Source organism: Panulirus ornatus, chromosome 10, assembly GCF_036320965.1.
Source record: "Panulirus ornatus isolate Po-2019 chromosome 10, ASM3632096v1, whole genome shotgun sequence".
In the NCBI taxonomy this organism is placed as follows: domain Eukaryota; kingdom Metazoa; phylum Arthropoda; class Malacostraca; order Decapoda; family Palinuridae; genus Panulirus; species Panulirus ornatus.
The window spans coordinates 4,796,759-5,006,594 of NC_092233.1; the positions used below are offsets into that span (position 1 = coordinate 4,796,759).

Here is a 209,836-nt window from a genome sequence, read left to right on the forward strand (position 1 = left end):
CTTCCTTGTGCCATACCTTCACTTCTCCCTCATCCTCACTTTCACAAGAACTGCACGATGATCAAAATCTAAGAATCCTCCAGCACAACCTTTCTCGACTTTTCATCTACTGCTGCATAGTCAATCAATGTCTTCCGTTCTTTTCCCTCATTTCTCACACATGTATTACCATGGATCATCTTGTGCTGAAAAAATGGTGTTTGCAAGGAAAAACCAGGAAACAAACGAAGAGAGACCCATCCACTCATATATACATATATGTACATACACATTAATATCAACAAATACACACATCCATACACATTTTTTTTATTCTTTATTATACTTAGTCGCTGTCTCCCGTGTTTGCGAGGTAACACAAGGAAACAGATGAAAGATTGGCCCAATCGACCTACATACATATGTATATACATAAAAGCCCACACATGCACATATACATACCTATAAATTTCAATGTATTCATACATATACATATATACACATGTACATATTCATACTTGCTGCCTTCATCCATTCCTGTCGCCATCCCACCACATGAAATAGCACTACCCTCCCCGCGCACACATGTGAAGTAGCACTGTATATTTACTAGCAATTCACTCTATTCCTTGCATGCCTTTCACCCTCCTGTATGTTCAGGCCCTGATCGCTCAAAATCTTTTTCACTCCATCCTTCCACCTCCAATTTGGTCTCCCACTTCTCCTCGTTCCCTCCACCTCTGACACATATATTTTCTTTGTCAATCTTTCCTCACTCATTCTCTCCATGTGACTAAACCATCAATACACCCTCTTCTGCTCTCTTAACCACACATATTATTACCACACATCTCTCTTACCCTTTCAGTACCTACTCGATCAAACCACCTCACACCACATTTGTCCTCAAATACTTCATTTCCAACACACCAGCCCTCCTCCACACAACCCTATCTATAGCCCATTTTTGCTCTCTGAGATAACTTTCTTGCCTTCCACACATTCTTCAATGATCCCAGAACCTTCGCCCCCTCCCCCACCCTGTGACTCACTTCTGCTTCCATGGTTCCATCTGCTGCTAAATCCACTCCAAAATATCTAAAACAATTCACTTCCTCCATTCAAACTTACCTCCCAATTAACTTGTCCCTCAACCCTGGTAAACCTAATAACCTTGCTCTTATTCACTTTTATTCTCAGCTTTCTTCTTTCACACACTTTACCAAACTCAGTCACCATCTTCAACAGTTTCTCACCTAAATCATCCACCAGTGCTGTATCATCAATGAATAACAACTGACTCACTTCCCAAGCCCTCTCATCCCCAACAGACTGCATACTTGCCCCTCTCTCCAAAACTCTGGCATTCACCTCCCTAACAACCCCATCCATAAACAAATAAAACAACCATGGAGACATCATGCACCCCTGCCACACACCGACATTGACTGGGAACCAATCACTTTCCTCTCTTCCTACTCGTACGCATGCCTTACATCCTTGATAAAAACTTTTCACTGCTTCTAGCAATTTACCTCCCACATCACATACTCTTAATACCTTCCACAGAGCATCTCTATCAGTTCTATCATATACCTTCTCCAGATCCATAAATGCTACATACAAATCCATCTATTTTTCTAAGCCTTTCTCAAATATATTCTTTAAAGCAAACACCTGATCCACACATCCTCTACCACTTCTGAAACCACACTGCTCTTCCCCAATCTGATGCTCTGTACATGCCTTTACCCTCTTAATCAATACAATCCCATATAATTTCCCAGGAATACTCAACAAATTTATACTTTTGTAATTTGAACACTCACCTTTATCTCCTTTGCCTTTGTACAATGGCACTATGCATGCATTCCACAGATTCTCAGGCACTTCACCATGAACCATACATACACTGAATAACCTTACCAACCACTCAACAACACAGTCACCCCCTTTTTTAATAAATTCCACTGGAGTACTATCCACACTCCGCCGCCTTGCCAGCTTTCACCTTCCACAAAGCTTTCACTTCTCTATTTACCAATTCATTCTCCCTCACCCCTCTCACTTCACACACCACCTTGACCAAAACACCCTATATCTGACACTCTATCATCAATGACATTCAACAAAAATTCAAAATACTCATTCCATCTCCTTCTCACTTCACCACTACCTGTTGTTACATTCCCATTTGCCCCCTTCACCAATGTTCCCACTTGTTCTCTTGTCTTACGCACTTTATTTACCTCCTCCAAAACATCTTTTTTTATTTATATTTATTTATTTTGCTTTGTCGCTGTCTCCCGCGTTTGCGAGGTAGCGCAAGGAAACAGACGAAAGAAATGGCCCAACCCACCCCCATACACATGTATATACATACACGTCCACACACGCAAATATACATACCTATACACCTCAATGTTTTTTTGTTTTTTTTTGCTTTGTCGCTGTCTCCCGCGTTTGCGAGGTAGCGCAAGGAAACAGACGAAAGAAATGGCCCAACTCACCCCCATACACATGTATATACATACGTCCACACACGCAAATATACATACCTACACAGCTTTCCATGATTTACCCCAGACGCTTCACATGCCCTGATTCAATCCACTGACAGCACGTCAACCCCGGTATACCACATCGATCCAATTCACTCTATTCCTTGCCCTCCTTTCACCCTCCTGCATGTTCAGGCCCCGATCACACAAAATCTTTTTCACTCCATCTTTCCACCTCCAATTTGGTCTCCCACTTCTCCTCGTTCCCTCCACCTCAGACACATATATCCTCTTGGTCAATCTTTCCTCACTCATTCTCTCCATGTGCCCAAACCATTTCAAAACACCCTCTTCTGCTCTCTCAACCACGCTCTTTTTATTTCCACACATCTCTCTTACCCTTACGTTACTTACTCGATCAAACCACCTCACACCACACATTGTCCTCAAACATCTCATTTCCAGCACATCCATCCTCCTGCGCACAACTCTATCCATAGCCCACGCCTCGCAACCATACAACATTGTTGGAACCACTATTCCTTCAAACATATCCATTTTTTCTTTCCGAGATAATGTTCTCGACTTCCACACATTCTTCAAGGCTCCCAGGATTTTCACCCCCTCCCCCACCCTATGATCCACTTCTGCTTCCATGGTTCCATCCGCTGCCAGATCCACTCCCAGATATCTAAAACACTTTACTTCCTCCAGTTTTTCTCCATTCAAACTTACCTCCCAATTGACTTGACCCTCAACCCTACTGTACCTAATAACCTTGCTCTTATTCACATTTACTCTTAACTTTCTTCTTTCACACACTTTACCAAACTCAGTCACCAGCTTCTGCACTTTCTCACATGAATCAGCCGCCAGCGCTGTATCATCAGCGAACAACAACTGACTCACTTCCCAAGCTCTCTCATCCCCAACAGACTTCATACTTGCCCCTCTTTCCAAAACTCTTGCATTCACCTCCCTAACAACCCCATCCATAAACAAATTAAACAACCATGGAGACATCACACACCCCTGCCGCAAACCTACATTCACTGAGAACCAATCACTTTCCTCTCTTCCTACACGTACACATGCCTTACATCCTCGATAAAAACTTTTCACTGCTTCTAACAACTTGCCTCCCACACCATATATTCTTAATACCTTCCACAGAGCATCAATGTACACATATATATACACACACAGACACATACATATATACCCTAAAATTTAATGTCACTATCTCACCCAAACTCTCATTTGCCCTTTTTCACCTCTTGCGCCTTTCTCTTGACCTCCTGCCTCTTTCTTTTATACATCTCCCAGTCATTCCCACTACTTCCCTGCAAAAATCGTCCAAACGCCTCTCTCTTCTCTTTCACTATCAATCTTACTTCTTCATCCCACCACTCACCACCCTTTCTAATTTGCCCACCTCCCACCTTTCTCATGTCACAAGCATCTTTTGTGCAAGCCATCACTGCTTCCCTAAATACATCCCATTCCTCCTCAACTTCCCTTACGTCATTTGCTCTCACCTTTTTCGATTCTGTACTCAATCTCTCCTGGTACTTCCTCACACAAGTCTCCTTTCCAAGCTCACTTACTCTCACCTCTCTCTTCACCCCAACATTCTTTTCTTTTCTGAAAACCTCTACCAATCTTCACCTTTGCCTCCACTAAATAATGAACAGACATCCCTCCAGTTGCCCCTCTCAGCACATTAACATCTATAAGTCTCTCTTTCACGCGACTATCGATTAACACGTAATCCAATAACGCTCTCTGGCCATCTCTCCTACTTACATACGTATACTTATGTATATCTCTCTTTTTAAACCAGATATTCCCAATCACATACATACACATACACAGACATATACATATATACACATGTACATGTGCGTAAGACAAGGGAGCAAATGGGAACTTCAGTGAAGGGTGCTAATGGGGAGGTGATAACAAGTAGTGGTGATGTGAGAAGGAGATGGAGTGAGTATTTTGAAGGTTTGTTGAATGTGTTTGATGATAGAGTGGCAGATATAGGGTGTCTTGGTCGAGGTGGTGTGTAAAGTGAGAGGGTTGGGGAAAATGATTTGGTAAACAGAGAAGAGGTAGTAAAAGCTTTGCGGAAGATGAAAGCCGGCAAGTCAGCAGGTTTGGATGGTATTGCAGTGGAATTTATTAAAAAAGGGGGTGACTGTATTGTTGACTGGTTGGTAAGGTTATTTAATGTATGTATGACTCATGGTGAGGTGCCTGAGGATTGGCGGAATGTGTGCATAGTGCCATTGTACAAAGGCAAAGGGAATAAGAGTGAGTGCTCAAATTACAGAGGTATAAGTTTGTTGAGTATTCCTGGTAAATTACATGGGAGGGTATTGATTGAGAGGGTGAAGGCATGTACAGAGCATCAGATTGGGGAAGAGCAGTGTGGTTTCAGAAGTGGTAGAGGATGTGTGGATCAGGTGTTTGCTTTGAAGAATGTATGTGAGAAATACTTAGAAAAGCAAATGGATTTGTATGTAGCATTGGATCTGGAGAAGGCATATGATAGAGTTGATAGAGATGCTCTGTGGAAGGTATTAAGAATATATGGTGTGGGAGGCAAGTTGTTAGAAGCAGTGAAAAGTTTTTATCGAGGATGTAAGGCATGTGTACGTGTAGGAAGAGAGGAAAGTGATTGGTTCTCAGTGAATGTAGGTTTGCGGCAGGGGTGTGTGATGTCTCCATGGTTGTTTAATTTGTTTATGGATGGGGTTGTAAGGGAGGTAAATGCAAGAGTCCTGGAAAGAGGGGCAAGTATGAAGTCTGTTGGGGATGAGAGAGCTTGGGAAGTGAGTCAGTTGTTGTTCGCTGATGATACAGCGCTGGTGGCTGATTCATGTGAGAAACTGCAGAAGCTGGTGACTGAGTTTGGTAAAGTGTGTGGAAGAAGAAAGTTGAGAGTAAATGTGAATAAGAGCAAGGTTATTAGGTACAGTAGGGGTGAGGGTCAAGTCAATTGGGAGGTGAGTTTGAATGGAGAAAAACTGGAGGAAGTGAAGTGTTTTAGATATCTGGGAGTGGATCTGTCAGCGGATGGAACCATGGAAGCGGAAGTGGATCATAGGGTGGGGGAGGGGGCGAAAATTTTGGGAGCCTTGAAAAATGTGTGGAAGTCGAGAACATTATCTCGGAAAGCAAAAATGGGTATGTTTGAGGGAATAGTGGTTCCAACAATGTTGTATGGTTGCGAGGCGTGGGCTATGGATAGAGATGTGCGCAGGAGGATGGATGTGCTGGAAATGAGATGTTTGAGGACAATGTGTGGTGTGAGGTGGTTTGATCGAGTAAGTAACGTAAGGGTAAGAGAGAGGTGTGGAAATAAAAAGAGCGTGGTTGAGAGAGCAGAAGAGGGTGTTTTGAAATGGTTTGGGCACATGGAGAGAATGAGTGAGGAGAGATTGACCAAGAGGATATATGTGTCGGAGGTGGAGGGAACGAGGAGAAGAGGGAGACCAAATTGGAGGTGGAAAGATGGAGTGAAAAAGATTTTGTGTGATCGGGGCCTGAACATGCAGGAGGGTGAAAGGAGGGCAAGAAATAGAGTGAATTGGAGTCATGTGGTATACAGGGGTTGACGTGCTGTCAGTGGATTGAAGCAAGGCATGTGAAGCGTCTGGGGTAAACCATGGAAAGCTGTGTAGGTATGTATATTTGCGTGTGTGGACGTGTGTATGTACATGTGTATGGGGGGGGGGGGTTGGGCCATTTCTTTCGTCTGTTTCCTTGCGCTACCTCGCAAACGCGGGAGACAGCGACAAAGTATAAAAAAAAAAAAAAAAAAAAAAAAAAAAAAGTTTGTTGAGTATTCCTGGTAAATTATACGGGAGGGTATTGATTGAGAGGGTGAAGGCATGTACAGAGCATCAGATTGGGGAAGAGCAGTGTGGTTTCAGAAGTGGTAGAGGATGTGTGGATCAGGTGTTTGCTTTGAAGAATGTATGTGAGAAATACTTAGAAAAGCAAATGGATTTGTATGTAGCATGGATCTGGAGAAGGCATATGATAGAGTTGATAGAGATGCTCTGTGGAAGGTATTAAGAATATATGGTGTGGGTGGCAAGTTGTTAGAAGCAGTGAAAAGTTTTTATCGAGGATGTAAGGCATGTGTACGTGTAGGAAGAGAGGAAAGTGATTGGTTCTCAGTGAATGTAGGTTTGCGGCAGGTGTGTGTGATGTCTCCATGGTTGTTTAATTTGTTTATGAATGGGGTTGTTAGGGAGGTAAATGCAAGAGTTTTGGAAAGAGGGGCAAGTATGAAGTCTGTTGTGGATGAGAGAGCTTGGGAAGTGAGTCAGTTGTTGTTCGCTGATGATACAGCGCTGGTGGCTGATTCATGTGAGAAACTGCAGAAGCTGGTGACTGAGTTTGGTAAAGTGTGTGAAAGAAGAAAGTTAAGAGTAAATGTGAATAAGAGCAAGGTTATTAGGTACAGTAGGGTTGAGGGTCAAGTCAATTGGGAGGTAAGTTTGAATGGAGAAAAACTGGAGGAAGTAAAGTGTTTTAGATATCTGGGAGTGGATCTGGCAGCAGATGGAACCATGGAAGCGGAAGTGAATCATAGGGTGGGGGAGGGGGCGAAAATCCTGAGAGCCTTGAAGAATGTGTGGAAGTCGAGAACATTATCTCGGAAAGCAAAAATGGGTATGTTTGAAGGAATAGTGGCTCCAACAATGTTGTATGGTTGCGAGGCGTGGGCTATGGATAGAGTTGTGCGCAGGAGGGTGGATGTGCTGGAAATGAGATGTTTGAGGACAATGTGTGGTGTGAGGTGGTTTGATCGAGTAAGTAATGTAAGGGTAAGAGAGATGTGTAGAAATAAAAAGAGCGTGGTTGAGAGAGCAGAAGAGGGTGTTTTGAAATGGTTTGGGCACATGGAGAGAATGATTGAGGAAAGATTGACCAAGAGGATATATGTGTCTGAGGTGGAGGGAATGAGGAGAAGTGGGAGACCAAATTGGAGGTGGAAAGATGGAGTGAAAAAGATTTTGAGTGATCGGGGCCTGAACATGCAGGAGGGTGAAAGGCGGGCAAGGAATAGAGTGAATTGGATCGATGTGGTATACCGGGGTTGACGTGCTGCCAGTGGATTGAATCAGGGCATGTGAAGCGTCTGGGGTAAACCATGGAAAGTTCTGTGGGGCCTGGATGTGGAAAGGGAGCTGTGGTTTCGGGCATTATTGCATGACAGCTAGAGACTGAGTGTGAACGAATGAGGCCTTTGTTGTCTTTTCCTAGCGCTACCCCACACACATGAGGGGGGAGGGGGATAGTATTCCACGTGTGGTGGGGTGGCGATGGGAATGAGTAGGGGCAGACAGTGAATTGTGTGCATGGGTATATATATATGTATGTGTCTGTGTGTGTATATGTATGTGTACATTGAGATGTATAGGTATGTATATTTGCGTGTGTGGACGTGTGTGTATATACATGTGTATGGGGGTGGGTTGGGCCATTTCTTTCGTCTGTTTCCTTGCGCTACCTCGCAAACGCGGGAGACAGCGACAAAGCAAAATAAATAAATAAATATATACATATTCATACTTGCTTGCCTTCATTCATTCCCGGCGCCACTCCACCCCATAGGAAACAGCATTACCACCACCCCATGCATCAGCGAGGTAGCACCAGAAAACAAACAAACAAACGAAAAAAAGGCTACATTCATTCACACTCATTCTCTAGCTGTCATGTGTAATGCACAGAAACCACAGCTCCCTCCCTATCCACATCCAGGCCCCCAGACCTTTCCACGGTTTACTCCTGACACTTCACATGCCTGGTTCAGTCCACCGATGGCATGTTGACCCCAGTATACCACATCGTTCCAATGCACTCTATACCATGCAAGCCTATTTATTTTCTGCATACTTTTGCCATTTTTCACATGAACACAGTAGTGTTAAGAACAAATGACAGAGTACAAGAGAGGAAAAATCCTCACTTGATTCTTTGCTCTGTTATTTCTTTTGGAAATTAATACAGGAAGGAAGGATGTCCAGCCACCCATTCTCGCCTCTCTGAGATGCTTTCCATGGTATACAGGCTGTATGATATCAGAAAATGTCTGAGAGATGGGGCACCGACAAATGTAAACACCCTCCCCATGAAGTGCAAGTAGGTAGGCATATAGGAGGTACGTGGTTAGTATTCTTTCTCTCCTATCCCCAAGGGTAAACTTTGAACACTCATGAAGGGCTATTTGTATGTAATCAGTAATTTTCACAAGTTTGGGGAACAATTGTACTATAGTTTTGGCTTAACATATAATTCATAATATATAATCATACCTAGAAAAGACATGAGAGCTTTTGTATGTCAAATTTACTTTTCAGCCAAGAAATCATACATTTTAGCTCTATTCAAAATAAAGTACCAACTAGAAGGAAAAAAATGTGACTGATAATTAATAATAGTTTAATAAAAGCTTTACAGAATCTGGAGTAGTATTAGGCATTCCTGGTATAAGATCACATGAGTATAGAACAGGCACTAAAAATTTTTGTCCTTGGGTGGTGCATGCCTCTGCCTCATTTTCTTCATTTTCAACTTCCTTCTATGATTATTAATCCTTGTTTGAGCCTTTTTCTGTTTCTTTGCATCTTTAGCTTGCTTCAACTTCATTAACTTGCTCTTCTTCATAACCTGGAAGGTACTCTTTTTGAGAGAGCGATACAGATCTTTCTGACTCCATATACCCAGTTCATCCAATTTTTCTTTGCTTATAACCTCAACATCCTCTGAATCTTCATCATCTGTGTCTTTCCTTTTGGTTGGCTTATTTTTTGTAACATCAAGTTGCATCTGTATTCAGAGAGAACTATCAATTTATGAGTTCAAAAAATAATGTGAAGAAAAACAATAAAAAACATTGATTGGTAATAGGGAAGGAGATTCTGTTTCACCATCACAAGAAGATTCAGGCTCTCTAGGCCCCTCCAAGAGCCCTAGCTTTTGAGACTGCCTTTTTAAACTATAGATAAAATTTACTACTATAAGTTTCTGCCAATATATTGTCCCAGAAGTTTCTCTCCTGCAAGGAAATGGATGAATTACTGGCAGTTGTGTCTAGAGGTTATTCATTGTGCATCTGGCAAATTTCTCAGCATGTTTACAGACAGACAGAACCACCTTTTTATAGTACACACCAATGAAATACAGTTTGATGTTTACCTGAAAATAGATCTCTCAACAATATCTATTCTGTTACGGAAATGGATGAATTACAGGCAACTGTGTAGGGGGTTAGTTTTCAAATTCAGCATCAAAACTGTGAGTAACACATAACTGGAAAACATGGAACTATATAAGATAGCACAGATGCAGAAGAATTAGTCATGTATGTAATAAATGAAATGTAACACAAAAAAATAATAGCATACAACTTATCCACGTTCAATGCACTGCTTCCTAAATGGACAGCAAGGAGATTACAAAGATTCTTTCCTAGCATAAGAGGTGTTAACCCCCTTCATCCATATACACATGAAGAGTCAAATACATGCACAGATACAGACAAACATGGAGACAAAAAACTTTGCACAAATATACTAGAACACAAATCCAAACCAGACACAAACACACATGAACAGACTAAGCAAGGGAACTAAATATAGACTCTATTAATTTATCTATCTATGTCTCTAAGGCCCATTCCTTCCAGAAACTCTCTTCAAGGGGATGGCCGCAGCAAAATAGTCTCCACTTATCCCTGTCCTACATGCCTCCCTTGCATACACTATTCTACACATTCTTCTACCAATTCTTTCCCCCCCAGTCCTCTTCTACTCTATTTCCCATGTCACAGGTGGTCTTCCTCTCACACCAACCCCTTTAATCATACTGTCATACACTCTCCTTGTAAACTCCCTCAAAGTATTATGTTTCACTCACTCTATCACTCCAGTATTCATTTACTTTGCATTCCGTGACATAATGCATTTCTCATACACCCACTCATTTCTTTCTCTAATCATACCACATAGCTCCTGTGAAACAGTTCATTTCCACAGCCTGGATCCTTTACTTCTGCAGCTCTTTCCATGTCCATGATTTGGCTGCATAGGTCAGGGTCAGAAGGACTATGCTGTCCCTTATTCCTTTCTTCACCTCTCTTTTATATGTTGGAGGGTTCCAGTCAGAGATGAAAGTCCATATCAAGGCCAAGACTTGATTGAAATATAGAGAGGGTTATGAAAGGGAAAAAAAAGAGACATGGAAAGGTATTTACAAATTCTGGAGGAAGTGACAAACCTGTCGTCCCATGTCTTGGGAAAGACATGAGATGATAGAGAGTTCCTAAGCTTTGAGGTGTGGGGAAAAAAACACAATTCAAAATGGTCCACCCATTAGCTACCAATGCTCATACAGCAATCATGTGACATAGCAGCTTGCCGAATACAGTATTGCACGGTCTAGCTAGTGGTGGGGGCACACAAACAGCCAGCTCTCAGGAGCAAAAACCAAAGCAATACCTACAGAAGAAGGAAAGAATACTTCCCACATATTCCCTGCGTGTCACAGAAGGTGACTAAAAGGGGAGGGAGCAGGGGGCTGGAAACCCTCTCCTCTCGTTTTTAATTTTCCAGAAGGAACAGAGAAGGGGGCCAAGTGAGGATTTCCCTCAAAGGCTCCGTCCTCTGTTCTTAACACTACCTCACTAATGCGGGAAATGGCGAATAGTATGAAAAAAAATATATATATATTTTTCAATTATACTTTGTTGCTGTCTCCCGCATTAGCGAGGTAGCGCAAGGAAAAAGACAAAAGAATGGCCCAACCCACCCACATACACATGTATATACATAAACGTTCACACACACACACATATACATACCTATACATCTCAACATATACATATACATACACAGACATATACATATATACACATGTACATAATTCATACTTGCTGCCTTTATTCATTCCTGTCGCCACACAGCCACACATGAAAAGACAACCCCCTCCCCCTGCATGCGCATGACGTAGCTCTAGGAAAAGACAACAAAGGCCACATTCGTTCACACTCAGTCTCTAGCTGTCATGTATAATGCACCGAAACCACAGCTCCCTTTCCACATCCAGGCCTCACAAAACTTTCCATGGTTTACCCAAGACGCTTCACATGCCATGGTTCAATCCATTGACAGCACGTCCACCCCAGTATACCACATCGTTCTAATTCACTCTATTCCTCGCACGCCTTTCACCCTCCAGCATGTTCAGGCCGCTATCGTTCAAAATCTTTTTCACTCCATCCTTCCACCTCCAATTTAGTCTCCCACTTCTCGTTCCCTCCACCTCTGACACATATATCCTCTTTGTCAATCTTTCCTCACTCATTCTGTCCATGTGACCAAACCATTTCAAAACACCCTCTTCTGCTCTCTCAACCACACACTTTTTATTACCACACATCTCTCTTACCCTTTCATTACTTACTTGATCAAACCACCTCACACCACATATTGTCCTCAAACATCTCACTTCCAACACATCCACCCTCCACCCCACAGCTCTATCTATAGCCCACACCTTGCAACCATATAACATTGTTGGAACCACTATTCCTTCAAATATCCCCATTTTAGCTTTCCAAGATAATGTTCTTGCCTTCCACACATTTTTCAACAGTCCCAGAACCTTCGTCCCTCCCCCACCCTGTGACTCACTTCCGCTTCCATGGTTCCATTCGCTGCTAAATCCACTCCCAGATATCTAAAACACTTCACTTCCTCCAGTTTTTCTCCTTTCAAACTTACCTCCCAATTGACTTGTCCCTCAACCCTACTGTACCTAATAACCTTGCTCTTATTCACATTTACTCTCAGCTTTCTTCTTTCACACACTTAACCAAACTCAAGTAACCATCTTCTGCAGTTTCTCACATGAATCAGCCACCAGCACTGTATCATCAGCGAACAACAACTGACTCACTTCCCAAGCTCTCTCATCCACAACAGACTGCATACTTGCCCCTCTCTCCAAAGCTCTTGCATTCACCTCCCTAACAACCCCATTCACACTTCAACATTTCAGCCATAATCCCATCCACACCAGGTGCCTTACCTCATTATTACCCAGTTCATTACCCTTCTTCTTACAGGCCCCTGCACTTGTATTCCTTTCCTTCCATCCTCCATACACATGCATGTTACAACTGCGGTCTCAACTTCCCCAACATTCATCTATTTTTCAAAACACTCTTTCCATCTTCCTTTCACTTATTCATTTTGATTCAACAACCTCCTTCCTTACTTCTCACATCTACATTTCAACTCTTACATACCTCTCTTTCCTTTTTCACCTCCTTCCAGTACAATTCCTTATTTTTCTAAAATTCTCACTCAACTTTCTTCCAATATCTTCATCTACTCTTTCTTTGCTCTCCTCTATCAGCTTCTTGACATTCAGCTTACACACCTTATATTCTCCCCTCCTCCCTTGCTGAACTTCCATTGGCACATTCCTTTTTCTTCTCTTCCCCAGCATTTCTAATTTCATTTGTCCACTGTGCATTTCCCCTTTTATTCTTATATCTAACTGCTAATTCTAAACCTTTAACAGTCTTTCTCTAAAGATTTAAAGTACCTCACTTACACATGACGGCACCTCTACATTTACTACACTTTCACCTAAGCTGTGTTAATAGTCCCTTTTATTGTAAAATGAAGTCATGGAACAATATAATAAATGCAATAAAAACTCATTTTGAAAGTACATAAAATAGATATTGAAGTCACCAAGAGCGGAGCAAAGACTGAAAAGATTACTTTTCAGAATAAAGTATAAAAACCTGGTGCTGTTATGGCAGACAAACAAATTTGCATGCACTGAAAAATCTTGTTGGGAGATCACTGACAAGATCAAAAAAAGAGCTGAAAAAGAGTAAAAAAAACATTTAAAAATCGCAATTCAAAGGGATGACAGAAACCCAAGGAAAGAAAATCATCCACAAAACTTATGAAACAGGGACAGCAAATCACTGGGGAACAAGATAAAAAATGCAAAATGCACACAAATGCATATGAATTAGTAATAAATGGATGGAAAATGAGTTTGGAGACTAAATGGAAATCAAGCCAGATATATAACATTCTAAAACAAATTGAACAAGAAAGTAGGTACACATTTAGAATTTTCATAGACAAACAGCAGCAAGGAAAGAAGGTACAATGAAGCAGCGTTCAAACCTCCTAATATAAGGCAAAGTTTCTGATAATAGCTGGACAGTGGTATCTTCAAACCATAAGAACTATAATGTAGTCCCACTGCACTTTCATTAGGATAACAGCAGGTAGTAGCATGGTGCTTTGTTCCCCAGATACCTTTTTCTATATTCACTTGGGAACACTGAATTATAATGAACACTAACCACTTCTTTGCTAAGATTAACAAAATACATCTGTGATACATAATTCAAAATGTCTTACAAAAACTTGCCTGATTTGTTCCAATGTGGAATTGAGAAGCGACCAGATCAATCCCAGATATTTCCACAGATGCAGACCCATAGTTAGTGACAGTCACATTTTCTTTTTTCAAATTTTCTTCCTGTTCCTCCTCATCATCATCATCAATATTCATGGTTTCCTGACTTTGGTACAGCATTTTCTTGACCAAATCAGCTCTCTGGAAAATAAAAGTTCTAGAGTATTAGAGGCTTCATCCGTATTTGATCAGCATACAAACTACAATGACCATAGCCTCTCGCTGTCCTGTACAGCAGCAGAGATCCTCTTAAGTGGACAGCAAAACTCCCTGGCAGTCATCAACACAACAGTCTGCCAACAATACGTTAACTGTGCACAGAGCTGACTTATCTTTCTGTACCAGGAGTCTCTCCTATCCTCCATGGGGCTTCTGGAAAGCTCAGGAAGTTGGCCACATCCACTAGGCAGGAATATAGGTTATAGTAATTAGCAATGTGTGTGTGTGTGTGTGTGTGTTCACATGAAAAAGCACAGGGAAAATAAGCATTAAGTGTCCAGTATCTTCACTGAGGTAGTTGCATCATGGGCATGAAGGGTGTTCATGTATCTTGCAGTTTGTAGTGTTGTTGGGATGAGTGATATCCAGGGCATAGATGTGACAGTGTAACTCAAATATATCTGGTGAATGTGGTTTTGAATGGGCATATGTCTGGTAGGATGATATTTAAGGCTGAGCTAGAAGGACAACTGTTTAATGCTTCTCATGTCAGTATTGTGTTTGTTAAGGGTGGAAGGATCTGTGGCTTCTGAAGTGTGAGGTAGGCTTAAGCTTTTTATTTCTATTTAGTGGTTGGTGGTTTGTTATGGAGTAGTTTGGATGGAAAGGGTCTAGTGCTGCTGCAAAGAGCTGAGTACCAAGCATATTGAGGCGGGATTGTAATGGGAGAATTTTTGTTTTATTCATGTAGGTGCTGAGTGTTTGCCATTTCTAGGCAGCCAGTGACTGTTTTCAGTGGTCTACTTTCATCTTGTGTGGCTTGTAATTTTGTTACGAATTTGCTTTTGACAGTGAGGATGACCAGGCAGGTGATACAAGTTTTGGGTGAAGCAGACAAATTGTTTGTAGACGATACTATGGAATTCTTTTTCTCATTCAGATTTTGTACCTGTCATCATTCTGAGGGTTTTAGTTGTTGCTTGTGTTGAAAGTAAATTTCCTGTGGGTGTCAAATGTGGTACCCAGAATAGTTAGTGACTTGTTGACTGGGAGTGATTGGCTGTTCAAGGTGATCGGATGGTGCAGGTTGGATCTGCCTTGGGTTAAGAAGTTGACTGAGGACTTCTGTGGAGATGCAAACATTCTGTTAGCAAGTTTCCAAATGTATGATATTCATATTTTGTATTCTTTTTGCCAAAGTGCATAACTTCACATTTGTCTCCACTGAATATCATATGCCATTTGTCTGACAGCTCTGCTAATTTATCGTGATCTCTCTGAATTTGCTCACAGTCCTATCCATTTGCAGCTCTATCTCCTAATCTTGTAATATCCACAAATTTGTTGGTCTTAGAAACGAGACCTAATTTTAGATTGTTAATGTATGCTAAGAAAAGAATGAGCCAAGGACTGACCCTTGTGGTACACCGTTTGTCACATCTTGTCAGTCTGAGGCTCTGCCATTTGAAACAACTCCTTGCTTCATATTAATGAGCAAGTCACTAATCCACACCCATAGTTTATCCCCTATTCCAAGTGGTCTTTAACTTGCATTAGTCTCTTGTGAGGTATTTAGTAAATTGTTTTTGAAAGTCAAGGAATATTACATCTGAGGATACTTTTTTAAAGTCCCTGTTGCAATAAGCACCAATGAAAACTGCCAGCAAATCTTTTAGACATGATCTTTTTATGCCATGGAAGCCATGCTGGTTGTCAATTATCATTCAGTAATTTTCCAGAAATTTCACAATTTTGTCTCCTTATCATTTCCATAATTTTACCTAGAGCTGATGTGAGGCTAATACAGTGGTAGTTCAAGGGACATTACTGATCTCTTTTTTATGAACAGGGGTGACATACATAAACATGACTCTCATACTATTTTGCTTTGACATCAACATAAATTGCATTATGATTAAAAAAAAGTTAAATTAACTTCAAATATTTCAAAATTCATATAAAAGAATATTTGGTGTTTTTTTTTTTATTTAAATATGTATCTATCGTGAGCCCTACTGTTTTTGTACCTAACTCTCTAATGCTGCTAATACAAAGTATCACTTAACAAGGTGTCACAAAACAGGGGCTTATATAAATGCTTTCAAAAAAAATACAAGAAATTTATTCTGTTTAAAAAAAATCATAATGAAAGCAAAGTGACAAACTCACATCCCTCCTTATTTCCTTCATTTCCTTTTTAAGTTCCTCCTCAATCTTCTTTTGAGCTCTCTGACGCCGTTCCAGCTTCCTTTTGTGGAATCCTTTAACATATTCTCTGAAATAAGATGCCAAATTTTTTGTTTCTGTGCAAATATAACCAAGTGAAATGAGATACTGAAAATTACAATATAAGAAATGAATATTTCAAATACTTATATCTATCATGACTGTGTTGTCTATAGAACAGAGATTTTGTAAATCAACTGTATAATATGAAACATTTTAAATACTCTTTAAGAACATTCTACAACACAAGAAACAAAAGTAGTTTCTGTATATTCTCAGTACCTAAGATTCATAAGATAATTTGTACAGCACAGTTATCCAGTATGAATCTCTCCATAAAATGCTATATCAATTAACTGCAAACAAGCCACATTTCATCCAAGCTTTCTCCACTCATCCCTTTACCTAATCACACCTACTTTCCAATAACTTTGCCTCACCATGCAACATTTATTACACAACCAAGATCATATAGTAATTCTTCCTAGATTCATTCATTTCTTGCCACATAGTTACTATCTGAGCAATTCTCATCTCATAGTACAGTATTCCCTTTCCTAATTCTGTGTTTGTCTGCACTTCATGATTTTGCATTCTCTTAAAAAAAAAAATTACTTCATAACTGTACAGTTATTCTCATATGACAAGAAAATTTGACTTGATTATGTGGTAGGCATGCTTGAATTTATAAAAAATGCTTCTGCATCATTATGATTTAAATCACACATGTACAATACTTTTACTGCACAGATTTCAAAGTCCATGGCTGAAAGTGATGGCAAACAAAACAGAAAACTTGGAAAATGAGATGCTGAAGGATAGGTATATTTCAAATGATGCTGGCTCTCTCTCTCTGAGGATTGGCAAAATGCATGCATAATGCTATTGGACAAAGGAAAAGGGACAAAGATGAGTGGTCAAACTACAGAGGCATAAGTTTGTTGAGTATTCCTGGGAAATTCTATGGGAGGGTATTGACTGAGAAAGTGATGGCATGTATAGAGCATCAGATTGAAGAAGAGCAGTGTGGTTTCAGAAGTGGTAGAGGATGTGTGGATCAGGTGTTTGCTTTGAAGAATTTGTATGAGAAATACTTAGAAAAACATGGATATATATGTAGCATTTATAGATCTGGAGAAGGCATATGATAGGGTTGATAGAGATGCTTTGTGGAAGGTTTTAAGAGTATATGGTGTGGGAGGTAAGCTGCTGGAAGCAGTGAAAAGTTTTACTAAAGATGTAAGGTATGTGTATGAGTAGGAAGAGAGGAAAGTGACTGGTTCTGAGTGAAGGTTGGTTTACGGCAGGGGTGTGTGATGTCCCCATGGTTGTTTAATTTGTTTAAGGATGGGCAAGTATTCAATCTGTTGGGGATGAAAGGGCCTAGGAAGTGAGTCAATTGTTGTTCGCCGATGATACAGCTCTGGTGGTTGATTTGTGGGAGAAAATGCAGAAGTTGGTGACTGAGATTGGAAAAGTGTGTGAAGAGAGAAAGTTGAGAGTAAATGTGAATAAGAACCCCACAAAACTTTCCATGGTTTATCCCAGACGCTTCACATGCCCTAGTTCAAGCCACTGAAAGCACGTTGACCCCTGTATACCACATCGTTCCAATTCACTATATTCCTTCTATGCCTTTTACCCTCCTGTATGTTCAGGCCCCGATCGCTCAAAATCTTTTTTACTCCATCGTTCCACCTCCAATTTGGTCTCCCACTTCTTGTTCCCTCCACCTTTGACACATATATCCTCTTTGTCAATCTCTCCTCAAGCATTCTATCCATGTGACCAAACCCTCCTCTAATCTCTCAACCACACTCTTTTTACTACCACACATATCTCTTACCCTTTCATTACTTACTCGATCAAACCACCTCACACCACATATCTATAGCCCATGCCTCGCAACCATATAACATTGTTGGAATCACTATTCCTTCAAACATACCCATTTTTGCTTTCCGAGATAATGTTCTCGTCTTCCACACATTTTTCAACGCAACTAGAACTGTTGCTTTGAAGAATGCATGAGAAATACTTAGAAAAACAAGTGGATTTGTATGTAGCATTTATGGAGCTGGAGAAGGCATATGATAGAGATGTTCTGTGAAGGTATTAAGATTATATGGTGTGGGAGGTAAGTTGCTAGAAGCAGTGAAAAGTTTTTATCGAGGATGTAAGGCATGTGTACGAGTAGGTAGAGAGGAAAGTTAATGGTTCCCAGTGAATGTCGGTCTGTGGCAGGGGTGTGAGATGTCTCCCTGGTTGTTTAATTTGTTTATGGATGGGGTTGTTAAGGAGGTAAATGCAAGGGTTTTGGAGAGAGGGGGCAAGTATGCAGCCTGTTGTGGTTGAGAGGGTTTAGGAAGTGAGTCGGTTGTTGTTCGCTGATGATACAGCACTGGTGGCTGATTCAGGTGAGAAACTGCAGAAGCTGGTGACTGAGTTTGGTAAAGTTTGTGAAAGACGAAAGCTGAGAGTAAATGTGAATAAGAGCAAGGTTATTATGTTTAGTAGGGTTGAGGGACAAGTCAATTGGGAGGTAAGTTTGAATGGAGAAAAGCTGGAGGAAGTGAAGTGTTTTAGATGTCTGGGAGTGGATGTTGTACAGTTAGGTTCGGTAACATGCTATCTGTCTGCTATGTGAGCCTGTTGGGAAATGACTGGTGTACACCCCATTGCTCACCAATGTGAGACGAAGGGTATTCAAGTACATAGTATTCATATAGTTATTTCCTATTAGGAGCGATCATAGCCTAGCGGTAGCACTCCCGCCTGTTGCACAGGGGTCCTTGGTTCGATCATGGCTGTTGGAGGATTGTATGTTCTATGCAGGTGTGCGTTTATATGCACTTTGTTCATATTCAGATACCTCTGCATTGTACAGTTATGTTCAGTAAAATGCTATCTGCCGGCTATGTGAGCCTGTTGGGAAATGACCGGTGTAGACCCCATTGCTCACCAACGTGAGACAAAGGGTATTCGAGTACATAGTATTCAAATAGTCATTTCCTATTAGGGGCGACCATAGCCTAGCGGTAGCACTCCCGCCTGTAGCTCATGGGTCCCAGGTTCGATCCTGGCTGTTGGAGGTTTGTATGTTCTATGAAGGTGCTCGTTCATATGCAATTTGTTCGTATACAAATACATATATACACATGTACACATTCATACTTGCTTGCCCTCATCCATTCCTGGTACTACCCCACCCCATAGGAAACAGCATCTCGAATCACTCATTTCATACTTGATTTATGCTACATTTTGAAAACACGACAGTAAATTTACACCTATTTTACACTACATGGGTTTAAGTTTACAATATCGTAATCATGATTGGGCTGGCAGCATGGCATTGCCAGCACAGTGCAAGAAGTATGTATGAATGGCATGGATATGGTCTTTAATCATGGAGTGTTACAGTATGTTGCATATGTTTTGCCCCTTGCATCATGTTTTCAAGTGTCTTTTTTACGTTCTCCCAATGGAACCACTTTAGTTAAAATGGATGTATGTAAACATTAAGAAAGAGGTGAACAAATGATAAGTGTGTCCTTGGACTTTGTGAATCTAATTTACGGTCTATTTGTGATAGTGCAAAGAAAATCAAGGAGTGCAAGGTGGAATATTAATCAGTCCCTCTAAAACCTCACATTCCTGAAGTTTAATTATGGAGAGCTTGGAACAATGCTAAGTACACAGATCAAACCAAGTGCAAGTGCATTCTGTCATTAGTAAGAGGTTAGCTGAAAAATTTCACTACTCTTGCAATGCTCTTGCTTTGCAAGAGAAGGATGACCTAAACACAAAATGGAATTCAAAGGTGGCCCAAAATGTCCTGAATGACATCAAGTGCTATAAAGAAATCCACCATAAGAAGAAAATGAAGTATAAAGTATAAACAGACAACACAAGATCTTTTTTGAAGAAAAAGGACCCTCATATGGACTGGCCACCAACATCTTGTGAGATAATGGCTGAACTCACTCAACCATAACCAACATCTTCCACAACTACATCTGATTCAGATGACCCCCTTCCCCAGTAACTTCACTCACCTCCTCCCTCTCCATCAGCACTGGCAAGCAATTCAGGAACAGCAGTAAACATGAGTATTAGAATCAAGTCTGTTTTTTCTGATTTCATTATTAGAATTCATTGAGTATTATGTATATCAGTATACTATATTTCCGGGTACATGTATTAATCTCATTTCCAGCACATCCATCCTCCTGCGCACAACTCTATCCATAGCCCACGCCTCGCAACCATACAACATTGTTGGAACCACTATTCCTTCAAACATACCCATTTTTGCTTTCCGAGATAATGTTCTCGACTTCCACACATTTTTCAAGGCTCCCAAAATTTTCGCCCCCTCCCCCACCCTATGATCCACTTCCGCTTCCATGGTTCCATCCGCTGACAGATCCACTCCCAGATATCTAAAACACTTCACTTCCTCCAGTTTTTCTCCATTCAAACTCACCTCCCAATTGACTTGACCCTCAACCCTACTGTACCTAATAACCTTGCTCTTATTCACATTTACTCTTAACTTTCTTCTTCCACACACTTTACCAAACTCAGTCACCAGCTTCTGCAGTTTCTCACATGAATCAGCCACCAGCGCTGTATCATCAGCGAACAGCAACTGACCCACTTCCCAAGCTCTCTCATCCCCAACAGACTTCATACTTGCCCCTCTTTCCAGGACTCTTGCATTTACCTCCCTAACAACCCCATCCATAAACAAATTAAACAACCATGGAGACATCACACACCCCTGCCGCAAACCTACATTCACTGAGAACCAATCACTTTCCTCTCTTCCTACACGTACACATGCCTTACATCCTCGATAAAAACTTTTCACTGCTTCTAACAACTTGCCTCCCACACCATATATTCTTAATGTGTGGTGTGAGGTGGTTTGATCGAGTAAGTAACGTAAGGGTAAGAGAGATGTGTGGAAATAAAAAGAGCGTGGTTGAGAGAGCAGAAGAGGGTGTTTTGAAATGGTTTGGGCACATGGAGAGAATGAGTGAGGAAAGATTGACCAAGAGGATATATGTGTCGGAGGTGGAGGGAACGAGGAGAAGAGGGAGACCAAATTGGAGGTGGAAAGATGGAGTGAAAAAGATTTTGTGTGATCGGGGCCTGAACATGCAGGAGGGTGAAAGGAGGGCAAGGAATAGAGTGAATTGGAGCACATGTATTAATAACAAAACCTCCTAATCTCCATCCCTTTCATTATTTGATTAATGCATTTTTGACCTACATGACCATTTTCAAGACTGTAACTATCACACAAATCAAGAGGTCCATATGTATTTACTTTTCTGTCATTGGAACCTCTTCTATGGAGCTCCTGCTATGCACAGAAAGCTGGCCACATCACATGAGGCTACAGGTCAAGTAATATGCTTATGCCTGTTTGCCCATGTGATTTGAGTGTACAACAATTAAGGATTAAGTGCTTTAAGCCTCCAGAAAGGGAGTTCGACTTAGGCACCACAGCATCTTGTGATACATTAAATCAGTGATTGGACTGTTGTCCAAAACGCATGGGAGAGTGTCACTCATTCATGCCCATGGAATGTAGTCTGTCTAGTGGAGAAGAATTTACAATTGTGTTGGAAGGGCAAGTGTTCGGAGCTTGTTAAATCATAATAGTGTATGTGTTTTGTTAATACAGTATCATATTTGCTGGAGTACAAATGTGAAGCAGGGGTAAAGTTTTTGCTTCTGTTTGGGGGATCTTGGTTGGTTAAAATGTAGTTTAAATGCTGAGAATACTAAAGTGGAATTATGATAAGAGTAATTTAATTTTGTTGTGTATGAGCTTTTGTGGGGGCCTTGCCTTGAGTGATAGGCAATTTCATCATGTTTGCTTAAAACAGGATGGATGACAAGGCAGGTGAGGTTGTATTAAAATAAAGCAAATGAATTTTTCCTAAAAAAATGCCAAGGAATCCTCATCCTTGTTCAAAACTGGTGACAGTAATTGTTTTGTAGACATTTGATCTATGTTCGCAGTGTGGGTTGTAATGTCATGTGAGTGTCATGTGATACCTCGTATGTTTGGAGGTCTGTTGAGTGGAAGTGAATGACCATTCAGGATTATGTGAGGGTATGTGAAGAATTCATGTATATTTAGGTTCATGAGTATGACCTAAGATTTCTATGGAAATAAAAATGTTCTTAGTAAGCCAATACATGCATGTCTATCAACAGGGAACAGATAAAACAGCTCTTTCACACATGAAAAGACAGCCTCCGTGTAAACCGTCACCTAACGGATTCACGTCACTATCTGGGAATACCGAACCTAATACTCACTTTCGGTCCTCTGGGTCAAACTTGATGTGTACTTTAGTTTGTCTGTTTGTCGGTCTTCTTTGCTTATTCTTTTGTTTTTTCGGGTTCCACTGTTTTTTATTTTGCTTGAATTTGTTCTCCTTGTTTTTCATTTTCAGAGAAATTTACGAGTTTTCCTCTTTTCCAGATTACCATATGCAATTAAGTTCTTTAAATGTTATTTCTTGTAGCTCTCAGATTCTTTGTTAAGTATTAAGCTATGCTTAGTCAAGTCCTGGATATCAGCGGAAGCTGTGGGAAACCAACACGTTACTTTTCCCCAAGTTAATTGAATTAATCGTCTCGGGATGTAACACGTTGAGAAGCATGTAAACATAAGGCATACACAATATAAACATATTGTGTAAATATGGCTCACTTTAAGATGAATTCTTAGGTATCAATTACCTTTATATATATAGATATGTATATATCAAGTATCATGAATATTTCAATGTCATTTTTTCAATCATTCAAAGATAACCTTATAATATGTCACACGTTGTCATCATTCAAGCACGTTTGTCTTACAAAATAATTTCCTCAGCTGTCTATATGTAAGTGGATAGTTTTGGGCGGACGTTTTATTTACATATCATTCTTTTCGAAAAATAAGAATATCTATTTGGTTGTGTTACTACATTTATTATCCCTGTTTCAATCTAAAGAACATTCAAAATGTATACATAAATATTCATGTAACTGCAGAAGCAAATTACATATCATCTAATTAAAACGTTTCTAATAATTTATTGGAAGTAAAAACACTAAACTTGTTTACTAAAACAAGTTTATTCATCTAATTCAGTATTATTAGTATTGTGGCTGTGGCGGCGGTAAGGAGTTTGGGTTGCGTCCTGCCAAACATAGATCTGTTTCTGCCTGTTTAACATTCCCAGGGCTCACTCAACAGGTATGGAGTCCTCCTAGGCTAGCGAGTACAAGGGACTTGTCAATGGGTACGAATGTGATTAAGCTTATCAAAGCTGTTCCCATGTTTTGTTTTTGATTTTGGTCCAGGCCCCGAGAGGTTGTGAACAGCATTTGAGTACCGAGTTAATGTAAGGCGTGATCTGTGAATCCTTGCTCGTATCAGGGATTGAAGTATTAGATTTAAGGCTGGATTAGTTCGGAATTCACCCTTGGGACGATGTGAATTTCATGATAGACGGAAATCATCGTAGTAGATTTGTTAGAGGGTAGTTGGCTCATTATACATGTTAGAAGTTAATTAGACCAGTGTTGCATTATCAGATGCATTGATTTTAACTTGATACAAAATAGTGATGGAGAAACCTATATAGGTCAAGTAAGATGAGCATATTAACACAGAAGTAGGTGAAATACTGGTTCAAATCAACATAATGTATGCTTCACATGCCTTGTTATCCATCCTTTCTTATAGGTACATTCAGGCCCTTTCTTGATAGCAAGTTCATAGGCCCTGGTAATTTGAAACTTCTTTGGGTACTGAATATCTCTGGGTTGTACAAACACATTTACTTAATGCAATGTGAGTTTTACATTAGAGCACTCGATGTGAGTCAGTTGGGCTTCTTCAGAAAAGTACAAAAAAATTAACTGAGTGGTCTTTGGCACTTATTTTCCATTTACTTTGGACATTACCTTAGCATAGATGATTTAAGTTTACCCAGAGTGTGTCTGAAGATTCCTTCTTCAGGAGAGAGTAGATTACATTGTTCCACAAGTTCTGCCTTTAGTCTCAGAAAGTGTAGGTTTTTTTTAGTTTGACAAAATAATCTGATTTAGTTTGTGAATATTTTTTTCTCTTACCTTACCTTGCCTTCCCCCTCCCCCTCCCCCTCTTTTTTTTTTAATCCTTTCTTTGTACCAACTGTGATGGCTTTTGGTTGACAGCTATAACATGCAGGTGAGCTCTCTGGTCAAGAGTCTAGTGGTCTTTGATTGACAATGAGTAGACTTGGGATGAGCGAGCAGGCCGTTATCTAGTTGAAAAGATAACAACTGGAGAAGATGAAAGTTCCTAAGAGAGACATCTAGGGTTAGGAAGTTTTACCCTTGATATTCTTAGAGAATATATTGCACATGTGGGACACTGCCTTAGTGAGTGAAGGTTTTCCAAACATCAAATTATACATGCTCTTGGAGATTAAAGGTTTATATAATTGCAAGATGTACAGTTTTGAGCGGTTACATATAAGAATTGAGATCATACTACTGACATATGTTTGTAATTGTTGCAAAAGAATATCCTTAAGGTAAGACTTTTCATCTTATAAGAATTCCAATGGATTGAACCAGGGCATGTGAAACGTCTGGGGTAAACCATGGAAAGGTCTGTGGGGCCTGGATGTGGATAGGTAGTTGTGGTTTTGGTGTATTACACGTGACAGCTAGAGACTTAGTGCGAATGAATGTGACCTTTTTTGTTTGCTTTCTTTGCGCTAACTCTCTGACGTAGGGGGTGGTGATGCCATTTCATGTGGGGTGGGGTGGTGCTGGGAATTGATAAAGGAAAGGGAGTATGAAAATGTACATATGTGCATACATATATGGGTATGTTTGAAGGAATAGTGGTTCTAACAGTGTTATATGGTTGCGAGGCATTGGCTATAGATAGAGTTGCGCGAAGGAGGGAGGATGTGCTGGAAATAAGATGTTTGAGGACAAAATGTGGTGTGAGGTGGTTTGATCGAGTAAGTAATGAAAGGGTAAGAGAGATGTGTGGTGATAAAAAGAGTGTGGTAGAGAGAGCAGAAGAGAGTGTTTTGAAGTGGTTTGGTCACATGGAGAGAATGAGTGAGGAAAGATTGACAAAGGGGATATATGTGTCAGAGGTGGAGGGAACAAGAAGTGGGAGACCAAATTTGGAGGTGGAAAGATGGAGTGAAAAAGATTTTGAGTGATTGGGGCCTGAACACGCAGGGGGGTGAATGGCGTGCAAGGAATAGAGCGAATTGGAACGATGTGGTATACTGGTCGACGTGCTGTCAATGGATTGAACCAGGGCATGTGAAGCGTCTGGGGTAAACCATGGAAAGTTGTGTGGGGCCTGGATGTGGAAAGGGAGCTGTGGTTTCAGTGCATTATACATGACAGCTAGAGAGTGAGTGTGAACAAATGTGGCCTTTGTTGTCTTTCCCTAGCACTACCTTGCACACATACAGGAGGAGGGGGTTGTTATTTCATGTGTGGCGGGGTGGTGACGGGAATGAATAAGGGCAGACAGTATGAATTATGTTCGTGTGTATATATGTATATGTCTGTGTGTGTATATATAAGTTGAGATGTATAGGTATGTATATGTGCATGTGTGGACGTATATGTATATACATGTGTATGTGGGTGTGTTGGGCCATTCTTTCGTCTGTTTCCTTGCGCTAACTCGCAAACGCGGGAGACAGCGACAAAGCAAAATTATAATAATAATAATAATAATAATATATATATATATATATATATATATATATATATATATATATATATATATATATATATATATATATGTGTGTGTGTGTGTGTGTGTGTGTGGAAGGTATTAAGAATATATGGTGTGGGAGGCAAGTTGTTAGAAGCAGTGAAAAGTTTTTATCGAGGATGTAAGGCATGTGTATGTGTAGGAAGAGAGGAAAGTGATTGGTTCTCAGTGAATGTAGGTTTGCGGCAGGGGTGTGTGATGTCTCCATGGTTGTTTAATTTGTTTATGGATGGGGTTGTTAGGGAGGTGAATGCAAGAGTTTTGGAAAGAGGGGCAAGTATGAAGTATGTTGTGGATGAGAGAGCTTGGGAAGTGAGTCAGTTGTTGTTCGCTGATGATACAGCGCTGGTGGCTGATTCATGTGAGAAACTGCAGAAGCTGGTGACTGAGTTTGATAAAGTGTGTGAAAGAAGAAAGTTAAGAGTAAATGTGAATAAGAGCAAGGTTATTAGGTACAGTAGGGTTGAGGGTCAAGTTAATTGGGAGGTAAGTTTGAATGGAGAAAAACTGGAGGAAGTAAAGTGTTTTAGATATCTGGGAGTGGATCTGGCAGCGGGTGGAACCATGGAAGCGGAAGTGGATCATAGGGTGGGGAAGGGGCGAAAATCCTGGGAGCCTTGAAGAATGTGTGGAAGTCGAGAACATTATCTCGGAAAGCAAAAATGGGTATGTTTGAAGGAATAGTGGTTCCAACAATGTTGTATGGTTGCGAGGCGTGGGCTATGGATAGAGTTGTGTGCAGGAGGAGGGATGTGCTGGAAATGAGATGTTTGAGGACAATGTGTGGTGTGAGGTGGTTTGATCGAGTAAGTAACGTAAGGGTAAGAGAGATGTGTGGAAATAAAAAGAGTGTGGTTGAGAGAGCAGAAGAGGGTGTTTTGAAATGGTTTGGGCACATGGAGAGAATGAGTGAGGAAAGATTGACCAAGAGGATATATGTGTCAGAGGTGGAGGGAACGAGGAGAAGTGGGAGACCGAATTGGAGGTGGAAAGATGGAGTGAAAAAGATTTTGTGTGATCGGGGCCTGAACATGCAGGAGGGTGAAAGGCGTGCAAGGAATAGAGTGCATTGGATTGATGTGGTATACCGGGGTTGACGTGCTGTCAGTGGATTGAATCAGGGCATGTGAAGCGACTGGGGTAAACCATGGAAAGCTGTGTAGGTATGTATATTTGCGTGTGTGGACGTATGTATGTACATGTGTATGGGGGTGGGTTGGGCCATTTCTTTCGTCTGTTTCCTTGCGCTACCTCGCAAACGCGGGAAACAGCGACAAAGCAAAAATATATATATATATATATATATATATATATATATATATATATATATATATATATATATATATCTTCTGTTTCCCCTTTTAGAAAGTTAAAAAAAAAATACAAGGTAGGATTTCTGGCTCCCCGCTCCCGTCCCCTCTAGTCGCTTTCTACGACACGCTAGGAATGCGTGGGAAGTATTCTTTCACCCCTATCCCCAGGGATAATATATATATATATATATATATATATATATATATATATATATATATATATATATATATATATATATATATATATATACACACGCATACACACGCACATATACACACACACACATACATATATATACATATGAAAAATGTAAGAAACAATTTAGAAAACTGAAACTTCTAGCTTGAAATGAAATGAAAAAAATGGATGTCACATAATGGTTCAACCTCTGGCTATGGAAAAAGGAAATGTATAATTTATTTACACAAACGTCAATAGTAGATCTCATCAATTTGATGCACGAGACCGGGTTATAGTGATGGGTGATTTGAATGCAAAGGTGAGTAATGTGGCAGTTGAGGGAATAATTGGTATACATGGGGTGTTCAGTGTTGTAAATGGAAATGGTGAAGAGCTTGTAGATTTATGTGCTGAAAAAGGACTGATGATTGGGAATACCTGGTTTAAAAAGCGAGATATACATAAGTATACTTATGTAAGTAGGAGAGATGGCCAGAGAGCGTTATTGGATTACGTGTTAATTGACAGGCGCGCGAAAGAGAGACTTTTAGATGTTAATGTGCTGAGAGGTGCAACTGGAGGGATATCTGATCATTATCTTGTGGAGGCTAAGGTGAAGATTTGTATGGGTTTTCAGAAAAGAAGAGTGAATGTTGGGGTGAAGAGGGTGGTGAGAGTAAGTGAGCTTGGGAAGGAGACTTGTGTGAGGAAGTACCAGGAGAGACTAAGTACAGAATGGAAAAAGGTGAGAACAATGGAAGTAAGGGGAGTGGGGGAGGAATGGGATGTATTTAGGGAATCAGTGATGGATTGCGCAAAAGATGCTTGTGGCATGAGAAGAGTGGGAGGTGGGTTGATTAGAAAAGGTAGTGAGTGGTGGGATGAAGAAGTAAGATTATTAGTGAAAGAGAAGAGAGAGGCATTTGGACGATTTTTGCAGGGAAAAAATGAAATTGAGTGGGAGATGTATAAAAGAAAGAGACAGGAGGTCAAGAGAAAGGTGCAAGAGGTGAAAAAAAGGGCAAATGAGAGTTGGGGTGAGAGAGTATCATTAAATTTTAGGGAGAATAAAAAGATGTTCTGGAAGGAGGTAAATAAAGTGCGTAAGACAAGGGAGCAAATGGGAACTTCAGTGAAGGGCGCAAATGGGGAGGTGATAACAAGTAGTGGTGATGTGAGAAGGAGATGGAGTGAGTATTTTGAAGGTTTGTTGAATGTGTTTGATGATAGAGTGGCAGATATAGGGTGTTTTGGTCGAGGTGGTGTGCAAAGTGAGAGGGTTAGGGAAAATGATTTGGTAAACAGAGAAGAGGTAGTAAAAGCTTTGCGGAAGATGAAAGCCGGCAAGGCAGCAGGTTTGGATGGTATTGCAGTGGAATCTATTAAAAAAGAGGGCGACTGTATTGTTGACTGGTTGGTAAGGTTATTTAATGTATGTATGACTCATGGTGAGGTGCCTGAGGATTGGCGGAATGCGTGCATAGTACCACTGTACAAAGGCAAAGGGGATAAGAGTGAGTGCTCAAATTACAGAGGTATAAGTTTGTTGAGTATTCCTGGTAAATTATATGGGAGGATATTGATTGAGAGGGTGAAGGCATGTACAGAGCATCAGATTGGGGAAGAGCAGTGTGGTTTCAGAAGTGGTAGAGGATGTGTGGATCAGGTGTTTGCTTTGAAGAATGTATGTGAGAAATACTTAGAAAAGCAAATGGATTTGTATGTAGCATTTATGGATCTGGAGAAGGCATATGATAGAGTTGATAGAGATGCTCTGTGGAAGGTATTAAGAATATATGGTGTGGGAGGCAAGTTGTTAGAAGCAGTGAAAAGTTTTTATCAAGGATGTAAGGCATGTGTACGTGTAGGAAGAGAGGAAAGTGATTGGTTCTCAGTGAATGTAGGTTTGCGGCAGGGGTGTGTGATGTCTCCATGGTTGTTTAATTTGTTTATGGATGGGGTTGTCAGGGAGGTGAATGCAAGAGTTTTGGAAAGAGGGGCAAGTATGAAGTCTGTTGGGGATGAGAGAGCTTGGGAAGTGAGTCAGTTGTTGTTCGCTGATGATACAGCGCTGGTGGCTGATTCATGTGAGAAACTGCAGAAGCTGGTGACTGAGTTTGGTAAAGTGTGTGAAAGAAGAAAGTTAAGAGTAAATGTGAATAAGAGCAAGGTTATTAGGTACAGTAGGGTTGAGGGTCAAGTCAATTGGGAGGTGAGTTTGAATGGAGAAAAACTGGAGGAAGTGAAGTGTTTTAGATATCTGGGAGTGGATCTGGCAGCGGATGGAACCATGGAAGCGGAAGTGGATCACAGGGTGGGGGAGGGGGCAAAAATTCTGGGAGCCTTGAAGAATGTGTGGAAGTCGAGAACATTATCTCGGAAAGCAAAAATGGGTATGTTTGAAGGAATAGTGGTTCCAACAATGTTGTATGGTTGCGAGATGTGGGCTATGGATAGAGTTGTGCGCAGGAGGATGGATGTGCTGGAAATGAGATGTTTGAGGACAATATGTGGTGTGAGGTGGTTTGATCGAGTAAGTAACGTAAGGGTAAGAGAGATGTGTGGAAATAAAAAGAGCGTGGTTGAGAGAGCAGAAGAGGGTGTTTTGAAATGGTTCGGGGACATGGAGAGAATGAGTGAGGAAAGATTGACCAAGAGAATATATGTGTCGGAGGTGGAGGGAACGAGGAGAAGAGGGAGACCAAATTGGAGGTGGAAAGATGGAGTGAAAAAGATTTTGTGTGATCGGGGCCTGAACATGCAGGAGGGTGAAAGGAGGGCAAGGAACAGAGTGAATTGGAGCGATGTGGTATACCGGGGTTGACGTGCTGTCAGTGGATTGAATCAAGGCATGTGAGGCGTCTGGGGTAAACCATGGAAAGCTGTGTAGGTATGTATATTTGCGTGTGTGGACATATGTATATACATGTGTATGGGGGTGTGTTGGGCCATTTCTTTCGTCTGTTTCCTTGTGCTACCTCGCAAACGCGGGAGACAGCGACAAAGCAAAAAATATATATATATTTTTTTTTTATATACTTTGTATATATATATATATATATATATATATATATATATATATATATGTGTGTGTGTGTGTGTGTGTGTGTGTGTGATTGGACAATCTCATGTTTACCGAATGGCGTCCTAGCTTCGTCTCTTTGATGTATATCAACTTACTGTTATATTTCTCTTTGTGTCTCCCCTGATGATGTGATTATTACACAAAAGTGCATTTGGGAACTTTTCGTGTTTCATTTTCCCCGTGGACTCATAGGAATATCTTGATCACGTGCAGAATTGTGATCCTTTCCTATATATGTATGTATACGTTGAAATGTATATGTATGTGTATGTGTGTGTGTGGGCATTTATGTACATACATGTGTGTGTGGGTGGGTTGGGCCATTCTTTCATCTCTTTCCTTGTGCTACCTTGCTAACGCGGGAGACCGACAAAGTATAATAAATATAGATATATAAGGAGAGATAGGTAGTATGTTAAAGAAAGGAACCTTGATGTTTTGGCTGAGTGAAACAAAGCTCAAGGGTAAAGGAGAAGAGTTGTTTGGTAATGTCTTGGGAGTAAAAGCCAGGGTTAGTGAGACGACAAGAGCAAAGGAAGGAGTAGCACCTTCAGAAGCAGGAGTTGTGGGAATATGTGATAGAGTTTAAGAAAGTAAACGAGATTGATATGGGTAAAACTGAAAGTAGATGGAGAGAGATGGGTGAGTATTGGTGTCTATGGACCTGGTCATGAGAAGAAAGGTCATGAGAGGCAAGTGCTTTGGGAACAGCTGTGTGAGTATGTTAGTAGCTTTGTTGCACAAGACTGGGTTATAGTGATGGGTGATTTGGATGTAAAGGTGGGTAATGTGGCAGTTGGAGGTATAATTGGTGTACATACACTGATGTGTTCTCTAGCATGAAATTTTCCATGATAAGTGAATAGTATTGCATATTTGAAACGTTACCAGACTACCTGAGTGTCGTTACACTTTTCACCTTCTGCAGGGTTGTATCACCATCAATTGTCTAAGAGAATTGCAGTTTCTGCAGATGAGTCCATCATATGCTTGTTCATGATTGTAATACAGCTTTGAAGTTATATGATTAATTGATTATCCAAAACATAAAACGAAGATCCATATTGTAGTATGAATTCCAGAAGAGAACAAATACAAAATGGGAACTAAACTGTCTATCCATATCTTTGATACCCATTCCCTTCTGGAATTCCCTCTTGGGGTTAGCCATGACATAATAGTCTCCTTAACTGGTAAACTACAGTGCTCCTTCGTAACCTTTAGTAACTCACCTTTAACAGGCCACTGGGAGTGGGCAGTTCTAATGCAGTGTGTCCTGAGGCTCCTACCTAATGTTCTACCTAATGGGTTTACCTAATTTTTCTGCTTAATCTATCATCATAGACCCCATTTTTAGTCATCAAAAGGTGTATTAGGTGCAGTGCTCGCACACATCCTTCACCCGTGGGTTGTGTGTTAAAAGTGAAACATTTTATCTTCCACACTTTCAGGAGCATTTCTTAGATTACTAAACTTTTACAGAAAATTGGATATATGGCCAAAGGAAATACTTAATAAACCGAAGGTCGAGTCATTAGCATTGCACACCTGCCAGCTCAGTTGCTCACCCACATATGTGGTCTACATGAATTGGCTTGAGATTCAGCAGTGTAGAACAAAATACAAGGAGAGAGTCTGTATAAAGTATTAACAGAATTTGTAACAAAGTACAAATTGAACAGTAGAACTTAAACAGTGCAGTAACAAACTAAAATACATTGCTGTTTTATATTACTGTTATATTACTGGGGTCTCCAGCTGGAAAGTGAACATAATACAAAGTATTCATACTATTTGGCCAAGCATCTGTAGATCTTTGGACATCACAGAAAGCTGAATTTTCCTTTCTGCATTTCTGTATACATGAGACTTTAGCTCCCATTTGTTGCACAGTGCAGTAGCTGACTTGTTCACCAGCACTTCTGGCTTCATTACATGCCTATATGAGTACATTTTGTAATTATTTCTTTCATATAAAAGGGAACTCAAAATTTATAATTTGAAAATTCATAATTTTTCATCCATCACTTCAAATTCTAACTTAGTTTTTCAAGCGTAGCAGCCTCATTCTGTTGATGTAAATACAATCCCGAAAAGAATGTAGATACAATCCCAGGAATGTTTTTTGTTGCTAAGTTATCAAGGGAAAAGGAAAGAAGTTGAACCAAATAATCCTGATATGATAGAAAGATTTATTTATTTATTTATTTTGCTTTGTCGCTGTCTCCCGCGTTAGCGAGGTAGCGCAAGGAAACAGACAAAAGAATGGCCCAACCCACCCACATACACATGTATATACATACATGTCCACACACGCAAATATACATACCTATACATCTCAATGTATACATATATATACACACAGACATATACATATATACACATGTACATAATTCATACTGTCTGCCTTTATTCATTCACATCGCCACCCCGCCACACATGAAATAACAACCCCCTCCCCCTCATGTGCGCGAGGTAGCACTAGGAAAAGACAACAAAGGCCACATTTGTTCACACTCAGTCTCTAGCTGTCACGTAATAATGCACCAAGACCACAGCTCCCTTCCACATCCAGGCCCCACAGAACTTTCCATGGTTTACCCCTGATGCTTCACATGCCCTGGTTCAATCCATTGACAGCACGTCGACCCCGGTATACCACATTGTTCCAGTTCACTCTATTCCTTGCACGCCTTTCACCCTCCTGCATGTTCAGGCCCCGATCACAGAAAATCTTTTTCACTCCAGCTTTCCACTTCCAGTTTGGTCTCCCACTTCTTGTTCCCTCCATCTCTGACACATATATCCCTTTGTCAATCTTTCCTCACTCATTCTCTCCATGTGACCAAACCATTTCAAAACACCCTCTTCTGCTCTCTCAACCACACTCTTTTTATCACCACACATCTCTCTTACCCTATTATTACTTACTCGATCAAACCACCTCACACCACATATTGTCTTCAGACATCTCATTTCCAGCACATCCACCCTCCTCCGCACAACTCTATCCATAGCTCACGCCTCACAACCATATAACATTGTTGGAACCACTATTCCTTCAAACATACCCATTTTTGCTTTCAGAGATAATGTTCTTGACTTCCACACATTCTTCAGTGCTCAGAACTTTTGCCCCCTCCCCCACCCTATGATTCACTTCCACTTCCATGGTTCCATCCGCTGCCAAATCCATTCCCAGATATCTAAAACACTTCAATTCCTCCTGTTTTTCTCCATTGAAACTTACCTCCCAATTGACTTGTCCCTACTGTACCAAATAACCTTGCTCTTATTCACATTTACTCTCGGCTTTCTTCTTTCACACACTTTACCAAACTCAGTCACCAGCTTCTGCAGTTTCTTACATGAATCAGCCACCAGCGCTGTATCATCAGCGAACAACTGACTCACTTCCCAAGCTCTCTCATCCACAACAGACTGCATACTTGCCCCTCTTTCCAAAACTCTTGCATTCACCTCCCTAAACCCCATCCATAGACAAATTAAACAACCATGAAGACTTCACACACCCCTGCCGCAAACCTACATTCACTGAGAACCAATCACTTTCCTCTCTTCCTACACATGCACATGCCTTACATCAACACAAACTTATCACTGCTTCTAACAACTTGCCTCCCACACCATATTTCTTAATACCTTCCACAGAGCATCTGTATCAACTCTATCATGTGCCTTCTCCAGATCCATAAATGCTACATACAAATCCATCTGTTTTTCTAAGTATTTCTCACATACATTCTTCAAAGCAAACACCTGATCCACACATCCTCTACCACTAATGAAACCACACTGCTCTTTTCCAATCTGATGCTCTGTACATGCCTTCACCCTCTCAATCAATACCCTCCCATATAATTTCCCAGGAATACTCAACAAACTTATACCTCTGTAATTTGAGCACTCACTCTTATCCCCTTTGCCTTTGTACAGTGGCACTATGCAAGCATTCCGCCAATCCTCAGGCACCTCACCATGAGTAATACATACATTAAATAACCTTAGCAACCAGTCAGCAATACAGTCACCCTCTTTTTTAATAAATTCCACTGCAATACCATCCAAACCCGCTGCCTTGCCGACTTTCATCTTCCGCAAAGCTTTTACTACCTCTTCTCTGTTTACCAAATCATGCACCCTAACCCTCTCACTTTGCACACCACCTTGACCAAAACACCCTATATCTGCCACTCTATCATCAAACATATTCAACAGACCTTCAGAATACTCACTCCATCTCCTTCTCACATCACCACTACCTGTTATCACCTCCCTATTAACCCCCTTCACTGAAGTTTCCATTTGTTCCCTTGTCTTACACACTTTATTTACCTCCTTCCAAAACATCTTTTTATTCTCTCTAAAATTTAATGATACTCTCACCCCAACTCTCATTTGCCCTCTTTTTCACCTCTTACACCTTTCTCTTGACCTCCTTCCTCTTTCTTTTATACATCTCCCACTCATTTGCATTATTTCCCTGCAAAAATCGTCCAAATGCCTCTCTCTTCTCTTTCACTAATAATCTTACTTCTTCATCCCACCACTCACTACCCTTTCTAATCTGCCCACCTCCCATGCTTCTCATGCCACAAGCATCTTTTGCGCAAGCAATCTCTGCTTCCCTCAATACATCCCATTCCTCCCCCACTCCCCTTATGTCCTTTGTTCTCACCTTCTTCCATTCTGTACTCAGACTCTCCTGGTACTTCCTCACACAAGTCTCCTTCCCAAGTTCACTTACTCTCACCACTCTTTTCACCCCAACATTCTCTCTTTTCTGAAAACCTCTACAAATCTTCACCTTCGCCTCCACAAGATAATGATCAGACATCCCTCCAGTTTCGCCTCTCAGCACATTAACATCCAGAAGTCTCTTTTGCGTGCCTATCAATTAACACGTAATCCAATAACGCTCTTTGGCCATCTCTCCTACTTACATACGTATACTTATGTATATCTCGCTTTTTAAACCAGGTATTCCCAGTCACCAGTCCTTTTTCAGCACATAAATCTACAAGCTCTTCACCAGAAAGATATTTGATGTTTTATGCTTTGCAAGATATAAAGGAATTGAAGAAATGATTTGGACCAAAAACATTATGTGGAAAAAGGCTGGGTTATTGTATTCTAAGACTCCCTTCGAGTATACATGTGAAAGGCTCTAAACAAATATGTATGAGCTCAGTAAAAAAGATGGAGATACTTTTTGATATCCTAAACAAGACATGCAAGGAGTGAGCTTATAAATATTTATAAGACCTGACTAATGACTGAAAGTGCCTCATGATGCACTCCAGCTCGACATCTATGCAGTGTGCATTGCAGCAGAGAATAGCAGTACAGTATTGTTATGCAGTTGGTATGTGCAGAGTGCTTCATGGTTGCGTTACCATATGGGTCATAAGTAGGTACTCTTTCTCTGTACACCCATATTATCTCAAGTGTTGTGTGAATTTTTTTTTTAGATTTTTATCGTATACTGCTGCAGGAAATTGCATTGGGCCTAAAGGTATATTCCAGTTTTTTTACCATGCATTGTTATCATTCTTATCATAATTCATCTTGCTTTTGTATCTAGTGTCTATATATGAGTTTTCAAATAATGTATTGTTTTCAGTGACCAGGCAGGATGTCTATGTCCGGTGCAGAATACCTGGCCTCCATCTATGGCACTGAGAAGGATAAGGTCAACTGCTCCTTCTACATCAAAACTGGGGCTTGTCGCCACAGTGAAAGATGTTCCAGAAAGCACAACAAGCCACAGTACAGGTAAGTTCCTGGTGTACAACTTCAGTTAGTCTACATGATTTTTATATTTAGGGCATAGTTCTATGACATCAGGACAGAAGAGATTTCTGTGGGATCTCAACCTACTCATCCCTCATGTGGTTGTTTTTTGCCATTGCTGCCTAGCATTGTGGGCCACTGTATGTGGCATAGAATTTGATAGTTTAGAAGATTGAAGTTAGCTGCTCTGATAGTTTTTGCCATCGAGTTTTATGAATCATAAGTGGGGATATTTTGCTAATTTTGAGCTTTCTGGCATATACCACTTGATCTATAAAGAAACCTGGCAGCTTTGTGGCATATACCACTTGAGCTATAAAAGACCTTGCAGCATTGTGACATATAGCACCCTGACGTATAAGAACCATGCAGCTTTGTGGCACATATACTTGACCTATGAAAAACAAACACTCAGTAAATATAGGAAAATGTGAACTATCTTGGTAGGTAGTTGGTAGGCAGCCACTGGCTAGGGAGGTATATTACCAGCACTACCTGCTAGTACTCTATTGGTTGTCAAGTTACACTCCTTTAACCCAGGCAGCTGTCTTTTCTTTTTGCCTCTCCCACACGTGAACTGCTGGCATTCTGTCCACAATCATACAGTTTCCCACTCGCATTCTATTCACAAATATTCAAAATCTCCATGTCACATGTAACGTTTGACAATACTTAACTCTCGCAACTCATTCTTTGTAACTAGGTTTTCTTGCTGGCCCTGCCTTTTGGCAAAATGGTAGGAGCTGTTGATAGTAGAAGGAGGTGGGAGCATTAAGTTGATTCAGTAGGTTGGAATGCTAGGCATGAAAATTTGGTAGACTCATTAGGTAGAACTAGTTGGTAGGAACATTAGATAGAGCCTTTGAAAACACTGTGCTAGAGTTGCCCTCTGCCAGGGTGAGGAACTAAAGGGTATGAAGGGGCACTGGAGTTCACTATTTATGGAAACTTTTGCCATGGCAACCCCCTTGAGGAAGTTCCCAAAGGGAATGAGTATCAGAGGTAGATGAACTGTCTTTAGGTAAAAAAGAAGGTTGAAGCCCAGATTATTTAGAAAACGATTTTTTTGTAAATACGTACACACACACTTACACACACACACACTACACACACACACACACACACACACACACACACACACACACACACACATATGTATGTATATGTGTTTGTGTGCATAGAGGTCATATATTTATATTGATATGAATATCATTTTCAACTCGCTTCATATTTATGTTCGTTGAAACAAGTGCATAAGCCTCACAGTTCATATGTATGTATCCTCAACTTATGACCAATTTAATTCACTCAATTGTGTGGCCAGATATTAGAGCATCAAGTTTTCTCAAAGGAATTAGGCTCTCTTTTCTCAGCCACTCAACAGCCCATTCGAGTTGGACACTATGAAACACAAATGATCAATATTGGCAGACATATGTACACTGTGATTTTGATTTTCCTGCTTGCATTTGAGGGAACCAATTGTTTCCTTGCTCATGAATATATAGATGATACAAATCATTTGCAGCTGTTATTAGCATGTAAAGAAAATCTTCAATGCTCATTCTCTCAGAGATCTCCATAGTGGGAGAATGTCACATGCTCTCTTCACATGTCCTGCCTTGCAATTCTGTAGTGTAAGTAGATGAGATTCTGATGATGACATCCACCTATCACATTTGGACATACAGATTGATTTTATATAAAATTTTAGGTAATCTGTAGACTCTGAGGATGACAGTGGAAAATCAGAGTAGATGATACAGTGCATCATTTGGTAAATGCTGGGTTTATATGTAGCTGTGGAATGCTAAGATTTATATGCCTAACATTGGGTCAAGGTTTCAATGTTTATGTTGCTGAAATGAAATGGCTGTGGTTATTTAACCCTTAAGCAGTGGGGATGGTCCAAAAGATCCACTTTGTTGTGCATAGAAAAAAGTAGAACACAGAAGTAATTTCTTTCTGAAATATTGAATGAGCATGGAAAGATAGTAGAATTCTGTTGGCCTGAACCACAGGTTGGATGACTATTTGGGAGGCCAGTAGACGCAAAACATTTAGGTCATGCAAACATGAAATAGATGTAAACGAGTGAACCCACATTGCAACAAGCTGTAATTTGTGGTAATGAAGTGTTTGATTAAAGACACTGTAGTTGTTATCCCGGTCTTTTTTTATCAAGGTTTGGTAACAACAGTACTTATTTGATCCTTCGAAGCATTTTGCCTCACCTTCCCACTTTATTATTAAGCAGTGTATGATAATTTTTGGGATGTAACATATAGAAGAAATTTTTTTTTTTATTCAGAAAAATTTGATTTCATGTATTTTTTTAGTTTTTAAGGGGCCCACTATTTTAGGGCCCCTGGTGTAAGTAGACCATTTGTGCCAGAGTTTATGTGGCACTAATACAGTTGTAATGCTTAAGCCTTTGGTAGGCAATTGATTATTTTGGCTTTCCCATGTGCAAAAAAAACAGCTTTTTTAATGAAAACTAATATTAGTGAATTGTTTTCCTGTGAATTAGAACAGCCATTCCTGGTATAGGAAAAACAGGTTATTTACTGGATTAGTTAATCCTAAGTTTGCAAAAAATATTTTGTCATATGATTAGATGTGTAGCTTCCTCTGGCCAATCAGTCTCCATGGATCAGTCTCCCCCCCTTTTTTCCATCAACAGTGATGTCACTCAAGGTTCTGTCCTGTCTTTTCTTTTTCTTCTTTTCATCAAAGCTATCCTTTTTTCAACAAATAACCAAGTGCACTCAGACAATGACAACCCACCACTGGGTTCTACTCAGACTTGGACAAGATATCTCGGAGGAATAGACAAGTTTAATGCCTCCAAGACCCAATTTCTACCCATCTTTCTTGAAATTTGATTACCACCTTCCTTTTTCCTTTGACAGTTCTTTGATTCCACATCTTATCTCATTGAATATCTTTGGTATTACTGTAACATCCGCACTTTCTTGGAAGTCCTACATTATTGAAATAGCTAAGTCTGCCTCCAGGAGACTGGGAATCCTCTTTACGCATCCAGATTTTTTTTTTCTTTTGAACAATTATGGACTCCTGTGATGTAGCAGTTTAGCGTTCCTGACTGTGACGCATTCATGGGCCACCGAAGGTTAAGCACATAGGTTCAAATCCTGGTTATGGCAGTTGGTCCATGGTCAGCCCAGCTGTTCATCCACCCCTAGGGGTTGGTCAACAGAATGGGTTCCTGGCTCAGGCTGAACATACAAGAGGGTAAGAGGCATGCAAGGAATAGAGTGAAATGGGTTAATATGCTGTCAGTGGACTTAACCAGAGCATGTGAAACATCGTGGGTAAACCATGCAAAGGTCTGTGGGGCCTGGATGTGGATAGATAGCTGTGGTTTCGGTGCATTACACATGACAGCAAGAAAGAGTGTGAATGAATGTGGCAATTCTTTTTTCACCTCTTTGCCAGCTGCGAACATTTTATCTGCTCCATTCTCTGTTGCTCCCATATTTTTTTCTTATTCTTTTCACACTATTCACCTACAAAAAATATTTGTTGTCAGAAGGTCGTATGTTCTCTCTCACCCCATCTCTTACTTGCTTTCTTATTTTAGTTTTCATACCCTTTTTTGACCTGCTACTCTATTATTCCTCCTCACACCTCTTATTTCTTTCAATTGCAGTTTAACTTCTTCATCCCAATATTCACTACCCTCTTATTTATCCACCTTCCAACTTCTGCATACCCCATGCTTCACCTGCTCATGTAAGCACTGTTTACCTAGATACCTTCTACCACCATCCCACTCCCCATATTTCATTTACTAGCACCCTATACCACTCTTCACCCAGTCACTTATGTTATTTCTTCACAAAGGTTTCTGTTCCAAGCTCACACACTTTTACCTCCTTTTTTCCATGCCTCTTGTCCTCTTTTCTCAGAACCTTAATAGACTTTTACATTTACCTCACAATAAATGGTCACACCTCTTGCCTGGTGCTCATCTCAGCAAGTTCACATTCAGCAGTCTCTCCTATGTATGCCTCACACACCCTTGTATGGAGTACTGCTCTCACATCTGGGGTGATTCTAGCTCTGCATCCTTGCTTGACAGAGTTGAGTTGAAAGGGGTCCAACTAACTTCAGACTAACATTAAAAACTTGGCCCACTTGCCCTATGCCACAGTGTTGGTTCACTTTCCCTCTTCTGTAGATATTACTTTAGGTTTTGTTCCTGAGAGCTGGCTGCTTGTGTGCCTTCACCACTAGCTAGACCTTGCTATACTCAGCAAGCTGCTGTGTCATATGATCACTGTGTGGCTGTCAGCAGCTTAACGGTGGGCTGTTTTGATAACTGTATCTTTCCATACTCCTTGCAGCTTAGGAAGTCTCTTACTTTCTAATGTCTTTCCCAGTAACTATGAGCTGGCACATTTCAAAGGAAGGTTTTTCACTTCGTCCAAAATTTGTAAATACTTTTCCTGTCTCCTATATTTCCCTTTCATAACCTCTATATTCGATAACTGTATCTTTCCCTAAACCTTGCAGCTTTGGAAGTCTGTTACCTTCTAATGTTTTTTCCAATAACTATGAGCTGGCACATTTTAAAGGAAGGTTCTTCACTTCATCCAAAATTTGTAAATACTTTTCCTTGTATCCTATGTTTCCCTTTCATAACCTCTATATTTCAATTAGGCCCAGCCTTGATGTGGACTTTTGTCAGTAACTGGAGCCTCCAGCTTAAAATAAAGTCATGCCCACTTACCCCAGCCCCACTTATCAACATATATTCATGTATATACCTACATTTTTTTTGTTTCCCCTTTTAGAAATTGAAATGAAAAAATGGCAGTCAGGTATGACAAAATAATAAAATAATGAATTAAATTTTTTTAATTAGGCATTCTCAGTCACTAATTCCCTTTCAGCACACATCTGTGGTAAGTCCATTGATCTCATGTCAATCTCTCATTTACGCTAGGGATCCTGTGCTCCCCGATTATATCCTCAGTTTCTTCATTGCCCACTTTTGCTTTCATGTCCCATTTTACCAAAATTCAGTCGCATGCATGAAAATTATTGGAGCACTCCCAGTTCTCTCTAAAATGCATTTCTTTCACCTTCATTTGTGTCTCTGCCAGGTGCTGAACGCTGTTTTCATTCTCATATATGTCAGTGTAAAATTCACTTTCTTTGATAGAGTGCAACAGCTCCTCCATCAAAATTGTCACCTCCTTTCCTTATGCCCTGACACTGACCTCACACATTACCCCTTGAACATTTTCATACTGTCATCTCAGAGCCTGAACATTCAGGTTCCTCATCAGACATGGCGTTTGTCATTCCCTTCTTTATCCAAGTATATCCATGCTCACTTAAACACTAGCCAAAGCCTTTGAGGAGAAATCTCTGCCTGGTTCTTCTTTGTGATCCTGATTTTTAAATGATTATACAATAGTAGAAGTGTTTTAGCTCCTTTCTCATACCTGTTAGTCACTTCCTACAATGCACAGGAGATACCATTTGTGTTTAAGTGAATCTTAACACTCCATATATTTCATTTTTTTTTTATTTTCTGAGTTTCATATAGAAATTGGCAGAAATTTTGATTATAGATAAAGGATTGGGGACAAGTGTTCATTATGTAAATAGCCAAATGTTTGTTGTGTTTGATTGCAGTCATGTAGGGGCATGGTGAATCACTAAATGGTTTCTTTGCAAAATCCAGATTTTGTAATTATGAATGGCATTATTCTTCATAAATGAGAGACCATAGAATGTAATTCTTAGTTATGATAACAAAAGGGAGTAGAAATATAAATGAAGGTGATATGACATTCTATATGAGTGCACCATTTGAGTAATTACACTTATTTTTCATAATACGAATATTCATGTGGTGACATACACACGCACACACACACACGTACTAATGTAGAGTTTGAGGTAAACTTGATGATCAGAATCTTCAAATCATGCATAACTTTTGAGTGCTAAAAATTTATAAGCAACAGGAAGTTGGTTTATGAATGATTACTTTGTTCTGTTACATTTTATCATATGAATTTTGCAACAAACTTGAAGATAACATCCCTGGTGAATTTCTTAATAGTCTGGGAACTTTTATCATTGAAGATTTAAAGAAATAGCATTGTGCTTTCAATCAGGGACAGTATACATCCAGTGTTAACAACATTAAAAAAAGCATAGTAGCTGGGTCAGAGACCAAGCTTTAGGGGTAGAAGAGCCACCAAAGCTATCTGAGGGTAAGCATAAGAGAGATAGGTTAAGGGACATTGTGCAAGAGGAGCTGGATTATTTTCTTATAGGCTTCAGGGGCTCCAAAGAAGATGGACTTAAGGTCGTCAGAGGTGCTCATAAAGGTGAGAAGGACTCTTCCATTTCAAGGTTAGTTATAGTTGTTGAGAAGGGAAATTTATAAAGTAATAATCCATAAGGAAATGTAATCAAGCTGCTAAAGGAAATATGTAAGTGGGTGAAAGTCTTTAAGCAAGAATCATTAGTTGTTCAGTTGAATGAATGTTATAAGGTGTTGGTAATTAGAAAATTTGAAAAGGGTGAAGAATCAAAGTAAAATGAATTGGAAGATGTTTAGATTAAAGCCATTATGGAGATGATGAAATTTTTAGATATATAGTGAGAATTCATTTGAAACTGCTGTATGGTCATTAGAAAGTTTCAATGTGGAAGTGAGACATTGAGCAGAGAGTGTGATGAGTACTGATGGAAATAAGCAATAAGAATCAGTGTATGAGATGATTTGTAAAGTTATTTACATTTTATTAGGAAAGGGAAAGATAGAGCTAATGAGTATAAAATCAAGTGTTAGTCACTTATGATTCAGTCGAATTCTGTTAAAGCGTAAGAAAATGAAATTGGAAGAATAAGCCATTACGTGAAAGCAAAAAAATTGATAGATAATTGAAAATATAGATACACCAAAAATGCTCCTTAAAACTCAGAAATATGCAGAAAATACTCTACAAAGTATGATATTTAATAGAAACTTACCAGAAAATGTGATGGGGAGAGCTTGATGTGGTTGTGGAATAGGTTGGAATGGAATGAGGAAGAGGGAGAGTCCCCTAGAGGATTCTGAATTCCCTCAAATTATCTAATTGAACAATGGTTTTAATTGGGGGTGGAGAAATTTGCCAAATTGCGTTGAAATACCTAACTCGTTTTAACTGTGGTATTTTTTTCTCTATAAAGCTCTCTGTAATTGCTAAACACATTTATAATCATAACAACTAACTAAATGAAAACTTTTTAGAAAAGATTTTGGATGTTGGAAAAGTGGTTAGTTGTGGGTTGAGTTAGACAAGCTTAGACGCAGCTTACTGTGAACAGATAGAGTAATGCAGAAAAACTGTTGAAAGAAACCATAAGATGACAGCTTCTTGATCTTAATGAAAAAGTGAAAGTCTGGATAATGACCAACTGACAATAAGGGAAAGGTGAAAATGGATTCATTCTGCATGATGCAGCGAACTTTCTCTAATATCAGTGTGATACACATTTGAAATAAATGTAGAACATGTTCTGATAGATTCTGTACTGCTGTTTGATGAATATATTGTTCCTGAGGCCAGAAAAGTTTTGTAGAATCATAAATACATAATTGTGAAATGGATCCAGGACTATCATATATGCATAAAGCTGTCAACGGAAACTGAAATTACATAGTTCTTAATTATATTAAGAAGTAAGCAAAAGTATGTAAAAGGAACATGTGATAAACACTGAAAAGAAATCTTTTACAGTTATGATAACAAATTGGCCAGTGCACTGTGGTAATGAATTTGCTGATTGTAGTTCATCCCCATTTTCACATTTTAGTGAAGATGTCTTGATGAATGTAGACTCCAGACTATAAACCCCAAAATGTTGGAGATAAAGGAATGAACTAGAACCACCATGTTAGCTTAGGAATGGAGAAAGAATATTTCCACTCATTCCCCGCATGTCGTAGAAGGCAACTAAAGGGGATGGGAGCGGGGGGCTAGAAACCCTTCCCTTGTATTTTAACTTTCTAAAAGGGGAAACAGAAGGAGTCACACAGGGAGGTCAAGAGAAAGGTGCAAGAGGTGAAAAAGAGGGCTAATGAGAGTTAGGGTGAGAGAGTATCGTTAAATTTTAGGAAGAATAAAAAGATGCTTTGAAAGGATGTAGATAAAGTGTGTAAGACAAGAGAACAAATGGGAACATCGATGAAGGGGGCAAATGGGGAGGTAATAACAAGTACTGGTGAAGTGAGAAGGAGATGTGATTATTTTGAAGGTTTGTTGAATGTGTTTGATGATAGAGTGGGAGATATAGGGTGTTTTGGTCGAGGTGGTGTGTGAAATGAGAGGGTCTGGGAGAATGGTTTGGTAATCAGAGAAGAGGTAGTGAAAGCTTTGAGGAAGATGAAAGTTGGCAAGGTGGCGGGTTTGGATGGTATTGCAGTGGAATTTATTTAAAAAGGGGATGACTGTGTTGTTGACTGGTAGGTGAGAATATTCATTGTATGTATGGTTCATGGTAAAGTGCCTGAGGATTGGCTGAATGCATGCATAGTGCTATTGTTTAAAGGCAAAGGGGATAAAGGTGAGTATTCAAATTACAGAAGTATAAGTTTGTTTAGTATTCCTGGGAATTTATATGGGAGGGTATTGATTGAGAGGGTGAAGGCATGTACAGAGCATCAAATTGGGGAAGATCAATGTGGTTTCAGAAGTGGTAGAGGATGTGTGGGTCAGGTGTTTGCTTTAAAGAATGTATGTGAGAAATACTTAGAAAAGCAAATGGATTTGTATGCAGCATTTATGGATCTGGAGAAGGCATATAATAAGAGTTGATAGAGATGCTCTGTGGAGGTATTAAGCATATATGGTGTGGGAGGTAAGTTGCTAGAAGCATTGAAAAGTTTTTATCAAGGATGTAAGGCATGTGTACAAGTAGGAAGAGAGGAAAGGGTGTGTGATGTCTCCATGGTTGTTTAATTTGTTTGTGGATGGGGTTGTTAGGGAGGTGAATGCAAGAGTTTTGGAGAGAGGGGCAAGTATGCAGTCTGTTAGGGATGAGAGGGCTTGGGAAGTGAGTCAGTTGTTATTTGTTGATGATACAGTGCTGGTGGCTGATTCAGGGTGAGATACTGCAGAAGTTGGTGACTGAGTTTGGTAAAGTGTGTGAAAGAAGAAAGCTGAGAGTAAGTGTGAATAAGAGCAAGCTTATTAGGTTCAGTAAGGTTGAGGGACAAGTTAATGGGAGGTAGGCTTGAATGGAGGAAAACTGGAGGAAGTGAAGTGTTTTAGATATCTGGGAGTGGATGGAACCATGGAAGTGGAAGTGAGTCACATGGTGGGGGATGGGGCGAAGGTTTGGGAGCATTGAAGAATGTGTGGAAGGCAAGAAAGTTATCTGAAACCAAAAATGGTTAGGTTTGAAGGAATAGTGGTTCCAACAATGTTATATGGGTGCAAGGCATGGGCTATAGATAGGGTTGTGTAGAGGAGGATGGATGTGTTGGAAATGAAATTATTTGAGATCAGTATGTGGTGTGAGGTGGTTTGATCGAGTAAGGAATGAAAGGGTAAGAGAGAAGTATGGAAATAAAAAGAGTGTGGTTGAGAGAGCAGAAGAGGATTTGTTGAAATGGTTCGGACAGATGGAGAGAATGTGTGGGGAAAGATTGACCAAGAGGATATATGTGTCTGAGGTGGAGGGAACAAGGAGAAGCAGGAGACCAAATTGGAGGTGGAAGGATGGAGTGAAAAAGATTTTGAGCGATTGGGGCTTGAACATACAGGAGGGCGAAACGCATGCAAGGAATAGAGTGAATTGGAACAATGTGGTATCCTGGTTGATATGCAGTCATTGGATTGAACCAGGGCATGTGAAATGTCTGGGATATACCATGGAAAGTTCTGTAGGGCCTGGATTTGGATATAGAGCAGAGGTTTCGGTGCATTACACATGACAGTTAGAGACTGAATGTGAACGATTGTGGCCTTTTTGTCTGTTTTCCTGGCGCACCCTCGATGAAGCAGGGCGTAGCGATGCTGTTTCCTGTGTGGTGGGGTAGTGCTAGGAAAGGGGAAAGTATGCAATTTGCGGGGGATAAGAGGGCTTAGGAAGTGAGTCAGTTATTGTTTGCTGATGATACAGAACTGGTGGCAGAGTTGAGTGAAAGACTGCAAAAGTTGGTGATAGAGTTTGGAAGACTGTGAAAGGAGAAAGTTAAGGGTAGATATGAATAAAAGCAAGGTTATAAGGTTTAGCAGGGTTAAGGAACTGGTTAGTTGTGGTGTAAGATTGAATGGAGAAAAATTGGTGGAAGTGAAGTGTTTTTGATACCTGAGAGTGGACATGGCAGTGAATAGAACCTTGGAAGCAGAAGTGAGTCATAAGTTGTTTAGGGTGCAAAGGTTCTGGGGGCACTGAAGAAAGTGTGGAAAGAGGGGTTGTTATCTGGGAGGGCAAAAATGGGTATATTTGAAGGAATAGGTCCCAACAATATTATATGGATGTGAGATATGGTCTATAGATAAGGAGGGTAGATGTGTTGGAAACAAAATATTTAAGGACAGTATGTGATGTTAGGGGGTTTGATCAAGTAAATAAAGAAAGGATAAAAGATGTGTTGTTGAGAAAGCAGAAGATGGTGTGCTGAAATGGTTTGGACAAATGGAGAGAATGGGTGAGGAAAGGTTGACAAAGGGGATATATGTGTCAAAAGTGGAGGAACAAGGAGAACAGGAAGACCCAACTGGAGATGGAAGGGAGGGAAAAAGATTTTGAGTGAATGGGACCTAAACATGCAGATGGATGAAAGATGTGCATGAGATAGATTGAATTAGAATGATGTGGTATACTGGGGTTAACGTGCAGGCAATGGACTAAACTAGGGCATGTGAAGTGTCCAGGGTAAACCATGGAAAGGTGTTAGGGGCCTTGTTATGGATGTGGAGCAGTGTTTTTGGTGCATTACACATATGACAGCTGGAGAATGGATGTGAACAGATGTAGCCTTTCTTTGTCTGTTCCTTGAATTGCTTTACTATTGCAGGAAATTGCAATCAAGCATGAAAATTATGTTCTTCAAAAGTGCTGCTTTAGACTCGCCCTTAGCCAGCCTATTGTTTAGCTCCATCTTTTTGAGGCTTAAAACATTCATCTTGTGCTTCATGCAAGACATACAGCTTAAAGAATCTGTCAGGCAATTGCTTACAATGCTGAAACGGGCCACTATTCACAATAGTAATGCAAGGTGCACAAAATACTCAAATATTCAAGACCAGCATGCATCACCACACCAGAAAGCACATGGGAGACAGCACCACAAAACTCCGAATGGTGAACCCACTAATTGCTGTGGCACAATGCATGCATGATTTGAAATTTTTGAAGTATCCTTATAAATTTCTCAATTTTTGTTTGGATAACAGCTGGTCACTAACCAATGTTGAAAAAATACGTTGTGTAGAGCATTTTGTTGGCTTGAATTATGGATAACAGACATTTTACTGTAGGTTATGGAGCCTTCTTGTAAGTGTAGGGTAAGTTTTCTGGATAGTGTACATGATTCCCACATAGGACATGTTTGGAGCATATAGTCTTGTTGACATTTGATTTCATAAACTGTTGGATTCTTGTAATATGTCTTGATTTTCATATAGCTGGTTGCTCATGGTGAGGTTGCTTTTTTCTTTGTTTTGTTTTTGTAATAGATAACTAGCTTGACTTTGTAGTCTTATCTCATGGTGTATATTCATCTGTTTTATATGCTGTTTATATCTGGTTGCAGTAATCTATTGTGTTTTGTTGTGTTGCTTGTTGTTTCTGCTTCTGTGAGCGGGTTTTGTATGAAGTATTTTAGTTCAGTTCAATTTCAATACTTTATTCCTTGGTAGAGGAACGGGATCCTGGTACTGGCATTAAGTACCCCAGGTATTTTAGTTGTTTGTCAGAGTTGGAGTTCTTATAGCCATTGTTGATAAAGGTCTGTTTGATATGCTGTGTTTTTCGTAACATTAAGAATCATAATAATATATTAAATAGACCCTTATCAGCAAGGGGTACATGAACTCCATCTTTGACTATTTAGTAAGGAACAGCAACCAGAACATAGGCCAAGACTACTACAGCTACATGCCCCAGCATTGCATTACAACCAATGAGCACCTAGCAGTACATGTACATCTGCTTACTGGTATTACCCAGTCTCATCCAGCTACCTGTGGTCATCACCATCTGCTCCACTGGCCTTTCCACACATTCCTGAAGATGATTTGATAGATTCAGATCAAAATGTCAAAACTTTCCACACATTCCTGAAGATGATTTGATAGATTCAGATCAAAATGTCAAAACAACTCATGGAGGTATGTTATAAAACCTCCCCATCCATATAAAAAGATATATTAAACAACTTGAAAAGTTTATGCTCTTTACATGCCTATTGAACACCTTTTTGCGTATGATTTTGCTAACATTAACAAGAAATGCTGATGGAAGGTAAAATCACTATTGGCTCAATGTATCAACAAAATATTGGTGACAATATTATGAAAGGTTTTACGCTGTAAAATATAGAAATTAAAGATGTGTGAACTACTGGCTTATGGAATTACTATGAACATCTATAATGATTAAAGACAAACTAAAAACATCATATTGAGATTGGTTAACTTAGTTGAGAATAAGTACTGGTATGTGTTCTAGACATATTCATTTAGCACAATAATACCACAGTTGCCCCTCTTGTAGCTATATATTCTTGGAGTGCTGTACACAATGCATTCATTTTTCTGTGCCATTGCGAATTTATACAGAGTAGGGGAGGACTATAAGACAAACATTTTCCCATTTATCTGAATTGGAATTTCGGATGTTTTTATATGTCACTGGATTGTTTATTTGGATAATAAGGTAAAAATTAAAGACTTTGAACCAGACAACATTAGATAAGGACACCCTGTATTCTATTTTCTCTCAGGAATTATGTTTTTGTCTCCTCCCGTGAAAATTGGTGTTATGTTAGCTAGCATCTAGCCATTAGGCACTTTCCCATCTAGCAATGATTTTTTTGATTAATTTGCTAATCAGAAAAGCTATTTGGCAGTTAGCTTCTTTCAGTGTTCTTGGGGAGTTGGTATCTGGACCTGTTGATATGTTCCATTAAAGTTTTTGTAGATATTTAATTGTTTCATTGTATTTAGTATTTCTAATGTCCAATTTTTCATAATCAGCGCCCTGAAATACGTTTTGTACTTATGGTATATTAGATGAATTTCTTATGGTGAACACCAAGGTGGGATGCCTGATTAAGAAGAGAAGGCTTTTCTTTAAAACTCCTGCAGGCATGTTAATCCTGCAAGGTATTTTTCTCAACATGTTTTTCCATCTGGCATGTTGCTGGAAGGTGGAGATAGAGTCTTTACTTTCACTTCTTTTAAAAGGACTTTTATTTTTTAATGCCAGACCACCTTGCTTGGACCTTGCAACTCTTTATTGATGTCTGTTTATGTGCCCATTATCATTTGATAATTGGCCAATAGAATTCTTGATTTTTTTCTTGTTTCTAATGTTTTTAAAAGAGTTCCTCAGGATTCTGTTCACTTTGAGAAATCCTTTTTTCAATTTTTTTTTAATAGTTCTGATTTTCATCCTGCACTCTGTAATTTTGAATACATTTCATGGTCTTGACTTTCACCACTGGACTTAGATACCCTGTAGACCTATTCTGTATGTTTAGTTATGCCTTTAGTTTATTCATCCACTGGCTCTTCCCATTTACAACTCCTTTTCATCCATCTAGTCCTGTGCTGGGTTGGGGTTCAGGGAAGGTATGGTCTGTGCAAGGGATAGGGGTTGGAGGAGGAGAGGGCCAGGCAAAAACTTGGGATCACTTAATAGAGAAAGTGTCTGTGTGGACTATGGCTACTAAAGCTCCCCAAATGATAGAAGCAAGGTTCAAGGCTGGCTTATGGCTTGCCATAGAAGCTATTACCTCTAAAGATTGTTTAGCATTAAAGACTTTATACAAGTTCTTTCCCAGCATTGAAAGAATCGGAGTGGTATAAGACCCATTACTTCGATGATAAATTTATACCATTATCTGAGAATGTAACCTGTTACACTTAATGAAATTCCACCTTTGGCAGTGGAACTAGATAAAGATGTCTTTGATATTTCTAGACAATTTCTCCCCAGTCGTATGTCACTCCTAATTATTATGCTACACTACATGCAACACAAATGCTCCATGGAACACCTTTCCAGTAGCCCCAAGATGATATGAATGTGATTTGGAGTCATGCCACAGAGGCATATGAATGTATAAAGAATAGGCTTATGAAGGAACATATGGGTGTTATGATAAAAGAAAAAGATGAGAAGGAAAAATTATATCATGACTATTTGATTCAGTGAAAAATGAGGAATGGAAGCCAAATAGTAGTCTGGATGGATGTTCACTTAATCTTAGTGAATAAGAACTGAGGATACATATGAAGTGATAGGTTGTATGCACTTGATTCTCTTTATGTCAGTGGGAATAGAGTTAATATAGATAGACAGAGGGTTAGATTGAATGAGAGATATGATGATTAAGATTCTTCATTAAGATTCTTTACTGTATATTTTATTACAGTCAAACAGTGGTGATGCAGAACATGTTTGTGAGTCAGCAGAACTCGGCCAAGTCTGCAGATGGTTCCCACCTTGGCAATTTGAGTGACCATGAGATTCAAGAGCAGCTTGAGTATTTCTTTGAAGATGTGTTTTTAGAATGTGAAGAAAAGTATGGGGAAATTGAAGAGATGTGCGTCTGCGATAACCAGTGCGACCACCTGCGAGGCAATGTTTATATTAAATTCAGGCGAGAAGAGGATGCTGTTAAGGCTGCAGAAGATTTGAACAATAGATGGTATATGTTCCGTCCAATCTACTGTGACTTGTGTCCTGTGGCTGACTTCCGAGAGGCATGTTGTAGGCAATTTGAAATGGGTCAGTGTGGTAAAGGAGGCTTCTGTAATTTTTGGCATGTGAAGCCAATCTCACATCACCTCCAAAACCAACTTGCCCGTTGGTCCCGCTCACGCCACAAGCATCAATCACAATCACGCTCAAGATCCCATGATAAGCCCTCTGAAAAGCATGCAGACAAGAACCACTATAGGTCTCGTTCACGCTCACGTGATCGTGACCGTCGGGACCGGAGAGGACGTTATTAAAAGGATGGGATATTTGTTCCGCTTTTTTCTTTTATTAATCTTTTACGTAAACAAAGTATAAGAGTTTACAACACCTAAGACATGAAACTGATACCAAAAAGAAGTCATATAATGTAATTATAACGTGTAAAATATACAAAACTTAGCAATTGCAAGCTATAGAAATTTGAATTGAAGAATTGTGGTTGAAGTTGTCTTCATTTTAGCAGGATACCTGACAGGATCTATTTTTTCTCTCATATATATATATATACTTAGAAAAGCAAATGGATTTGTATGTAGCATTTATGGATCTGGAGAAGGCATATGATAGAGTTGATAGAGATGCTCTGTGGAAGGTATTAAGAATATATGGTGTGGGAGGCAAGTTGTTAGAAGCAGTGAAAAGTTTTTATCGAGGATGTAAGGCATGTGTACGTGTAGGAAGAGAGGAAAGTGATTGGTTCTCAGTGAATGTAGGTTTGCGGCAGGGGTGTGTGATGTCTCCATGGTTGTTTAATTTGTTTATGGATGGGGTTGTTAGGGAGGTAAATGCAAGAGTTTTGGAAAGAGGGGCAAGTATGAAGTCTGTTGGGGATGAGAGAGCTTGGGAAGTGAGTCAGTTGTTGTTCGCTGATGATACAGCGCTGGTGGCTGATTCATGTGAGAAACTGCAGAAGCTGGTGACTGAGTTTGGTAAAGTGTGTGGAAGAAGAAAGTTAAGAGTAAATGTGAATAAGAGCATGGTTATTAGGTACAGTAGGGTTGAGGGTCAAGTCAATTGGGAGGTGAGTTTGAATGGAGAAAAACTGGAGGAAGTGAAGTGTTTTAGATATCTGGGAGTGGATCTGGCAGCGGATGGAACCATGGAAGCGGAAGTGGATCATAGGGTGGGGGAGGGGGCGAAAATTCTGGGGGCCTTGAAGAATGTGTGGAAGTCGAGAACATTATCTCGGAAAGCAAAAATGGGTATGTTTGAAGGAATAGTGGTTCCAACAATGTTGTATGGTTGCGAGGCGTGGGCTATGGATAGAGTTGTGCGCAGGAGGATGGATGTGCTGGAAATGAGATGTTTGAGGACGTGTGGTGTGAGGTGGTTTGATCGAGTGAGTAACGTAAGGGTAAGAGAAATGTGTGGAAATAAAAAGAGCGTGGTTGAGAGAGCAGAGGAGGGTGTTTTGAAGTGGTTTGGGCACATGGAGAGAATGAGTGAGGAAAGATTGACCAAGAGGATATATGTGTCGGAGGTGGAGGGAACGAGGAGAAGAGGGAGACCAAATTGGAGGTGGAAAGATGGAGTGAAAAAGATTTTGTGTGATCGGGGCCTGAACATGCAGGAGGGTGAAAGGAGGGCAAGGAATAGAGTGAATTGGAGCGATGTGGTATACCGGGGTTGACGTGGTCAGTGGATTGAATCAGGGCATGTGAAGCGTCTGGGGAAAACTATGGAAGGCTGTGTAGGTATGTATATTTGCGTGTGTGGACGTATGTATATACATGTGTATGGGGGTGTGTTGGGCCATTTCTTTCGTCTGTTTCCTTGCGCTACCTCGCAAACGCGGGAGACAGCGACAAAGTATAAAAAAAAAAAAAAAAAATATATATATAAAGTGCGTAAGACAAGGGAGCAAATGGGAACTTCAGTGAAGGGTGCAAATGGGGAGGTGATAACAAGTAGTGGTGATGTGAGAAGGAGATGGAGTGAGTATTTCGAAGGTTTGTTGAATGTGTTTGATGATAGAGTGGCAGATATAGGGTGTTTTGGTCGAGGTGGTGTGCAAAGTGAGAGGGTTAGGGAAAAAGATTTGGTAAACAGAGAAGAGGTAGTGAAAGCTTTGCGGAAGATGAAAGCCGGCAAGGCAGCAGGTTTGGATGGTATTGCAGTGGAATTTATTAAAAAAGGGGGTGACTGTATTGTTGACTGGTTGGTAAGGTTATTTAATGTATGTATGACTCATGGTGAGGTGCCTGAGGATTGGCGGAATGCGTGCATAGTGCCATTGTACAAAGGCAAAGGGGATAAGAGTGAGTGCTCAAATTACAGAGGTATAAGTTTGTTGAGTATTCCTGGTAAATTATATGGGAGGGTATTGATTGAGAGGGTGAAGGCATGTACAGAGCATCAGATTGGGGAAGAGCAGTGTGGTTTCAGAAGTGGTAGAGGATGTGTGGATCAGGTGTTTGCTTTGAAGAATGTATGTGAGAAATACTTAGAAAAGCAAATGGATTTGTATGTAGCATTTATGGATCTGGAGAAGGCATATGATAGAGTTGATAGAGATGCTCTGTGGAAGGTATTAAGAATATAAGGTGTGGGAGGAAAGTTGTTAGAAGCAGTGAAAAGTTTTTATCGAGGATGTAAGGCATGTGTACGTGTAGGAAGGGAGGAAAGTGATTGGTTCTCAGTGAATGTAGGTTTGCGGCAGGGGTGTGTGATGTCTCCATGGTTGTTTAATTTGTTTATGGATGGGGTTGTTAGGGAGGTAAATGCAAGAGTTTTGGAAAGAGGGGCAAGTATGAAGTCTGTTGGGGATGAGAGAGCTTGGGAAGTGAGTCAGTTGTTGTTCGCTGATGACACAGCGCTGGTGGCTGATTCATGTGAGAAACTGCAGAAGCTGGTGACTGAGTTTGGTAAAGTGTGTGGAAGAAGAAAGTTAAGAGTAAATGTGAATAAGAGCAAGGTTATTAGGTACAGTAGGGTTGAGGGTCAAGTCAATTGGGAGGTGAGTTTGAATGGAGAAAAACTGGAGGAAGTGAAGTGTTTTAGATATCTGGGAGTGGATCTGGCAGCGGATGGAACCATGGAAGCGGAAGTGGATCATAGGGTGGGGGAGGGGGCGAAAATTCTGGGGGCCTTGAAGAATGTGTGGAAGTCGAGAACATTATCTCGGAAAGCAAAAATGGGTATGTTTGAAGGAATAGTGGTTCCAACAATGTTGTATGGTTGCGAGGCGTGGGCTATGGATAGAGTTGTGCGCAGGAGGATGGATGTGCTGGAAATGAGATGTTTGAGGACAATGTGTGGTGTGAGGTGGTTTGATCGAGTGAGTAACGTAAGGGTAAGAGAGATGTGTGGAAATAAAAAGAGCGTGGTTGAGAGAGCAGAAGAGGGTGTTTTGAAGTGGTTTGGGCACATGGAGAGGATGAGTGAGGAAAGATTGACCAAGAGGATATATGTGTCGGAGGTGGAGGGAGCAAGGAGAAGAGGGAGACCAAATTGGAGATGGAAAGATGGAGTGAAAAAGATTTTGTGTGATCGGGGCCTGAACATGCAGGAGGGTGAAATGAGGGCAAGGAATAGAGTGAATTGGAGCGATGTGGTATACTGGGGTTGACGTGCTGTCAGTGGATTGAATCAGGGCATGTGAAGCGTCTGGGGTAAACCATGGAAAGCTGTGTAGGTATGTATATTTGTGTGTGTGGACGTATGTATATACATGTGTATGGGGGTGGGTTGGGCCATTTCTTTCGTCTGTTTCCTTGCGCTACCTCGCAAACGCGGGAGACAAAAAAAAAATATATATATATATATATATATATATATATATATATATATATATATATATATATATATATATATATATATATATGAGAGGACAAGAGCAAGGGAAGGAGTAGCACTACTCCTGAAACAGGAGTGGTGGGAGTATGTGATAGATTGTAAGAAAGTAAACTCTAGATTGATATGGGTAAAACTGAAAGTTGATGGAGAGAGATGGGTGATTATTGGTGGATATGCACCTGGGCATGAGAAGAAGATCATGAGAGGCAAGTGTTTTGGGAGCAGCTGAATGAGTGTGTTAGTGGTTTTGATGCACGAGACCGGGTTATAGTGATGGGTGATTTCAGTGCAAGGTGAGTAGTGTGGCAGTTGAGGGAATAATTGGTATACATGGGGTGTTCAGTGTTGTAAATGGAAATGGTAGAGAGCTTGTAGATTTATGTGCTGAAAAAGGACTGGTGATTGGGAATACCTGGTTTAAAAAGAGAGATATACATAAGTATACGTATGTAAGTAGGAGAGATGACCAGAGAGCATTATTGGATTACGTGTTAATTGATAGGCGCGCGAAAGAGAGACTTTTGGATGTTAATGTGCTGAGAGGTGCAACTGGAGGGATGTCTGATCATTATCTTGTGGAGGCGAAGGTGAAGATTTGTAGAGGTTTTCAGAAAAGAAGAATGTTGGGGTGAAGAGAGTGGTGAGAGTAAGTGAGCTTGGGAAGGAGACTTGTGTGAGGAAGTACCAGGAGAGACTGAGTACAGAATGGAAAAAGGTGAGAACAAAGGAGGTAAGGGGAGTGGGGGAGGAATGGGATGTGTTTAGGGAAGCAGTGATGGCTTTTGCAAAAGATGCTTGTGGCACGAGAAACATGGGAGGTGGGCAGATTAGAAAGGGTAGTGAGTGGTGGGATGAAGAAGTAAGATTATTAGTGGAAGAGAAGAGAGAGGCATTTGGACGATTTTTGCAGGGAAATAATGCAAATGAGTGGGAGATGTATAAAAGAAAGAGGCAGGAGGTCAAGAGAAAGGTGCAAGAGGTGAAAAAGAGGGCAAATGAGAGTTGGGGTGAGAGAGTATCATTAGATTTTAGAGAGAATAAAAAGATGTTTTGGAAGGAGGTAAATAAAGTGCATAAGACAAGGGAACAAATGGGAACTTCAGTGAAGGGGCTAATGGGAAGGTGATAACAAGTAGTGGTGATGTGAGAAGTATTTTGAAGGTTTGTTGAATGTGTTTGAGTGGCAGATACAGGGTGTTTTGGTCGAGGTGGTTTGCAAAGTGAGAGGGTTTGGGTGCATGATTGGGTAAACAGAGAAGGGGTAGTAAAAGCTTTGCGTAAGATGAAAGCCGGCAAGGCAGTGGGTTTGGATGGTATTGCAGTGGAATTTACTAAAAAAGGGGGTGACTGTATTGTTGACTGGTTGGTAAGGTTATTTAATGTATGTATGATTCATGGTGAGGTGCCTGAGGATTGGCGGTATGCTTGCATAGTGCCATTATACGAAGGCAAAAGGGACAAAGGTGAGTGCTCAAATTACAGAGGTATAAGTTTGTTGAGTATTCCTGGTAAATTATATAGGAGGGTATTGATTGAGAGGGTGAAGGCATATACAGAGCATCAGATTGGGGAAGAGCAGTGTGGTTTCATTAGTGGTAGAGGATGTGTGGATCAGGTGTTTGCTTTGAAGAATGTATGTGAGAAATACTTAGAAAAGCAAATGTATTTGTATGTAGCATTTATGGATCTGGAGAAGGCATATGATAGAGTTGATAGAGATGCTCTGTGGAAAGTATTAAGAATATAAGGTGTGGGAGGCAAGTTGTTAGAAGCAGTGAAAAGTTTTTATCGAGGATGTAAGGCATGTGTACGTGTAGGAAGAGAGGTAAGTGATTAGTTCTCAGTGAATGTAAGTTTGTGGCAGGGGTGCGTGATGTCTCCATGGTTGTTTAATTTGTTTATGGATGGGGTTGTTAGGGAGGTTGATACAAGAGTTTTGGAAAGAGGGGCAAGTATGCAGTCTGTTGTGGATGAGAGAGCTTTGGAAGCGAGTCAGTTGTTGTTTGCCGATGATACAGCGCTGGTGGCTGATTCATGTGACAAACTTCAGAAGCTGGTGACTGAGTTTGGTAAAGTGTGTGAAAGAAGAAAGCTGAGAGTAAATGTGAATAAGAGCAAGGTTATTAGGTACAGTAGAGTTGAGGGGTCAAGTCAATTGGGAGGTAAGTTTGAATGGAGAAAAACTGGAGGAAGTGAAGTGTTTTAGATATCTAGGAGTGGATTTAGCAGCAGATGGAACCATGGAAGCAGAAGTGAATCATAGGGTGGGGGAGGGGGCGAAAATTCTGGGAGCGTTGAAGAATGTGTGGAAGTCGAGAACATTATCTCTGAAAGCAAAAATGGGAATGTTTGAAGGAATAGTGGTTCCAACAATGTTGTATGGTTGCGAGGCGTGGGCTGTAAATAGAGTTGTGCAGAGGAGGGTGGATGTGCTGGAGATGAGATGTTTAAGGACAATGTGTGGTGTGAGGGGGTTTGATGGAGTAAGTAATAATAGGGTAAGAGAGATGTGTGGCAATAAAAAGAGTGTGGTTGAGAGAGCAGAAGAGGATGTTTTGAAATGGTTTGGTCACATGGAGAGAATGAGTGAGGAAAGATTGACCAAGAGGATATATGTGTCGGAGATGGAGGGAACGAGGAGAAGTGGGAGACCAAATTGGAGGTGGAAAGATGGAGTGAAAAAGATTTTGAGTGATCAGGGCCTGAACATGCAGGAGGGTGGAAGGCGTGCAAGGAATAAAGTGAATTGGAACGATGTGGTATACCGGGGTCGACTTGCTGTCATTGGATTGAACCAGGGCATGTGAAGCGTCTGGGGTAAACCATGGAAAGTTCTGTGGGGCCTGGATGTGGAAAGGGAGCTGTGGTTTCGGTGCATTATTACTTACTCATTACTTACTCAATCAAACCCCCTCACACCACATATTTCCTCAAACATTTCATTTCCAGCACATCCCCCCTCCTCCGCACAACTCTATCTATAGCCCACGCCTCGCAACCATATAACATTGTTAGAACCACTATTCCTTCAAACATACCCATTTTTGCTTTCCAAGATAACGTTCTCTCCTTCCACACATTCTTCAACGCCCCCAGAACTTTCACCTCCTCCTCCACCCTATGATTCACTTCTGCTTCCATGGTTCCATCTGCTGCCAAATCCACTCCCAGATATCTAAAACACTTCACTTCCTGCAGGTTTTCTCCATTCAAACTTACCTCCCAGTTGACTTGTCCCTCAACCCTACTGTACCTGATAACCTTGTTCTTATTCACATTTACTCTCAGCTTTCTTCTTTCACACACTTTACCAAACTCAGTCACCAGCTTCAGCCGTTTCTCACCTGAGTCAGCCACCAGCGCTGTATCATCAGCGAACAACAACTGACTCACTTCCCAAGCTCTCTCATCCACAACAGACTGCATACTCACCCCTCTTTCTAAAACTCTTACATTCACCTCCCTTACATCCCCATCCATAAACAAATTAAACAACCTTGGAGATATCATGCACCCCTGCCACAAACCAACATTCACTGAGAACCAATCACTTTCCTCTCTTCCTACATGTACACATGCCTTACATCCTCGATAAAAACTTTTCCCTGCTTCTAACAACTTGCCTCCCACACCATATATTCTTAATACCTTCCACAGAGCATCTCTATCAACTCTATCATATGCCTTCTCCAGATCGATAAATGCTACATACAAATCCATTTGCTTTTCTAAGTATTTCTCACATACATTCTTCAAAGCAAACATTTGATCCACACATCCTCTACCACTTCTGAAACCACACTGCTCTTCTCCAGTCTGATGCTCTGTATATGCCTTCACCCTCTCAATCAATACCCTCCCATATAATTTCCTAGGATTACTCAACAAACTTATACCTCTGTAATTTGAGCACTCACCTTTGTCCCCTTTGCCTTCGTACAATGGCACTATGCAAGCATTCCACCAATCCTCAGGCACCTCACCATGGGTCATACATACATTAAATAACCTTACCAACCAGTCGACAATACAGTCACCCCCTTTTTTAATAAATTCCACTGCAATGCCATCCAAACCCGCTGCCTTGCCAGCTTTCATCTTTCGCAAAGCTTTTGCTACCTCTTCTCTGTTTACCAAATCATTCTCCCTAACCCTCTCACTTTGCACACCACTTTGACCAAAACACCCTATTTCTGTCACTCATCAAACACATTCAACAAACCTTCAAAATACTCACTTTATCTCCTTCTCACATCACCACTACTTGTTATCACCTCCCCATTTGCCCCATTCACTGAATATATAAATGAATAAAGGCAGCAAATATGAATTATGTACATGTGTATATATGTACATGTCTGTGTATGTATATATGTGTTGAAATGTATAGGTATGTATATGTGTGTGTGGACATGTATGTACATACATGTTTGTGTGGGTGGGTGGTGCCATTCTTTTGTGTGTTTCCTTGCGCTACCTTGCTAACGCGGAAAACAGCAACAAAGTATAATGAATATATTTTTCTTTTATACTATTCGCCATTTCCCGCATTAGCGAGGTAGCGTTAAGAACAGAGGACTGGGCCTTTGAGGGAATATCCTCACCTGGCCCCCCTTCTCTGTTCCCTCTTTTTGAAAATTAAAAAAGAATGAGAGGGGAGGATTTCCAGCCCCCCGCTCCCTTCCCTTTTAGTCGCCTTCTATGACACGCAGGGAATACGTGGGAAGTATTCTTTCTCCCCTATCCCCAGGGATAGTAACGAATATATGTATATATGATGTATATACAGTATTTAGAATCACCTGAGGACCTTTCTCTAGGCTGTGCTACATCCTATCAACTCTTTCCTTAACTTTTTCCTTTCACTTGCCATCCCAAATTGAACACTATCTATTGCAGCTTCAAGCTGAAATCTGCCATCAGTACAATGTTGTTAGAAAATACAACACCTGACACTTCCCAGGCCCCCTTCTTTCCCGACAGATTGCATACTTGTCCTTGTCTGCAAGAACCTTTGATTTACTTCCCTCACCATCCCAACCATAAACAGATTTAACAGACATGGTGGCTTCACACACCTTGAACTGCTAACCCTCCTTCCCTCTTATTTTGTTGCTTAAAAACTTTTCTCCTTCTTATAGCTTTCTTCCCATGCTAAATATTCATAGCACCTTACACAGAGCTTCTCAATCAACCCTATCATGTGCTTGCTCCAGATACATAAATGTTTCTTTAAGTATTTCTTACACACTTTCTTTAAAGAAAACACCTGTTCCACACATCCTCTACTATTCCTGAACTCAACATTGTTCTTCCCCAGTCTGATGCTCTGTGTATGCCACCATCCTTTCAGTCTACTCTTCCATACAACTTTCCAAGCACATTTGATAAACTTATACCTTTATAAAGTGACACTATACAGGCATTACACCAGTCCTTAGGCACCTTACTGTGATCTATGCACATTGGAAATCCTAACAAAATCAACAAAACATTTGTCACCTTTCTTAAGAAATTCAAGTGCAGCACCATCCACTATAGTTGTTTTGATCTTATGCAAGGCTTTCACTGCCTCTTCTCTTTTTACCATGCCACTTGCCATGATTCTCTCATTTTGTGTACCTCCCTGACCTAAACACCCTACATCTGCTGCCCTGTCATCAAACACATTCAATAATCCTTCACAGTACTCCTTCTCTTCACCTTGTGTCTGCCTTTTACCTCTTCCTTATTTGCCCCCATCATCAGTGTTCCCATACGTTCTCTTACTCTTCTTTCCCAATTATTAAACACCAGATGGGGGAAAGTGATCATGTAATGCTAAGTTTGATTATGAGGTAACTGGGAAAGATAAAAGAGCAGAGATGAGACATGACTTAAAAGGGGAGATGTAATCATGGAAACTAAACAAAAATTGATATCGTTGGTAACATAAATTAGGAATTTGAGTTCAGTCACCATAACCTGGGTGTTGTGGTGCAAGACTGTATAATTTGCAAAGGAGTACTAACTTTGATATCTTAAGCCCCAAATACAAAGGAATGGTTCAGAAAGAGGGAGGAATGGATCAAAAGATGATGTTAAAAGCAAAGGAATTTTGAGATGTACCATGGCTGTTGTGAAGATATAGGCTACCTACCATGGGGGATGAGTATAGCAGGATAAGAAAGGAGAAACAAAGAAACTTTGCAAAGAATATTGTGGAGAATTCAGGAGAAAATCCAAAACTTTTTCATAAATTCTTCATGAGTAAAGTGTCATTGAAAAGACAGCTTCTCAGATTTAGGGTCCAGAGATAAGAATTGCAGAGGATGATTTAAAGGATAAGTGTATTGCTAAATGAAAAGTTTTCAAAAGTGTTTTCATAGTGGAAGACACTAGAACTCCAACATCTGTGAAATGGAATATGGAGCAAGTCTTGGAAAGTATTGAGAAATGTAGAAAAGACACTTACAGAATACTGAAGTAACAGGGTACTTTATGGTTCTGACCCGTACAAGGCTCATGGTCTTTATGAAATTTCACCTTAAGTACAGATATGCTTGACATACCTCTTGAAATAGTATTTAGGATGTCTTAACAGAAAGGCAGATTATAATGGCGTGGAAAAGGGCAGACTTCGTACTATTGTATAAGAAGGGAGTCTGGGAAGAGATGTTGAATTGGAAACTCGGATGAGTGTGGTCTGGAAGATAATGGACAAGGTATTCAGAAATCAAATGAATGACTCCCTGCAGAGGAGAAAATGCCCTAGGCAAAGGCAGCATAGCTTTAGGGAAAGGTCATATATAACCATAATAACCTTCATAGATTTCTGCGTGAAAGTATCATTATTAGATGAAAGAAGGCCGGGTGAGTTGTTTGTATTTGGACTTCCAGAAAGCATTTGACGCTGTGCTGCTTGGGAGGCTGATTAAGAAGGAAGACCACCAGGTAGGAATGATGGGGAAATCCCAGTTGGTAGATTATAACCTTAGAGGAAGTGAACAAAGGATGCATGCCATAGGAGCCTTCTCAAAATGGGTTGAGGTCACCACTGGAGTTCTGCAAGGGTCTGGTATAGGAACATTTCTCTTCATGATTAATGTGAATTATTTGCCATAAGGTATAGACTCCTATCAGACTGTGTCTGCAGATGATTCAAAGGTCATGAGGGAATTGAAAGGTGTGGAATGTAGCATCAAGTTACATGGGGGTCCTTGACAGATCCCAAAGTTGATTTGATACATGGTTGATAAAGTTCATATAAGGCAAATGTAAGGTAATGATAATGGGTTGCAGCGAAAGAAGGTCTCAGTATGATTGCCATCAAGCTAGAAAAAGTTTCAGGAATCTATATGTGAAAGAAACTTGTGAGTTGACTGTCTCTAACTTATTGCCTTTATCCCACCTCCAGGAAATACTTGGGGAGGTCAACTGTCTGTTAGCAAATATTAGAATTGCTTTCAGGTTCATGGATCAGCAAATATTCAGCAAGCTATTCATACATAAGGCCAGAACTAGAACATGCTTTACAAGTTTGGTCACTGCACCCATGATTGCACAAATAGCTAATAGAGATGGTCCAGGGAAGAACAACAAAGACCATACCAAAAAAAAGGAAGTTGAGGTACAGGGAAAGGCTTGGGGCCTTAAAATTAACCCTCCATGGAAAATAGAAGAGAGGGGTGACCTGATCACAACCATTAAGTTGATGTTGATGTAAACACCAGTTTTTTAAAAGATTTAGAAATAGAACAGCCATAGGACTTCAGAAATTCGGCAAGAAATATGTTAGAAAAGATGCAAGGAGGCACTTTTATGGTATAAGAGTGGTGAATGAATGGAATGAAATGAATGAAGTTATGTTAACAGGGACAGTTTACAGAGATCTAAGAATTCGTGTGATAAAAATTGGTAAAGAGATGGAGCCTCACAAGTAAAACTACCTCCCTGTACATAACAAATAGGGAATTACAAGGACATACAAAGAAACATGATTCATACTTCTCACAAGTTACAGACCTTATGAAACAAGAAAGCAACTCACACAACCTACTCATTACTGATAGGAATCACAGAACTCTTCCAAACTCAAAGCACATATGTTAACATCATTAACCTAACAGCTGAAAGGCTGACATTATTAACATATTTTTTATTTATTATACTTTGTCGCTGTCTCCCGCGTCAGTGAGGTAGTGCAAGGAAACAGACGAAAGAATGGCCCAACCCACCCACATACACATTTATATACATACATATCCACACATGCACAGATACATAACTATACATTTCAATGTGTACATATATATATATACATATACACATATACACATGTACATAATTCATACTTGCTGCCTTTATTCATGAAATGACAACCTCCTCCCCCCACATGCGTGTAAGGAAAAGACAACAAAGGCCACATTCGTTCACACAGTCTCTAACTGTCGTGTATAATGCACTGAAACCACTGCTCCCTTTCCACATCCAGGCCCCACAAAACTTCCCATGGTTTACCCCAGATGCTTCACATGCCCTAGTTCAATCCATTGACAGCACAATGACCCTGGTATACTACATCATTCCAATTCACTCTGTTCCTTGCATACCTTTCACCCTCTTGCATGTTCAGGCCGTGATCGCTCAAAATCTTTTTCACTCCGTCTTTCCACCTCCAATTTGGTCTCCCACTTCTCCTCATTCCCTCCACCTCTGACACATATATCCTCTTAATCAATCTTTCCTCACTCATTCTCTCCATGTAATGAAACCATTTTAAAACACCCTCTTGTGCTCTCTCAACCACACACTTTTTATTACCACACATCCCTCTTACCCTTTCATTACTTACTCGATCAAACCACCTCACACCACATATTGTCCTGAAACATCTCATTTCCAACGCATCCACCCTCCTCCGCACAACTCTCTCTATAGCCCACGCCTTGCAACCATATAACATTGTTGGAACCACTATTCCTTCAAACATACCCACTTTTGCTTTCTGAGATAATGTTCTCGCCTTCCACACATTTTTCAACGCTCTCAGAACTTTCGCCCCCTCCCCCACCCTGTGACTCACTTCTGCTTCCATGGTTCCATCCGCTGCAAAATCCACTCCCAGATATGTAAAACACTTCACTTCCTCCAGTTTTTCTCCATTCAAACTTACCTTATTAACACAATGAGCAACAAAACCCACAGCAACAAATTCTGGCACTTGTTAACGAATATGCACACCTCCCACACCAACCCATCCCTGACACGAGAAATGCTTTTGACATAATTCATTGAAATCCTTTCTTCAAAATAATGCACAAACATAATCAAGAAACTAATCGGAAACCATTCACACCCTTAAAGTCACGAAAAACTCAAAAATCCAGAAACAACAGCTGACTTGTGCCCATCACTCTCTGCTGACACACAGTGCAAATATAATCTTAAAGAACCCTCCTGTAACAGGTCCTGACAGTGTATCAGACATTCACATAAAACACTTTGGCCCAGCTGCAGTCAAAACACTGACAATATTTTCAACCATTTCTGGTAAAACAACAAAATTCCAAATATTTGGAAACTTGCCAACATAGTAGTAACAGTCCAAAGACCTCTCAAACCACCCAACTCCCTTTCCTTTTGCTGCCCTGTATCACTTATGTCTTTATCTCCAAACCTATATGATATGGCCTAAGACCAGGTATTCCATTAACACTTTACGCACAAACCTCACACAACACATCCTGGATTGCTTCACCCAGCCAGAGTCACCTTCCATTTTATGTTAGTTACATTTAAACATCATAAAGTGCTTGATTATGTCCCTTGACATATCTTCACACTGGAGATAACTACCACCCTCAATAACAGAGACAAAAAGTGGCGTGCCATCATCATGGCCAACTCAGTCTCCGGCACTGAAGGTCATCGAGAAGCACTATTTTCTCCAGCCCTCCTGAGTCTCCTACTTGACTGCCTAACACCTTTTTCAGTTCACATTGTGAAGGTTCTCTCATATGCAGATGGCTTTACAATCACATCACAGCACCTTGACACTGCACAAGAAGTAGTAAACATGCAACACCTTATCACATAATTTAACTGGCTCCAGAATAGAATGTCTGCATCTCTGCTCAAGAATTTTCACTCTTTTATCCCCAGACAGACATGTACCCATCCTACACCCACCCATCACCATGACTGATCTGTCACTCTCTCTTTCGACAAAACTTAAACTATTCGGGGCATCACATATGAAACACAGATGACCTTCACATCCCACACCACTGCTTCATCACATAGACAGCAAACATGCTAAATGCCTTCAGAAAATGTAACTGATACTAGAGTTGGAGAAGAAAAAGAATTCCATTGTATCCACTACAAACGTTCCATACACTCCGTCCTTTACTAAACCTCCCCTGTACAGTCACCCACCCTGTCAAGAACAAGTATGCCAGAGCAGCAAGCCATACAAAACAGCACTGAGAACAGTCACTGGCAGCCTTAGAACACAAGCATTTAACACCATAGTGAAACAAAGATTCTCCTAATACAGTCCCATCTTGGTATGTTTGGCTCTTAGTTGTTTGATACAGAACCAGACTGTTGCATCACTCATCCAAACCAAACTAAAAAACCTTCAACCCTCAAGTAGAAATGAAAACTAAACCCTTCCTTACATTCACTAAACCCATACTCACAGATGCCCCTTCCCCACCAAGCAAACCTGAAATGCACTAGCTGAAATGACCCACCAACTACTTAATGACCATCTTATCCCATTCTTTGAAGACTCCATCCTGCCAGACATGCAGAAACTTCTTTCCCCAGACATTTGCAAAATACTCTGTGCTATGGACATCATCCATGGCTTTAACATTAAAAAGATCAATTCTTCATGACTTCAGACATGCCCATAGTGCAACTACAACAATGAAGGTATGGAACACACTGTTCACTTGCCTTGCACCCTCTCCACACTGAGACACACAGCATCATTGCACTTGAGGACATGTGGTCCTGCTGCATAGATGTGCTGACTTCGTGAGTGTAAAGGAAGCCCCATAGAATATAGTAGAAAAGGCTTCAGAGGCAGGAAAGTAGGTAGTTCAGATCTGACAGCGAATAGAGGAAAATTGGAGGAAGTAAAGTGTTTTAGATATCTGGGTGTGAACTTGGCAGCGAATGCAACCATGGAGGTGGAAGTGAGTCATGGGGGGTTGAAGCACGTGTTGAAAGAGAGAACGTTATCTCATAGAGCAAAATTGAGTATGTTTAAAGGAATAGTAGTTTCAACAATCTTATATGGTTGTAAAGCATGTGCTATAGATAGAGTTGTACAGAGGAAGGTGGATGTGTAGGAAATGAAATGTTCGAGGATGATATGTATGGTGACGTGATGTGGTATGATCGAGTGAGAAGTGAAAGCGTAAGAGGTATGTTGTAATAAAAAAGAGTGAGGTTGAGAGAGCAGAAGAGGGTGTGTTGAAATGGTGTGGACACATGGAGATAATGAGTGAGGAAAGGTTAACAAAGAGGTTAACGGAGAAGCAGAAGACCAAATTGGGGTTGGAAGGATGGAGTGTAAAAGATTTTGATTGATCGGGGCCTCGCACACATGAGGGGGGAGGGGGTTGTTATTTCATGTGTGGCGAGGTGGCGATGGGAATGAATAAAGGCAGACAGTATGAATTATGTACATGTGTATATATGTATATGTCTGTGTGTGTATATATATATGTATATGTTGAGATGTATAGGTATGTGTATTTGCGTGTGTAGACCTGTATGTATATACATGTGTATGTGGGTGGGTTGGGCCATTCTTTCGTCTGTTTCCTTGAGCTACCTCGCTAACGTGGGAGACAGCAACAAAGCAAAATAAATAAAATAAAAATATTGTGGGAGTATGTGATAGAGTGTAAGAAAGTAAATTCTCGATTAATATGGGTAAAACTGAAAGTTGATGGAGAGAGGTGGGTGATTATTGGTGCATATGCACCTGGGCATGAGAAGAAAGATCAAGAGAGGCAAGTGTTTTGGGAGCAGCTGAATGAGTGTGTTAGTGGTTTTGATGCACGAGACCGGGTCATAGTGATGGGTGATTTGAATGCAAAGGTGAGTAATGTGGCAGTTGAGGGAATAATTGGTATACATGGGGTGTTCAGTGTTGTAAATGGAAATGGTGAAGAGCTTGTAGATTTATGCGCTGAAAAAGGACTGATGATTGGGAATACCTGGTTTAAAAAGCGAGATATACATAAGTATACTTATGTAAGTAGGAGAGATGGCCAGAGAGCATTATTGGATTACGTGTTAATTGACAGGCGTGCGAAAGAGAGACTTTTGGATGTTAATGTGCTGAGAGGTGCAACTGGAGGGATGTCTGATCATTATCTTGTGGAGGCTAAGGTGAAGATTTGTATGGGTTTTCAGAAAAGAAGAGTGAATGTTGGGGTGAAGAGGGTGGTGAGAGTAAGTGAGCTTGAGAAGGAGACCTTTGTGAGGAAGTACCAGGAGAGACTGAGTACAGAATGGAAAAAGGTGAGAACAATGGAAGTAAGGGGAGTGGGGGAGGAATGGGATGTATTTAGGGAATCAGTGATGGATTGCGCAAAAGATGCTTGTGGCATGAGAAGAGTGGGAGGTGGGTTGATTAGAAAGGGTAGTGAGTGGTGGGATGAAGAAGTAAGAGTATTAGTGAAAGAGAAGAGAGAGGCATTTGGACGATTTTTGCAGGGAAAAAATGCAATTGAGTGGGAGATGTATAAAAGAAAGAGACAGGAGGTCAAGAGAAAGGTGCAAGAGGTGAAAAAAAGGGCAAATGAGAGTTGGGGTGAGAGAGTATCATTAAATTTTAGGGAGAATGAAAAGATGTTCTGGAAGGAGGTAAATAAAGTGCGTAAGACAAGGGAGCAAATGGGAACTTCGGTGAAGGGCGCAAGTGGGGAGGTGATAACAAGTAGTGGTGATGTGAGAAGGAGATGGAGTGAGTATTTTGAAGGTTTGTTGAATGTGTTTGATGATAGAGTGGCAGATATAGGGTGTTTTGGTCGAGGTGGTGTGCAAAGTGAGAGGGTTAGGGAAAATGATTTGGTAAACAGAGAAGAGGTAGTGAAAGCTTTGCGGAAGATGAAAGCCGGCAAGGCAGCAGGTTTGGATGGTATTGCAGTGGAATTTATTAAAAAAGGGGGTGACTGTATTGTTGACTGGTTGGTAAGGTTATTTAATGTATGTATGACTCATGGTGAGGTGCCTGAGGATTGGCGGAATGCGTGCATAGTGCCATTGTACAAAGGCAAAGGGGATAAGAGTGAGTGCTCAAATTACAGAGGTATAAGTTTGTTGAGTATTCCTGGTAAATTATATGGGAGGGTATTGATTGAGAGGGTGAAGGCATGTACAGAGCATCAGATTGGGGAAGAGCAGTGTGGTTTCAGAAGTGGTAGAGGATGTGTGGATCAGGTGTTTGCTTTGAAGAATGTATGTGAGAAATACATAGAAAAGCAAATGGATTTGTATGTAGCATTTATGGATCTGGAGAAGGCATATGATAGAGTTGATAGAGATGCTCTGTGGAAGGTATTAAGAATATATGGTGTGGGAGGAAAGTTGTTAGAAGCAGTGAAAAGTTTTTATCGAGGATGTAAGGCATGTGTACGTGTAGGAAGAGAGGAAAGTGATTGGTTCTCAGTGAATGTAGGTTTGCGGCAGGGGTGTGTGATGTCTCCATGGTTGTTTAATTTGTTTATGGATGGGGTTGTTAGGGAGGTAAATGCAAGAGTTTTGGAAAGAGGGGCAAGTATGAAGTCTGTTGGGGATGAGAGAGCTTGGGAAGTGAGTCAGTTGTTGTTCGCTGATGATACAGCGCTGGTGGCTGATTCATGTGAGAAACTGCAGAAGCTGGTGACTGAGTTTGGTAAAGTGTGTGGAAGAAGAAAGTTAAGAGTAAATGTGAATAAGAGCAAGGTTATTAGGTACAGTAGGGTTGAGGGTCAAGTCAATTGGGAGGTGAGTTTGAATGGAGAAAAACTGGAGGAAGTGAAGTGTTTTAGATATCTGGGAGTGGATCTGGCAGCGGATGGAACCATGGAAGCGGAAGTGGATCATAGGGTGGGGGAGGGGGCGAAAATTCTGGGGGCCTTGAAGAATGTGTGGAAGTCGAGAACATTATCTCGGAAAGCAAAAATGGGTATGTTTGAAGGAATAGTGGTTCCAACAATGTTGTATGGTTGCGAGGCGTGGGCTGTGGATAGAGTTGTGCGCAGGAGGATGGATGTGCTGGAAATGAGATGTTTGAGGACAATGTGTGGTGTGAGGTGGTTTGATCGAGTGAGTAACGTAAGGGTAAGAGAGATGTGTGGAAATAAAAAGAGCATGGTTGAGAGAGCAGAAGAGGGTGTTTTGAAGTGGTTTGGGCACATGGAGAGGATGAGTGAGGAAAGATTGACCAAGAGGATATATGTGTCGGAGGTGGAGGGAACAAGGAGAAGAGGGAGACCAAATTGGAGGTGGAAAGATGGAGTGAAAAAGATTTTGTGTGATCGGGGCCTGAACATGCAGGAGGGTGAAAGGAGGGCAAGAAATAGAGTGAATTGGAGTGATGTGGTATACCGGGGTTGACGTGCTGTCAGTGGATTGAATCAAGGCATGTGAAGCGTCTGGGGTAAGCTATGGAAAGCTGTGTAGGTATGTATATTTGCGTGTGTGGACGTATGTATATACATGTGTATGGGGGGGGTTGGGCCATTTCTTTCGTCTGTTTCCTTGCGCTACCTCGCAAACGCGGGAGACAGCGACAAAGTATACTATAAGATAAAATAAAATATATATATATATATATATATATATATATATATATATATATATATATATATATATATATATATATATATATATTATCCCTGGGGATAGGGGATTAAGAATACTTCCCACGTATTCCCTGCGTGTGGTAGAAGGCGACTAAAAGGGGAGGGAGTGGGGGGCTGGAAATCCTCCCCTTTTTTTTTTTCCAAAAGAAGGAACAGAGGGGGCCAGGTGAGGATATTCCAAAAAAGGCCCAGTTCTCTGTTCTTAACGCTACCTCGCTAACGTGGGAAATGGCGAATAGTTTAAAAGAAAAGAAAAAAATATATATATATGTGTGTGTGTGTTAAAGGTTATTTGGTACAGTAGGGTTGAGGGTCAAGTCAATTGGGAGGTAAGTTTGAATGGAGAAAAACTGGAGGAAGTAAAGTGTTTTAGATATCTGGGAGTGGATCTGGCAGCGGATGGAACCATGGAATCGGAAGTGAATCATAGGGTGGGGGAGGGGGTGAAAATTCTGGGAGCCTTGAAGAATGTTTGGAAGTCGAGAACATTATCTCGGAAAGCAAAAATGGGTATGTTTGAAGGAATAGTGGCTCCAACAATGTTGTATGGTTGCGAGGCATGGGCTATGGATAGAGTTGTGTGCAGGAGGGTGGATGTGCTGGAAATGAGATGTTTGAGGACAATATGTGGTGTGAAGTGGTTTGATTAAGTAATGTAAGGGTGAGAGAGATGTGTGGAAATAAAAAGAGTGTGGTTGAGAGAGCAGAAGAGGGTGTTTTGAAATGGTTTGGTCACATGGAAAGAATGAGTGTGGAAATATTGACCAAGAGGATATATGTGTCAGAGGTGGAGGGAACGAGGAGAAGTGGGAGACCAAATTGGAGGTGGAAAGATGGAGTGAAAAAGATTTTGTGTGATCGGGGCCTGAACATGCAGGAGGGTGAAAGGCGTGCAAGGAATAGAGTGAATTGGAACGATGTGGTATACCGGGGTTGACGTGCTGTCAGGGGATTGAACCAGGGCATGTGAAGCGTCTGGGGTAAACCATGGAAAGTGTGTGGGGCCTGGATGTGGAAAGGGAGCTGTGGTTTCGGTGCATTATTACATGACAGCTAGAGACTGAGTGTGAACGAATGGGGCCTTTGGTGTCTTTCCTAGCGCTACCTCGCACACATGAGGGGGGAGGGGGTTGTTATTCCATGTGTGGCGAGGTGGCGATGGGAACAAATAAAGGCAGACAGTATGAATTATGTACATGTGTATATATGTATATGTCTGTGTGTGTATATATATGTGTACATTGAGATGTATAGGTATGTATATTGTGCATGTGTGGACATGTATGTATATACATGTGTATGTGGGCGGGTTGGGCCATTCTTTCGTCTGTTTCCTTGCGCTACCTCACTAACGCGGGAGACAGCAACAAAGCAAAATAAATAAATAAAATAGATAAATATGTGTGTGTGTGTGTTGGAAAGAATCACAGTTTTGCACGTGATCAAGTATATATTCTTAAGAGTCCACGTGGAAAATGAAACACAATAAGTGTTTCATTTTCCCCATGAACTCTTAATATATGTGTGTGTGTGTGTACATGTATGAATATATATGTGCATATGAGCGGATGGGTGTTTCTTTGTGTTTCCTGGCACTATCTCACTGACGAGAGAAACGACAGTCAGGTATGATAGCAAAAATGATTGTACTTATAGATAGTAGTTGGTAGTCAGCCAGTGACCAGGAAGGTATGTTACCAGTACTACCTGCCCGGGTATTGGGAGGGTTAGTGACACTTATGTACTGTGCCACCACTTCAGTCTTGTCAAGTTGCACTCCTCTTACCCAGGTAGCTGTCTTTCTTTTCTGCCTCACTCAGATGGGGTCCTTGTTACACATAACACAAGACAACACTTAACTCACACAGCTCATTCTTCATACCTCCAAATTTTCGAGTGGTGAGGATTATGCGCTAGGCTTGCCTTTTGGCAAATTGGTAGGAGCAGTAGTAGGTATGAACATTTAGGCAGGAGCATTAGGTATAAGTAGTAGGCAGGAGCATTAGGTAGACAACATTTTGTAGCAGTAGTAGTCAGTAGGAACATTAGGTAGGAGCCTCTTCAAACACTGCACTAGAGTTGTCTGCCAGTGGCCTGTTAAGGGTGAGGCACAAAAGGCTAAGAAGCACTGGAGTCCACTAGTTATGGAGACTATTGCCATGGCCACCCCTTTGAGGGAGTTCCAGTTGGAACAGGCATCATATATATATATATATATATATATATATATATATATATATAGATATCTTTCTTTCAAACTGTTCGCCATTTCCCGCATTAGCGAGGTAGCGTTAAGAACAGAGGACTGGGCCTTTGAGGGAATACCCTCACCTGGCCCAATTCTCTGTTGCTTCTTTTGGAAAATTAAAAAAAAAAACGAGAGGGGAGGATTTCCAGCCCCCCGCTCCCTCCCCTTTTAGTCGCCTTTTACAACACGCAGGGAATACGTGGGAAGTATTTGAAGAATGTGTGGAAGTCGAGAACATTATCTCGGAAAGCAAAAATGGGTATGTTTGAAGGAATAGTGGTTCCAACAATGTTGTATGGTTGCGAGGCGTGGGCTATGGATAGAGTTGTGCGCAGGAGGGTGGATGTGCTGGAAATGAGATGTTTGAGGACAATGTGTGGTGTGAGGTGGTTTGATTGAGTAAGTAACGTAAGGGTAAGAGAGATGTGTGGAAATAAAAAGAGTGTGGTTGAGAGAGCAGAAGAGGGTGTTTTGAAATGGTTTGGGCACATGGAGAGAATGAGTGAGGAAAGATTGACCAAGAGGATATATGTGTCGGAGGTGGGGGGAACGAGGAGAAGTGGGAGACCAAATTGGAGGTGGAAAGATGGAGTGAAAAAGATTTTGTGTGATCGGGGCCTGAACATGCAGGAGAGTGAAAGGCGGGCAAGGAATAGAGTGAATTGGATCGATGTGGTATACCGGGGTTGACGTGCTGTCAGTGGATTGAATCAGGGCATGTGAAGCGTCTGGGGTAAACCATGGAAAGCTGTGTAGGTATGTATATTTGCATGTGTGGACGTATGTATATACATGTGTATGGGGGTGGGTTGGGCCATTTCTTTCGTCTGTTTCCTTGTGCTACCTCGCAAACGCGGGAGACAGCGACAGAGCAAAAAATATATATATATATATCTTTTTTTTTTTTCTTTCAAACTATTCGCCATTTCCCGCATTAGCGAGGTAGCGTTAAGAACAGAGGACTGGGCCTTTGAGTGAATACCCTCACCTGGCCCAATTCTCTGTTCCTTCTTTTGGAAAATTGACAGGCGCGTGAAAGAGACTTTTGGATGTTAATGCTGAGAGGTGCAACTGGAGGGATGTCTGATCATTATCTTGTGGAGGCTAAGGTGAAGATTTGTATGGGTTTTCAGAAAAGAAGAGTGAATGTTGGGGTGACGAGGGTGGTGCGAGTAAGTGAGCTTGGGAAGGAGACTTGTGTGAGGAAGTACCAGGAGAGACTGAGTACAGAATGGAAAAAGGTGAGAACAATGGAAGTAAGGGGAGTGGGGGAGGAATGGGATGTATTTAGGGAATCAGTGATGGATTGCGCAAAAGATGCTTGTGGCATGAGAAGAGTGGGTGATGGGTTGATTAGAAAGGGTAGTGAGTGGTGGGATGAAGAAGTAAGAGTATTAGTGAAAGAGAAGAGAGAGCCATTTGGACGATTTTTGCAGGGAAAAAATGCAATTGAGTGGGAGATGTATAAAAGAAAGAGACAGGAGGTCAAGAGAAAGGTGCAAGAGGTGAAAAAAAGGGCAAATGAGAGTTGGGGTGAGAGAGTATCATTAAATTTTAGGGAGAATAAAAAGATGTTCTGGAAGGAGGTAAATAAAGTGCGTAAGACAAGGGAGCAAATGGGAACTTCAGTGAAGAGCGCAAATGAGGAGGTGATAACAAGTAGTGGTGATGTGAGAAGGAGATGGAGTGAGTATTTTGAAGGTTTGTTGAATGTGTTTGATGATAGAGTGGCAGATATAGGGTGTTTTGGTCGAGGTGGTGTGCAAAGTGAGAGGGTTAGGGTGCATGATTTGGTAAACAGAGAAGAGGTAGTAAAAGCTTTGCGGAAGATGAAAGCCGGCAAGGCAGCAGGTTTGGATGGTATTGCAGTGGAATTTATTAAAAAAGGGGGTGACTGTATTGTTGACTGGTTGGTAAGGTTATTTAATGTATGTATGACTCATGGTGAGGTGCCTGAGGATTGGCAGAATGCGTGCATAGTGCCATTGTACAAAGGCAAAGAGGATAAGAGTGAGTGCTCAAATTACAGAGGTATAAGTTTGTTGAGTATTCCTGGTAAATTATATGGGAGGGTATTGATTGAGAGGGTGAAGGCATGTACAGAGCATCAGATTGGGGAAGAGCAGTGTGGTTTCAGAAGTGGTAGAGGATGTGTGGATCAGGTGTTTGCTTTGAAGAATGTATGTGAGAAATACTTAGAAAAGCAAATGGATTTGTATGTAGCATTTATCGATCTGGAGAAGGCATATGATAGAGTTGATAGAGATGCTCTGTGGAAGGTATTAAGAATATATGGTGTGGGAGGCAAGTTGTTAGAAGCAGTGAAAAGTTTTTATCGAGGATGTAAGGCATGTGTACGTGTAGGAAGAGAGGAAAGTGATTGGTTCTCAGTGAATGGAGGTTTGCGGCAGGGGTGTGTGATGTCTCCATGGTTGTTTAATTTGTTTATGGATGGGGTTGTTAGGGAGGTGAATGCAAGAGTTTTGGAAAGAGGGGCAAGTATGAAGTCTGTTGGGGATGAGAGAGCTTGGGAAGTGAGTCAGTTGTTCGCTGATGATACAGCGCTGGTGGCTGATTCATGTGAGAAACTGCAGAAGCTGGTGACTGAGTTTGGTAAAGTGTGTGAAAGAAGAAAGTTAAGAGTAAATGTGAATAAGAGCAAGGTTATTAGGTACAGTAGGGTTGAGGGTCAAGTCAATTGGGAGATGAGTTTGAATGGAGAAAAACTGGAGGAAGTGAAGTGTTTTAGATATCTGGGAGTGGATCTGGCAGCGGATGGAACCATGGAAGCGGAAGTGGATCATAGGGTGGGGGAGGGGGCGAAAATTCTGGGAGCCTTGAAGAATGTGTGGAAGTCGAGAACATTATCTCGGAAAGCAAAAATGGGTATGTTTGAAGGAATAGTGGTTCCAACAATGTTGTATGGTTGCGAGGCGTGGGCTGTGGATAGAGTGGTGCGCAGGAGGATGGGTGTGCTGGAAATGAGATGTTTGAGGACAATGTGTGGTGTGAGGTGGTTTGATCGAGTAAGTAACGTAAGGGTAAGCGAGATGTGTGGAAATAAAAAGAGCGTGGTTGAGAGAGCAGAAGAGGGTGTTTTGAAATGGTTTGGGCACATGGAGAGAATGAGTGAGGAAAGATTGACCAAGAGGATATATGTGTCGGAGGTGGAGGGAACGAGGAGAAGAGGGAGACCAAATTGGAGGTGGAAAGATTGAGTGAAGAAGATTTTGTGTGATCGGGGCCTGAACATGCTGGAGGGTGAAAGGAGGGCAAGGAATAGAGTGAATTGGAGCGATGTGGTATACCGGGGTTGACGTGCTGTCGGTGGATTGAATCAGGGCATGTGAAGCGTCTGGGGTAAACCATGGAAAGCTGTGTAGGTATGTATATTTGCGTGTGTGGACTTATGTATATACATGTGTATGGGGGTGGGTTGGGCCATTTCTTTCGTCTGTTTCCTTGCGCTACCTCGCAAACGCGGGAGACAGCAACAAAGCAAAAAAAGAAAAAAAAAAAAAAATATATATATATATATATATATATATATATATATATATATATATATATATATATATATATATATATATATATATATTATATTTTGCTTTGTCGTTGTCTCCCACGTTTCCGAGGTAGCGCAAGGAAACAGACGAAAGAAATGGCCCAACCCACCCCCATACACATGTATATACATACACGTCCACACACGCAAATATACATACCTATACATCTCAATGTACACATATATATACACACACAGACATATACATATATACACATGTACATAATTCTTACTGTCTGCCTTTTTTCATTCCCATCGCCACCCCGCTACACATGAAATAACAACCCCCCCCCCCTCATGTGCACGAGGTAGCGCTAGGAAAAGACAACAAAGGCCACATTCGTTCACACTCAGTCTCTAGCTGTCATGTAATAATGCACCGAAACCACAGCTCCCTTTCCACATCTGGGCCCCACAAAACTTTCCATGGTTTACCCTAGACGCTTCACATGCCCTGGTTCAATCCATTGACAGCACATCGACCCCGGTATACCACATTGTTCCAATTCACTCTATTCCTTGCATGCCTTTCACCCTCCTGCATGTTCAGGCCCCAATCACTCAAAATCTTTTTCACTCCATCTTTCCACCTCCAATGTGGTCTCCCACTTCTCGTTCCCTCCACCTTTGACACATATATTCTCTTGGTCAATCTTTCCTCACTCATTCTCCGTGTGACCAGACCATTTCAAAACACCCTCTTCTGTTCTCTCAACCACACTCTTTTTATTACCACACATCTCTCTTACCCTATTATTATTTACTCGATCAAACCACCTCACACCACATATTGTCCTTAAACATCTCATCTCCAGCACATCCACCCTCCTCTGCACAACTCTATTTACAGCCCACGTCTCGCAGCCATATATCATTGTTTGAACCACTATTCCTTCAAACATACCCATTTATGCTTTCCGAGATAATGTTCTCAACTGCCACACATTCTTCAAAGCTCACAGAACTTTCGCCCCCTCCCCCACCCTATGATTCACTTCCATTTCCATAGTTCCATCCGCTGCCAAATCCACTCCCAGGTATCTAAAACACTTCACTTCCTCCAGGTTTTCTCCATTCAAACTTACCTCCCAATTGACTTGACCCTCAACCCTACTGTATCTAATAACCTTGCTCTTATTCACATTTACTCTCAGCTTTCTTCTTTCACACACTTTACCAAACTCAGTCACCAGCTTCTGCAGTTTCTCACCTGAATCAGCCACCAGCGCTCTATCATGAGCAAACAACAACCGACTCACTTCCCAAGCTCTCTCATCCACAACAGACTGCATACTTGCCCCTCTTTCCAAAACTCTTGCATTTGCCTCCCTAATAACCCCATCCATAAACAAATTAAACAACCATGGAGACATCATGCACCCCTGCCGCAAACCTTCATTCACTGAGAACCAATCACTTTCCTCTCTTCCTATATATATATATTCTTTCTTTCTTTCATACCATTCGCCATTTCCCGCATTAGCGAGGTAGCGTTAAGAACAGAGGACTGGGCCTTTGAGGGAATATCCTCATCTGGCCCCCTTCTCTGTTCCTTCTTTTGAAAAAAAAAAAAAAAATTTTAGGGAGAATAAAAAGATGTTTTGGAAGGAGGTAAATAAAGTGCGTAAGACAAGGGAACAAATGGGAACTTCAGTGAAGGGGGCTAATGGGGAGGTGATAACAAGTAATGGTGATGTGAGAAGGAGGTGGAGCAAGTATTTTGAAGGTTTGTTGACTGTGTTTGATGATAGAGTGGCAGATATAGGGTGTTTTGGTCGAGGTGGTGTGCAAAGTGAGAGGGTTAGGGAAAATGATTTGGTAAACAGAGAAGAGGTAGTGAAAGCTTTGTGTAAGATGAAAGCTGGGAAGGCAGCAGGTTTGGATGGTATTGCAGTAGAATTTATAAAAAAAAGGGGTGACTGTATTGTTGACTGGTTGGTCAGGTTATTTAATGTATGTATGATTCATGGTGAGGTGCCTGAGGATTGGCGGAATGCTTGCATAGTGCCATTGTACACAGGCAAAGGGGACAAAGGTGAGTATTCCTGGGAAATTATATGGGAGGGCATTGATTGAGAGTGTGAAGGCATGTACAGAGCATCAGATTGGGGAAGAGCAGTGTGGTTTCAGAAGTGGTAGAGGATGTGTGGATCAGGTGTTTGCTTTGAGGAATGTATATGAGAAATACTCACCTCCCTGACAACCCCATCCATAAACAAATTAAACAACCATGGGGACATCACGCACCCCTGCCGCAAACCGACATTCACTGAGAACCAATCACTTACCTCTCTTCCAACTTGTACACATACCTTACATCCTCGATAAAAACTTTTCACTGCTTCCAACAACTTGCCTCCCACACCATATGTTCTTAATACCTTCCACAGACCATCTCTATCAACTCTATCATATGCCTTCTCCAGATCCATAATTGCTACATACAAGTCCATTTGCTTTTCTGATTATTTCTCACTTACATTCTTCAAAGCAAACACCTGATCCACACATTCTCTACCACTATTGAAACCACACTGCTCTTCTATAATCTGAGTTTGGTAAAGTGTGTGAAAGAAGAAAGCTGAGAGTAAATGAGAATAAGAGCAAGGTTATTAGGTACAGTAGGGTTGAGGGACAAGTCAATTGGGAGAGTCGTTTGAATGGAGAAAAACTGGAGGAAGTGAAGTGTTTTAGATATCTGGGAGTGGATTTGGCAGTGGATGGAACCATGGAAGTGGAAGTGAGTCATAGGGTGGGGGAGGGGTGAAAGTTCTGGGAGCATTGAAAAATGTTTGGAAGGCGAGAATGTATCTCGTAAAGCAAAAATGGGTATGTTTGAAGGAATAGTGGTTCCGACAATGTTATATGGTTGCGTGGTTGCGAGGCATGGGCTATAGATAGAGTTGTGCAGAGGAGGGTGGATGTGCTGGAAATGAGAAGTTTGAGGACAATATGTGTTGTGAGGTGGTTTGATCGAGTAAGTAATGAAAGGGTAAGAGAGATGTGTGGTAACAAAAAGAGTGTGGTTGAGAGAGCAGAAGAGGGTGATTTGAAATGGTTTGGTCACATGGTGAGAATGAGTGAGGAAAGATTGACCAAGAGGATATATGTGTCAGAGGTGGAGGGAACAAGAAGTGGAAGACCAGATTGGAGGTGGAAAGATTGAGTGAAAAAGATTTTGAGTGATCAGGGCCTGAACATATAGGAAGGTGAAAGGTCTGCAAGGAATAGAGTGAATTGGAACGATTTGATATACTGGGGTTGATGTGCTGTCAATGGATTGAACCAGGGCATGTGAAGCGTCTGGGGTAAACCATGGAAAGTTCTGTGGGTCCTGGATGTGGAAAGGGAGCTGTTGTTTCGGTTCATTATAGTTGACAGCTAGAGGCTGAGCATGAACGAATGTGGCTTTTGTTGTCTTTCCCTAGTGCTACCTCGTGCACATGCAGGGGGAGGGGGTTGTCATTTCATGTGTGGCGGGGTGGCAACGGGAATGAATAAGGGCAAACTATGAATTATGCACATGTGTATATATGTATATGTCTATGTGTATATATGTGTATACATTGAGATGGATATGTGTGTGTGTGTGGACGTGTATGCATATACATGTGTATGTGGGTGGGGTTGAGCCATTCTTTTGTCTGTTTCTTTGCACTACCTCACTGATGTGGGAGACAGCAACAAAGTATGATAAATATAAATAAATGAATGAATTAGTTAATTTTTTATACTTTGTCTGTCTCCTGTTTTAGCGAGGTAGTGCAAGGAAACAGACGAAAGAATTGCCTAACCCACCTATATACACTTGTATATATGTAAATGCCCACACATGCACATACACATTCTAATACATACCTATACGTTTCAACGTATACATATTTATATATATATATATATATATATATCTTTTCTTTCTTTTAAACTATTCGCCATTTCCCGCGTTAGCGAGGTAGCATTAAGAACAGAGGACTGGGCCTTTTTTGGAATATCCTCACCTGGCCCCCTCTGTTCCTTCTTTTGGAAAATTAAAAAAAAAAAATACATTATTTATTTTATTAATTTGCTTTGTCGCTGTCTCCCGTGTTTGCGAGGTAGCACAAGGAAACAGACGAAAGAAATGGCCCAACCCACCCCCATACACATGTATATACATACACGTCCACACACGCAAATATACATACCTATACATCTCAATGTACACATATATATACACACACAGACACATACATATATACCCATGCACACAATTCACACTGTCTGCCTTTATTCATTCCCATCACCACCCCGCCACACATGGAATACCATCCCCCCTCCCCTCTCATGTGTGCGAGGTAGTGCTAGGAAAAGACAACAAAGGCCCCATTCGTTCACACTCAGTCTCTAGCTGTCATGCAATGATGCCCAAAACCATAGCTCCCTTTCCACATCCAGGCCCCACAGAACTTTCCATGGTTTACCCCAGATGCTTCACATGCTCTGATTCAATCCACTGACAGCACGTCAACCCCGGTATACCACATCGATCCAATTCACTCTATTCCTTGCCCGCCTTTCACCCTCGTGCATGTTCAGGCCCCGATCACTCAAAATCTTTTTCACTCCATCTTTCCACCTCCAATTTGGTCTCCCACTTCTCCTCGTTCCCTCCACCTCCGACACATATATCCTCTTGGTTAATCTTTCCTCACTTATTCTCTCCATGTGCCCAAACCATTTCAAAACACCCTCTTCTGCTTTCTCAACCACGCTCTTTTTATTTCCACACATCCCTCTTATCCTTACATTACTTACTCGATCAAACCACCTCACACCACACATTGTCCTCAAACATCTCATTTCCAGCACATCCACCCTCCTGCGCACAACTCTATCCATAGCCCACGCCTCGCAACCATACAACATTGTTGGAACCACTATTCCTTCAAACATACCCATTTTTGCTTTCCGAGATAATGTCTCTGACTTCCACACATTCTTCAAGGCTCCCAGGATTTTCGCCCCCTCCCCCACCCTATGATTCACTTCCACTTCCATGGTTCCATCCGCTGCCAGATCCACTCCCAGATATCTAAAACACTTTGCTTCCTCCAGTTTTTCTCCATTCAAAACACTGACAATATTTTCAACCATTTCTGGTAAAACAACAAAATTCCAAATATTTGGAAACTTGCCAACATAGTAGTAACAGTCCAAAGACCTCTCAAACCACCCAACTCCCTTTCCTTTTGCTGCCCTGTATCACTTATGTCTTTATCTCCAAACCTATATGATATGGCCTAAGACCAGGTATTCCATTAACACTTTACGCACAAACCTCACACAACACATCCTGGATTGCTTCACCCAGCCAGAGTCACCTTCCATTTTATGTTAGTTACATTTAAACATCATAAAGTGCTTGATTATGTCCCTTGACATATCTTCACACTGGAGATAACTACCACCCTCAATAACAGAGACAAAAAGTGGCGTGCCATCATCATAGCCAACTCAGTCTCCGGCACTGAAGGTCATCGAGAAGCACTATTTTCTCCAGCCCTCCTGAGTCTCCTACTTGACTGCCTAACACCTTTTTCAGTTCACATTGTGAAGGTTCTCTCATATGCAGATGGCTTTACAATCACATCACAGCACCTTGACACTGCACAAGAAGTAGTAAACATGCAACACCTTATCACATAATTTAACTGGCTCCAGAATAGAATGTCTGCATCTCTGCTCAAGAATTTTCACTCTTTTATCCCCAGACAGACATGTACCCATCCTACACCCACCCATCACCATGACTGATCTGTCACTCTCTCTTTCGACAAAACTTAAACTATTCGGGGCATCACATATGAAACACAGATGACCTTCACATCCCACACCACTGCTTCATCACATAGACAGCAAACATGCTAAATGCCTTCAGAAAATGTAACTGATACTAGAGTTGGAGAAGAAAAAGAATTCCATTGTATCCACTACAAACGTTCCATACACTCCGTCCTTTACTAAACCTCCCCTGTACAGTCACCCACCCTGTCAAGAACAAGTATGCCAGAGCAGCAAGCCATACAAAACAACACTGAGAACAGTCACTGGCAGCCTTAGAACACAAGCATTTAACACCATAGTGAAACAAAGATTCTCCTAATACAGTCCCATCTTGGTATGTTTGGCTCTTAGTTGTTTGATACAGAACCAGACTGTTGCATCACTCATCCAAACCAAACTAAAAAACCTTCAACCCTCAAGTAGAAATGAAAACTAAACCCTTCCTTACATTCACTAAACCCATACTCACAGATGCCCCTTCCCCACCAAGCAAACCTGAAATGCACTAGCTGAAATGACCCACCAACTACTTAATGACCATCTTATCCCATTCTTTGAAGACTCCATCCTGCCAGACATGCAGAAACTTCTTTCCCCAGACATTTGCAAATACTCTGTGCTATGGACATCATCCATGGCTTTAACATTAAAAAGATCAATTCTTCATGACTTCAGACATGCCCATAGTGCAACTACAACAATGAAGGTATGGAACACACTGTTCACTTGCCTTGCACCCTCTCCACACTGAGACACACAGCATCATTGCACTTGAGGACATGTGGTCCTGCTGCATAGATGTGCTGACTTCGTGAGTGTAAAGGAAGCCCCATAGAATATAGTAGAAAAGGCTTCAGAGGCAGGAAAGTAGGTAGTTCAGATCTGACAGCGAATAGAGGAAAATTGGAGGAAGTAAAGTGTTTTAGATATCTGGGTGTGAACTTGGCAGCGAATGCAACCATGGAGGTGGAAGTGAGTCATGGGGGGTTGAAGCACGTGTTGAAAGAGAGAACGTTATCTCATAGAGCAAAATTGAGTATGTTTAAAGGAATAGTAGTTTCAACAATCTTATATGGTTGTAAAGCATGTGCTATAGATAGAGTTGTACAGAGGAAGGTGGATGTGTAGGAAATGAAATGTTCGAGGATGATATGTATTGTGACGTGATGTGGTATGATCGAGTGAGAAGTGAAAGCGTAAGAGGTATGTTGTAATAAAAAAGAGTGAGGTTGAGAGAGCAGAAGAGGGTGTGTTGAAATGGTGTGGACACATGGAGATAATGAGTGAGGAAAGGTTAACAAAGAGGTTAACGGAGAAGCAGAAGACCAAATTGGGGTTGGAAGGATGGAGTGTAAAAGATTTTGATTGATCGGGGCCTCGCACACATGAGGGGGGAGGGGGTTGTTATTTCATGTGTGGCGAGGTGGCGATGGGAATGAATAAAGGCAGACAGTATGAATTATGTACATGTGTATATATGTATATGTCTGTGTGTGTATATATATATGTATATGTTGAGATGTATAGGTATGTGTATTTGCGTGTGTGGACCTGTATGTATATACATGTGTATGTGGGTGGGTTGGGCCATTCTTTCGTCTGTTTCCTTGAGCTACCTCGCTAACGTGGGAGACAGCAACAAAGCAAAATAAATAAAATAAAAATATTGTGGGAGTATGTGATAGAGTGTAAGAAAGTAAATTCTCGATTAATATGGGTAAAACTGAAAGTTGATGGAGAGAGGTGGGTGATTATTGGTGCATATGCACCTGGGCATGAGAAGAAAGATCAAGAGAGGCAAGTGTTTTGGGAGCAGCTGAATGAGTGTGTTAGTGGTTTTGATGCACGAGACCGGGTCATAGTGATGGGTGATTTGAATGCAAAGGTGAGTAATGTGGCAGTTGAGGGAATAATTGGTATACATGGGGTGTTCAGTGTTGTAAATGGAAATGGTGAAGAGCTTGTAGATTTATGTGCTGAAAAAGGACTGATGATTGGGAATACCTGGTTTAAAAAGCGAGATATACATAAGTATACTTATGTAAGTAGGAGAGATGGCCAGAGAGCATTATTGGATTACGTGTTAATTGACAGGCGTGCGAAAGAGAGACTTTTGGATGTTAATGTGCTGAGAGGTGCAACTGGAGGGATGTCTGATCATTATCTTGTGGAGGCTAAGGTGAAGATTTGTATGGGTTTTCAGAAAAGAAGAGTGAATGTTGGGGTGAAGAGGGTGGTGAGAGTAAGTGAGCTTGAGAAGGAGACCTGTGTGAGGAAGTACCAGGAGAGACTGAGTACAGAATGGAAAAAGGTGAGAACAATGGAAGTAAGGGGAGTGGGGGAGGAATGGGATGTATTTAGGGAATCAGTGATGGATTGCGCAAAAGATGCTTGTGGCATGAGAAGAGTGGGAGGTGGGTTGATTAGAAAGGGTAGTGAGTGGTGGGATGAAGAAGTAAGAGTATTAGTGAAAGAGAAGAGAGAGGCATTTGGACGATTTTTGCAGGGAAAAAATGCAATTGAGTGGGAGATGTATAAAAGAAAGAGACAGGAGGTCAAGAGAAAGGTGCAAGAGGTGAAAAAAAGGGCAAATGAGAGTTGGGGTGAGAGAGTATCATTAAATTTTAGGGAGAATGAAAAGATGTTCTGGAAGGAGGTAAATAAAGTGCGTAAGACAAGGGAGCAAATGGGAACTTCGGTGAAGGGCGCAAGTGGGGAGGTGATAACAAGTAGTGGTGATGTGAGAAGGAGATGGAGTGAGTATTTTGAAGGTTTGTTGAATGTGTTTGATGATAGAGTGGCAGATATAGGGTGTTTTGGTCGAGGTGGTGTGCAAAGTGAGAGGGTTAGGGAAAATGATTTGGTAAACAGAGAAGAGGTAGTGAAAGCTTTGCGGAAGATGAAAGCCGGCAAGGCAGCAGGTTTGGATGGTATTGCAGTGGAATTTGTTAAAAAAGGGGGTGACTGTATTGTTGACTGGTTGGTAAGGTTATTTAATGTATGTATGACTCATGGTGAGGTGCCTGAGGATTGGCGGAATGCGTGCATAGTGCCATTGTACAAAGGCAAAGGGGATAAGAGTGAGTGCTCAAATTACAGAGGTATAAGTTTGTTGAGTATTCCTGGTAAATTATATGGGAGGGTATTGATTGAGAGGGTGAAGGCATGTACAGAGCATCAGATTGGGGAAGAGCAGTGTGGTTTCAGAAGTGGTAGAGGATGTGTGGATCAGGTGTTTGCTTTGAAGAATGTATGTGAGAAATACTTAGAAAAGCAAATGGATTTGTATGTAGCATTTATGGATCTGGAGAAGGCATATGATAGAGTTGATAGAGATGCTCTGTGGAAGGTATTAAGAATATATGGTGTGGGAGGAAAGTTGTTAGAAGCAGTGAAAAGTTTTTATCGAGGATGTAAGGCATGTGTGCGTGTAGGAAGAGAGGAAAGTGATTGGTTCTCAGTGAATGTAGGTTTGCGGCAGGGGTGTGTGATGTCTCCATGGTTGTTTAATTTGTTTATGGATGGGGTTGTTAGGGAGGTAAATGCAAGAGTTTTGGAAAGAGGGGCAAGTATGAAGTCTGTTGGGGATGAGAGAGCTTGGGAAGTGAGTCAGTTGTTGTTCGCTGATGATACAGCGCTGGTGGCTGATTCATGTGAGAAACTGCAGAAGCTGGTGACTGAGTTTGGAAAAGTGTGTGGAAGAAGAAAGTTAAGAGTAAATGTGAATAAGAGCAAGGTTATTAGGTACAGTAGGGTTGAGGGTCAAGTCAATTGGGAGGTGAGTTTGAATGGAGAAAAACTGGAGGAAGTGAAGTGTTTTAGATATCTGGGAGTGGATCTGGCAGCGGGTGGAACCATGGAAGCGGAAGTGGATCACAGGGTGGGGGAGGGGGCGAAAATCCTGGGGGCCTTGAAGAATGTGTGGAAGTCGAGAACATTATCTCGGAAAGCAAAAATGGGTATGTTTGAAGGAATAGTGGTTCCGACAATGTTGTATGGTTGCGAGGCGTGGGCTATGGATAGAGTTGTGCGCAGGAGGATGGATGTGCTGGAAATGAGATGTTTGAGGACAATGTGTGGTGTGAGGTGGTTTGATCGAGTGAGTAACGTAAGGGTAAGAGAGATGTGTGGAAATAAAAAGAGCGTGGTTGAGAGAGCAGAAGAGGGTGTTTTGAAGTGGTTTGGGCACATGGAGAGGATGAGTGAGGAAAGATTGACCAAGAGGATATATGTGTCGGAGGTGGAGGGAACAAGGAGAAGAGGGAGACCAAATTGGAGGTGGAAAGATGGAGTGAAAAAGATTTTGTGTGATCGGGGCCTGAACATGCAGGAGGGTGAAAGGAGGGCAAGGAATAGAGTGAATTGGAGCGATGTGGTATACCGGGGTTGACGTGCTGTCAGTGGATTGAAGCAGGGCATGTGAAGCATCTGGGGTAAACCATGGAAAGCTGTGTAGGTATGTATATTTGCGTGTGTGGACGTATGTATATACATGTGTATGGGGGGGGGGTTGGGCCATTTCTTTCGACTGTTTCCTTGCGCTACCTCGCAAACGCGGGAGACAGCGACAAAGTATAATAAAAAAAAATATATATATATATTACAGAGGTATAAGTTTGTTGAGTATTCCCGGTAAGTTATATGGGAGGGTATTGATTGAGAGGGTGAAGGCATGTACAGAGCATCAGATTGGGAAAGAGCAGTGTGGTTTCAGAAGTGGTAGAGGATGTGTGGATCAGGTGTTTGCTTTGAAGAATGTATGTGAGAAATACTTAGAAAAGCAAATGGATTTGTATGTAGCATTTATGGATCTGGAGAAGGCATATGATAGAGTTGATAGAGATGCTCTGTGGAAGTTATTAAGAATATATGGTGTGGGAGGCAAGTTGTTAGAAGCAGTGAAAAGTTTTTATCGAGGATGTAAGGCATGTGTACGTGTAGGAAGAGAGGAAAGTGATTGGTTCTCAGTGAATGTAGGTTTGCGGCAGGGGTGTGTGATGTCTCCATGGTTGTTTAATTTGTTTATGGATGGGGTTGTTAGGGAGGTGAATGCAAGAGTTTTGGAAAGAGGGGCAAGGATGAAGTCTGTTGGGGATGAGAGAGCTTGGGAAGTGAGTCAGTTGTTGTTCGCTGATGATACAGCGCTGGTGGCTGATTCATGTGAGAAACTGCAGAAGCTGGTGACTGAGTTTGGTAAAGTGTGTGAAAGAAGAAAGTTAAGAGTAAATGTGAATAAGAGCAAGGTTATTAGGTACAGTAGGGTTGAGGGTCAAGTCAATTGGGAGGTGAGTTTGAATGGAGAAAAACTGGAGGAAGTGAAGTGTTTTAGATATCTGGGAGTGGATCTGGCAGTGGATGGAAACATGGAAGCGGAAGTGGATCATAGGGTGGGGGAGGGGGCGAAAATTCTGGGAGCCTTGAAGAATGTGTGGAAGTCGAGAACATTATCTCGGAAAGCAAAAATGGGTATGTTTGAAGGAATAGTGATTCCAACAATGTTGTATGGTTGCGAGGCGTGGACTATGGATAGAGTTGTGCGCAGGAGGATGGATGTGCTGGAAATGAGATGTTTGAGGACAATGTGTGGTGTGAGGTGGTTTGATCAAGTAAGTAACGTAAGGGTAAGAGGGATGTGTGGAAATAAAAAGAGCGTGGTTGAGAGAGCAGAAGAGGGTGTTTTGAAATGGTTTGGTCACATGGAGAGAATGAGTGAGGAAAGATTGACCAAGAGGATATATGTGTCGGAGGTGGAGGGAACAAGGAGAAGAGGGAGACCAAATTGGAGGTGGAAAGATGGAGTGAAAAAGATTTTGTGTGATCGGGGCCTGAACATGCAGGAGGGTGAAAGGAGGGCAAGAAATAGAGTGAATTGGAGCGATGTGGTATACCGGGGTTGACGTGCTGTCAGTGGATTGAATCAAGGCATGTGAAGCGTCTGGGGTAAGCTATGGAAAGCTGTGTAGGTATGTATATTTGCGTGTGTGGACGTATGTATATACATGTGTATGGGGGGGGTTGGGCCATTTCTTTCGTCTGTTTCCTTGCGCTACCTCGCAAACGCGGGAGACAGCGACAAAGTATACTAATAAAATAAAATATATATATATATATATATATATATATATATATATATATATATATATTTTTTTTTTTTTTTTTTTTTTTTTTTTTTTATACTTTGTCGCTGTCTCCCGCGTTTGCGAGGTAGCGCGAGGAAACAGACGAAAGAAATGGCCCAACCCCCATACACACGTACATACCCACGTCCACACACGCAAATATACATACCTACACAGCTTTCCATGGTTTACCCCAGACGCTTCACATGCCTTGATTCAATCCATATATATATATATATATATATATATATATTTATTTGCCATTGATTCATTTTGATATTACAGTATGACAATGTTTTACTGACTGATTGGATATTGTCTGTATTAACAATGCCAGTGTGCAATAATTCCAAATGCTGAGGGATCAAGTATTAACATGTATGGCCCAGATGTAAGAGGTCACAAAATGCTCATCCCCTGGCTTATTTGTGTCAGTTAGTATTTATTTTGTAGATTAATCCAGATGAAGAGATCTTTGTATGAGTGGAAAGCATGAGAGTATTGTATATACCGTATAGATTTATCCCTGGGGATAGGGGAGAAAGAATACTTCCCACGTATTCCCTGCGTGTCGTAGAAGGCGACTAAAAGGGGAGGGAGCGGGGGGCTGGAAATCCTCCCCTCTCATTTTTTTTTGATTTTCCAAAAGAAGGAACAGAGAACGAGGCCAGGTGAGGATATTCCCTCAGAGGCCCAGTCCTCTGTTCTTAACGCTACCTTGCTAACGCGGGAAATGGCGAATAGTATGAAAGAAAGAAAGAGAAGATATATATATATATATATATATATATATATATATATATATATATATATATATATATATATATATATTATCCCTGGGGATAGGGGATTAAGAATACTTCCCACGTATTCCCTGCGTGTGGTAGAAGGCGACTAAAAGGGGAGGGAGTGGGGGGCTGGAAATCCTCCCCTTTTTTTTTTTCCAAAAGAAGGAACAGAGGGGGCCAGGTGAGGATATTCCAAAAAAGGCCCAGTTCTCTGTTCTTAACGCTACCTCGCTAACGTGGGAAATGGCGAATAGTTTAAAAGAAAAGAAAAAAATATATATATATGTGTGTGTGTGTTAAAGGTTATTTGGTACAGTAGGGTTGAGGGTCAAGTCAATTGGGAGGTAAGTTTGAATGGAGAAAAACTGGAGGAAGTAAAGTGTTTTAGATATCTGGGAGTGGATCTGGCAGCGGATGGAACCATGGAATCGGAAGTGAATCATAGGGTGGGGGAGGGGGTGAAAATTCTGGGAGCCTTGAAGAATGTTTGGAAGTCGAGAACATTATCTCGGAAAGCAAAAATGGGTATGTTTGAAGGAATAGTGGTTCCAACAATGTTGTATGGTTGCGAGGCATGGGCTATGGATAGAGTTGTGTGCAGGAGGGTGGATGTGCTGGAAATGAGATGTTTGAGGACAATATGTGGTGTGAAGTGGTTTGATTAAGTAATGTAAGGGTGAGAGAGATGTGTGGAAATAAAAAGAGTGTGGTTGAGAGAGCAGAAGAGGGTGTTTTGAAATGGTTTGGTCACATGGAAAGAATGAGTGTGGAAATATTGACCAAGAGGATATATGTGTCAGAGGTGGAGGGAACGAGGAGAAGTGGGAGACCAAATTGGAGGTGGAAAGATGGAGTGAAAAAGATTTTGTGTGATCGGGGCCTGAACATGCAGGAGGGTGAAAGGCGTGCAAGGAATAGAGTGAATTGGAACGATGTGGTATACCGGGGTTGACGTGCTGTCAGGGGATTGAACCAGGGCATGTGAAGCATCTGGGGTAAACCATGGAAAGTGTGTGGGGCCTGGATGTGGAAAGGGAGCTGTGGTTTCGGTGCATTATTACATGACAGCTAGAGACTGAGTGTGAACGAATGGGGCCTTTGGTGTCTTTCCTAGCACTACCTCGCACACATGAGGGGGGAGGGGGTTGTTATTCCATGTGTGGCGAGGTGGCGATGGGAACAAATAAAGGCAGACAGTATGAATTATGTACATGTGTATATATGTATATGTCTGTGTGTGTATATATATGTGTACATTGAGATGTATAGGTATGTATATTGTGCATGTGTGGACATGTATGTATATACATGTGTATGTGGGCGGGTTGGGCCATTCTTTCGTCTGTTTCCTTGCGCTACCTCACTAACGCGGGAGACAGCAACAAAGCAAAATAAATAAATAAAATAGATAAATATGTGTGTGTGTGTGTTGGAAAGAATCACAGTTTTGCACGTGATCAAGTATATATTCTTAAGAGTCCACGTGGAAAATGAAACACAATAAGTGTTTCATTTTCCCCATGAACTCTTAATATATGTGTGTGTGTGTGTACATGTATGAATATATATGTGCATATGAGCGGATGGGTGTTTCTTTGTGTTTCCTGGCACTATCTCACTGACGAGAGAAACGACAGTCAGGTATGATAGCAAAAATGATTGTACTTATAGATAGTAGTTGGTAGTCAGCCAGTGACCAGGAAGGTATGTTACCAGTACTACCTGCCCGGGTATTGGGAGGGTTAGTGACACTTATGTACTGTGCCACCACTTCAGTCTTGTCAAGTTGCACTCCTCTTACCCAGGTAGCTGTCTTTCTTTTCTGCCTCACTCAGATGGGGTCCTTGTTACACATAACACAAGACAACACTTAACTCACACAGCTCATTCTTCATACCTCCAAATTTTCGAGTGGTGAGCATTATGCGCTAGGCTTGCCTTTTGGCAAATTGGTAGGAGCAGTAGTAGGTATGAACATTTAGGCAGGAGCATTAGGTATAAGTAGTAGGCAGGAGCATTAGGTAGACAACATTTTGTAGCAGTAGTAGTCAGTAGGAACAATAGGTAGGAGCCTCTTCAAACACTGCACTAGAGTTGTCTGCCAGTGGCCTGTTAAGGGTGAGGCACAAAAGGCTAAGAAGCACTGGAGTCCACTAGTTATGGAGACTATTGCCATGGCCACCCCTTTGAGGGAGTTCCAGTTGGAACAGGCATCATATATATATATATATATATATATATATATATAGATATCTTTCTTTCAAACTGTTCGCCATTTCCCGCATTAGCGAGGTAGCGTTAAGAACAGAGGACTGGGCCTTTGAGGGAATACCCTCACCTGGCCCAATTCTCTGTTGCTTCTTTTGGAAAATTAAAAAAAAAAACGAGAGGGGAGGATTTCCAGCCCCCCGCTCCCTCCCCTTTTAGTCGCCTTTTACAACACGCAGGGAATACGTGGGAAGTATTTGAAGAATGTGTGGAAGTCGAGAACATTATCTCGGAAAGCAAAAATGGGTATGTTTGAAGGAATAGTGGTTCCAACAATGTTGTATGGTTGCGAGGCGTGGGCTATGGATAGAGTTGTGCGCAGGAGGGTGGATGTGCTGGAAATGAGATGTTTGAGGACAATGTGTGGTGTGAGGTGGTTTGTTGAGTAAGTAACGTAAGGGTAAGAGAGATGTGTGGAAATAAAAAGAGTGTGGTTGAGAGAGCAGAAGAGGGTGTTTTGAAATGGTTTGGGCACATGGAGAGAATGAGTGAGGAAAGATTGACCAAGAGGATATATGTGTCGGAGGTGGGGGGAACGAGGAGAAGTGGGAGACCAAATTGGAGGTGGAAAGATGGAGTGAAAAAGATTTTGTGTGATCGGGGCCTGAACATGCAGGAGAGTGAAAGGCGGGCAAGGAATAGAGTGAATTGGATCGATGTGGTATACCGGGGTTGACGTGCTGTCAGTGGATTGAATCAGGGCATGTGAAGCGTCTGGGGTAAACCATGGAAAGCTGTGTAGGTATGTATATTTGCATGTGTGGACGTATGTATATACATGTGTATGGGGGTGGGTTGGGCCATTTCTTTCGTCTGTTTCCTTGTGCTACCTCGCAAACGCGGGAGACAGCGACAAAGCAAAAAATATATATATATTTGATAGAGATGCTCTGTGGAAGGTATTAAGAATATATGGTGTGGGAGGAAAGTTGTTAGAAGCAGTGAAAAGTTTTTATCGAGGATGTAAGGCATGTGTACGTGTAGGAAGAGAGGAAAGTGATTGGTTCTCAGTGAATGGAGGTTTGCGGCAGGGGTGTGTGATGTCTCCATGGTTGTTTAATTTGTTTATGGATGGGGTTGTTAGGGAGGTAAATGCAAGAGTCCTGGAAAGAGGGGCAAGTATGAAGTCTGTTGGGGATGAGAGAGCTTGGGAAGTGAGTCAGTTGTTGTTCGCTGATGATACAGCGCTGGTGGCTGATTCATGTGAGAAACTGCAGAAGCTGGTGACTGAGTTTGGTAAAGTGTGTGGAAGAAGAAAGTTAAGAGTAAATGTGAATAAGAGCAAGGTTATTAGGTACAGTAGGGGTGAGGGTCAAGTCAATTGGGAGGTGAGTTTGAATGGAGAAAAACTGGAGGAAGTGAAGTGTTTTAGATATCTGGGAGTGGATCTGTCAGCGGATGGAACCATGGAAGCGGAAGTGGATCATAGGGTGGGGGAGGGGGCGAAAATTTTGGGAGCCTTGAAAAATGTGTGGAAGTCGAGAACATTATCTCGGAAAGCAAAAATGGGTATGTTTGAAGGAATAGTGGTTCCAACAATGTTGTATGGTTGCGAGGCGTGGGCTATGGATAGAGATGTGCGCAGGAGGATGGATGTGCTGGAAATGAGATGTTTGAGGACAATGTGTGGTGTGAGGTGGTTTGATCGAGTAAGTAACGTAAGGGTAAGAGAGATGTGTGGAAATAAAAAGAGCGTGGTTGAGAGAGCAGAAGAGGGTGTTTTGAAATGGTTTGGGCACATGGAGAGAATGAGTGAGGAAAGATTGACCAAGAGGATATATGTGTCGGAGGTGGAGGGAACGAGGAGAAGAGGGAGACCAAATTGGAGGTGGAAAGATGGAGTGAAAAAGATTTTGTGTGATCGGGGCCTGAACATGCAGGAGGGTGAAAGGAGGGCAAGGAATAGAGTGAATTGGAGCGATGTGGTATACAGGGGTTGACGTGCTGTCAGTGGATTGAATCAAGGCATGTGAAGCGTCTGGGGTAAACCATGGAAGGCTGTGTAGGTATGTATATTTGCGTGTGTGGACGTATGTACATGTGTATGGGGGGGGGTCTGGGCCATTTCTTTCGTCTGTTTCCTTGCGCTACCTCGCAAACGCGGGAGACAGCGACAAAGTATGAAAAAAAAAAAAAATATATATATATATATATATATCTTTTTTTTTTTCTTTCAAACTATTCGCCATTTCCCGCATTAGCGAGGTAGCGTTAAGAACAGAGGACTGGGCCTTTGAGGGAATACCCTCACCTGGCCCAATTCTCTGTTCCTTCTTTTGGAAAATTGACAGGCGCGCGAAAGAGACTTTTGGATGTTAATGCTGAGAGGTGCAACTGGAGGGATGTCTGATCATTATCTTGTGGAGGCTAAGGTGAAGATTTGTATGGGTTTTCAGAAAAGAAGAGTGAATGTTGGGGTGACGAGGGTGGTGCGAGTAAGTGAGCTTGGGAAGGAGACTTGTGTGAGGAAGTACCAGGAGAGACTGAGTACAGAATGGAAAAAGGTGAGAACAATGGAAGTAAGGGGAGTGGGGGAGGAATGGGATGTATTTAGGGAATCAGTGATGGATTGCGCAAAAGATGCTTGTGGCATGAGAAGAGTGGGTGATGGGTTGATTAGAAAGGGTAGTGAGTGGTGGGATGAAGAAGTAAGAGTATTAGTGAAAGAGAAGAGAGAGCCATTTGGACGATTTTTGCAGGGAAAAAATGCAATTGAGTGGGAGATGTATAAAAGAAAGAGACAGGAGGTCAAGAGAAAGGTGCAAGAGGTGAAAAAAAGGGCAAATGAGAGTTGGGGTGAGAGAGTATCATTAAATTTTAGGGAGAATAAAAAGATGTTCTGGAAGGAGGTAAATAAAGTGCGTAAGACAAGGGAGCAAATGGGAACTTCAGTGAAGGGCGCAAATGAGGAGGTGATAACAAGTAGTGGTGATGTGAGAAGGAGATGGAGTGAGTATTTTGAAGGTTTGTTGAATGTGTTTGATGATAGAGTGGCAGATATAGGGTGTTTTGGTCGAGGTGGTGTGCAAAGTGAGAGGGTTAGGGTGCATGATTTGGTAAACAGAGAAGAGGTAGTAAAAGCTTTGCGGAAGATGAAAACCGGCAAGGCAGCAGGTTTGGATGGTATTGCAGTGGAATTTATTAAAAAAGGGGGTGACTGTATTGTTGACTGGTTGGTAAGGTTATTTAATGTATGTATGACTCATGGTGAGGTGCCTGAGGATTGGCGGAATGCGTGCATAGTGCCATTGTACAAAGGCAAAGAGGATAAGAGTGAGTGCTCAAATTACAGAGGTATAAGTTTGTTGAGTATTCCTGGTAAATTATATGGGAGGGTATTGATTGAGAGGGTGAAGGCATGTACAGAGCATCAGATTGGGGAAGAGCAGTGTGGTTTCAGAAGTGGTAGAGGATGTGTGGATCAGGTGTTTGCTTTGAAGAATGTATGTGAGAAATACTTAGAAAAGCAAATGGATTTGTATGTAGCATTTATGGATCTGGAGAAGGCATATGATAGAGTTGATAGAGATGCTCTGTGGAAGGTATTAAGAATATATGGTGTGGGAGGCAAGTTGTTAGAAGCAGTGAAAAGTTTTTATTGAGGATGTAAGGCATGTGTACGTGTAGGAAGAGAGGAAAGTGATTGGTTCTCAGTGAATGGAGGTTTGCGGCAGGGGTGTGTGATGTCTCCATGGTTGTTTAATTTGTTTATGGATGGGGTTGTTAGGGAGGTGAATGCAAGAGTTTTGGAAAGAGGGGCAAGTATGAAGTCTGTTGGGGTTGAGAGAGCTTGGGAAGTGAGTCAGTTGTTGTTCGCTGATGATACAGCGCTGGTGGCTGATTCATGTGAGAAACTGCAGAAGCTGGTGACTGAGTTTGGTAAAGTGTGTGAAAGAAGAAAGTTAAGAGTAAATGTGAATAAGAGCAAGGTTATTAGGTACAGTAGGGTTGAGGGTCAAGTCAATTGGGAGGTGAGTTTGAATGGAGAAAAACTGGAGGAAGTGAAGTGTTTTAGATGTCTGGGAGTGGATCTGGCAGCGGATGGAACCATGGAAGCGGAAGTGGATCATAGGGTGGGGGAGGGGGCGAAAATTCTGGGAGCTTTGAAGAATGTGTGGAAGTCGAGAACATTATCTCGGAAAGCAAAAATGGGTATGTTTGAAGGAATAGTGGTTCCAACAATGTTGTATGGTTGCGAGGCGTGGGCTGTGGATAGAGTGGTGCACAGGGGGATGGGTGTGCTGGAAATGAGATGTTTGAGGACAATGTGTGGTGTGAGGTGGTTTGATCGAGTAAGTAACGTAAGGGTAAGAGAGATGTGTGGAAATAAAAAGAGCGTGGTTGAGAAAGCAGAAGAGGGTGTTTTGAAATGGTTTGGGCACATGGAGAGAATGAGTGAGGAAAGATTGACCAAGAGGATATATGTGTCGGAGGTGGAGGGAACGAGGAGAAGAGGGAGACCAAATTGGAGGTGGAAAGATGGAGTGAAGAAGATTTTGTGTGATCGGGGCCTGAACATGCTGGAGGGTGAAAGGAGGGCAAGGAATAGAGTGAATTGGAGCGATGTGGTATACCGGGGTTGACGTGCTGTCGGTGGATTGAATCAGGGCATGTGAAGCGTCTGGGGTAAACCATGGAAAGCTGTGTAGGTATGTATATTTGCGTGTGTGGACTTATGTATATACATGTGTATGGGGGTGGGTTGGGCCATTTCTTTCGTCTGTTTCCTTGCGCTACCTCGCAAACGCGGGAGACAGCAACAAAGCAAAAAAAGAAAAAAAATATATATATATATATATATATATATATATATATATATATATATTATATTTTGCTTTGTCGTTGTCTCCCACGTTTCCGAGGTAGCGCAAGGAAACAGACGAAAGAAATGGCCCAACCCACCCCCATACACATGTATATACATACACGTCCACACACGCAAATATACATACCTATACATCTCAATGTACACATATATATACACACACAGACATATACACATGTACATAATTCTTACTGTCTGCCTTTTTTCATTCCCATCGCCACCCCGCTACACATGAAATAACAACCCCCCCCCCCTCATGTGCACGAGGTAGCGCTAGGAAAAGACAACAAAGGCCACATTCGTTCACACTCAGTCTCTAGCTGTCATGTAATAATGCACCGAAACCACAGCTCCCTTTCCACATCTGGGCCCCACAAAACTTTCCATGGTTTACCCTAGACGCTTCACATGCCCTGGTTCAATCCATTGACAGCACATCGACCCCGGTATACCACATTGTTCCAATTCACTCTATTCCTTGCATGCCTTTCACCCTCCTGCATGTTCAGGCCCCAATCACTCAAAATCTTTTTCACTCCATCTTTCCACCTCCAATGTGGTCTCCTACTTCTCGTTCCCTCCACCTTTGACACATATATTCTCTTGGTCAATCTTTCCTCACTCATTCTCCGTGTGACCAGACCATTTCAAAACACCCTCTTCTGTTCTCTCAACCACACTCTTTTTATTACCACACATCTCTCTTACCCTATTATTATTTACTCGATCAAACCACCTCACACCACATATTGTCCTTAAACATCTCATCTCCAGCACATCCACCCTCCTCTGCACAACTCTATTTACAGCCCACGTCTCGCAGCCATATATCATTGTTTGAACCACTATTCCTTCAAACATACCCATTTATGCTTTCCGAGATAATGTTCTCAACTGCCACACATTCTTCAAAGCTCACAGAACTTTCGCCCCCTCCCCCACCCTATGATTCACTTCCACTTCCATAGTTCCATCCGCTGCCAAATCCACTCCCAGGTATCTAAAACACTTCACTTCCTCCAGGTTTTCTCCATTCAAACTTACCTCCCAATTGACTTGACCCTCAACCCTACTGTATCTAATAACCTTGCTCTTATTCACATTTACTCTCAGCTTTCTTCTTTCACACACTTTACCAAACTCAGTCACCAGCTTCTGCAGTTTCTCACCTGAATCAGCCACCAGCGCTCTATCATGAGCAAACAACAACCGACTCACTTCCCAAGCTCTCTCATCCACAACAGACTGCATACTTGCCCCTCTTTCCAAAACTCTTGCATTTGCCTCCCTAATAACCCCATCCATAAACAAATTAAACAACCATGGAGACATCATGCACCCCTGCCGCAAACCTTCATTCACTGAGAACCAATCACTTTCCTCTCTTCCTATATATATATATTCTTTCTTTCTTTCATACCATTCGCCATTTCCCGCATTAGCGAGGTAGCGTTAAGAACAGAGGACTGGGCCTTTGAGGGAATATCCTCATCTGGCCCCCTTCTCTGTTCCTTCTTTTGAAAAAAAAAAAAATTTTTAGGGAGAATAAAAAGACGTTTTGGAAGGAGGTAAATAAAGTGCGTAAGACAAGGGAACAAATGGGAACTTCAGTGAAGGGGGCTAATGGGGAGGTGATAACAAGTAATGGTGATGTGAGAAGGAGGTGGAGCAAGTATTTTGAAGGTTTGTTGACTGTGTTTGATGATAGAGTGGCAGATATAGGGTGTTTTGGTCGAGGTGGTGTGCAAAGTGAGAGGGTTAGGGAAAATGATTTGGTAAACAGAGAAGAGGTAGTAAAAGCTTTGTGTAAGATGAAAGCTGGGAAGGCAGCAGGTTTGGATGGTATTGCAGTAGAATTTATAAAAAAAAGGGGTGACTGTATTGTTGACTGGTTGGTCAGGTTATTTAATGTATGTATGATTCATGGTGAGGTGCCTGAGGATTGGCGGAATGCTTGCATAGTGCCATTGTACACAGGCAAAGGGGACAAAGGTGAGTATTCCTGGGAAATTATATGGGAGGGCATTGATTGAGAGTGTGAAGGCATGTACAGAGCATCAGATTGGGGAAGAGCAGTGTGGTTTCAGAAGTGGTAGAGGATGTGTGGATCAGGTGTTTGCTTTGAGGAATGTATATGAGAAATACTCACCTCCCTGACAACCCCATCCATAAACAAATTAAACAACCATGGGGACATCACGCACCCCTGCCGCAAACCGACATTCACTGAGAACCAATCACTTACCTCTCTTCCAACTTGTACACATACCTTACATCCTCGATAAAAACTTTTCACTGCTTCCAACAACTTGCCTCCCACACCATATGTTCTTAATACCTTCCACAGACCATCTCTATCAACTCTATCATATGCCTTCTCCAGATCCATAATTGCTACATACAAGTCCATTTGCTTTTCTGATTATTTCTCACTTACATTCTTCAAAGCAAACACCTGATCCACACATTCTCTACCACTATTGAAACCACACTGCTCTTCTATAATCTGAGTTTGGTAAAGTGTGTGAAAGAAGAAAGCTGAGAATAAATGAGAATAAGAGCAAGGTTATTAGGTACAGTAGGGTTGAGGGACAAGTCAATTGGGAGAGTCGTTTGAATGGAGAAAAACTGGAGGAAGTGAAGTGTTTTAGATATCTGGGAGTGGATTTGGCAGTGGATGGAACCATGGAAGTGGAAGTGAGTCATAGGGTGGGGGAGGGGTGAAAGTTCTGGGAGCATTGAAAAATGTGTGGAAGGCGAGAATGTATCTCGGAAAGCAAAAATGGGTATGTTTGAAGGAATAGTGGTTCCGACAATGTTATATGGTTGCGAGGCATGGGCTATAGATAGAGTTGTGCAGAGGAGGGTGGATGTGCTGGAAATGAGATGTTTGAGGACAATATGTGTTGTGAGGTGGTTTGATCGAGTAAGTAATGAAAGGGTAAGAGAGATGTGTGGTAACAAAAAGAGTGTGGTTGAGAGAGCAGAAGAGGGTGATTTGAAATGGTTTGGTCACATGGTGAGAATGAGTGAGGAAAGATTGACCAAGAGGATATATGTGTCAGAGGTGGAGGGAACAAGAAGTGGAAGACCAGATTGGAGGTGGAAAGATTGAGTGAAAAAGATTTTGAGTGATCAGGGCCTGAACATATAGGAAGGTGAAAGGTCTGCAAGGAATAGAGTGAATTGGAACGATTTGATATACTGGGGTTGATGTGCTGTCAATGGATTGAACCAGGGCATGTGAAGCGTCTGGGGTAAACCATGGAAAGTTCTGTGGGTCCTGGATGTGGAAAGGGAGCTGTTGTTTCGGTTCATTATAGTTGACAGCTAGAGGCTGAGCATGAACGAATGTGGCTTTTGTTGTCTTTCCCTAGTGCTACCTCGTGCACATGCAGGGGGAGGGGGTTGTCATTTCATGTGTGGCGGGGTGGCAACGGGAATGAATAAGGGCAAACTATGAATTATGCACATGTGTATATATGTATATGTCTATGTGTATATATGTGTATACATTGAGATGGATATGTGTGTGTGTGTGGACGTGTATGCATATACATGTGTATGTGGGTGGGGTTGAGCCATTCTTTTGTCTGTTTCTTTGCACTACCTCACTGATGTGGGAGACAGCAACAAAGTATGATAAATATAAATAAATGAATGAATTAGTTAATTTTTTATACTTTGTCTGTCTCCTGTTTTAGCGAGGTAGTGCAAGGAAACAGACGAAAGAATTGCCTAACCCACCTATATACACTTGTATATATGTAAATGCCCACACATGCACATACACATTCTAATACATACCTATACGTTTCAACGTATACATATATATATATATATATATATATCTTTTCTTTCTTTTAAACTATTCGCCATTTCCCGCGTTAGCGAGGTAGCATTAAGAACAGAGGACTGGGCCTTTTTTGGAATATCCTCACCTGGCCCCCTCTGTTCCTTCTTTTGGAAAATTAAAAAAAAAAATACATTATTTATTTTATTAATTTGCATTGTCGCTGTCTCCCGTGTTTGCGAGGTAGCACAAGGAAACAGACGAAAGAAATGGCCCAACCCACCCCCATACACATGTATATACATACACGTCCACACACGCAAATATACATACCTATACATCTCAATGTACACATATATATACACACACAGACACATACATATATACCCATGCACACAATTCACACTGTCTGCCTTTATTCATTCCCATCACCACCCCGCCGCACATGGAATACCATCCCCCCTCCCCTCTCATGTGTGCGAGGTAGTGCTAGGAAAAGACAACAAAGGCCCCATTCGTTCACACTCAGTCTCTAGCTGTCATGCAATGATGCCCAAAACCATAGCTCCCTTTCCACATCCAGGCCCCACAGAACTTTCCATGGTTTACCCCAGATGCTTCACATGCTCTGATTCAATCCACTGACAGCACGTCAACCCCGGTATACCACATCGATCCAATTCACTCTATTCCTTGCCCGCCTTTCACCCTCGTGCATGTTCAGGCCCCGATCACTCAAAATCTTTTTCACTCCATCTTTCCACCTCCAATTTGGTCTCCCACTTCTCCTCGTTCCCTCCACCTCCGACACATATATCCTCTTGGTTAATCTTTCCTCACTTATTCTCTCCATGTGCCCAAACCATTTCAAAACACCCTCTTCTGCTTTCTCAACCACGCTCTTTTTATTTCCACACATCCCTCTTATCCTTACATTACTTACTCGATCAAACCACCTCACACCACACATTGTCCTCAAACATCTCATTTCCAGCACATCCACCCTCCTGCGCACAACTCTATCCATAGCCCACGCCTCGCAACCATACAACATTGTTGGAACCACTATTCCTTCAAACATACCCATTTTTGCTTTCCGAGATAATGTTCTTGACTTCCACACATTCTTCAAGGCTCCCAGGATTTTCGCCCCCTCCCCCACCCTATGATTCACTTCCACTTCCATGGTTCCATCCGCTGCCAGATCCACTCCCAGATATCTAAAACACTTTGCTTCCTCCAGTTTTTCTCCATTCAAACTTACCTCCCAATTGACTTGACCCTTAACCCTACTGTACCTAATAACCTTGCTCTTATTCACATTTACTCTTAACTTTCTTCTTTCACACACTTTACCAAACTCAGTCACCAGCTTCTGCAGTTTCTCACATGAATCAGCCACCAGCGCTGTATCATCAGCAAACAACAACTGACTCACTTCCCAAGCTCTCTCATCCCCAACAGACTTCATCCTTGCCCCTCTTTCCAAAACTCTTGCATTCACCTCCCTAACAACCCCATCCATAAACAAATTAAACAACCATGGAGACATCACACACCCCTGCCACAAACCTACATTCACTGAGAACCAATCACTTTCCTCTCTTCCTACACGTACACATGCCTTACATGCCTTACATACATACACAGACATATACACATATGCACATGTACAAGTTCATACTTGCTGCCATCATATATTCCCTCCACCAACCCACCACACATGAAAAGGCATCCCCTTCCCCATGAGCACGCAAGGAAGTGCTAGGAAAAGACAACAAAGACCACATTCGTTCACACTCACTCTCTAGTGTAATGCACTGAAACCACAGCTCCCTTTCCACATCCAGGCCCCACAAAACTTTCCATGGTTTACCCCAGACACTTCACATGCCCTGGTTCAATCCATTGACAGCACATAAACCCTGGTATACTATATCATTACAATTCGCTCTATTCCTTGATGATAATAATAATAACATTGCCCACACACACACACAACTGGTTCCCTACTTGCAACTTATGTGACTTATGACCATCAATACATATGACCGTAAAAAAAGATAGATTACAAAATATACGTATTAAAGTTGCACTTGGTTGTACATCTGTTGATGCTAATGGCTCTGTGCATTTGATAGTGACTGTCAGACGATATTCCAGCATTGAGTACATCACAGCATTTCCCATTTGACTTACATCCATCTTGAGATCTGACTAGTTGGTCAGAATGGAACTTGGACGTATGTCAGGGAATGGCTCTATATAGGGCCCTTGCCTGTTGTGGTATTATCAAGCACGATTTTGAGTACCCGTATTTATGATGATGGATACTGTTTTATCAACTGAGATATCCAATTTGATTATCCTTGGTATTTTTTCACCTGTTAGGCAAGTATTATGGTGGCTAGGGGCTATTATTTTTATTTTTGTAGCCAAGCAGCCATGTATCTTATAAACACAAGTACTGGCGACAACCCCTCTCAAGCACCTGTATGTATCCTATTGGAAATGCTTTTTTCTGTATATGTATTATACATATTATTACATAATAGATTCAAGGAGATTAATCTGAAATATTGAGGAGAAAATTTATTGGGTATCCACAACTCTGGGTAGATGAAACCCAGAAATATGCCAGAATATACCAGAGAAGTATCTAAGATGTCATCTGAATTATCAAAATTTGATATAGAATATAAAAAGATTTGTATTTAGTCAAAAGAAAAAATTTAATTATTTTGCTCACCAGATTGACCTTGCAACCACTGAAATACATTTTGAATACTAAAGAAGTCAGGTGCACTGAGAAAACCATTCTTTCTAATTGAATGAAAGAATATAAGGAAAAGAAAACAGCCAAGAAACAAGTAATATAAGTTGTCAACTTATGAAGTGAAATTTTTTTTTTTTTTTCTTTGTCGCTGTCTCCCGCGTTTGCGAGGTAGCGCAAGGAAACAGACGAAAGAAATGGCCCAACCCACCCCCATACACATGTATATACATACGTCCACACACGCAAATATACATACCTACACAGCTTTCCATGGTTTACCCCAGACGCTTCACATGCCTTGATTCAATCCACTGACAGCACGTCAACCCCGGTATACCACATCGCTCCAATTCGCTCTATTCCTTGCCCTCCTTTCACCCTCCTGCATGTTCAGGCCCCGATCACACAAAATCTTTTTCACTCCATCTTTCCACCTCCAATTTGGTCTCCCTCTTCTCCTCGTTCCCTCCACCTCAGACACATATATCCTCTTGGTCAATCTTTCCTCACTCATTCTCTCCATGTGACCAAACCATTTCAAAACACCCTCTTCTGCTCTCTCAACCACACTCTTTTTATTTCCACACATCTCTCTTACCCTTACGTTACTTACTCGATCAAACCACCTCACACCACACATTGTCCTCAAACATCTCATTTCCAGCACATCCATCCTCCTGCGCACAACTCTATCCATAGGCCACGCCTCGCAACCATACAACATTGTTGGAACCACTATTCCTTCAAACATACCCATTTTTGCTTTCCGAGATAATGTTCTCGACTTCCACACATTCTTCAAGGCTCCCAGAATTTTCGCCCCCTCCCCCACCCTATGATCCACTTCCGCTTCCATGTTTCCATCCGCTGCCAGATCCACTCCCAGATATCTAAAACACTTCACTTCCTCCAGTTTTTCTCCATTCAAACTCACCTCCCAGTTGACTTGACCCTCAACCCTACTGTACCTAATAACCTTGCTCTTATTCACATTTACTCTTAACTTTCTTCTTTCACACACTTTACCAAACTCAGTCACCAGCTTCTGCAGTTTCTCACATGAATCAGCCACCAGCGCTGTATCATCAGCAAACAACAACTGACTCACTTCCCAAGCTCTCTCATCCCCAACAGACTTCATCCTTGCCCCTCTTTCCAGAACTCTTGCATTCACCTCCCTAACAACCCCATCCATAAACAAATTAAACAACCATGGAGACATCACACACCCCTGCCGCAAACCTACATTCACTGAGAACCAATCACTTTCCTCTCTTCCTACACGTACACATGCCTTACATGCCTTACATACATACACAGACATATACACATATGCACATGTACAAGTTCATACTTGCTGCCATCATATATTCCCTCCACCAACCCACCACACATGAAAAGGCATCCCCTTCCCCATGAGCACGCAAGGAAGTGCTAGGAAAAGACAACAAAGACCACATTCGTTCACACTCACTCTCTAGTGTAATGCACTGAAACCACAGCTCCCTTTCCACATCCAGGCCCCACAAAACTTTCCATGGTTTACCCCAGACACTTCACATGCCCTGGTTCAATCCATTGACAGCACATAAACCCTGGTATACTATATCATTACAATTCGCTCTATTCCTTGATGATAATAATAATAACATTGCCCACACACACACACAACTGGTTCCCTACTTGCAACTTATGTGACTTATGACCATCAATACATATGACCGTAAAAAAAGATAGATTACAAAATATACGTATTAAAGTTGCACTTGGTTGTACATCTGTTGATGCTAATGGCTCTGTGCATTTGATAGTGACTGTCAGACGATATTCCAGCATTGAGTACATCACAGCATTTCCCATTTGACTTACATCCATCTTGAGATCTGACTAGTTGGTCAGAATGGAACTTGGACGTATGTCAGGGAATGGCTCTATATAGGGCCCTTGCCTGTTGTGGTATTATCAAGCACAATTTTGAGTACCCGTATTTATGATGATGGATACTGTTTTATCAACTGAGATATCCAATTTGATTATCCTTGGTATTTTTTCACCTGTTAGGCAAGTATTATGGTGGCTAGGGGCTATTATTTTTATTTTTGTAGCCAAGCAGCCATGTATCTTATAAACACAAGTACTGGCGACAACCCCTCTCAAGCACCTGTATGTATCCTATTGGAAATGCTTTTTTCTGTATATGTATTATACATATTATTACATAATAGATTCAAGGAGATTAATCTGAAATATTGAGGAGAAAATTTATTGGGTATCCACAACTCTGGGTAGATGAAACCCAGAAATATACCAGAATATACCAGAGAAGTATCTAAGATGTCATCTGAATTATCAAAATTTGATATAGAATATAAAAAGATTTGTATTTAGTCAAAAGAAAAAATTTAATTATTTTGCTCACCAGATTGACCTTGCAACCACTGAAATACATTTTGAATACTAAAGAAGTCAGGTGCACTGAGAAAACCATTCTTTCTAATTGAATGAAAGAATATAAGGAAAAGAAAACAGCCAAGAAACAAGTAATATAAGTTGTCAACTTATGAAGTGAAATTTTTTTTTTTTTTTTCTTTGTCGCTGTCTCCCGCGTTTGCGAGGTAGCGCAAGGAAACAGACGAAAGAAATGGCCCAACCCACCCCCATACACATGTATATACATACGTCCACACACGCAAATATACATACCTACACAGCTTTCCATGGTTTACCCCAGACGCTTCACATGCCTTGATTCAATCCACTGACAGCACGTCAACCCCGGTATACCACATCGCTCCAATTCGCTCTATTCCTTGCCCTCCTTTCACCCTCCTGCATGTTCAGGCCCCGATCACACAAAATCTTTTTCACTCCATCTTTCCACCTCCAATTTGGTCTCCCTCTTCTCCTCGTTCCCTCCACCTCAGACACATATATCCTCTTGGTCAATCTTTCCTCACTCATTCTCTCCATGTGACCAAACCATTTCAAAACACCCTCTTCTGCTCTCTCAACCACACTCTTTTTATTTCCACACATCTCTCTTACCCTTACGTTACTTACTCGATCAAACCACCTCACACCACACATTGTCCTCAAACATCTCATTTCCAGCACATCCATCCTCCTGCGCACAACTCTATCCATAGGCCACGCCTCGCAACCATACAACATTGTTGGAACCACTATTCCTTCAAACATACCCATTTTTGCTTTCCGAGATAATGTTCTCGACTTCCACACATTCTTCAAGGCTCCCAGAATTTTCGCCCCCTCCCCCACCCTATGATCCACTTCCGCTTCCATGTTTCCATCCGCTGCCAGATCCACTCCCAGATATCTAAAACACTTCACTTCCTCCAGTTTTTCTCCATTCAAACTCACCTCCCAATTGACTTGACCCTCAACCCTACTGTACCTAATAACCTTGCTCTTATTCACATTTACTCTTAACTTTCTTCTTTCACACACTTTACCAAACTCAGTCACCAGCTTCTGCAGTTTCTCACATGAATCAGCCACCAGCGCTGTATCATCAGCAAACAACAACTGACTCACTTCCCAAGCTCTCTCATCCCCAACAGACTTCATCCTTGCCCCTCTTTCCAGAACTCTTGCATTCACCTCCCTAACAACCCCATCCATAAACAAATTAAACAACCATGGAGACATCACACACCCCTGCCGCAAACCTACATTCACTGAGAACCAATGAAGTGAAAATATAACTGACAAATGGTAGGGGCTTATTAGTAAGATATGTATGTGGTGAAAGCAGGGTAATCAGCTCTTAAAATTGGCCAAAATATACCAGAATAATACATTGTAAACCACCCAACTAGCCTATGGTGCATTCACATGAGCTAGTAGACCAGTGTTTCACTCTAGTGTGCTTCCCAGATCGGTCTCCCAGCCTGATACATCTTACATACTGAAATAATATGAAAATATTTTCTTTTGAGAAACAGAATGTCATATAATATTATCTTTTATACTAGACCACTATTTGTGTTGATGAGGTAGCAGCAGGAACCGATGAAGAAAGGCCAAATCCACTCACATTCATTCTCTTGCTGTCTTGTGTAAAACACTGAAACTGTAGCTCCCTCTGTACAACCAGGCCCCTTAGACCTCTCTATGGTTTACCCCAGATGCTTCACGTGCCCTGGTTCAGTCCATTGACATCATATCGATCCCTGTATTCAACATTATTCCAATTCACGCTATCCTTTGCATGCCTTAAACCCTCCTTTATGCTCAGGCCCTAATCACTCAAAATTTTCTTTGCTCCATCCTTCTATCTCCAGTTTGGTCTCCCTGTTTTCCTTGTCCCATGCACTTCTGACCCATATATCCTCTTTGCCAACCATACCTTACTCATTCTTTCCATGTCAAAACCACTTCAGCTTACTATCTACAGCTTTCTCAACCACACACTTTTTATTACCACACATCTCTTACTCTTTCATTACTTACTCGATCAAACCACCTCACACTACATATTGTCTTCAAATATTTCATTTCCAAGACATCAATCCTCCTCCACACAGCTTTATCTATAGCTAATGCCTCACATCCCTATGATATTATTGGGACTACTATACCCTCAAACATGCTGCTAGTCCTCAGGCACCTCACTATGATCCATATATACAATGAATATCCTTACCAACCAGTCAACAACACAGTCACCCCCTTTCTTGATAAATTCATCTGCATTACTGTCTACTCCAGCCCCCATGCCACCATCACTTCTTTCTTCACCATACCACTCTTATGACTCTCTCTTTTTCACACCACCCTAACACAAACAATCTATATCTACTGCCCTATCATCAAACACATTCAGCAGTCCTTCAAAATACTCACTCTATCTTCTCCCCACTTCATCACTACGTATCACCACTTCCCCTTTTTGCCCCTTCTCTAATGTTCTTATTTGTTCTCTAGTTTTTCTCACATTATTATCCTCATTCCAAAACATCACCATCTCCCTAAAGTTTACTGACACTTGCTCACCCCAACTCTCATTTGCCATCTTTTTGAATCTTTGCACCTTCCACCTTCCTCTTGATTTTCAGCCACTTTTGCTTATACATCCCCCAATCATTTGGACTGCTTCCCTGTAATTACTGCCCAAACACTTCTCTTTTCTCTTTCACTAGCAACTTCACCTGATCCCATCAAACTTCACCTGATCCCATCACTCTGCTGTTTGCTCACTCCCACCTTTCGCATCCTGCACACATCTCTCACACATGCTAGTACTGCTTCCTTTAATGACTTCCATTGTTCCCCCACTTCCCTTGCTTCAGTTACTCTAACCTTTTGCCATTCTTCACTCAAAAATTTTTTCATGGTATTTCTTCACATAAGTCTCTTTTTCAAGTTTACTTATTTCACCACTCTCTTCTTATCGACATTGATTCCTCTTTTTCGAAAACCTTTACAAATCTTCACCCTCGCCTCCACAAGATAGTGAGCACACATCCCACCAGCTACTCCTTTCAGCACATTTACATCCAAGAGTCTTTCTTTTACATGGTAATCATTTATTATGTAATCCAGTATTGCTTGGTAACTATCTCATACTTGCCAGTGTATACTTATGTATGTCCCTCTTTTTAAACCAGGTATTCCCATTCACAAGTCCTTTTTCAACATACAGCTCCGCAAGCAGTTCACAATTTCCATTCATAATTCTGAATACCCCTATCCCTGGGGATAGGGGATTAAGAATACTTCCCACGTATTCCCTGCGTGTCGTAGAAGGCGACTAAAAGGGGAGGGAGCAGGGGGCTGGAAATCCTCCCCTCTCGTTTTTTTTAATTTTCCAAAAGAAGGAACAGAGAATTGGGCCAGGTGAGGGTATTCCCTCAAAGGCCCAGTCCTCTGTTCTTAATGCTACCTCGCTAACGCGGGAAATGGCGAATAGTTTAAAAGAAAGAAAAAAATTCTGAATACCCCATGCTTCCTTGATATACCCTAAAGTGTCACACAGCTCACCTTTGCACTCAAATCACCCATCACCAATACCCACTCTTATATCTGAACTGCTGACACACTCACTCAACTGGTCTTGCCTCTTATAATCTTTGCCTCTTATAATCTTACCTCTTATAATCTTTCTTTTAATGGCCAGATGCATAAGCATTAATAGTCACCCATGTCTCACCATCTACTTCCATTTTTACCCACATCAGTCTAGTTACACTCCTTTACACACTTCCACAATTCCTGCTTCAGGAGTGGTTCTACTCCTTCCTTATCTCTTGTCCTCTCACCAACCCATGACTTTACTCCTAAGACAGTTCCAAACCACTCTTCCCCTTTGACCTTGAGCTTTGTTTCACTCTGAGCCAAAACATCCAGGTCTCTTTCTTCAAACATACTACCTATCTCTCCTCTCTTCTCATCTTAGTTACATTCACACACATTCAGACACCCTAGCCTGAGCCTTTAAGATAGATGAGCACTCCCTGCTTGTCTCATTTTTCTGTTTCATCTTTTAGAAATTGAAATATAACGCAGGGAGGATTTCCAGGCCCTTGCTCTTGCTCCCTTTAGTTACCTTTTATAACACACAGGGAATACCGAGGTAGAATTCTTTCTGCTGTACCTCTTTAGGGATGATAATTAGTATATATGTTTTTTATTTATGATTGCTGTTTCCCACTTTAGCAAGGTAGTAGATAAAGAAAGGCTGCATCTCCTGTAATTCATCCAAAACCACAGCCCCTTATCCATAACCATGCACCTCAGAGTTTTCCATGATTAACCCCAGATGCTTCACGTGCCATAGTTCAGTCCATTGACAGCACATCGACCCCTGTATATGACATTGTTACAGTTCTTCCTATCCCATGCACACCTTTCACCCTCCTAAATATATAGGCCTCGAGTACTAAAAATCTTTTTCACTCCAATATGGTCTTTGTTCTCCCAGTTCCCTATATTTCTCACACTTATATACTCTTTGTAAACCTTTCCTCACTCATTCTCTCCATATTTCCAAACTATTTCAGCACCCCCTCTTCAGCTCTCTCAGCCACATTCTCTTTTGATACCATACATCTTTTTTACCCTTTCATTACTTACTCGATCATACACCTCACACCACATATATTTCTCAAACATTTCATTTTGAACTTGTCCTCCCTTCTCTGCACACTTTATGTGTAGCCCATGCCTTGCATCCATAAAATATTGCTGGGATTGTCATTCCTTCACAAACATACCCATTTAGGCCCTCCCAGAAAAAGTTCTCGCCACACATTTTCCAGTGGTCCCAGAACCGTAGCCCCTCCCCCACCCTAAGACTCGCTTCCACTTCCAGGGTTCCTTTCGCTGCCATATCCATTTTCAGATATCTATAACACTTCACTTCAATTTTTCTTCATTCAAACTCACACCCCAACTTACCTGTCCTTTGACACTACTAAACCTGATAACCTTGCTTTTATTCACATTTATTCTCAACTTTCTCTTTTCACACACACTTCTAAGCTCATTTACCAACTTCTGCAGTTTATCACTTGAATCTACCAACAGCACTTTATCATCAGCAAACAACAACTGGCTCACTTCCTAGGCCTTCTCTGCCCCTACAGAGTGCATACTTGCCCCTCTCTCCAAGACTTGCATCTAACTCCCTCACCATTCCATCTATAAACAAATTGAACAACCATGATGACATCACACATCCCTGCCACAGACCAACCTTTGCTTAGAACCATTCACTCTCCTCTATCTCTACTCATACACATGCCTTACAACCTTGATAGAAACTTCCCTGCTTCTAGCAGCTTATCTCCCACACTGTAAATTCTTCAGACCCTCCTCATAGCATCTGAATCAACTCCATCATATGCTTTTTCCAGATCCATAAATGCCACATACAAAACCATGTTTTGTGTATTTCGCACACACATTCTTTAAAGTAAACACCTGATTGACACATCCTTTACGACTTCAGAATCCACGGTGTTCCTCCCCAATTTGATGCCCTCGATATGCCTTAACCCTTTCAACTAATGCCCTCCCATAAAACTTTGCAGGTATATTTAACAAACTTATACCTCTGTAGTTTGAACCTTCACCTTTTCCCCCCTCCCCCTCTTTTCTTACAGTGTTACTTTACATGCTTTCTGCCAATCCTCATGCACCTCACCATGATCCATACATTAAAAAACATCTTATTCTCCCTATATTTTACTGATTCTCGCTCACCTCAAACTCTCATTTGACCTCTTTCTTGAATCCCTGCACCTTCCACCGTACTCCTGCCACTTTCTCGTATACAACCCCAATCATTTACACTCCATGTCTGTAAGTACCACCCAAATGCCCCTCTTTTCTCTTTCACTAGCAGCATCACTTCATCCCACCACCCACTACCCATTCTAATATTCCCACCTGCCACTTTTTGCATTCTGCATGCATCTCTCTCACATATCAGCACTACTTTCATACATACCTCCTATTCCTCACCCACTCTGCTTGCTTCATTTACACTCACTCACCTTTTGCCATTCTGCATTCATTTATTCCTGGTATTTCTTCACATAAGTTTCTTTTCCAAGGTCACTTACTGTTTCCACTCTCTGGAAACCTCTAAAAAACTTCGCCCATGCTTTCACAAAATATTGATCAGACATCCCACCAGCTGCCCCTCTCAGCACATTTACATCTAAGTCTCTTTTTTTACACAACTATCAATCAACATATGGTCCAGTAATGCCCATTGACCATCTTTCCTCATCACATATGTATCCTTGTGTATGTCCTCCTTTTTAAACCAGTTATTCCCAATCACCAGTCCTTTTTGAGCACTCTATTCCACAAGCTGTTCATCATTTCCATCCATAATGCTCCCCATTCAAATCACCGCATTCAAATTGCTCAAAGCTGATATCCAGTCTTTCATCAAAATTGCTGACACACTCACTCAACTGCTCCCAAAACACTTGCCTCTCATGATCTTCCTTGTTATGGCTTGGTGCATAAACACTAGTAATCAGCCATATTTTCCCGTTCACTTTTATATTTACCCACATCAGTTTAGAATTCACTTCCTTACACACTTGTACACACTACCACAACTGCTTCAGGAGTAGTGCTACTCCTTCCTCAGCTCTTGTCTTTTCACCATCCCCTGACTCTATTAGGACATATCTGAACCATACTTCCCCCTTACCCTTGAGTTTTACTTCACTTGAAGCCAGATCATCTAGGTTCTTTTTTCAGATATCCTACCTATCTCTCTTCCCTTTTCATCTTGTTACATCCACACAAATTTAGACACCCCAGGCTGAGCCTTCAAGGTAGCTGGGAACTCCTTGCTTGGTTCTGTCTTTTAGAAATTGAAATATAAGAAGGGGAGGGTTTCCTGCCCTTCATTCCTACCCCCTTTAGTCATCTTCTATGATGAACTGGGAATATGGAGGTAGAAGTCTTTATCCCCTACCCCAGGTTTAAAATAGTATGATAATGATAAGACTACCATAAAGTAAGTGATGTAGCTTTCAACTTGGCCAAGGATGAATGATACCATATGGAGAGAGTTTTAGGGTAAAATAGTTGAATTTTGCTTAGGCTTCAAATCTTCACATTTTATGTTCAGTTTTATTATACCATTTCATAAAAACACAACTTTGGGATTTTGCATGGAAGACAATTGTTATTCTGGTTTATTTTGGCAGATTTCTCCCATTAGGCTAGTACCCCACCAATCTTGATATTGCCAACCATAGGGTTTTTAGAAACTTAGAAACATGACCCCTTCAGTTGATAAGGGACCTGTGTGTGTGTGTGTGTGTGTGGTGTATGGACTGATCTAGGGCATGTGAAATTTCTGGGGTAAGCCATAGAAAGATCTGTGGGCCTTGGATGTGGATAGGGATTGTGGTTTCGATGCATTACACATGACAGCTAGAGGCTGAGTGTAAATGAATGTGGCCTTTTTTGTCTGTTTTCCTGGTGCTACCTCCCTGATACAGGAGGTGGCGATGCTATTCCCTGTGGGGGAGGATGTCGCTGGGAATGGATGAAAGCAAGCGAGTATGAATATGTACATGTGTATATATGTATATGTCTGTGTATGTGTATGTATATGTGCATGTGTGGGCTTTTATGCATATATGTGTATATGAGTGGATGGGCCGTTCTTCATGTTTCCAGGCGCTACCTCGCTGATGTGGGAAACGGTAATCAAGTGTAATGATAGATAGATATATATATATATATGCTTATTTGTCATTAATGTTTTACTTAGTTGCTGTCTCCCATTTTAATGAGGTAGCACAAGGAAACAGAGGAAAGAATGGCCTAACCCACCCACATATGCATGTATATACATAAACGCCCACACACGCGCTTATACATGCCTATACATTTCAACATATACATACATACACAGACATATGCATATGTACACATGTATATATCCATACTTGCTGCCTTCATCCATTCCCATCGCCACCCCACCACACATGAAAATGGCACACCCCTCCCTCTGCATGTGCATGAGGTAGCGCTAGGAAAAGACAACAAAGGCCTCATTTGTTCACACTCAGTCTCTAGCTGTCATGTATAGTGCACCAAAACCATAGCTCCCTTTCCACATGCAGGCCCCATAAAACTTTCCATGGTTTACCCCAGATGCTTCACATGTCCTGGTTCAATCCATTGACACTTGGCCTCCTTCTCTGTTCCTTCTTTTGGAAAAAAATTGTAAGGCTCTTAGATCATGATGATAATGCAAATGACATTTTCTTAATGTCTTTAGAAATGAAACTTGTGTTATTGAAGCTTGGCTTGTAAGCTTGGCTTGTGAATGACTACTTTGTGAAAATTGAGGCATGATACAATAAAGGAAACTTTTTTATATTTGCATACACAGTGTATGCAATCATTGCCATTTACTCGTAGTGTGTTTTCCATATTGAAGGTTATGTCTCAGTAAATTTGACAAAGCACAGATCAACACTCATTCTCCATATCATTTTATGAGGAAGGTCATGTAAACATCATAGTAATCCTTGGTGGATCATTCAAATACTGAAGTTTAGGCTTAGTTGACATGATTAGTCACTGTAGCCTGTAAAGTTATTGGATAGGTAATTGTCTTTTATCTCTCTAGAGTTGTTTGGTTTTCCTTTTTATGCAGGTATACATTTTGAGACATATCATGAAGTAGAAAGTATGAAGTGACTTGCATTTTTTTTTTTTTTTTTTTTTTAGTATGTTAGGAGAGGTCTGGTATATTTTTCATTGAACTGTTTAAGTTACAGATTAAAGACTTACAAGCTCTAATCATGTCACATTTTGCCATTGAAATGGCTGTGCAAAACAGTGTTATGTTATCAAGATATTGGGCTGTAAATCTTTTTTCCTTAAAGTATTGCATAAGATTGTGTGTATATGTAATTGTAATTTTTGAAAAATACAGCACCTAAATGATAATATTATTTTATTAACCATGGTACTAAGAATGCCCTTAATTCTTTTGTAACAGTGCACTGTCTTAGTAGTTGCCCAAAATGTTCACTGATAGAACCTGCCAAATTTTTATTTGTGACATCTTAAGATTATTATATTGTGTACAAGATGTTGATGAGTACTTAAATCTCTTATCTTTGTATCTTATTATCATCTCTCCAGTTCCAGTGGAATGGGATGGATCAGGTGCACATATTTCTCAACATCCCCCCCTCTTTCTTTTTTAGCATGGTTTATATTAACTCATGTTTAAGTGAAGCATTAACTTCCATAAACTTCCACACTTATAAAATCACTTATAAGTACCATTTTATCCCTGGGAATAGGGGAGAAAGAATTCTTCCCACGTATTCCCTGCGTGTCGTAGAAGGCGACTAAAAGGGGAGGGAGCGGGTGGCTGGAAATCCTCCCCTCTCGTTTTTTTTTCTTCTAATTTTCCAAAAGAAGAAACAGAGAAGGGGGCCAGGTGAGGATATTCCATCTAAGCCCCAGTCCTCTGTTCTTAACGCTACCTCGCTAATGCGGGAAATGGCGAATAGTATGAAAGAAAGAAAAGTACCATTTTACAGCCTAACTTGACTCATCAGTTGAGACCATTCATATCACTTTCATACACAAAATGCTGCTATTACATTTGATCCCTAATTATTCCTTTAACATCATTAGAAATATCCTTATCTATAATCAGAGTTTTCATTACATCTGTCTGTATACCAGTTTGAATGTATGTGCAACACAGTAACATGCATTTTTCATATTTCCTGCAACAGTCGACTGAGCATGCATAAAAGATTGCTTCAGGTCTGCTGTATTGAAATTTGCTTTTGATTATGACAAACCTCTCATAACAATGCCTGCAAAGGAACAACAGTAAAACTGGGATATCTAGGTAAATGATGGAAGATCCCTTAAAAGATCAGGAATCTTATTTTTAGGTTACATAACCACTTCAGTTTATTTTGTATTAATGCAGTAAATACAACATATTTGCAGCTGTGAAGTAGATTGGATGTCATTAGAAGATATAAATCATCACAACCTAGGAGGTTATACTAATGAAATCAGTAAATCAGTAAAATGTCTTTACCATGGAGTGGGACCACATTCATTCTCCTGCTGTTTTGTTACACAGCATTCTCTCACATTTCTCAAACTAGGTTGTGCTGTATAGCACAAAAATACATGCATTTAGATTACCATTTTAAGTTATGCCTCGTTCTTAATCCCTGTATGTATCTGTAAATTGCTCAGTGACTGTATGGGTACAAATGGACTTTTTTTTTTTTTTTTTTATACTTTGTCGCTGTCTCCCGCGTTTGCTTTGCGAGGTAGCGCAAGGAAACAGACGAAAGAAATGGCCCAACCCCCCCCCATACACATGTATATACATACGTCCACACACGCAAATATACATACCTACACAACTTTCCATGGTTTACCCCAGACGCTTCACATGCCTTGATTCAATCCACTGACAGCATGTCAACCCCGGTATACCACATCGCTCCAATTCACTCTATTCCTTGCCCTCCTTTCACCCTCCTGCATGTTCAGGCCCCGATCACACAAAATCTATTTCACTCCATCTTTCCACCTCCAATTTGGTCTCCCTCTTCTCCTCGTTGCCTCCACCTCCGACACATATATCCTCTTGGTCAATCTTTCCTCACTCATTCTCTCCATGTGCCCAAACCACTTCAAAACACCCTCTTCTGCTCTCTCAACCACGCTCTTTTTATTTCCACACATCTCTCTTACCCTTACGTTACTCACTCGATCAAACCACCTCACACCACACATTGTCCTCAAACATCTCATTTCCAGCACATCCATCCTCCTGCGCACAAATGGACTTGTATGTGTTTTATGTATTCCATTATATTAAATATAGGTGTGTTGAATCCAACTGTTAGTGTAGCAAATATTATATTGATAAGCAATAGCAGATGGTACAACTTTAATTATGGGAGTCACCATGGTAATCACTTTACAGGCCAAAGTATAAGTGCATAAAAGCGTCTGTGGGATGTAATATGATTGCATAAAATTCATTAGTGATTATAATTTGGTTTTGAGAAATGACAAATGGTTTAGTAGGGATGGAAAAGAGTTTAGCTATTCAGGATTTTAAAGAATATTTATGGTAGAATTCTTGAAAGAAGTTCAAAATATTCCAGAATAGATGGAGGACTGAGTAGTCTAGTGTTGAAAAAGGGCAACATAAGAATGTATAACATATACTGCTATTTAGCTTAAGCATTTTTTAATTGATGTTGCAAATATAGTTGTATGAATTGATGATGCGGGCAATGTCTAGGTATTTTTAATAAATGTGTTGGAGCTGAGGCAAGAAATACTGCATTGTTGGGTATGTGCATGAATGAAGGAGCTAAAAGTTCTGGGAATGATGAGCTTAGTTTCATATGAATGCAAGTACAGGTACATCACCGATTTTCCGGCACTCTTGTTTCCAAAGCCTTTCCGGATTAACCATTTTGCTGGACCAGCCGCAGTCACATGATAATAATTCATCATCACACCTTTAACCTACTAATTATACATCTCCCATGTGTCTAAAATATACCATGGACTGCTAGAAATCTAAATTAAACAAATATTAAATGTTTGGGCACCCTAAGAAGGTAAGTTTGTCCTTAGATTGTTTGAATCCTGAGGTCTTTTTCGTTTTCTGTTGTTAGTGTTTTCCTAGGTGTGCATCACCAGAATAATGCAGTTTCATCTGCATTATACACCTGCTCAGGACTGAGGTGCTCATTAGCTATGAGTTTTGCAAATTTGTCCACATACTTGGCAGCTCCTTCATGGTTTGCAGGCTGCTTTTCTCTGCACACTTTATTCATGGAAATTCCATGACGCTTCTTGAATCTTTGAAGCCATCCTTCACTATAGTCATGCTCATGTTGTAATTTAAGTTCTTTATGGAACAACTTAGCCTGGTGCATTATCATGCTACCTGACAAGTCCACTCCATCACTCCGATGCTGTCGAAACCATTCCATCATCATTCAGTCGTGCTCAGTACTCTTACCATCTTTCATAGTTTTTCTAATCGTCATTAGCTTCTTGGAATCGCTGTCTGCATAGAATTTCAATATTTTCTCCCTTTGCTTCTTTACATCATAAACAGTTGATGAACCAATACTGTATATGTTACACAGTTTACACTTCGAAACACCACGGTCCTTTTTTTTCAACAATTCTACTTTATCTTGGATCGACATGGACTGGTGTTTACATTTGACACCATGACTGACACTCTCATATGTCTTAGAAGCCATAGCTAGGGTTAAATTTAAGCAAAATAAGCTAAGAATCTCACAGAATTGCGGTATCACCACCAACAAGTGCAGTGTAAAGAATGTAAATAAGCGCGCCCTTCACACGACGTCATCTGTGGCCGCCCAGTAAAGTAGTCTGGGGGCCACGGTAATTTCAAGTTCCCTCATGTAATTTTGTCTGTACTAAAGGAGGTGCTGAACCATCAGTTGCCGGAGGTTCGGTGGTGTACCTGTACATTAAAAGTAAAATTTGATGCTCCTGGGGAAAGAATGACAAAAATAATGTCAAACTCAAAATTTTTTAAGCTGGAGTGTTACAGCAGTAGGGGGAGATGATATTGAAATGGAAGTAAAAAGCTTGTGTTGTGATTTATGCTTTAGAATTTCAAAGATGTGGCTGAGGTTATTGAGGTATTAAATGTGTAACTTTTGTCCATGAGAGTGGGAGATTTATAGAATGGTATATAATCATTTAACCAAAAAATTGGTGTCTGAAAAGGGCACTGTTTAGGACTTTCAGTAGTTATTAGAAATACATAGAATGAAAACAAAATAAAAATGGCTTATAAGACAAAAACTATGTAACACTGAGCCTAACATTAGTTTTACCCCTCTTAGGGTTTCTTGCACTGAATGGCATATAAATCATTATATATAGGTTTAATGTTGGTGTTTCACTGGCTTTCATACATGACACTTGCATCTTATAGTCCTGGCACATCTGTTCACATTTGTCTTGGTCCTTCCTAAACACTAATCTCGATTCTGTGTGGATTTAGTGTGTGTGTGTGTGTGTGTGTCTGTGTCTGTGTCTGTTTGTACAGTCATTTTCAATGCAGGCTTAGGACTCACCTCAGTGTTTCTTTGTGGACACTGTTTACATACCATTTACTGTAAGAACAGTAGCTGGTAACTCAAAAGCATCTACATCAGGTATACAGACATTCAGAAAGTGTGAACATTCAGCTTTTGCCTTGAAGGACAAAAGTTATACTCATGAGGGGGAATGAATGGAGGCCTGATATTTAAGTGCTGAGGATGTTGCATGTCTTTGATGTTGTAAGCTTTATAAATATTTTTGTTATACTTAATCGCTGTCTTCCGCGTCAATGAGGTAGCGCAAGGAAATGTCGAGGAATGGCCCAACCTACCCACATACACATGAATATACATAAACGCCCATATACCCACATATACATACATGTACATTTCAACGTATACATATAATTACACGCACAGACATATACATTTATACACATGTACATATTCATACTTGCTGCCTTCATCCATTTCCATCGTCACCTCACCACATGAAATAGCATCCCCCAGCAAAGTACCACCAGGGAAAGACAAAAAGGCCACATTCGCTCACACTCAGTCTCTAGCTGTCATGTAATAATGCATCAAAACCACAGCTCCCTTTCCACATCCAGGCCCCACAGAACTTTCCATGGTTTACCCCAGACGCTTCACATGCCCTGGTTCAATCCATTGACATCACGCCCACCCCTGTATACCACATCGTTCCAATTCACTCTATTCCTTGCACACCTTTCACCCTCCTGCATGTTCAGGCCCCAATCTCTCGAAATCTTTTTCACTCCATCTTTCCACCTCCAATTTGGTCTTCCACTTCTTGTTCCCTCCACCTCAGACACATATATCCTCTTTGTCAATCTTTCCTCACTCATTCTCACCATGTGACCAACCCATTTCAAAGCACCCTCTTCTGCTCTCTCATCTGCACTCTTTTTATTACCACATATCTCTTTTACCCTTTCATTACTTACTCGATCAGACCACTTCACACCACATATTGTCCTCAAACATCTCATTTCCAGCACATCCACCCTCCTCTGCACAACTCTATCTATAGCCCACGCCTCGCAACCATGTATCATTGTTGGAACCACAGTTCCTTCAAACATAGCCATTTTTGCTTTCCAAGATAACATTTTCGACTTCCATACATTCTTCAACGCTCCCAGAACTTTCGCCCCCTCCCCCACCCTATGACTCACTTCCGCTTCCATGGTTCCATCTGCTGCCAAATCCACTCCCAGATATCTAAAACACTTCACTTCCTACAGTTTTTCTCCATTCAAACTTACCTCCCAATTGACTTGTCTCTCAACCCTACTGTAACTAAGAACCTTGCTCTTATTCACATTTACTCTCAGCTTTCGTCCTAGCTATGTCTCTTCATTGTATATCAACTGACTGTTATATTTCTCTCATGTGTCTCCCCTGATGATTTGATTATTACACAAAAGTGCACTTGGGAACTTATTGTATTTCATTTTCCCCGTGGACTCTTAGGAAAATATGTATGTGTATATATATATATATATATATATATATATATATATATATATATATATATATATATATATATATATATATCAGATTGGGGAAGAGCAGTGTGGTTTCAGAAGTGGTAGAGGATGTGTGGATCAGGTGTTTGCTTTGAAGAATGTATGTGAGAAATACTTAGAAAAGCAAATGGATTTGTATGTAGCATTTATGGATCTGGAGAAGGCATATGATAGAGTTGATAGAGATGCTCTGTGGAAGGTATTAAGAATATATGGTGTGGGAGGCAAGTTGTTAGAAGCAGTGAAAAGTTTTTATCGAGGATGTAAGGCATGTGTACGTGTAGGAAGAGAGGAAAGTGATTGGTTCTCAGTGAATGTAGGTTTGCGGCAGGGGTGTGTGATGTCTCCATGGTTGTTTAATTTGTTTATGGATGGGGTTGTTAGGGAGGTAAATGCAAGAGTTTTGGAAAGAGGGGCAAGTATGAAGTCTGTTGGGGATGAGAGAGCTTGGGAAGTGAGTCAGTTGTTGTTCGCTGATGATACAGCGCTGGTGGCTGATTCATGTGAGAAACTGCAGAAGCTGGTGACTGAGTTTGGTAAAGTGTGTGGAAGAAGAAAGTTAAGAGTAAATGTGAATAAGAGCAAGGTTATTAGGTACAGTAGGGTTGAGGGTCAAGTCAATTGGGAGGTGAGTTTGAATGGAGAAAAACTGGAGGAAGTGAAGTGTTTTAGATATCTGGGAGTGGATCTGGCAGCGGATGGAACCATGGAAGCGGAAGTGGATCATAGGGTGGGGGAGGGGGCGAAAATTCTGGGGGCCTTGAAGAATGTGTGGAAGTCGAGAACATTATCTCGGAAAGCAAAAATGGGTATGTTTGAAGGAATAGTGGTTCCAACAATGTTGTATGGTTGCGAGGCGTGGGCTATGGATAGAGTTGTGCGCAGGAGGATGGATGTGCTGGAAATGAGATGTTTGAGGACAATGTGTGGTGTGAGGTGGTTTGATTGAGTGAGTAACGTAAAGGTAAGAGAGATGTGTGGAAATAAAAAGAGCGTGGTTGAGAGAGCAGAAGAGGGTGTTTTGAAGTGGTTTGGGCACATGGAGAGGATGAGTGAGGAAAGATTGACCAAGAGGATATATGTGTCGGAGGTGGAGGGAGCAAGGAGAAGAGGGAGACCAAATTGGAGGTGGAAAGATGGAGTGAAAAAGATTTTGTGTGATCGGGGCCTGAACATGCAGGAGGGTGAAATGAGGGCGAGGAATAGAGTGAATTGGAGCGATGTGGTATACCGGGGTTGACGTGCTGTCAGTGGATTGAATCAAGGCATGTGAAGCGTCTGGGGTAAACCATGGAAAGCTGTGTAGGTATGTATATTTGCGTGTGTGGACGTATGTATATACATGTGTATGGGGGGGGTTGGGCCATTTCTTTCGTCTGTTTCCTTGCGCTACCTCGCAAACGCGGGAGACAGCGACAAAGTATAAAAAAAAAAGATATATATATATATATATATATATATATGTATATATGTGGGCATATATGTATATATGTGTGTGTGTGTGTGTGTATGAGTTGAGTGGATGGGCCATTCTATGTCTGTGTTTCCTGGCACTACCTCGCTGACGCGGGAAACAGTGACTAAGTATAACACGAACATATATGTTTTTTATTATTCTACTTAATCATTGTTTCCCTTGTCTGCAAGATAGTGCCAGGAAGCAGACGAAGAATGGCCCATCCCCTTGTATACATGTATATATATATATATATATATATATATATATATATATATTTTTTTTTTCTTTTTTTTTTTTTTTTAAACTATTCGCCATTTCCCGCGTTAGCGAGGTAGCATTAAGAACAGAGGACTGGGCCTTTGAGGGAATATATATATATATATATATATATATACACACACACACACACACACACACACACACACACACGAATGCCTATACATGTACATATACATATGTCAGTATAGACACATATACATGCATGCACACAGACATATACATATCTATACATATGTACATACTCATACTTGCTTGCCTTCATCCATTCCTGGCGCCACCCTTTCCCACAGGAAACAGCATAGCTACCCTCTACATGTTTGGCATTTCTGCTGTCTGAAAGAAAAGCCTTGTAAACCTAGAAATCAAGACTCGCAGGAAAACCCATAATGTCTTGTAATTAACTAACTAGAAACCTCAAGTACCGGGAAATATCAGTATTTTTTCCAAACATTATCTATACAGTTTTTCTTGGCATGTTTTGGTCTGCTCTTGATGTTCACTGAAAGATCACACCACAGTAGTCCCCAGCGTTGCTTCTAAAGTTGCTTTGATTACAGTTCTCTCTGCCAAACTTCAATTACTACCAGTGATTGTAGTGATTTACATTAAACACATTGGTGTGTTTAATGTGTGTGAAAGAAGAAAGTTAAGAGTAAATGTGAATAAGAGCAAGGTTATTAGGTACAGTAGGGTTGAGGGTCAAGTCAATTGGGAGGTAAGTTTGAATGGAGAAAAACTGGAGGAAGTAAAGTGTTTTAGATATCTGGGAGTGGATCTGGCAGCAGATGGAACCATGGAAGCGGAAGTGGATCATAGGGTGGGGGAGGGGGCAAAAATCCTGGGAGCCTTGAAGAATGTGTGGAAGTCGAGAACATTATCTCGGAAAGCAAAAATGGGTATGTTTGAAGGAATAGTGGTTCCAACAATGTTGTATGGTTGCGAGGCGTGGGCTATGGATAGAGTTGTGCGCAGGAGGATGGATGTGCTGGAAATGAGATGTTTGAGGACAATGTGTGGTGTGAGGTGGTTTGATCGAGTAAGTAACGTAAGGGTAAGAGAGATGTGTGGAAATAAAAAGAGCGTGATTGAGAGAGCAGAGGAGGGTGTTTTGAAATGGTTTGGGCACATGGAGAGAATGAGTGAGGAAAGATTGACCAAGAGGATATATGTGTCTGAGGTGGAGGGAACGAGGAGAAGTGGGAGACCAAATTGGAGGTGGAAAGATGGAGTGAAAAAGATTTTGTGTGATCGGGGCCTGAACATGCAGGAGGGTGAAAGGAGGGCAAGGAATAGAGTGAATTGGATCGATGTGGTATACCGGGGTTGACGTGCTGTCAGTGGATTGAATCAGGGCATGTGAAGCGTCTGGGGTAAACCATGGAAAGCTGTGTAGGTATGTATATTTGCGTGTGTGGACGTATGTATATACATGTGAATGGGGGTGGGTTGGGCCATTTCTTTCGTCTGTTTCCTTGCCCTACCTCGCAAACGCGGGAGACAGCGACAAAGCAAAAAAGAAAAAAAAAAACATTGGTTGAATTTCCCTTGGGGTATTTTGGATATCTAGCATTTGTGGCATCCTGCTCAAGCAAGAAATTGCTTGACAGACTTTCTTCTTGTAAGTAGTGAAGCTTAAGTGAATTGTTTTAATGGTGGATCAGAAAATCGACATTTATAGGCAACTGTGGTAAGGAGAGAGGCATACTGAAATGATGATGACCAAATACAATGTTCATTTATGTGCTGTCTGTGATATTAAGGTTTAAAAAGAACACCTGTTCAAATGTTTAGTTGAATGGAATTGGAGAAAGCTGTTGCAAAGCAGAAGACTCAAGTCAAACCTAAATAAGTGAGGCCAAACATGATAATGTATGAGCAGTTTTTACTTAGATGATCTGGAGAATCATTTTCAGATCCTGTGCTTATTGATTCATTTAAGTTTTTTTTTTGCCACCTTTACTGTTATCTAATACTTTTATTGTAATGGATAGCTACAAAAGTATTTTAGAACAGTATGGTGTCATATTGTTGCTGTAAAAATTTTAGGAAACTCTTATAACCAGCTTATTGTTATATTAAAAATTTCCTAAGTCTAGCTGATACCAGATGAAAAGGCTTTTTCTACACTTTCAGATGATCATTTTGTAACAAGGCTAGCATTCAGTCCAAAATGTTTAGATTAAGTAGAGGGATCACCCACCCTTGTAATATGTCTGGTTAACAGGACGTCCAGGTAAATGCAAAACACAGGATAACTGTATTGAATACGTACGTCATTAATGATATTTTTTTGAAATATGTAATAAAAAGTAGGAAATATAGTAGTGTCAGAAACACCCTTAGAACTTGGATTCTGGTATACTGATATGTCTGTTTCAAGTTCATCAGCATTTCTTTATGTTACATCTCGGTTTTGAAACAAAAAGATTTTTGGGCTAAAATAATACCCAGAACAATTATTGCATGCAAATTTTGGTATTTTTCTCAAGGAAATAAATTTGCTTCATAACCTCAGTATGAGGAATACTTTTCATGCTGAATATGGATCTGGGGTTGAAATATTGTTTGGTTGTATTCATGACTTGTAATTAAGTTGTTGAATTATAACAATTCTAAAGAATTTTTCTACTAGTTTACTTCATATTTATTAGGTATCTATCAGCTTGGGAAGCATCATGAGATATTTTCTATGATCATTTGAAGTATAGAAGTGTTAGGTTATGTTATATTTCAATTTTGAAACAAGTTTTTTTGGTCTGAAAAATACCCTGAATTATTGTCTGCAAAGCTAGGTATTTTTCTGAGGGAAATAGATTTGCTTAAGAAACTGGTATAAGAAAAGTTTTTGGTGCTGAATACAAATCTGGGGATGAAATATTGTTTGGCAGTCTTTATGGCTTGTAATCAGGTCATTAGATTATTACAGTTTTAAAACTTTTTGATCATTCGCTTTTTATTTGTATTGTATCTGTTGGCTAGGAGAAGCATTATGAAATACTTTGTGATGTTTGGATTTTGAAACTTTTTTTTGTGCTAAAGAATTGATATGTAGTTAATACAATAAAGACATAGATAAAATTTCACTCTGTAGAATATCATCAATACCCTTAGTTGCTAAGCTATGTTTATAAAATCTGATGTCCTTTCTTCTGATTTTTACATTTCTTAAGCTAATAACAGTGTAGAATATTCTCAATTTTTGGTATGTTTCTCAGGGAAATACATTTGCATCAGAACCTCAGTATAAGGAATATTTTTTTAAGCTGAATACTAATGTAGGGTTGAAAAATATTTTGGCCATATTTTTTACCCATAATTAAGTCATTAATTATTATTTGTTATTTATTATACTTTGTCGCTGTCTTCCACGTTAGTGAGGTAGTGCAAGGAATAGACGAAAGAATGTCCCAACCCACCCACACACACATGTATATACATACATGTCCACACACGCACATATTCATACCTATACATTTCAATGTATTTATTTATTTTTTATTTTTTTTTATTATACTTTGTCGCTGTCTCCTGCGTTTGCGAGGTAGCGCAAGGAAACAGACGAAAGAAATGGCCCAACCCCCCCCATACACATGTATATACATACGTCCACACACGCAAATATACATACCTACACAGCTTTCCATGGTTTACCCCAGACGCTTCACATGCCTTGATTCAATCCACTGACAGCACGTCAACCCCGGTATACCACATCGCTCCAATTCACTCTATTCCTTGCCCTCCTTTCACCCTCCTGCATGTTCAGGCCCCGATCACACAAAATCTTTTTCACTCCATCTTTCCACCTCCAATTTGGTCTCCCTCTTCTCCTCGTTCCCTCCACCTCCGACACATATATCCTCTTGGTCAATCTTTCCTCACTCATTCTCTCCATGTGCCCAAACCACTTCAAAACACCCTCTTCTGCTCTCTCAACCACGCTCTTTTTATTTCCACACATCTCTCTTACCCTTACGTTACTCACTCGATCAAACCACCTCACACCACACATTGTCCTCAAACATCTCATTTCCAGCACATCCATCCTCCTGCGCACAACTCTATCCATAGCCCACGCCTCGCAACCATACAACATTGTTGGAACCACTATTCCTTCAAACATACCCATTTTTGCTTTCCGAGATAATGTTCTCGACTTCCACACATTCTTCAAGGCCCCCAGAATTTTCGCCCCCTCCCCCACCCTATGATCCACTTCCGCTTCCATGGTTCCATCTGCTGCCAGATCCACTCCCAGATATCTAAAACACTTCACTTCCTCCAGTTTTTCTCCATTCAAACTCCCCTCCCAATTGACTTGACCCGCAACCCTACTGTACCTAATAACCTTGCTCTTATTCACATTTACTCTTAACTTTCTTCTTCCACACACTTTACCAAACTCAGTCACCAGCTTCTGCAGTTTCTCACATGAATCAGCCACCAGCGCTGTATCATCAGCGAACAACAACTGACTCACTTCCCAAGCTCTCTCATCCCCAACAGACTTCATACTTGCCCCTCTTTCCAAAACTCTTGCATTTACCTCCCTAACAACCCCATCCATAAACAAATTAAACAACCATGGAGACATCACACACCCCTGCCGCAAACCTACATTCACTGAGAACCAATCACTTTCCTCTCTTCCTACACGTACACATGCCTTACATCCTCGATAAAAACTTTTCACTGCTTCTAACAACTTTCCTCCCACACCATATATTCTTAATACCTTCCACAGAGCATCTCTATCAACTCGTTCATATGCCTTCTCCAGATCCATAAATGCTACATACAAATCCATTTGCTTTTCTAAGTATTTCTCACATACATTCTTCAAAGCAAACACCTGATCCACGCATCCTCTACCACTTCTGAAACCACACTGCTCTTCCCCAATCTGATGCTCTGTACATGCCTTCACCCTCTCAATCAATACCCTCCCATATAATTTACCAGGAATACTCAACAAACTTATACCTCTGTAATTTGAGCACTCACTCTTATCCCCTTTGCCTTTGTACAATGGCACTATGCACGCATTCCGCCAATCCTCAGGCACCTCACCATGAGTCATACATACATTAAATAACCTTACCAACCAGTCAACAATACAGTCACCCCCTTTTTTAATAAATTCCACTGCAATACCATCCAAACCTGCTGCCTTGCCGGCTTTCGTCTTCCGCAAAGCTTTCACTACCTCTTCTCTGTTTACCAAATCATTTTCCCTAACCCTCTCACTTTGCACACCACCTCGACCAAAACACCCTATATCTGCCACTCTATCATCAAACACATTCAACAAACCTTCAAAATACTCACTCCATCTCCTTCTCACATCACCACTACTTGTTATACCTCCCCATTTGCGCCCTTCACTGAAGTTCCCATTTGCTCCCTTGTCTTACGCACTTTATTTACCTCCTTCCAGAACATTTCAATGTATTTATATATTCATTTATTATACTTTGTCGCTGTCTCCCACGTTAGTGTGAGGTAGTGCAAGGAAAAAGACGAAAGAATGGCCCACCCCACCCACATACACATGTATGTACATACACGTCCACACACGCACATATACATACCTATACATCTCAACGTATACATATATATACACGCACAGACATATACACATATACACACGTACATAATTCATACTGTCTGCTCTTATTCATTCTCATTGCCACCCCACCACATGTGAAATGACTAACCCCTCCCCCGCATGTGCGCAAGGTAGCACTAGGAAAAGACAACAAAGCCCACATTCGTTCACACTCAGTCTCTAGTTGTCTTGTATAATGCACCGAAACCACAGCTTCCTTTCCACATCCAGGCCCCACAGAACTTTCCATGGTTTACCCCAGACGCTTCACATGCCCTGGTTCAATCCATTGACAGCACGTCGACCCCAGTATACCACATCGTTCCAGTTCACTCTGTTCCTTGCACGCCTTTCACCCTCCTGCATGTTCAGGCCCTGATCACTCAGAATCTTTTTCACTCCATATTTCCACCTCCAATTTGGTCTCTCACTTCTCCTCGTTCCCTCCACCTCTGACACATATATCCTCGTTGTCAGTCTTTCGTCATTCATTCTCTAATTTGAAACATTCTTTGATCACTCTTTTCATGTCTCTTGGGTATCTATGGGCTTAGGGAAGCATTATGAGATATTTTTTTATGATTTCAAGTACAGCAGCATTTGATTATGTTATGTTTCAATTTTGAAAGGAAACTTTTTGCTAAAAAAAAATACTCCACCTGCAGTTCATGATAGTTTTCTTGGATAATAGATTTACAGGTTGTACCTCTTTAATCTGGCATCATTGGGACCTGGCCATTGCCAGACCACAGAAAATGCCAGAAAACAAAAATTGACCCCAAATTCGTACAAATTTGACAGTCCAATCTCTATAGTACTCACGCAAAGTCTTTACTGAAGTTCTTTTATCTAAATTTTTCAGTAACTCCACCTTTACAAGCATAGATAATTATTTATGCTTACTCTTATTGGCACCAGCACCATCTTCAGCACCTCTTGGTGCTTCCTGAAGGGCTAAAATACAGCTGAATATAAGAAATTAACAGGACTGTTAATTAGCTCAGCTGCATTGCAAACAGATTGTGGCACCTTAGTGCTGCCCTAGTGGCAGATCCACGAACTGACAAGTAATGGCAACAGATTCAAAACGTGCCAGCCCATGGGAGTTGCCTTACCACAGAGGGCCATATTAGAGAGTTACAACCAGTGCTTGAAAAACTATTAGGAAAATTTTTCATGTTGAATACAAATCTGTGGTTGAAATATTGTTTGCCTGTCTTTGTTACTTATAATTGAGTCATTGAATGATTACAGTATAAAAACGTATTCTGATGATTCCCATGTATTTATTAGGTATCTGTTGTCATGGGGCCTTATTATATTTTCTTTTATCATTTCAAGTATATTATTCATGTTGAATTCGAATCTGGGGTTCAAATATTGTTTAATGGTCTTAATGACCTGTGATTAAGTCATTAAATGGTTACAATTCTCAAACATTTTCTGATCATTTGCTTCGTATTTGTTGGGTATCTATCAGAATGGGGAAGCTTTGAGAGATATATTCCATGATTGCATCAAATATTGAAGCTTTTGATTATAACTCAGTTTTGAAACAAAAAGTCTTTCTGGCTAAAAAAATAACCTGAACTGTTACCAGCAATTTTGGGTATTTTTCTTAGGGGAGTAGATTTCCTTTAGAATATATGTGAATACCTCTCATGAGTTTGAAGTATTGTTTAATGGTCTATATGACATGATTAAATCATTAAATGATTACAATTTTAAAGAACTTTCTGATAATTTTCTTTGTATTTATTGGGTATTTATCAGCTTAGAAAAGTAGTATGAGATATTTTTTATGAATAGTTCAAGTATAGAAGTGTTTGATTATATTTCAATTTTGAAACAAATGTTTTATGGGCTAATGAATACTCTGAAGCATTACATACAATTTTTGGTATTTTTCTTTGGAATATAGATTTGTGTCAGAATGTCAGTATAAGGAATATTTTTCATGCTGAGTAAGATCTGGGGTTGAAATATTATTTGGCTGTATTTGGGTATAGGGGAGAAAGAATACTTCCCATGTATTCCATGCGTGTCATAGGAGGCAACTAAAAGGGAAGGGAGCGGGGGGCTGGAAATCCTCCCCTCTCGTTTTTTTTTTTTTATTATTATTATTTTCCAAAAGAAGGAACAGAGAAGGGGGCCAGGTGAGGATATTCCCTCAAAGGCCCAGTTCTCTGTTCTTAACGCTACCTCGCTAACGCGGGAAATGGCGAATAGTATGAAAGAAAGAAAAAGAAATTATGATCTGCTATTAAGTTGTTAAATTATTACAATTTCAAAACATTTTCTGATCATTCATTTCATATTTTTTGGGTATCTATTGGCTAGCGGAAGTATTATGGTATTTTTTAGATTATTTCAAGTATAGAAGCATTTGTTATATTTCATTTCTAAAACCTGCAGTTCTGGTATTTTTATGTGGGAAATAGAGTTGCATTATAACATCAGTACCCGGAATATTTTTCATGTGATGTGGTTTTGAAATTTTTTTGGCCGTATTTATGACCTGTAATTGAGGCATTAAATGATTACGATTTTAAAGTATTTTTCAGTCTTTTGCTTCATATTTATTGGGTGTGTATTGGCTAAGGGAACCAATTTGAGATATTTTGTATAATCATATCAAGGACAGAAGTATTTCTGTATATTTGAATTTTAAACAAAAATTTTGAGGGGGCTAAAAGATACCCTGAACTATTACCTTCAATTTCTGATATTTTTCTCAAGGAAAAAAATTTGCATGAAAACCTCAGTATAAGAAATATTTATGTTAAATATAACTCTGGGGTTGAAATATTGCTTAGCTGTATTCATGACCTGTAATTAAGTCATTAAATGGACTCTAGTTTTTACTTTTCCAAAAGAAGAAACAGAGAAGGGGGCCTCGGGATGATTTTTCCACTGGGGCTCAGTCCTCTATTCTTGATGCTACCTCACTAACATGGGAAATGGCAGATATGTATGGGAAAGTGTTGGGAGTAAGGTTGGGTTGGTGAAAGGACAAGAGCTAAGGAAGGAGTAGCGCTACTTCTGAAGCAGGAGTTGTGGCAATATGTGATAGAGTGTAAGAAAGTAAATTCTAGATTGATGTGTGTAAAACTGAAAGTGGATGGAGAGAGGTGGGTGAATATAAAATATTCTTTTTAGTGTAGAAGGGGGTTTAGATAATTAACATTAGATTAGATTCTAAGAATATATATAGCACTTTGTTTTCTTATATTTATTTATTTATTTTGCTTTGTCGCTGTCTCCCGCGTTTGCGAGGTAGCGCAAGGAAACAGACAAAAGAAATGGCCCAACCCACCCCCATACACATTGTATATACATACATGTCCACACACGCAAATATACATACCTATACATCTCAATGTACACATATATATACACACACAGACACATACATATATACCCATGCACACAATTCACACTGTCTGCCTTTATCCATTCCCATCGCCACCTCGCCACACATGGAATACCATCCCCCTCCCCTCTCATGTGTGCGAGGTAGCACTAGGAAAAGACAACAAAGGCCCCATTCGTTCACACTCGGTCTCTAGCTGTCATGCAATAATGCCTGAAACCACAGCTCCCTTTCCACATCCAGGCCCCACACAAATTTCCATGGTTTACCCCAGATGCTTCACATGCCCTGGTTCAATCCACTGACAGCACGTCAACCCCGGTATACCACATTGATCCAATTCACTCTATTCCTCCCCCCCTTTCACCCTCCTGCATGTTCAGGCCCCGATCACACAAAATTGTTTTCACTTCATCTTTCCACCTCCAATTTGGTCTCCCACTTCTCGTTCCCTCCACCTCCGACACATATATCCTCTTGGTCATCTTTCCTCACTCATTCTCTCTATGTGCCCAAACCATTTCAAAACACCCTCTTCTGCTCTCTCAACCACACTCTTTTTATTTCCACACATCTCTCTTACCCTTACATTACTTACTCGATCAAACCACCTCACTCCACACATTGTCCTCAAACATCTCATTTCCAGCACATCCACCCTCCTGCGCACAACTCTATCCATAGCCCACGCCTCGCAACCATACAACATTGTTGGAACCACTATTCCTTCAAACATACCCATTTTTGCTTTCCGAGATAATGTTCTCGACTTCCACACATTCTTCAAGGCTCCCAGGATTTTCGCCCCCTCCCCCACCCTATGATTCACTTCCGCTTCTATGGTTCCATCCGCTGCCAGATCCACTCCCAGATATCTAAAACACTTTACTTCCTCCAGTTTTTCTCCATTCAAACTTACCTCCCAATTGACTTGACCCTCAACCCTACTGTACCTAATAACCTTGCTCTTATTCACATTTACTCTTAACTTTCTTCTTTCACACACTTTACCAAACTCAGTCACCAGCTTGTGCAGTTTCTCACATGAATCAGCCACCAGCGCTGTATCATCAGCGAACAACAACTGACTCACTTCCCAAGCTCTTTCATCCACAACAGACTTCATACTTGCCCCTCTCTCCAAAACTCTTGCATTCACCTCCCTAACAACTCCATCCATAAACAAACAACCATGAAGACATCACACACCCCTGCCGCAAACCTACATTCTCTGAGAACCAATCACTTTCCTCTCTTCCTACACGTACACATGCCTTACATCCTCGATAAAAACTTTTCACTGCTTCTAACAACTTGCCTCCCACACCATATATTCTTAATACCTTCCACAGAGCATCTCTATCAACTCTTATCATATGCCTTCTCCAGATCCATAGATGCTACGTACAAATCCATTTGCTTTTCTAAGTATTTCTCACATACATTCTTCAAAGCAAACACCTGATCCACACATCCTCTACCACTTCTGAAACCACACTGCTCTTCCCCAATCTGATGCTCTGTACATGCCTTCACCCTCTCAATCAATACCCTCCCATATAATTTACCAGGAATGCTCATCAAACTTATACCTCTGTAATTTGAGCACTCACTCTTATCCCCTTTGCCTTTGTACAATGGCACTATGCACGCATCCTGCCAATCCTCAGGCACCTCACCATGAGTCATACATACATTAAATAACCATACCAACCAGTCAACAATACAGTCACCCCCTTTTTTAATAAATTCCACTGCAATACCATCCAAACCTGCTGCCTTGCCGACTTTCATCTTCCACAAAGCTTTTACTACCTCTTCTCTGTTTACCAAATCTTTTTCCCTAACCCTCTCACTTTGCACACCACCTCGACCAAAACACCCTATATCTGCCACTCTATCATCAAACACATTCAACAAACCTTCAAAATACTCACTCCATCTCCTTCTCACATCACCACTACTTGTTATCACCTCCCCATTTGCGCCCTTCACTGCAGTTCCCATTTGCTCCCTTGTCTTACGCACTTTATTTACCTCCTTCCAGAACATCTTTTTATTCTCCCTAAAATTTAATGATACTTGGTTTTCTTATGCACTTAAATACATATATGGTGGAAGTTTAGAAGTATGTAGAAATTCTTTGAAGTTTACTTTTTAAGATAAATTATCAGAACCTTTACCACAACTGGTCATTAAAGATTAGATGGCATCATTGGTTCATAAGCAGTTGTAGTCTCATTGAATTTGATTGTTTGTCTGTTCATCTTAGATCATTCTTAGGAAAACGAAATATGTCAATAAGTCATGCCAACAAAATAGGTAAGATGATCATTCTAAAGTATGATTGCATCTCCCATGTTTAATGTTAAATATGTATCATTACTTATAGTGTTTCATCATATTGGAATTATTCACAAATATGTACCACAAGATAAAAGTTAGTTTTGTAAAGATAGCAATGTCTATATGAAGAGGCTCAGATGCTGTGGAAATGTTAAATGAAATGCCTGGAAACATGTTTATATGAGGCTCAAATACTGTGGAGGTGCCTCTGAAATGCTTGATATAATATTAAGGTGGTAAAACAAGTAACAAATGATAACTTTAAAGTTATAGTCAAAGTATTTGTCATTCATACTCTTATGATGATTTATGGCTGAATTTATTTGATGTACAGATGGATGGTACGTATATTAGCTCCTTTGGGACTATTCTTGCAGTAGTTATAGGCATCCAGTACAGAATAATCTCACAACAGTTGCAGGTCACAATTTCCCACCAGTCTTTGAACGGTCCTGTGCTTCCTTTACTGGCAAGAGGCAAGTATGCTGGATGTCACCCCAAACTCAAATTAACATGCAGAATTATCTTCCAACCCAGTCCTCTGCCTGACTAATGCAGTTAGAGCAAACAAGTGTAGATGTGATTCACATTATGTAGGTGGCTGAAAACAGCAACTGTCATATTTAATCATGTCAGGAGACTGTGAAGAGTGATTTTGAATAGAATAAGTTTTGAGCAAGACTGGATCTCGAAGCAAAAGAAGTGAAGTTAAAGAAAGGGTTATGTGTTGGGGATGCTGGGTACACACTCGGATTAAACTGTGGTGGCATGTAAAGATTAAAAGACTATAGTGGTGTGTCAGATATGAAATGTTTGTAGTGATGTTTGAATGGCTGGGTTTAAGTGGTGTATGATACTTTTAAGTGTTTCAAATATAGCGTAAACTCCACTTTCAGTGGGAGACTAGAAATCTGCTTTCCAGAAGAGGCTAAAAGCCATAACCCTTAACAGTATAACAGAAGTACATGAAATATTACATTATTTTTAAAGTCAAGGCAAACAGTAGTGTGCTTGCATTCTCATGACATGTAAATTGCTTTTAGCCATTGACATGGTTTATCCTGCATCAACCATCATTATTCATGTACTTGACAAATATCTTGCTACATTGCCTGTCTTTATTTGTGTAATGAGATGGTACACAGGATCCAAGAGAGTTCTAGAAATTTCCCTACCTTCTGTATGAAAATAAGATTAGTCCCTACGTGTGAAACTAGATAAACTTTATTGAGGAATGTTTTCCCAGTTAAGTGCTGCTTCACTGATACATGCTGTTGTGGCCTGTAGGGACTTTAGCTTAGATTTGAATTTTTTGTTGTATTGTGTACCTTAATGAATATGGTTTTAACTTATTATTAACAATTCAATTAGCTGACTTCAACTAATTGTAGATTCAACTTATGGACTAAATGCGTGCTTTCCTTGTATTAACAGGGCAGCATTTTTATCTTCATTAAGCTATAGGTAAAAGACAAAGTTTTGAAAGTTATTTATTGGCAGTGTTTATTATCTTTGCAAATATTTTGAAGATCATATAAGCTGAGAAGACTTTTAATGGTAAAATTTTTAAATTCCATATCATATACATTGTGGAAAATGCCTTTAGAATTTGGACAAAAGCATATAAGTGAATGATAGCAAGGCAAAACCTATACATATGTGCTGGTAAAGGTATTTCTTAATTACTCTACACTAACGAGAAATTACTCTTGTGGTTTAAAAGAATATTAATTCAGGAAAGATTGTTCTTGAAAATGATAACATAAAGCTGGGACTTTACCAACCTCATATGATCATGAACTTAATGTAACTTTTTTATTCATTTTAATCACATTGAAATTCAGACAGCAGTTTGTTCAGTCTTGATTCCAGTTATCATTCAGAACAGGTGCAGGGGGTTGAAAGAGGGGCAAATGAGAGTTGGGATGAGTGAGTATCAGTAAACTCCAGGGAGAATAAGATGTTTGGAAGGATGTTAATGGTGGGAGAAATCAAGTGAACGAATTGGTGAATTTGATGAAAGGTGCTAATGGGGAAGTGGTAACAGGTAGTGATGAGGTGAGGAGATGGAGTGAATATGTTGAAGGATTGTTAAATATGTTTGTTGATAGGTTGGCAGATGTAGGATGTTTTGATCAGGGAGTTATGTAAAGTCAAAGAGTCATAGAAAATAGTTTAGTGAAGAGAAAAGAGGTGGTGAAAGCCTTGCAGAAGATGAGATGTGGCAAGGTACTCAGCTAGAGTGGATGTTGTAGCAGTCTAATATCTTGAGAAAGTGGGTTATTGTGTAGATTGGGTAGTTAGTATTTTTGCTCTGTGTATGAAGCATGGTGAGGTGATTGAGAATTGGCAGAATGTACATATAGTGCCCTTGTGTATAGGAAGGGGAAACAAAGGTGGTTGTTCGAGCTACAGTAGTGTAAGTTGGTATGTTGTATGGGAGAGTGATTATTGAGAAGGAGTATAAAGCATGAGATTAAGGAGGAACAATGTGGCCTCAGTAGTGATAGAGTATGTGTGGATCAGCTGTTTGCTTTTAAGAATGTGTGTGAGAAATTCTTTGGGAAATAGGATTTGTTTGTAGTATTTATGAATTAGGAGAAAGCATATGCTGGGGTTAGTAGAGATGCTGTGTGGAAGATCATAAAGATTCATGGTGTGAGATAAAAGCTACAACAATACAAGAAGCAGTGAGAAGGTTTTATCAAAAGTGTAATGCATGTGTGCAGGTAGGTAGAGAGTAGGATAAGTGGTTCCAGGTGAAGATGGATCTATGGTAGGGATGTATGTTACCATGGCTGTTTTATTTGTTAATAGGTGAAAGAAGTAGATGCAAGGGTCTTGGAGAGAGGGGCAAGTGTGCAGTCTGTTTGGGTGAGGGGGGCCTGGGAAGAGAGTCGGTTATTGTTCGCTAATGACACAGCACCGGTGGCAGATTTGAGAGAGAAACTGCTGAAGTTGGTGACTAAGCTTAGGAGAGTGTGAAAGGAGGAAGTTGAGAGTAAATGTGAATTAAAGTGAGTTGATAAGTTTAGCAGAGTAAAGAGACAAGTTAGTTGGGATGTAAGTTTCAGTGGAGTAAATTTGGAGGAGGTGGAGCAGTTTAGATACTTGGAAGTATACATAGCAGTGAATGGAACCATGGAAGTGGATGGGTAAGGGGACAAGGTTCAATGAGCATTGAGGAATATATGGAAAGGGAGGTCATCTTGGAAGACAAAAATGGGTATGTTTGTGTTTGAAGGTATAGTAGTCCATATGTTGTTTTATGGATGCAAGGAATGGGCTATAGATGAGAATTTGTGGATTAGGGTGGCTGTGTTTGAAATGAAGTGATTGAAGATCATATGTTGTGTGAGGATGTTAGAGTGAATAATAAAAGGGTAAGAGAGAGGTGTGGCAATAAGATTTTAGTACAGAGAGCAGAAGGTGTACTGAGATGGATTGATCTTATGGAGAGAATGAGTGAGGAGAGGTTGACAAAGAGGATATATGTGTTGGAAGTAGAGGGCACAATGAAAACGGGTAGACCAAATTAGGGATCAAGTGAAAATATTTTGAATGATCAACATCTGAACATGCAGGAAGGTGAAAGGTGTGCATGGGTTAGATTAATTTTGAGATACTGTGGTATACAGGGAACAATGTGCTGTCATTGGTCTGAACCAAGGCATGACAAGAAGCCAGGGATAACCATGGAAAGGTCTTTGGTTCTTAGTTGTAGATGGGGGCTGTTGTTTCGGTGCATTGCACATAACAGCTAGAAAATGGATGTGAGCGAATGCGGCCAATCTTTGACTTCCCTGGTGGTGTCTCACTGATGTGAGAAATGGCAAGTATGAAATATTGTGTGCCAGGGGGAGGGGGGTGCCCACACATGCACATATACATACCTACACATTTCAACGTATACATACATATACATACACAGACTATACATATATTCACGTGTACATATTCATACTTGCTGCCTTCATCTATTCCCGTCACCACCCCGCCACACATCAAATGGCACCCCCCCTCCCCACACTCGCACATGAGGTAGCACTAGGAAAAACAACAAAGGCCACATTCTTCCACACTAAGTCTCTAACTGTCATGTGTAATGCACTGAAACACACCTCCCTTTCCACATCTAGGCCCTACAAAACTTTCCATGGTTTACCCCAGACGTTTCACATGCCCTGGTTCAATCCATTGAGAGCACGTCGACCCGAGTATACCACATCGTTCCAATTCACTCTATTCCTTGCATGCCTTACACCAGTGTGCCACATCGTTCCAATTCACTCTATTCCTTGCATGCCTTACACCCTCCTGTATGTTCAGGCCCCGATCACTCAAAATCTTTTTCACTCCATCCTTCCACCTCCAAGTAGGTCTCCCGCTTCTCTTTGTTCCCTCCACCTCTGACACATATATCCTCTTTGTCAGTCTTTCTTCACTCACTCTCTCCATGTGACCAAACCGATTCAATACACCCTCTTCTGCTCTCTCAACTACACTAATTTTGTTACCACACATCTCTATTACCCTTTCATTACTTACTCGATCAAACCACCTCACACCACATATTGTCCTCAAACATTTCATTTCCAACACATCCACCCTCCTTCACACAACCCTATCTATAGCCCACGCCTCACAACCATATAACATTGTTGGAACCACTATTCCTTCAACCATACCAAGTTTTGCTCTCCGAGATAACATTCTGGCCTTCCACACGTTCTTCAATGGTCCCAGAACCTTCGCCCCCTCCCCCACCCTATGACTCATTTCCACTTTCATGGTTCCATCCACTGCTAAATCCACACTCAGATATCTAAGATGCTTCACTTCCTCCAGTTTTTCTCCATTCAACCTTACCTCCTAGTTAACTTGTCCCTCAACCCTACTGAACCTAATAACCTTGCTCGTATTCACATTTACTCTCAGCTTTCTTCTTTCACACACTTTATCAAACTCAGTCACCAGCTTCTGCAGTTTCTCACCTGAATCAGCCACTAGCGCTGTATCATCAGCAAACAACAACTGACTCGCTTTCCAAGCCCTCTAATCGACAACAGACTGCATACTTTCCCCTCTCTCCAAAACTCTTGCATTCACCTCCCTAACGACCCCATCCATAAGCAAATTAAACAACCATGGAGACATCATGCACCCCTGCTGGAAACTGACATTCACTGGGAACCAGTCACTTACCTCTCTTCCTACTCGTACACATGCCTTACATCCTTGATAAAAACTTTTCACCGCTTCAAGCAACTTACCTTCCACAAAGCATCTCTATCAGCTCTATCATATGCTTTCTCCAGATCCATAAATGCTACATACAAATCCATTTGTTTTTCTAAGAATTTCTCACGTACATTCTTCAAAGCAAACACCTGATCCACACATCCTCTGCCACTTCTGAAACCACACTGCCCTTCCTCAATCTGAAGCTCTGTACATGCCCTCACCCTCTCAATTATTACCCTCCCATATTTTAACTTTCTAAAAGGGGAAACAGAAGAAGGAGTCATGCAGGGAGTGCTCATCCTTCTCGAAGGCTCAGATTGGAGTGTCTAAATGTGTGTAGATGTAACCAAGATGAGAAAAAAGGAGAGATAGGTAGTTTGTTTGAGGAAAGGAACCTGGATGTTTTGGCTCTGAGTGAAACAAAGCTCAAGGGTAAAGGGGAAGAGTGGTTTGGGAATGTCTTGGGAGTAAAGTCAGGGGTTAGTGAGAGGACAAGAGCAAGGGAAGGAGTAGTACTACTCCTGAAACAGGAGTGGTGGGAGTATGTGATAGAGTGTAAGAAAGTAAACTCGAGATTCATATAGGTAAAACTGAAAGTTGATGGAGAGAGGTGGGTGATTATTGGTGCATATGCACCTGGGCATGAGAAGAAAGATCATGAGAGGCAAGTGTTTTGGGAGCAGCTGAATGAGTGTGTTAGTGGTTTTGATGCACGAGACTGGGTTATAGTGATTGGTGATTTGAATGCAAAGGTGAGTAATGTGGCAGTTGAGGGAATAATTGGTATACATGGGGTGTTCAGTGTTGTAAATGGAAATGGTGAAGAGCTTGTAGATTTATGTGCTGAAAAAGGACTGGTGATTGGGAATACCTGGTTTAAAAAGAGATATACTTAAGTATACCTATGTAAGTAGGAGAGATGGCCAGAGAGCGTTATTGGATTACATGTTAATTGATAGGTGCGCAAAAGAGAGACTTTTGGATGTTAATGTGCTGAGAGGTGCAACTGGAGGGATGTCTGAACATTATCTTGTGGAGGCGAAGGTGAAGATTTGTAGAGGCTTTCAGAATGTGGAAAGCTCCCTTTCCACATCCAGGCCCCACAAATCTTTCCATGGTTTACTCCAGATGCTTCACATCCCCTGGTTCAATCCATTGACATCACTCTGTTCCTTTGCACGGCTCTCACCCTCCTGTATGTTCAGGCCCCGTTCGCTCAAAATCTTTTCCACTCCATCATGTTCAGGCCCTGTTCACTCAAAATCTTTTCACTCCATCCTTCCACCTCCAGTTTGGTCTCCCACTTTTTCTTGTTCTCTCCACCTCTTACCCATATATCCTCTTTGTCAACCTTTTCTCACATATTCTCTTCCTGTGTCCAAACCATGTCAACACACCCTCTTCTGCTATCTCAACCACACTCTTTTTTTACAGTGCTGTATCATCAACAAACAACAACTGACTCATTTCCCAGGCCCTCTTATCCTCAACAGACTGCATATTTGCCCCTCTCTCCAAAACTCATGCATTTACCTCCCTTGCCACCTCATCCATCAACAAGTTGAACGACCACTGTAACATCACACACCCTTCAGCAGACCAACCTTCTCTGGGAACCAATCACTCTCCTCTCTTCCTACTCTTACACATGCCTTACACCCTTGATAAAATCTTTTCTCTGCTTTTAGCAGCTTACTTCTCATACCGTATATTCTTACTACCTTCCACAAAGCGTTTCTATCAACCTTATCATATATCTTTTCCATATCCATAAATGCCACGTACAAATCCATCTGTTTTTTAAAGTATTTCTCACACACACACTCTTCAAAGCAAAGCTCTGATGTACACATCCTCAGCCACTTCTGAAATCACACTGTTCCTCCCTAGTCTGATGCTCAGTACTTACCTTCACCCTCTAGCAACACCCTCCCATACAATTTTCCAGATATACTCAACAAACTTATGCCTCTCTAGTTAGAGCACTCACCTTTATCCCCTTTGCCTTTGTACAATGGCACTATACATGCATTCTGCCAGTCCTAAGGCACTTCACTGTGATCTATACATACATTGAATATCCTTACCAACTAATCAACAACACATCCATCCTCTTTCTTTATGGGTGATTTCTTCAATACATTTTGATATCCATACTATATTTCTGTCAATTATTAGCATTATTTTCATTGCTCCAGTCAGTTTGATGATGAAAATCTCTAAGGTGGGCAAATATTGCATTAGCTTCTTCACTATTCCTAACACTATTTTATGTTGTTTAACCACTGTAAAGTTCATCACACAAAGTTCATCACACACTTGACAGGGAATATTGTACTCACGTCCCTTTTCATTGGTTACTGAATTTCTGTTAAGCGTTTTCCGGACTTATATTATTGCAGAAAATTACATCAGTATTAAAAGTTTCTAATAACACAGGAACAGTAAGCAAGTTCTCACAGTATAGTAATACCAAGAATTTTTTTTTCACAAAACATTCTTGTAAGTTAAACATTGTAAAAAAATCTTTTTAGCAAGATTGAAATGTTGCACTCAATTGTTATAAGACTTTTATGAACTGGAGTCAAATGGCTGCATCCAAAGGGTTAAAGAAGCAGGTCTCAGTGATGAATTATATGGTATTCTAGATGAGTGCATATGAATTGTGATTAGATATAGATATCTTGATTCAATTTCTTTTGCTCAAGTTAAGGATGCGAGTAGATTGTTGTATTTATTCCAATTTTGATTATGTTTGATCAGGGGACCATTTAGTTTCTAGTTTGCTTTCTTATTTTTGCAATTCAGTAAAAAAATTTTAGTGCTTTGTTTGACCCCATCTACATTGGATTAGATGTTGGTTGAAAAAGAGAAAGCCAAAGTTATACTGATTTTCTGAATCTGCCATATCTACGTTTACGTAAGATTTAGCTTTGGAAACTTGCACTGTTATTCCTTATGCAAGCTTTGTCCTGATGTGCAAGATTGGTTGACAGAAGGTTGATTGTGTGTTTACTTGCATACTTAAATTTAGATGGCTGTAGGAATCATGTAACTGAATGGAGATTTAATTCACACCTGAAATATCCTTTTGAATTTTGCCAAGTGAACTGTTATGAGATTCACTTAAGTAGAAGACCTTGTTCACCCTTTGACGCTGGACATAAGCTGAGGATACATGTGAGTGAACTGGTAGGCTGTATGCCCTTAATCCACACTTTGTAATTGGAAACATGATAGATAGACTCATAGATAGATAGATAAAGGGGTTGAATAAATGAGCAATGAAATGATCAAGGTTTTCTATTACTATTTTAGTGTATATTTTATTACAGTCAAACAGTGGTGATGCAGAACATGTATGTGAGTCAGCAAAACTCGGCCAAGTCTGCAGATGGTTCCCACCTAGCCAATATGAGTGACCATGAGATTCAAGAGCAGTTCGAGTATTTCTTTGAAGATGTATTTTTTGAATGTGAAGAAAAGTATGGTGAAATTGAAGAGATGTGTGTGTGCGATAACCAGTGTGACCATCTGAGAGGCAATGTTTACATTAAATTCAGACGAGAAGAGGATGCTGTAAAAGCTGCAGAAGATTTAAACAATAGATGGTATATGTTCCGTCCAATCTACTGTGACTTGTGTCCTGTGGCTGACTTCCGTGAGGCATGTTGTAGGCAGTTTGAAATGGGTCATTGTGGTAAAGGAGGCTTTTGTAATTTCTGGCATGTTAAGCCAGTGTCACATCACCTGAAGAATCTACTTGCCCGTTCATCCCGCTCTCGCTATAAGCATCGATCTCGATCTCGCTCTAGGTCCCGTGATAGGCACTCTGAAAAGCATTCAGACAAGCACCGTCGTAGGTCTCGTTCACGTTCCCGTGATCGTGACCGCCGTGACCGCAGAGGACGCTACTGAGAAGATAACAAGCTTGTTCCACTTTTTATCATCTGCAGTAATAGAAAATTTTAAAAGTGTACAACTGATACATGAAAATGGAATGTAATAGTGTTTATTATTGAGAGGTATTGAAAGGTACCATTTGAACTGGAGAATCTTTATTGGACTTATCAGCAGTTTTACAGGTTACCTGAAAGTGGATCTGATTTTTCCCTTGGATCCCTTATGTAACACATATATCATTGTGTCTGAATGGTCGTTTGATATGTTTCATGCAATTTTTTCATAGATATTCAAGCTTTAATGGAGAAGTTCAGAAATCCTATGAAATGCCTGGAGTAAGAGATGGCTATGCTTTGTGAATTAGTGAAAGTTGTAACATTTTACATATTTATTTACTCTCAGTATTATTACTTATGCCATCATAATTATTTCCTGTTGATGTATGTTCCATACTTGTAATAAAGTTTACATCTCACTTCATTAACATTTTACAAGTCAGCACATATTCTCCACATCAAATTATGATGTAAGTTATGTAAACATCAGAGTAATCCCTCATTGACCATTCAGATACTGAAGTGTAGATTTAGTGAAAGTGACATGATTAGTCATTGTGTCCTGTAAGGAGATTAGCATTTTACCTCTTCAGAATAGGTTGACTCTTTTTCATGTACGTTGTGTCGCAAGCTTAGGCTTGTAGATTTTTTAAAAGTACCAGTGGAGAATAGGGAGTGGCAGCATGCTTCCTGGTCTGACAGTTTTTATCGAGTTGCTTGAGGGTTGGGATATTCATTAAACATTTTTATGTATGATTAGATATCCTTATGAAGAACAATTCACAGCTACTAATCATGTCACATATTATCATTGAATTGTCCTGCTAAATGGTGTTATGTTACTAGGGAAATGGACTATTTCTCCCATAAAGTATTTGTTAGGATTATATCAGTAATATCTTGATTTAAAAGAAATAAAGCTCTGAAATGATAACATTACTTTATTAACCTATATACTTAGAGTACTTCCATCTTTTCATCAGAGGCTGTAGTTTTAGGTATTGTCTGGTATGTGTACAAGAAAAAGAAATTGTTTTCATGTGTAATTGATTAGCAAGTTCTTATAGATGGAGTTGCAAATACTACAATTACTACTTGTTTGTTACGCTAACAGCTTTTAATGTTTTCAGCAAATGTTTGTTAATAACAGTAAATATAAGTACAGATTATGAATCTTGAATCTTACATTACATCACTACAGTCCACTCTTAAAACTGCCATCATCAGAATTGCAAAATAACTTCCGTCTGACTGTGGTTATCCAGAGTAATAGTGAATATTTATTTATATATATTTTCTCCCCTTTTCTGCCCTCAAACACAAGAAATACATTTAAACTATGATACTTCAACATACTTCACAGTGTATTACCAAGCAGCAAAAAGCTTTTTACTTAACTTTTTGTATTAACATAATAGAGAAACTATATATTAATTACTGTTATGGAATATGCACTCATGAAAAGATAATTGGACAGGTACAGTAAATTACAAAATTGCACACACAATAGCTTTAGCAAATAATATATGAATCTTTTCAAACATACAGGGGGACCAGACTTGAATCATAGATTCTGATTAGTCTCTTAAAGCCCCAGTAGGGTGGTAGGGAAGCAGAGGGGTTTAATCTCTGAAAGATATCATTGATTTTTTAGTTATTATTCTGTTCATAGCTTTCATTTATAGTTCAGGTACACCACCCATTTTCCAGCACTCTTGGTTCCAAAGCCTTGCTGGATTAACCATTTTACTGGACCAACCGTGGTCATATAATATTGATTCATCAACACACCTCTAACCCACTAATTATACATCTCCCATGTGTCTAAAGTATACCATGGACTGCTAGAAGTTTGAATTAAACAAATATTAAATGTAAATTAAATAGATAAATGGAATACATTATACACCTGCTCAGGACTGAGGTGCTCATCAGCTACGAGTTTTGCAAATTCATCCACATACTCGGTAACTCCATGGTTTGCGGACCACTTCTCTCGACACACTTTATTCATGGAAATTCCATGACGCTTCTTGAATCTTTGAAGCCATCCTTCACTGTAGTTACACTCATGTTGTAATTTAAGTTCTTTATGGAACAACTTATTCTGGTTCAGTATCATGCTACCTGACAAGTCCACTCCATCACTCCAACGCTATCAAAACCATTCCATCATCATTCAATCATGCTTAGTACTCTTACCATCTTTCATAGTTTTCCTAATCGTCATTTGCTTCTTGGAATCGCTGTCTGCATAGAATTTCAATATTTTCTCCCTTTGCTTTTTTATATCATAAACAGTTGATGAACCAGTGCTGTAGATGTCACACAGCTTATGCACCGAAACACCACGGTCCATTTTTTTTCAACATTTCTACTTTATCTTGGATCGATATAGACGTGTTTACGTTTAACACCATGACTGACACTCTCATATGTCTTCAAAGCCATAGCTAGGGTTAGATTTAAGCAAAGTAAGCTAAGGATCTCACAGAATTGCGGTATCACCACCGACAAGTGCAGTGTCAAGAATGTAAAAAGCACGCCCTACACACAACGCCAACTATGGCCGCCCAATAAACTAGTCTGGTGGCCGCGGTAATTTCAAGTTCCTTCACGTGATTTTATCTGGACTAAAGGAGGTACTGAACCATCAGTTGCTGGAAATTTGTTGGTGTACCTGTATAATATTATTGTATAAAATGAAATCGGTATCAGATAAACTTTTTTTATTTACAAAAAAGCGTTTTGTTAACATGTATTATCTTAATGTAATTAATTACACATTTAGCAACTAAAGAATTGTGTGAAAGCATTTTAGAATACCTGAAGATAAAAGAATGTATATCTCCGTTAACTGCAATATCCATTCTCAAACTTTTCCATCTGTCTACCATTTCCACAGACAGCATTTCCTCGTAATGTTCATATCAATTTTCATAGGGCGCAATATGTTGCTTTCATTATTCATGTATCATACTATTTGATTAAAAGAATTTGAAACTCAAGTTTATGCCGAATGCCATGCTTTCTTCAGTCTCTTCCAGTGTATTTTTCCTTTCTTCAGGAATGACACCATAAATTTTATGTGCATACATGAGTGCAGTTGTGTGATTTTTCTTTTGTTATTTTTGTTATTTTACTTCTGTTCATCATCTTTTCTTTTTCCTCTTTTCTTCTTTCTTTTTACTTTCTTCTTTTTCATCTTGAAGAAGATGAAGAGATGCATGACAAATTCACATTTACTCTAATTTCCAACTTTGCTTTAAAATTCCCTACAGACACTTCAGCTCTTTAGAGTATTCTTTTTACCTTTTTCCAGTATGGTGTGTTGCAAGGTGTGGAGGGTTGGGGAGAGCCTTTGCTTTGCTACTTTTTCATTGACTGCTCTTAAGGGAACTACCTCTTTTTCAGTAGTGCTTAGGCCAGACCACTTTTCTTGGATGATAGGGTTTGTGTGGTCTCTGTATCTCTAATTGCATAACTTTCTTGTTCTAATGCCTTATCCTTTTTCTTCATCTTTTTTCTTACTTTTTTCTCTTTTCTTTCCCTGTTCTTCTTTTTTTATTAATTGCAAGACATCAGATGCCCTTCACTGTAACTTGAACAAACTCTGTGACTGAATAATCCAAATAGAACAGCTTGAATCATATCGCCACTGGAGTGATCACTGTGCAAGCTTAAGAACAAATGCTTAATGATTGCTTAATTAAAGTCATGAGATCACTAAGGATAGGAAAAAGTCAACTAAGTTATATTTCAAAAAATGGCATGCGTTACTGACTGGGGATGTTAGAATACTTTGGACGTTCATGGTAAGGTACTAGTGAGTGAAAAAACCTTGGAAGATATATGAAGTGTTGAAAAGAAAATGGAGGACAGTTGTTTGGTGCTATAGAAAGTAGCAGGCAAGATTGCATAATTTTTTTGAGCCTTCTGCTAATGCATTTTTAACAATGAAAATTGTAATGTAATCCATTTATTATGTGTTATGGCAAGTAATACCTAAGGATTTTGGAAGCTGGTAATTGTAATGTATTTGAAAATTATGCAATTTTGACTTGTTCTGTGTTCATGATCAGATAAGCATGAAAGTTGCACTGTGATGGAGGAGCATTGGATTTTTAGGTAAGTATAAACACAGGATTGAATAAATTGGATTGCTATAGTACTATAGTATGGGAAGGAGGGTGAACCAGGGCATATGAAATAAAAGTGAAAACATTGAGTAGTCCATGGGATTTGGCTGTGAATTGCAGCTAGGGAGTAGATGTTAGCAAATGAGTCGGTTGTTTGTTCCTGACATTACCTTCTTAGGGAGGGAAAGGGAAATGGATGCAAAAAAAAAAAAAATGAGGAAATCTAGATGTTCATTGTTGAATGTTAACATAAGAAATATTATGGAACACATATGTTGACCAAGAGGACATATGTGTCGGAGGTGGAGGGAACAAGGAGAAGTGGAAGACCAAATTGGAGGTGGAAAGATGGAGTGAAAAAGATTTTGAGTGATCGGGGCCTGAACATGCAGGAGGGTGAAAGGTGGGCTAGTAATAGAGTGAATTGGATCGATGTGGTATACCGGGGTCGACGTGCTGTCATTGGATTGAATCAGGGCATGTGAAGCATCTTGGGTAAACCATGGAAAGTTCTGTGGGGCCAGGATGTGGAAAGGGAGCTGTGGTTTCGGGCATTATTGCATGACAGCTAGAGACTGAGTGTGAACGAATGGGGCCTTTGTTGTCTTTTCCTAGCGCTACCTTGCACACATGAGGGGGGAGAGGGATGTTATTCCATGTGTGGCGAGGTGGCGATGGGAATGAATAAAGGCAGCCATTGTGAATTGTGTGCATGCGTATATATGTATATGTCTGTGTGTGTATATATATGTGTACATTGAGATGTATGGGTATGTATATTTGTGTGTGGGGACGTGTATGTATATACATGTGTATGGGGGTGGGTTGGGCCATTTCTTTTGTCTGTTTCCTTGCGTTACCTAGCAAACGCAGGAGACAGCGACAAAGCAAAATAAATAAAAAAATATATATATATATATATATAAGCAGTGAAAAGTTTTTATCGAGGATGTAAGGCATGTGTATGTGTAGGGAGAGAGGAAAGTGATTGGTTCTCAGTGAATGTAGGTTTGCGGCAGGGGTGTGTGATGTCTCCATGGTTGTTTAATTTGTTTAGGGATGGGGTTGTTAGGGAAGTAAATGCAAGAGTTTTGGAAAGAGGGGCAAGTATGAAGTCTGTTGGGGATGAGAGAGCTTGGGAAGTGAGTCAGTTGTTGTTCGCTGATGATACAGCGCTGGTGGCTGATTCATGTGAGAACCTGCAGAAGCTGGTGACTGAGTTTGGTAAAGTGTGTGAAAGAAGAAAGTTAAGAGTAAATGTGAATAAGAGCAAGGTAATTAGGTACAGTAGGGTTGAGGGTCAAGTCAATTGGGAGGTAAGTTTGAATGGAGAAAAACTGGAGGAAGTAAAGTGTTTTAGATATCTGGAAGTGGATCTGGCAGCGGATGGAACCATGGAAGCGGAAATAGATCATAGGGTGGGGGAGTGGGCAAAAATCCTGGGAGTCTTGAAGAATGTGTGGAAGTCGAGAACATTATCTCGGAAAGCAAAAATGGGTATGTTTGAAGGAATAGTGGTTCCAACAATGTTGTATGGTTGCGAGGCGTGGGCTATGGATAGAGTTGTGCGCAGGAGGATGGATGTGCTGGAAATGAGATGTTTGAGGACAATGTGTGGTGTGAGGTGGTTTGATCGAGTAAGTAACGTAAGGGTAAGAGAGACGTGTGGAAATAAAAAGAGCGTGGTTGAGAGAGCAGAAGAGGGTGTTTTAAAATGGTTTGGTCACATGGAGAGAATGAGTGAGGAAAGATTGACCAAGAGGATATATGTGTCAGAGGTGGAGGGAACGAGGAGAAGTGGGAGACCAAATTGGAGGTGGAAAGATGGAGTGAAAAAGATTTTGTGTGATCGGGGCCTGAACATGCAGGAGGGTGAAAGGAGGGCAAGGAATAGAGTGAATTGGATCGATGTGGTATACCGGGGTTGACGTGCTGTCAGTGGATTGAATCAGGGCATGTGAAGCGTCTGGGGTGAACCATGGAAAGCTGTGTAGGTATGTATATTTGCGTGTGTGGACGTATGTATATACATGTGTATGGGGGTGGGTTGGGCCATTTCTTTCGTCTGTTTCCTTGCGCTACCTCGCAAACGCGGGAGACCGAAAAAAAAAATGAAAAAAAAAACTTATGTTGACAACAAATTTGTAGACACAGGTGAGTGGAAAGACAGTGACAGAGGTAGTGGAAGGGAGAGGTTGAGATAGCAGTGTGAAGTATTATAAGTTCTTCATTAGAGTAAGTGTTATAGTAACAAGAAGCATTAGTGGAATAGTAAGATGACTGCTTGAAGGGAAATTTATTTTCAAAGAGAAGGCATAAGTTTACACAAAAATTCAGAAAGAGAAAAGTAGAAAAATTGCATGTTTATGGGAATGAGTGATGAAATATGTACTTAAGTGATAGTTATGAAATGGGGCAAGATAATGTAAAGTAAACTGTCAGATGTAAATGATAGATGCAAGATTTGGTTAACATTAGGAAGAATACAGAAAGACCTGTGTCACAGTGAGGATGAGTTGATTGAAAGTCATTTTGACTGATGGTGATGAATGTTAGTTTCCAACCTGTTTCATGTTCTTGCATTGAATATTCAGTGTGATCACAGAATGGTATGGAAGATAAAGAATCAAAGTAAGGATGATTGTTTTAGGTATGACTACATTATTGAAGAAAGGAAGCAAAAGTATTTACAGTTTCAGAGGAACTACCTTTTTTAAGCCTTACTGCTGATTAGATTTGCAAAAACCACAATTATTTGCCAGAGCAACATTTGTGAGCTTTTTATATGTAAAAGTGACATTTGTGAGCTTTTTATGATATCATATTAGTATGGAGATTATACAGTTTCATGTCACCAGCATAACTGCACCTTAGAGGCATCTGTTTAGAACAAAAGGAATTACAGTATGGTAGTACACCCCATGCACAGTGTGCAAGTGCAAGGAAATATTAAGAATTCCACCTCTGGTTAGGATATTCCAAGTAGAAGGATATATGAGAATGTAAGATGTAATATTGTTCGACTGTTCTCAGTATGTGGAGTATCCTGAGGCTCAGTGTAGTGTCTGAGGACATGATGTGAAACAGTCATCCCAGACATGAGAGAAATTGATATGTATTTTAATGAAGTTAATGAATATCAAGCAGACTGTCACATTATGAATATTCTCTAAAATGATAGTGTTAAAGGTGAATTAAACATAAACATAAATTGGATTTTTTATGATATCATATTAGTATGGAGATTATGCAGTTTCATGTCACCAGCATAACTGCACCTTAGAGGCATCTGTTTAGAACAAAAGGAATTACAGTATGGTAGTACACCCCATGCACAGTGTGCAAGTGCAAGGAAATATTAAGAATTCCACCTCTGGTTAGGATATTCCAAGTAGAAGGATATATGAGAATGTAAGATGTAATATTGTTCGACTGTTCTCAGTATGTGGAGTATCTTGAGGCTCAGTGTAGTGACTGAGGACTTGATGTGAAACAGTCATCCCACACATGAGAGAAATTGATACGTATTTTAATGAAGTTAATGAATATCAAGCAGACTGTCACATTATGAATATCCTCTAAAATGATAGTGTTAAAGGTGAATTAAACATAAACATAAATTGGATTTTTTATGATATCATATTAGTATGGAGATTATGCAGTTTCATGTCACCAGCATAACTGCACCTTAGAGGCATCTGTTTAGAACAAAAGGAATTACAGTATGGTAGTACACCCCATGCACAGTGTGCAAGTGCAAGGAAATATTAAGAATTCCACCTCTGGTTAGGATATTCCAAGTAGAAGGATATATGAGAATGTAAGATGTAATATTGTTCGACTGTTCTCAGTATGTGGAGTATCTTGAGGCTCAGTGTAGTGACTGAGGACTTGATGTGAAATAGTCATCCCAGACATGAGAGAAATTGATACGTATTTTAATGAAGTTAATGAATATCAAGCAGACTGTCACATTATGAATATTCTCTAAAATGATAGTGTTGAAGGTGAATTAAACATAAACATAAATTGGATTTTTTATTGCATCTGTATTTTCCATATATGAAGAACCATTGCCAAAGCAAATTTGATAACCTACATTGTATTATCAACTCGGAGGGGAATGTGTGGTACAGCACTTATCCTTATTACTTCAAAATGTGGGGATTGAAAGGTGCTATTTTGTTGTATGAGCCTTCTTTCTGATGGTTCTGGTGTACATCACTGATATTTTTCAGAATACAGTTACTAGTTGTTAGTAGGTTGACTGATAGTATGGTTGTAACTTATTTGATGCTGTATATCAAGAAATTTATTTGAAAATCTCTGATATACAAGCACTCTTGACCTAAGTGTCTTCATTCTCTTGTAACATTTGTTAAACCAGCTCATTGACATATGGTTCAACATTTATCGTATTACTTTTACCGTATATGGTTTAAGTAAATGCTTGCAAAAGATACTGTGCTTTTGATATGTACAGTTCAGCAGCCTTGGAATATTTTCACCTGTGTACTTTTAGGGATGAGTATGTGAGACCCAGTAGTTATTTCCTATATATCTGCCAAGCAGGACCAAATCCAGCAAATGAAATCACTGTTTTATAACTGGTGGGTTGTGTTACATTTTCACTTTAGATTATGGTGCATCCATGATATGAAAATTCTGAAAAGCTTCCCATTCACATTTATATACAAGTATTATCAGAATTTGGTTTTATTGTTTTTTCTTATTTGCGTCTGCTAAACATCCCACATATTGCCTCCCAGTTCTTCTCTTCTGAATCTTCCATCTTTTCTTCAATAGTTGCGATAATTTTGTGTATATGCTAAAGTGTCTATTCTCACCCCTGCCCATATTTCCAGTGCATTGCAAATACATTCTCCCTTTAACCACAAACCAAAATTATGCATGTGCATTCTCTAAAAACTCAGCTCAGCATCCTCTCCTACCACTTTCATTATTTGTTATCCTTTCCTTTTCATTTTCTTGGCAAGTGTGTCAGCGCAAGTGTTTCAGCTGTAGAACTTGCTTCATTCACACTTTTCAGTCTACCAATAACTTGGAGATCTCAAAACATGAAACACATAGCCATTTCTCTTTTTATCTTCTGTGAAGTGCAAATTATTTTTAAGTGTGTATAAGGCAGTGTCAGCAGATCTCTTGTTTTTTGTCTATCTATATCTATGATACCCATTACCTCTGGGAACTGCCATCCACTCATCCCTATCCTTACATGCCTCCCTTGCATACACCATTCCACATATACTACCATCATTTCTCTCCCTCCAGTACTCTTTTACTCTGTCTTCCTCTCACACCAGCCTCTGTAATCATACTCACACACTCTACTTGCATTCTTTCCACATGCCCAAACCCCTCTCAAAATATTATGTTTCACCCACTTCACCATTCCATAATTCATTCTCTTTGCAGTCCTGCCACACATCTCTCATACACACCCTCAAATAGCTCATCTCCACAGCCTGGATTCTTGACCTTTGTGACTCATTCCATGTCTGTTTGGGCTGCATAGGTTAGGATTAGGAGGACTATGCTCTCCCTTAATCCTTTCTTAACTTCTGTAAGTAAGCCTCTACCCTTCATTATTCTGTGAAGGGATCCAATGACTCTATTACCCTTTACTGTTGTCTCCCTTATCTCTCCTTCCATATCATCAACATAATGTAGATAGCTTGTCAGTACTTAAATTCTCTCACCTCTTCCAGTCACCTCTCAAATAGCTCATCTCCACAGCATGTATTCTTGACCTTTGTGACTCATTCCATATCTGTATTTGTGCTGCATAGGTTAGGATTAGGAGGACTATGCTGTCCCTTAATCCTTTCTTGACTTCCATAATTATGCCTCTTCCCTTCATTATTCTGTTAAGGGACCCAATGACTCTACTACCCTTTACTGTTGTCTCCCTTATACTGTAGATAGCTTGTCAGTACTTAGATTCTCTCACCTCTTCCAGTCTTTCTGGCCCATATCTATTACAGTTTGATACACTTACTTCTTTCAGTCTGTAGGGTTTCAGCAAAATCTATACTTTCATTTTTTCCTTTCAGACACTATTACTTAACTTTTACTTGCATTTACCTTCAATCACTCACACTTATGCTTGTCATAAAACACACTTACAACCTTCTGCAACTCCTCTTCACTCTCAACAGGAACAGGCTTGCCACTTGCCACCATACCTCACCACCACACTCCATCTCTGCACCACTTTCCTTAGTTTTGCCTTCGTCTTTCTTTTCCCTCCTTCCATGTATATATATGTTACTAAGCCACAGTGACATCACACAGCCCTGCCTCACACCCACATATATGTCAAAACTTTCACTCAACTCTCCATCTGCTCTTATACATGCATTTGCTACTCTGTAGAAGGCTTTCATACTATCCAGCAATTGTCCCCCTTACCCCATGTGTCCTTAACACATCCTATAAAGCATACTGTTCATCTCTATAATACATTTTCTCCATATCCATAAAATCTGCATACATCTTCTTACCTCTCACTAGATACATTTTCACAAGTCATTTTCACACATTCATACATCTCCAACCTTTCCTAAAGCCCCCTTACTCCTCTCTTGTTCTGCATTTAGTCACTTGCCATCACTTTTATCAATCAACCTTGTTGCATACACTTTATCTGATAGTATATTTAACAGGTTTATCCTCCTGTAATACTCGCATACATCCTTAATACCTTTTCATTTGAATAAAGGAACAATGATGGCTTTCATCCAATCCTCAGGCACAACCTTCTATATCCATACTAAATTACATATCAAAGGCATCCACTCTGTCTTACTCTCTCCTCCATACTTCCACATTTCCATTGTAATCCCTGGTGTCTTTCCTACCTTCAACCTTATTATCGCCCTTTTTACCTCCCATCTTGCTATAGGCCCGTGCACTTGTATCCTTTTCCTTCCATCCTCCATAATCATGCATATAACAACTGCTGCCTCACCTTCTCGCACATTCATCAGTTCTTCAAAATGCTCTTCATCATCCTCTCACTTCCTTTTGATTTTGCAGCTCTCCATCATTACTTCTCACATTACCATTTTCACTCTTACATACACCTTTCCTTTTTCACCTCCTTCCAATACAAAATCTTATTTTCACTCAACTTTCTTCCAAAATTTTCATCAGCTCTTTCTTTGCTTCTCTCTACCATCTTATCGTGTACTGGCACATTCCTTTTGAGCAATCTGCCATATCTTGAATATATATATATATATATATATATATATATCTTTTTTTTTCTTTCATACTATTCGCCATCTCCCGCATTAGCAAAGTAGCGTTAAGAACAGAGGACTGGACCTTTGAAGGTATATCCTCACCTGGCCCTCTTCTCTGTTCCTTCTTTGGAAAATTAAAAAAAACGAGAGGGGAGGATTTCCAGCCCCCTGCTTCCTTCCCTATTAGTCGCCTTCTACGACACACAGGGAATACGTGAGAAGTATTCTTTCTCCCCTATCCCCTGCGTTAGTGAGGTAGTGCAAGGAAACAGACGAAAGAATGGCCCAACCCACCCACATACATGTCCACACAGGCACATATACATGCCTATACATCTCACCGTACACATATATACACACACACAGACATTCCTATGAGTCCACGGGGGAAATGAAACACGAAAAGTTCCCAAGTGCACTTTCGTGTAATAATCACATCATCAGGGGAGACACAAGAGAGAAATATAACAGTCAGTTGTATACATCGAAGAGACGAAGCTAGGACGCCATTTGGTAAACATGTGATTGTCCAAATGGCATCCTAGCTTCGTCTCTTCGATGTATATCAACTGACTGTTATATTTCTCTCTTGTGTCTCCCCTGATGATGTGATTATTATTCGAAAGTGCACTTGGGAACTTTTCGTGTTTCATTTTCCCAGTGGACTCATAGGAATATCTTGATCACGCGCAAAATTGTGATCCTTTCCAACACACAGACATATACATATATACAGATGTACATAATTCATACATTCTGTCCTTATTCATTTCCATTGCCACCCTGCCACACATGAAATGACAACCCCCTCCCCCCACATGTGTGCGAGGTAGCAATAGGAAAAGACAACAAAGGCCACATTCGTTCACACTCAATCTGTAGCTGTGATGTATAATGCACCAAAACCACAGCTGCCTTTCCACATCCAGGCCCCACCAAACTTTCCATGGTTTACCCCAGACGCTTCACATGCCCTGGTTCAATCCATTGACAGCACATTGAGGCTGGTATACCACATCATTCCAATTCACTCACTTCCTTGCACGCCTTTCACCCTCCTGCATGTTCAGGCCCCAATCACTCAAAATCTTTTTCACTCCACCTTTCCAGCTCCAGTTTGGTCTCCCACTTCTCCTCGTTCCCTCCACCTTTGACACATATATCCTCTTGGTCAATCTTTCCTCACTCATTCTCTCCATGTGACCAAACCCTTTTAAAACACCTTCTGCTCTCTCAACCACACTCTTTTTATTACCACACATCTCTCTCTTACCCTTTCATTACTTACTCAATCAAACCACCTCACACCACATATTGTCCTCAGACATCTCATTTCCAGCACATCCACCCTTCTCCACACAACTCTGTCTATAGCCCATGCCTCGCAACCATATAACATTGTCAGAACCACTGTTCCTTCAAAGATACCCATTTTTGCTTTCCAAGATAATGTTCTCACCTTCCACACATTTTTCAACGCTCCCAAAACTTTCGCTCCCTCCCCCACCCTATGACTCACTTCCGCTTCCATGGTTCCATCCGCTGCCAAATCTACTCCCAGATATCTAAAACACTTCACTTCCTATAATTTTTCTCCATTCAAACTTACCTCCCAATTGACTTGTCCCTCAAAGCTACTGTACCTATATATTGGAAAGGATCTCAGTTTTGCTTGTGATCAAGTACATTCCTATGAGTACATCAGCCGACTTAAATTTCTTTCTTGTATCTCCCCTGATGATGTGATTATTACGCGAAAGTGCATTTGGGAACTTATCGTTTCACTTTCCCTGTGTATATATATATATTCTTTTTTTTTTTTTGCTTTGTCGCTGTCTCCCGCGTTTGCGAGGTAGCGCAAGGAAACAGACGAAAGAAATGGCCCAACCCACGCCCATACACATGCCTTGATTCAATCCACTGACAGCACGTCAACCCCGGTATACCACATCGCTCCAATTCACTCTATTCTTTGCCCTCCTTTCACCCTCCTGCATGTTCAGGCCCCGATCACACAAAATCTTTTTCACTCCATCTTTCCACCTCCAATTTGGTCTCCCTCTTCTCCTCGTTCCCTCCACCTCCGACACATATATCCTCTTGGTCAATCTTTCCTCACTCATTCTCTCCATGTGACCAAACCATTACAAAACACCCTCTTCTGCTCTCTCAGCCACGCTCTTTTTATTTCCACACATCTCTCTTACCCTTACGTTACTTACTCGATCAAACCACCTCACACCACACATTGTCCTCAAACATCTCATTTCCAGCACATCCATCCTCCTGCGCACAACTCTATCCATAGTCCACGCCTCGCAACCATACAACATTGTTGGAACCACTATTCCTTCAAACATACCCATTTTTGCTTTCCGAGATAATGTTCTCGACTTCCACACATTCTTCAAGGCTCCCACAATTTTCGCCCCCTCCACCACCCTATGATCCACTTCCGCTTCCATGGTTCCATCCGCTGCCAGATCCACTCCCAGATATCTAAAACACTTCACTTCCTCCAGTTTTTCTCCATTCAAACTCACCTCCCAATTGAATTGACCCTCAACCCTACTGTACCTAATAACCTTGCTCTTATTCACATTTACTCTTAACTTTCTTCTTTCACACACTTTACCAAACTCAGTCACCAGCTTCTGCAGTTTCTCACATGAATCAGCCACCAGCGCTGTATCATCAGCGAACAACAACTGACTCACTTCCCAAGCTCTCTCATCCCCAACAGACTTCATACTTGCCCCTCTTTCCAAAACTCTTGCATTCACCTCCCTAACAACCCCATCCATAAACAAATTAAACAACCATGGAGACATCACACACCCCTGCCGCAAACCTACATTCACTGAGAACCAATCACTTTCCTCTCTTCCTACACGTACACATGCCTTACATCCTCGATAAAAACCTTTCACTGCTTCTAACAACTTGCCTCCCACACCATATATTCTTAATACCTTCCACAGAGCATCTCTATCAACTCTATCGTATGCCTTCTCCAGATCCATAAAGAAGGCATATAAGAATATATGGTGTGGGAGGCAAGTTGTTAGAAGCAGTGAAAGGTTTTTATCGAGGATATAAGGCATGTGTACGTGTAGGAAGAGAGGAAAGTGATTGGTATATATATATATATATATATATATATATATATATATATATATATATATATATATATTTTTTTTTTTTTTTTGTTTTTTTTTTTGCTTTGTCGCTGTCTCCCGCGTTTGCGAGGTAGCGCAAGGAAACAGACGAAAGAAATGGCCCAACCCACCCCCATACACATGTATATACATACGTCCACACACGCAAATATACATACCTACACAGCTTTCCATGGTTTACCCCAGACGCTTCACATGCCTTGATTCAATCCACTGACAGCACGTCAATCCTGGTATACCACATCGCTCCAATTCACTCTATTCCTTGCCCTCCTTTCACCCTCCTGCATGTTCAGGCCCCGATCACACAAAATCTTTTTCACTCCATCTTTCCACCTCCAATTTGGTCTCCCTCTTCTCCTCGTTCCCTCCACCTCCGACACATATATCCTCTTGGTCAATCTTTCCTCACTCATTCTCTCCATGTGACCAAACCATTTCAAAACACCCTCTTCTGCTCTCTCAACCACGCTCTTTTTATTTCCACACATCTCTCGTACCCTTACGTTACTTACTTGATCAAACCACCTCACACCACACATTGTCCTCAAACATCTCATTTCCAGCACATCCATCCTCCTGCGCACAACTCTATCCATAGTCCACGCCTCGCAACCATACATCATTTTTGGAACCACTATTCCTTCAAACATACCCATTTTTGCTTTCCGAGATAATGTTCTCGACTTCCACACATTCTTCAAGGCTCCCAGAATTTTCGCCCCCTCCCCCACCCTATCCACTTCCGCTTCCATGTTTCCATCCGCTGCCAGATCCACTCCCAGATATCTAAAACACTTCACTTCCTCCAGTTTTTCTCCATTCAAACTCACCTCCCAATTGACTTGACCCTCAACCCTACTGTACCTAATAACCTTGCTCTTATTCACATTTACTCTTAACTTTCTTCTTTCACACACTTTACCAAACTCAGTCACCAGCTTCTGCAGTTTCTCACATGAATCAGCCACCAGCGCTGTATCATCAGCGAACAACAACTGACTCACTTCCCAAGCTCTCTCATCCCCAACAGACTTCATACTTGCCCCTCTTTCCAAAAACTCTTGCATTCACCTCCCTAACAACCCCATCCATAAACAAATTAAACAACCATGGAGACATCACACACCCCTGCCGCAAACCTACATTCACTGAGAACCAATCACTTTCCTCTCTTCCTACACGTACACACACACACACATATATTTATTTTATTTTATTTATTTTGCTTTGTCGCTGTCTCCTGCGTTTGCGAGGTAGTGCAAGGAAACAGACGAAAGAAATGGCCCAACCCACCCCCATACACATGTATATACATACACGTCCACACTCGCAAATATACATACCCATACATCTCAATGTACACATATATATACACACACAGACACATACATATATGCACATGCACACAATTCACACTGCCTTTATTCATTCCCATTGCCATATATTTTTATTTATTTATTTATTTTGCTTTGTTGCTGTCTCCCGCGTTTGCGAGGTATATATATATTAATTTTTTTATTATACTTTGTCGCTGTCTCCTGCATTTATATATATATATATATATATATATATATATATATATATATATATATATATTTTTTTTTTTTTTTTTTTTTTTTTTTTTGCCGCTGTCTCCCGCGTTTGCGAGGTAGCGCAAGGAAACAGACGAAAGAAATGGCCCAACCCACCCCCATACACATGTATATACATACGTCCACACACGCAAATATACATACCTACACAGCTTTCCATGGTTTACCCCAGACGCTTCACGTCTTGATTCAATCCACTGACAGCACGTCAATCCCGGTATACCACATCGCTCCATTTCACTCTATTCCTTGCCCTCCTTTCACCCTCCTGCATGTTCAGGCCCCGATCACACAAAATCTTTTTCACTCCATCTTTCCACCTCCAATTTGGTCTCCCTCTTCTCCTCGTTCCCTCCACCTCCGACACATATATCCTCTTGGTCAATCTTTCCTCACTCATTCTCTCCATGTGACCAAACCATTTCAAAACACCCTCTTCTGCTCTCTCAACCACGCTCTTTTTATTTCCACACATCTCTCTTACCCTTACGTTACTCGATCAAACCACCTCACACCACACATTGTCCTCAAACATCTCATTTCCAGCACATCCATCCTCCTGCACACAACTCTATCCATAGTCCACACCTCGCAACCATACAACATTGTTGGAACCACTATTCCTTCAAACATACCCATTTTTGCTTTCCGAGATAATGTTCTCGACTTCCACACATTCTTCAAGGCTCCCAGAATTTTCGCCCCCTCCCCCACCCAATGATCCACTTCCGCTTCCATGGTTCCATCCGCTGCCAGATCCACTCCCAGATATCTAAAACACTTTACTTCCTCCAGTTTTTCTCCATTCAAACTTACCTCCCAATTGACTTGACCTTCAACCCTACTGTACCTATAACCTTGCTCTTATTCACATTTACTCTTAACTTTCTTCTTTCACACATTTTACCAAACTCAGTCACCAGCTTGTGCAGTTTCTCACATGAATCAGCCACCTGCGCTGTATCATCAGCGAACAACAACTGACTCACTTCCCAAGCTCTCTCATCCCTAACAGACTTCATACTTGCCCCTCTTTCCAAAACTCTTGCATTCACCTCCCTAACAACCCCATCCATAAACAAATTTATATATATATATATATATATATATATATATATATATATATATATATATATATATATATATATATATATATATAAAATTAGGGGGTGACTGTATTGTTCACTGGTTGGTAAGGTTATTTAATGTATGTATGATTCATGGTGAGGTGCCTGAGGATTGGCGGAATGCTTGCATAGTGCCATTGTACAAAGGCAAAGGTGATAAGAGTGAGTGCTCAAATTACAGAGGTATAAGTTTGCTGAGTATTCCTGGTAAATTATATGGGAGGGTATTGATTGAGAGGGTGAAGGCATGTACAGAGCATCAGATTGGGGAAGAGCAGTGTGGTTTCAGAAGTGGTAGAGGATGTGTGGATCAGGTGTTTGCTTTGAAGAATGTATGTGAGAAATACTTAGAAAAGCAAATGGATTTGTATGTAGCATTTATGGATCTGGAGAAGGCATATGAGATAGTTGATAGAGATGCTCTGTGGAAGGTATTAAGAATATATGGTGTGGGAGGCAAGTTGTTAGAAGCAGTGAAAAGTTTTTATCGAGGATGTAAGGCATGTGTATGTGTAGGAAGAGAGGAAAGTGATTGGCTTTCAGTGAATGTAGGTTTGCGGCAGGGGTGTGTGATGTCTCCATGGTTGTTTAATTTGATTATGGATGAGGTTGTTATGGAGGTGAATGCATGAGTTTTGGAAAGAGGGGCAAGTATGCAGTTTGTTGTGGATGAGAGGGCTTGGGAAGTGAGTCAGTTGTTGTTCGCTGATGATACAGCACTGATGGCTGATTCAGGTGAGAAACTGCAGAAGCTGGTGACTGAGTTTGGTAAAGTGTGTGAAAGAAGAAAGCTGAGAGTAAATGTGAATAAGAGCAAGGTTATCAGGTACAGTAGGGTTGAGGGACAAGGGATAAGTTTAAATGGAGAAAAACTGGAGGAATAAGTGTTTTAGATATCTGGGTGTGGACTTAGCAGCAGATGGAACCATGGAAGCGGGAGTGAGTCATAGGGTGGGGGAGGGGGCAAAGGTTCTGGGAGCATTGAAGAATGTGAGGAAGGTGAGAACGTTATCTCGAAGAGCAAAAATGAGTATGTTTGAAGGAATAGTGGTTCCAACAATGTTATATGGTTGTGAGGCGTGGGCTATAGATAGGGTTGTGCAGAGGAAGGTGGATGTGTTGGAAATGAGATGCTTGAGGACAATATGTGGTGTGAGGTGGTTTGATCGAGCAAGTAATGAAAGGATAAGAGAGATGTGTGGTAATAAAAAGAGTGTGGTTGAGAGAGCAGAAGAGGGGGGTATGGAAATGGTTTGGTCACATGGAAAGAATGAGTGAGGAAAGATTAAGAAAGAGGATATATGTGTCAGAGATGGAGGGAACAAGAAGTGGGAGACCAAATTGTAGGTGGAAAGATGGAGTAAAAAAGATTTTGAGTGATTGGGGCCTGAACATGCAGGAGGGTGAAAGGCGTGCAAGGAATAGAGTGAATTGGAACGATGTGGTATACCGGGGTTGACGTGCTGTCATTGGATTGAACGAGGGCATGTGAAGTGTCTGGGGTAAACCATGGAAAGTTTTGTGGGACCTGGATGTGGAAAGGGAGCTGTTGTTGTGGTGCATCACACATGACAGCTAGAGACCGAGTGTGAACGAATATGGCCTTTGTTGTCTTTTCCTAGTGCTACCTCACGTGTGCATGGGGGGAGGGGGGTGCCATTTCATGTGTGGTGGGGTGGCGATGGGAATGGATGAAGGCAGCAAGTATGATTATGTACATGTGTATACATGTATATGTCTGTGTATGTATATGTATGTATACATTGAAATGCATAGGTATGTATATGTGCGTGTATGTGGATATGTATGTGGTTGGGTTGGGCCATTATTTTGTCTGTTTCCTTGCGCTGCCTTGCTAACGTGGGAGACAGCAACAAAGTATAATAAATAAATGAATGTAATGAATAATTTTTCTTTATGTTATGCTTACATTGATAAGTGTCAAAATGTCAAGCCATAAGTATTCTACAAGCCTATAAGTGCACTAAAACACACTGAGTTTTGGGAGAATTTGTAAAAAAGTATGATACCAAAGGTATGTTTCTGTTATTATCAACTGAAATGAGTAAGAGAAAATATCAGACCAAAAGTAAACTAACTTTTATATGCAAAATATAGAATTCTGCCAAGAAACTGATTAAAGAAAAAAATTAGATCGATAATGTATTGCTTTATTCTCAAATATTCCAGGTTTGCTAGAGGGAGATGTTTGGAAGATAACTGGACTGAACATCACCAATGATTCATCAACAAAAAGTACATTGTTACTATTATACACTGCAGTAAATTTTATTAGTCTTAATATCAAGCAGTTTCCTTCTTCTGTTTCCCATTTTAGAAAGTTAAAATACAAGGAGGGGAGGATTTCTGGCCCCCCGCTCCCGTCCCCTCTAGTCGCCTTCTACGACATGTGAGGAATGCGTGGGAAGTATTCTTTCTCCCCTATCCCCAGGGATAACATATATATGTATATATACATATATACATACACACACATACACACATATATATATATATATACATATACATCAATTCATTATTACATGACAGCTAGAGACTGAGTGTGAACGAATGGGGCCTTTGTTGTCTTTTCCTAGCGCTACCTCGCACACGTGAGGGCGGAGGGGGATGTTATTCCATGTGTGGCAAGGTGGCAATGGGAATGAATAAAGGCAGGCAGTATGAATTATGTACATGTGTATATATGTATATGTCTGTGTGTGTATATATATGTGTACATTGAGATGTATAGGTGTGTATATTTGCGTGTTTGGACGTGTATGTATATACATGTGTATAGGGGGTGGGTTGGGCCGTTTCTTTCGTCTATTTCCTTGCACTACCTCGCAAACGCGGGAGACAGCGACAAAGCAAAATAGATAAATAAATAAAATATCAAGCTGGGAGTGGATCTGGCAGCGGATGGAACCATGGAAGCGGAAGTGAATCATAGGATGGGGGAGGGGGCGAAACTTCTGGGAGCCTTGAAGAGTGTGTGGAAGTCGAGAACATTATCTTGGAAAGCAAAAATGGGTATGTTTGAAGAATAGTGGTTCCAACAATGTTGTATGGTTGCGAGGCGTGGGCTATGGATAGAGTTGTGTGCAGGAGGGTGGATGTGCTGGAAATGAGATGTTTGAGGACAGTGTGTGGTGTGAGGTGGTTTGATCGAGTAAGTAATGTAAGGGTAAGAGAGATGTGTGGAAATAAAAAGAGCGTGGTTGAGAGAGCAGAAGAGGGTGTTTTGAAATGGTTTGGGCACATGGAGAGAATGAGTGAGGAAAGATTGACCAAGAGGATATATGTGTCGGAGGTGGAGGGAACGAGGAGAAGTGGGAGACCAAATTGGAGGTGGAAAGATGGAGTGAAAAAGATTTTGAGTGATCGTGGCCTGAACATGCAGGAGGGTGAAAGGCGGGCAAGGAATAGAGTGAATTGGATCTATGTGGTATACCGGGGTTGACGTGCTGTCAGTGGATTGAACCAGGGCATGTGAAGCGTCTGGGGTAAACCATGGAAAGTTGTGTGGGGCCTGGATGTGGAAAGGGAGCTGTGGTTTCGGGCATTATTGCATGACAGCTAGAGACTGAGTGTGAATGAATGGGGCCTTTGTTGTCTTTTCCTAGCACTACCTCGCACACATGAGGGGGGAGGGGGATGGTATTCCATGTGTGGCGAGGTGGCGATGGGAATGAATAAAGGCAGACAGTGTGAATTGTGTGCATGGGTATATATGTATGTGTCTGTGTGTGTATATATATATATGTGTACATTGAGATGTATAGGTATGTATATTTGCCTGTGTGGACGTGTATGCATATACATGTGTATGGGGGTGGGTTGAGCCATTTCTTTCATCTGTTTCCTTGCGCTACCTCGCAAACGCAGGAGACAGCGACAAAGCAAAATAAATGAAAAAATATAAATAAATCAAGCAGTTTCATAGTTTGTTCAAATTTTCATCTTTATGTGTAATATTTTCAGTCACAAAAATTAAGAAATGCATGCATGAACACATTGCTATTGATCCCTATAAAAACTCATGCAAAACCATGCGAATGTAAAAGCAGCAGTGAATCTTTGAAATATAACCAGAGAAACATTTTAGACTGCAGCCATTGTAATTATTAGCTAATTATTCTTATGTAAGAGACTTATAATATCATTTGAAATGCCATTAAACATCATTTAAAGGGTGGTGTTTCACACAGTGTGTGTGAGAATGCTTAAAGGTGAGACATACACAAAATCTTGCCATTTGCTTTAATGACTCTGGGGTGTTCTCAAAACATGGAGAAAAGGGAAACATTTGTTTGAAAGGCATGACATGTAGCAGACATGGAAAGTACAATAAATTCAAATATATCAGAATTTTACAGTAAAAGAGTTAAAATCCATCCTTTGCTTAGGTTTCATATTTTGAATCCTTAAAGATTTTCTATTAAGATTTTTGCCGAGGTTTGCTGGAAGTATCACTTTAGATAAGTGAATTGCCATAATGTGCTCATGGAAGTTTTATTGAAACTACTGTACGGATACAGTAGTTTTACACTGATGATTTTGTATAGTAGAATACCTCAGTTTCAGGGTGTTGCTGTTGCAAGAAATGATGCTCATAGGCTGTCATGTATAGAGAATTTAGTATTTATTGATGTGTATCTCATCCCTGTATTATGTAGTAAATTCTGTAATTCAGTTCTGCTATTATCTTTAGTATGATTTTCATAGGTTATTTTAGTAAGAGTAGAAAAATCATCTTGTGTAATTTTGTTTTGCCTCTCTTTCATCAGATTAGGAAAATGGCAGCATCTTGTGCATTCTAGATGAGTAGACTTTAGGAGCTCCTTATATTATGAATTTGGGGTATAAGTGTTTTAATTTGTTTGTTTAGATTGCTTTTCTTGCTCTGCAATTGAAGCTGTTCTGATTGATTAGGAGGTTTAGTAAAAGGTTTCTTTATCATAGCTTTACCATTGGAATTAGGTATTCTTTGGACATTCCTTTTAGTTACATTTTTCCTATCAAAAAATTTCTTAATAGCCATGACTGCTTGATGTTGCAGAGGTCAGTTTTCCTCCTGATAGCTCTTATAACCTTGGTTTTTGTCATTGGTCCTTCTGATCCTTTGCATAGCTCAAAAAGTTTTAGTTTTGTCGTAGAAAAATTTGGTTCTGATTTAGTAATGTGTAGGTTTGAAAGACTTTTTACTCTTTCCTCCTACACCATGTTTATCTTTATAGGATGATATTTCATAAGGGGTCTTGTTGTTTATTGTGAAGGAAGGGTAGATGCACATTAGTTATACAGGATAATTTAAGGGTTGATGGTTGTTTGGTTTTTCTCCCACAGCTGACAAGGAGCTGGGTGTTGTAGCATTGGTCTGTGGAACTTACATATCATTGCCATTGAAATATTTTTCTTTCTTGTAAATATAACCTAACTTTTTCATCAGTGAAGACTTTGATATGCACAGATTTATGATACAGGACTGAACTCCTTTTTCAAACTAAGTATCTTAAAAGTTGCATTCTTTGATTTCCTCTTATGCCATGAACCTTGGACACAAGTTTCAGGGTTTTCATCATTCCTGGAATTCACCCATTTGTATAACATTATATATGCCAGCATTACACATTTTAAACTACTCCAATCTGCTTTAGCATCTTTTGTGAGGGTGTATCTGTATGTTGGGTAGAATTATGTCGATCAGTCTCCATTTATTCATACCTTTAGTATAGACCTTGTTGCATACATCGTTTGTTGTGGATTCACAAGACTTTAGATAGTTTGAACAAAATAGACATTGTTTGTGACTTTATGCATAATACATTTTTATACACATTTGTCTTTTTCATATGCATGTTTTATAGCATTTAAATCAAAATCAGCCATTTAGAGTCTTCCCCATGTATTTCAGTTACTGTTTTTCATCTTGAGGTGTGTAAGACCGAGCAGAAGCTCATAAAACTTTATTGAAAAAATTATGCTTGTTATTTAGAATGTCATTTGAGAAAAGCAAGCATCTCATTCTGTACTAAGAAGTAAGAGTGAAAGGATCGTGGGTTATTTCATCAGCTATAAACATGAGAAGGGAAATAAAAGTACAAAAGCATAAAAATGTATAAGGATGCAGGGGGTAGAAATACAGAGAATGGCAGTGTTTGCTGGATGATGTGCAAGTTGAAAATATATAGGCAAGTTTTAATTTCAAGTGCTTTCACGGGCAAATGTGGTCAACAAGTGACAACATCCTGTATACATTCTTCACTTCCTAGGAAGAAAGTAACTTTAGAGAAACTCAGGTAAATCACATGCAAGTTGAATGCAACAGACTCATTTGTTTGATATTCTTATTTGTGGTGTAATGTATGCTTTGAGAGTATCAGTGAATGTTATGAAAGTTTGATCTTTTAGATGCAAAATGTTAATTGTTGCAGTTGCGAATTATTGATGCTGTTTTACTCCCCAAGCCATATAATAAGTAAGGAAGGTTGGTGAACTGCTTTGGTAGAGTTTGCCAGATTATATGTCAGGAAAGATATAAAATGGGGAAAGTGTGCTCATTTGGAATATGTGTAAGTGAAATTGGTAGGAACATTAGGTAGATGCTTCTGAAGACACTGTACTAGAGTTGCCCTCTGCTGTCACTGCCCTGCTAAGGGTGAGTCACCAAAAGGCTAAGAAGCAGCAGTTATGGAGATTGGTTTGCCATTGCCACCCCCTTGAGCGAGTTCCTTAAAGGAACAGATGTTAGAGATATAGATAGATGAATATAAAATGGAAGAATAAAAAGGTATGCAATGCTCTGCTTGATTGCAACCAGAGGAGGAACAACTTTGGAGGACCTGATTCACATGTTGTATTCAAAGTGAGTGAGGGTTACTTGTGGTTTTTAGTTTCAGTATAGTTTTAGGTAATATTTTTTGTGAATATTTACTTTATTGTTTATGGTTTAAGTATTTTCCCATGTATCTGAGGCTTTGTGCAGTATGCATTAGGAATTGGAATTAAATTGAAAGAAAAACCAGAAGTTTGGGTCAGTTACAGATGTTGCCAAATCCATAATATGTCAGTAAGACCGAATGTAGGAAAATTTTAGCAAGCTTATTTCTTCCATTTGTTTCATCTTCATGATCAAAGATTGGTGGACAGAGGTTTAGATTGTAGATTCAGTTCTCAGACTTACTGGTTGTAGGAGTCATAAGATGAATTGGTGATTCAGGTTTCCAATCATGACTATCTAAAGTGCTGAATTGATAGTTATGAAGCACTCTTGTAGGGAGGAAGACATTTTCTTAATATGACACTGGACATGAGGATACTTATGAATGAGTTAGTAGGCTGTATGCACTTAATCCATCTAATATTGGAGAAGTTTAATGATATATATAGAAAGATAGATTGAATAAGAAATATGCTGATGAAAGTCTTGTGTTACTATTGTAGTGTATATTCTATTACAGTCAAACAGTGGTGATGCAGAACATGTATGTGAGTCAGCAAAACTCGGCCAAGTCTGCAGATGGATCCCACCTAGCCAATATGAGTGACCATGAGATTCAAGAACAGTTCGAGTATTTCTTTGAAGATGTATTTTTTGAATGTGAAGAAAAGTATGGTGAAATTGAAGAGATGAGCGTCTGCGATAACCAGTGTGACCACCTGCGAGGAAATGTTTACATTAAATTCAAGCGGGAAGAGGATGCTGTAAAGGCTGCAGAAGATTTGAACAACAGATGGTACATGTTCCGTCCAATCTACTGTGACCTGTGTCCTGTTGCTGATTTCCGTGAGGCATCCTGTAGGCAATTTGAAATGGGTCAGTGTGGTAAAGGAGGCTTTTGTAATTTCTGGCATGTTAAGCCAATATCACACCACTTGAAGAATCTTCTTGCCCGTTCATCCCGCTCCCGTTATAGGCACCGATCTCGTTCACGCTCTAGGTCTCGTGATAGGCACTCTGAAAAATATTCAGACAAACATCGTCGCAGGTCTCGCTCACGTTCTCGTGATCGTGACCGTCGGGACCGCAGAGGACGCTACTGAAAAGATAGCATGCTTGTTCTACTTTTTTATTCATCTTCTGCAGAAGTAGAAGGTTATGAAAATGTACAACAACTAATAATAAAAGTAATCATATAATGAAAACTGCATACAATATTTAGAACTGAGAGGTATTGAAGTTATAACTATGTGAACTGGAGAATCTTTGTAGGACTTGTCTACATTTTTACAGGTTACCTGACATTGGATTTGATTTTTTTCTCAGATCCCAAATACAGTATATATATATTATTGTGTCTGAATGGTCGTTGGATTTAAATGTTGGTGTAAACAATATTTTCTTAAGATTTTTATAAATATTCAAGCTGTAATAAAAAAAGTTTGGCAATTATTAGAGATGCACAGACTTAGGGATGACTATGCTTTAGTGAAAGTTGAGACTTTATACATATTTTTTACACTCAGGTACACACCTTATGCAGTCATTATTATTTCCTGTTGATGCGTGTTACATATTTCTAATGATATGAAAGGTACCTCTCACTTGATTACCAGTGTACAAGTCAGCACCTATTCTCATCAGTTGATGATGCAGTTTATGTAAACATCATAGTAATCCCTGGTGGACCATTCAGATACTGAAGTGTAGACTTAGTGAAGTGACATGATTAGCCATTGTGTCCTGTGGAGGATTTAGTCATTTTCCTCTGCAGAATAGGTTGATTTTCTGTTTCATCTTGTTGTGTATTGTGTGGCAAGTCTAGACCCATAGAATTATAAAAAGTAGAGTTTAGGAAGTGACTCTGACAGCATGCTTCCATTTTGAAAAATTTTCTTTGATTTTCTTTGACTTTTTCAGCAATTTTCTCAGTTAATAGTTGAAATAAGTATTTGGAACAATTCACAAATTCTAATCATGTCACCTGTTGTCATTGAAATGGCCATGCAAAATGGTATTATATTACTGGGGAATTGGGCTGTATTTTTTCTATAAAGTATTAGTTAGGTTTATGTATGTATGTAACATCTTGATTTTGAAAAATACAGCTCTCAAATTGTAACATTGTTTCATTAAACTTAGTTCCTTTCATTGCATTGTATAGATACAGGAAGTGCCCCGTGTTCTTAGCAAAGAAACATTTCTACACATATCCAGCATTATGTTTCCCACTATTCACCTCTCTTTTAGTGTCCCCAGCCTCTTCATCTGTTCACAGTGCTCATATACACTTGTTTGGTTATCCTAGTTATTGTTACACCCATCCCATCTTATTATTCAGATCTTCCCAATCACAATCACCAACATTAGTGTAGGAGATGTGTAGGGATGGCTCTGTCCATCATGATTATTATCCATAGTTCCCCATCCATCATTCATCTTTCTATTCTTTCGTCATCTGTCCATCTGTTGTCAGAGGTCATGCTTTTACTTACAAAGTAACCTTAGTCTTTACTTGAAAAGTCCAAATCACATACTGAACTAAACGTTTACAAAGCTGTTTACCAGTATCTAAAGAGTTTTGTGGCATGAGACCCCTAAATATAGTTTGGAATTGGATTTAGCTGATCCGTTATAAGAAAGTTTTATGTGGCCCCCTAGACTGAAGGTCTGACCTAAACTGTAAGCATCGCATCAAAGGCACTAAACTACATACTGTATACAGTTTTTCATAGTACCTGAAATTTGATTGGTATAAGACACATAAGTCTTGTTTGTACTTCACATTAGCTTTGCCCCTTTGAAAAGGTTTGACATGGTACTTAATGTGGCTTATAACATTAAGAAAACTCTACCTTTGGCCATGGAACTTCATGCAGATGTCTTTGATATTTTCCATGCAATATTCCCACCCATTTTTTGCTTCACTTCCAACACCCTTTAGTGTATTTTGTTCATTAAGCTTGCTTCACACTCTAGGCTTGGGAAGTTTATCTTTACATCTTGTATTTTCTCTTCCCATTATTAGATCCCAAAGCACTCATTCATTTCTGCATTTCTGGAAAATGCATACTATACCCCTTAAAGTCCCATCTGCTTCCAGCTTAACCCAGGGGTTTTTGCTAACAACTCTTACTATATTTATTGTTTCAATGTTCAGAAATTCCATATGCACATGTATTTTTTTTTCCGAATGTCCTTATCAATCCTTGAAAATATCTGATTGACGACTATGCCCTGTATAAGTCCTTACAGAAAGATTTGATTGATGTGGACCTTAACCTGGCTCGTAAATTATAGACTGTTCAGCCTTTTAGCCATGGCGCCTCATGTGCGTTTCTGATAGTTTCCACCAATATTTTCAACATTTTTTTTTTCATCCCCAATAACTGAGATGCACCACAGCCAACACAAGCATTCCATGGAACTCCCTTTTAGTGTATTTTGTTTATTAGTCTACTTGAGACTCCAGTCTTAGGGTATCCATCTTCACAGTTTGTATTTTCTTTAGTCACTTCATTCATTACTCTGCTTCTAAAACATGTGTTCTGTACTCTGTAGAAGCCCATGTGCCTCCAGTGTATTCCATATGTCATTTATATCACATTCCTTTTTTTGCATATTCAGAAATTGTGTATGCATATTTATTTTTTCCTAAGATTCTTCCTCGTTTAAATATTTTATTGACACAATCATACCCTATGTATTTCCATTTTGTGCCTCTGTCATTTTAGTAGTGTGCTTGTAATGCTATTTAGTTCATTCAGCTAGTGCTCCTCAATCCATCTATCCTTTTATGTTTAATGAACAGATTTTTCAGTTTTAACATTCATCCTAGTCACTTTTTTCTGATACTAAAGGTATAATCAGTGTATCCATTCTGTTGTTTGGCATCTTACATTCCTCCTATGCCCTCATACATATTGGGCAGAAATACATGTATTGCCACGCTCACTTCCTGCATCATCACTCCAGTTCTTAGTCTACCCCTTATGCCTTACGGTACTCCGTTGTGATGTTGGAATTTAAATAGCTTTGTTAAGTGCTGGCACCTGATGAAGTGGATTGTCTCCATGAAACATATCATGCCACATGTATAGAAAAATTACATGTTAAATGAAATTGTATGAACTCCAACTGAGGTTATAGTATAGTGGCTGATTCAAGGGAGAAAGTGCAGAAGTTAGTGACTGAGTTTGGAAAAGTTTGTGAAAGGAGAAAGTTGAAAGTAAATGTGAACAAGAGCCAAGGTCAATAGGCTCAATAGGGTTGAGGGACAAGTTAATTAGGATGTAAGTTTGAATGGAGAAAAATTGGAGGAAGTGAAGTGTATTAGATAGATATCTGGTAGTGGACTTAGCAAGCAAGTGGATCCATGGAAGCGGAAGTGAGTCACAAGGTTGGGCTGGGGGCAAAGGTTTAAAACCTAAGGAGCGATAAAGAATGTGTGGAAGGAGAGAATGTTATCTCAGAGAGCAAAAATGGGTATCTTTGAAGTAATAGTGTTACAAGAATGTTTTATGGTTGTGAGGCATGGGCTATAGTTAGGGTTGTACGGAGGAGGGTGGATGTGTTGGAAATGAAATGTTTAAGGACAATATATGGTTTGAGGTGGTTTGATCGAGTAAGTAATGTAAGGGTAAGAGAGATGTGTGGAAATAAAAAGAGTATGGTTGAGGGAGCGGAAGAGGATGTGTTGAAATGTTTTGGACATATGTCGGGTGTTTTGGTCGGGTGGTATGTGAAGTGAGAGTCATGGAGAGTGGCTTGGTTTAAAGAGAAGAGGTAGTGAAAGCCTAGTGTAAGATGAAATGTGACAAGGCAACTGGAGGGGATGGTATTTCAGTTGAATTTATTACAAAAGGGGGTGAATGTGTTATTGATTGGTTGGAAAGGATATTCATTGTATGTTTATGGATCATGGTAAAGTCCCTCAGGCTTGGCGGAATGCATGTATAGTGCCATTGTATAAAGGCAAAGGGGATAAATTTTCAAACTACAGAGGTACAAGTTTATTGAGTATACATGGTAGGTTATAGTGAGGGTATTGATTGAGAGAGTGAAGGCATGTACAGAGCATCAGATTGGGGAGGAGCAGTGTGGTTTCAGAAGTGGTGCAGGATGTGAGGATCTGGTGTTTGCTTGAAAGAATGTGTATTAGAAATACTTAGAAAAACAGATGGATTTGTATTTGGTATTTATGGATCTAGAGAAGGCATATGATAGGGTTTATAGAGATGCTTTGAGGATGGTTTTTGGAAGATATGGTGTTTGAGATAAGCTGAAAAATTTTTATCAAGGATCTAAGGCATGTGTATGAGTAGGAAAAGAGGAGAGTGAATGTTCCCAGTGAAGGTTGGTCTGCAGCAGGGGTGTGTGTTTATGGATGGGGCCTTGAAGGGAAGGGAGATTATGCAGTCTGAGGGGAATGAGAAGGCCTGGGAAGTGAGTCAGTTGTTGTTTGCTGAAGATACACCACTGATGGCTGATTTGAGTTAGGAATTGCAGTAGTTGGTGTGAGAAAGGAGAAAGTTGAGAGTGAATGTGAATAAAAGCAAGGTTATTAGGTTCAGCAGATTCAAGGGACAAATTAGTTGGGATGTAAGTTTAGATGGAGAATAATGGGAGGAAGGTATTTTAGATATTTAAAGAGTGGACATGGCAGCGAATGGAACCATGGAAGTGGAAGCAAGTCATAGGGTGGGGTAGGGTTTGAATGTTCTGGGAGTGCTAAAGAATGTGTGGAAGAGCAAACATTATGTGGGAGGACAAAAATGGTTATGTTTGAAAGAATATTAGTCCCAACAATATTATATGTTTGCAAGGCCTGAGCTATAGATAGGATTGTACTGAGGGTGGTGGATATGTTATATGTGAAATGTCAGAGTACAGTATGTGAGGTGGTTTGATCAAGTAAGTATTGCAGGGTTAAGAGAGGTGTGTGGTTATCAGTAGAGTGTGTTTGAGAGAGCAGAAGAGGGTGTGTTGAAATGGTTTGTATATACGAAGAGAATGAATGAGGAAAGCTTCACGAAGACAATGTATGTGTCAGAAGTTGAGGGAACAAGGAGAACAGTAAAACCAAATTGCAGATGTAAGGATAGAGTGAAAAAGAGTTTGAATGGTCAAGGGCAGAACATGCAGGAGGGCGAAAGGCATGCATGGAATAGAGTGAATTGTAACGATATGGTATATTGGGGGTCTACATGCCATCAATAGACCGAACCAAGGTGTGAAATGTCCAGGGTAAACCATGGAAAGGTCTGTGTGGCCTGGATATGGATAAGAACTATGGTTTTGGTGCATTACACATGACAGCTCTCACTTCACTGAAGAGAAGGTGTAATCAAACATCATGAACAAATGCCTGGAACGAGACTGACAAGGGTGATTATAATGAATAACATCAAAATCAATACTAGTTGCAGAGTTCAGAGGAGACTGCAGATGTGAGAAGCCATTCACATTAGAGAGGAAGCACATGTCATCAACATCCAGACAAACATGACCACTGACATACAGCTCTACGATGGCCAGCCAACAGAACGTAGATGGATGGGACTTGTCATTGACCCACCATAAGCTACTGACTCCTTCATTCCTGTTCAGCATGAACCCGTTCCAGGGTTACGTAGGTCAGAAAGGATCAGACGAGCCCATCCTGACCTCAGCTCTACACCTGGACAGTAATGGTCTCTTTTGACATACTTAGTGTATTTAGTGGTGGATTATCAGTATCCCTACCTCTTATAACATTGTACAGAACATCAGATTGGGGAAGAGCAGTGTGATTGCAGAAGTGGTAGAGGATGTGTGGATCAGGTGTTTGCTTTGAAAAATGTATGTGAGAAATACTTAGAAAAGCAAGTGGATTTGTATGTACCATTTATGGATCTGGAGAAGGCATATGATAGAGTTGATAGAGATGCTCTGTGGAAGGTATTAAGAATATATGGTGTGGGAGGCAAGTTGTTAGAAGCAGTGAAAAGTTTTTATTGAGGATGTAAGGCATGTGTACGAGTAGGAATAGAGGAACGTGATTGGTTCTTAGTGAGTCAGTTTGTGGTAGAGGTGCGTGATATCTCCATGGTTGTTAAATTTGTTTATGGATGGGGTTGTTAGGGAGGTGAATGCAAGAGTTTTGGAAAGGGGCAAGTATGCAGTCTGTTGTGGATGAGAGAGCTTGGGAAGTGTCAGTTGTTGTTCGCTGATGATACAGCACTGGTGGCTGATTCGGGTGAGAAACTGCAGAAGCTGGTGACTGAGTTTGGTAAAGTGTGAAAGAAGATAGTTAAGAGTAAATGTGAATAAGAGCAAGGTTATTAGGTACAGTAGGGTTGAGGGTCAAGTCAATTGGGAGGTATGTTTGAATGGAGAAAAACTGGAGGAAGTGAAGTGCTTTAGATATCTGGGAGTGGATTTGGCAGTGGATGGAACCATGGAAGTGGAAGTGAATCATAGGGTGGGGGAGGGGGCAAAAGTTCTGGGAGCGTTGAAAAATGTGTGGAAGTCGAGAACGTTATCTTGGAAAGCAAAAATTGGTATGTTTGAAGGAATAGTGGTTCCAACATCCATCCTCCTGCGCACAACTCTATCCATAGCCCACGCCTCGCAACCATACAACATTGTTGGAACCACTATTCCTTCAAACATACCCATTTTTGCTTTCTGAGATAATCTTCTCGACTTCCACACATTCTTCAAGGCTCCCAGGATTTTCGCCCCCTCCCCCACCCTATGATCCACTTCCGCTTCCATGGTTCCATCCGCTGCCAGATCCACTCCCAGATATCTAAAACACTTTACTTCCTCCAGTTTTGCTCCATTCAAACTTACCTCCCAATTGACTTGACCCTCAACCCTACTATACCTAATAACTTTGCTCTTATTCACATTTACTCTTAACTTTCTTCTTTCACACACTTTACCAAACTCAGTCACCAGCTTCTGCAGTTTCTCACATGAATCAGCCACCAGCGCTGTATCATCAGCGAACAACAACTGACTCACTTCCCAAGCTCTCTCAACCCCAACAGACTTCATACTTGCCCCTCTTTCCAAAACTCTTGCATTCACCTCCCTAACAACCCCATCCATAAACAAATTAAACAACCATGGAGACATCACACACCCCTGCCGCAAACCTACATTCACTGAGAACCAATCACTTTCCTCTCTTCCTACACGTACACATGCCTTACATCCTCGATAAAAACTTTTCACTGCTTCTAACAACTTGCCTCCCACACCATATATTCTTAATACCTTCCACAGAGCATCTCTATCAACTCTATCATATGCCTTCTCCAGATCCATAAATGCTACATACAAATCCATTTGCTTTTCTAAGTATTTCTCACATACATTCTTCAAAGCAAACACCTGATCCACACATCCTCTACCACTTCTGAAACCACACTGCTCTTCCCCAATCTGATGCTCTGTACATGCCTTCACCCTCTCAATCAATAGCATCCCATATAATTTACCAGGAATACTCAACAAACTTATACCTCTGTAATTTAAGCACTCACTCTTATCCCCTTTGCCTATGTACAATGGCACTATGCACGCATTCCGCCAATCTTCAGGCACCTCACCATGAGTCATACATACATTAAATAACCTTACCAACCAGTCAATAATACAGTCACCCCCTTTTTTAATAAATTCTACTGAAATACCATCCAAACCTGCTGCCTTGCCGGCTTTCATCTTCCGCAAAGCTTTTACTACCTCTTCTCTGTTTACCAAATCATTTTCCCTAACCCTCTCACTTTGCACACCACCTCGACCAAAACACCCTATATCTGCCACTCTATCATCAAACACATTCAACAAACCTTCAAAATACTCACTTCATCTCCTTCTCACATCACCACTACTTGTTATCACCTCCCCATTTGCGCCCTTCACTGAAGTTCCCATTTGTTCCCTTGTCTTACGCACTTTATTTACCTCCTTCCAGAACATCTTTTTATTCTCCCTAAAACTTAATGATACTCTCTCACCCCAACTCTCATTTGCCCTCTTTTTCACCTCTTGCACCTTTCTCTTGACCTCCTGTCTCTTTCTTTTATACATCTCCCACTCAATTGCATTTTTTCCCTGCAAAAATCGTCCAAATGCCTCTCTCTTCTCTTTCACTGATAATCTTACTTCTTCATCCTACCACTCACTACCCTTTCTAATCAACCCACCTCCCACTCTTCTCATGCCACAAGCATCTTTTGCGCAATCCATCACTGATTCCCTAAATACATCCCATTCCTCCCCCACTCCCCTTACTTCCATTGTTCTCAGCTTTTTCCATTCTGTACTCAGTCTCTCCTGGTACTTCCTCACAAAGTCTCCTTCCCAAGCTCACTTACTCTCACCACCCTCTTCACCCCAACATTCACTCTTCTTTTCTGAAAACCCATACAAATCTTCACTTTAGCCTCCACAAGATAATGATCAGACATCCCTCCAGTTGCACCTCTCAGCACATTAACATCCAAAAGTCTCTCTTTCGCGCGCCTGTCAATTAACACGTAATCCAATAACGCTCTCTGGCCATCTCTCCTACTTACATACGTATACTAATGTATATCTCGCTTTTTACACCAGGTATTCCCAATCACCAGTCCTTTTTCAGCACGCATTCCTCGTGTGTCGTAGAAGGCGACTAGAGGGGACGGGAGCGGGGGGCCAGAAATCCTCCCCTCCTTGTATTTTTTTAACTTTCTAAAATGGGAAACAGAAGAAGGTGTCACGCGGGGAGTGCTCATCCTCCTCGAAGGCTCAGACTGGGGTGTCTAAACATGTGTGGATGTAACCAAGATGTGAAAAAAGGAGAGATAGGTAGTATGTTTGAGGAAAGGAACCTGGATGTTTTGGCTCTGAGTGAAACGAAGCTCAAGGGTAAAGGGGAAGAGTGGTTTGGGAATGTCTTGGGAGTAAAGTCAGGGGTTAGTGAGAGGACAAGAGCAAGGGAAGGAGTAGCACTACTCCTGAAACAGGAGTTGTGGGAGTATGTGATAGAATGTAAGAAAGTAAATTCTCGATTAATATGGGTAAAACTGAAAGTTGATGGAGAGAGATGGGTGATTATTGGTGCATATGCACCTGGGCATGAGAAGAAAGATCATGAGAGGCAAGTGTTTTGGGAGCAGCTGAATGAGTGTGTTAGTGGTTTTGATGCACGAGACCGGGTTATAGTAATGGGTGATTTGAATGCAAAGGTGAGTAATGTGGCAGTTGAGGGAATAATTGGTATACATGGGGTGTTCAGTGTTGTAAATGGAAATGGTGAAGAGCTTGTAGATTTTTTTAAATATATATATATATATATATATATATATATATATATATATATACAAAGCAAAAAAAAAATTATATATATATATATATATATATATATATATATATATATATATTTATTTTGCTCTGTCACTGTCTCCCGCGTTTGCGAGGTAGCGCAAGGAAACAGACGAAAGAAATGGCCCAACCCACCCCCATACACATGTATATACATACGTCCACACACGCAAATATACATACTTACACAGCTTTCCATGGTTTACCCCAGACGCTTCTCATGCCCTGATTCAATCCACTGACAGCACGTCAACCCCGGTATACCACATTGATCCAATTCACTCTATTCCTTGCCCTCCTTTCACCCTCCTGCATGTTCAGGCCCTGATCACACAAAATCTTTTTCACTCCATCTTTCCACCTCCAATTTGGTCTCCCACTTCTCCTCGTTCCCTCCACCTCAGACACATATATCCTCTTGGTCAATCTTTCCTCACTCATTCTCTCCATGTGCCCAAACCATTTTAAAACACCCTCTTCTGCTCTCTCAACCACGCTCTTTTTATTTCCACACATCTCTCTTACCCTTATGTTACTTACTCGATCAAACCACCTCACACCACACATTGTCCTCAAACATCTCATTTCCAGCACATCCATCCTCCTGCGCACAACTCTATCCATAGCCCACGCCTCGCAACCATACAACATTGTTGGAACCACTATTCCTTCAAACATACCCATTTTTGCTTTCCGAGATAATGTTCTCGACTTCCACACATTCTTCAAGGCTCCCAGGATTTTCGCCCCCTCCCCCACCCTATGATCCACTTCCGCTTCCATGGTTCCATCCGCTGCCAGATCCACTCCCAGATATCTAAAACACTTTACTTCCTCCAGTTTTTCTCCATTCAAACTTACCTCCCAATTGACTTGACCCTCAACCCTACTGTACCTAATAACCTTGCTCTTATTCACATTTACTCTTAACTTTCTTCTTTCTCACACTTTATCAAACTCAGTCACCAGCTTCTGCAGTTTCTCACATGAATCAGCCACCAGCGCTGTATCATCAGCAAACAACAACTGACTCACTTCCCAAGCTCTCTCATCCCCAACAGACTTCATACTTGCCCCTCTTTCCAAAACTCTTGCATTCACCTCCCTAACAACCCCATCCATAAACAAATTAAACAACCATGTTCTGGAAGGAGGTAAATAAAGTGCGTAAGACAAGGGAGCAAATGGAAACTTCAGTGAAGGGCGCAAATGGGGAGGTGATAACAAGTAGTGGTGAAGTGAGAATGAGATGGAGTGAGTATTTTGAAGGTTTGTTGAATGTGTTTGATGATAGAGTGGCAGATATAGGGTGTTTTGGTTGAGGTGGTGTGCAAAGTGAGAGGGTTAGGGAAAATGATTTGGTAAACAGAGAAGAGGTTGTAAAAGCTTTGCGGAAGATGAAAGCCGGCAAGGCAGCATAGTGCCATTGTACAAAGGCAAAGGGGATAAGAGTGAGTGCTCAAATTACAGAGGTATAAGTTTGTTGAGTATTCCTGGTAAATTATATGGGAGGGTATTGATTGAGAGGGTGAAGGCATGTACAGAGCATCAGATTGGGGAAGAGCAGTGTGGTTTCAGAAGTGGTAGAGGATGTGTGGATCAGGTGTTTGCTTTGAAGAATGTATGTGAGAAATACTTAGAAAAGCAAATGGATTTGTATGTAGCATTTATGGATCTGGAGAAGGCATATGATAGAGTTGATAGAGATGCTCTGTGGAAGGTATTAAGAATATATGGTGTGGGAGGAAAGTTGTTAGAAGCAGCGAAAAGTTTTTATCGAGGATGTAAGGCATGTGTACGTGTAGGAAGAGAGGAAAGTGATTGGTTCTCAGTGAATGTAGGTTTGCGGCAGGGGTGTGTGATGTCTCCATGGTTGTTTAATTTGTTTATGGATGGGGTTGTTAGGGAGGTAAATGCAAGAGTTTTGGAAAGAGGGGCAAGTATGAAGTCTGTTGGGGATGAGAGAGCTTGGGAAGTGAGTCAGTTGTTGTTCGCTGATGATACAGCGCTGGTGGCTGATTCATGTGAGAAACTGCAGAAGCTGGTGACTGAGTTTGGTAAAGTGTGTGGAAGAAGAAAGTTAAGAGTGAATGTGAATAAGAGCAAGGTTATTAGGTACAGCAGGGTTGAGGGTCAAGTCAATTGGGAGGTGAGTTTGAATGGAGAAAAACTGGAGGAAGTGAAGTGTTTTAGATATCTGGGAGTGGATCTGGCAGCGGATGGAACCATGGAAGCGGAAGTGGATCATAGGGTGGGGGAGGGGGCGAAAATTCTGGGGGCCTTGAAGAATGTGTGGAAGTTGAGAACATTATCTCGGAAAGCAAAAATGGGTATGTTTGAAGGAATAGTGGTTCCAACAATGTTGTATGGTTGCGAGGCGTGGGCTATGGATAGAGTTGTGCGCAGGAGGATGGACGTGCTGGAAATGAGATGTTTGAGGAAAATGTGTGGTGTGAGGTGGTTTGATCGAGTGAGTAACGTAAGGGTAAGAGAGATGTGTGGAAATAAAAAGAGCATGGTTGAGAGAGCAGAAGAGGGTGTTTTGAAATGGTTTGGGCACATGGAGAGAATGAGTGAGGAAAGATTGACCAAGAGGATATATGTGTCGGAGGTGGAGGGAACGAGGAGAAGAGGGAGACCAAATTGGAGGTGGAAAGATGGAGTGAAAAAGATTTTGTGTGATCGGGGCCTGAACATGCAGGAGGGTGAAAGGAGGGCAAGGAATAGAGTGAATTGGAGCGATGTGGTATACAGGGGTTGACGTGCTGTCAGTGGATTGAGTCGGGGCATGTGAAGCGTCTGGGGTAAACCATGGAAAGCTGTGTAGGTATGTATATTTGCGTGTGTGGACGTGTGTATGTACATGTGTATGGGGGGGGGGTTGGGCCATTTCTTTCGTCTGTTTCCTTGCGCTACCTCGCAAACGCGGGAGACAGCGACAAAGTATAAAAAAAAAAAAAATATATGTGTGTGTGTGTGTGTGTGTGTGTGTGTGTGTGTGTGTGTGTGTGTGTGTGCTGACAGGGACAGCTGGAGGGATGTCTGATCATTATCTTGTGGAGGCGAAGGTGAAGCTTTGTAGAGGTTTCCAGAAAAGAAAAGAGAATGTTGGGGAGAAGAAAGTGGTGAGAGTAAGTGAGGTTGGAAAGATGACTTGTGTGAGGAAGTACTAAGAGAGATTGAGTGTAGAATGGCAAAAGGTGAGAGCAAATGGTGTGAGGAGAGTGCTAGAGGAATGGGATGTATTTAGGGAAGCAGTGATGGCTTGTGCAAAAGATACAGCATGTGGCATGAGAGTGGTGGGAGGTGGGCAGATTGGAAAGGGTAGTGAGTGGTGGGATGAAGAAGTAAGGTTGTAAGTGAAAGAGAAGAGAGAGGCATTTGGACGATTCTTGCAGGAAGAAGTGCAAAGGACTGGGAGATGTATAAAAGAAAGTGGCAGGAGCTCAAGAGAAAGGTGCAAGAGGTGATAAAGAGGGCAAATGAGAGTTGGGGTGAGAGAGTATCATTAGACTTCAGGGAGAATAAAAAGATGTTTTGGAAGGAGGAAAATAACTTGTGTAAGCCAAGAGAACAAATGGGAACATTGGTGAAGGGGGCATTTGGGGAGGTAATAACAAGTAGTGATTAAGTGATGAGATGGAGTGATTATTTTGAAGGTTTGTTGAATGTTTTTGATGATAGAGTGACAGTTGGGTGTTTTGGTTGAGGTGGTGTGCAAAGTGAGAGGGTCAGGGAGAATGGTTTGGTAAACAGAGAAGAGGTAGTGAAAGCTTTGCAGAAGACGAAATCTGGCAAGGCGGCGGATTTGGATGGTACTGCAGTGGATTTTATTAAAAAAGGCGGTGGGTTTGGATGATATTGCAGTGGAATTTAGTAAAAAAGGGGTTGACTGTTGTTGATTGGCTGGTAAGCATATTCAGTGTATTTATGGATCATGGTGAAGTGCCTGAAGATTAGCAGAATGCCTTCATAGTGCTGTTGCGCAAAGGGGATAAAGGTGAGTGTTCAAATTACAGAGGCATAAGTTTATTGAGTATTCCTGGGAAATTTTATGGGAGGGTATTGATTGAGAGGTTAAAGGTGTGTACAGAGCATCAAATTGGGGAAGAGCAGTGTGGTTTCAGAAGTAGTAGAGGATGTGTGGATCAGGTGTTTACTTTGAAGAATGTGTGAGAAATACTTTGACAACAGATGGATTAGTATGCAGCATTTATGGATCTGGAGAAGGCATGTGATTGGGTTGATAGAGATGCTTTTTGGAAGGTCTTAAGAGTATATGGTGTGGGAGGTAAGCTGCTAGAAGCAGTGAAAAGTTTTTATCAAGGATGTAAGGCATATGTACGAGTAGGAAGAAAGGAGAGTTATTGGTTCCTAGTGAATGTCGGTTTGCAGCAGGGGTGCGTGCTGTCTCCATGGTTATTTAATTTGATTATGGATGGGGTTGTTAGGGAGATGAATGCAAAAGTTTTGGAGAGAGGGCCAAGTATGCAGTCTGTTGTGGATGAGAGGGCTTGGGAAGTGAGTCAGTTGTTGTTCACTGATGATACAGTGCTGATGGCTGATTTGGGTGAGAAACTGCAGAGGTTGGTGACTGAGTTTGGTAATGTGTGTGAAAGGAGAAAGTTGAGATTACACAAATGTGAATAAGAGCATGGGTGTAAGGTTCAGTAGGGTTGAGGGACAGGTTAATTGGGAGGTAAGTTTTGAATGGAGGAAAACTGGAGGAAATGAAGTGTTTTAGATATCTTGGAGTGGACTTAGCACCAGAAGCGGAAGTGAATCGCAGGGTGGGGTAGGGGGCAAAGGTTCTGGGAGCACTAAAGAATGTGTGGAAGTCAAGAATGTTATCTCTGAGAGCAAAAATGGGTATGTTTGAGGGAGTAGTGTTTCCAACAATGTTATATGGCTGCGAGGCATAGGATATAGGTAGGATTGTGCGGAAGAGGGTGGATGTGTTGGAAATGAAATGTTTAAGGATAGTATGTGGTGTGAGGTAATTTGATCGAGTAAATAATGAAAGGGTAAGAGAGATGTGTTTTAGTAAAAAGAGTGTGGTTGAGAGAGCAGATGAGGGTGTATTGAAATGGTTTGGACTCATTGAAGAGAATGAGTGAGGAAAGATTGAGAAAGAGGATATATGTAGCACAAGGAAACAGACAAAAGAATGGCCCAACCCACCCACATACCCATGTATGTACAACCCTACCTGTAGCCCATACCTTGCAACCATATAACATTGTTGTAACCACTATTCCTCCAGATATACTCATTTTTGCTCTCCGAGGTAACGTTCTGGCCTTCCACTCATTCTTCATTGCTCCCAGAACCTTCGCCCCTTACCCCACCCGGTGACTCACCTCCACTTCCATGTTCCATCCGCTGCTAAATCCACTCCCATGTATCTAAAACACTTCACTACCTCCAGTTTTTCTCTGTTCAAACTTACCTCCCAATTCACATGTCCCTCAACCCTACTGAATTACAAATAACCTTGCTCTTATTCACATTTACTCTCGACTTTCTTTCACACACTTTACCAAACTCAGTCACCAACTTTTGCAGTTCCTTATCAGAATCAGCCATAAGTTAGTCAGGTCTTGCATACTAATTTTTCAAAAGGCTTGGAAAACTTTCACTTTCAAGTCCAGAACTTCACAAATGAAAGTCACCATTTTCAAAAATGAAGCTCTCTGGACTGAAGATACTGTTACATAATAGCAGATAATTTAGTTGCTTTAACGTTTTTAAAAATATGAAATGTGATTGTGGAGTAAGCTACTTCTCATAGCTTTAGTGTTCAAGATGAAATATTATTCTGTAAATGTAAGAATAATTTGATAATCTTATTTACATATATAATTTATGATCATTTGTTGATGTCCAGTACCCCATACATGAAAGTAGCAATAATTAGAGAATGCAATGTTAAAATGATTTTAGAATGCAGTTTGTAAATATGAGATCTGGTGATTTGATCTGTAAGTAGCAATAAACTGAAAATATAATCTAAAAATCAAAGAAATATTGAGACTTTTGTTGCAAATAAGAGTAAAAAGTGGTGTTTCATAAATGTAAGTATGACAACCTATAAATGTAAGCAATAATTCTTTATAGTATGGAATGTATATATATATATATATATATATATATATATATATATATATATTTTTTTTTTTTTTTTTTTTTTATACCTCGTCGCTGTCTCCCGCGTTTGCGAGGTAGCGCAAGGAAACAGACGAAAGAAATGGCCCAACCCCCCCCATACACATGTACATACATACGTCCACACACGCAAATATACATACCTACACAGCTTTCCATGGTTTACCCCGGACGCTTCACATGCCTTGATTCAATCCACTGACAGCACGTCAACCCCTGTATACCACATCGCTCCAATTCACTCTATTCCTTGCCCTCCTTTCACCCTCCTGCATGTTCAGGGCCCCGATCACACAAAATCCTTTTCACTCCATCTTTCCACCTCCAATTTGGTCTCCCTCTTCTCCTTGTTCCCTCCACCTCCGACACATATATCCTCTTGGTCAATCTTTCCTTACTCATTCTCTCCATGTGCCCAAACCACTTCAAAACACCCTCTTCTGCTCTCTCAACCACGCTCTTTTTATTTCCACACATCTCTCTTACCCTTACGTTACTTACTCGATCAAACCACCTCACACCACACATTGTCCTCAAACATCTCATTTCCAGCACATCCATCCTCCTGCGCACAACTCTATCCATAGCCCACGCCTCGCAACCATACAACATTGTTGGAACCACTATTCCTTCAAACATACCCATTTTTGCTTTCCGGGATAATGTTCTCGACTTCCACACATTTTTCAAGGCTCCCAAAATTTTTGCCCCCTCCCCCACCCTATGATCCACTTCCGCTTCCATGGTTCCATCCGCTGACAGATCCACTCCCAGATATCTAAAACACTTCACTTCCTCCAGTTTTTTCTCCATTCAAACTCACCTCCCAATTGACTTGACCCTCAACCCTACTGTACCTAATAACCTTGCTCTTATTCACATTTACTCTTAACTTTCTTCTTCCACACACTTTACCAAACTCCGTCACCAGCTTCTGCAGTTTCTCACATGAATCCGCCACCAGCGCTGTATCATCAGCGAACAACAACTGACTCACTTCCCAAGCTCTCTCATCCCCAACAGACTTCATACTTGCCCCTCTTTCCAAGACTCTTGCATTTACCTCCCTAACAACCCCATCCATAAACAAATTAAACAACCATGGAGACATCACACACCCCTGCCGCAAACCTACATTCACTGAGAACCAATCACTTTCCTCTCTTCCTACACGTACACATGCCTTACATCCTCGATAAAAACTTTTCACTGCTTCTAACAACTTGCCTCCCACACCATATATTCTTAATACCTTCCACAGAGCATCTCTGTCAACTCTATCATATGCCTTCTCCAGATCCATAAATGCTACATACAAATCCATTTGCTTTTCTAAGTATTTCTCACATACATTCTTCAAAGCAAACACCTGATCCACACATCCTCTACCACTTCTGAAACCACACTGCTCTTCCCCAATCTGATGCTCTGTACATGCCTTCACCCTCTCAATCAATACCCTCCCATATAATTTACCAGGAATACTCAACAAACTTATACCTCTGTAATTTGAGCACTCACTCTTATCCCCTTTGCCTTTGTACAATGGCACTATGCACGCATTCCGCCAATCCTCAGGCACCTCACCATGAGTCATACATACATTAAATAACCTTACCAACCAGTCAACAATACAGTCACCCCCTTTTTTTATAAATTCCACTGCAATACCATCCAAACCTGCTGCCTTGCCGGCTTTCATCTTCCGCAAAGCTTTTACTATGGATGAAATGGATGAAATTAATTTGGATAGCTTGAGAGCACTGTTTGTAAATATTAGTAGTAATAATTTGGGTGCAACTAGTATATATCTTTACCTAACTGAGAATGCTCTATGGAGATATAAGTATTGGTTTAAAGACAACCTGTAAAATTTTTATATATTAAAGAATGTATTTACATTTCTGTACTTCTAGGAAAATGTATTACGTAATGATGTAATAATGCGACCAAGAAATATAAGTAGGATTAACATAATATAATTTGGAAATTATACTAGGAGAATCATGATTACAGTTTCATTTCAGTTGTTTTATTAGTTTTCAAATTATTTGAAGAAAATAGCATGAAGTGTAATATATTCATGTATTGTTACAAAACTAAGATCAGAACTGATCTAGTCTCAAAGACAAGACACATGTAACAGCAACATTCGTCAAGCCAGCTCATCGAATGTGGATATAAAAAGCATTTAACAGTCAACTACCTACATTTAATCATTAAGTGAGTACTGTAAAAAACTAAGTTGATTATATGTACACATCATTTAGGTGAAATAAATACCCAGTGAATGTAGGTTTGCGGCAGGGGTGTGTGATGTCTCCATGGTTGTTTAATTTGTTTATGGATGGGGTTGTTAGGGAGGTAAATGCAAGAGTTTTGGAAAGAGGGGCAAGTATGAAGTCTGTTGGGGATGAGAGAGCTTGGGAAGTGAGTCAGTTGTTGTTCGCTGATGATACAGCGCTGGTGGCTGATTCATGTGAGAAACTGCAGAAGCTGGTGACTGAGTTTGGTAAAGTGTGTGGAAGAAGAAAGTTAAGAGTGAATGTGAATAAGAGCAAGGTTATTAGGTACAGTAGGGTTGAGGGTCAAGTCAATTGGGAGGTGAGTTTGAATGGAGAAAAACTGGAGGAAGTGAAGTGTTTTAGATATCTGGGAGTGGATCTGGCAGCGGATGGAACCATGGAAGCGGAAGTGGATCATAGGGTGGGGGAGGGGGCGAAAATTCTGGGAGCCTTGAAGAATGTGTGGAAGGTCGAGAACATTATCTCGGAAAGCAAAAATGGGTATGTTTGAAGGAATAGTGGTTCCAACAATGTTGTATGGTTGCGAGGCGTGGGCTATGGATAGAGTTGTGCGCAGGAGGGATGGACGTGCTGGAAATGAGATGTTTGAGGAAAATGTGTGGTGTGAGGTGGTTTGATCGAGTAAGTAACGTAAGGGTAAGAGAGATGTGTGGAAATAAAAAGAGCGTGGTTGAGAGAGCAGAAGAGGGTGTTTTGAAATGGTTTGGGCACATGGAGAGAATGAGTGAGGAAAGATTGACCAAGAGGATATATGTGTCGGAGGTGGAGGGAACGAGGAGAAGTGGGAGACCAAATTGGAGGTGGAAAGATGGAGTGAAAAAGATCTTGTGTGATCGGGGCCTGAACATGCAGGAGGGTGAAAGGAGGGCAAGGAATAGAGTGAATTGGAGCGATGTGGTATACAGGGGTTGACGTGCATTCAGTGGATTGAGTCGGGGCATGTGAAGCGTCTGGGGTAAACCATGGAAAGCTGTGTAGGTATGTATATTTGCGTGTGTGGACGTGTGTATGTACATGTGTATGGGGGGGGGGGGTTGGGCCATTTCTTTCGTCTGTTTCCTTGCGCTACCTCGCAAACGCGGGAGACAGCGACAAAGTATAAAAAAAAAAAAATATGTGTGTGTGTGTGTGTGTGTGTGTGTGTGTGTGTGCTGACAGGGACAGCTGGAGGGATGTCTGATCATTATCTTGTGGAGGCGAAGGTGAAGATTTGTAGAGGTTTCCAGAAAAGAAAAGAGAATGTTGGGGAGAAGAAAGTGGTGAGAGTAAGTGAGGTTGGAAAGATGACTTGTGTGAGGAAGTACTAAGAGAGATTGAGTGTAGAATGGCAAAAGGTGAGAGCAAATGGTGTGAGGAGAGTGCTAGAGGAATGGGATGTATTTAGGGAAGCAGTGATGGCTTGTGCAAAAGATACAGCATGTGGCATGAGAGTGGTGGGAGGTGGGCAGATTGGAAAGGGTAGTGAGTGGTGGGATGAAGAAGTAAGGTTGTAAGTGAAAGAGAAGAGAGAGGCATTTGGACGATTCTTGCAGGAAGAAGTGCAAAGGACTGGGAGATGTATAAAAGAAAGTGGCAGGAGCTCAAGAGAAAGGTGCAAGAGGTGATAAAGAGGGCAAATGAGAGTTGGGGTGAGAGAGTATCATTAGACTTCAGGGAGAATAAAAAGATGTTTTGGAAGGAGGAAAATAACTTGTGTAAGCCAAGAGAACAAATGGGAACATTGGTGAAGGGGGCATTTGGGGAGGTAATAACAAGTAGTGATTAAGTGATGAGATGGAGTGATTATTTTGAAGGTTTGTTGAATGTTTTTGATGATAGAGTGACAGTTGGGTGTTTTGGTTGAGGTGGTGTGCAAAGTGAGAGGGTCAGGGAGAATGGTTTGGTAAACAGAGAAGAGGTAGTGAAAGCTTTGCAGAAGACGAAATCTGGCAAGGCGGCGGATTTGGATGGTACTGCAGTGGATTTTATTAAAAAAGGCGGTGGGTTTGGATGATATTGCAGTGGAATTTAGTAAAAAAGGGGTTGACTGTTGTTGATTGGCTGGTAAGCATATTCAGTGTATTTATGGATCATGGTGAAGTGCCTGAAGATTAGCAGAATGCCTTCATAGTGCTGTTGCGCAAAGGGGATAAAGGTGAGTGTTCAAATTACAGAGGCATAAGTTTATTGAGTATTCCTGGGAAATTTTATGGGAGGGTATTGATTGAGAGGTTAAAGGTGTGTACAGAGCATCAAATTGGGGAAGAGCAGTGTGGTTTCAGAAGTAGTAGAGGATGTGTGGATCAGGTGTTTACTTTGAAGAATGTGTGTGAGAAATACTTTGACAACAGATGGATTAGTATGCAGCATTTATGGATCTGGAGAAGGCATGTGATTGGGTTGATAGAGATGCTTTTTGGAAGGTCTTAAGAGTATATGGTGTGGGAGGTAAGCTGCTAGAAGCAGTGAAAAGTTTTTATCAAGGATGTAAGGCATATGTACGAGTAGGAAGAAAGGAGAGTTATTGGTTCCTAGTGAATGTCGGTTTGCAGCAGGGGTGCGTGCTGTCTCCATGGTTATTTAATTTGATTATGGATGGGGTTGTTAGGGAGATGAATGCAAAAGTTTTGGAGAGAGGGCCAAGTATGCAGTCTGTTGTGGATGAGAGGGCTTGGGAAGTGAGTCAGTTGTTGTTCACTGATGATACAGTGCTGATGGCTGATTTGGGTGAGAAACTGCAGAGGTTGGTGACTGAGTTTGGTAATGTGTGTGAAAGGAGAAAGTTGAGATTACACAAATGTGAATAAGAGCATGGGTGTAAGGTTCAGTAGGGTTGAGGGACAGGTTAATTGGGAGGTAAGTTTTGAATGGAGGAAAACTGGAGGAAATGAAGTGTTTTAGATATCTTGGAGTGGACTTAGCACCAGAAGCGGAAGTGAATCGCAGGGTGGGGTAGGGGGCAAAGGTTCTGGGAGCACTAAAGAATGTGTGGAAGTCAAGAATGTTATCTCTGAGAGCAAAAATGGGTATGTTTGAGGGAGTAGTGTTTCCAACAATGTTATATGGCTGCGAGGCATAGGATATAGGTAGGATTGTGCGGAAGAGGGTGGATGTGTTGGAAATGAAATGTTTAAGGATAGTATGTGGTGTGAGGTAATTTGATCGAGTAAATAATGAAAGGGTAAGAGAGATGTGTTTTAGTAAAAAGAGTGTGGTTGAGAGAGCAGATGAGGGTGTATTGAAATGGTTTGGACTCATTGAAGAGAATGAGTGAGGAAAGATTGAGAAAGAGGATATATGTAGCACAAGGAAACAGACAAAAGAATGGCCCAACCCACCCACATACCCATGTATGTACAACCCTACCTGTAGCCCATACCTTGCAACCATATAACATTGTTGTAACCACTATTCCTCCAGATATACTCATTTTTGCTCTCCGAGGTAACGTTCTGGCCTTCCACTCATTCTTCATTGCTCCCAGAACCTTCGCCCCTTACCCCACCCGGTGACTCACCTCCACTTCCATGTTCCATCCGCTGCTAAATCCACTCCCATGTATCTAAAACACTTCACTACCTCCAGTTTTTCTCTGTTCAAACTTACCTCCCAATTCACATGTCCCTCAACCCTACTGAATTACAAATAACCTTGCTCTTATTCACATTTACTCTCGACTTTCTTTCACACACTTTACCAAACTCAGTCACCAACTTTTGCAGTTCCTTATCAGAATCAGCCATAAGTTAGTCAGGTCTTGCATACTAATTTTTCAAAAGGCTTGGAAAACTTTCACTTTCAAGTCCAGAACTTCACAAATGAAAGTCACCATTTTCAAAAATGAAGCTCTCTGGACTGAAGATACTGTTACATAATAGCAGATAATTTAGTTGCTTTAACGTTTTTAAAAATATGAAATGTGATTGTGGAGTAAGCTACTTCTCATAGCTTTAGTGTTCAAGATGAAATATTATTCTGTAAATGTAAGAATAATTTGATAATCTTATTTACATATATAATTTATGATCATTTGTTGATGTCCAGTACCCCATACATGAAAGTAGCAATAATTAGAGAATGCAATGTTAAAATGATTTTAGAATGCAGTTTGTAAATATGAGATCTGGTGATTTGATCTGTAAGTAGCAATAAACTGAAAATATAATCTAAAAATCAAAGAAATATTGAGACTTTTGTTGCAAATAAGAGTAAAAAGTGGTGTTTCATAAATGTAAGTATGACAACCTATAAATGTAAGCAATAATTCTTTATAGTATGGAATGTATATATATATATATATATATATATATATATATATATATATATTTTTTTTTTTTTTTTTTTTTTTATACCTCGTCGCTGTCTCCCGCGTTTGCGAGGTAGCGCAAGGAAACAGACGAAAGAAATGGCCCAACCCCCCCCATACACATGTACATACATACGTCCACACACGCAAATATACATACCTACACAGCTTTCCATGGTTTACCCCGGACGCTTCACATGCCTTGATTCAATCCACTGACAGCACGTCAACCCCTGTATACCACATCGCTCCAATTCACTCTATTCCTTGCCCTCCTTTCACCCTCCTGCATGTTCAGGCCCCGATCACACAAAATCCTTTTCACTCCATCTTTCCACCTCCAATTTGGTCTCCCTCTTCTCCTTGTTCCCTCCACCTCCGACACATATATCCTCTTGGTCAATCTTTCCTTACTCATTCTCTCCATGTGCCCAAACCACTTCAAAACACCCTCTTCTGCTCTCTCAACCACGCTCTTTTTATTTCCACACATCTCTCTTACCCTTACGTTACTTACTCGATCAAACCACCTCACACCACACATTGTCCTCAAACATCTCATTTCCAGCACATCCATCCTCCTGCGCACAACTCTATCCATAGCCCACGCCTCGCAACCATACAACATTGTTGGAACCACTATTCCTTCAAACATACCCATTTTTGCTTTCCGGGATAATGTTCTCGACTTCCACACATTTTTCAAGGCTCCCAAAATTTTTGCCCCCTCCCCCACCCTATGATCCACTTCCGCTTCCATGGTTCCATCCGCTGACAGATCCACTCCCAGATATCTAAAACACTTCACTTCCTCCAGTTTTTCTCCATTCAAACTCACCTCCCAATTGACTTGACCCTCAACCCTACTGTACCTAATAACCTTGCTCTTATTCACATTTACTCTTAACTTTCTTCTTCCACACACTTTACCAAACTCCGTCACCAGCTTCTGCAGTTTCTCACATGAATCCGCCACCAGCGCTGTATCATCAGCGAACAACAACTGACTCACTTCCCAAGCTCTCTCATCCCCAACAGACTTCATACTTGCCCCTCTTTCCAAGACTCTTGCATTTACCTCCCTAACAACCCCATCCATAAACAAATTAAACAACCATGGAGACATCACACACCCCTGCCGCAAACCTACATTCACTGAGAACCAATCACTTTCCTCTCTTCCTACACGTACACATGCCTTACATCCTCGATAAAAACTTTTCACTGCTTCTAACAACTTGCCTCCCACACCATATATTCTTAATACCTTCCACAGAGCATCTCTGTCAACTCTATCATATGCCTTCTCCAGATCCATAAATGCTACATACAAATCCATTTGCTTTTCTAAGTATTTCTCACATACATTCTTCAAAGCAAACACCTGATCCACACATCCTCTACCACTTCTGAAACCACACTGCTCTTCCCCAATCTGATGCTCTGTACATGCCTTCACCCTCTCAATCAATACCCTCCCATATAATTTACCAGGAATACTCAACAAACTTATACCTCTGTAATTTGAGCACTCACTCTTATCCCCTTTGCCTTTGTACAATGGCACTATGCACGCATTCCGCCAATCCTCAGGCACCTCACCATGAGTCATACATACATTAAATAACCTTACCAACCAGTCAACAATACAGTCACCCCCTTTTTTTATAAATTCCACTGCAATACCATCCAAACCTGCTGCCTTGCCGGCTTTCATCTTCCGCAAAGCTTTTACTATGGATGAAATGGATGAAATTAATTTGGATAGCTTGAGAGCACTGTTTGTAAATATTAGTAGTAATAATTTGGGTGCAACTAGTATATATCTTTATCTAACTGAGAATGCTCTATGGAGATATAAGTATTGGTTTAAGGACAACCTGTAAAATTTTTATATATTAAAGAATGTATTTACATTTCTGTACTTCTAGGAAAATGTATTACGTAATGATGTAATAATGCGACCAAGAAATATAAGTAGGATTAACATAATATAATTTGGAAATTATACTAGGAGAATCATGATTACAGTTTCATTTCAGTTGTTTTATTAGTTTTCAAATTATTTGAAGAAAATAGCATGAAGTGTAATATATTCATGTATTGTTACAAAACTAAGATCAGAACTGATCTAGTCTCAAAGACAAGACACATGTAACAGCAACATTCGTCAAGCCAGCTCATCGAATGTGGATATAAAAAGCATTTAACAGTCAACTACCTACATTTAATCATTAAGTGAGTACTGTAAAAAACTAAGTTGATTATATGTACACATCATTTAGGTGAAATAAATACCCAGTGAATGTAGGTTTGCGGCAGGGGTGTGTGATGTCTCCATGGTTGTTTAATTTGTTTATGGATGGGGTTGCTAGGGAGGTGAATGCAAGAGTTTTGGAAAGAGGGGCAAGTATGAAGTCTGTTGTGGATGAGAGAGCTTGGGAAGTGAGTCAGTTGTTGTTCGCTGATGATACAGCGCTGGTGGCTGATTCATGTGAGAAACTGCAGAAGCTGGTGACTGAGTTTGGTAAAGTGTGTGAAAGAAGAAAGTTAAGAGTAAATGTGAATAAGAGCAAGGTTATTAGGTACAGTAGGGTTGAGGGTTAAGTCAATTAGGAGGTAAGTTTGAATGGAGAAAAACTGGAGGAAGTAAAGTGTTTTAGATATCTGGGAGTGGATCTGGCAGCGGATGGAACCATGGAAGCGGAAGTGAATCATAGGGTGGGGGAGGGGGCGAAAATCCTGGGAGCCTTGAAGAATGTGTGGAGGTCGAGAACATTATCTCGGAAAGCAAAAATGGGTATGTTTGAAGGAATAGTGGTTCCAACAATGTTGTATGGTTGCGAGGCGTGGGCTATGGATAGAGTTGTGTGCAGGAGGGTGGATGTGCTGGAAATGAGATGTTTGAGGACAACGTGTGGTGTGAGGTGGTTTGATCGAGTAAGTAATGTAAGGGTAAGAGAGATGTGTGGAAATAAAAAGAGCGTGGTTGAGAGAGCAGAAGAGGGTTTTGAAATGGTTTGGGCACATGGAGAGAATGAGTGAGGAAAGATTGACCAAGAGGATATATGTGTCTGAGGTGGAGGGAACGAGGAGAAGTGGGAGACCAAATTGGAGGTGGAAAGATGGAGTGAAAAAGATCTTGAGTGATCGGGGCCTGAACATGCAGGAGGGTGAAAGGAGGGCAAGGAATAGAGTGAATTGGATCGATGTGGTATACCGGGGTTGATGTGCTGTCAGTGGATTGAATCAGAGCATGTGAAGCGTCTGGGGTAAACCATGGAAAGTTGTGTGGGGCCTGGATGTGGAAAGGGAGCTGTGGTTTCGGGCATTATTGCATGACAGCTAGAGACTGAGTGTGAACGAATGGGGCCTTTGTTGTCTTTTCCTAGCGCTACCTCGCACACATGAGGGGGGAGGGGGATGGTTTTCCATGTGTGGCGAGGTGACGATGGGAATGAATAAAGGCAGACAGTGTGAATTGTGTGCATGGGTATATATGTATGTGTCTGTGTGTGTATATATATGTGTACATTGAGATGTATAGGTATGTATATTTGCCTGTGTGGACGTGTATGTATATACATGTGTATGGGGGTGGGTTGGGCCATTTCTTTCGTCTGTTTCCTTGCGCTACCTCGCAAACACAGGAGACAGCGACAAAGCAAAATAAAATAAAAATAAAAATTCCCAGCCAAGAGTAACAACCAGATATAAGCATTATTTTCAGAAGAGAAAGGTTTAATCTTTACAAACCAGGAAATGATGGTGTTCAGTTCTAGTTCATGGTTTTGTGTTGTCTACACAAATTAAACAACTCCTGAAGATACTGAAACAAGTATTTTTTTAGTCTTATGGATATGATTTCACTGATTCTTGTTTAGTTATGCATGAACTTTTTTTCTTCTCTTATGGACTTCCAGCATCTCTAGTTCTCATTTCCTTGTCAATCCAGATGGAATATCTGAGGTTAGTTGACATGATCATAATCAACTATATTGCCTTTAATGCTAGAGTGCACCATGGTTCATCATTTGCACTATGGTTTTTACTTAACAGTTGTCTCTCACTATCCATAAATGTCCCCTGAACTTCACTATACATATTTGCTAAGTCTCCATCCATCTCTACGGATCTGATGTTATTTTTTCTTAGTTCTGATATCACCATCATTTCACAAGGGGAATATCATTACTAGCAGTTAGGGCAATATAAATCTTTGGAAGTAGCTATATTGTACATGTTTAACTGCAACACTCCAATTGCACCATGTACTCACATTAACGTGCTCAAGAGTGAAAAAGAGACTTCTGTCATCATGGAAATTATCATGTCATTGAACCTGCTCATAAGAACCCTTTAAACGTGGTTCATGTTCATATGATTTGATCACAGCTTACCTTTATGTTCATCCTCTAAAAGTAATAATTTCATCTGCCTTTTAAAAGAATCATCGCAAAAGCAATGCACTTTGACAACGTGGTGCAAGTGAAATATATGAACTTTGCTAATTAAGTGACTTGCCATAGAGCATTACATATTTTGCACTGTTAGGTTAGATTAGGAAACCAATGTAATGTTATTTCACCTCAACTAATCCTATGTGCAATCCTTGCATATGCATGCTTGTCCAGTAGTCATTTATTTTACAGGTTGAAAATTACATGTTACACCAGTTCTCACTTCATTTTGGTCATTCTTTTGTGAAAATATCCTTCCATCATACCCGTTTTGATGACCCAGATGCTCCAGTCACTATCCAACTGCTTGCAACCTTTACATTGTTCAGAATACATGGAGATGTCAGTAATTCTATCCTCAGAACTTTCACACTTACCCAATGCACATAACCTGGAGCATTTTGAATTAAGATTATATTGATCCATCATCCTTTTCAGAAAAAAAGCCAAGCCCTCTTATGAAATAAATGATGAATTTTCAGCATGTCATGAATTGTGTTGCTGTTATCATGTGCATCTCCCTGAGGTACTTCATAGAAATACTGAAAATACAGTTAAAAAACTGATAATGCCTCAAGTTTATCAATGTTTTAATGCGTGTATGGCAAAAAGTCAATTACCAGCATGAATTTTATTGATAAGAGAGAGTTTCAGTTGCCCATCAGCAATCAAATCATTCATAACAGCCATACACATCTGAAGAATCACCTTCCTAAGTTATGTGCACCAACATACTCACGTCATTTTGCAATTGGATGCAAATGTGGTTTGAGGTGGATTTCCACTGGTATTCACCCACTGCATTTACTCCATGTGCCAAAATATTCCATTAGCTTTCTCTCCTCACTTTAAAGTGCAGGAAATGAACTTGGAATGTTTATATCCAGCCTTTCATGGAGGAACAATGCTACATTTTAGCATGAAACATGGTTGATGGTAGAAACATCAGAGATGGGTGATGTTTTTGAATTTGTTAACATTGGTATATGGGAGAGAATTATAAAGTATATGTAGTAATAGTACAAGTCTGGCAAGTATGGAGAGCAGGAGGTCATGTCAACGTGGTCTGGCATGTGGGTGAACGACAGGAGGCAGCTGGGGCAGGCTAGTCTGTTTCATTGACCAAGACACATCACGCTTTCCTACAGCTACAGGGCCTCTGAAATGATGATGATAATATGAAAATGAACATATACATGGAAAATTTTCAACAAGGTAAGGTTATGATGAATTGTCACAGATACATAGGGATATCACTTATGTGCAGTAAACTATTAAGATATTTCTCATGGTAAGGATACCCATGATGTGGGCTGACAGCACCACGAAGAGTAGAAGAGCAGCTTTAGGCTGCTGACATAAAGAGTCCAGCACTGAGTACTGCAGCAATCCTATGAGGTAAGTGGAGCTCCAAAGTTGCCACCTCCTCCCCCTCATTTGTTTTTTATACCAAGAGTAAGACTTGTATTTTTATATAGGACCTATTACTATTTGTATTTAGGCTAAATGTTCTTAGATGTTGGGTTAATTGACAATAATTAGTGGAAAATCTATGTAGTAAGTAAATTTAAAAGTAGTTTGCTGATTGTGTGTGTTTACAGCTGTATCATTAGAGTGCAGTTTTGTCAAAGGAGTTCGTAATTCCCTGCCACTAGAAGTAGTACAGCCTTAGTTTGCAAGAGCCTTTGGAAAGGAGGTTCCGGGTATCACCAGGATCCTTTCTGAGAGAGAGGTTCAGATATAATTTTAAATAATTTAAGACAGGTGTTACTGGACTTTGCCTCTCTTAAGTTACACTGCAAGTGAAAAGCCACCTCTCGTGAAGTTGTATCACTAGGTAGCCAGTCTCTTCAAAGAATTTATTCCAAAGGAGTCTGCGATTCCATGCTTTTGCGAGTAATGGAGCCTTGAGCTGGAGGAGCCTCTGAAGAGGTCTTGGGTAGCACAGAGTCTTTCCTAGAAAGAGGTCATGGGGTAATTGTGTATTACAGCACTAGATTCCTCCCTCCTAAACCACTTTATAACTAACCACCAATCCCCAAGTAGAAATAAGAATTCTACTCGTGCCTTGAGCTTTAATAAGCTCTACTCACAAATCCCCCACTGCAAACAAAAATAATAATGTCAGAATGCACACACTAAAATAATCTGACAAGCTCTAAACAGCCGATCTAGCTCAGTCTTAAACTTAAACCTTCAGAAACTACAATCAGTTCCCAGACAAACACGTCACAATATCCCACTTACGCTTTGGACCTCACTCATCATTTCAAACACCATCTCAACATAAACCAAGACCCTTCATGCCCATGGTTTAACTACCATTAAGCAATCACCAAGCACTGACTACTTGACTGCACTACACACACACAGGATCACTACACTTTAAGACCAGATTGGAGATGGAAAGATGGAGTGAATTAGATTTTAAAGCTTGGGGCCTGATCATGCAGGAGGGTGAAAAGTGTCCATGGGATAGAGTGAAGTTGAAGGATGTGATGTAAAGAGAGCGATGTGCTGTCAATGGACTGAGTCAAGACCTAAGAAGGAGCCTAGGAAAACTGACAAAGTACGTGGAGCCTGGTTGTGGATAGGAAGCTACAGTTTAGGTGCATTACACAAAACAGCATGGATGTAAGTGGATGAGGCATTTCCTTTGTACCTGGTACTTCCTCGCTAATGCGGAAAACAGCAAACTAGTGTGTGTATATAATATATGTATTGGATTACGTGTTAATTGACAGGCGCGCGAAAGAGAGACTTTTGGATGTTAATGTGCTGAGAGGTGCAACTGGAGGGATGTCTGATCATTATCTTGTGGAGGCTAAGGTGAAGATTTGTATGGGTTTTCAGAAAAGAAGAGTGAATGTTGGGGTGAAGAGGGTGGTGAGAGTGAGTGAGCTTGGGAAGGAGACTTGTGTGAGGAAGTACCAGGAGAGACTGAGTACAGAATGGAAAAAGCTGAGAACAATGGAAGTAAGGGGAGTGGGGGAGGAATGGGATGTATTTAGGGAATCAGTGATGAATTGCGCAAAAGATACTTGTGCCATGAGAAGAGTGGGAGGTGGGTTGATTAGAAAGGGTATTGAGTGATGGGATGAAGAAGTAAGAGTATTAGTGAAAAAGAAGAGAGAGGCATTTGGACGATTTTTGCAGGGAAAAAATGCAATTGAGTGGGAGACGTATAAAAGAAAGAGACAGGAGGTCAAGAGAAAGGTGCAAGAGGTGAAAAAAAGGGTAAATGAGAGTTGGGGTGAGAGAGTATCATTAACTTTTAGGGAGAATAAAAAGATGTTCTGGAAGGAGGTAAATAAAGTGCGAAAGACAAGGGAGCAAATGGGAACTTCAGTGAAGGGCGCAAATGGGGAGGTGATAACAAGTAGTGGTGATGTGAGGAGATGGAGTGAGTATTTTGAAGGTTTGTTGAATGTGTTTGATGATAGAGTGGCAGATATAGGGTGTTTTGGTCGAGGTGGTGTGCAAAGTGAGAGGGTTAGGGAAAATGATTTGGTAAACAGAGAGGAGGTAGTAAAAGCTTTGCAGAAGATGAAAGCCGGCAAGGCAGCGGGTTTGGATGGTATTGCAGTGGAATTTATTAAAAAAGGGGGTGACTGTATTGTTGACTGGTTGGTAAGGTTATTTAATGTATTTAATGTATTGGGGAAGAGCAGTGTGGTTTCAGAAGTGGTAGAGGATGTGTGGATCAGGTGTTTGCTTTGAAGAATGTATGTGAGAAATACTTAGAAAAGCAAATGGATTTGTATGTAGCATTTATGGATCTGGAGAAGGCATATGATAGAGTTGATAGAGATGCTCTGTGGAAGGTATTAAGAATATATGGTGTGGGAGGAAAGTTGTTAGAAGCAGTGAAAAGTTTTTATCGAAGATGTAAGGCATGTGTACGTGTAGGAAGAGAGGAAAGTGATTGGTTCTCAGTGAATGTAGGTTTGCGGCAGGGGTGTGTGATGTCTCCATGGTTGTTTAATTTGTTTATGGATGGGGTTGTTAGGGAGGTGAATGCAAGAGTTTTGGAAAGAGGGGCAAGTATGAAGTCTGTTGGGGATAAGAGAGCTTGGGAAGTGAGTCAGTTGCTGTTCGCTGATGATACAGCGCTGGTGGCTGATTCATGTGAAAAACTGCAGAAGCTGGTGACTGAGTTTGGTAAAGTGTGTGGAAGAAGAAAGTTAAGAGTAAATGTGAATAAGAGCAAGGTTATTAGGTACAGTAGGGTTTAGGGTCAAGTCAATTGGGAGGTGAGTTTGAATGGAGAAAAACTGGAGGAAGTGAAGTGTTTTAGATATCTGGGAGTGGATCTGGCAGCGGATGGAACCATGGAAGCGGAAGTGGATCATAGGGTGGGGGAGGGGGCGAAAATTCTGGGGGCCTTGAAGTATGTGTGGAAGTCGAGAACATTATCTCGGAAAGCAAAAATGGGTATGTTTGAAGGAATAGTGGTTCCAACAATGTTGTATGGTTGCGAGGCGTGGGCTATGGATAGAGTTGTGCGCAGGAGGATGGATGTGCTGGAAATGAGATGTTTGAGGACAATGTGTGGTGTGAGGTGGTTTGATCGAGTGAGTAACGTAAGGGTAAGAGAGATGTGTGGAAATAAAAAGAGCGTGGTTGAGAGAGCAGAAGAGGGTGTTTTGAAGTGGTTTGGGCACATGGAGAGGATGAGTGAGGAAAGATTGACCAAGAGGATATATGTGTCGGAGGTGGAGGGAGCAAGGAGAAGAGGGAGACCAAATTGGAGGTGGAAAGATGGAGTGAAAAAGATTTTGTGTGATCGGGGCCTGAACATGCAGGAGGGTGAAAGGAGGGCAAGGAATAGAGTGAGTTGGAGCGATGTGGTATACCAGGGTTGACGTGCTGTCGGTGGATTGAATCAGGGCATGTGAAGCGTCTGGGGTAAACCATGGAAAGCTGTGTAGGTATGTATATTTGTGTGTGTGGACGTATGTATATACATGTGTATGGGGGGGGGTTGGGCTATTTCTTTCGTCTGTTTCCTTGCGCTACCTCGCAAACGCGGGAGACAGCGACAAAGTATAAAAAAAAAAAAAAAAAAAAATGACTCATGGTGAGGTGCCTGAGGATTGGCGGAATGCGTGCATAGTGCCATTGTACAAAGGCAAAGGGGATAAGAGTGAGTGCTCAAATTACAGAGGTATAAGTTTGTTGAGTATTCCTGGTAAATTATATGGGAGGGTATTGATTGAGAGGGTGAAGGCATGTACAGAGCATCAGATTGGGGAAGAGCAGTGTGGTTTCAGAAGTGGTAGAGGATGTGTGGATCAGGTGTTTGCTTTGAAGAATGTATGTGAGAAATACTTAGAAAAGCAAATGGATTTGTATGTAGCATTTATGGATCTGGAGAAGGCATATGATAGCGTTGACAGAGATGCTCTGTGGAAGGTATTAAGAATATATGGTGTGGGAGGCAAGTTGTTAGAAGCAGTGAAAAGTTTTTATCGAGGATGTAAGGCATGTGTACGTGTAGGAAGAGAGGAAAGTGATTGGTTCTCAGTGAATGTAGGTTTGCGGCAGGGGTGTGTGATGTCTCCATGGTTGTTTAATTTGTTTATGGATGGGGTTGTTAGGGAGGTGAATGCAAGAGTTTTGGAAAGAGGGGCAAGTATGAAGTCTGTTGGGGATAAGAGAGCTTGGGAAGTGAGTCAGTTGCTGTTCGCTGATGATACAGCGCTGGTGGCTGATTCATGTGAAAAACTGCAGAAGCTGGTGACTGAGTTTGGTAAAGTGTGTGAAAGTAGAAAGTTAAGAGTAAATGTGAATAAGAGCAAGGTTATTAGGTACAGTAGGGTTGAGGGTCAAGTCAATTGGGAGGTGAGTTTGAATGGAGAAAAACTGGAGGAAGTGAAGTGTTTTAGATATCTGGGAGTGGATCTGGCAGCGGATGGAACCGTGGAAGCGGAAGTGGATCATAGGGTGGGGGAGGGGGCGAAAATTCTGGGAGCCTTGAAGAATGTTTGGAAGTCGAGAACATTATCTCGGAAAGCAAGGAATAGTGGTTCCAACAATGTTGTATGGTTGCGAGGCGTGGGCTATGGATAGAGTTGTGCGCAGGAGGATGGATGTGCTGGAAATGAGATGTTTGAGGACAATGTGTGGTGTGAGGTGGTTTGATCGAGTAAGTAACGTAAGGGTAAGAGAGATGTGTGGAAATAAAAAGAGCGTGGTTGAGAGAGCAGAAGAGGGTGTTTTGAAATGGTTTGGGCACATGGAGAGAATGAGTGAGGAAAGATTGACCAAGAGGATATATGTGTCGGAGGTGGAGGGAACGAGGAGAAGAGGGAGACCAAATTGGAGGTGGAAAGATGGAGTGAAAAAGATTTTGTGTGATCGGGGCCTGAACATGCAGGGGGGTGAAAGGAGGACAAGGAATAGAGTGAATTGGAGCGATGTGGTATACCGGGGTTGACGTGCTGTCAGTGGATTGAATCAAGGCATGTGAAGCGTCTGGGGTAAACCATGGAAAGCTGTGTAGGTATGTATATTTGCGTGTGTGGACGTATGTATATACATGTGTATGGGGGTGGGTTGGGCCATTTCTTTCGTCTGTTTCCTTGCGCTACCTCGCAAACGCGGGAGACAGCGACAAAGCAAAAAATATATATATATATATATATATATATATATATATATATATATATATATATATATATATATATATATATATTTATACTATTTGCCATTTCCCACATTAGCGAGGTAGCATTAAGAACGGAGGACTGAGCCTTTGAGGGAGTATCCTCAATTGCCCCCGTCTCTGTTCCTTCTTTTGGAAAATTAAAAACGAGAGGGGAGGATTTCCAGACCCCCGCTCCCTCCATATATTATTATTATTATTTTATTATACTTTGTCGCTGTCTCCCGCGTTTGCGAGGTAGCGCAAGGAAACAGACGAAAGAAATGGCCCAACCCACCCCCATACACATGTATATACATACGTCCACACACACAAATATACATACCTACACAGCTTTCCATGGTTTACCCCAGACGCTTCACATGCCTTGATTCAATCCACTGACAGCACGTCAACCCCGGTATACCACATCGCTCCAATTCACTCTATTCCTTGCCCTCCTTTCACCCTCCTGCATGTTCAGGCCCCGATCACACAAAATCTTTTTCACTCCATCTCTCCACCTCCAATTTGGTCTCCCTCTTCTCCTCGTTCCCTCCACCTCCGACACATATATCCTCTTGGTCAATCTTTCCTCACTCATTCTCTCCATGTGCCCAAACCACTTCAAAACACCCTCTTCTGCTCTCTCAACCACGCTCTTTTTATTTCCACACATCTCTCTCACCCTTACGTTACTCACTCGATCAAACCACCTCACACCACACACTGTCCTCAAACATCTCATTTCCAGCACATCCATCCTCCTGCGCACAACTCTATCCATAGCCCATGCAGCTGTCATCATTGGGACGTAGGTAGAATGTGCCTGTAGCTGTCATCATAACTTATTGGTGCAGCAAGAAAAGAGAGATATCTCGGTACAGTGGCCAGCCAAAGGTACCGTAGATTATAATAACGTCATGTGATCAGCTTATGATAACTGAAGGTAGAGAGATGACGTCCTCTGGGGGTATGAAGATACTACTGACGCAAAAGTGTCTTTTTCTATGACTCATATTACCTTGAGAGGCAGACGCCGTAATTACATTCACAACAACTTCGATAGGGAGTAAACTTCTCCATGCAGTGACATTTACAATTTAGACTAACCAAGTTGAAATTCTTAAGTAACTGACACCAGTATTCCGGGGACACACGTACCGGATTAAAACCGAACCCGTTCACTTTCTGATTTCAAGGTGTGCACCATTTCCTTCCCATAGAAAATGCTTATTTGGTCTCTTCGTGATATGGACACCTAGAAAGTATTCGAATCTGCACTGTGGTGATGGAAAAAAGATGCTAAAATCACGGTCTCCCTCAAAAGCACGATTATTCTGCAATACCTAGCATGTATTTCAAGATTCTGTTTTGCCTGAGTTGTGGACATAAACACTTTACCTAATGTTTTCGCCTGGCAAGCTTTCCCCTCGTAGCAGGTCCCCGGCCCGGCCCCATGACAGACACAATGGTACTCACAGGAGGCAGCACCGTCCCTCGAACAGGCAGCAGATGAGGGACACCTTCAGTCGCTCGTTGCAGACGCCGCACGTCGCTTCCGAGCCCACCACCAGCAGCGACATCGTCATCGCTACCGTTAACACCAGCCCAGTCATCCTCTACTACCGGGCCAGCGGAGGGTGACCCAAGCCTATGGGATGGTGATTTCGTCTGGAACAGTGCAATGGGAGATGATGGTAGTAGCTTCCTCTGTGATGGTCTACCCTTGCCTGACTAGAGCTATTGGTGTTCTGTAAGTAAACCCGTTCTCTCCCGTGAATTAACAGTGAGTTAATGGCGGGTGTGATGGAAGGCTCCTCAGAGTCATTGTAGTTGGGAAGGGAGCGTCGCTAGGCCATCATGGGAAGCGTCAGCGCGGGTAGTGTATGGTGCGTGAGAGCGAGAGTGGCGCACACTTACTAGTACCAGGAAGTGGCGTGTTGGGGGCGGAGTTGCTCGGCTTTCACCGGCCTCCTGTGATGATGATGAAAAGGGAGTAATTTCCCTTGTATGAGCGTGAGTGGGAGGTGTTAGTGGATCTGAAGGAGAGTTTTTGGTGGGGCACGAGTGTGATGGCCAAGGCGACAGCAACTCTCCGAAGAAAGGGGGGAGGGGGGTAGGGGTTTCCTCTCAACGTTCAGTTCAACGACACGTCTTGATCTGGTCGAGAGTTTCTCCGTGATGTTATAATTGACTGCTGCGGTCGTTGACGCTGGGAGGAGGCGTGAGGTTGTCTCTCGACGTCGAGTGTTGTGGACCCGGGAAAGCAGGGATCACGCTACGTGTCTATCACCGGAGTGTGAAGCTCACCGGGAGAATCTTGGTCCTAAGAAGAGAAAGAGAGATCATATGGGGGGGGGGGGGGGCACAGATATCTACAGGGAGAGGATAGAGATAAAGGAGAAACACACCACGCGGTTGATTCATCGTATTATTGTCTTTCAGATTTTGCTATCGTAAGTGCGGAGTTTGTGTATGATACACGTATGCAGGCCATTATGCCACTGCAGAGTTTTCAGGAGACGAGACAAATCATCGTACGCCAGAGGTTCTCTTCATACACTTTGATTGGTAATTTGTCTAAACGGGAATGATGACCTTACACAGTAGTCGTCGTAATCATACAGTCCCGTCAAAATATTTCTATTTTGTACACACCGGTATGTTACAGGTTCTGGCCAAATGATCTTAACCACATATAGCTATTAAACCCAAGGATATGCACAAGTATACCATTAACCAAAAGTTTTAATCAGAATCGGCGTTGTCACAATAATGTGCAGATATTATCAAGGGTTTAATTTTACATGAATGTGAATACAATTCCAGCACGAGAGAATGTATGATCGGCCGCACCTATCCCGCCAAACCCTTGGATATGATACGTGACCTTTGACCGGAACTTGAGGGTCGAGTCACCCTCATACCTAAAGGTAATGCCAACATGCTAAAGGGAAAGCGTTTTTCCAAAACAATTCTAATAGACTAATGCACTCATGTGTTTGTGTGAGTATTGCCAGATCAACTAAAATTTTTACTAGACCTCACAACTTGTTTAAAATCGTAATCAGGGCCACCATGCCTATTCATGTTTTTAAAGAATAATTTCGATGGTTTAAATTAACATCTGAAAGTGGCGGTTAATTTATTGCTACACTTTCCCCACATTATTGAAAATCACTGAGTACATATAATTAAAATATGTAATGAAAAATTTGCTGCCCCATCTTGAAATATTACCTTTAGATCATGGCTTAGCTGGACTGTTAGGAAATCATCTATGTACATATTTCTAAGATCTGTCTCCATAAATATCATCGTAAATATATACATATTTTTAAGATCTGTCTCAAATATCATTGAAAATATCTACTTGATTCCCGTATCCAGGTAACCAATTTTTTTTAACCATGTCCTTGATAGGTATTGTTTCATAAATGTTAAACGTACATTTCCTTTTATTTAGATAAGCAAAACAGAAAACGAATATTTTTCTGGTATAACTAAAAGAAAATATTTATATTTAGAATTTTAACAATGCCTTCGTTATCTAGAGATGCACACAACTGTGCAATCTAAAAATGATTACATCAAAGGATTACATCGGTTTAATGACAAATGAAACGGTTCAAGAAATTTACTAAGTTAACCACACAAAGAGATTCAAACGTACAAATACACACAATGTAAATAGGTATGTGGACATTATGGTAAAGAGGTTAAAATTGCTGATCATGACGCATTCACGGGGCGCCTGAGGTTGAGTCCACATAAATTCGAATCCTGGTCGCGGCAGCCGGTCCACTGTTGACCCAACTGTTCATCCTCACTTAAGAACTGGTCGATAGAATGGGTACATGGCTTATGCTAAGATACCAAGGCGAACAGAAAAAAATATAAGTATTGGATGAAGTCATACTCAACAACAATGATATTCCTCTAACACAAGACTTTACCCTCCAAACTTCATGTTAGTGGTCTTACAAGCTCCTTCACTGTCATGGAGCCTTATCTATCGAAAAAAAAGAATCCGTTCCCTAATATATGTATGCATACATACCTACGCATGATGTGTAACCGGACTCTGCCTGCATGAAGTTATACCACAAGATGAAAAGTCACCCTTGGCAAAGATGTAGCACTGGGAGTGCTGTCTTATCAAAGAACTCCTCACTTTAAAGGAGTCCATAGTCCTCTGCTGCTGGATACAGAACAAGACTTGGGCCACAGGAGCCTCTGTAAAGGCGTTCCAGTTATCACCAGGACACTTTTTAAAGTCTCAGGGTAATCATGATAATATATAGCCCCCTGACATCCTCACTTTCCCCGTTGTGTTATGCAATGTACGCACAATGGCGGAGTAACGGATCTGTAAGCACTGGAGTGACAACAGGGAGGCCAATCATGCGTTGGTGTGGTGAGGGACGCCAGAGAAGCGACAGGTAATAGAGAAATGCAGACAAAGGAAAATGATTGGAAGAGCAAGAGGACAGCGGTGAAGTTCTGAGGCCAAATGACACAACATGTTGAACGCTGTTAAAGAAACAGAATTTGGATCAGAGAAGCGTTTCAAACCGGCTGATCCCTGAACCTCTGTTGTACGGGATCTGGAGGGGAATCATCCGACTCGAGGGTTGCATTCCTCTCCACAGTCTTGGAACCAGTTCCACCAACGGAAGTTCTATGCCTAACTGGCGACCAAAAATATTACCAGTACTTGCTTTAATTCTCCCATGACATTATGAGTTACACTTATTTATGTAAGTTTATTCTAACCTTTGGACTAATGAGGGTGTATCCTACTCAGTGCAAACTGTTAATCAGTGATTTATAACTGCATCACCCAAGCCAGGTTGTGGAACAGCTAAACCTGGACGACTATACAGTTTTAGAATATCAATCTCAGAAATAAGAAGCGGTTCACGAATGACAAAATAAATATCGGTAGTTTTAAGGTTCAGTTCTGTCGATCATGTTATGTACGTTATTTCCAGTTCATGCTGTATTTTATCATCCGAGTAAAACTGAATTCCAAATAAAATCAATCTCTCCGAACAATACTCCAGCCAGACGAAAGTTTGTTCACATGCCGGAAATACTCCACTCAGGTTGGCCTGCCTCCCGTCTCATGTCCCAACACTAGACAAGGCAATAGGAGTCCGTCAATGGTAACTTTTCTGAAAGATGCCTGGCGAAAAATTTCATATCAGCTGAGTCCCCTTACTATTCTACCTCAACCGCTGGGGATGTGTTGGAAATAAAATTCTAGCGGACAATATGTGGTGGGAGAAGCGTTGATCATTTACATGACATTGCAAGAGATGTGTGGTGATAAGTGGAGTATGATTAAGAGAGCTGAACAGAGTGTGCTGCAGTTGTGTAGACATATGAAGAGGATTGGTGAAAAAAGAATGGCAAAGGGGAATTGCGTTAGAATTGTCTGGAGCACAGGGGAAGGAGGTACCGAGGACATGGACAGAAAAAGGCTTTGATTAACAGGAATCTGAACATGCAGGAGGGTGAGAGGAGTGCATGGGTTAAGGAGAATTAGAGCGATGTACTATACATGGGGGTAACGTGCTGTCAACGGGCTACACTAGGGCATCCACAGCTGCCAGGGTAAGGGTAGGTTGCGTCTGTGGTGTTTGAATGGAGGTTTGCAACTTTGTTATACATGATCTCGGAGCTCCTAGCTAAGCGGTAAATGGTGAACTAGTATGTGGAAAGGGAGCTGTGGTTTCGGTGCATTACTCATGACAGCTAGAGATCGAGTGTGAACGACTGTGACCTTTGTTGTCTTTTCCAGGCGCTACCTCGTGGCGGCGGCGGCCGGGGTGGATGCTATTATATGTGCGACGGGGTGGCGACGAGAATAGATTAAGGCAAGTGTATGTACATGTGTATATATGTATATGTATGTATACGTTGAAATGTATAGGTATGCATGTGTGGGCGTTTATGTATATACATGTGTATGTGGGTGGGTTGGTCCACTCTTTCGTCTGTTTCCCTGCGCTACCTGGCTAATGCGGGAGACGGCGATTAAATATAACACACACACACACACACATATATATATATATATATATATATATATATATATATATATATATATATATATATATATATATATATATAATATTGATGACACCAACACAGGCAAACATCCACAAAAGAAAGTTGTGGCCATGACGTCTGCCGTGGCCACTCGTTCGGGTTCCTTTCTCTCGGCTAGCCATGGCGTCTCCGTGATTCGTCCACATTTACCCTTTCTCTTGTGGCATTTTTTGACATTTTTGTCTTGTTTTGCTTTAGGGGAAATTTTCGCTGACATATGCGTTTTCATCGTTGTTCTGTTACATTAATTTTTCTTCTCTAACGATGGTTTCGAGCATTAGAAAGTTAAACAATAATATTTGCCTTAGTTTTAGCTACATTTGTATTAAAAAAAAAAAGTTCATATTTAGACTAGGTATCGGGAAGAAAAGGTAAATTATTAATCATGAAGACATTATTTCTTTATTGAGATAGCTACGTCATCCGTGCGATCCTTCCACATCTTGCTACGGTAGCCGAATGGCGGACGATGCGCGGGGATCGGAACCTCGTCAGTCGACAGACTTCAGTCCTGAGATGTTTTTCTATTCCACTTTATTCTGTATCAAATGTAAAACGAAAACCTTGGTGCTCTAACCTCGTCTCAATTACGTAATACATTACATGCATTTCGCTGTGTTTAGAAGCTCGTTGTTATTCTACTTTTGGATTTTCTTCAGTAAAGTTGTAAAAAGTAATAAAAAAGAAAAATGGCTCAGATGAATATAGCCGGGCAGCCAGATTGTTTGCCCCAGGGCCCCGTTAGGCTCTCGACGCCCCTAAGGACGGTGAGCCAGCCCTGGGTAGGCCTACCATTGGAATTTAGGTAGGGATGCACGTGCCCCACCTGTATTATGTACCGTCATATTACCTGTCGTGTGGAATGGGCACTTGAACATACCCATAATTATTTTTAGTCCCCCGCACCTACCCATTTTATATTCAAGACGCCAGTAGCAACAAAGGACTATTTTAGTCCGTAATTTCTGGATTAAAATGTAGAAAAAGAACCATTTTTTTTCTCCAGAAGTGAGAAGGTATAAACAATTCGAAGGGTGACGTTACTGATGTCTGTGTCAACAGCAACCGGACTGTTCAAAATCCCAGCACGTGTGCGCAATCCTCGTCAACTTAAATGCATGAACACGTGCATTCCAGTGTGCGCCATGCTATAACATGGATGTGTTCCGTGGCATGAGGCGCTAAACGTGAGATCAGCCATGTGTCTTAAATGCAAGTAAAAACGCTCATCGTCATCGTAAGAAATTGACGTCTTTCATGGAGTTTCAGTGTTATATAATGTAAAAATGACGGTGAGGACAGCTAGAAACACAGAGCGGACATTTCAAGTTTCTACAGGTATATATGTTCCCCAAAACACAACCATATTATTGATAGGTAAATAAGTTTTCAAGAACATGAATAAATGAAATGGGTCACACCAAATTCTTATTTACTTTCTATTTTAGTAAATCAAATATCTCATTCCTTGACTATATAATTTCACTATTTAGTAAACAATAAACTTAACCCTGACCTTACACAAAACCTTCATATAAATTATGCTCTTATTCCATTATAGCACAAGATATGGAAAAGCGTACCTTAAATTTGTGACGACAGGACAGTACTTTACTTCTTGGCAGCCTAGCAACAACTGCTGCTTCAAGCCGCGCTCCACAGTTGCCAACTCAAATATTCAGATGCGCTAGATTCACTATCGAAAAACGCTAAAAAGACGCTTACCTTACTAAAATGACCGTAAAAATTGCTCTTCGAATTATTTCTGCTCTTGGTTGTCCTATATTATTGATAACACGTACGACTTACTGCTTTAACACTAAAACATTCATCATTATTTCAGACCTGCTAATTCCCAATTCCCAATCCCTTCGTCCTCGGTGTTCTGGGGTTGCGGTGGTCTATGTGAGGTTTCTGGTTGTGGTTGCGATGATTCGTATGCTTTCAATGACCCAATGTATTTCAGTACTTCCTTAGGTAGTTTATAGTCATAACAACAGTTTCCATTTCTTCTCAGACCATACTTGATAGTATTGCATTTAAGCTTTTGATAGTCTATTTCGAAGCTTTGACTTCACAATGTTCATTTGATTAAAGATACGCTCTCCATCAGCGTTGGAGTGAGGCAATGTCACCAGAGTCAAAGCCAACTCAAGAGAGGTCACTGAAGGAATTTTCTCCAGTTGCATCCCTGTACGAGGCTATCTTAGCCGAGGTGCCAGTGTTCTGTTTCCACAATACACAATGAAGCTTCCTCCATTGGAACTTGATGCGTGTGTGAATTTCTTCGGGCTTTTTGGGTTGCAGGCATTCACTTGCACTCAGTGAGGACATTGACTAACACTTAGACTGTCTGGCAAACGTTGACGAAGCTGTTTCACCAACTCAAGTACAAATTGTATGCATCTTCCTCGAATATCCTTTACATCAGGAAACTCACATTGTGCCATCTTTTTAAACTCGTACTCCAAGTACGGATGATGTGGGTCTAAGTAGTTCTCTACTGAATCTCCTTCCTTTAATTTTCTGCCGGGGATGAGGACCTTAGAACTTTTGGAATTGATAAGCTGAATAAGGTCACTTAGCACTTTGGTTGGATCTGTACCTCAGCTTCAGATTTCTCATTTACACGCTGAACATGCTTCAGGAATATCAGGAAGACATAGTTTTTCTTGTCACAAAACATGTCGCAGAGGATCTGTGTAACACCTTTCACCATTTCTTCCCATTTCAAAGTGAGTCTTAATTCTAACCCACTGCTGCAGTATCCTGACAATTGCTGATTCAATTGACAGCCATCGAGTCTGGCTTAGCTGTATCAATTTCAATGGAGCTTGACGTCAACATCATTGATCAAAGAAAAGATCTTGTACCTTACTTTCAGAATAGAACCGGATAGTGATACCCAATAGTTTGTTTACCGTAATGTCATTACTCTCATCAGTTAAGCAGCTAAACTACTGATTATCCAAATCACTTTTCAAGTTAACGTCAAAATGCGAGGCAATCACATTGTACACAACTGCACTGCACTTCAACCATTTTACCTTGAAATTCTCGCATCCTTAACTGTGTGTAAATCGTGCTTTGCACAGCTTACTGAGAAGATCAACAACACACAATGAACAGTGTTCTGCAATGATTGGTGATAAATTTCCTTCAGTCTCCCGTGCGTCATTACCCACTTTTTTAAACGGAATTGTGGTTTGTTTGTCAGTATTAAATAGCTCTTCAGCTTTCTTGTGTTTAGCTGTTTTGATGTGTCTTTTAATGTCACTAAGTTTTACAGACAATGGACAGTGTTAGTACTTGTAAACACATTTTGTGACATCCACCTCTACTTTTCGTAACCACTTTTCATA

General features: G+C 40.7%; 2 protein-coding genes and 1 long non-coding RNA gene across 6 annotated transcripts; 1 reads left to right on the forward strand and 2 right to left on the reverse strand.

The window, feature by feature from the left end:
* Positions 1 to 8,931: 8,931 nt before the first annotated feature.
* On the reverse strand, positions 8,932 to 23,108 carry LOC139750737 (uncharacterized). Its single transcript, XM_071665435.1, has 4 exons — positions 22,743 to 23,108; positions 16,344 to 16,449; positions 13,968 to 14,156; positions 8,932 to 9,332 (listed from the first exon to the last, which is right to left on the reverse strand). Exons 1-4 carry the CDS (start codon positions 22,871 to 22,873, stop codon positions 9,021 to 9,023), a joined length of 738 nt encoding a protein of 245 aa, XP_071521536.1. The 5' UTR covers positions 22,874 to 23,108; the 3' UTR covers positions 8,932 to 9,020.
* A 464-nt stretch (positions 23,109 to 23,572) lies between these two features.
* Positions 23,573 to 168,255, forward strand: LOC139750738 (splicing factor U2af 38 kDa subunit-like). 3 transcript variants are annotated; one of them, XM_071665438.1, is made up of 3 exons: positions 23,573 to 23,673; positions 36,444 to 36,595; positions 166,654 to 168,255. In XM_071665438.1, exons 2-3 carry the CDS (start codon positions 36,456 to 36,458, stop codon positions 167,234 to 167,236), a joined length of 723 nt encoding a protein of 240 aa, XP_071521539.1. In that variant the 5' UTR covers positions 23,573 to 23,673; positions 36,444 to 36,455; the 3' UTR covers positions 167,237 to 168,255. The 3 variants fall into 3 exon arrangements, with proteins under 3 accessions (XP_071521539.1, XP_071521537.1, XP_071521538.1); XM_071665436.1 differs by lacking the exon at positions 166,654 to 168,255 and adding an exon at positions 141,259 to 142,816; XM_071665437.1 differs by lacking the exon at positions 166,654 to 168,255 and adding an exon at positions 51,261 to 52,942.
* Positions 168,256 to 191,267: 23,012 nt separating this feature from the next.
* LOC139750741 (uncharacterized) lies at positions 191,268 to 208,128 on the reverse strand. Of its 2 annotated transcripts, none has more exons than XR_011713205.1 (3): positions 208,058 to 208,128; positions 201,837 to 202,683; positions 191,268 to 194,867 (listed from the first exon to the last, which is right to left on the reverse strand). It is a non-coding gene; the product is annotated as an uncharacterized lncRNA (long non-coding RNA). The 2 variants fall into 2 exon arrangements; XR_011713206.1 differs by having other exon boundaries at positions 201,837 to 202,028; positions 208,058 to 208,111.
* Between the last annotated feature and the right edge of the window lie 1,708 nt (positions 208,129 to 209,836).

Coding starts and splice junctions, on each gene's coding strand:
- LOC139750738 (XM_071665438.1), top strand. CDS start 36,456: ATGTCTATGTCCGGTGCAGAATACCTGGCCTCCATCTATGGCACTGAG. Junction 36,596..166,653: donor CACAACAAGCCACAGTACAG/GTAAGTTCCTGG, acceptor ATTCTATTACAG/TCAAACAGTGGTGATGCAGA.
- LOC139750737 (XM_071665435.1), bottom strand. CDS start 22,873: ATGAAAAACAAGGAGAACAAATTCAAGCAAAATAAAAAACAGTGGAAC. Junction 16,450..22,742: donor TTTGACCCAGAGGACCGAAA/GTGAGTATTAGG, acceptor ATCTTATTTCAG/AGAATATGTTAAAGGATTCC. Junction 14,157..16,343: donor TGAAGGAAATAAGGAGGGAT/GTGAGTTTGTCA, acceptor TTTATTTTCCAG/AGAGCTGATTTGGTCAAGAA.